The following is a 257930-nucleotide window of genomic DNA, read 5'->3' on the forward strand; positions in this document are numbered from 1 at the left end:
GGGGCTACCTGGCATATGTGGTCTCAGAGATTGAGCCACATCCGTGAAGGCCCACATGGACAATACAGCTGAAACTGACTCATGAAATTGGCTTCCCTCAGGCGGGCTGCTGTACGGCAGTGGTCAGGAGCTGATGACAATGACTAAGAGACCTCCGAAGTGGACATCATCTCTCTTCACGTCAATTAGTGACTCTCTGGAAAACCCCTTTCAATATGATGTGATAAATCAGGACTATCCAGATAACCCACAGTCTGTTAGTAAGACCTCCAGATATACCGATGCTGGACTATCAGACTCGTGGATATTACAGCCAGGACCACAGATACGTTGACTGTACCACTAGAGATGATAGACCCTCATCACCGGACCACCAGACACTGGGGTGTACCACTGACCACCACAGAATATATTTTCTCAGGTTTCTGGTTTACCTCAGATTTAACACTGCCTTCAGTTTTTCAGCTCTTAGGCATCTTTACAAGAGAAGCTGACCAGGAACTTGCTGCGTAAAGGAAATGCCCTTATGGACGGGTCAATAGAGTCAAGGGAGATGGTAAAAGCTCCATATCTGCCATAGTACAGGTACTAAGCCTAGCCCGATAAGTATCATAATATCATAGGAAACAGTAGGAGGTATGTGAGCAGCGAGACTAGCCCAAAAGCAGACGGCATTATTGTACGGTCATATCATAGGACACTGTGGTTGGCATGTCCACCCCTATTACATAGGCTCTACACGTGGCTGGTAGGCGGCAACTATGTCTGCCCCTACAGTATAATTACAGATGTATTGTGACTGGTACTATTGTACGGCCATATAGCAGCACACCAAGGCCGGTGTGTGGGCACCATGTCTGATCCTACATTATTAGTATTACAGATGACACACTTGTATTGTCACACCAAACTTGTGGGCAGCGTGAAGTCATGGAGCCCACAATGGTTAGCCTAGCCCAATTCTGTAGGGTTTACAGCTGGCACCATTGTATGGTTCTGTATTAGGACACTGTGGTTCGTATGTGGCCCTCACGTCTAGCCCTCAATATACAGGTCTAATAGAAGGTACTACTGTATGGTCAGAGATGAGGACCATTGTCCCTATAATAGACCCACTACAGATGGCCGGTGGGGTAACTAGAGTCCAATAGGCCCCGGTGCATAATCTGGAACTGACCCCACCCCCGCAATCCTGTAATATACATCCACCATGGTTTATATGTCCCTCACCCTGGTATATACAACACACACATACTGTATTAGGATGAGGGACTCCCATACCAGGATGGAGGACATGTATCACTATACGAGGATGAGGGACCTATAAACCATGGAGGACATATTACAGGCTGCCGGGGGTGAAGAGGGCGTTCCAAATTATGAACCGAGGGTCATTGGACTGTAGACCGTGCTTCACAAATATACCAGGATAGATCTACAGATATAGCCCTCTATCCTGGTAGAGCAGACGGGCCTCTGCACCACACTTCACCTGAATGTGGGATTGAGGACACCCATCCAGTTGAAGTCTGTGCTGGTGTCGGCCAGCTCCTCTCCTGGATGGGTTGCTATGTAGGTGCCAAGTCTAGCCCTATAATGAAGGCACAACTGTATACTCATAGGTTTCTCACTGCCAAGAGAGGAAGTTTCGCCTGCGGGAAGAAACGCACCAAAAATGCAATGTGTGACCATAGCCGGGCACTGTATGTACAGGTGGTGGTCTCATGATCTAGAGATGGAGGCATGGTAGAACCAAGGTCCCATGTGTGGTGGGGGTGTACGTACTATGGAAGGACACCGACAACAATCACAGGTTATAAATACATTTATAAAAATTATATTGTCACAGCTTAGTAATAAATAGATATAAATAGCAAAGTGCATCATGGGAGCAGGGGCCGTAACATCCAGTATGGACCCCCCCCCCCGGAGGTCTCGCCCCGGCCCTGGTTACAGTCACAGGGGAGGTCATGTGTGCTCCCTGGCCAGCAGCAGGAGGCGCTGCCCTTACAGGTACCAGTCAGGACCCCCAGGGTCAGAGATGGCGGCCGGCTGCTGCAGTCACAGTAAGGACGCGCGTCGCGGCCTGTGCCTCTTGTACGAGCCCAGAACACGGCAGTAAGAGGAGGGGTCCGGGAGAGGCCAGTGTGCTCTTCAGGGTCCCACTTCCTCCCATCTTTTCCAGTCAGTCCTCAGTAGGTGAAACCATCGGGATGTCCGCAGACAGCGCCCTCCACAGGTCCAGGAGGGGAACTGCAAGTCCCAACACAACATCACATGAAGTACGAGCACATCATCGCCATGTCCCGCAGGTCCTCATTGGCCACACAGCCTATAGGGGGAGAATTAAAGGGATAATTAAAGGTAAATTCCTTCTCATCCTGAAAACGCTGAGGTAACACTTCTAGCAGCTGCAGAGCTGGAATATGACGTCACATTCCACGAGACACGTGCATAGGACTGTATAATCCATCAGAATATTCGCTAATCCAGCACCTAGCAGAGCGCCATGCTGCCAAATCACCTCCTGTCACTCACAGCCGAAGCCCCGCCCCACACATGACAAAAGCTAAACAGCAACCTGTCAATCAAGCCCATAACCCCGCCCCCTCACCTACCTCTGCGGCGGGACCCCGCCCTCGACTTTCTGCACAGTCTCTTCAGCCACTTCAACGGCCCCGTGACGTCATCGTCTCTAGGCAACAACGGAGAAGGCGCCCGGCAGTAGGGACAGGTCACTTCGCTGCCTCTTACCGCCAGGTGCTCGAGGCAGCTGGAGCAGATCACGTGCCGGCAGGCCGCCAATGGACGCCGCCTTCTCTCCTGGTCGTAGTCAAGGTAACAGATGCCGCACTCCTCCTCCGCGACGTTAGAAAGCGTTGACGACATTGTGTTTACAGCAGCTGCGGTGCAATGAATGAAATGAATGGAGATGGCTGGCGGAGCGCGGGCTTTATAGGGAAGGAAACTCCGCCTCCGCCGGAAACGAGTGACGTCATGACCAATCAGGAGACGGAGGCGTGGCCAGCTGCTGCTCCTGCCGTGTCCGGAATTTCGGAGTATTTCCCGGCCGCCTGAGCGCGCCGGCTGTGACCGGTGACGTCAGTGTTTACCCTGGCAACCGGCCAGCGGCGTGTCACTAGGGAGTGTGATGCGGCGGTGAGCGGTGAGGAGGCTCGCGGAGTGATCGCTCTGGACTATTTATCATCTAGAGCCCGATCTCGCGCACAGCCACATTCTAGTGTTACTGCTTTCATTTTTCGGCCGTAAAGGCGCGAGATGAGCGAACGGAAGAGTAGTGTGCTATCCAATGTTGGTGCTGCTTGTGCCCGAAGCCGCTGGCGTTACTCACCCCTCCTGGGCCTCCCCCGCACCGGCCTCCCCCCGCACTGGCCTCCCTTAACAGGTCTCCCCAGTTCCGGCCGCCACCGCACCGATCACCCCCGCACAGGTCTCCACCACACCGCCCTCCCCTGCATCGGTCTCCCGCTCACTGCCCCGCCCTCCCGCTCACCGCCCTCCCCCGCACAGGTCTCCCATGCACCGCCCTCCCCTGCATCGGTCTCCCCCGCACCGCCCTCCCCTGCATCGGCCTCCCCCGCACCGCCCTCCCCTGCATCGGCCTCCCCCGCACCGCCCTCCCCTGCATCGGCCTCCCCCGCACCGCCCTCCCCTGCATCGGTCTCCCCCGCACCGCCCTCCCCTGCATCGGCTTCCCCCGCACCGCCCTCCCCTGCATCGGCCTCCCCCGCCCTCCCCTCCCCTGCATCGGTCTCCCCCGCACCGCCCTCCCCTGCATCGGCCTCCCCCGCACCGCCCTCCCCTGCATCGGTCTCCCCCGCACCGCCCTCCCCCGCATCGGCCTCCCCCGCATCGGCCTCCCCCGCACCGCCCTCCCCTCCCCTGCATCGGTCTCCCCCGCACCGCCCTCCCCTGCATCGGCCTCCCCCGCACCGCCCTCCCCTGCATCGGTCTCCCCCGCACCGCCCTCCCCTGCATCGGTCTCCCCCGCACCGCCCTCCCCTGCATCGGTCTCCCCCGCACCGCCCTCCCCTGCATCGGTCTCCCCCGCACCGCCCTCCCCTGCATCGGTCTCCCCCGCACCGCCCTCCCCTGCATCGGCCTCCCCCGCACCGCCCTCCCCTGCATCGGTCTCCCCCGCACCGCCCTCCCCTGCATCGGTCTCCCCCGCACCGCCCTCCCCTGCATCAGTCTCCCGCTCACTGCCCCGCCCTCCCGCTCACCGCCCTCCCCTGCATCGGCCTCCCCCGCACCGCCCTCCCCTGCATCGGCCTCCCCCGCACCGCCCTCCCCTGCATCGGCCTCCCCCGCACCGCCCTCCCCTGCATCGGTCTCCCCCGCATCGCCCTCCCCTGCATCAGTCTCCCGCTCACTGCCCCGCCCTCCCGCTCACCGCCCTCCCCTGCATCGGCCTCCCCCGCACCGCCCTCCCCTGCATCGGTCTCCCCCGCACCGCCCTCCCCTGCATCGGTCTCCCCCGCACCGCCCTCCCCTGCATCGGTCTCCCCCGCACCGCCCTCCCCTGCATCAGTCTCCCGCTCACTGCCCCGCCCTCCCGCTCACCGCCCTCCCCTGCATCGGCCTCCCCCGCACCGCCCTCCCCTGCATCGGTCTCCCCCGCACCGCCCTCCCCTGCATCGGTCTCCCCCGCACCGCCCTCCCCTGCATCGGCCTCCCCCGCACCGCCCTCCCCTGCATCGGTCTCCCCCGCACCGCCCTCCCCTGCATCGGTCTCCCCCGCACCGCCCTCCCCTGCATCGGTCTCCCCCGCACCGCCCTCCCCTGCATCGGTCTCCCGCTCACTGCCCCGCCCTCCCGCTCACCGCCCTCCCCTGCATCGGCCTCCCCCGCACCGCCCTCCCCTGCATCGGCCTCCCCCGCACCGCCCTCCCCTGCATCGGTCTCCCGCTCACTGCCCCGCCCTCCCGCTCACCGCCCTCCCCTGCATCGGTCTCCCCCGCACCGCCCTCCCCTGCATCGGTCTCCCCCGCACCGCCCTCCCCTGCATCGGTCTCCCCCGCACCGCCCTCCCCTGCATCGGCCTCCTCCGCACCGCCCTCCCCTGCATCGGTCTCCCCCGCACCGCCCTCCCCTGCATCGGTCTCCCCCGCACCGCCCTCCCCTGCATCGGCCTCCCCCGCACCGCCCTCCCCTGCATCGGTCTCCCCCGCACCGCCCTCCCCTGCATCGGTCTCCCCCGCACCGCCCTCCCCTGCATCGGTCTCCCCCGCACCGCCCTCCCCTGCATCGGCCTCCCCCGCACCGCCCTCCCCTGCATCGGCCTCCCCCGCACCGCCCTCCCCTGCATCGGCCTCCACCGCACCGCCCTCCCCTGCATCGGTCTCCCCCGCACCGCCCTCCCCTGCATCGGTCTCCCCCGCACCGGCCTCCCCTGCATCGGTCTCCCCCGCACCGCCCTCCCCCGCATCGGTCTCCCCCGCACCGCCCTCCCCCGCATCGGCCTCCCCCGCACCGCCCTTCCCCGCACCGGTCTCCCCCGCACCGGTCTCCCCCGCACCGGTCTCCCCCGCACCGCCCTCCCCCGCATCGGCCTCCCCCGCACCGCCCTCCCCCGCATCGGTCTCCCCCGCATCGGTCTCCCCCGCACCGCCCTCCCCTGCATCGGCTTCCCCCGCACCGCCCTCCCCTGCATCGGCCTCCCCCGCACCGCCCTCCCCCGCATCGGCCTCCCCCGCACCGCCCTCCCCCGCATCGGCCTCCCCCGCATCGGCCTCCCCCGCACCGCCCTCCCCCGCATCGGCCTCCCCCGCACCGCCCTCCCCCGCATCGGCCTCCCCCGCACCGCCCTCCCCTGCATCGGCCTCCCCCGCACCGCCCTCCCCCGCATCGGCCTCCCCCGCACCGCCCTCCCCCGCATCGGCCTCCCCCGCACCGCCCTCCCCTCCCCTGCATCGGTCTCCCCCGCACCGCCCTCCCCTGCATCGGTCTCCCCCACACCGCCCTCCCCTGCATCGGTCTCCCCCGCACCGCCCTCCCCTGCATCGGCCTCCCCCGCACCGCCCTCCCCTGCATCGGTCTCCCCCGCACCGCCCTCCCCTGCATCGGTCTCCCCCGCACCGCCCTCCCCTGCATCGGTCTCCCCCGCACCGCCCTCCCCTGCATCGGTCTCCCCCGCACCGCCCTCCCCTGCATCGGCCTCCCCCGCACCGCCCTCCCCTGCATCGGTCTCCCCCGCACCGCCATCCCCTGCATCGGTCTCCCCTGCACCGCCCTCCCCTGCATCGGCCTCCCCCGCACTGCCCTCCCCTGCATCGGCCTCCCCCGCACCGCCCTCCCCTGCATCGGCCTCCCCCGCACCGCCCTCCCCTGCATCGGCCTCCCCCGCACCGCCCTCCCCTGCATCGGCCTCCCCCGCACCGCCCTCCCCAGCATCGGCCTCCCCCGCACCGCCCTCCCCCGCATCGGCCTCCCCCGCACCGCCCTCCCCCGCATCGGCCTCCCCCGCATCGGCCTCCCCCGCACCGCCCTCCCCTCCCCTGCATCGGTCTCCCCCGCACCGCCCTCCCCTGCATCGGTCTCCCCCACACCGCCCTCCCCTGCATCGGTCTCCCCCACACCGCCCTCTCCTGCATCGGTCTCCCCCACACTGCCCTCCCCTGCACAGGTCTCCCCGCTCCATTTTTCCGCAGCATGTGCACAGCGGTTTTTTTCCCCATAGGTTTACATGGTACTGTAAACTTTGGGAAAGCTGCTGTGGATCCGCAGCAAAATCCGCAGCGTGTGCACATACCCTAAAGGTCGTCAGTATGAGATCCATGGGGGGAGGGGAGTGCTGCACCCGGCAACCCCATGATCGTCTATTGCAGAACAGCACAGCTCCAACAACTGTATAGTGGCCATGGCCAGGTACTGCAATCTAATGAATAGAGATGGAGCTGCAGTACCCCACTGTAGCCACCATAGTGTTGGTGGAGCTGTGCTCCCCAACTGATCACATCCTATCATAGTAACATAGTTAGTAAGGCCGAAAAAAGCCATTTGTCCATCCAGTTCAGCCTATATTCCATCATAATAAATCCCCAGATCTACGTCCTTCTACAGAACCTAATAATTGTATGATACAATATTGTTCTGCTCCAGGAAGACATCCAGGCCTCTCTTGAACCCCTCGACTGAGTTCGCCATCACCACCTCCTCAGGCAAGCAATTCCAGATTCTCACTGCCCTAACAGTAAAGAATCCTCTTCTATGTTGGTGGAAAAACCTTCTCTCCTCCAGACGCAAAGAATGCCCCCTTGTGCCCGTCACCTTCCTTGGTATAAACAGATCCTCAGCGAGATATTTGTATTGTCCCCTTATATACTTATACATGGTTATTAGATCGCCCCTCAGTCGTCTTTTTTCTAGACTAAATAATCCTAATTTCGCTAATCTATCTGGGTATTGTAGTTCTCCCATCCCCTTTATTAATTTTGTTGCCCTCCTTTGTACTCTCTCTAGTTCCATTATATCCTTCCTGAGCAGCGGTGCCCAAAACTGGACACAGTACTCCATGTGCGGTCTAACTAGGGATTTGTACAGAGGCAGTATAATGCTCTCATCATGTGTATCCAGACCTCTTTTAATGCACCCCATGATCCTGTTTGCCTTGGCAGCTGCTGCCTGGCACTGGCTGCTCCAGGTAAGTGTATCATTAACTAGGATCCCCAAGTCCTTCTCCCTGTCAGATTTACCCAGTGGTTTCCCGTTCAGTGTGTAATGGTGATATTGATTCCTTCTTCCCATGTGTATAACCTTACATTTATCATTGTTAAACCTCATCTGCCACCTTTCAGCCCAAGTTTCCAACTTATCCAGATCCATCTGTAGCAGAATACTATCTTCTCTTGTATTAACTGCTTTACATAGTTTTGTATCATCTGCAAATATCGATATTTTACTGTGTAAACCTTCTACCAGATCATTAATGAATATGTTGAAGAGAACAGGCCCCAATACCGACCCCTGCGGTCCCCACTGGTCACAGCGACCCAGTTAGAGACACATTGATTTTAATGTGTCTACGTGAGTCAGTGTCTCCGGTACGTGAGAAAACTGTCACCACACGTACCGGAGCCACTGACGTGTGAAACAGGCCTAAGCCAGTTACCCAGGAGAGGTGAGTAACCCCTTAAAGGGGTTGTCCGGTCTACGGGAATAAGTCTGCAGTCATTCTATGTCACTAACGCTGTAAGGATTCTCCGATGTCAGCGGTGGGCAAGAGACCACAAATACAGACATGCCCAGCCGTGCTATTGACCAAGACTGTATGTCCACAAATATGCAAATCATATACTTGCGGTGACAAGACCGCACTCTCCTGGCCCTGGAGAATCCTCGCAGTGCGCACTGTGCACGCTGTGAGAATTCACAAGACTGCAGTCACATAGAATGGCTGCAAACTTCTACCCCAAGGCTGGACAACCCCTTTAAGAGCTCAGAAGTCAGCAAAACGACCATGATTTTGCTGGGTTTGGATAAATTGAATCCCCTAATATGTGGATTCCTTAGAATCCAAATTTTTATTCGGTAAATTCATAGCATAATAGTTTCTTTTAGGGCAGGTGCACACGGTCAGGAATCGGCAGCGCTTTGAACGCAGCACATGTCCACCGCTGGCTATTGAACGCAGGTGATTTCTCATGTGATCACTGAACCGTGCGGAGTCACCGCGTCCAATACATTCTATGGATGAGATGTATCTTGTAGAGATGCGCTGCATGTCCGTCTCCGCAGGTGAGCCGCGGGAGTCGGTGCACAATACTGACATCCCATGCACTATGCTGTAACATCTGGACGCTGTGGATGTACGCAGCCTCCGACCCGCAGCGATTACCGACATCTGCACTGACCCTCAGCGGTGATTCGCTCATCTCTAGTCTTATTATCCCTCATGACAAACCTTGATTCCTAACTGGGGCTGTAATAGCAGGTTATTGGTTTTTTTTTACCTTCTTGACAGATTTCATCCTCACCCGATTTATTTGATGCTAATCGAATCTCCCTGTCCGAATTCGGTGAATCTGCCTAAATCTAATTTTTCTGTGCAGGTGTGTGGTAGAGCTATGTGTGTATGTAGCAGAGCTGTATGTGTTCATATAAAGCAGAGCTGTTGTATGTATGTAGTGGAGTTGTGCTTGTATGTGTATGAGAGTTATACGTGTTTGTAGCAGAGCTGTGCGTGTAACAGAATAGTGTGTATGTATGTAGCAGACTTGTGGTTGGGTGTTTAGAAGAACTTTGTGTATGTTTCTCGGAGAGCTGTGTTTTTTGGAGAGCTATGTGTATGTAGCACAGCTGTGTGTGTGTATGTAGCAGAGCTGTGCGTAAATGTAGCAGAGACGTCTATGTATGTAGCAGAGCTGTGTGTATGTAGCAGACTTGTGGTTGGGTGTTTAGAAGAACATTATATATGTTTCTTGGAGAGCTATGTGTATGTAGCACAGCTGTTCGTGAATGTAGTAGAGAAGTCTATGTATGTAGCAGAGCTGTTCGTGAATGTAGCAGAGAAGTATATATATATATATATATATATATATATATATATATGTAGCAGAGCTGTGTGTGAATGTAGTAGAGAAGTCTATGTATGTAGCACAGCTATGCGTGAATGTAGTAGCAGAGAAGTCTATGTATGTAGCAGAGAAGTATATATGTAGCAGAGCTGTTTGTGACTGTAGCAGAGAAGTATATATGTAGCAGAGCTGTTTGTGAATGTAGCAGAGAAGTATATATGTAGCAGAGCTGTGTGTGAATGTAGCAGAGAAGTATATATGTAGCAGAGCTGTGTGTGAATGTAGCAGAGAAGTATATATGTAGCAGAGCTGTGTGTGACTGTAGCAGAGAAGTATATATGTAGCAGAGCTGTGTGTGACTGTAGCAGAGAAGTATATATGTAGCAGAGCTGTGTGTGAATGTAGCAGAGAAGTATATATGTAGCAGCTGTGTGTGACTGTAGCAGAGAAGTATATATGTAGCAGAGCTGTGTGTGAATGTAGTAGAGCAGTCTATGTATGAAGCAGAGTTGTGGTTGGATGTGTAGAAGAGCATTATGTGTGTTTATAGGAGAACTGTGCATATACTGTATGTAGTAGAGCTGAGTGTGCATCTGTACTCGTGATGTGTGTGCCATATGTGTACAATATCCGTGCTTTAGAGAGACTCTAACCAGAGACTTTTCCCCTCTCTATTCTACCGTACCTCATACAATTTTGCGGTATTAACCCCTCCACTTTATTACACTTCCAGGCCAAATTTTTTTTTAGTTGTAAATATGTTTTTTCTATTTTCTACTTTTTTAAACCAGAGATTCATTTTATAGTTAAGTCCTCATTGTAGTCTGTAATATACGGTAACGTTAGTGGTCTGAGTTAATTTTAGATGCCTGATAAAGTTTCGGGGTCTGGTCGGGGTGGGGGGCTCAATCTCTTTTAAAGGAGAGTTCTGGAATCTGAATGAATTTCACATGTCGGGGTCTGCGTTATTTTAAAGGTCTGGTCTGAGTAACGTGAAGGGTCTGTCCTGGAAGGGTCTGGTCAGCGATCCAATTCATTTTATAGGTTGGTCAGGAGTGTGATTCATTTTAGGGGTCTGGATAAGGGGACTGGATGCGTTTATGGGTCTGGTCTGAGGTCTAATTCTTTTTAGAAGCCTGATATGATACATTTTAGGGGTCTGGTCTGAGGGCCAGTTCGTATTAGGGTTTTGGTTTGAAATTAGGATGAAACTGTGGAACCGGTTGTCGTCTCATCAAGAACATGTCTTTTCTCTGTAACTTTGTGAGCTGGATTCTGTAGAAAGTCCCTGAATCAGTTTTTCGGCTCATTCCTCCCTCGTAGACAGACGTGTGCCCAGTGAAAGCTGAGGGACAGACATTTACACAAAGCGGTTACCCACTTTTTGAAGCACATGCCGGCATTATACATGATTCCCGGTATATATCACATGACGGATTTTATGAGATTATTCTGGCATAATTCGTCACTTTACGGGCAGACATTGCTTCACTTTCCCCCGACCCTGCAGCCGTGCCAGAATCCGAGGCCTCGATTATTTGGCAGATAATGCCGGATCTGTCGGGATTTGTCTGGAGCTTTTGTGCTCCGTCTTGAAGGGCCGCTATAGTCTTCTCTAAATAATTGTAATCATGTATACACCCTGGCTATACAGCAGCACAAGGGTTAATCAGCCAGCTGGTGTGTGGTGGGAAGGGTTAACCACATACTTATAAGAAAAGAAAGCAGCAACAGGAAGATGATATAATACAATGATGACTCATGCAGCAAAAACAAGAGAAAACGTGGGCAGGGTCGCAGGCCAACGTCTGACTGACTGCGCCACACCATATCCGTGTCCTCGGGGCAGCCTTCACGGGGGTTTCCCACATGCAAATGGTGGGGTGGGACCAAGTCAGCAAAGGTGGATGATTAAAATTGTAACTAGAGAGAAAGGAAACAAGTTCGGCCTTGTTACAAGAAAAAGAGCCAAAGGGCTGAAATGAAACAAGTCCAGGCCCGGAGGAGAGCGAAACCGATACATGAATTCAACCACGGCGCTAAAAAGTTATATTTATAGACTGTAAAAGTGTCATCCAGGAAAGCAGTGAATATACCACGTGGGCAAGCAGCGACCATTCATACCTATAGCACCACTAACTGTACTGAATGCACCACCCATGACAGTGGTGAATGTACAACATGTGAGACTAGTGGCTGTATCCTTCATGACAGTACTGAATAGACCACCTACGTGGGCAACAAATATACCACCAATAACAAAAATAAATATACCGCCTGTGAGAGCAGTGAATATACTGCATCTGACAGTAGTGAATATAACACCTGTGACAGCGAATATACCACCTGTGACAGCAGCGAATATACCACCTGTGACAGCAGTGAATATACCACATCTGACAGCAGTGAATATACCACCTGTGACAGCTGTGAATATTACCACATGTTAGAGCAGTGAATATACCACCTGTGACAGCAGTGAATATACCGCATGTGACAGCACTGAATATACCACCTGTGAGAGCAGTAAATATACCACCTGTGACAGCAGTGAATATACCACATCTGACAGCAGTGAATATACCGCATGTGACAGCAGTGAATACGGTATACCACCTGTGACAGCAGTGAATATACCACCTGTGACAGCAGTGAATATACCACCGGTGACAGCTCTGAATATACCACCTGTGACAGCTCTGAATATACCACCTGTGACAGCTGTGAATATACCACCTGTGATAGAAGTGAATATACCACCTGTGAGAGCAGTGAATATACCACCTGTGAGAGCAGTGAATATATCACCTGTGACAGCTGTGAATATACCACCTGTGACAGCAGTGAATATACCACCTGTGACAGCAGTGAAAATACCACCTGTGATAGAAGTGAATATACCGCCTGTGACAGCAGTTAATATACCACCTGTGATAGAAGTGAATATACCACCTGTGACAGCAGCGAATATACCACCTGTGACAGCAGTGAATATACCACATCTGACAGCAGTGAATATACCACCTGTGACAGCTGTGAATATTACCACATGTTAGAGCAGTGAATATACCACCTGTGACAGCAGTGAATATACCGCATGTGACAGCACTGAATATACCACCTGTGAGAGCAGTAAATATACCACCTGTGACAGCAGTGAATATACCACATCTGACAGCAGTGAATATACCACATCTGACAGCAGTGAATATACCGCATGTGACAGCAGTGAATACGGTATACCACCTGTGACAGCAGTGAATATACCACCTGTGACAGCAGTGAATATACCACCTGTGACAGCAGTGAATATACCGCATGTGACAGCACTGAATATACCACCTGTGAGAGCAGTAAATATACCACCTGTGACAGCAGTGAATATACCACATCTGACAGCAGTGAATATACCGCATGTGACAGCAGTGAATACGGTATACCACCTGTGACAGCAGTGAATATACCACCTGTGACAGCAGTGAATATACCACCGGTGACAGCTCTGAATATACCACCTGTGACAGCTCTGAATATACCACCTGTGACAGCTGTGAATATACCACCTGTGATAGAAGTGAATATACCACCTGTGAGAGCAGTGAATATACCACCTGTGAGAGCAGTGAATATATCACCTGTGACAGCTGTGAATATACCACCTGTGACAGCAGTGAATATACCACCTGTGACAGCAGTGAAAATACCACCTGTGATAGAAGTGAATATACCGCCTGTGACAGCAGTTAATATACCACCTGTGATAGAAGTGAATATACCACCTGTGACAGCAGCGAATATACCACCTGTGACAGCAGTGAATATACCACATCTGACAGCAGTGAATATACCACCTGTGACAGCTGTGAATATTACCACATGTTAGAGCAGTGAATATACCACCTGTGACAGCAGTGAATATACCGCATGTGACAGCACTGAATATACCACCTGTGAGAGCAGTAAATATACCACCTGTGACAGCAGTGAATATACCACATCTGACAGCAGTGAATATACCACATCTGACAGCAGTGAATATACCACCTGTGACAGCAGTGAATATACCACCTGTGACAGCAGTGAATATACCACCTGTGACAGCTGTGAATATACCACATGTTAGAGCAGTGAATATACCGCATGTGACAGCAGTGAATATACCGCATGTGACAGCAGTGAATATACCGCATGTGACAGCACTGAATATACCACCTGTGAGAGCAGTGAATATACCACCTGTGACAGCTGTGAGTATACCACCTGTGATAGAAGTGAATATACCGCCTGTGACAGCAGTGAATATACCACCTGTGAGAGCAGTGAATATACCACCTGTGACAGCAGTGAATATATCACCTGTGACAGCAGTGAATATACCACCTGTGACAGTAGTGAATATACCACCTGTGACAGCAGTGAATATATCACCTGTGACAGCAGTGAGTATACCACCTGTGACAGCTGTGAATATACCACCTGTGACAGCAGTGAATATATCACCTGTGACAGCAGTGAATATACCACCTGTGACAGTAGTGAATATACCACCGGTGACAGCAGTGAATATACCACCTGTGACAGTAGTGAATATACCACCTGGCCTAAAGAATACTGTGGGAGTCTTATGTTACTCTTTACCTTCCTTATGGTGTCCGGTCGGTGGTCCCTGTGGTCCCTGCTGTGTTCGGTGGTCCTGGTGGTCCTTGCTGATCCATTATCAGACTTAGGAATGGGGGATACATCGGAAGAGGCTCTTTAAAAACATTATAAAACAAGAATAAGAGATGACATCTGGACAACAATGAACGACATCCAGCTCCACTATGTTTCCTGGCTGGAGATTATTATATGATTATCTGTATGGACACTATATAAGAGACTTTTTATCCTTCATCAGCAGATTATTTTGTCTCACCAAATTATGGGAATTTTTATGATGAGCTCGCACTGGCTACAGTATTATATTTATCCAGCTTTAAGCATTGTGGAGACAAGTATAGATATGCATATTTATTACTAATATGATCCTAGTATTGCACGTTTTACGTGGCTTTTTACTTTTGTTTTTACTGCACTTCGGCACATTAGCACTTTATTTCCTGTTTATCTACAATTATCAGCACTTATTTTGCCTATGTCACGTCTTTGATATTTATTAAATATATAAAAAAAATTTTTTATAATATTTATCTTGATCCTGCTATCATTTCTAATGGCTATAATAGCCATAGACATATGTTCACGTATTTTGTTGGATTAGTTTTATACCAAGTCACCACTTCATTGTGGTCATTATTGACCAGCACATCACTTTAATCAGGGGTGCTTTTTGCCTTTGTTGATAACATGGCCAGTTTGTTCTGGCTGCACATGTTTGCACTTTTTCTCCGTTTAGCACTTCGTCACTTTATATCGGTCGATAGGCACTTTCATTAGTTTGGTAGGTTACTCTATCACTGGTTTTATATGTGATGGTTGTTACCATCCTTTTTATCTTTTTTGGAATTATTCACTTTGTATCTATTGTATTGAGTATTAATTTTGTGCCATGATGATCTATTGTTTATACGTTTAGGTGTCTATTCCGATCGGAGGTCTCTTTTGTTACCTTTTTAACTAGAAACATCCTGCCAGTATTACCGGTTATAGAATCTCTTCCTGATGTAGCTTTGCCTTGGTCGGTCCGCGGGCGTGCTGCCGCTGTGGGGATGGTTTGTTGGTGGCGATGCGATGTGCCGGCTGTGGGCGGTGCGTTGGGCGGGGCTTCCTTCCGCGAACGGCCGCGCGGTTGGCTGCTCTGGTCCGGCGTGCCGCCTACCGCCGGTGACGTATGCGCCTCCTTTCTCTCCTCCCTGCAGCGTCGGCGTCGCGTGCGGCGTGACGGAGGTTACACACTGTGTGCCTGGACCACATGTCCCGTCGTTCCCTTGTACTAATATCATGTAACTAATCACCGTGCGGTTGCCGCTTACCATTGGTCTCCCCCTGTATATAAGGTGCCACCTTGTAACATGATGCCACTTCCCCTGACGAAGGCACGCCGCCGAAACGCGCGTTGGGGCAGTGGCACCATCCTCTGAGCATCTCTGGTAATGTACCCTCCTATTGTTTGATATACTTGCCTGCTGCAGCTCTGATAACTGATTTTGTATTTGATCGTATATGGACTAAGTCATTTTGATTCCAATCACTTTGATAGTTGGTTTATAAGGTGTTGATTTCACCTCAAATGTGATGTGTCGGACTATCGATCATGCATTCAATTATATGGCACTGCAGCACAATTAGTACACTTTCATGTTATAGATGTATACTCAGAGTGGTGCCACGTATTTTTCTGATTGGCTCACCATTAGAACACACATGTGGCAACTAGGTATTTTCTTTTTATACATGTTTTGTTGTTTGTGAGGGAGTTGGTTCTCCTCATGTTTGAATTTTTCCAATAAAATTATATCTATATTTGTTCAGTATACGCAATTTTTTTATATGATTGTGCACATCTGACAGCAGTGAATATACCGCATGTGACAGCAGTGAATACGGTATACCACCTGTGACAGCAGTGAATATACCACCTGTGACAGCAATGAATATACCACCTGTGACAGCTCTGAATATACCACCTGTGACAGCTCTGAATATACCACCTGTGATAGCTGTGAATATACCACCTGTGATAGAAGTGAATATACCACCTGTGAGAGCAGTGAATATACCACCTGTGAGAGCAGTGAATATATCACCTGTGACAGCTGTGAATATACCACCTGTGACAGCAGTGAATATACCACCTGTGACAGCAGTGAAAATACCACCTGTGATAGAAGTGAATATACCGCCTGTGACAGCAGTTAATATACCGCCTGTGACAGCAGTGAATATACCACCTGTGAGAGCAGTGAATATACCACCTGTGACAGCAGTGAATATACCACCTGTGACAGCAGTGAATATATCACCTGTGACAGCCGTGAATATACCACCTGTGACAGCAGTGAATATACCACCTGTGACAGCTGTGAATATACCACCTGTGACAGCAGTGAATATATCACCTGTGACAGCAGTGAATATACCACATCTGACAGCAGTGAATATACCACCTGTGACAGCTGTGAATATACCGCATGTGACAGCAGTGACTATACCTCATCTGACAGCAGTGAATATACCACCTGTGACAGCTGTGAATATACCGCATGTGACAGCAGTGAATACGGTATACCACCTGTGACAGCAGTGACTATACCTCATGTGACAGCAGTGAATATACCACATGTGACAGCTGTGAATATACCACCTGTGACAGCAGTGAATATACCACATCTGACAGCAGTGAATATACCACCTGTGACAGCAGTGACTATACCACCTGTGACAGCAGTGAATATATCACCTGTGACAGCAGTGAATATATCACCTGTGACAGCAGTGAATATACCACATCTGACAGCAGTGAATATACCACCTGTGACAGCAGTGAATATACCACCTGTGACAGCAGTGACTATACCTCATGTGACAGCAGTGAATATACCACCTGTGACAGTAGTGACTATACCTCATGTGACAGCAGTGAATATATCACCTGTGACAGCTGTGAATATACCACATGTGACAGCTGTGAATATACCACCTGTGACAGCAGTGACTATACCTCATGTGACAGCAGTGAATATATCACCTGTGACAGCTGTGAATATACCACATGTGACAGCTGTGAATATACCACCTGTGACAGCAGTGAATATACCACCTGTGACAGCTGTGAATATACCACCTGTGACAGCAGTGACTATACCTCATCTGACAGCAGTGAATATACCACCTGTGACAGCTGTGAATATACCGCATGTGACAGCAGTGAATACGGTATACCACCTGTGACAGCAGTGACTATACCTCATGTGACAGCAGTGAATATACCACATGTGACAGCTGTGAATATACCACCTGTGACAGCAGTGAATATACCACATCTGACAGCAGTGAATATACCACCTGTGACAGCAGTGAATATACCACATGTGAGAGCAGTAAATATACCACCTGTGACAGCAGTGACTATACCACCTGTGACAGCAGTGACTATACCACCTGTGACAGCAGTGAATATATCACCTGTGACAGCAGTGAATATACCACCTGTGACAGCAGTGAATATACCACATGTGAGAGCAGTAAATATACCACCTGTGACAGCAGTGACTATACCACCTGTGACAGCAGTGAATATATCACCTGTGACAGCAGTGAATATACCACCTGTGACAGCAGTGAATATACCACCTGTGACAGCAGTGAATATACCACCTGTGACAGCTGTGAATATACCACCTGTGACAGCAGTGAATATACCACCTGTGATAGAAGTGAATATACCGCCTGTGACAGCAGTGAATATACCACCTGTGAGAGCAGTGAATATACCACCTGTGACAGCAGTGAATATACCACCTGTGACAGCAGTGAATATATCACCTGTGACAGCAGTGAATATACCACCTGTGACAGCAGTGAATATACCACCTGTGACAGCTGTGAATATACCACCTGTGACAGCAGTGAATATATCACCTGTGACAGCAGTGAATATACCACATCTGACAGCAGTGAATATACCACCTATGACAGCTGTGAATATACCGCATGTGACAGCAGTGAATACGGTATACCACCTGTGACAGCAGTGACTATACCTCATGTGACAGCTGTAAATATACCACATGTGACAGCTGTGAATATACCACCTGTGACAGCAGTGAATATACCACCTGTGACAGCTGTGAATATACCACCTGTGACAGCAGTGAATATACCACATCTAACAGCAGTGAATATACCACCTGTGACAGCAGTGAATATACCACATGTGAGAGCAGTAAATATACCACCTGTGACAGCAGTGACTATACCACCTGTGACAGCAGTGAATATACCACCTGTGACAGCAGTGAATATACCACCTGTGACAGCAGTGAATATACCACCTGTGACAGCTGTGAATATACCACCTGTGACAGCAGTGAATATACCACCTGTGACAGCAGTGAATATACCACCTGTGACAGCTGTGAATATAGCACCTGTGACAGCAGTGAATATACCACCTGTGAGAGCAGTGAATATATCACCTGTGACAGCAGTGAATATACCACCTGTGACAGCAGTGAATATACCACCTGTGACACCTGTGAATATAGCACCTGTGACAGCTGTGAATATAGCACCTGTGACAGCAGTGAATATACCACCTGTGAGAGCAGTGAATATATCACCTGTGACAGCAGTGAATATATCACCTGTGACAGCTGTGAATATATCACCTGTGACAGCTGTGAATATATCACCTGTGACAGCTGTGAATATACCACCTGTGACAGCTGTGAATATACCACATGTTAGAGCAGTGAATATACCACCTGTGACAGCAGTGAATATACCGCATGTGACAGCAGTGAATATACCGCATGTGACAGCACTGAATATACCACCTGTGAGAGCAGTGAATATACTACCTGTGACAGCTGTGAGTATACCACCTGTGATAGAAGTGAATATACCGCCTGTGACAGCAGTGAATATACCACATGTGACAGCAGTGAATATACCACATGTGACAGCTGTGAATATACCGCATGTGACAGCAGTGAATATACCACCTGTGACAGCAGTGAATATACCACCTGTGACAGCAGTGAATATACCACCTGTGACAGTAGTGAATATACCACCTGTGACAGCTGTGAATATACCACCTGTGAGAGCAGTGAATATACCACCTGTGACAGCAGTGAATATACCACCTGTGACAGCTGTGAATATCCCACCTGTGACAGCAGTGAGTATACCACATCTGACAGTAGTGAATATACCACCTGTGACAGCAGTGAATATACCACCTGTGACAGTAGTGAATATACCACCTGTGACAGCAGTGAATATACCACATGTGAGAGCAGTAAATATACCACCTGTGACAGCAGTGACTATACCACCTGTGACAGCTGTGAGTATGCCACCTGTGACAGCAGTGAATATACCACCTGTGACAGCAGTGAATATTCCACCTGTGACAGCAGTGAATATTCCACCTGTGAGAGCAGTGAATATACCAACTGTGACAGCAGTGAATATACCACCTGTGACAGCAGTGAATATATCACCTGTGACAGCAGTGAATATACCACCTGTGACAGCAGTGAATATACCACCTGTGACAGCTGTGAATATACCACCTGTGACAGCAGTGAATATATCACCTGTGACAGCAGTGAATATACCACCTGTGATAGCTGTGAATATACCACCTGTGATAGCTGTGAATATACCACCTGTGACAGCTGTGAATATACCGCATGTGACAGCAGTGAATATACCACCTGTGAGAGCAGTGAATATATCACCTGTGACAGCTGTGAATATTCCACCTGTGACAGCTGTGAATATATCACCTGTGACAGCTGTGAATATACCACCTGTGACAGCTGTGAATATACCACATGTTAGAGCAGTGAATATACCACCTGTGACAGCAGTGAATATACCGCATGTGACAGCAGTGAATATACCGCATGTGACAGCACTGAATATACCACCTGTGAGAGCAGTGAATATACTACCTGTGACAGCTGTGAGTATACCACCTGTGATAGAAGTGAATATACCGCCTGTGACAGCAGTGAATATACCACATGTGACAGCAGTGAATATACCACATGTGACAGCTGTGAATATACCGCATGTGACAGCAGTGAATATACCACCTGTGACAGTAGTGAATATACCACCTGTGACAGCTGTGAATATACCACCTGTGAGAGCAGTGAATATACCACCTGTGACAGCAGTGAATATACCACCTGTGACAGCTGTGAATATACCACCTGTGACAGCAGTGAATATACCACATCTGACAGTAGTGAATATACCACCTGTGACAGCATTGAATATACCACCTGTGACAGTAGTGAATATACCACCTGTGACAGCAGTGACTATACCACCTGTGACAGCAGTGAATATACCACATGTGAGAGCAGTGAATATACCACCTGTGACAGCTGTGAATATACCACCTGTGACAGCAGTGAATATACCGCCTGTGACAGCAGTGAATATACCACCTGTGACAGCTGTGAATATACCACCTGTGACAACAGTGAATATACCACATCTGACAGCAGTGAATATACCACCTGTGACAGCAGTGAATATACCACATGTGAGAGCAGTAAATATACCACCTGTGACAGCAGTGACTATACCACCTGTGACAGCAGTGAATATACCACCTGTGACAGCAGTGAATATACCACCTGTGACAGCAGTGAATATACCACCTGTGACAGCAGTGAATATACCACCTGTGACAGCTGTGAATATAGCACCTGTGACAGCAGTGAATATACCACCTGTGAGAGCAGTGAATATATCACCTGTGACAGCAGTGAATATACCACCTGTGACAGCTGTGAATATAGCACCTGTGACAGCTGTGAATATAGCACCTGTGACAGCAGTGAATAAATCACCTGTGACAGCAGTGAATATACCACCTGTGACAGCAGTGAATATACCACCTGTGACAGCTGTGAATATACCACCTGTGACAGCAGTGAATATACCGCCTGTGACAGCAGTGAATATACCACCTGTGACAGCTGTGAATATACCACATCTGACAGCAGTGAATATACCACCTGTGACAGCAGTGAATATACCACATGTGAGAGCAGTAAATATACCACCTGTGACAGCAGTGACTATACCACCTGTGACAGCAGTGAATATACCACCTGTGACAGCAGTGAATATACCACCTGTGACAGCAGTGAATATACCACCTGTGACAGCTGTGAATATACCACCTGTGACAGCAGTGAATATACCACCTGTGACAGCAGTGAATATACCACCTGTGACAGCTGTGAATATAGCACCTGTGACAGCAGTGAATATACCACCTGTGAGAGCAGTGAATATATCACCTGTGACAGCAGTGAATATACCACCTGTGACAGCTGTGAATATAGCACCTGTGACAGCAGTGAATATACCACCTGTGAGAGCAGTGAATAAATCACCTGTGACAGCAGTGAATATACCACATGTGACAGCTGTGAATATACCACCTGTGACAGCAGTGAATATACCACCTGTGACAGCTGTGAATATACCACCTGTGACAGCAGTGAATATACCACATCTGACAGCAGTGAATATACCACCTGTGACAGCAGTGAATATACCACATGTGAGAGCAGTAAATATACCACCTGTGACAGCAGTGACTATACCACCTGTGACAGCAGTGAATATACCACCTGTGACAGCAGTGAATATACCACCTGTGACAGCAGTGAATATACCACCTGTGACAGCTGTGAATATACCACCTGTGACAGCAGTGAATATACCACCTGTGACAGCAGTGAATATACCACCTGTGACAGCTGTGAATATAGCACCTGTGACAGCAGTGAATATACCACCTGTGAGAGCAGTGAATATATCACCTGTGACAGCAGTGAATATATCACCTGTGACAGCTGTGAATATATCACCTGTGACAGCTGAGAATATATCACCTGTGACAGCTGTGAATATACCACCTGTGACAGCTGTGAATATACCACATGTTAGAGCAGTGAATATACCACCTGTGACAGCAGTGAATATACCGCATGTGACAGCAGTGAATATACCGCATGTGACAGCACTGAATATACCACCTGTGAGAGCAGTGAATATACTACCTGTGACAGCTGTGAGTATACCACCTGTGATAGAAGTGAATATACCGCCTGTGACAGCAGTGAATATACCACATGTGACAGCAGTGAATATACCACATGTGACAGCTGTGAATATACCGCATGTGACAGCAGTGAATATACCACCTGTGACAGCAGTGAATATACCACCTGTGACAGCAGTGAATATACCACCTGTGACAGTAGTGAATATACCACCTGTGACAGCTGTGAATATACCACCTGTGAGAGCAGTGAATATCCCACCTGTGACAGCAGTGAATATACCACATCTGACAGTAGTGAATATACCACCTGTGACAGCAGTGAATATACCACCTGTGACAGTAGTGAATATACCACCTGTGACAGCAGTGAATATACCACATGTGAGAGCAGTAAATATACCACCTGTGACAGCAGTGACTATACCACCTGTGACAGCTGTGAGTATACCACCTGTGACAGCAGTGAATATACCACCTGTGACAGCAGTGAATATTCCACCTGTGACAGCAGTGAATATTCCACCTGTGAGAGCAGTGAATATACCAACTGTGACAGCAGTGAATATACCACCTGTGACAGCAGTGAATATATCACCTGTGACAGCAGTGAATATACCACCTGTGACAGCAGTGAATATACCACCTGTGACAGCTGTGAATATACCACCTGTGACAGCAGTGAATATATTACCTGTGACAGCAGTGAATATACCACCTGTGATAGCTGTGAATATACCACCTGTGATAGCTGTGAATATACCGCATGTGACAGCAGTGAATACGGTATACCACCTGTGACAGCAGTGACTATACCTCATGTGACAGCAGTGAATATACCACATGTGACAGCTGTGAATATACCACCTGTGACAGCAGTGAATATACCACCTGTGACAGCTGTGAATATACCACCTGTGACAACAGTGAATATACCACATCTGACAGCAGTGAATATACCACCTGTGACAGCAGTGAATATACCACATGTGAGAGCAGTAAATATACCACCTGTGACAGCAGTGACTATACCACCTGTGACAGCAGTGAATATACCACCTGTGACAGCAGTGAATATACCACCTGTGACAGCAGTGAATATACCACCTGTGACAGCTGTGAATATACCACCTGTGACAGCAGTGAATATACCACCTGTGACAGCTTTGAATATAGCACCTGTGACAGCAGTGAATATACCACCTGTGAGAGCAGTGAATATATCACCTGTGACAGCAGTGAATATACCACCTGTGACAGCAGTGAATATACCACCTGTGACAGCTGTGAATATAGCACCTGTGACAGCTGTGAATATAGCACCTGTGACAGCAGTGAATATACCACCTGTGAGAGCAGTGAATATATCACCTGTGACAGCTGTGAATATTCCACCTGTGACAGCTGTGAATATATCACCTGTGACAGCTGTGAATATACCACATGTTAGAGCAGTGAATATACCACCTGTGACAGCTGTGAATATAGCACCTGTGACAGCTGTGAATATAGCACCTGTGACAGCAGTGAATATACCACCTGTGAGAGCAGTGAATATATCACCTGTGACAGCTGTGAATATTCCACCTGTGACAGCTGTGAATATACCACCTGTGACAGCTGTGAATATACCACATGTTAGAGCAGTGAATATACCACCTGTGACAGCAGTGAATATACCGCATGTGACAGCAGTGAATATACCGCATGTGACAGCACTGAATATACCACCTGTGAGAGCAGTGAATATACTACCTGTGACAGCTGTGAGTATACCACCTGTGATAGAAGTGAATATACCGCCTGTGACAGCAGTGAATATACCACATGTGACAGCAGTGAATATACCACATGTGACAGCTGTGAATATACCGCATGTGACAGCAGTGAATATACCACCTGTGACAGTAGTGAATATACCACCTGTGACAGCTGTGAATATACCACCTGTGAGAGCAGTGAATATACCACCTGTGACAGCAGTGAATATACCACCTGTGACAGCTGTGAATATACCACCTGTGACAGCAGTGAATATACCACATCTGACAGTAGTGAATATACCACCTGTGACAGTAGTGAATATACCACCTGTGACAGCAGTGACTATACCACCTGTGACAGCAGTGAATATACCACATGTGAGAGCAGTGAATATACCACCTGTGACAGCTGTGAATGTACCACCTGTGACAGCAGTGAATATACCGCCTGTGACAGCAGTGAATATACCACCTGTGACAGCTGTGAATATACCACCTGTGACAACAGTGAATATACCACATCTGACAGCAGTGAATATACCACCTGTGACAGCAGTGAATATACCACATGTGAGAGCAGTAAATATACCACCTGTGACAGCAGTGACTATACCACCTGTGACAGCAGTGAATATACCACCTGTGACAGCAGTGAATATACCACCTGTGACAGCAGTGAATATACCACCTGTGACAGCAGTGAATATACCACCTGTGACAGCAGTGAATATACCACCTGTGACAGCTGTGAATATAGCACCTGTGACAGCAGTGAATATACCACCTGTGAGAGCAGTGAATATATCACCTGTGACAGCAGTGAATATACCACCTGTGACAGCTGTGAATATAGCACCTGTGACAGCTGTGAATATAGCACCTGTGACAGCAGTGAATATACCACCTGTGAGAGCAGTGAATATATCACCTGTGACAGCTGTGAATATTCCACCTGTGACAGCTGTGAATATATCACCTGTGACAGCTGTGAATATACCACCTGTGACAGCTGTGAATATACCACATGTTAGAGCAGTGAATATACCACCTGTGACAGCAGTGAATATACCGCATGTGACAGCAGTGAATATACCGCATGTGACAGCACTGAATATACCACCTGTGAGAGCAGTGAATATACTACCTGTGACAGCTGTGAGTATACCACCTGTGATAGAAGTGAATATACCGCCTGTGACAGCAGTGAATATACCACATGTGACAGCAGTGAATATACCACATGTGACAGCTGTGAATATACCGCATGTGACAGCAGTGAATATACCACCTGTGACAGCAGTGAATATACCACCTGTGACAGCTGTGAATATACCACCTGTGACAGCAGTGAATATACCACATCTGACAGTAGTGAATATACCACCTGTGACAGCAGTGAATATACCACCTGTGACAGTAGTGAATATACCACCTGTGACAGCAGTGACTATACCACCTGTGACAGCAGTGAATATACCACATGTGAGAGCAGTAAATATACCACCTGTGACAGCAGTGACTATACCACCTGTGACAGCTGTGAATATACCACCTGTGACAGCAGTGAATATACCGCCTGTGACAGCAGTGAATATACCACCTGTGACAGCAGTGAATATACCACCTGTGACAGCAGTGAATATACCACCTGTGACAGCAGTGAATATACCACCTGTGACAGCTGTGAATATACCACATGTTAGAGCAGTGAATATACCGCATGTGACAGCAGTGAATATACCGCATCTGACAGCAGTGAATATACCGCATGTGACAGCACTGAATATACCACCTGTGAGAGCAGTGAATATACCACCTGTGACAGCTGTGAGTATACCACCTGTGATAGAAGTGAATATACCGCCTGTGACAGCAGTGAATATACCACCTGTGAGAGCAGTGAATATACCACCTGTGACAGCAGTGAATATATCACCTGTGACAGCAGTGAATATACCACCTGTGACAGTAGTGAATATACCACCTGTGACAGCAGTGAATATATCACCTGTGACAGCAGTGAGTATACCACCTGTGACAGCTGTGAATATACCACCTGTGACAGCAGTGAATATATCACCTGTGACAGCAGTGAATATACCACCTGTGACAGTAGTGAATATACCACCTGTGACAGCAGTGAATATACCACCTGTGACAGTAGTGAATATACCACCGGTGACAGCAGTGAATATACCACCTGTGACAGTAGTGAATATACCACCTGTGACAGCTGTGAATATACCACCTGTGACAGCAGTGAATATACCACCTGTGACAGTAGTGAATATACCACCTGAGACAGCAGTGAATATATCACCTGTGACAGCTGTGAATATACCGCATGTGACAGCAGTGAATATACCACCTGTGACAGTAGTGAATATACCACCTGTGACAGCAGTGAATATACCACCTGTGACAGCTGTGAATATACCACCTGTGACAGTAGTGAATATACCACCTGTGACAGTAGTGAATATACCACCTGTGACAGCTGTGAATATACCACCTGTGACAGCAGTGAATATACCACCTGTGACAGCAGTGAATATACCACCTGTGAGAGCAGTGAATATATCACCTGTGACAGCTGTGAATATACTGCATGTGACAGCAGTGAATATACCACCTGTGACAGTAGTGAATATACCACCTGTGACAGCAGTGAATATACCACCTGTGACAGTAGTGAATATACCACCTGTGACAGTAGTGAATATACCACCTGTGACAGCTGTGAATATACCACCTGTGACAGTAGTGAATATACCACCTGTGACAGTAGTGAATATACCACCTGTGACAGTAGTGAATATACCAGCTGTGACAGTAGTGAATATACCACCTGTGACAGCTGTGAATATACCACCTGTGACAGTAGTGAATATACCACCTGTGACAGCTGTGAATATACCACCTGTGACAGCAGTGAATATACCACCTGTGACAGCTGTGAATATACCACCTGTGACAGCAGTGAATATACCACCTGTGACAGCTGTGAATATACCACCTGTGACAGTAGTGAATATACCACCTGTGACAGCAGTGAATATACCACCTGTGACAGCTGTGAATATACCACCTGTGAGAGCAGTGAATATATCACCTGTGGAGAAATATGTATGTATATATATATATATATGTGTGTGTATGCAGTGACCTATGCATAGGTATTGTGTGAGTAGTAACATCTGTCCTGAAGGCTGCATGTCTCACCCAGGTGTTAATATGTATTTTCTTGAGACAAGCAGTCTTCTGTCTCCAAATCTCACCAGGGGGTCTAGCTAGGACCAAGAAGAAAGGGTAAAGGTACCTTCACACTAAAGGTACCTTCACACGAAGCGACGCTGCAGCGATAGCGACAACGATGCCGATCGCTGCAGCGTCGCTGTTTGGTCGCTGGTCGCTGGTCACACAGACAGCTCTCCAGCGACCAACGATGCCGAGGTCCCCGGGTAACCAGGGTAAACATCGGGTTGCTAAGCGCAGGGCAAACAGTACATGCTCACCTGCGCGTCCCCCGGCGTCCGCTTCCTGCACTGTGTGAGCGTCGGCCCTAACAGCAGAGCGGTAACGTCACCGCTGTGCTTTTACTTTCACTTTACGGCGCTCAGTCAGAGCAGGAAGCGGACGGCAGGGGACGCGCAGGTGAGTATGTACTGTTTGTTTTTTTTACTTTTACGCTGGTAACCAGGGTAAACATCGGGTTACTAAGCGCGGCCCTGCGCTTAGTAACCCGATATTTACCCTGGTTAGCAGCGTAAAACATCGCTGGTATCGTTGCTTTTGGTGTCAAACCTGATGATACACGCCGGTCTGACGACCAAATAAAGTTCTGAACTTTATTCAACGACCAGCGATATCACAGCAGGATCCAGATCGCTGCTGCGTGTCAAACACAACGATATCGCTATCCAGGACGCTGCAACGTCACGGATCGTTGTCGTTCTCGTTGTAAAGTCGTTTCATGTGAAGGTACCTTAAGCGACGCTGCAGCGATACAGACAACGATGCCGATCGCTGCAGCGTCGCTGTTTAGTCGTTGTGTGGTCGCTGGAGAGCTGTCACACAGACAGCTCTCCAGCGACCAACGATGCCGAAGTCCCCGGGTAACCAGGGTAAACATCGGGTTACTAAGCGCAGGGCCGCGCTTAGTAACCCGATGTTTACCCTGGTTACCATTGTAAATGTAAAAAAAAAACCACATACTCACATTCCGGTGCCCGGCGTCCGCTTCCCTGCACTCCTCCTGCATCCTGTGTCAGCGCCGAACATCTCTGGCATCTCCCACAGAGCAGAGCGGTGACGTCACCGCTCTGCTTTATGGCCGGCACTTACACAGGATGCAGGAGGAGTGCAGGGAAGCGGACGCCGGGCACCGGAATGTGAGTATGTGTTTTTTTTTACATTTACAATGGTAACCAGGATAAACATCGGGTTACTAAGCGTGGCCCTGCGCTTAGTAACCCGATGTTTACCCTGGTTACCAGTGAAGACATCGCTGGATCGGTGTCACACACACCGATTCAGCGATGTCAGCGGGAGATCCAGCGACGAAATAAAGTTCTGGACTTTCAGCAACGACCAGCGATCTCACAGCGGGATCCTGATCGCTGCTGCGTGTCAAACACAACGATATCGCTATCCAGGACGCTGCAACGTCACGGATCGCTATCGTTATCGTTGTAAAGTCGCTTAGTGTGAAGGTACCTTAACACTTGACACCTCCTAGCTCTTGGAAGAGAGATGTCAATTACGGCCTGATAGTATCTCTCTGAGAACGTTTACACAATGATTTCAAGAGAAAATAATATATTCATTGGGGGGCGTGGCCGTGGTCCAATCAAAAACAAGCAATTATGATATTAACCTGAGGGGCTGGTCTAGAAATCTGACCTCCAGACCAAAGCTATAAATTAGACCTGTATACCTAGAATCATGTTCACATGTGAGGGCAGCCTGAGAAGCTGATGTGTTCCACCAACTCCATATTCAGCCCCCTCAGGGAGCAGAAAGCAGACTACCAAGTTAGATGATTTCTGTACATTTTTTTCCTGTTTATGTTATACTGTTTTGCGTAAGTTGTATGTCTTTTATTATCATATTTTATACCTTTTTCTTACTGTAAGTACTGAATGTACCACCTGTGACAGCTGTGAATATACCATCTATGAGAAGAGTATACGACATGTGACAGCTGTGATTAATGTCCCACCAGTGACAGCTTTCCCTTCATATGTATGCTAAGCTACATACAGTAACATATTCGAGGAAGAATTTTCTATAACCTTTGCAATCTGCTTATTAAGATTGCAATCAGTGGAGTGTGCTCTGCAGTCCTATTCTCTTTGTCAGTTGATAAGATAATCAGTAGGAAAAAATATAATTTTGCCTTTCCTTAGAGTACAATCACACGAACATTAATTTGATTCATGTGGAGTCCATGTGGAAGACTGTGAACGGACCCAATGTTAGCCTGCGCTAGTGCACATGGGCGATCTTTCAAACGGGCCTCAGGACAGGTCGGCTATGGCGACAGGCAATCAGAACCAGTCATTTTGCAACTTGCGGCTGTACCTCGCCTGATGTTTACAATGACCACCTGAACTTAGGCTGAATTCACAAGTCGGCAATTTTTATGGGATGGCATCTGTGTGCTCCTCTTTTTCATAGCCATTCACATCAGTGGGTGAATTTGGTCCTCACAACAGGTGAAACTAGAACATGACTTTATTTTCATTTGAGGATCTTTGATCCGCAAAGCAGAACAGACACGTGAAAAGAGCTGTAGACTATAATGTGTTTGTATGCTATCTGTTAAAAATAATTGTTAGCCTATTCCAAAAACAGACATAAATGAGGCCTTATCTTGAGCTTTGGAGCTAACCTGTCACCAGGCGAAGAACAATGTGAGCAATTGTTAACCTTGACCCCGAGATAATCACAAGTCATTAATGTTCACCTATGTCCATGGTCACAAGTTAAGCTCACAGGTCAAACTTGACAAATACTGATCTCTGACTGAGATGTGAAAATCAAGGTGAAAATTCCAACGGTAGACAACGGTGTGTCAATGTCAGTAGTCAGCTAGTAGGTAGTTATTTTACTGACCCATATTGGACTTTGGCCAATAAAAGTTGGCCAATCTGTGACTTTTTTGTTCTCTATACTAGTCCATTACCCAGAACAAAATGGCATTCAGAAGAGCAGCTCTAGGAGGACTTACTGTATGACAGCTTCTTGTTGATAGAGTTACTACAGCCTCTTCTTAGCTTAATTTTTTTTAGGGGTCATCAAAGCGGACAGTTCCGTTAAACAAGAAGTAAACAAACTTTAAAGCTCATTTCAAGTTGAAGAAGCTTACTACAACAGGTACTGGATATGCGAAGCATTAACAGACGAGGACTCTTGAAGAACAGTTTTTGGATTCTCAATTTATTATTATTAAGCAAGCTTGAGCAATGAGTTATCAGCCTTTCAGTCACATTGTTCAGTCATCCCCAAGCTTCCATCTCATCCCAACAGATGCAGTCGATTCTTATTATTGTGCGCAAAAATTGGTTATCGCTTCCTACTTCATGTCTATGAACATCTATAAAATGTCAAAAAGACGCCATATTGCCCAATAAGAAAAATGACTCATTGCCCTCTCTAGTCTCGGGCCTCTCACTATGGCCAACCTATAAATACTATTCTACAGTGCAAGTCTATAGCTGATGGCATCTTGAAATGAGCAGCTTCCTCCCCTGCCGGCCATAGATGAAACCACTTTCTTGAAAGACGGTTAATTTTAATAGATGTCATTGAAGGTGATGTCATCAAAGCCAAATAGCTTAAAATACTATGACATCACAGATGCCATGATTACCGTGATGGATACTCATTCATTTTAGGAAGACTATAAAGATATCTATGGTCACCTCTACTTGAACTAAAAACAATTCCACTTTTTGGGCTGGGTATTTGCCCTAAAATTTAAATATGGGAGCCTTATGTAATTGGAGACATCTACCATTTACCAGAAATGGGGGCTCTTAGCAATGGTAACCTCAGTCATCAAACCACCGGCAAACAGTCTGAAAATGACCACAGTGGAAGAACAGTACATGGGCCCTTCGCAGTCTAATAACTCATCATAATGCACAATTACACTTCTTTGGAGGTAGAAATGGGGCCTCATTACTCTTGGGCCCCTGTGTGGTTCCACAGGTTGCACCAATGATATGTTCACCTCTACTTCAAACTATGAAAGTTGGGATGTCCATGGACATAGAAGATGGTCTCCTCCCTTACGATATGAGATAAACTAGTGGGGGGCACCTCCAAACTGGACCTCTTGCTTGGGTAAAGCTGAGACACCCATAAACCCCGGCTCAAACAACTGATGTCACCATTGCATGAGCTTCATTTCGACAGAAACATTTCTCTGGATGAAATTAACCTCGTTAAATTACCTGACATATCTTATTTGCATAATTTGCTAATTTCTACTGCCATCTAGTGTTTCAAGAAGCGCGTATATCTACACATCTGCCACATTCCTTGTCATTTGGTTATCTCAGCTGCCATCTTGTGTTTCAAGTAGTGCATTACTAATGTGCTACATATTTTTGTCATGTGACAGTTCATATCTTATAAGTTGGAGAACTATCGAGTCAGGTTCTTTTTCATCTCCCCAAAGCCCTATAATACCGCTTGAATACAAAGATTTATTAACGGGTATTTACATCCGACTCCATATCGGAGAATATTATTTTGCTCCTGTCACGCTTATTCGGTTCCAGAAAATACTATCAGTTTTGGTCCACCTTGGTTTGGTTTTAGTTCATATACGTTCTGCTTGCATTTCATGCCAAATGCCTGTGGCTACATCATGCAAATGAGAGTCAATCTACAAGAGTTGCATCCTACTAGTGTGAAAATAGAGATGGACCCTGCTACTGTTCTAGGAGTCAAGGGTTAGGCATCTGTCAGGCGTCCATAGCGGGGCCGCATTTTACCGTCCATGTTATAAGTTAGCTCGGATCAGTAGATTTGCTGTTGTGTCAGAATGTCAGAACGTGCCACGATAAAATGCAGCCGCATTAAGGCCGCCCGATTGAGGCCTTAGAAGGGGCTATTGCTCGTTAGTATCGGTTCCATTCTTCGTATGGATGCACAGAGGTCTTCTATTAATGGACAAAGATAGTCGTCTTGTGCTGCAATGTCTGAGGTGATAGCATGCCCCAGGCACACAGCTGATTACCAATGAATGCGATGTACTGGTGATGCTACGACTAAGACATAATAATATAGAATAACAAGTACTGTGGCATTGATTCAAAGCCATTGGCACAGACTAAAAGGAATAGTACTCTTCCTGCTAAGTGCAAGGTGTCCTCACTTCTGCTCACACAATGTAATAGGGAGAGTGGGTAGACTTTTGCATATTTTAACAGGGCAGGATTGTATGAGCTATGAAACTGCTTCTCTCCCAGGTTATGAACTGGTCTTTCCATTTTTTAGGATGGCACAATCGGGAGGCAGCTATGAGTCAGCCCCTAACACTGATACAAATAAGAGAAGCTATGAGACCCCACACCCTGCAGGACAATACAGATAGGAGGAGCTATGAGTCTCCTCCCCCTGCAGGGTGACACAGATAGGAGAAGCTATGAGTCTTCTCCCCCTGCAGGGTGACACAGATAGGAGGAGCTATGAGTCTCCTGCAGGGTGATACAGATAGGAGGGGCTATGAGTCTCCGTCCTGCAGGGTGACACAGATAGGAGGAGCTATGAGTCTCCTCCCCCTCTCCCCCTGCCGGGTGATACAGATAGGAGGAGCTATGAGTCTCCTCCTGCAGGGTGATACAGATAGAAGCTATGAGCCTCCTCCCCTGCAGGATAATACAGATAGGAGGAGCTATGAGTCTCTCCCCCTGCAGGGTGACACAGATAGGAGGGGCTATGAGTCTCCTCCCTCTGCAGGGTGACGCAGATAGGAGGGGCTATGAGTCTCCTCCCCCTGCAGGGTGCTACAGATAGAAGGAACTATGAGTCTCCAACCACTGCAGGGTGCTAGAGATAAGTGGAGCTATGAGTCTCCACCTCCTGCAGGGTGCTACAGAGAGGGGGATCTATGTGTTTCCTCCCCCTGCAGGGTGCTACAGATAGGAGAAGCTATGAGTCTCCATCCCCTGCAGGGCGATACAGATAGGATGAGCTATGAGTCTCCTCCCCCTGCAGGGTGTTACAGATAAGTGGAGCTATGAGTCTCCACCCACTGCAGGGTGATACAGATAGGAGAAGCTATGAGTCTCCACCCCCTGCAGGGTGCTACAGATAGGAGGAGCTATGAGTCTCCACCCCCTGCAGGGTGCTACAGATTGGAGGAGCTATGAGTCTCCATCCACTGCAGGGTGATACAGATAGGAGGGGCTATGAGTCTCCACCCCCTGCAGGGTGCTACAGATAGGAGAAGCTATGAGTCTCCACCCCCTGCAGGGTGATACAGATAGGAGGGGCTATGAGTCTCCACCCCCTGCAGGGTCTACTGATAGGAGGAGCTATGAGTCTCCATCCACTGCAGGGTGATACAGATAGGAGGGGCTATGAGTATCCACCCCCTGCAGGGTCTACTGATAGGAGGGGCTATGAGTCTCCACCCCCTGCAGGGTCTACTGATAGGAGGAGCTATGAGTCTCCACCCCCTGCAGGGTGCTACAGATGGGAGGAACTATGAGTCTCCACCAACTGCAGGGTGATACAGATAGGAGCAATGCGTCTCCACCCCCTCGAGGGTCATACAAACAGAAGAAGCTATGAGCCTCCTCCCCCTGCAGAATGATACAGATAAGGGGAACTATGAGTCCCATCCCACTGCAGGGTGATACAGACAGGAGGAGCTATGAGCCTCCTCCCCCTGCAGAATGATACAGATAAGGGGAACTATGAGTCCCATCCCACTGCAGGGTGATACAGATAGGAGGAGCTATGAGTCTGCCACTCTCCCTTCAATGTGATAAAAATGATGAAGACAGAAGGAAGTTATGAGTCCACCCCGCTCTTTGGGTAACACAGAAAGATGAAAGCTATGACTTTGGCCCTATCTCTGCAGAGTCACACAGAAAAAAGAAGCTTTAAGAAATATGTAGAAAATACAGGAATAATAAATATGTGAACCATGAGTCAGTTCTCCTTGAAGTCATTTCCATGCTTATGACCTTTCTTCTTTGTACCAGTTAAGACTTTGTATCTCTGCCCCTTCCCTTGCAGGGTGACATGAAGTAATGCATGTATTGACCCCGTAGTACTAAGCAGGCAGCTGGTTATCCTCCCGTTATTGCTGGCTAAATGTACTCCTCCCGCTCTCTCAGCACTGCCAGAGTGGGGGACCATGCACCAGGCGAGCGTAATTTCTTATGTCCTTTGTCCGCAATGTTTGGGGACACTAAGAGGTTTCCAGAATGCGGAGGGGAGATCCTCACGCACGGGAATCTTTCTTAATGTTGGGTTTGTTGCCCAGAATCTGGTCTATCTCCGTTATGAGCTGGGGTGTTATCTGAGACAAGACCTGAAAGTGAAAAAAAAATATGAAAGTGTTAAAGTTCCTTGGCATTTATACAAATCTATAAGTCATAGGAAGTTCTTGGATCTTCTCCAGAATCATTGTCATTGTTTGCACATAATTGTACTTTCCAGTAGGACAGTTTGTTTTAGTCTTATTTACAAATGCGAAATCTATGGTCCCAAACTGTTTCAATATCAGAACTCTCTGCTATTAAACAGTGTCAAGAGAGGTCATTTGTCAGGTTCTCTTGCCTATGAAGCAAGACATTTTAAAGAAAGTCTCAAATGTGTGCGAACTATCAACAAAACCCTCCAAGCACTGCTAAATAGGAAAGTATACCAAAAGAGAAGATTGCTTTGATAACCTTCATCTGATTACTATTATTATTATTATTTATATAGCACCATTGATTCCATTGTGCTGTACATGAGAAGGGGTTACATACAAATTATAGATATCACTTACAGTAAGCAAACTAACAATCACAGGCTGATACAGAGGGGCGAGGACCCTGCCCTTGTGGGCTTACATTCTACAGGATGGTGGGGAAGGAGACAATAGGTTGAGGGTTGCAGGAGCTCTGATGTTGGTGAAGCGGTAGCTTCGGTAGTGGTGAGGAGGCAGCGGGGTCAGTGCAGGCTGTAGGCTTTCCTGAAGAGGTGGGTTTTCAGGTTCCGTCTGAAGGATCCGAATGTGGTTGATAGTTGGACGTGTTGGGGCAAAGAATTCCAGAGGATGGGGGATATTCGGGTAAGGTCTTGGAGGCGGTTGCGTGATAAGTGTGGAGGAGAGAAGGAGGTCTTGGGAGGACCGGAGATTAAGTGAGGGAAGATATATAGGGAGATTAGTTCAGAGATATATGGAGGAGGCAGGCTATGGATGGCTTTGTAGGTTAGTATTAGTAATTTGAACTGCATACGCTGAGGGAATGTAAGCCAGTGAAGAGATTTGCAGAGGGGGGAAGCGGAGGAGTAGCAAGGAGAGAGATGAATTAGTCGGCAGCAGAGTTAAGGTTGGCTGGAGAGGTGCAAGGGTGTTAGCAGAGAGGCCACAGAAAAGGATGTTGCAGTAGTCAAGGTGGGAGATGATGAGGGCATGCGCAAGCATTTTAGTAGATTGACAGTTGAGGAAAGGACGGATTCTGGAGATATTTTTGAACTGGAGGCAACAGGAAGTGGAAAGAGCTTGGATGTGCGGTTTGAAGGAGAGGGCAGAGTCAATGGTTACTCCGAGGCAGCGGACTTCTGGTACGGGGGAAAGCGTGATGTCGTTAATAGTGATAGATAGGTCAGGTAAGGAAGATCTATGAGATGGAGGAAAGATGATGAGTTCAGATTTGTCCACATTGAGTTTGAGGAAGCGAGAGAAGAAGAAAGAGGATATGGCTGATAGACATTCGGGATTCTGGACAGCAGAGAGGTGATGTCTGGGCCAGAAAGTTAGATCTGAGTGTCATCAGCATAAAGGTGGTACTAGAATCCATGGGACTTTGAGTTGTCCCAGGCCAAGTGTATAGATTGAGAAGAGTAGGGGTCCTAGAACAGAGCCTTGGGGGACTCCAACAGAGAGAGGGTGGGATGAGGAGGTAGTGTGCGAGTGTGAGATGCTGAATGTGCAGTTGGAAAGGTATGAGGAGATCCAGGATAGGGCAAAGTCCTTGATGCCAAAGGAGGAGAGGATCTGTAGTAGGAGGCAGTGGTCAACTGTGTCGAAGGCAGAGGACAGATCTAGAAGGAGGAGTACAGAGTATTGTCCGTTAGCTTTGGCTGTAAGTAGGTCGTTAGTAATTTTGGTCAGGGCTGTCTCAGTTGAGTGATGGGGGCAGAAACCAGATTGTAGATTGTCAAAGTTAGATGAGAGGTGGGAGGAAAAGCTCAAGGAGTTTAGAAGCGGATGGGAGCAGCGATATTGGGTGATAGCTGGACATAGCAGTTGGATCGAGGGTTAGCTTTTTAAGGATAGGCGTGATTATGGCATGTTTGAAAGCAGAAAGGAAGGTGCCAGAAGTTAGTGATAGGTTGTAGAGGTGGGCTAGGGATGGGATAAGAGTGGGGGTGAGGTTGGGGAGGAGGTGGGATGGGATGGGGTCGAGCGCACAGGTGGTGAGGTGCAATTTGAAGAGGAGACAGTTAAGCCCCCCTTCAGTGATGTTGGATAGGGAGGTTATGGGGTTTGGGCATTGGTCTGGTATACAAAGGGGTTGTGGTGGTTGAACAATGAAGACTTGCCTTGTTTGGTCGATCTTATTTTTAAAGTGTGTGGCAAAGTCCTAAGCAGAGATGAGGGGGCAGTGGGGGGCTGAGGAGGGAGTTAAAGGTTTTGACTAAGGGTACTGTCACACAGTGCCATTTTGGTCGCTACGACGGCACGATCCGTGACGTCGCAGCGTCGTATGATTATCGCTCCAGCGTCGTAGACTGCGGTCACACGTTGCAATCACGGCGCTGGAGCGATGCCGAAGTCCCCGGGTAACCAGGGTAAACATCGGGTTACTAAGCGCAGGGCCGCGCTTAGTAACCCGATGTTTACCCTGGTTACCAGCGTAAACGTAAAAAAAACAAACAGTACATACTCACATTCCGGTGTCTGTCCCCCGGCGTCTCAGCTTCTCTGCACTGTGTAAGCACAGCGGCCGGAAAGCAGAGCGGTGACGTCAGAGCTGTGCTCGCTTTCTGGCTGGCCGGCGCTCACAGTGCAGAGAAGCTGAGACGCCGGAGGACAGACACCGGAATGTGAGTATGTACTGTTTGTTTTTTTTACGTTTACGCTGGTAACCAGGGTAAACATCGGGTTACTAAGCGCGGTCCTGCGCTTAGTTACCCGATGTTTACCCTGGTTACAAGCGAACACATCGCTGGATCGCTGTCACACACAACGATCCAGCGATGTCAGCGGGTGATCAAGCGACGAAAGAAAGTTCCAAACGATCTGCTACGACGTACGATTCTCAGCAGGGTCCCTGATCGCTGCTGCGTGTCAGACACTGCAATATCGTAACGATATCGCTAGAACGTCACGAATCGTACCGTCGTAGCGATCAAAATTGCACTGTGTGACAGTACCCTAACTGTTTGGGGTTGTAGGATAGGGAAGATACAAGGGTTGTGAAGTAGGCCAGTTTAGCAGAGGTAAGAGCAGATTTAAAAGCGAGTGTTGCCTGTTTGAATGCAGTGAAGTCATCTTGTGAATGTGTTTTCTTCAATGCTGCTGTGCAACCCTGGACACTTACCGAAGCATTTTAGTGGTGTTATTGTGCCAAGGTTGTCTATTGATACGTCACACTCTGCCATGAACGAGAGGGGCAACCGTGTCATAGCTGATGCGAGAGTGGCATTGTAGAAAGCAGTGGCATTGTAGAAAGCAGTGGCATTGTCTGTGTCATAGAGTGAGGATATGGATGCCAGAGGTAGGATAGAGTCAGAGAGCATGTGGGTGTCTAGGTGTGCAAGGTTTCTGCGGGGGTGCACATGTTGCTGGACATGGGTGACCGGTGAGGAGGACAGGGATGAGAAAGTGAGCAGATGGTGATCGGATAGAGGGAGAGGGGAGGGGAGGTGGTGAAGTTAGATAGAGAGCAGAGATGTGTGAAGACCAGGTCTAGTGTATGTCCGTCTGTGTGGGTGGCTGCGGAGGACCACTGAGTAAATCCAAAAGATGAAGTAAGGGACAGAAGTTTGGAGCCTGTTGACTGAAGGTTATCAGTGGGGATGCTGAAGTCACCCATGATGATGGACGGAATGTCAGCAGAGAGAAAGTGAAGAAACCAGGTGGAGAATTAGTCAATAAAGGCAGTAGCCAGGCCCGGAGGTCGGTATATGATGGCCACTTGGAGGTTGGAGGGAGAGTAGATTCGGACAGAGTGGACTTCAAAAAAGGGGAGGATAAGGGAGGGTAGAGGTAGGATTGGGTTAAAGGTGCAGTTTAAAGGAGATGACCCACTCCTCCACCATGTCTGTTGCCAGGGCGAGGGTGTGGGTGAAATGGAGGCCGCCGTAACACAGCACAGCAGGGGAGGCAGTGTCAGAGGGTGTTAGCCATGTTTCTGTGAGGCCGAAGAAGGCAAGCTTGTGAGAGAGAAAAAGGTCATGAATCACATGAAGCTTATTGCAGATTGAGCGGGCATTCCAGAGTGCTCCAGAGAGAGGGAGCAGGGGGGTGGGCATCAGGGGCACAGGTTTTATGTTGGAAAGATTGTGGTAGTTCATATTAGATAGGGAGCTGTAGGAGGGAGTAGTAATGGGAGGTATGAGCTGTGGGGGTCCTGGGTTGGGAGCTATGTCACCCACAGTGAGGAGAAGCAGAGAAAGGGAGAGCAGGTGCGAGAAGGAGAGTGTCCAGCTTGTTTTGTGTTTTATTAGGACAGATTTGAGGTTGAGGAGCAGGTCAGCAGAGGAGGACAGGTGGGTAGGTAAAAGGGAAGTGGAGATGATTATTTGGTTAGAGTGCTGGGGTTTGTGGATAGCGAAGGAGAGAGAGGATTAGTGGAGCAAAGACTGTAAGGCCATATGTAAACATGATGGAGTAACATGGGTTAATACAAAAGCTATAAGAAGTGCTTATTCAGCAGACATACCCAAAAGAGACAGATACATAGAGTGGGGTCCTGACTCCTGCCATGACTAACTGCCGTCTGATACAGTTTTGGTTGCAGCAAAGATCCCAGTGGACCCAAAAGTCAAAGATAATCATTGACCACCAAATTTGGTAAAATCCCCCTCAGGGAGACTAGTCCCTTGAGGTCAATAGCAGAACTATCTTCTGGTAGCTTTTATTTCTTAGGGAAAAAAAAATCTGGTGTCAAAGCAAAGCAGTGATGATCTGCATGAATATTTAGCTCATCGTTCCTGGTGGTTAGTACTACAATTGTGTGCTGATAGATTTTATTGATCAGTATTCGATGAGAGGAAAGGTTAGTGTCTACTCAAATCACCCAACTTTCTTCCGAAGTATCATGAGATAGCATAATCAAAAAAATTCAGGCATATACTGTACAGGCATTACACCAATAAAATTCCTCAATATATCTAAGGATCCCCTCAAAATGTAGATAACAAGCTGCTAGAGAATAAAGAAGGCGCACCGATCCAATATATAAAGAATATACAATAAATTTTATTCAATAAAGTACATATTATCACATAAATACATAGACTTGTGCGCCCTCATACGCAAACCTGTTCCTGGGGCTGTGGGAAAGAGAGGTGGTTCAAAATCTTGAGGGTATTGATGCCGTGGTCTCGTGGTCACGATATATCGATGACATTTTGTTTATATGGCAAGGTTCAGAAGTTTCATTAAATTCTTTTCGCAATAGACTAAATGCAAATTCTTACAATATTCACTTGACGTGGCAATACAGCAGAGAAAAGGTGGAGTTTCTGGATATTTGTGTGAAGAAAGATTTAGACGGATACCTCTCAACTGATGTCTATCGTAAGGTAACTGCAACCAATAGTCTTCTGCATGCGTCCTCATCCCATCACCCGCAGGTTTTCAAATCTATACCCACCAGTCAATTCTTACGCATGAAACGAATAAGCTCTGATGAGAGTGGATTTGAAAACCAAGCAAAAATTCTGACAGCAAATTTAAAAAACAGGGAATATAACCACAAAGTTATAAGGGCGGGCTACAGAAGAGCAAAACTTGTACCCAGAGAACAGCTACTATCTTGTTCCAAATGCCAGACATCAAATGATACACTACCTTTGAGGCTTATAACGGGTTTTAATTCGCAGTGGAAACAAATCATGCAAGTTTTACGTAAACATTGGGCTGTATTGAGGGCCGATGATGATTTGGCAAGCTGTATTCCAAAATATCCTTCTGTCACATTGCGAAGATCCAAAAATCTGAGAGACATTTTAACAAAAAGCCATTATGTGGCACCTCAAACTATGAATTTTTCTAATCGAGTAGGCCCCAGATAGGGGTCATTCCAATGTGGTGATTGTTCAGCTTGTAGATTTTTGGACAGGGCATTTTCTTTCAACAATAGTGATAATAGTCGCAGTTTTACTATCACACACAATATAAATTGTAAAACAGAGAATGTCATATATTATGCGTATTGCCCGTGTGGGTTAATTTATATTGGCATGACCACCCGCCAATTACGGGTTAGAGTTCTTGAACATGTGAGAGACATTAAAAATGGGGCATTAGCTGAGGAAATTGAACATTTAAAGACCATTCCTAAACACTTTAGGCTATGCCATCGTAGCAATCCAAATTTGCTTAAGGTAAAAGGGATTGATCGGGTACAACTTGGAATCAGAGGTGGGAACTACAAAAGGGAATTACTCAAAAAGGAAAGCAAATGGATGGTTATGCTGGACACGATTGCCCCAAGGGGGTTAAATGAGTATGTAAGCTTCAAACCCTTCTTATAGTAGAGGGAATTTTATACATAATTGTTGTATTTGTTGGTATTAATGGCTGTTATTGTCTGTGTCTCAGTGTATAGCGTTTCTAACTTTATTTGGGCTTTCTCATTTTAGAGTTATAGTTACCATTGGTAATGATTCCACCTCTACGAAATTTCTATGGGAGTACCCGGACATCTGTGAACATGTCTATCAGCATTTTATTTAACACTATGCATCTAATTATTATGTTTATATCACTGTTATTTTATATGATTTTGAATGTTTGTGGTTAGTATATTATTATATTTATATGTTTATTGATATGACTTATCATGTTTTATATTTTTTTTGGATTGTTAATATAGATTTTAGCACTATATATTGATGTGGCTGCTAGCCTAATTGTTATGTCTCAGTACTGTATCTTATTTATATCTATATGTTAATATATGTATATGTTGTATAGATGGTATAATGGTGTGCTCATATGGCTGGTGTAACTTTTAGCAGCCAGTAATTATTATCTATACGTAGTAATTGTTTTACGTTCTCAGAAAAAGGTTTATTTATCTGGCAATGTGTGCGCATACCCACGCATGCACTGTGGCGCTGTGGTGAGACGGCGCTCTATAGATGTTGCTCCTTGTCTAGGTGATAGGCGGGTCACATGACCTGGCCACATGACCGGATACCGGGCACATTGAGCGACACGCTCTCCATGACGCTGCATCATGGAGGATATGCGCCGTTATGCATGATGCCAATTGTCCAATTAGGAAGGTGCTATATAAGGGGGCTAATTCACTGCTACTTTACCTCCCGACGAAGCTGTAGCAGACAGTGAAACGCGCGTCGAGGCGTTTGGTGCACGGACATCTCTGATACCATGTCGACAGGTATAGTTTGAGATTAGCTCAGTGAGATTTGCTCAGCGGCATATGGTGTATTTATTTATGTCTGTGATTGGCTAGCTACTTATGGATTGAAAAACTAGTGTTATATGGCTGTAGCTATACACTTAGCCTACTATACCTAAAATTACCATTATATTGGTGGATAGAAAGTGCATAAGTATCTATTGGAACAACGGGTGGACATCTATTGATATTATATCTTTATAAAATTTTGTCACCCATGTTTCTTGGGGAGGCAGTATATATCTCTCCTTATTCTGACATGGTGCCAGTGATGTCTTTTTAGTGCAATCCTTGGTCTATGTATTATGTCCTGTATGTAAGTTATCCATATTCTATGTATTTATGTGATAATATGTACTTTATTGAATAAAATTTATTGTATATTTTTTATATATTGGATCGGTGCTCCTTCTTTATTCTCTAGCACTTTGTTATATACTGTACAGGTAAAGAATATATGTGGCAACCCATGTGAATATTTGGTAATTACTACCCCAATCTTCAAGAAAAATTAGAAAATATTGATATTAGATGGTGAAAATTCTACCACTGGCCATCAAGGAATTGGTGGTTCCTGAGAAGCAAAGTTTTGAAACTTCCAAGTTTCAGCAGCTTTTTGCGAATGAGACAAGAAAAAAAAAATGTAATTATCTTCCATTTAGCATCTGAGCTCTGTCCATTTTTTTTTCATGAACACATAGACTTGATTTGCCAATTTTGATCCGACCCTAGGATCAGTAGCGAATATATCTGCTCAATATTGCGTGGACCATTTGGTCCACAAAAAAAATCAAACATGTGAACGGTCCCATAGACTTTACCATGAAAAACAAGGATAGAACTCATACAGGAAAAAAGGACATCTTTATGAGCCCTTAGAGTAAAACACAAAAATTGGTTAAAATGGGACTTGTATATATCAAAGCCAATTAATTACATCATGTTGAATGATTTAAAGCTCAAAGAAAGTTTGGGACTTAGGCTTCTGTAATAATTGCTTTAGAAACTGGTAAGAGTAGCTTACTTTGAAGGAGAACAACTAAAGCATGTACAGAATTGATAATACTCGAACCCCTGGCAAAAAAAAGTGGGATCACCATAATTGGAGCATGGTTACCCAGTTCTTTTTACCTTGTAACAAATACATTAATCACATATGTGGCTCAAAATAATGTTTCCTTAATATCTGAAGAATTTGGCTTCATGAACCATACCTCAAATACAGTAAATTAATTTTAAATATTTTATCGAATAACAGTAAGTAGTTAATCAATTTTAAGGAAAAAATATTGGAACCCTCTTGTAACTGCTAATATTTTTGGTAGTGGTTGTTCATTCTGAAATAGAAGCTTCACGGTCACAGTATTTATTATGTAGAGACCTTCTGGAGGACCTCTCTCATGGTAAAGTTGAAGAAGTGCAGTTTACGTTAACAAGTCAATCAACATAGAATCTCACCTGGATGGAACCCAAATTCTCAATAAGTTGATCACAGTTGGAGACCCCCAGAAGTACAGAACTCACTCCCTCGCTGCGCAGACACCATGCTGGAAAAAGAGCAGGTTTCGACACGTTAAAACACATTTTTAAGAAAGGAAGAGTAAAAATGTTTAATAGTCCAGTCTGCTGTAGGCATTTTTTTGTGTCATATTCTTTTATATTTAATATGCACACATTTCTCATCTTTATAGCCAATCTCAAAAAATTGTAATTAGTACTCGGAGTTGCTGTTAGCTCATCAGGCAATTAAATTCTTTAGCTTCATGTGAAGGTTTGATGTCCTACCTATCGCCAGCTGGGTGACGGTGCAGTTGAGGCGCTCAGCTATGGGATGAAGATCCTTCACTTTGATGTGCTGTTTTTTCCCTTCATCACTCACTGCTTTCTCTTTTAGCCAGTGATATCCCTGCAAAAAAAAAGTCATGGCGCATTAAGACAGTTTCATGAACTTTATCTTCCAATGTTTATGCACTGTCCAAATCCAAATGGACTTACGTAGAAAAAAGAGGAATATACACCATTCACATCCTACTTGTGCAAAAGTGAAGAGCCACCACAAAAAGTGGCTGCCGGTCTATTACGTAAAAGGGTTATTTCAAACAGTTATAATTTAGAAGGTTATGAAAAAACACAAGCTGCTTCAGATATTGCTAGTCTCAACTTCGCGCTCCAGTGATGAAGTCCCTGGACATTTAACCACTGCTGTCAATCACTGGCTGGAGCAAGTGACCACCCGGCCTCAGAAAGCGTCGGAACCAGACTCATCAGTTAACCATAGCAGAAAAAAAAACATATTCTGGAAGACCTAACACATCTATGCATTACCATGGCGAGTCCATTGATATAAACTGGCTTGCACAAGTTTTCACCCCCTTGGCTTTTTACCTATTTTGTTACATTACAAACTGTGTTTATGTGTTTAAATGTTTTTGTAATTTGATTTGTGTGTGATGCATCTAATAGTCTAAGCAGTAAATAGTCTAAGTTAGTGAAGTAAAGTGAGAAAAATATAGGCATAAATTGAATTTATGGTACCAAATAGCTAAATGACGTAGCAGTACGGCAAACTGGGAAGAGGAAGAGCGCACAATAGGGCTTTAAATGTTAAAACAATGACAAAAACTTGTATTTCGTCCTAATGAAGAGGTCCTGCGTTGACCTCAAAACTCGTTGACTTTGTAAACCTGTTAAAATAAAGTGTCTAAGGAAAATATTCGTGGAATTCTATTATCAGCGGCACATCCAGTGACACTTCACCCGGATATGTTCTAAAAAGTAACATGTGATATATATTCACCCCTTTTTCTATGAAGCCCCTAAAAATTTCTGGTGCAAGCAATTACCTTCATAAGTCACAAGATTAGTAAAAGGAAGTCTCCCTGTGTGCAATCTAAGTGTCACAAGGTATCTCAGTATATACACACTTTTCTGAAAGGCCACAGAGGCTGCAACACCATTAAAGGCCCCGTCTCACATAGCGATTTACCAACGATCACGACCAGCGATACAACCTGGCCGTGATCGTTGGTAAGTCGCTGTGTGGTCGCTGGGGAGCTGTCACACAGACAGCTCTCTCCAGCGACCAACGATCAGGGGAACGACTTCGGCATCGTTGAAACTGTCTTCAACGATGCCGAAGTCCCCCTGCAGCACCCGGGTAACCAGGGTAAACATCGGGTTACTAAGCGCAGGGCCGCGCTTAGTAACCCGATGTTTACCCTGGTTACCAAAAAAAACAAACAGTACATACTCGCCTTTCGGTGTCCGTCAGGTCCCTTGCCGTCTGCTTCCTGCTCTGACTGAGCCGCCGTACAGTGAGAGCAGAGCGCAGCGGTGACGTCACTGCTGTGCTGCGCTCTCACTGTACGGCCGGATCTCAGTCAGAGCAGGAAGCAGACGGCAAGGGACCTGACGGACACCGAAAGGCGAGTATGTACTGTTTGTTTTTTTTGGTAACCAGGGTAAACATCGGGTTACTAAGCGCGGCCCTGCGCTTAGTAACCCGATGTTTACCCTGGTTACCAGTGAAGACATCGCTGGATCGGTGTCACACACACCGATTCAGCGATGTCAGCGGGACCTCAACGACCAAAAAAAGGTCCAGGCCATTCCGACACGACCAGCGATCTCGCAGCAGGGGCCTGATCGCTGGTACGTGTCACACATAGCGAGATCGCTACTGAGGTCGCTGTTGCGTCACAAAACTAGTGACTCAGCAGCGATCTCGCTAGCGATCTCGCTATGTGAGACGGGGCCTTAACAAGAGGCATCACCAAACAAACAACACCATGAAGACCAAGGACTTCTCCAAACACCACCATGAAGACCAAGGAGATCTCCAAACAATAATATTAAGACCAAGGAGATCTCCAAACAACACCATGAAGACCAAGGAGATCTCCAAACAATAATATTAAGACAAAGAAGATCTCCAAACAACACCATGAAGACCAAGGAGATCTCCAAACAATAATATTAAGACCAAGAAGATCTCCAAACAACACAATGAAGACCAAGGAGATCTCCAAACAAGTCAGGGACAAAGTTCTTAAGAAGTTCAACTTAGGGTTGGGTTATAAAAAATATCCCAATTTCTAATGATTTCCCGGAGCACCATCACGTCCATTATCATCAAATGCAAAGAACATGTTATCACAACAAACCTGCCGAGGGAGGGCGCTCAGCCCGAGCAAGGAAGGAATTAATCAGATAGCACAGAGACCAAAGGTAACCCTGAAGGAGCTGAAGAGTTCCCAAGCAGAGACTGGAGTATCTGTCCATATAACCACAATAAGCTATACAAACTTTATGGAAGAGTGGGCAGAAAAAAGCCTTTACTTACACACAAAAATTGTAAGGGTGACTCCCCAAATGTATGTAGGAAGGTGCTGTGGTCAGATGAGACCAAAATTGAACTTTTTTTTCCACAAAGTTAAATGCTATGTCTGGCACCAAACCAACACAGCTCATCATCCCAAGAACACCATCCCCACAGTGAAACATGGTCGTGGCCGTGAACATTTTTTTGGGTATTTTGAAGTGAACAGCAAATAGGACAAAATAACTAAAAACTTCAGTGTGCACCCCATTCACCCTATTCACCCCACTATAGGCAGTACTTTTGTAGAGCCTCATTTTTGCACCAATTACAGCTGCAAGTCGCTTTGGATAAGTCTCTATGAGCTTTCTACATCTTGCCATTGGGATTGTTGCCCATTCCTCAAGGCAAACCTGCTCCAGCTCATTCAAGTTAGATGGGTTCTTCTGATGAACTGCAATCTTCAAGTCTGATCACAGATTCTCAATTGGACTAAGGTGGGCTTTGACTAGGCCATTTCAAAACATTTACATGTGACATGAACTGGTGCAAACCCTCAAAAAAAAACAGCGAAATCCCAGGTTGTGAAGTATCAAAACACAAAAAATGCCCAGGGGTAAATACTTTTGCAAGTCACTGTAACCTGCAACTGATTCCCGAGGGTCTTAACAGCCATACACCTTGAGATTTTCTGTATCATGGAAAACTGACAATAGTGGCCAACTACTTTAAATCTACATATGTATATGGTGTCATGGTATTACTTTGAAGGAAGCTCTGGATTTTTCAGGGATGGTGTCAGCATATTTCCCAGTTATCAGGCCACATGCCAATGGAGACCAGGTCATAGAGCCAACACCTGTGGAAAAAAAATGAGGATGCCAAGAATCAGTAAAGTTGTAGAACAAGTGAATGGGATGTCATCTGCATGTTTACCCTATCGAAACACTCACCAATTTTATGATACAGTTCGGGGAGTTGAGTCTCTACTTTTTCACGCTGGAAGAGATGGTACTCGGCTTGTTCACACACTGGAGGGATGAGGTTAAACTGACGAGCTACAGAATAGGCCTCCTAGCAACACAAAGGTAATTGTAATTAGGAATGAATAGTAACACTCGCCTTCCAATTTTCAAGGAACACTTCACCTAGACATGAAAAACTTCCCATCCCTTCAAGATTTTGTACATTTGATTGCCTTGTGAAGCATTGTACCCCTTCCATTGATTGATCTCATTAGTGTGTGTGACGTTGGTGGATCTTGAAATCGAGACTCTTCGAGCTACTTTCTGTTCTAAGCTTATAAACCATGGTCATTAGCGGAGACACCCCATTATATATGGAAAAGTTGACCTGGTCACAAGCCCCGTAGGCTTTCTATAGAGCAGACTGACTCAGGAATCACTAACAATGTGATTAATTAGTGTAGTTTATATGTTTCACTTACCATAATTTCCATTGCACTCCAGCGAGAAGTGCCCCAGTACATCGCCATCCCCTGGTTAATCACAAAGGTCATGGCCCGTACAATCTCTGTTCAGAGAAGAAGAGAACATATTGTAAATTGGTATCATCCCAGAGCTGAACTTGTCATGTAAGTCCTTCTACATCCATTGTACCTGCAGCTATACCGAATGATAAAATGTTTCTGCTACATCGAACAAGCCAAAGCCCGGTACGCCTGAACAAGAAAATATGGACAAACTGATGGTCATCACGCTGTACATGCTGGGAGAAGACAGATTGTACTACCTGGATTTACCCAGATTTACACATAGATACATCCATCATACACTGGAACGAACAATGTACATAAACTGGAGGGTTGTCATTTAGCTCAGTTTAACAGTATCGTCTGCGACAGTTTCCTTCTCTCCCACCTCCTTGCTAAAAATCTTTTATATTCCTGCAGATATATTCAGTTAAATATAGATTTCTCTATTTTTAGTCCGCCGTTCCCATGTCCATCTGCAGAGGGACCTGCATACGCGACACACCGAGGAGATGCTGGTTGCTGAGGTCATCATAAATTTAGTGGTGGGGGAAGGGCACTGGAGGAAGAATTCAACCAAAACTAGACAGAGGAGCACAGGAGATAGATAAGAGGGAACATGAGGATAGAGCATGGGAAGTCTATAAAGACAGGTGCATACGGGAGAGGGGGGACTGGTGATGCTAAACGACCGGAAGTGGCAAGTGTATGTACAGAGACGTATGAGGGAGAATTTAGTGTTTGTGTGGGCAAGGCAGTACAGTATCCTTCCTATAATCCGGCAGTCTCTGCCACACACCCATGCAGGCACACATACACACTCTATGTAGACTTATAATGCAGAAATATGTACATACATACCCACACTGTACAAACATAAAGCCTACATATCTTTACACACAGAAACAACATATTTGCTAACCATCTGATAAAGTAAGAAAATCCCACAATCGCGGAAATAACTTGAAACTGTCAAAATTTTTAGGTTAAATTTGCTCAATATCAACTAATGAGAATCAGACGTTGCTTTTGAATTTTGGTTCAACAGATAAAAAGAACTAATGAAACAGGCCTGGACAAAAATGATGGTTCCCTTAACTTAATATTTTGTTGCACCACCTTTTAAGGAGATCACAGCAAACAACTTCTGCATCTTTCCTCAGGTATTTTGGCCCCATCATTGTGAGCAAACTGCTCTACCTGCCTCAGGTATCACATCTCACATCTCCACAACAACTGTTAAGAGGAGACTTTGTGCAGCAGGCCTTTGTGGTAAAATAGCTGCTAGGAAACCACTACTAAGGGCAGGCAACAAGCATAAGAGACTTGTTTGGGCTAAAGAACACAAGGAATGGACATTAGACCAGTGGAAATCTGTGCTTTGGTCTGATGAATCCAAATTTGAGATCTTTGGTTCCAACCACCATGTCTTCGCGCGACGCAGAAAAGGTGAACGTATGGACTCTACATGCCTGGTTCCCACCGTGAGGCATGGAGGAGGTGTGATGATGTGGGGGTGCTTTGCTGGTGACACTGTTGGGGATTTATTCAAAATTGAAGGCATACTGAACCAGCATGGCAACCACAGCATCTTGCAGCGGCATGCTATTCCATCAGGTTTGCGTTTAGTTGGACCATCATTTATTTTTCAACAGGACAATGACCCCAAACACATCTCCAGGCTGTGTAAGGGCTATTTGACCAAGAAGGAGAGTGATGGGAGCTACGCCAGATGACCTGGCCTCCACAGTCACCAGACCTGAACCCAATCGAGATGGTTTGGGGTGAGCTGGACCGCAGAGTGAAGGCAAAAGGGGCCAACAAGAGCTAAGCATCTCTGGGAACTCCTTCAAGATTGTTGGAAGACCATTCCCGGTGACTATCTCTTGAAGCTCATCAAGAGAATGCCAAGAGTGTGCAAAGCAGTCATCAAAGCAAAAGGTGGCTACTTTGAAGAACCTAGAATATAAGACATAATTTCAGTTGTTTCACACTTTTTTTGTTAAGTATATAACTCCACATGTGTTAATTCATAGTTTTGATGCCTTCAGTGTGAATGTACAATTTTCATAGTCATGAAAATACAGAAAAATCTTTAAATGAGAAGGTGTGTCCAAACTTTTGGTCTGTACTGTATGTGCCTACATATACAACCATGGATGTACAATCACACTTCCTGCACATGCAAACACCATACACTAAGACATACTACTACTAATAAAAAAGTATATATAAGCAAATTCATAATGCTACACATGAATACTTTGTACAGTACCTGTCAAAAAAGCACAGGCATAGCCAACAAGAATATGTGTGTTAAACCTTAGCTTCATCCTGGTATCCCCCTCTGGCAGATTTACACCCCTCTGGCACCCCTTAGTGATTGCAGGGGGCATTGTGGGGGGCCAGGGGGAGGAGGAATATAGAAGGGTGGTTTCTGACTTTGTTGATTGGTGTCGGACTAACTGTCTAGAACTAAATGTAAAGAAAACCAAGGAGTTGGTGGTGAGTTACAGAAAGAAAAAGGAGAGTTACTTACCGATCACTATTGCTGGCCAGGAGGTTGAGATTGTTGAGAGCTACAAATATTTGGGGGTTCACCTTGACAGTAAACTCGATTTGAGGTGTCATACAGGAAAGGTTTACAAGAAGGGAATAAGCAGACTGTATTTACTTCGGAAGCTCAGGTCGTTCAATGTGTGCAGTCAAATGCTGGAAATGTTCTACCAGTCCGTTTGTGGCAAGCACCATCATTTTTGCTATCATACGCTGGGGCAGTAGTGTGCGAGTAGCTGACGCTAATAAGCTCAACAAACTTATCAAGAAGGCAAGCGCGGCTGTTGGCCTCCATCTGGACTCTTTTGAGGAGGTATTGGAGGATAGGATTCAGAAGAAGTGTAGGCCTATAATGGTCAATAATACACACCGACTATACATCTGTTCTTGAAGCAGAAGAGCACATTCAGCAGCCGGCTAATCCTACTAAGGTGCAAGAAGGAGAAATTCAGGAAATCGTTTGTACCTACTGCTATGGGGATGTATACCGTATATACTCGAGTATAAGCCGACCGGAGTATAAGCCGACCCCCCCTAATTTTGCCACAAAAAACTGGGAAAACTTAATGACTCGAGTATAAGCCTAGGGTGGGAAATGCAACAGCTACCGGTAAATGTCAAAAGTAAAAATAGATACCAATAAAATTTAAATTTATTGAGACATCAGTAGGTTAAGTGTCTTTGAATATCCATATTGAATCAGGAGCCCCATATAATCCTGCATAAAGGTTATGATGGCCCCATTAGATGCTCCATATTAAAATATGCCCCATATAATGCTGCATAAAGGTTAATAATGGCCCCAAAAGATGCTCCATAGACACATTTGCCCCATATAATGCTGCACAAATGTTGATTATGGCCCCATAAGATGCTCCACAAAGATATTTGCCCCATATAATGCTGCACAAACGTTAATTATGGCCCCATAAGATGCTCCATAAAGATATTTGCCCCATATAGTGCTGCACAAACGTTGATTATGGCCCCATAAGATGCTCCATACAGACACTTGCCCCATTTGCTGTTGCTGCAATAAAAAAAAATCACATACCTCTCCGTCGCTCAGGCCCCCGGCACTTTCAATATTCACCTGACTTCGTTCCGGCGCCGCTCCATCTTCAGCGTCTTCTGCACTGACGTTCAGGCAGAGGGCGCGCACTAACCACGTCACCGCGCCCTCTGACCTGAGAAGTTTAAAGCCAGATTTGGATACAAAATGATTTCCAAAACTTTAAACATCCCATGAAGCACTGTGCAAGTGATTATATTGAAATTGAAGGAGTATCATACCATTGAAAATCTACCAAGACCCGGCCGTCCCTCTAAACTTTCATCTCACACAAGGAGAAGACTGATCAGAGATGCAGCCAAGAGGCCCATGATCACTCTGGATGAATTGCAGAGATCTACAGCTGAGGTGTGACAGTCTGTCCATAGGACAACAATCAGTCGAACACTGCACAAATCTGGCCTTTATGGAAGAGTGGCAAGAAGAAGGTCATTTCTCAAAGATATCCATAATTAGTGTTGTTTAAAGTTTGCAACAAGCCACCTGGGAGACACCAAACATGTGGAAGAAGGTGCTTTGGTCAGATGAAACCAAAATCAAGAACTTTTTGGCAACAATGCCAAACGATATGCTTGGCGTAAAGGCAACACAGCTCATCACCCTGAACACACCATCCCCACTGTCAAACATGGTGGTGGCAGCATCATGGTTTGGGCCTACTGTTCTTCAGCAGGGACAGGGAAGATGGTTAAAATTGATGGGAAGATGGATGGAGCCAAATACAGGACCATTCTTGAAACCTGTTGGTAGTCTGCAAAAGACCTGGGCCTGGGACGGAGATTTGTCTTCCAACAAGACAATGATCCCAAACATAAAGCAAAATCTACAATGGAATGGTTCACAAATAAACGTATCCAGGTGTTAGAATGGCCAAGTCAAAGTCCAGACCTCAATCCAATCGAGAATCTGTGGAAAGAGCTGAAAACTGCTGTTCACAAACGATCTCCATCAAACCTCACTGAGCTCGAGCTGTTTGCCAAGGAAGAATGGGCAAGAATTTCAGTCTCTCGATGTACAAAACTGATAGAGACATACCCCAAGTGACTTGTAATCGCAGCAAAAGGTGGCGCAACAAAGTATTAAGTTAAAGGGACCGAATAATATTGCACGCCCCACTTTTCAGTTTTTGAATTTCCACAAAAATGTAAAATAACCAATAAATTTTGTTAAACGTCACAATTGTGTTCCACTTGTTGTTGATTCTTCACCAAAAATTTACATTTGGTATCTTTATGTTTGAAGCATGATATGTGGGAAAAGGTTGAAAAGTTCCAGGGGGCCGAATACTTTCCCAAGTCACTGTATATACAGTGCTGAGGAAAAGTACTTTCTTCCATGAGTCACCTATGTGGTTTTGGTGGAATTATTGTAAGCTGTTCCAAGTTTTCTTCAATTTTCTTCATATGTAACGCATCTGTCCCTACTAGGCTGGCTTGGCTCCCTTCCATTATATGGCTGTCGCCCTTTGCTTGCTCCACATCAGGTTTTACAAGTTGTCCAGAGTGTTTCAGTGACATTATCTTCCTAAGTCTGTTAAGGAACACTTAGAGACAAACCTATGTCTTAGTATTGAGACTCTAGAGTTCAGTAGTTGTTTGCAGTTCTCCACCATCCATTCACAATGTTCTTTGCAAAACTCCCATAGTTCCTTTGTCTTCCAATGTATGCTGTTTCGGAATTGTAATTTCCTCCTTCATCTGCTCTCCTGGTTCTGTGGTTTCCAGTGTGTCCAGGTCCTCGCTGTTCCACGTGCCCTCCAGCCTAGGTCTATGTGTCCTCCTTGATTTCTGGCTTCATGAGTCTACCTCCCCAGATGAGCCTAACTCCTGGCACTACATGAAGTTCTATCAATTGCCTACTTATCAGGATAAACTTTCCATAGCATAAAGGACATTTAAGGAAAGGCTGTATGAAATATGACAGCAAAAAAATCAGTATCTAGGTATGAAATCAGTGACATATGGAGGTAAAGGTGGTAAAGGGACAAGAAAAGGATTCTTGAAACTCTACGTTTGCTCAACTTTATGGAACTAAGCTGAGTTCCCTATTAAGAGGTCAGATTTTCTTCTATGAATATTCATATACAAAGAGTATAGTATTAATCTTAGGTGACTACATTCAAGTTGTTCAAGTTTTTAAAGGGTAATTAAACTAACTTAGTTATGCCCCTTCCGAATACTCATTCAACATGGAAATGGGGCTACATAATTTAGAGTTCCTCATAGATTACTGGACATATGGAGCACCTTTCATCTCTTAATTGAGCCACGAGGCAAGTTGACGACCAGTGGACTGTCTAGTAACTCCTACAGAAGTCACATGATCCCTTATATTGTCACAGCTTTAAATTCTTAATAAATTCCCTCTTTACTAGAGAGAGAAGATGAATTGTATTTGAAATCAATAAGATAAAATGCTTTTGTCTACAGTCTGCTGACAGCTGGTTTATCGATCTCCTGATGTCAATGAACGTACAGACAAAAATCAACGATAATAAAACTAACCCAACCAACCCATAAAACAATGGTGATTGTATAGTAGATATAAACCACTATATATCAGGATAAAATCAATGTAAAATGGAGCAAAGAAAACAGTTATTTGCTGTTTATTCACTAAGCTTGAGAAAGTATTCATCCCACTAGGTATTTTTTGAGTTTTGCTATGTCACAACCAGGAATTTCTGTTGTTTTCTTTTTGAGGGTTTGCATCAGTTTGTGTAAAGAACAAGTCTACAACTGTGAACATTTAGTTTTCTTTTTATTGCGAAGCAACCAACAATTAAGACAAAATAACTTAAAAATGCAGTGTGCATCTCGACCTTGTTCCCTGACCTAGAGGGTGAGGTGTTGAAGGCTCAGGGGGACAGCCCTGCCTCCTGTCCTTCCAGGAGGACTGTTCCTGTTTGCCACTACCTGCTCATAACAAGGTCAGGGGAGACAGGTATAAACATATGATTTTCAGTACACGCGTGTCACGTCCGGACCTGAATGTTAATGATTTTGTGTAATTGTCTACCAGGAATTTCAAGTTGATGGTTCCTTCCTGGAAATTGGGACCTAGATTCATATGTCCCTATAGAATAACCGCCATCATTGGTTCAGCAGCATTTCATCTTGAGCTACCTCAGGCTCTTAAGATCTACAGTGTTTTTTGTTGTGAATTCCGTTCTTGGGCTCCCTCCGGTGGTTGTGAATAACACTTTTGTGAATTCTGCCCTTGGGCTCCCTCTGGTGGTTTTGAGTGGAACTGCTGCTCCTTGGGTTTAGCATTAGCAGCTGCTTCCACTGATCGTCTCTCCTGGCTCTGCTATTTAACCTGGCTCTGGGCTTCAGCCAGTGCCAGCTGTCAATGTTTCTTGGTTGGATTCAGATCTCTCCTTGGATTTCTCTGATTGCCGGTCCATTTCAGCAAAGCTAAGTCCTTGCTTGTTCTTTTGTTGTCCACCTGCTGTGGACTCAATCGCTCAGCTCATGTTATGTTTTTTCTTGTCCAGCTTTTCAGTATGATATATTCTACTTAGCTGGAAGCTCTGAGGAAGCAGATTTGCCCTCCACACCGTGAGTCGGTGTGGAGATTATTTTTGTAAACTCTGCGTGGAATTTTTTAGCTTTTAATACTGACCGCACAGTATCCTTTTCTGTTCTGTCTATTTAGGTAGTTTTGGCCTCCTTTGCTAAATCCTGTTTTCATTCTGTGTATGTCTTTTCCCTCTCCACTCACAGTTAATATTTGTGGGGGGCTATCTTTCCTTTGGGGGTTTTCTCTGAGGCAAGATAGCTTTCTGTTTCCATCTTCAGGGGTAGTTAGTTCTCAGGCTGTGACGAGGTGTCTAGGGAGAGACAGGAACATCCCACGGCTACTTCTAGTGTTGGTGTTAGGATTAGGAACTGCGGTCATTACAGATACCACCTCCTCAGAGCTTGTCCCATGTTGCCTCTTAACCACCAGGTCATAACAGTTTTTCACACGTCTTGGCTCAAGAGATATGTGGAACCTCTTGAGCCCTCACCTGTTGTGAAATTGGATTTTGGGCTCCCCCGGTGGCCACTGGTGGAATTGAACTTGTGTGCATCATCCCCTCTGTTCACCTGTTCCCATCAGGATGTGGGAGTCGCTATTTAACCTTGCTCCTCTGTCACTTCCATGCCGGTCATCATTGTAATCAGAAGCCTTTCTGTGCATGTTCCTGCTTCTAGACAACTCCCAGCTAAGTCGGACTTTTGTCCTTGTTTGTTTTTTGCATTTTGTTCCAGTTCACAGCTGCAGTTTCGTTTCTGTGTCTGGAAAGCTCTTGTGATCTGAAATTGCCACTCTGATGTTATGAGTTAATACTAGAGTCTTAAAGTAATTTCAGGATGGTATTTTGTTAGGGTTTTCAGCTGACCATGAAAGTGCCCTTTCTGTCTTCCTGCTATCTAGTAAGCGGACCTCGATTTTGCTAAACCTATTTTCATACTACGTTTGTCATTTTCATCTAAAATCACCGCCAATATATGTGGGGGCCTCTGTCTGCCTTTCGGGGAAATTTCTCTAGAGGTGAGCCAGGACTATATTTTCCTCTGCCAGGATTAGTTAGTCCTCCGGCCGGCGCTGGGCGTCTAGGGATAAAACGCAGGCTACGCTACCCGGCTACTGTTAGTTGTGCGGCAGGTTTAGTTCATGGTCAGTTTAAGTTTCCATCCTTCCAAGAGCTAGTTCATATGTATGCTGGGCTATGTTCTCTTGCCATTGAGAACCATAACAGTTTGACCGGCCTACAAAGGGTTAAATTAATTGGCAGAGAAAGGAGAGAAAAAAGAAGTCTGCTGAAAATTTTTTTTTTTTTTTTTTTTTCCTTCAGTTCTGAGTGTGCTTTCAATTGAATCACTTGCAAGTCTGCCTATATTGCAGCCTTCCTCTCTCTCTCTCTCCTTCTAATCCTGGAATGGCTCTGTGTTCACCTGTTTAAAATGGATATTCAGAGTTTAGCTGCAGGTTTGAATAATCTCACCACGAAAGTTCAAAATTTACAAGATTTTGTTGTTCATGTTCCTATATCTGAACCTAGAATTCCTTTGCCTGAATTTTTCTCGGGGAATAGATCTTGCTTTCAAAATTTCAAAAATAATTGCAAGTTGTTTTTGTCCCTGAAATCTCGCTCTGCTGGAGATCCTGCACAGCAGGTCAGGATTGTGATTTCCTTGCTCCGGGGCGACCCTCAGGATTGGGCTTTTGCATTGGCTCCAGGGGATCCTGCGTTGCTCAATGTGGATGCGTTTTTTCTGGCCTTGGGGTTGCTTTATGAGGAACCTCAGTTAGAGCTTCAGGCGGAAAAGGCCTTGATGTCCCTATCTCAGGGGCAAGACGAAGCTGAAATATACTGCCAGAAATTCCGTAAATGGGCTGTGCTTACTCAGTGGAATGAGTGCGCCCTGGCGGCGAATTTCAGAGAGGGTCTCTTTGATGCCATTAAGGATGTTATGGTGGGGTTCCCTGTGCCTGCGGGTCTGAATGAGTCCATGACAATGGCTATCCAGATCGATAGGTGTCTGCGGGAGCGCAAACCTGTGCACCATTTGGCGGTGTCTACTGAGAAGACGCCAGAAAATATGCAATGTGATAGAATTCTGTCCAGAAGCGAACGGCAGAATTTTAGACGAAAAAATGGGTTGTGCTTTTATTGTGGTGATTCAACTCATGTTATATCAGCATGCTCTAAGCGCACTAAGAAGCTTGATAAGTCAGTTTCAATTGGCACTTTTCAGTCTAAGTTTATTCTATCTGTGACCCTGATTTGTTCTTTATCATCTATTACCGCGGACGCCTATGTCGACTCTGGCGCCGCTTTGAGTCTTATGGATTGGTCCTTTGCCAAACGCTGTGGGTATGATTTAGAGCCTCTTGAAACTCCTATACCTCTGAAGGGGATTGACTCCACCCCATTGGCTAGTAATAAACCACAATACTGGACACAAGTAACTATGCGAATTAATCCGGATCATCAGGAGATTATTCGCTTTCTTGTGCTGTATAATCTACATGATGTGTTGGTGCTTGGATTGCCATGGCTGCAATCTCATAACCCAGTCCTCGACTGGAAAGCTATGTCTGTGTTAAGCTGGGGATGTAAGGGGACGCATGGGGACGTACCTTTGGTTTCCATTTCATCATCTATTCCCTCTGAGATTCCTGAATTCTTGTCTGACTATCGTGACGTTTTTGAGGAGCCTAAGCTTGGTTCATTACCTCCGCACCGGGAGTGCGATTGTGCCATAGATTTGATTCCGGGTAGTAAATACCCTAAGGGTCGTTTATTTAATCTGTCTGTGCCTGAACATGCTGCTATGCGAGAATATATAAAGGAGTCCTTGGAAAAGGGACATATTCGTCCTTCGTCATCTCCCTTAGGAGCCGGTTTTTTCTTTGTGTCTAAGAAAGATGGCTCTTTGAGGCCGTGTATTGATTATCGGCTTTTGAATAAAATCACGGTTAAATATCAATATCCGTTGCCACTGCTGACTGATTTGTTTGCTCGCATAAAGGGGGCCAAGTGGTTCTCTAAGATAGATCTCCGTGGGGCGTATAATTTGGTGCGAATTAATCAGGGGGACGAGTGGAAAACCGCATTTAATACGCCCGAGGGCCACTTTGAGTATTTGGTGATGCCTTTTGGCCTTTCAAATGCCCCTTCAGTCTTTCAGTCCTTTATGCATGACATTTTCCGTGATTATTTGGATAAATTTATGATTGTGTATCTGGATGATATTCTGATTTTTTTCGGATGACTGGGACTCTCATGTCCAGCAGGTCAGGAGGGTTTTTCAGGTTTTGCGGTCTAATTCCTTGTGTGTGAAGGGTTCTAAGTGCGTTTTTGGGGTTCAAAAGATCTCCTTCTTGGGATACATTTTTTCCCCCTCTTCCATCGAGATGGATCCTGTCAAGGTTCAGGCTATTTGTGATTGGACGCAACCCTCTTCTCTTAAGAGTCTTCAGAAATTTTTGGGCTTTGCTAACTTTTATCGTCGATTTATTGCTGTTTTTTCTGATGTTGTTAAACCATTGACTGATTTGACTAAGAAGGGTGCTGATGTTGCTGATTGGTCCCCTGCTGCTGTGGAGGCCTTTCGGGAGCTTAAGCGCCGCTTTTCTTCCGCCCCTGTGTTGCGTCAGCCTGATGTTGCTCTTCCTTTTCAGGTTGAGGTCGACGCTTCTGAAATCGGAGCTGGGGCGGTTTTGTCGCAGAGAAGTTCCGACTGCTCCGTGATGAAACCTTGTGCTTTTTTTTCTCGTAAATTTTCGCCCGCCGAGCGGAATTATGATATTGGGAATCGGGAGCTTTTGGCCATGAAGTGGGCTTTTGAGGAGTGGCGTCATTGGCTTGAGGGGGCTAGACATCAGGTGGTGGTATTGACCGACCACAAAAATTTAATTTATCTTGAGTCCGCCAGACGCCTGAATCCTAGACAGGCGCGCTGGTCGTTGTTTTTCTCTCGGTTTAATTTTGTGGTGTCATACCTACCGGGTTCTAAGAATGTTAAGGCGGATGCCCTTTCTAGGAGTTTTGAGCCTGACTCCCCTGGTAATTCTGAACCTACAGGTATCCTTAAGGATGGAGTGATATTGTCTGCCGTTTCTCCAGACCTGCGGCGGGCCTTGCAGGAGTTTCAAGCGGATAGACCTGATCGTTGCCCACCTGGTAGACTGTTTGTTCCTGATGATTGGACCAGTAAAGTCATTTCTGAGGTTCATTCTTCTGCGTTGGCAGGTCATCCTGGAATCTTTGGTACCAGGGATTTGGTGGCAAGGTCCTTCTGGTGGCCTTCCCTGTCACGAGATGTACGAGGCTTTGTGCAGTCTTGTGGCGTTTGTGCTCGGGCCAAGCCTTGTTGTTCTCGGGCTAGTGGATTGTTGTTGCCCTTGCCTATCCCGAAGAGGCCTTGGACGCACATCTCGATGGATTTTATTTCGGATCTTCCTGTTTCTCAGAAGATGTCTGTCATCTGGGTGGTGTGTGACCGTTTCTCTAAGATGGTCCATTTGGTTCCCCTGCCTAAGTTGCCTTCTTCTTCCGAGTTGGTTCCTCTGTTTTTTCAAAATGTGGTTCGTTTGCATGGTATTCCGGAGAATATCGTTTCTGACAGAGGAACCCAATTCGTGTCTAGATTTTGGCGGGCATTCTGTGCTAGGATGGGCATAGATTTGTCTTTCTCGTCTGCTTTCCATCCTCAGACTAATGGCCAGACCAAGCGGACGAATCAGACTTTGGAGACATATTTGAGGTGTTTTGTGTCTGCAGATCAGGATGATTGGGTTGCTTTTTTGCCTTTAGCGGAGTTTGCCCTCAATAATCGGGCCAGCTCTGCCACCTTGGTGTCTCCTTTTTTCTGTAATTCGGGGTTTCATCCTCGATTTTCCTCCGGTCAGGTGGAATCTTCGGATTGTCCTGGAGTGGATGCTGTGGTGGAGAGGTTGCATCAGATTTGGGGGCAGGTAGTGGACAATTTGAAGTTGTCCCAGGAGAAGACTCAGCTTTTTGCCAACCGCCGGCGTCGGGTTGGTCCTCGGCTTTGTGTCGGGGACTTGGTGTGGTTGTCTTCTCGTTTTGTCCCTATGAGGGTTTCTTCTCCTAAGTTTAAGCCTCGGTTCATCGGCCCGTACAAGATATTGGAGATTCTTAACCCTGTGTCCTTCCGTTTGGACCTCCCTGCATCTTTTTCTATTCATAATGTTTTTCATCGGTCATTATTGCGCAGGTATGAGGTACCGGTTGTGCCTTCCGTTGAGCCTCCTGCTCCGGTGTTGGTTGAGGGTGAGTTGGAGTACGTTGTGGAAAAAATCTTGGACTCTCGTGTTTCCAGACGGAAACTCCAGTATCTGGTCAAATGGAAGGGATACGGTCAGGAGGATAATTCTTGGGTGACTGCCTCTGATGTTCATGCCTCCGATCTGGTCCGTGCCTTTCATAGGGCTCATCCTGATCGCCCTGGTGGTTCTGGTGAGGGTTCGGTGCCCCCTCCTTGAGGGGGGGGTACTGTTGTGAAATTGGATTTTGGGCTCCCCCGGTGGCCACTGGTGGAATTGAACTTGTGTGCATCATCCCCTCTGTTCACCTGTTCCCATCAGGATGTGGGAGTCGCTATTTAACCTTGCTCCTCTGTCACTTCCATGCCGGTCATCATTGTAATCAGAAGCCTTTCTGTGCATGTTCCTGCTTCTAGACAACTCCCAGCTAAGTCGGACTTTTGTCCTTGTTTGTTTTTTGCATTTTGTTCCAGTTCACAGCTGCAGTTTCGTTTCTGTGTCTGGAAAGCTCTTGTGATCTGAAATTGCCACTCTGATGTTATGAGTTAATACTAGAGTCTTAAAGTAATTTCAGGATGGTATTTTGTTAGGGTTTTCAGCTGACCATGAAAGTGCCCTTTCTGTCTTCCTGCTATCTAGTAAGCGGACCTCGATTTTGCTAAACCTATTTTCATACTACGTTTGTCATTTTCATCTAAAATCACCGCCAATATATGTGGGGGCCTCTGTCTGCCTTTCGGGGAAATTTCTCTAGAGGTGAGCCAGGACTATATTTTCCTCTGCCAGGATTAGTTAGTCCTCCGGCCGGCGCTGGGCGTCTAGGGATAAAACGCAGGCTACGCTACCCGGCTACTGTTAGTTGTGCGGCAGGTTTAGTTCATGGTCAGTTTAAGTTTCCATCCTTCCAAGAGCTAGTTCATATGTATGCTGGGCTATGTTCTCTTGCCATTGAGAACCATAACACTCACCCCTACCACTGCCCCCAATTATGGTTGATGGAAACCTAGAGTTTCATATTTGTATTGTAGATTCTAGCCTCCAACATTATTCCCTACAATACTTGGTGCATTGGAGGGCTTATGGTCCAGAGGAAAGGATGTGGGTTTCTGCATCAGATGTGAACGCTCCCAGGCTAGTTCCTTCATTCCACACCTCTTATCCTGAGAAACCTGTTCCTAAGTGTACGGAGGCCACTTGTAGAATGGGGGGTACTGTCACGGGTGTATCAGAGGCTGCAGAAGGTCTCAGCAGTTTGCTTTGCAGACTTCGTCATGGTCCTTCTGACTCTAGGACCCAATTCCAACCTTACCCTGGCTCTAGTTGACACACCTGGACCAGGGTGTTTATAACTCCCAGCTTACTGCTGGACGTTGCCTGTGATATTTACATTTACCTGTTGAGGCTTGGAGTTATAGCAGTCAGCTATCTTCCAGTTTGGTGTTTGGAGGACATCTTTGTTTCTCTCTGAGTCTACTCAAGCTAAGTGTTCCCCTTGTTTGTGTATCCCATCTATCTTTAGTTATAATGGGGATCGACCAGCGTTTACCCTGTCCTTCCCTAAGCAAGACTTACTGCTAGGGTCAGGCAGGGATTAGGTATCCTGCTTGGCGATAGGTACAGAGCCTATATAGAGATTTTTAGGGCAGACAGGGTGATGTTAGATCTGTCTGGGTGTCTCCAACCCTAGGGGTCTCCACTCCCCGCTTACCTAATATTGGGCTCCCTTCCTCTTATCCCTTTTTGTTGCACTTAGTCTTTCCTACACTGTGCGTGACATGTTCTTTCCATTTGATGATAATGGATTTGATGTTGCTCTTTATTATTATTATTATTATTGCACCATTTATTCCTAGTGAAAGGGGTATACATAATAAATACACATTTATAATAAATGCTCTTGATGGTGGAATTCCTTTCACTAAGAATGTGACTTATGAAGGTAACTGCTTGCACCAGAATTTTTTAGTAGCTTCATCACAAAAGGGGTGAATACATATGCACATGCCAATTTTTTGTTATTTGATCCCATAAATTTAATTTATGCCTAGATTTTTATCACTTCACTTCACCAATTTAGACTATTTAGTACTGATGCATCATACACAAATCAGACTGCAAAAATATTTAAACACAGATTGTAATGTAACAAAATACGTAAAAAAAAAACAAGGGGGTGAATACTTTTGCAAGTCACTGTAATGTTCATATTCAGCTCTGCTAGCAAGCTTGAGCATTTGTCACAAGAAGCTTCAAATCACATACTTGTGGACACGTGATGACCACTGGAGCTAACTAGCAATGCCGAATCAAAGCTTGCCGAAAGTTGGCCTAGAGTCAAAACTTCCCTTAATAAAATCATAATTTCTTAATCCCAGGTAGTGTTGAGCATTCCGATACCGCAAGTATCGGCCGATACTTGCGGGTATCGGAATTCCGATACTGAGATCCGATACTTTTGTGGTATCGGGTATCGGTATCGAAACAACATTAATGTGTAAAATAAAGAATTAAAATAAAAAATATTGCTATACTCACCTCTCCGACGCAGCCTGGACCTCACCGAGGGAACCGGCAGCGTTCTTTGCTTAAAATGCGCGCGTTTACTTCCTTCCGTGACGTCACGGCTTGAGATTGGTTGCGTGCCGCCCATGTGGCCGCGACGCGACCAATCACAGCAAGCCGTGACGTAATTTTCAGGTCCTCAATGCCTAACTCTAGGCATTCAGGATTTTAAAATTACGTTCCGGCTTGTGATTGGTCGCGTCGTGGTCACATGGGCGACGCGACCAATCACAAGCCGTGACGTCACCGGAGGCAGGAAACGCGCGCATTTTAAAATTACGTCACGGCTTGTGATTGGTTGCGTGCAGAATTAGGCATACAGGACCTGAAATTACGTCACGGCTTGCTGTGATTGGTCGCGTCGCGGCCACATGGGCGGCACGCAACCAATCACAAGCCGTGACGTAATTTTAAAATGCGCGCGTTTCCTGCCTCCCGTGACGTCACGGCTTGTGATTGGTCGCGTCGCCCATGTGACCGCGACGCGACCAATCACAAGCCGGAACGTAATTTTAAAATCATGAATGCCTAGAATTAGGCATTGAGGACCTGAAAATTACATCACGGCTTGCTGTGATTGGTCGCGTCGCGGCCACATGGGCGGCACGCGACCAATCACAAGCCGTGACGTCACGGAAGGAAGTAAACGCGCGCATTTTAAGCAAAGAACGCTGCCGGTTCCCTCGGTAAGGTCCAGGCTGCGTCGGAGAGGTGAGTATAGCAATATTTTTTATTTTAATTCTTTATTTTACACATTAATATGGATCCCAGGGCCTGAAGGAGTTTCCTCTCCTTCAGACCCTGGGAACCATACAGGATACCGTCCGATACTTGAGTCCCATTGACTTGTATTGGTATCGGGTATCGGTATCGGATTAGATCCGATACTTTGCCGGTATCGGCCGATACTTTCCGATACCGATACTTTCAAGTATCGGGCGGTATCGCTCAACACTACTCCCAGGCCATGCATGTAATCTTCTATTTGGTCATATTGCCCTCTCCTTGCATCAAGTTTCCATTTTGGAGACCGAATGTCAAACTTTTGAGGGGTTTCATAAAATTATTGAAAGGATTGAAGGTGCACTGTACTTCTCCAGTACAGACAGGGTTTTTGGCTTTCACTACAATCCAGAGATCCTTAGCAAATTTGCAATCGTCTCCTTTCACTTTGATTCAATATCTCATTAGAGCCTGACATACACATTAGATGACTGTCGGACGGTAGCCATCTCGGTCGTCTTTCCTATACACAGGAGCGCTCATTCAACCAAGCGTTCTTGCGTTCTCTGTGAAGAGCCATCAACAAACATCTGCCAATGGCTTATCTCCTGGAGAACAAACTGATCAGCAGTCCAAAATTGGACATCTCCAATCGACATCCGCACCCAATGAGTAGTTGTCCGGGACCTCCATACACATTGGAGTGTTGGCCGAGACGCTTCGATATCGGTCGATTGAGGCCAACATCAGTCTTTCAGTATGGGGAACTTAATTCAAGGGACTATGTATAAATGATATCTACTGCATTTTGTACAGTACTTGGAAGAACATATGGAACTATGCATGATATAATGTATAGATACAGAAATATAAATTATTGTCCTTCATTCATCCTTATTGATTTATAGGTAATAAAGAGTAACTGTATGCTAATACTGGTGCATTAATGGATTCCCAGTATTCTCCCCTGGCGAGATCGTTCTCACTGATGCACATAGTAATTATACATTTTCTCTTTTTTGCACACTACAGGTTCTCCGCACAAAGTTTGAGGGCTTTTAATTCGGTTCCAATGTATCTCCATCTGCAATTGGCCTCCACAGTTTCTATTCCACATAGCAGTTCCTTTCATCGCGCCCTTTTAATGAATGATAATTCTTGTAACAGGAACATGGGGCTCGGCTGGTAACTCCATCTGTATTCAACAGAAATGTTTTCCTCTCCGTATACATAGAGGGGCATATAGAAATGGAGACCAATTTTGGACAATAGGTATACATCATCCAAATAAGCAGGCATCTCATCAGCTAACCACTGGAGATAAGCTTATTTTTGGATACAACTTGGGACACCAATGCAGGATCTCAGTCTTTTTATAGACGACCTTTCACCCAATTTTTCACGTTGAACTGGACACATGGTGTAATTTTTGCTGCAGACAGACACAGAGAATAAAACATTCTTGTTTTTCTTTTTCATTTTGCTACTGTGTTGTGGAGATATTAGCGATCAAAGTAGTTGACACTTAAAAAGTTCTTCTTTTTTAAGTCCAAGTGGGCATTACCTGGGAGATCTCACGTGGGGGTCTATACTTCTTCATTCTGACCAGTCATAAACAGGCAGCAACACACTTGGGAAAGAAGAGTATTTCACCAAAATAGCACTGACTAATAGTCTGCTCTCCTCACTGCAGAGTGATCATATGTGCTGGAGCACAGCAGATCTGAGTGTGATTAACGGACATGCTTTCAGGAGAGGCAGTGCTGCAGAGATTAATGAGTCTCATGACAAACACTTCTAGTAGCTTTCGTTTTCAAATACAAATAAGCTTTATTGGCAAAAGCATTGTCAAAGCAGGTGTGGTGCTGCGAACTCTGCTGTACTGAACTTCTGTGAACACTCGGGTCTGCTGTGCTAACTGCACATGTAATCACTCTGCAGTGAGGAGAACTGACTGACTGTAACACAGAGCTTGTTCCAAGCTATAGTGGGGGAATGTGTTTTCCCTTGTATGTCGATTACTGCTTGTGATTGGCACAGCTTGAGCACTATGAGAGGAAAAATGCTAAATGTTGTGACAAGACTCAGCTCTGCATAACTGCTCCTCCCCCCACACTGACTGCCAGCGATGAGAGATGTAACCTGTTAGATAATCATAGGAAGGTCTGCTGTACTCCAGCACATGTCAGTGAGGAAAGCAGACAGTGCTACTATGTCTCCTACTGTGCTTGTTCTAAGATATTGTGGGGCGTGTTCTTTTTTCCCAGTCTATTGCTGGCAGCTTATGATTGGTAAGCGTCAGAGAGAGGAAGAAGTATACGCCCCCAGTGAAATCTCTCTGGTAATGCCCACTTCGCCTTTAAAAAAAATAACCGTTTAGGTGCCAAATACATTGATCACTATTATTTCCATAATAGGCAAAGCAAAAAGTTTTATTCTACTCTGCTACGCTTCTTGCATCATGTGTTCAATTCAACATGAACATTTTGATGAAACTTCCTCTTTAAGTAGCTAATCATTGAACAAAATTTTCATCTTAGTGCTTACTATCATAAGAACCACTCAGATTTTTTTTCTTCATACTGCCAGAGGACACCGAACTTCATCAAGTTATTGGTGATCTTATAAGTCTATGCACAATGTGGACTCTTTGTGGATAGTGGGAGTGAGAAAGTGATAGAGGGGCTTACTTACTTCCTCTATAGAGTTTTGGAATTGGGAAAAAGAGAATATTGACAACTACAGATAATGGAGATGAAAAAGGATATGGTGATGAAGAAAAAGGGGAGAGACAGTGTTTAATATAATATGGAGATCTGAAAGGCTACAGAAAGAATAAAAAGTTTTTGACAGAGTGACCTAATATTCATGATCTTTAATTTCTTAAATTCAGTTCATGCTGATAGTGCTCATCGCAGAGGTGGGCTATTTTCCAATTTTTACTTTTGATACCTTGCCAGTTTAACAGCTACGTAATTTTTATTTAAAGGGGATCTCTCAGTAGGATCAACTCTCCTAGGCCATCTGTACGGGCTTGTAGGTCTTAGGAAATTAAACAAAATGATATCTTTATATCTGCGATCTTTGATATTTGATATCTTTGTATCGAGTTCTTGTTCCAGAGAAATCCACATGAGCTGTTACAATCAGTTGGCTGGGCATACAGTACAGACCAAAAGTTTGGACACACCTTCTCATTTAAAGATTTTTCTGTATTTTCATGACTATGAACATTGTACATTCACACTGAAGGCATAAAAACTATGAATTAACACATGTGGAATTATATACTTAACAAAAAAGTGTGAAACAACTGAAATTATGTCTTATATTCTAGGTTCTTCAAAGTAGCCACCTTTTGCTTTGATGACTGCTTTGCACACTCTTGGCATTCTCTTGATGAGTTTCAAGTGGTAGTCATCGGGAATGGTCTTCCAACAATCTTGAAGGAGTTCCCAGAGATGCTTAGCACTTGTTGGCCCTTTTGCCTTCACTCTGCGGTCCAGCTCACCCCAAACCATCTCAATTGGGTTCAGGTCTGGTGACTGTGGAGGCCAGGTCATCTGGTGTAGCACCCCATCACTCTTCTTCTTGGTCAGATAGCCCTTAAGCAGCCTGGAGGTGTGTTTGAGGTCATTGTCCTGTTGAAAAATAAATGATGGTCCAACTAAACGCAAACCGGATGGAATAGCATGCCGCTGCAAGATGCTGTGGTAGCCATGCTGGTTCAGTATGCCTTCAATTTGAATAAATCCCCAACATTGTCACCAGCAAAGCACCCCCACACCATCACACCTCCTCCTCCATGCTTCACGGTGGGAACCAGGCATGTAGAGTCCATCCGTTCACCTTTTCTGCATCGCACAAAGACACGATGGTTGGAACCAAAGATCTCAAATTTGGACTCATCAGACCAAAGCACAGATTTCCACTGGTTGAATGTCCATTCCTTGTGTTCTTTAGCCCAAACAAGTCTCTTCTGCTTGTTGCCTGTCCTTAGCAGTGGTTTCCTAGCAGCTATTTTACCATGAAGGCCTGCTGAACAAAGTCTCCTCTTAACAGTTGTTGTAGCTGCTGTTAACCTGTGATTTCTGAGGCTGGTGACTTGGATAAGCTTATCCTCAGAAGCAGAGGTGACTCTTGGTCTTCCTTTCCTTGGGCGGTCCTCATGTGAGCCAGTTTCTTTGTAGCGCTTTATGGTTTTTGCCACTGCACTTGGGGACACTTTCAAAGTTTGCCCAATTTTTCAGACTGACTGACCTTCATTTCTCAATGTAATGATGGCCGCTCATTTTTCTTAGCTGCTTTTTTCTTGCCATAATACAAATTCTAACAGTCTATTCAGTAGGACTATCAGCTGTGTATCCACCAGACTTCTGCACAATACAACTGATGGTCCCAACCCCATTTATAAGGCAAGAAATCCCACTTATTAAACCTGACATTGCACACCTGTGAAGTGAAAACCATTCCTGGTGACTACCTCTTGAAGCTCATCAAGAGAATGCCAAGAGTGTGCAAAGCAGTCATCAAAGCAAAAGGTGGCTACTTTGAAGAACCTAGAATATAAGACATAATTTCAGTTGTTTCACACTTTTTTGTTAAGTATATAATTCCACATGTGTTAATTCATAGTTTTGATTCCTTCAGTGTGAATGTACAATTTTCATAGTCATGAAAATACAGAAAAATCTTTAAGTGAGAAGGTGTGTCCAAACTTTTGGTCTGTACTGTAGATCTCCCCGAGAATCTTCTTCCAGAGCTTATTTTAAGTAGAGTTGAGAAAAAATGTTCGGAATCGGTCACCGAATCTGAATTTGCTATATTTGTGCCATATTGGTACCCTATTCATACCGAACTTATTTTCGATGAACAGTTCTGCACATATTCGTTAATTTCTACTCCCATTGAGTCCAAAGATGTTTGGATGTGTTCGGCAAATATTGCAAAAACAATATTTACCGCCGATTGTAATCTGAACCAAATTTTGATGAATTCATTCACCTCTAATTTTAAGTCAAAGGGTGAGTTACCAATTTGAGACATGTAAAAACTGACACTTTGCTCTCATAATCACAGGCAGCCCTTCAGTGAGATCAGAACTAACAAAGGACAGCATAAGTGAAGTCTGTCTCCTTGCAAACACATTTGCAACTGCAGTTGTCCTTTCATAGTGCTTCAGGTTTCATCTGCCAGGCTGCAATTTTGGGATAGGTGTGTACAGCAGAGCAGACAGCACTGTGCGAAGACAACTGCAAATGCGCTTGTGTTTGTAATGAGACAAAGTTCAACTCTGCTGTACTGTGTTGGTTATAATCAGGCAGAGCTCTGCAGCAGAGATGACAGCTCTATGAGAGGACAACTGCTGCTGCAAAATGTTTGTAATGAGACAAAGTTCAACTCTACTGTACTGTGTTGGTTATAATCAGGCAGAGCTCTGCAGCAGAGGAAACAGCTCTATGAGAGAACTGCTGCTGCAAATGTTTGTAATGAGACAAAGTTCACTTCTGCTGTGCTGTGTTAGTTCTGATCTCACTGCAGAGCTGAGTGTGATTATGAAAGCAAAGTATCAGTCAATAATTGGTTCACACTGGTAATGCCCCCTTTCATTTTCAATAATCTCTGGAAGCACAATGTCATTCAGATCCATGTCCGGCCTATAGATCTTACAGATCGTTTACATATAAGAAAAACGTGGATTTCTCTTAAATAGGACATTGGATTGCAGCTATCAAAGTATAATTTTATTCAACTTTCTATGACCTGCATGCCCATATAAACAGCTTAGAAGGGTTGATCCTACTCACAGATTCTCTTTAAAACCTGCCTACATATCCCTAAATAATCCCCTGATCTGAAAATTATCCTCAATATTATTGGATATAAGCATCAAAAATGTACTAAATGGCACAGAAGAAGGAAACCTAGTAAACAAGAAGAAAGGAGGACGCAGAACAAAGATGAATGTACCTTCCATCGGGCTATTGGCATCCATACGATTCGCAAATACAATATCGACATATTCCAACTGCAGCCGTTCTAGAGACCCCCGGAGACCTGGTGGGCAGTGAAGATCAATTAAAGATGTTTAGAAGGTAGAGACAGAAAAGAGCAATTCGAAACGACGAAATGAGCGGCGGCGTTAATAGAACAGTTTTCATTAAAAGTTTCCCAATTATAGATTCTTCTGTCATTGAGATTGGACCTACGAAGACAAAATCCCCAAAGGACAGTCTCCTACTCTCATGCTTAAATGAGACATCAGGCTCGGGGAGGTCAAGATGCGAATCCCAGAGAGACCTAAGAAGACAGTTAGCCTTTAAACTCCTCTCGATCCTTCACATCCTCCAAACTCAAGTCCAAAGGGCATGTTAGTTTATATCATAAAAGGGAACACTTAGCAGAACAAGAAAAGGTTCACATTTGTCTGATCCTTGATCAAGATGCAAATCAACTAAAAAAGGAATTAGACCTGTATATTTTCACTCTGAGGTTGTTTGAGAGATTGCTACATGTTTAAGGACAGAAGCAAATTTGAAGGGTAAAGCATTCAATAACTTTTCAAGTAATCTTCCACTTTTTAATGATAGGAAAATCTAGCAAGGATCCGGTCTTCACAGGTGATTTGAATAAAAGGAAAATATATTTAGAATATAACTGTCAATTAAAAGGAATAAAGTCAAGATACAAAGGAAATCCGTATATTGGATCCCTATGACAGTCTGCAAGTCAAAATTTTGTCTTACAGCCATGGAGTTTCTACGTGTGCCCAGAACAATGAATGTTGTACTTCAGTAATAATTAGACAATATATAAGCATAATTATAAGTAATTCTTAAGTTTCAAGACTAAGGCTACTTTCACACACAGCATATTTGCTGCGTATTTTTACGCGCGTGTATTTTGCTGCTGCTTTACCTGCGTTTTTTTACGCAGGCAAAAAACGCAGCTGCTTTCACACACAGCGTTTTTTGCTGCGTTTTTTGCAGCTGCGTTTTTTTCAGCATTGTGTACTGAAAATAAAGTTTGTTTGAAAAAAAAAAAAAAGGGGAAAAAAAAAAAGAGTCATTGAGGTCATTTCCTGTCTTTATGACTCAGAATACAATACACACTGGAGTTAACATCATGTCGATTCTGCCAGCTGCAATGGCCTTGAGCCAAAGACGCCTCAGCAAGCGGAACAGACATCAGCTGGGGTTTACTAACCCCACTGTCACTAACCCCAGGTTACTAGGGCAGGCGTCAGTCAGACGCCCCCCCTCGTAACCCTGTACGGTAAGGGTATGTTCACACGATCCTGATTTCAATCCTTTTTTTTCAGGACAAAAACCGCAGCTCTTGGCAGAAAACGCAGGTTCGTTTTTGGTGCGTTTTTGATGCGGTTTTTAGTGCGGTTTTTTATGCAGTTTTCTCTGCAGATTGTCTGTGTTTGACACAAATAAAGCTTTAACTGCAGTGGGGGAAAAAAAAAAGAAATGATGTCATTTCCTTGTCCAACCCTTTTCTTCTTCCATCCTCCATTTTGGGACTAAACACCAAAATGAGTGGACGTGTTTTGAATGACAGCGCTCCGCAGAGTGCTGAGCGTAGGCCAGATCACAGCCCGCGGATCCAGCTCTATCCAGCTATTTAAGTCTACGTTCACATTTGCGGTCTGCGCCGCAGCGTCGGGCGCCGCATGCGTCATGCGCCCCTATATTTAACATGGGGGCGCATGGACATGCATCGCACTTGCGTTTTGCGCCGGCCGCATGCGTCACTGCAGCGCACGCATCCGGCCGCAGAGGACGCAGCAAGTTGCATTTGCAAAAAAAAGGACGCATGCGGCGCACAACGCAAATGTGAACATAGCCTAAGTGCCACGTATTTAAGTGCCACGTATTTCAGTGCCACGTATTTCAGTGCCACGTGCCACGTATTTCAGTGCCACGTGCCACGTATTTCAGTGCCACATATTTAAGTGCCACGTGCCACGTATTTAAGTGCCACGTATCACGTATTTCAGTGCCACGTATTTCAGTGCCACGTATCAAAGTGCCACGTGCCACGTATCAAAGTGCCACGTGCCACATATTTCAGTGCCACGTATCAAAGTGCCACGTGCCACGTATCAAAGTGCCACATATCAAAGTGCCACGTGCCACGTATTTAAGTGACACGTGCCACGTATCAAAGTGCCACGTATCAAAGTGCCACGTGCCACGTATTTAAGTGACACGTGCCACGTATCAAAGTGCCACGTATCAAAGTGCCACGTATTTAAGTGACACGTGCCACGTATCAAAGTGCCACGTGCCACATATTTCAGTGCCACATATTTCAGTGCCACATATTTCAGTGCCACGTGCCACGTATCAAAGTGCCACGTATCAAAGTGACTGAGCGCCGGCCCTAAAGTGAAAGTGAAAGCAGAGCGGTGACGTCACCGCTGTGCTGTTAAGGCCGGAGCTCAGTCAGTGTCAGGAAGCAGACGCTGGGGGACGCGCAGGTGAGCATGTACTGTTTGTTTTTTTTACTTTTACGCTGGTAACCAGGGTAAACATCGGGTTACTAAGCGCGGCCCTGCGCTTAGTAACCCGATGTTTACTCTGGTTACCCGGGGGCCTCGGCATCCTTGGTCGCTGGAGAGCGGTCTGTGTGACAGCTCTCCAGCGATCAAACAGCGACGCTGCAGCGACCACACACACACACACACGCACACACACACACTCACACTCACACTCACACTCACACACTCCATGCTGCTTCACTGGGGGGCGGGGGCTTCCCTCTTCCTGTCCGACGTCACGTCCGGTCCTGGGTGTCAACCCCTCCGTACAAAGACGCCGACACCCAGGACAAAGGCGCTGTGTGTGCACGTTAATATGGGGCCCTAGGGGGATACGCAGACACGCCGCTGCGTAAAGAATTGACATGTCAATTCTTTTTACGCCGGCGTGTTTGCAGACAAAAGCGCCGCGTTTTTTTGCGGTGTGTCTGAACGGCAAAGTGAATTTCTCATTCACTTTGCCGGCAGACGAAAATGACATTGCGCATTTTTGAAAAGCGCCCGCAAAATAGCGCTCAAAAATGCGCTATGTCTGAAAGTAGCCTAATTCTGTTACTAAAGACTTCGAGGGTGTCTCGTTTCTGTAAGTACATCTTATCTATAGAACAACATCTTACAGAATGTTCTGAAAATTTCCGCAGGCTCAGCCTTGGCTTCTTCTAGCTGAAACAAAACATGAATTTATAGAGCTGATATATTGCAGGCATATAACTAGTAATATAAAATATTGGCAAATTATGGATTATTAATTAATAGCCGTGTTCATTATTTTCCTTATCATTAATGTATTCTAATGTGCCAACAAAACATCAGAAGTGGGGCTCAACTATTTCTAATAATAAGTGGGCAATGACTTATATGGGCCAATATGATTGTAAATCTAAAGCAGTTTTTTTTCAGCACCATGGTTGATCTAGATGTTTGAGGCAAAGTTACGTTACTGTAAAAGCCCAGGTCTTAGTTTCTAAGGAAGACCAAAGACTGTACTTATGCTTAAGAGGATAGCAGAAGCATAAATCACCACTTAGGAGTTACAATCTACAGATTCTTCACTGGAGCTCAAAATCTTCAATCTCTTGCAACTATTGATATTTAGGAGAACATCTATAAAATCAAGGTTTGGAAGACTCAAACAAGAAACCAAAAAGTTCCAATGCATTAATGTTCACTGGCAAGCTTTTAGTTTCATGAATAGTCCTGCACCTATCTTGGATTCACACCAATGTTATCTTTTGACAGGTCTCATGGAATACATTTAAAAATTTACAGTACAGACCAAAAGTTTGGACACACCTAATTTAAAGATTTTTCTGTATTTTCATGACTATGAAAATTGTAAATTCACACTGAAGGCTTCAAAACTATGAATTAACACATGTGGAATTATATACTTAACAAAAAAGTGTGAAACAACTGAAATTATGTCTTATATTCTAGGTTCTTCAAAGTAGACACCTTTTACTTTGATGACTGCTTTGCACACTCTTGGCATTCTCTTGATGAGCTTCAAGAGGTAGTCACCGGGAATGGTCTTCCAACAATCTTGAAGGAGTTCCCAGAGATGCTTAGCACTTGTTGGCCCTTTTGCCTTCACTCTGCGGTCCAGCTCACCCCAAACCATCTCGATTGGGTTCAGGTCTGGTGACTGTGAAGGCCAGGTCATCTGGCGTAGCACCCTATCACTCTCCTTCTTGGACAAATAGGCCTTACACAGCCTGGAGGTGAGTTTGGGGTCATTGTTCTGTTGAAAAATAAATGATGGTCCAACTAAATGCAAACCGGATGGAATAGCATGCCGCTGCAAGATGCTGTGGTTGCCATGCTGGTTCAGTATGCCTTCAATTTTGAATAAATTCCCAACAGTGTCACCAGCAAAGCACCCCCACACCTCCTCCTCCATGCTTCACAGTGGGAGCCAAGCATGTAGAGTCCATCCATTCACCTTTTCTGCGTCACACAAAGACACGGTGGTTGGAACCAAAGATCACAAATTTGGACTCATCAGACCTAAGCACAGATTTCCACTGGTCTAATGTCCATTCCTTGTGTTCTTTATCCCAAGCAAGTCTCTTCTGCTTGTTGCCTGTCCTTAGCAGTTGTTTCCTAGCAGCTATTTTACCATGAAGGCCTGCTGCACAAAGTCTCCTCTTAACAGTTGTTGTAGAGATGTGTCTGCTGCTAGAACTCTGTGTGGCAGTGACTTGGTCTCTAATCTGAGCTGCTGTTTGTCATGATCCAGTCCTGAGTTTGTATTCAGCTGTCTTGTCTCTGGACTGGTCATGTGGCAGTTAATCCCCTCTGCCTCACTCTGAAGCTGGCTGAGCTATTTAAGTCCTCTGCAGCCTATGGGTCAGTGTCAGCTATAGTTCATGCTGCACTGCTTGAGCACGTGACCTTTATACTTGTACTAGTGTTCCTTTTGCCTCTGACTGCCTGTACCCGTTTATGACTTGTTCTGACCTCTGGCTTGTACCCCGACTTCCTCTTACGTCTCACGTTTTGGTTACGACGTTCCCGGTAGGCTCTGATTTCTAGTTTGTCCCTATTACTCTGACTCCCCTGTGTACTGCGCTGACCTCTCTGTGTCTGACCTTAGCTTGTCTGACTTCTCTTTCATTACCTGTGGCACCTGTGTTGTTGTTCAGTGTTGCTGCGCTGTGTGTGCAACCTCTTTTCCTTAATCAGCACCCCTGGTGGAGGTTGCACTATACTGCACTGCAGCAGCACATTACACTGTTAACCTGCGATTTCTGAGGCTGGTGACTTGGATAAACTTATCCTCAGAAGCAGAGGTGACTCTTGGTCTTCCTTTCCTGAGACGGTCCTCATGTGAGCCAGTTTCTTTGTAGTGCTTGATGGTTTTTGCAACTGCACTTGGGGACACTTTCAAAGTTTTCCCAATTTTTCGTCCTGACCTTCATTTCTTACAGTAATGATGGCCACTCGTTTTTCTTTACTTAGCTGCTTTTTTTGCCATAATACAAATTCTAACAGTCTATTCAGTAGGACTATCAGCTGTATATCCACCAGACTTCTAGTCAACACAACTGATGGTCCCATCCCCATTTATAAGGCAAGAAATCCCACTTATTAAACCTGACAGGGCACACCTGTCAAGTGAAAACCATTCCCAGTGACTACCTCTTGAAGCTCATCAAGAGAATGCCAAGAGTGTACAAAGCAGTCATTAAAGCAAAAGGTGGCTACTTTGAAGAACCTAGAATATAAGACATATTTTCAGTTGTTTCACACTTTTTTCTTAAGTATATAATTCCACATGTGTTAATTCATAGTTTTGATGCCTTCAGTGTGAATGTACAATTTTTATAGTCATGAAAATACAGAAAAATCTTTAAATGAGAAGGTGTGTCCACACTTTTGGTCTGTACTGTACATCATGGGCAGGAAAAATGTTAAAGGACATCAAGTTCAGATACATTCAAGCAAACCACCCAAACTTATTAAAGAGTTTGTCTCACAAAGAAAACCACCACCCATATGGACATATCCTGTTTAGTGTAGCCTAAAAAAAGAGTTGTTCTGTTCAATTCCGACAGACTTTTATTACATGTTTGGCTATACATCTGAGTGGCAGACATATAAACCTACATTTTGTTGCAGCAGAAATTTGTAACTGGCTGGGGCATTCCTTAGAAAAATCATAGAATCATAGAATGTTAGAGTTGGAAGCGACCTCCAGGGTCATTGTGTCCAACCCCCTGCTCAATGCAGGTTTCAATAAACCATCTGAGATGTCTGTCCAGCCTCTGTTTGAAGACTTCCATTGAAGGAGAACTCACCACCTCTCGTGGCAGACTGTTTCACTCAATGATCACCTTCCCCTTATAGACAAATATGCTATTTTCCAGGAATACTGGGAAGAGCAACATTTTAAGTGTTGTCATCTCATGATTATCCAACCCCTCTCTAATGTTTTAAGCTGTGTTTACCATCCAGGTAGGGTAATTCACTTAATTACTGCCTACCTCAATAGACACAGATATGCTGACTCATATTGTATCCGATAGCGTTTTACAATTGATTTATTTTCCATATGTCCCTCCCATCAAACATCAGTAGGAACAACGTTTTTTCTCTTTACTCAGGGAGGAGCTTTCTCCGGATCTAAGAATTATCTCCTGAGTTAAGCACTTTCTTATAAGCTGCTATTAGAAGATGGTGAACTGAATTGATAATTGCACGCATTCATGGCTCGTAAAATTGCTTGTCACTTTTCCAGCTGATTCAGCCATTGTCCTCCTAAATTAACTAATTATATTAAAATGCATCTTTACTGTGCCAAAATAACCTATCATCATACTTAAATGAAAGATTTAATTGGCGAATTTATGCTAGTATTATGTAAGAAATATAATATTGTCCTTTATAGACAACAAAAATCTTTTAAAACACTGTTTCTATGTGCAATAATATAATACCACTATAAATGTCTCTATCCTGTCTCCTGTTTCGAACATCTCAGTTGACTGTTCGTGGTCTCCTGAACATCTTCTGATTTCCTGCGTTTTCCAGTATCCCAGATATTTGTGTCCTGCATGCCTCACCCATTTGCTGTGCAGATGCCCATGACTTGTGTGCCCACACAGACCTTGGGCTTAGGGGATCCCACTCACCTGGTCAGCCTAACTGTCATGGTATGTATATCGACTCAGCAGGGGGTCGGCGGCGGACGGCACAACACGCACAACAGAATGGTATAAGGGAGAGGAAGGCCCTACCGATAGGGAATGAGGTCACCTCCTGCTCAAACCTGAGCCTGTCCCTGCACTCCCCTAACGCCCTAAGTGGGTCCTTCCCACCACCAGGAACCTTGTCCCTCACTGCCACCTAACACTGTCCTGGCTAGTGCACTGGCCGACAAAGGGTGCAAGCCTCACCACTGCAAACAGTACAACACAGGAGACAGCGACAAACACGAGAAAGACAAGGTGAAAACACCAAACTCAGCTTAATTGCCTTCTCTGCCAGTGAGGGAAAACTGGCATTAACCTCTGCTGGCCTGAAAGGAAAAAAGCTACATTTTGAACATACTGGAACCAGAGCTGCCATAAATCCAAAAATGGATCGGGACAGTACCGCCCTTTCAATGAGGGGCCTCTGGACCTTCAACACCGGACCTCACCGGAAACAATATACGGGGAGGATGCCTCAATCCACTAGGGTTCACCTCTGCAGTCACCTGATCCTCAGGTTTACAGCAAATGCAGCCTGATGGAGATGGCAATAACATAGGCTTCAGAGGCGCAACAAATCTCCATAGAGCTGACCTGTGGAATATGTTGTGTACGTGCATTACTGGGGGTAACTGCAGCTGAAAAGTCCCCAGGCTGAGAATAGCCGACACCTGATATGGCTCAATCACCTAAGAACTCAGGTACCAATTTCATACTTACACCTGATGCTTTTGGTGGACACCCACACATATTCATTCACACACAGGTCCGGACCTGAACATTTATTTCCATGCATGTTTTTGCCAAAGGATGGTGAACTCTTTGAGGAACCGACAACAGAGGTGTCCCCCTGTGTCACCAAACTCTTACCCTCACTACACACAGAGGGAAACACCACCCTCACCTGACCCCTCCTCCTATGAGGGCTCTGAGACTCAGGGTTTACTTTTGAGGGTTGAATCTTGCCCCAACTCCCTGGCAGCACCTCAGCTGCTTTCACATGAAAAGAAAAGTTGGAGAAGGACGGCAGAGATCGTAGCTCGCAGGCGGGAGTCCTTACAAGACTGGTCCCCACTGACTTCTTCCCTGGACCGTCAATTTATGACCGGGTTGTGTCTCTTGAGCCAGGGAAGACCTCGGATGATTGGAGTTGGCATACCCTCCAAGACATAGCACGACAAGGACTCCTCATGAAGAGTCCCTATACGCAGGTTAATATCTATGACTTGTGCCACCCTCCCCAGGCTGAGTGGGACAGAGTCAATTGCCTGAACACTAATGGGTCTCACCAGCATCCTACCCATCAGACCTTGGGTCTGAACAAAGCGAGAATCCACCAAACTGACTCCAGGTCGACTATCCACAAGCACCGGTACAGTCTCATTAACCCCGCCAACCACTTCAGCAGGAATGGTACACTGAGATGAAAAGATGGAGGAAATATACATACCTTGGTCGTCTCCCTCCACACGACCAGGGGGACGTGGCTTTTGAGATGGTGTACATACTTTGACGCGAGATGGGCAGACATTGATGTAATGACCCGTAAGACCACAGTAGAAACATGCCCCATCCCACGGCAAACCGCAGGCAACCATTAGAGAAGAGACTCCTCCCACCTGCATGGGTTTGTCCATCTGCACCAATATGTCCTCCTCCCTAGAAATAACAACAGGGGGCAGATTCGGTGTATGTCTCACCCTGAAATGTCTATCCACCTGGATAGCAAGGGCCATGGCAGCTTCCAACGACCCAGGAGTAGCATACTGCATACTGCGTGTTAGATGCACATCTCCTAAACTCTGAGCAGTATGTTGTGATCCTAATGGCAGAGGATCTCAGGGTCTTCAGCAAAGTCTGCAAACATAAAAACTAGCTCTTAGGGAGGTGGTAACTGAGCTGACCACATACCTGATCCTAGCCCACAAATAATAGCAGCCGGGGAACGTGCCTACGTTGGTTCTAGACGTCTCGCGCCAGCCGGAAATCTAACTAACCCTTTCAGAGAAAATACAGACCTCACTTGCCTCCAGAGAAAGATACCCCAAAGTAGATACAGGCCCCCAACAAATAATAACGGTGAGGTAAGAGGGAAGGACAAACGTAAGTATGAACTAGATTCAGCAAAGAGAGGCCCACTAAATAATAGCAGAAATATAGAAAGTGGACTTATGTGGTCAGCGAAAAACCCTACTAAAATATCCACGCTGAATATCCAAGAACCCCCGTACCGACTAACGGTATGGGGGGAGAATATCAGGCCCCTAAGAGCTTCCAGCAAAATCAGGAATCACATTATGAACAAGCTGGACAAAAAACAGAATAATACAAATAAACAAAAAACAAGAAAGCAGGACTTAGCTTATGTTGCAAAAATCAGGACCAGTAGACAAGAGCAACCAGACAAGGACTGATTACATGGATGCCAGGCAATGGACTAAGACTCCAGGAAGTTTAAATAGAAACACCCAGAGTCTTAATGAACAGGTGACTACAAACCTGAGGAAAGAGAATCCAAGAACCATACCGCGAGTGACCACAAGAGGGAGCCCAAAAGTATAGTTCATAACAGTACCCCCCCTTTAAGGAGGGGTCACCGAACCCTCACTACGACCACCAGGGCGATCAGGATGGGCAGCGTGAAAAGCACGAACCAAATCGGCCGCATGAACATCAGAGGCGACCACCCAGGTATTATCCTCCTGTCCATAGCCCTTCCATTTGACCAGATACAGAAGCCTCCGTCTAGAGAGACGAGAATCTAAGATCTTCTCCACCACATACTCCAACTCGCCCTCAACCAAGACCGGAGCAGGAGGGTCAACAGCAGGAACCACAGGCACAATGTACCGCCGCAACAAAGACCTATGGAACACATTGTGAATGGCAAACGACACAGGATGATCCAAACGAAAAGACACCGGATTAAGGACCTCCAAAATTCTATAAGGACCAATAAAGTGAGGCTTAAACTTAGGAGAGGAAACCTTCAGAGGGACAAACCGAGAAGACAACCAAACCAAATCCCCAACACGAAGTCGGGGACCCACACCGCGGCGGCGGTTGGCAAAACGCTGAGCCTTCTCCTGTGACAACTTCAAGTTGTCCACCACATGATTCCAAGTCCGCTGCAACCTATCAACCACAGAATCCACCCCAGGACAGTCAGAAGGCTCAACATGACCCGAGGAGAAACGAGGATGAAAACCAGAGTTGCAGAAAAATGGCGAAACCAAAGTAGCGGAACTAGCCCGAATATTGAGGGCAAACTCAGCCAATGGCAAGAAGGTCACCCAATCATCCTGATCTGCAGAAACAAAACATCTCAAATAAGCCTCCAGCGTCTGATTAGTTCGCTCCGTTTGGCCATTAGTCTGAGGATGAAAGGCAGACGAGAACGACAGATCAATGCCCATCTTAGCACAAAAAGATCGCCAGAATCTGGACACAAACTGGGATCCTCTGTCAGACACGATATTCTCAGGAATGCCATGCAAACGAACCACATTCTGAAAAAACAAAGGAACCAGATCGGAAGAGGAAGGCAACTTAGGCAAGGGCACCAAATGGACCATCTTGGAAAAATGATCACACACCACCCAGATGACAGACATTCCCTGAGACACCGGAAGATCTGAAATGAAATCCATGGAAATGTGTGTCCAAGGCCTCTTTGGGACGGGCAAGGGCAAAAGCAACCCGCTGGCACGAGAACAGCAAGGCTTAGCCCGAGCACAAGTCCCACAGGACTGCACAAAAGCACGCACATCCCGTGACAAGGAAGTCCACCAAAAGGACCTAGCCACCAAATCTCTGGTACCAAAAATCCCAGGATGCCCTGCCAACACCGAGGAATGAACCTCGGAAATAACTCTGCTGGTCCATTTATCAGGAACAAACAGTCTATCAGGTGGACAAGAGTCAGGTCTACCAGCCTGAAATCTCTGCAACACACGTCGCAAATCAGGAGAAATGGCCGACAAAATCACTACCTCTTTAAGAATACCAGCCGGCTCTGAGACTCCAGGAGAATCAGGCACAAAGCTCCTGGAAAGAGCATCAGCCTTCACATTTTTCGAACCAGGCAGGTATGAGACCACAAAGTCAAAACGGGAGAAAAACAATGACCAACGAGCCTGTCTAGGATTCAGGCGTTTAGCAGACTCGAGATACATCAGGTTCTTGTGATCAGTCAAGACCACCACACGATGCTTAGCTCCCTCGAGCCAATGACGCCACTCCTCAAATGCCCACTTCATGGCCAACAACTCCCGATTACCAACATCATAGTTCCGCTCAGCCGGCGAAAACTTCCTGGAAAAGAAAGCACATGGTTTCATCATAGAGCAACCAGAGCCTCTCTGCGACAAAACAGCTCCTGCACCAATCTCAGAAGCATCCACTTCAACCTGAAAGGGAAGTGAGACATCAGGCTGGCACAAAACAGGCGCCGAAGTAAACCGGCGCTTCAGCTCCCGGAAGGCCTCAATGGCCGCAGGAGCCCAATTAGTGACATCAGAACCTTTCTTGGTCATATCCGTCAGAGGTTTAACAACGCTAGAAAAGTTAGCAATAAAACGACGGTAGAAATTAGCAAAACCCAAAAACTTCTGAAGACTCTTAACAGACGTGGGTTGAGTTGTTATGACCCCAATGGCGAGGGTCTCAGAGAAACAAGTAAGTCTGCGACGTACAAAAATCCAGCTCATAGGGCAGTGGTAACTGGGTTGACCATATATCTACTCCTAACGCCAACACTAGCAGTAGCCGGGGAACATGCCTACGTTGGTCGCTAGATGTCTCGCGCCAGCCGGAGGACTAACTACCCCTAGAAGAGGAAAACAAAGACCTCTCTTGCCTCCAGAGAATAGACCCCAAAAGTAGGATAGTAGCCCCCCACAAATAATAACGGTGAGGTAAGAGGAAATGACAAACACAGAGATGAACTAGATTTTAGCAAAGAAAGGCCCACTTACTAATAGCAGAATATAGTAAGATAACTTATATGGTCAACAAAAACCCTATCAAAATCCACGCTGGAGATTCAAGAACCCCCGAACCGTCTAACGGCCCGGGGGGAGAACACCAGCCACCCTAGAGCTTCCAGCAAGGTCAGGACACAGATTATACACAAGCTGGACAAAAATGCAAACAAAAACAAATAGCAAAAAGCAAGAAAGCGGACTTAGCTTAATCAAACAGGAACCAGGATCAGTAGACAAGAGCACTACAGATTAGCTCTGATATCAACGTTGCCAGGCATTGAACTGAAGGTCCAGGGAGCTTATATAGCAACACCCCTGACCTAACGACCCAGGTGAGCATACAAGGGATGAATGACATACCCCGAGTCAAATCACTAGAAGCCACTAGAGGGAGCCAAAAGGTAAATTCACAACAGTACCCCCCCCTTAGTGAGGGGTCACCGAACCCTCACCAAGACCACCAGGGCGATCAGGATGAGCGGCGTGAAAGGCACGAACTAAATCGGCCGCATGCACATCAGAGGCGACCACCCAGGAATTATCCTCCTGACCATAGCCCTTCCACTTGACCAGGTACTGAAGCCTCCGCCTGGAGAGACGAGAATCTAAGATCTTCTCCACCACGTACTCCAACTCGCCCTCAACCAACACCGGAGCAGGAGGCTCAGCAGAAGGAACCACAGGCACAACGTACCGCCGCAACAAGGACCTATGAAATACGTTGTGGATGGCAAACGACACCGGAAGATCCAGGCGAAAGGATACAGGATTAATGATTTCCAATATCTTGTAAGGACCAATGAAGCGAGGCTTAAATTTGGGAGAGGAGACCTTCATAGGAACAAATCGAGAAGACAGCCATACCAAATCCCCAACGCGAAGTCGGGGACCCACACCGCGGCGGCGGTTGGCAAATCGCTGAGCCTTCTCCTGTGACAACTTCAAGTTGTCCACCACATGCCCCCAGATCCGCTGCAACCTATCCACCACGGAATCCACCCCAGGACAGTCAGAAGGCTCCACATGTCCCGAGGAAAACCGAGGATGGAAACCAGAGTTGCAGAAAAATGGTGAAACCAAGGTGGCGGAACTAGCCCGATTATTAAGGGCAAATTCAGCCAACGGCAAGAAGGTCACCCAATCATCCTGATCAGAAGAGACAAAACACCTCAAATAAGCCTCCAGAGTCTGATTAGTTCGCTCCGTTTGTCCGTTAGTCTGGGGATGGAAAGCGGATGAAAACGACAACTCAATGCCCATCCTACCACAAAAGGATCGCCAGAACCTGGAAACAAACTGGGATCCTCTGTCTGACACAATATTCTCAGGAATGCCGTGCAAACGAACCACGTTCTGGAAGAACACAGGAACCAGATCAGAAGAGGAGGGCAGCTTAGGCAAAGGAACCAAATGGACCATCTTGGAGAAACGATCACATATCACCCAGATGACAGACATGCCCTGAGACACCGGAAGATCAGAAATGAAATCCATAGAGATGTGTGTCCAAGGTCTCTTCGGGACAGGCAAGGGCAAGAGCAACCCGCTGGCACGAGAGCAGCAAGGCTTAGCTCGAGCACAAGTACCACAGGACTGTACAAATGACCGCACATCCCTTGACAAGGAAGGCCACCAAAAGGACCTGGCCACCAGATCTCTGGTGCCAAAAATTCCCGGGTGCCCTGCCAACACCGAGGAATGAACCTCGGAAATGACTCTGCTGGTCCATCTAGCAGGCACAAACAATCTGTCAGGTGGACAAGAGTCAGGCCTGCCAGCCTGAAATCTCTGCAACACACGTCGCAGATCTGGAGAAATAGCAGACACGATAACTCCTTCCTTAAGAATACCCACAGGTTCAGCGACTCCAGGAGCATCAGGCACAAAGCTCCTAGACAGAGCATCGGCCTTCACATTCTTAGAACCTGGTAAATACGAGACCACAAAGTCAAAACGGGAGAAAAACAATGACCAGCGGGCCTGTCTAGGATTCAGGCGTTTAGCAGACTCGAGATACATCAGATTTTTGTGATCAGTCAAGACCACCACACGATGCTTAGCACCCTCGAGCCAATGACGCCACTCCTCAAATGCCCACTTCATGGCCAACAACTCCCGATTGCCCACATCATAATTTCGCTCTGCCGGCGAAAACTTCCTAGAGAAAAAGGCACAAGGTCTCATAGTAGAGCAACCAGGGCCTCTCTGCGACAAAACGGCCCCTGCCCCAATCTCCGAAGCATCCACCTAAACCTGAAAGGGAAGTGAGATGTCAGGCTGGCACAAAACAGGCGCCGAAGTAAACCGGCGTTTTAACTCCTGGAAAGCCTCCACGGCAGCAGGAGCCCAGTTAGCTACATCAGAGCCTTTCTTGGTCATATCCATCAGCGGTTTAACAACGCTAGAGAAATTTGCGATAAAACGACGGTAGAAGTTAGCAAAACCCAAGAACTTCTGAAGACTCTTAACTGACGAGGGTTGAGTCCAATCATGAATAGCTCGGACCTTGACTGGATCCATCTCCACAGCAGAAGGGGAAAAAATGAACCCCAAAAAGAGAACCTTCTGTACACCAAAGAGACACTTTGAGCCTTTTACAAACAAAGAATTTTCACGCAGAATCTCAAAAACCATCCTGACCTGCTCCACATGCGAGTCCCAATCATCAGAAAAAAACAGAATATCATCCAGATAAACAATCAAAAATCTATCCAGATACTTCCGGAAAATGTCATGCATGAAGGACTGAAAAACTGAAGGTGCATTAGAGAGACCGAATGGCATCACCAAGTACTCAAAATGACCTTCGGGCGTATTGAATGCGGTTTTCCATTCATCGCCCTGCCTAATGCACACAAGGTTGTACGCACCACGAAGGTCTATCTTGGTGAACCACTTGGCACCTTTAATCCGGGCAAACAAATCTGACAACAGCGGCAAAGGATACTGAAATTTGACAGTGATCTTATTTAAAAGCCGATAGTCAATACAAGGCCTCAAAGATCCGTCCTTTTTGGCCACAAAAAAGAATCCCGCACCAAGAGGGGAAGAAGAAGGACGGATATGCCCCTTCTCAAGAGACTCCTTGATATATGAACGCATCGCGGTATGTTCAGGTACCGACAGATTAAACAGTCTCCCCTTAGGAAACTTACTGCCAGGAATCAAATCTATTGCACAGTCACATTCCCTATGAGGAGGCAGTGCACTGGACTTAGACTCGCTGAAGACATCCTGATAATCAGACAAATACGCCGGAACTTCCGAAGGCGTAGAAGAAGCAATAGACAAGGGCAGGGAATCTCCATGAATTCCATGGCAGCCCCAACTTGACACTGACATAGCCTTCCAGTCCAAGACTGGATTATGGGTCTGTAACCATGGCAAACCCAAAACAACCAAATCATGCATTTTATGCAGAACAAGAAAACGTATTACCTCCCGATGTTCGGGAGTCATGCACATGGTAACCTGTGTCCAAAACTGCGGTTTATTTTTTGCCAATGGCGTAGAATCAATACCCCTAAGAGGGATAGGATTTTCCAATGGCTCAAGAACAAATCCGCAGCGCTTGGCAAATGACAGATCCATAAGGCTCAGGGCAGCACCCGAGTCCACAAACGCCATGACAGGATACGATGACAGTGAGCAAATCAAAGTTACAGATAGAATAAATTTAGGTTGCAAATTACCAATGGCGACCGGACTAACAACCTTAGTAAGACGTTTAGAGCATGTTGAGATAACATGTGTAGAATCACCACAGTAGTAACACAAGCCATTCTGGCGTCTATGAATTTTCCGCTCATTTCTAGTCAGGATTCTATCACATTGCATTAAATCAGGTGTCTGTTCAGACAACACCATGAGGGAATTAGCGGTTTTGCGCTCCCGCAACCGCCGGTCGATTTGAATAGCCAGGGCCATAGAATCATTCAGACCTGTGGGAATGGGAAAACCCACCATCACATTCTTAATGGCTTCAGAAAGGCCATTTCTAAAATTAGCAGCCAATGCACACTCGTTCCACTGGGTCAGCACGGACCATTTCCGAAATTTTTGGCAATACACTTCAGCCTCGTCCTGGCCCTGAGACATAGCCAGCAAGGCTTTTTCTGCCTGAATCTCAAGATTGGGTTCCTCATAAAGCAAACCGAGCGCCAGAAAAAACGCATCAATGTCAGCCAATGCCGGATCTCCTGGCGCCAGCGAGAAGGCCCAATCCTGAGGGTCGCCCCGTAAAAAAGAAATAACAATTTTTACTTGCTGAGCGGAGTCTCCAGATGAACAGGGTTTCAGGGACAAAAACAATTTACAATTATTCCTGAAATTTCTAAATTTAAATCGGTCTCCGGAAAACGGTTCAGGAATCGGTATCTTAGGTTCTGACATAGGACTTCTGATAACATAATCTTGTATGCCCTGCACACGAGCAGCAAGCTGGTCCACACTTGTAATCAAGGTCTGGACATTCATGTCTGCAGCAAACACAAGCCACTCAGAGGTAAAGGGGAAAAGAAAAAAAAAAAAAAATGAGAGAGAGAAAAAAAAACTCAGAACTTTCTTTCTTATAATCCCGCTTCTGCAATGCATTTAACATTTAATACTGGCCTGGCAAACTGTTATGACCCCAATGGCGAGGGTCTCAGAGAAACAAGTAAGTCTGCGACGTACAAAAATCCAGCTCATAGGGCAGTGGTAACTGGGTTGACCATATATCTACTCCTAACGCCAACACTAGCAGTAGCCGGGGAACATGCCTACGTTGGTCGCTAGATGTCTCGCGCCAGCCGGAGGACTAACTACCCCTAGAAGAGGAAAACAAAGACCTCTCTTGCCTCCAGAGAATAGACCCCAAAAGTAGGATAGTAGCCCCCCACAAATAATAACGGTGAGGTAAGAGGAAATGACAAACACAGAGATGAACTAGATTTTAGCAAAGAAAGGCCCACTTACTAATAGCAGAATATAGTAAGATAACTTATATGGTCAACAAAAACCCTATCAAAATCCACGCTGGAGATTCAAGAACCCCCGAACCGTCTAACGGCCCGGGGGGAGAACACCAGCCACCCTAGAGCTTCCAGCAAGGTCAGGACACAGATTATACACAAGCTGGACAAAAATGCAAACAAAAACAAATAGCAAAAAGCAAGAAAGCGGACTTAGCTTAATCAAACAGGAACCAGGATCAGTAGACAAGAGCACTACAGATTAGCTCTGATATCAACGTTGCCAGGCATTGAACTGAAGGTCCAGGGAGCTTGTATAGCAACACCCCTGACCTAACGACCCAGGTGAGCATACAAGGGATGAATGACATACCCCGAGTCAAATCACTAGAAGCCACTAGAGGGAGCCAAAAGGTAAATTCACAACATGAGTCCAATCATGAATAGCTCGGACCTTGACTGGGTCCATCTCCACAGCAGAAGGGGAAAAGATAAAACCCAAAAAGGAAACCTTCTGCACTCCAAAGAGACACTTTGAGCCCTTCACAAACAAAGCATTATCACGCAAAACCTGAAACACCATCCTGACCTGCTTTACATGAGAATCCCAATCATCAGAAAAAACTAAAATGTCATCCAGATAAACAATCACAAATTTATCTAGATACTTCCGGAAGATGTCATGCATAAAGGACTGAAACACTGAAGGAGCATTAGAGAGCCCAAAAGGCATCACCAAGTACTCAAAATGACCTTCGGGCGTATTAAATGCAGTTTTCCATTCATCTCCCTGCCTAATGCGCACAAGGTTGTACGCACCACGAAGATCTATCTTGGTGAACCAACAGGCACCCTTAATCCGAGCAAACAAGTCTGACAATAGTGACAGAGGGTACTGAAATTTAACCGTGATTTTATTCAGAAGCCGATAGTCTATACAAGGTCTCAAAGATCCGTCTTTCTTGGCCACAAAAAAGAATCCCGCACCAAGAGGGGAAGAGGATGGACGAATATGTCCTTTCTCCAAAGACTCCTTTATAAGAACGCATCGCGGCATGCTCAGGTACCGACAGATTAAATAATCGTCCCTTAGGAAACTTGCTACCAGGAATAAAATCTATAGCGCAGTCACAGTCCCTATGAGGAGGAAGAGCACTGGACCTGGACTCACTGAACACATCCTGATTAGTGTTGAGCGATACCGTCCGATACTTGAAAGTATCGGTATCGGAAAGTATCGGCCGATACCGGCAAAATATCGGATCCAATCCGATACCGATACCCGATACCAATACAAGTCAATGGGACTCAGGTATCGGACGGTATTCCTGATGGTTCCCAGGGTCTGAAGGAGAGGAAACTCTCCTTCAGGCCCTGGGAACCATATAAATGTGTAAAATAAAGAATTAAAATAAAAAATATCGCTATACTCACCCTCCGACGCAGCCGGGACCTCGGCGATTGTAAGCGGCAGCGTTGTTTCTTTAAAATTCGCGCTTTTACTTGCTTACGTGAATTCCCGGCTTCTGATTGGTCAGGGCGGCCATGTTGCCGGGACTCGGACCAATCACAGCAAGCCGTGACGAAATTACGTCACGGCTTGCTGTGATTGGTCCGCGTCCCGGCAATATGGCGCCGTGACCAATCACAAGCCGTGACGTCACGGGAGGCTGGACACGCGCGCTTTTCAAAATAAGCGCGTGTCCAGCCTCCCGTGACGTCACGGCTTGTGATTGGTTAATGGCGGCCATGTTCCTGGGACACGGACCAATCACAGCAAGCCGTGACGTAATTTCGTCACGGCTTGCTGTGATTGGTCCGCATCCCGGCAATATGGCGCCGTGACCAATCACAAGCCGTGACGTCACGGGAGGCTGGACACGCGCGCTTTTCAAAATAAGCGCGTGTCCAGCCTCCCGTGACGTCACGGCTTGTGATTGGTTAATGGCGGCCATGTTGCCGTGACGCGGACCAATCACAGCAAGCCGTGACGTAATTTCGTCACGGCTTGCTGTGATTGGTCCGCGTCCCGGCAACATGGCCGCCCTGACCAATCAGAAGCCGGGAATTCACGTAAGCAAGTAAAAGCGCGAATTTTAAACAAACAACGCTGCCGGTTCCTTCGCTGAGGTCCCGGCTGCGTCGGACAGGTGAGTATAGCGATTTTTTTTATTTTAATTCTTTCTTTTACACCTTTTTACATTAATGTTGTTTCGATACCGATATCCGATATTACAAAAATATCGGATCTCGGTATCGGAAATTCCGATACAGCAAGTATCGGCCGATACCCGATACTTGCAGCATCGGAATGCTCAACACTAATCCTGATAGTCAAGCAAAAACTCAGGAACTTCTGAAGAAGTGGAGGAAGCAATAGACACCGACGGGGAATCGCAATGAATTCCCTGACAACCCCAACTTGACACAGACATAGCCCTCCAATCCAGAACAGGATTATGAGCTTGTAACCATGGCAGACCCAAAACGACCAAATCATGCATTTTATGCAGAACAAGAAAACGAATCACCTCCCGATGTTCAGGAGTCATGCACATGGTCACTTGTGTCCAATACTGCGGTTTATTCTCCGCCAATGGCGTAGCATCAATTCCTCTAAGAGGAATAGGATTTTCTAAAGGCTCCAGGACAAAACCACAGCGCCTGGCAAACGACAAGTCCATAAGACTCAGGGCAGCGCCTGAATCCACAAACGCCATAACAGGGTAGGAAGACAATGAGCAAATTAAAGTCACAGACAAAATAAATTTAGGCTGCAAGTTACCAACGGCGACAGGACTAACAAACTTTGTTAGGCGTTTAGAGCATGCTGATATAACATGTGTAGAATCACCGCAGTAAAAACACAACCCATTCTGACGTCTATGATTTTGCCGTTCAGTTCTAGTCTGAATTCTATCACATTGCATTAAATCAGGCGTCTGTTCAGACAACACCGCCAAAGGATTAGCGGATTTGCGCTCCCGCAAACGCCGATCAATCTGAATGGCCAGCGTCATAGAATCATTCAGACTTGTAGGAATGGGAAAGCCCACCATCACATTCTTAATGGTTTCAGAAAGGCCATTTCTGAAATTTGCGGCCAGAGCACACTCATTCCACTGAGTAAGCACGGACCATTTCCGAAATTTTTGGCAATACACTTCGACTTCATCCTGGCCCTGAGAAATAGCCAGCAAAGCCTTCTCTGCCTGAATTTCAAGATTGGGCTCCTCATAAAGCAATCCGAGCGCCAGAAAAAATGCATCAATATTCGCCAATGCCGGATCTCCTGGCGCCAATGAGAAAGCCCAATCCTGAGGGTCGCCCCGCAAGGAGATAACAATTTTAACTTGCTGAGCTGAGTCTCCAGACGAACGAGGTCTCAAAGAAAGAAACAATTTACAATTATTCCTAAAATTCCCAAATTTAAATCGATCTCCAGAGAACAGCTCAGGAATAGGAATCTTAGGCTCTGACATAGGACTGCCAATAACAAAATCCTGAATGCTCTGCACACGAGCAGCAAGCTGATCCACACTAGTAATCAGAGTTTGCACATTCATGTCTGCAGCAGAGTTTCAAGCCATTCAGAGGTAAAGGGGAAGGAAGAAAAAAAAAAAAAAACTCAGAACTTCTTTTTTCTTTTAACCCCTTAATCCCATATGACGTACTATACCGTCGAGGTGGGGTGGGCCTTAATTCCCGGTGACGGTATAGTACGTCATACGCGATCGGCCGCGCTCACGGGGGGAGCGCGGCCGATCGCGGCCGGGTGTCGGCTGCATATCGCAGCTGACATCCGGCACTATGTGCCAGGAGCGGTCACGGACCGCCCCCGGCACATTAACCCCCGGCACACCGCGATCAAACATGATCGCGGTGTACCGGCGGTACAGGGAAGCATCGCGCAGGGAGGGGGCTCCCTGCGGGCTTCCCTGAGACGATCGGTACAAGGTGATATACTCACCTCGTACCGAACGTCTTCTCCCTGCAGGCCCCGGATCCAAAATGGCCGAGGGGCTGTATCCGGGTCCTGCAGGGAGCACTTCCGGGTCGGAGCAGGCTGCAGATGAAAGCTGCAGCCTGCTCCGATGAAAGTATGATCGCAGATCTGATAGAGTGCTGTGCACACTATCAGATCTGCGATCTGTGATGTCCCCCCTGGGACAAAGTAAAAAAGTTAAAAAAAAAATTTCCACATGTGTAAAAAAAAAAAAATAATAATTCCTAAATAAATAATAATAAAAAAAATATTATTCCCATAAATACATTTCTTTATCTAAAAAAAAAAAACAAAAACAATAAAAGTACACATATTTAGTATCGCCGCGTCCGTAACGACCCAACCTATAAAACTGGCCCACTAGTTAACCCCTTTAGTAAACACCGTAAGAAAAAAAAAAAAAACGAGGCAAAAAACAACGCTTTATTACCATACCGCCGAACAAAAAGTGGAATAACACGCGATCAAAAAGACGGATATAAATAACCATGTTACCGCTGAAAACGTCATCTTGTCCCGCAAAAAACGAGCCGCCATACAGCATCATCAGCAAAAAAATAAAAAAGTTATAGTCCTCAGAATAAAGCGATGCCAAAATAATTATTTTTTCTATAAAATAGTTTTTATCGTATAAAAGCGTCAAAACATAAAAAAATGATATAAATGAGGTATCGCTGTAATCGTACTGACCCGACGAATAAAACTGCTTTATCAATTTTACCAAGCGCAGAACGGTATAAACGCCTCTCCCAAAAGAAATTCATGAATAGCTGGTTTTTGCTTATTCTGCCTCACAAAAATCGGAATAAAAAGTGATAAAAAATGGTCACGTGTCCGAAAATGTTACCAATAAAAACGTCAACTCGTCCCGCAAAAAACAAGACCTCACATGACTCTGTGGACCAAAATGTGGAAAAATTATAGGTCTCAAAATGTGGAGACGCAAAAACTTTTTTGCTATAAAAAGCGTCTTTTAGTCTGGTTTCACACTTGCGTTTTTATCTGCATGCGTTTTTTTAAAAAACCGCATGTGTGAAAAAATGCATGTAAACGCGGTAAAACGCATGCGTTTTTATAGAAAAACACAAGAAAACAAGAAAAAAACAAAAAACCCTAACCCTACCCCTAACCTGAAATACGTGGCACTGAAATACGTGGCACTGAAATATACGTTTATATACGTATATACGTGCCACGATATTTCAGTGGCCACGTATATAAGTGCCACGTATTTAAGTGCCACGTATTTAAGTGCCACGTATTTAAGTGCCACGTATTTAAGTGCCACGTATTTACGTGCCACGTATTTACGTGCCACGTATTTTTCAGTGCCTGAAATACGTGGCACTGAAATACGTGGCACTGAAATATCGTGGCACTGAAATATCGTGGCACTGAAGTATTTACGTGCCACGTATTTTTCAGTGCCTGAAATACGTGGCACTGAAATACGTCGCACTGAAATACGTGGCACTGAAATACGTGGCACTGAAATATCGTGGCACTGAAATATCGTGGCACTTAAATACGTGGCACTTAAATACGTGGCACTTAAATACGTGGCACTTAAATACGTGGCACTTATATACGTGGCACTTATATACGTGGCACTTATATACGTGGCACTTATATACGTGGCACTTATGACTGTCAGAAAATGTTCAGTAAACGGTTAGGGGTAGGGTTTCAGGTAGAATTGGGGAGTTTCCACTGTTCAGGCACATCAGGGGCTCTCCAAACGCGACATGGCGTCCAATCTCAATTCCAGCCAATTCTGCGTTGAAAAAGTAAAACAGTGCTCCTTCCCTTCCGAGCTCTCCCGTGCGTCCAAAAAGGGGTTTACCCCAACATATGGGGTATCAGCGTACTAGGGACAAATTGAACAACAACTTCTGGGGTCCAAGTTCTCTTGTTATCCTTGGGAAAATAAAAATTTGGGGGGCTAAAAATCATTTTTGTGGGAAAAAAAATATGTTTTATTTTCACGGCTCTGCGTTGTAAACTGTAGTGAAACACTTGGGGGTTCAAAGTTCTCACAACACATCTAGATAAGTTCCTTGGGAGGTCTAGTTTCCAATATGGGGTCACTTGTGGGGGGTTTGTACTATTTGGGTACATCATGGGCTCTGCAAATGCAACGTGACGCCTGCAGACCAATCCATTTAAGTCTGCATTCCAAATGGCGCTCCTTCCCTTCCGAGCTCTGTCATGCGCCCAAACAGTGGTTCCCCCCCACATAGGGGGTATCAGCGTACTCAGGACAAATTGGACAACAACTTTTAGGGTCCAATTTATCCTGATACCCTTGTGAAAATACAAAACTGGGGGCTAAAAAATCATTTTTTGTGAAAAAGAAAAATAATTTTTATTTTCACGGCTCTGCGTTATAAACTGTAGTGAAACACTTGGGGGTTCAAAGTTCTCACAACACATCTAGATAAGTTCCTTGGGGGGTCTAGTTTCCAATATGGGGTCACTTGTGGGGGGTTTGTACTGTTTGGGTACATCAGGGGCTCTGCAAATGCAACGTGACGCCTGCAGACCAATCCATTTAAGTCTGCATTCCAAATGGCGCTCCTTCCCTTCCGAGCTCTGTCATGCGCCCAAACAGTGGTCCCTCCCCACAAATGGGGTATCAGCGTACTCCAGACAAATTGGACAACAACTTTTGGGGTCCAATTTATCCTGATACCCTTGTGAAAATACAAAACTGGGGGCTAAAAAATCATTTTTGTGAAAAAAAAAAAAAAATTTTATTTTCACGGCTCTGCGTTATAAACTGTAGTGAAACACTTGGGGGTTCAAAGCTCTCAAAACACATCTAGATAAGTTCCTTAGGGGGTCTACTTTCCAAAATGGTGTCACTTGTGGGGGGGTTTAATGTTTAGGCACATCAGGGGCTCTCCAAACGCAACATGGCATCCCATCTTAATTCCAGTCAATTTTGCATTGAAAAGTAAAATAGCGCTTCTTCCCTTCTGAGCTCTGCTATGCGCCCAAACAATGGTTTACACCCACATATGGGGTATCGTCGTACTCAGGACAAATTGCACAACAACTTTTGTGGTCTAATTTCTTCTCTTACCCTTGGGGAAATAAAAAAATGGGGGTGAAAAGATCATTTTTGTGAAAAAATATGATTTTTTATTTTTACGGCTCTGCATTATAAACTTCTGTGAAGCACTTGTTGGGTCAAAGTGCTCAACACACATCTAGATAAGTTCCTTAAGGGGTCTACTTTCCAAAATGGTGTCACTCGTGGGGGGTTTCAATGTTTAGGCACATTAGGGGCTCTCCAAACGCAACATGGCATCCCATCTCAATTCCAGTCAATTTTGCATTGAAAAGTCAAATGGCGCTCCTTCCCTTCTGAGCTCTGCCCTGCGCCCAAACAATGGTTTACACCCACATATGGGGTATCAGTGTACTCAGGACAAATTGCACAACAATTTTTGGGGTCCAATTTCTTCTCTTACCCTTGGGAAAATAAAAAATTGGGGGTGAAAAGATCATTTTTGTGAAAAAATATGATTTTTTATTTTTACGGCTCTGCATTATAAACTTCTGTAAAGCACTTGTTGGGTCAAAGTGCTCACCACACATCTAGATAAGTTCCTTAGGGGGTCTACTTTCCAAAATGGTGTCACTTGTTAGGGGTTTCAATGTTTAGGCACATCAAGGGCTCTCTAAATGCAACATGGCGTCCCATCTCAATTCCAGTCAATTTTGCATTGAAAAGTCAAATGGCGCTCCTTCCCTTCCGAGCTCTGCCCTGCGCCCAAACAATGGTTTACACCCACATATGGGGTATCAGCGTACTCAGGACAAATTGCACAACAATTTTTGGGGTCCAATTTCTTCTCTCACCCTTGGGAAAATAAAAAATTGGGGGTGAAAAGATAATTTTTGTGAAAAAATATGATTTTTTATTTTTACGGCTCTGCATTATAAACTTCTGTAAAGCACTTGTTGGGTCAAAGTGCTCACCACACATCTAGATAAGTTCCTTAGGGGGTCTACTTTCCAAAATGGTGTCACTTGTGGGGGGTTTCAATGTTTAGGCACATCAGGGGCTCTCCAAATGCAACATGGCGTCCCATCTCAAATCCAGTCAATTTTGCATTGAAAAGTCAAATGGCGCTCCTTTGCTTCCAAGCTCTGCCATGCGCCCAAACTGTGGTTTACCCCCACATATGGGGTATCAGCGTACTCAGGACAAATTGTACAACAACTTTTGGGGTCTATTTTCTCCTGTTACCCTTGGTAAAATAAAACAAATTGGAGCTGAAATAAATTTTGTGTGAAAAAAAGTTAAATGTTCATTTTTATTTAAACATTCCAAAAATTCCTGTGAAACACCTGAAGGGTTAATAAACTTCTTGAAAGTGGTTTTGAGTACCTTGAGGGGTGCCGTTTTTAGAATGGTGTCACACTTGGGTATTTTCTATCATATAGACCCGTCAAAATGACTTCAAATGAGATGTGGTCCCTAAAAAAAAATGGTGTTGTAAAAATGAGAAATTGCTGGTCAACTTTTAACCCTTATAACTCCGTCACTAAAAAAAATTTTGGTTCCAAAATTGTGCTGATGTAAAGTAGACATGTGGGAAATGTTATTTATTAAGTATTTTGTGTGACATATGTCTGTGATTTAAGGGCATAAAAATTCAAAGTTGGAAAATTGCGAAATTTTCAAAATTTTCGCCAAATATTCATTTTTTTCACAAATAAACGCAAGTTATATCGAAGAAATTTTACCACTAACATGAAGTACAATATGTCACGAGAAAACAATGTCAGAATCGCCAAGATCCGTTGAAGCGTTCCAGAGTTATAACCTCATAAAGGGACAGTGGTCAGAATTGTAAAAATTGGCCCGGTCATTAACGTGCAAACCACCCTCGGGGCTTAAGGGGTTAATCCCACTTCTGCAATGCATTAACTATTCAGTGGCCTGGCATACTGTTGTGATCCTAATGGCAGAGGATCTCAGGGTCTTCAGCAAAGTCTGCAAACATAAAAACTAGCTCTTAGTGAGGTGGTAACTGAGCTGACCACATACCTGATCCTAGCCCACAAATAATAGCAGCCGGGGAACGTGCCTACGTTGGTTCTAGACGTCTCGCGCCAGCCGGAGATCTAACTAACCCTTTCAGAGAAAATACAGACCTCACTTGCCTCCAGAGAAAGATACCCCAAAGTAGATACAGGCCCCCAACAAATAATAACGGTGAGGTAAGAGGAAAGGACAAACGTAAGTATGAACTAGATTCAGCAAAGAGAGGCCCACTAAATAATAGCAGAAATATAGAAAGCGGACTTATGTGGTCAGCGAAAAACCCTACTAAAATATCCATACTGAATATCCAAGAACCCCCGTACCGACTAACGGTATGGGGGGAGAATATCAGGCCCCTAAGAGCTTCCAGCAAAATCAGGAATCACATTATGAACAAGCTGGACAAAAAACAGAATAATACAAATAAACAAAAAACAAGAAAAGCAGGACTTAGCTTATGTTGCAAAAATCAGGACCAGTAGACAAGAGCAACCAGACAAGGACTGATTACATGGATGCCAGGCAATGGACTAAGACTCCAGGAAGTTTAAATAGAAACACCCAGAGTCTTAACGAACAGGTGACTACAAATCTGAGGAAAGAGAATCCAAGAACCATACCGCGAGTGACCACAAGAGGGAGCCCAAAAGTATAGTTCATAACACAGTACTCCTCAGCCAGCCCCCCTACTTGATTTTTCACAGTCTAGACTCCAGGGAGATGCCATTAGGATCCCCATACACCAGCACCAATGCTGCAAAAAACTTGTCCACTGACCACAAAGATGGTGAATCGGTCCGCAGGGAGAAGGCCAAGGATTGGGGATCACCCTTGAGAAGGGAGACTATAATCCCCACATGCTGTTCTTCATTCCCTGAAGAACAAGGGTGGAGCTTGAAATATAGTTTACAGGCCTCCCTTAAAAAAAATATATCTCCCTCCAGAAAACCTGTCAAAAAGAAATATCTTGGGTTCCAATTGAGCCTGCACATGAGCAGAGAGCCAGAACCCCGACAACTGCTGGAGCTGCTGCACCACCTGACACAGCAGCCTTTTAATCTCATCTGTGAGGGTCTGGATTAGCTGAGCAAAAGCCTATGCTTGAGCCATCGGTTCACCAGAAAAACATACTGGTCGGTGATAATGTCACGATATGTATATCGACCCAGCAGGGGGTCGGTCAGAGGACGGCACCACACACGCAACGGGATGGTATAGGGGAGAGGAAGGCCCTACCGATAGGGAATAAGGGCTGGTCACCTCCTGCTCAAACTTGAGCCTGTGCCTGCACTCCCCTAACACCCTAAGTGGGTCCTTCCCCCCACTGCCATCAGAAACCTTGTCCCTCACTGCCACCTAACACTGCCCTGGCTAGTACACCGGTCGGCAAGGGCGTTAGGCTCACCACTGCAAATAGTACAACACAGGGGACAGTGACAAACACAAGAAAGACAAGGTGAAAAAACCAAACTTAGATTAATTGCCTTCTCTGCTGCAATCACCGCACAACAGAAGAAAGGCACCCAGACCACAAACTCCACGAAACCAGCAGATTCGCAGATTCACTACTGCAACCAGAGAGCAACTCACTCCAGGCTTGGTCAACATAGATTGCTTTATCACTGACAGTCAGCTGATGCATCAGGTGACCATTTAAAGGATGGTGGGAGTGGTCACCACCCACATCAGCTGACCCAGCAACTCTGTAATTTCAGTACATAGCCAGCAAAGTAAAACTGACATTAACCCCTGCTGACTTAAAAGGAAAAAAGCTACATTTTAAACATAGTGGAACCAGAGCTGCCATGAATCCAAAAATGGATTGTGACACTAACATACTATAATACTAAGTACAGGAATATAACTGCTATAATACCATCCACTGCCTACAAGAACATAACTACTATAATACTGCCCCATGTACAAGAATACAAGTACAATAATACTGCCCCCTATGTACAAGAATATACAGTAACTACTATAATACTGCTCCTATGTACAAGAATATACAGTAACTACTATAATACGTACCCTTATGTACAAGAATATAACTACTATAATACTGCACCCTATGCACAAGAATATAACTACTATAATACTGCCCCTATGTACAAGAATATAACTACTATAATACTGCTTCTATGTACAAGAATATAACTACTATAATACTGCTCCTATGTACAAGAATATAACTACTATAATACTGCCCCTATGTACAAGAATATAACTACTATAATACTGCTCCTATCTACAAGAATATAACTACTATAATACTGCTCCTATATACAAGAATATAACTACTATAATACTGCCCCCATGTACAAGAATATAACTACTATAATACTGCCCCATGTACAAGAATATAACTACTATAATACTGCCCCTAAGTACAAGAATATAACTACTATAATACTGCTCCCTATGTACAAGAATATAACTACTATAACACTGTTCCTATGTACAAGAATATAGCTACTATACTACTGCCCTTATGTACAAGAATATAACTGCTATAATACTGCTCCTATGTACAAGAATATAACTACTATAATACTGCCCCCTATGTGCAAGAATATAACTACTATAATACTGCTCCTATGTACAAGAATATACCTACTATAATACTGCTCCCATGTACAAGAATATACCTACTATAATACTGCTCCCATGTACAAGAATATAACTACGATAATACTGCTACTATGTACAAGAATATAACTACTATAATACTGCCCCTATGTACAAAAATATAACTACTATAATACTGCCCCTATGTACAAGAATATAACTACTGTAATACTGCCCCTATGTACAAGAATATAACTACTATAATACTGCTCCTATGTACAAGAATATAACTACTATAATACTGCCCCCTATGTGCAAGAATATAACTACTATAATACTGCTCCTATGTGCAAGAATATACCTACTATAATACTGCTCCCATGTACAAGAATATATCTACTATAGTACTGCTACTATGTACAAGAATATAACTACTATAATACTGCTCCAATGTACAGGAATATAACTACTATAATACTGCCCCCTATGTGCAAGAATATAACTACTATAATACTGCTCCTATGTACAAGAATATACCTACTATAATACTGCTCCCATGTACAAGAATATAACTACTATAATACTGCCCCCTATGTGCAAGAATATAACTACTATAATACTGCCCCTATGTACAAGAATATAACTACTATAATACTGCTCCTATGAACAAGAATATAACTACTATAATACTGCTCCTATGTACAAGAATATAACTACTATAATACTGCCCCCTATGTGCAAGACTATAACTACTATAATACTGCTCCTATGTACAAGAATATAACTACTATAATACTGCCTCTATGTACAAGAATATAACTACTATACTACTGCCCCTATGTACAAGAATATAACTACTATAATACTGCCTCTATGTACAAGGATATAACTACTATAATACTGCTACCTATGTACAAGAATATAACTACTATAATACTGCTCCTATGTACAAGAATATAACTACTATAATACTGCCTCTATGTACAAGAATATAACTACTATAATACTGCCCCTATGTACAAGAATATAACTACTATAATACTGCCCCTATGTACAAGGATATAACTACTATAATACTGCTACCTATGTACAAGAATATAACTACTATAACACTGCTCCTATGTACAGGAATATAACTGCTATAATACTGCCCCCATGTACAAGAATATAACTACTATAATACTGCCCCTATGTACAAGAATATAACTACTATAATACTGCTCCTATGTACAAGAATATAACTACTATAATACTGCCTCTATGTACAAGAATATAACTACTATAATACTGCCCCTATGTACAAGAATATAACTACTATAATACTGCCCCTATGTACAAGGATATAACTACTATAATACTGCTACCTATGTACAAGAATATAACTACTATAATACTGCTCCTATGTACAGGAATATAACTACTATAATACTGCCCCCATGTACAAGAATATAACTACTATAATACTGCCCCTATGTACAAGAATATAACTACTATAATACTGCCCCTATGTACAAGAATATAACTACTATAATACTGCCCCTATGCACAAGAATATAACTACTATAATACTGCCCCTATGTACAAGAATATAACTACTATAATACTGCCCCTATGTACAAGGATATAACTACTATAATACTGCTACCTATGTACAAGAATATAACTACTATAATACTGCTCCTATGTACAGGAATATAACTACTATAATACTGCCCCCATGTACAAGAATATAACTACTATAATACTGCCCCTATGTACAAGAATATAACTACTATAATACTGCTCCTATGTACAAGAATATAACTACTATAATACTGCCTCTATGTACAAGAATATAACTACTATAATACTGCCCCTATGTACAAGAATATAACTACTATAATACTGCCCCTATGTACAAGGATATAACTACTATAATACTGCTACCTATGTACAAGAATATAACTACTATAACACTGCTCCTATGTACAGGAATATAACTGCTATAATACTGCCCCCATGTACAAGAATATAACTACTATAATACTGCCCCTATGTACAAGAATATAACTACTATAATACTGCTCCTATGTACAAGAATATAACTACTATAATACTGCCTCTATGTACAAGAATATAACTACTATAATACTGCCCCTATGTACAAGAATATAACTACTATAATACTGCCCCTATGTACAAGGATATAACTACTATAATACTGCTACCTATGTACAAGAATATAACTACTATAATACTGCTCCTATGTACAGGAATATAACTACTATAATACTGCCCCCATGTACAAGAATATAACTACTATAATACTGCCCCTATGTACAAGAATATAACTACTATAATACTGCCCCTATGTACAAGAATATAACTACTATAATACTGCCCCTATGCACAAGAATATAACTACTATAATACTGCCCCTATGTAGAAGAATATAACTACTATAATACTGCCCCTATGTACAAGGATATAACTACTATAATACTGCTACCTATGTACAAGAATATAACTACTATAATACTGCTCCTATGTACAGGAATATAACTACTATAATACTGCCCCCATGTACAAGAATATAACTACTATAATACTGCCCCTATGTACAAGAATATAACTACTATAATACTGCCCCTATGTACAAGAATATAACTACTATAATACTGCCCCTATGCACAAGAATATAACTACTATAATACTGCCTCTATGTACAAGAATATAACTACTATAATACTGCCCCTATGTACAAGAATATAACTACTATAGTACTGCTCCTATGTACAAGAATATAACTACTATAATACTGCCCCCTATGTAAAAGAATATAACTACTATAATACTGCCCCTATGTACAAGAATATAACTACTATAATATTGCTCCTATGTACAAGAATATAACTACTATAATACTGCCCCTATGTACAAGAATATAACTACTATAATACTGCTCCTATGTACAAGAATATAACTACTATAATACTGCTCCTATGTACAAGAATATAACTACTATAATACTGCTCCTATGTACAAGAATATAACTACTATAATACTGCCTCTATGTACAAGAATATAACTACTATAATACTGCCCCTATGTACAAGAATATAACTACTATAATACTGCCCCTATGCACAAGAATATAACTACTATAATACTGCTCCCTATGTACAAGAATATAACTACTATAATACTGCCGCTATGTACAAGAATATAACTACTATAATACTGCTCCTATGTACAAGAATATAACTACTATAATACTGCCCCCTATGTACAAGAATATAACTACTATAATACTGCCTCTATGTACAAGAATATAACTGCTATAATACTGCCCCTATGTACAAGAATATAACTACTATAATACTGCCCCTATGCACAAAAATATAACTACTATAATACTGCCCCTATGTACAAGAATATAACTACTATAATACTGCCCCTATGTACAAGGATATAACTACTATAATACTGCTACCTATGTACAAGAATATAACTACTATAATACTGCTCCTATGTTCAGGAATATAACTACTATAATACTGCCCCCATGTACAAGAATATAACTACTATAATACTGCCCCTATGTACAAGAATATAACTACTATAATACTGCCCCTATGTACAAGAATATAACTACTATAATACTGCCCCTATGCACAAGAATATAACTACTATAATACTGCCTCTATGTACAAGAATATAACTACTATAATACTGCCCCTATGTACAAGAATATAACTACTATAGTACTGCTCCTATGTACAAGAATATAACTACTATAATACTGCCCCCTATGTAAAAGAATATAACTACTATAATACTGCCCCTATGTACAAGAATATAACTACTATAATACTGCTCCTATGTACAAGAATATAACTACTAGGGTTGAGCGAAACGGGTCGATCATTTTCAAAAGTCGCCGACTTTTGGCTAAGTCGGCGTCTCATGAAACCCGATCCGACCCCTGTGCTTGTCGGCCATGCGGTACGCGACTTTCGCGCCAAAGTCGCGTTTCAATGACGCGAAAAGCGCCATTTCTCAGCCAATGAAGGTGAACGCAGAGTGTGGGCAGCGTGATGACATAGATCCTGGTCCCCACCATCTTAGAGAAGGGCATTGCAGTGATTGGCTTGCTGTCTGCGGCGTCACAGGGGCTATAAAGGGGCGTTCCCGCCGACCGCCATCTTACTGCTGCTGATCTGAGCTTAGGGACAGGTTGCTGCCGCTTCGTCAGAAGCAGGGAGAGCGTTAGGCAGGGTCCACTAACCACCAAACCGCTTGTGCTGCAGCGATTTCCACTGTCCAACACCACCTTCGGTGTGCAGGGACTGTGGAAGCTATTTTTTTTTTTTTTTCCCCTCAGCGCTGTAGCTCATTGGGCTGCCCTAGAAGGCTCCGTGATAGCTGTATTGCTGTGTGTACGCCACTGTGGAAACCAACTGCTTTTTTCAAAGCACATATCCTCTTGTTCCTTCCTTTCTGCACAGCTATCTTTTTTGTTTGTCCACACTTTTTATTTAATTTGTGCATCAGTCCACTCCTATTGCTGCCTGCCATACCTGGCTTACATTACTGCAGGGAGATAGTAATTGTAGGACAGTTTTTTTTTTTTTTTTGTTTTTTTTTTGTGGGAGATTAAGATTGGCATTTCTGCTACAGTGCCATCCCTGTGTGTGCCATCTCTCACTGAGTGGGCCATAGAAAGCCTATTTATTTTTTCCGTGATTTGTGTTCTAAAATCTACCTCAACACAAAAACACTACATCAATCAGTGGGAGAAAAATATTGGCCTCAGTCAGGGCTTGTGTGCCACTGCTGTGTGTGCTATCTCTCATTCAGTGGGCTATAGCAAGCCTATTTTTTTTTTTTTTTTTTAATATTATTTGGTTTCTAAAGTCTCCCTGAAAAAAAAAAAAAACCTAAAAAAACAGTGGGAGAGTAATATTGCCCTTTCAGCTTGTGTGCCAGTCTTGACTCCTGGGTGTGCCACCTCTCTCCCTCTCATTCAGTGGGCCATAGAAAGCCTATTTATTTTTTTTAAAAAATATTATTGGGTTTCTAAAGTCTCCCTGAAAAAACAAAAAATACATAAAAAAACAGTGGGAGAGTAATATTGCCCTTTCAGCTTGTGTGCCAGTCTTGACTCCTGGGTGTGCCACCTCTCTCCCTTTCATTCAGTGGGCCATAGAAAGCCTATTTATTTTTTCCGTGATTTGTGTTCTAAATTCTACCTCAACACAAAAACACTACATCAATCAGTGGGAGAAAAATATTGGCCTCAGTCAGGGCTTGTGTGCCACTGCTGTGTGTGCTATCTCTCATTCAGTGGGCTATAGCAAGCCTATTTTTTTTTTTATTTTTTTTTTTTTTAATATTATTTGGTTTCTAAAGTCTCCCTGAAAAAAAAAAAAAAACCTAAAAAAACAGTGGGAGAGTAATATTGCCCTTTCAGCTTGTGTGCCAGTCTTGACTCCTGGGTGTGCCACCTCTCTCCCTCTCATTCAGTGGGCCATAGAAAGCCTATTTATTTTTTTTTTTTAATATTATTTGGTTTCTAATTCTCCCTGAAAAAAAAAAAAAAACCTAAAAAAACAGTGGGAGAATAATATTGCCCTTTCAGCTTGTGTGCCAGTCTTGACTCCTGGGTGTGCCACCTCTCTCCCTCTCATTCAGTGGGCCATAGAAAGCCTATTTATTTTTTTTTTTAAATATTATTGGGTTTCTAAAGTCTCCCTGAAAAAAAAAAAAAAAACCTAAAAAAACAGTGGGAGAGTAATATTGCCCTTTCAGCTTGTGTGCCAGTCTTGACTCCTGGGTGTGCCACCTCTCTCCCTCTCATTCAGTGGGCCATAGAAAGCCTATTTATTTTTTTTTTTAAATATTATTGGGTTTCTAAAGTCTCCCTGAAAAAACAAAAAATACATAAAAAAACAGTGGGAGAGTAATATTGCCCTTTCAGCTTGTGTGCCAGTCTTGACTCCTGGGTGTGCCACCTCTCTCCCTTTCATTCAGTGGGCCATAGAAAGCCTATTTATTTTTTTTTTTTAAATATTATTGGGTTTCTAAAGTCTCCCTGAAAAAAAAAAAAAAACCTAAAAAAACAGTGGGAGAGTAATATTGCCCTTTCAGCTTGTGTGCCAGTCTTGACTCCTGGGTGTGCCACCTCTCTCTCTCTAATTGTGGGCCATAGAAAGCCTTTTTTTTTTTTTTTTTTAATATTATTTGGTTTCTAAAGTCTCCCTGAGAAAAAAAAATAAATAAATTAGGTGGGAGATTAATATTGACATTAGTGCTTGAGTGACAGTCCTGCGTGTGTGTCATCTCTGTGATTTTGTGCCACAGAAAACAGAGTGTGTAACATTGTGCCTGATTTTCCTTGTGGTCTCACCAACCTGTTAAGGGATATTGAAATCATACTGAAGTTATAGCTCACCGTGTAAGTTGTTTGACAGCAACAAATAAAGTTACTTTGGTTAAGATTTTAAAACAATGAGGAAGTCTGGTGCAAGAGGTCGTCGTGGGCGTTCATTGTCAGCTGGTAATGATGGTAGTGGTAGAGGAGCATCAGGTGGTCGTGGGGATAAAAATATTCCACCTAAGTCTGGAGCTGTGGAGCCAGTTTCGTCGTCAGGCTACACAAGGCCTCGAACGCTCTCTTTTCTGGGAGTAGGAAAACCGCTTTTAAAGGCGGAGCAGCAACAGCAAGTTTTGGCATACATTGCAGACTCAGCCTCTAGCTCTTTTGCCTCCTCTTCCGAAACTGGTAAATGTAAAAGCAGCGCGTCGCTTGTGGATGTTCACGGTCAGGGACAAGTCGCTTCCTTGTCCTCCTCAGCAAAAACTACAACAAGAGAGAAGGATGCAGCAGGCGACACAACGGGTCACTCCATGGAGCTCTTTACACATACCGTCCCTGGCTTAGAAAGTGAAACATTTAACAGGCCATGCCCATTACAAGTATATTCTGACATGGAGTGCACTGATGCACAGCCACAGCCAGAGTACTATGCTGCTCCTTTGACTCAGACCACCACATTGCCCTCTCAGGGTACAGATCCACAATCAGACCCTGATGAGACTATGTTGCCCCGCCACGAACGCTATACCACCGACCGACACAGTGACACAGACGAAGTTGCACACGAGCTCGAAGAGGAGGTAATAGATGACCCAGTTATTGACCCCGATTGGCAGCCATTGGGGGAACAGGGTGCAGGCGGCAGTAGTTCAGAAGCGGAGGTGGAGGAGGGGCCGCAGCAGGCATCAACATCGCAACAGGTTACATCTGCCGGGCCCGTATCTGGCCCAAAACGCGTGTCAAAGCCAAAACCTGTTGGAGCACAGCGTTGCCATCCGGTTAAAGCTCAGTCTGCAATCCCTGAAAAGGGATCCGAGTCTAGGAAGAGTGCAGTCTGGCATTTTTTTAAACAACATCCAACTGATCAGCGCAAAGTCATCTGTCAAAAATGTTCAACTAGCTTAAGCAGAGGTCAGAATCTGAAAAGTCTAAATACTAGTTGCATGCATAGACACTTAACCACCATGCATTTTCAAGCCTGGACTAACTACCAAACGTCCCTCAAGGTTGTAGCACCCTCGGCCAATGAAGCTAGTCAGCAACGCAACATCCCTTCCGTCACTGTAAGGCCACCATTTTCCGCACCACAGGCAGTATCTGTGCAGGTTTCTTTGCCAGCCAAAAGCAGTCAGGGTCAGGGAATCACCAGTTTTGTAGGAGGAAATATTGCATCTAGGGCACCGGCGGAAACAATACCGTCTCCAACCGTCTCTCAGTCTGCCATGTACACCGGCACACCCGAAAGTTCCACGATCTCCAGCTCTCCAGTCCAGCTCACCCTACATGAGACTCTGGTTAGAAAAAGGAAGTACTTATCCTCGCATCCGCGTACACAGGGTTTTAACGCCCACATAGCTAGACTAATCTCGTTAGAGATGATGCCCTACCGGTTAGTTGAAAGCGAAGCTTTCAAAGCCCTGATGGAGTACGCTGAACCACGATACGAGCTACCCAGTCGACACTTTTTTTCCAGAAAAGCCATCCCAGCCCTGCACCAGCATGTTAAACAGCGCATCGTCCATGCACTCAGGCAATCTGTGAGTACAAAGGTGCACCTGACTACAGATGCATGGACCAGTAGGCATGGCCAGGGACGTTATGTGTCCATCACGGCACACTGAGTGAATGTGGTGGATGCAGGGTCCACAGGCGACATCAATTTAGGGACAGTTGTGCCTAGCCCACGGTCTAGGAAACAGTTGGCTGTAGGCGTTCGCACCCCCTCCTCCTCCTCCTCCTCGTCCTCCTGCAGAAGCTACAGCTCTTCCACAGAACGCAGTCTGCCAACCACTCCATCGGCAGATGACACTGTTGCACACCAGTTGTCCCATTATGGGCCAGCTACTGCCAAGCGTCAGCAGGCTGTATTGGCTATGAAGTGCTTGGGCGACAATAGACACACCGCGGAAGTTCTGTCCGAGTTCTTGCAACAAGAAACGCAGTCGTGGCTGGGCACAGTAGATCTTGAGGCAGGCAAGGTAGTGAGTGATAACGGAAGGAATTTCATGGCTGCCATCTCCCTTTCCCAACTGAAACACATTCCTTGCCTGGCTCACACCTTAAACCTGGTGGTGCAGTGCTTATTGAAAACTTATCCTGGGTTCTCCGACCTGCTCCTCAAAGTGCGTGCACTTTGCTCACATATCCGACGTTCGCCTGTACACGCCAGCCGTATGCAGACCTATCAGCGGTCTTTGAACCTTCCCCAGCATCGCCTAATCATAGACGTTGCAACAAGGTGGAACTCAACACTGCACATGCTTCAGAGACTGTGCGAACAGAGGCGTGCTGTTATTTATTTGTGGGAGGATACACGGGCAGGCAGTAGGATGGCAGACATGGAGTTGTCAGGTGTGCAGTGGTCTAAGATACAAGACATGTGTCAAGTCCTTCAGTGCTTTGAGGAATGCACACGGCTGGTTAGTGCAGACAACGCCGTAATAAGCATGAGCATCCCCCTAATGCGTCTGCTGATGCAAAGTTTGACGCACATAAAGGAGCAGGCGTCTGCACCAGAGGAAGAGGAAAGCCTTGATGACAGTCAGCCATTGTCTGGTCAGGGCAGTGTACAGGACGAGGTAGCGGGCGAAGAGGAGGTGGAGGACGAGGAGGATGATGGGGATGAGTATATTTTTAATGCCGAACCTTTCCCGGGGGCACAGGAATTTGGTTGCGTGTCACGGCCGGGTTCTGGTTTTTTGAGGGACACAAGTGACGTAGATTTGCCTGCAACTGCCCCTCAACCAATCACAACCGGAGATTTGACAACTGGAACTTTGGCCCACATGGCGGATTATGCCTTACGTATCCTAAAAAGGGACACACGCATTACGAAAATGATGAACGATGACGATTACTGGTTGGCCTGCCTCCTTGATCCACGCTATAAAGGCAAATTGCAAAATATTATGCCACATGAGAACTTGGAACTAATATTAGCAACCAAACAATCAACTCTTGTTGACCGTTTGCTTCAGGCATTCCCAGCACACAGCGCACGTGATCGTTCTCACACGAGCTCCAGGGGGCAGCAGACTAGGAGTGTTAGGGGTGCACACATCAGAAGTGGCGTTGGACAGAGGGGTTTTCTGACCAGGTTGTGGAGTGATTTTGCTATGACCGCAGACAGGACAGGTACTGCTGCATCAATTGAAAGTGACAGGAGACAACATTTGTCCAGTATGGTTACTAACTATTTTTCATCCCTTATCGATGTTCTCCCTCAACCGTCATTCCCATTTGATTACTGGGCCTCCAAATTAGACACCTGGCCAGAATTGGCAGAATATGCATTGCAGGAGCTTGCTTGCCCGGCAGCAAGTGTCCTATCAGAAAGAGTATTCAGTGCTGCAGGTTCAATATTAACCGAAAAAAGGACTCGTCTGGCTACCCAAAATGTTGACGATCTAACATTCATTAAAATGAACCACAACTGGATTTCGAAATCTTTTGCCCCACCTTGCCCGGCCGACACCTAGCTTTCCTATGAAAAGCTCTTGCCTGTGAATTACTTTTCTAATGTCTAATTTGCTGCAGCTGATTGTACAGCATACGACATGTTTACACCTCCCTAAATGGCAAAACTCCCCACACGGGGCCGTGGTATCGCGACTTGGCGCAAGCACCCGTGAGACTGCTGTTTGTCTGAAGAGGTGGGTGTGCTCGCTTTTGGTTGACGGCATTGCTACTGGGTCCCTCATAGTACAATGTAGTGTCTCTGGCGGTGGTGGTGCGCACCCAACGTCAGACACACCGTTGTAACATGAGGGGCCCTGGGGCGGTCCCGCCGGCCTCAAGAGAGTTCCCCCCTACCCCAGCTCAAAATGTGCTCTACCACGTGCAAAATTATGTCGCACAGCTCCACCAATCTTTAGTCTATTCGCTGACATCATTCAATGTCTGGCACTGACAATACAAATTTGTAGACATCTATGATGCAACTTAAAGTAGTCTGTGTCTGTGTCCTATATTGGCACCATTAAATAGTTACTGCCAAATTACTATGTCAGAAACTCAGTAGATGAGCCCACCCCTGTACCTAAGTATGCCACCTTTTTTTTTTGTTTTGGTTGTTTTGCGAGACATTAACATCTATTTATATTTTGGGAGTACTGGGACAGACACTCCTTGCACTACTCCTCCACTCACCACCAAGCTGCCTGTGTATCCATGTAACCGCTGTAAAACTGCCATGAGCCTATTGTTTGTTATTTTAGGCCTTTGATAGCCTGTCTGCGGCCCCTACTTGCAATACTCCTCCACTGACCACCAAGCTGCCTGCCCGTGTATCCATGTAACCGCTGTGAAACTGCCATGAGCCTATTGTTTGTTATTTTAGGCCTTTGATAGCCTGTCTGCGGTCCCTACTTTAAATACTCCTCCACTGACCAGACCACTGCTGCCCGTGTACCCCTGGAACCAATTATAAAGTGCCTACAGCCAGCCCATTTTTTTATGTTAGGCCTTTGAAGCCTGTCTGCGGTCCCTACTTGCAATACTCCTCCACTGACCACAATGCTGCCTGGAGTGCCTGCCTGTGTATCCATGTAACCGATGTAAAACTGCCATGACTGCCTACTGTTTGTTATTTTAGGCCTTTGATAGCCTGTCTGCAGCCCCTACTTGCAATACTCCTCCACTGACCACCAAGCTGCCTGCCCGTGTATCCATGTAACCGCTGTGAAACTGCCATGAGCCTATTGTTTGTTATGTTAGGCCTTTGATAGCCTGTCTGCGGTCCCTACTTTAAATACTCCTCCACTGACCAGACCACTGCTGCCCGTGTACCCCTGGAACCAATTATAAAGTGCCTACAGCCAGCCCATTTTCTTATGTTAGGCCTTTGAAGCCTGTCTGCGGTCCCTACTTGCAATACTCCTCCACTGACCACAATGCTGCCTGGAGTGCCTGCCTGTGTATCCATGTAACCGATGTAAAACTGCCATGACTGCCTACTGTTTGTTATTTTAGGCCTTTGATAGCCTGTCTGCAGCCCCTACTTGCAATACTCCTCCACTGACCACCAAGCTGCCTGCCCGTGTATCCATGTAACCGCTGTGAAACTGCCATGAGCCTATTGTTTGTTATGTTAGGCCTTTGATAGCCTGTCTGCGGTCCCTACTTTAAATACTCCTCCACTGACCAGACCACTGCTGCCCGTGTACCCCTGGAACCAATTATAAAGTGCCTACAGCCAGCCCATTTTCTTATGTTAGGCCTTTGAAGCCTGTCTGCGGTCCCTACTTGCAATACTCCTCCACTGACCACAATGCTGCCTGGAGTGCCTGCCTGTGTATCCATGTAACCGATGTAAAACTGCCATGACTGCCTACTGTTTGTTATTTTAGGCCTTTGATAGCCTGTCTGCAGCCCCTACTTGCAATACTCCTCCACTGACCACCAAGCTGCCTGCCCGTGTATCCATGTAACCGCTGTGAAACTGCCATGAGCCTATTGTTTGTTATTTTAGGCCTTTGATAGCCTGTCTGCGGTCCCTACTTTAAATACTCCTCCACTGACCAGACCACTGCTGCCCGTGTACCCCTGGAACCAATTATAAAGTGCCTACAGCCAGCCCATTTTTTTATGTTAGGCCTTTGAAGCCTGTCTGCGGTCCCTACTTGCAATACTCCTCCACTGACCACAATGCTGCCTGGAGTGCCTGCCTGTGTATCCATGTAACCGATGTAAAACTGCCATGACTGCCTACTGTTTGTTATTTTAGGCCTTTGATAGCCTGTCTGCAGCCCCTACTTGCAATACTCCTCCACTGACCACCAAGCTGCCTGCCCGTGTATCCATGTAACCGCTGTGAAACTGCCATGAGCCTATTGTTTGTTATGTTAGGCCTTTGATAGCCTGTCTGCGGTCCCTACTTTAAATACTCCTCCACTGACCAGACCACTGCTGCCCGTGTACCCCTGGAACCAATTATAAAGTGCCTACAGCCAGCCCATTTTCTTATGTTAGGCCTTTGAAGCCTGTCTGCGGTCCCTACTTTAAATACTCCTCCACTGACCACCAAGCTGCCTGCCCGTGTATCCATGTAACCGCTGTAAAACTGCCATGAGCCTATTGTTTGTTATTTTAGGCCTTTGATAGCCTGTCTGCGGCCCCTACTTGCAATACTCCTCCACTGACCACCAAGCTGCCTGCCCGTGTATCCATGTAACCGCTGTGAAACTGCCATGAGCCTATTGTTTGTTATTTTAGGCCTTTGATAGCCTGTCTGCGGTCCCTACTTTAAATACTCCTCCACTGACCAGACCACTGCTGCCCGTGTACCCCTGGAACCAATTATAAAGTGCCTACAGCCAGCCCATTTTTTTATGTTAGGCCTTTGAAGCCTGTCTGCGGTCCCTACTTGCAATACTCCTCCACTGACCACAATGCTGCCTGGAGTGCCTGCCTGTGTATCCATGTAACCGATGTAAAACTGCCATGACTGCCTACTGTTTGTTATTTTAGGCCTTTGATAGCCTGTCTGCAGCCCCTACTTGCAATACTCCTCCACTGACCACCAAGCTGCCTGCCCGTGTATCCATGTAACCGCTGTGAAACTGCCATGAGCCTATTGTTTGTTATGTTAGGCCTTTGATAGCCTGTCTGCGGTCCCTACTTTAAATACTCCTCCACTGACCAGACCACTGCTGCCCGTGTACCCCTGGAACCAATTATAAAGTGCCTACAGCCAGCCCATTTTCTTATGTTAGGCCTTTGAAGCCTGTCTGCGGTCCCTACTTGCAATACTCCTCCACTGACCACAATGCTGCCTGGAGTGCCTGCCTGTGTATCCATGTAACCGATGTAAAACTGCCATGACTGCCTACTGTTTGTTATTTTAGGCCTTTGATAGCCTGTCTGCAGCCCCTACTTGCAATACTCCTCCACTGACCACCAAGCTGCCTGCCCGTGTATCCATGTAACCGCTGTGAAACTGCCATGAGCCTATTGTTTGTTATGTTAGGCCTTTGATAGCCTGTCTGCGGTCCCTACTTTAAATACTCCTCCACTGACCAGACCACTGCTGCCCGTGTACCCCTGGAACCAATTATAAAGTGCCTACAGCCAGCCCATTTTCTTATGTTAGGCCTTTGAAGCCTGTCTGCGGTCCCTACTTGCAATACTCCTCCACTGACCACCAAGCTGCCTGCCCGTGTATCCATGTAACCGCTGTAAAACTGCCATGAGCCTATTGTTTGTTATTTTAGGCCTTTGATAGCCTGTCTGCGGCCCCTACTTGCAATACTCCTCCACTGACCACAATGCTGCCTGGAGTGCCTGCCTGTGTATCCATGTAACCGATGTAAAACTGCCATGACTGCCTACTGTTTGTTATTTTAGGCCTTTGATAGCCTGTCTGCAGCCCCTACTTGCAATACTCCTCCACTGACCACACCAATGCTGCCCGTGTACCCCTGGAACCTATTTAAAAGTTCATAGAGCCTAGTTATATATTTTATTTACTATTAATAAGGCCATGATGGACTACGCTGTACCACGCTACAAGCTAACCAGTCGACACTTCTTTTGCGAGAAAAGCCATCCCAACCCTCCACCAGCATGTAGAAGACCGCATTGTCCATGCACTCTGGCAATCTGTGAGTACAAAGGTGCACCTGACAACAGACGCATGGACCTGTAGGCATGGCCACGGAAGATTACGTGTCCATTACGGCGCAATGGGTTAATGTGGTGGATGCATGGTCCACAGGGGACAGCCTACTAAGTCTGTCTGCAGTCCCTAATTCAAATTGTCCTCCACTGTCTAAATCGGAACTTCCACCTTCTGGCTTTCGGCCTATAGTATCAGAAATTAAACTGCATTTGGCCTTCAACTTTGGTTAGGGCCTACTAACGGCTTCTGCCCCTCCCTGGTGTTGCCCTCAACTAAATAAAGCTGAGCTTCAACCTTCCGGCTCTCATTATGTGGTTTAAAAAAAAAAAAATGGTGGTTAGGGCCTACTAACGGCTTCTGCCCCTCCCTGGTGTTGCCCTCAACTAAATAAAGCTGAGCTTCAACCTTCTGCTCCAAATTACCATTTTAAAAAATGCAATAGGCTTTTCAGGCCTACTAAAGGTGTCTGTCTGTGTGCCCCTCCCTGGTGTTGTCCTCAACTAAATAAAGCTGAGCTTCAACCTTCCGGCTCTCATTATGTGGTTTTAAAAAAAAAAATGGTGGTTAGGGCCTACTAACGGCTTCTGCCCCTCCCTGGTGTTGTCCTCAACTAAATAAAGCTGAGCTTCAACCTTCCGGCTCTCATTATGTGGTTTTAAAAAAAAAATGGTGGTTAGGGCCTACTAACGGCTTCTGCCCCTCCCTGGTGTTGCCCTCAACTAAATAAAGCTGAGCTTCAACCTTCCGGCTCTCATTAAGTGGTTTAAAAAAAAAAAAATGGTGGTTAGGGCCTACTAACGGCTTCTGCCCCTCCCTGGTGTTGCCCTCAACTAAATAAAGCTGAGCTTCAACCTTCTGCTCCAAATTACCATTTTGAAAAATGCAATAGGCTTTTCAGGCCTACTAAAGGTGTCTGTCTGTGTGCCCCTCCCTGGTGTTGTCCTCAACTAAATAAAGCTGAGCTTCAACCTTCCGGCTCTCATTATGTGGTTTAAAAAAAAAAAATGGTGGTTAGGGCCTACTAACGGCTTCTGCCCCTCCCTGGTGTTGTCCTCAACTAAATAAAGCTGAGCTTCAACCTTCCGGCTCTCATTATGTGGTTTTAAAAAAAAAATGGTGGTTAGGGCCTACTAACGGCTTCTGCCCCTCCCTGGTGTTGCCCTCAACTAAATAAAGCTGAGCTTCAACCTTCTGCTCCAAATTACCATTTTGAAAAATGCAATAGGCTTTTCAGGCCTACTAAAGGTGTCTGTCTGTGTGCCCCTCCCTGGTGTTGTCCTCAACTAAATAAAGCTGAGCTTCAACCTTCCGGCTCTCATTATGTGGTTTTAAAAAAAAAATGGTGGTTAGGGCCTACTAACGGCTTCTGCCCCTCCCTGGTGTTGCCCTCAACTAAATAAAGCTGAGCTTCAACCTTCTGCTCCAAATTACCATTTTGAAAAATGCAATAGGCTTTTCAGGCCTACAAAAGGTGTCTGTCTGTGTGCCCCTCCCTGGTGTTGTCCTCAACTAAATAAAGCTGAGCTTCAACCTTCCGGCTCTCATTATGTGGTTTTAAAAAAAAAATGGTGGTTAGGGCCTACTAACGGCTTCTGCCCCTCCCTGGTGTTGCCCTCAACTAAATAAAGCTGAGCTTCAACCTTCTGCTCCAAATTACCATTTTGAAAAATGCAATAGGCTTTTCAGGCCTACAAAAGGTGTCTGTCTGTGTGCCCCTCCCTGGTGTTGTCCTCAACTAAATAAAGCTGAGCTTCAACCTTCCGGCTCTCATTATGTGGTTTTAAAAAAAAAAATGGTGGTTAGGGCCTACTAATGGCTTCTGCCCCTCCCTGGTGTTGTCCTCAACTAAATAAAGCTGAGCTTCAACCTTCCGGCTCTCATTATGTGGTTTTAAAAAAAAAATGGTGGTTAGGGCCTACTAACGGCTTCTGCCCCTCCCTGGTGTTGCCCTCAACTAAATAAAGCTGAGCTTCAACCTTCTGCTCCAAATTACCATTTTGAAAAATGCAATAGGCTTTTCAGGCCTACTAAAGGTGTCTGTCTGTGTGCCCCTCCCTGGTGTTGTCCTCAACTAAATAAAGCTGAGCTTCAACCTTCCGGCTCTCATTATGTGGTTTAAAAAAAAAAAATGGTGGTTAGGGCCTACTAACGGCTTCTGCCCCTCCCTGGTGTTGCCCTCAACTAAATAAAGCTGAGCTTCAACCTTCTGCTCCAAATTACCATTTTGAAAAATGCAATAGGCTTTTCAGGCCTACAAAGTGTCTGTCTGTGTGCCCCTCCCTGGTGTTGTCCTCAACTAAATAAAGCTGAGCTTCAACCTTCCGGCTCTCATTAAGTGGTTTTAAAAAAAAAAAATGGTGGTTAGGGCCTACTAACGGCTTCTGCCCCTCCCTGGTGTTGCCCTCAACTAAATAAAGCTGAGCTTCAACCTTCTGCTCCAAATTACCATTTTGAAAAATGCAATAGGCTTTTCAGGCCTACAAAAGGTGTCTGTCTGTGTGCCCCTCCCTGGTGTTGTCCTCAACTAAATAAAGCTGAGCTTCAACCTTCCGGCTCTCATTAAGTGGTTTAAAAAAAAAAAATGGTGGTTAGGGCCTACTAACGGCTTCTGCCCCTCCCTGGTGTTGCCCTCAACTAAATAAAGCTGAGCTTCAACCTTCTGCTCCAAATTACCATTTTGAAAAATGCAATAGGCTTTTCAGGCCTACTAAAGGTGTCTGTCTGTGTGCCCCTCCCTGGTGTTGTCCTCAACTAAATAAAGCTGAGCTTCAACCTTCCGGCTCTCATTATGTGGTTTAAAAAAAAAAAATGGTGGTTAGGGCCTACTAACGGCTTCTGCCCCTCCCTGGTGTTGCCCTCAAGTAAATAAAGCTGAGCTTCAACCTTCTGCTCCAAATTACCATTTTAAAAAATGCAATAGGCTTTTCCGGCCTACTAAAGGTGTCTGCCCCTCCCTGGTGTTGTCCTCAACTGAACAAAGCTGAGCTTCCACATTCTGGCTTTCGCCCTATACTATCAGATATTAAACTGCATTTGGCCTACTAGTGTGGTTAGGCCCTTGAAACAGTGTCTGCTGCTCTTGGGTTTGCTACTCCACTGAACAAAGCAATGCCGCCTGTTTAGTCCTGTTACCAATTTTGAACTGCATGTAGCCTACTTTATTCTTTGGCCCTATATCTGTTTCCTCCTCATCCTGCCCATTGCCCAGCCACTGCTAAATGAGTCTGCTGGTACATTGACCTAGACCACTACATTCCCCTTGTACTCTACACAGCCAGAATCTGTCCCTGCTGAAAGTAAGGTTCCCCTTCCCGCATGTTATACCACCTTACACAGGGACAAAGAGGAAGGTGCAGATGAAAGTGCAGGTTCCTTCATCAGGTGGGGGGGCATACTCGTTGGCGACGTCACTGGCACAGGGCCCCTCAGAGTACGCAAAAGTGTCGCTGCTGGTGGGAGGCGCCCCCGCCATGCAAACACACCGCCGTACTTTGAGGGGCCCTGTGCCAGTGGCAATGCGAACGAGTGGGCCCCCCCCCTGCTTGCTCAGGATCACAGCACTTGCAACTTTTAAATACTTACCTTTCCCTGCAACACCGCCGTGACGTAGTCCGCATTTCCTGGGCCCACGAAAAACTTGAGCCAGCCCTACTCCCCCCACAACTTTCACCCAATTCCCTATGCCCAACTATTATTATACAGTTAATTAAGATTGGCAAGCTTCAGAAACAAGAATGGATGTTTTTGGCATTAAAATGGGCACTGTAGGTGTTTTCCTGGCCTCCACTCACTGCCGACTATGCTTCCCCATTGACTTGCATTGGGTTTCGTGTTTCGGTCGATCCCCGACTTTTAGCGATAATCGGCCGACTGCACTCGACTCGACTCTGGACAAAATCGGGTTTCCCAAAACCCTACTCGATCTTAAAAAAATGAAAGTCGCTCAACCCTAATAACTACTATAATACTGCCTCTATGTGCAAGAACATAACTACTATAATACTGCCTCTATGAACAAGAATATAACTACTACAATACTGCCCCTATGCACAAGAATATAACTACTATAATACTGCTCCCTATGTACAAGAATATAACTACTATAATACTGCTGCTATGTACAAGAATATAACTACTATAATACTGCTCCTATGTACAAGAATATAACTACTATAATACTGCCCCCTATGTACAAGAATATATCTACTATAATACTGCCTCTATGTCCAAGAATATAACTGCTATAATACTGCCCCCTATGTGCAAAAACATAACTACTATAATACTGCCTCTATGTACAAGAATATAACTACTATAATACTGCCCCTATGTACAAGAATATAACTACTATAATACTGCCCCTCTGCACAAGAATATAACTACTATAATACTGCTCCTATGTACAAGAATATAACTACTATAATACTGCTCCCTATGTACAAGAATATAACTACTATAATACTGCCGCTATGTACAAGAATATAACTACTATAATACTGCTCCTATGTACAAGAATATAACTACTATAATACTGCCCCCTATGTACAAGAATATAACTACTATAATACTGCCCCTATGTACAAGAATATAACTACTATAATACTGCTCCTATGTACAAGAATATAACTACTATATTACTGCTCCTATGTACAGGAATATAACTACTATAATACTGCCCCTATGTACAAGAATATAACTACTATAATACTGCTCCTATGTACAAGAATATAACTACTATAATACTGCCTCTATGTACAAGAATATAACTGCTATAATACTGCCCCCTGTGTACAAGAACATAACTACTATAATACTGCCCCTATGTACAAGAATATAACTACTATAATACTGCCCCTATGTACAAGAATATAACTACTATAATACTGCCCCTATGCACAAGAATATAACTACTATAATACTGCTCCCTATGTACAAGAATATAACTACTATAATACTGCCGCTATGTACAAGAATATACTATAATACTGCTCCTATGTACAAGAATATAACTACTATAATACTGCCCCTATGTACAAGAATATAACTACTATAATACTGCCTCCTATGTACAAGAATATAACTACTATAATACTGCCCCTATGTACAAGAATATAACTACTATAATACTGTCCTCTATGTACAAGAATATAACTACTATAATACTGCCCATATGTACAAGAATATAACTACTATAATACTGCTCCCTATGTACAAGAATATAACTACTATAATACTGCCGCTATGTACAAGAATATACTATAATACTGCTCCTATGTACAAGAATATAACTACTATAATACTGCCCCCTATGTACAAGAATATAACTACTATAATACTGCTCCCTATGTACAAGAATATAACTACTATAATACTGCCGCTATGTACAAGAATATACTATAATACTGCTCCTATGTACAAGAATATAACTACTATAATACTGCCCCTATGTACAAGAATATAACTACTATAATACTGCCCCCTATGTACAAGAATATAACTACTATAATACTGCTCCCTATGTACAAGAATATAACTACTATAATACTGCCGCTATGTACAAGAATATACTATAATACTGCCCCTATGTACAAGAATATAACTACTATAATACTGCTCCCTATGTACAAGAATATAACTACTATAATACTGCCGCTATGTACAAGAATATACTATAATACTGCTCCTATGTACAAGAATATAACTACTATAATACTGCCCCCTATGTACAAGAATATAACTACTATAATACTGCTCCTATGTACAAGAATATAACTACTATATTACTGCTCCTATGTACAGGAATATAACTACTATAATACTGCTCCTATGTACAAGAATATAACTACTATAATACTGCCCCTATGTACAAAAATATAACTACTATAATACTGCCCCTATGTACAAGAATTTAACTACTATAATACTGCTCCTATGTACAAGAATATAACTACTATAATACTGCTCCTATGTACAAGAATATAACTACTATAATACTGCCCCTATGTACAAAAATATAACTACTATAATACTGCCCCTATGTACAAGAATATAACTACTATAATACTGCCCCTATGTACAAGAATATAACTACTATTACACTGCTCCTATGTACAAGAATATAACTACTATAATACTGCCCCCTATGTGCAAGAACATAACTACTATAATACTGCCCCCTATGTACAAGAATATAACTACTATAATACTGCCCCCTATGTGCAAGAACATAACTAGCATATTATAGCCTTTATGTACTGTATACAAAGTTGAAAGGCTATTCACCTTCGATGATATGTTTCCGGGACAAGCCCCTCTCTGTTTCTGCTCTGTAGGAAAAGGTTGAAAGGGAAAAAAGATAAAACTATTATTTCCATGAAATAAAACATAAGGTATATGAATTTTTAGTATATTTTAATGAAGTCGTTTACATATATAGAGACTAAACTGACTGGGTTCTTAAAGTGACAGTATCACCTACATTATTTTAATACTTATATCCCCATAATAATATAAGGTGGTGGCCGTATTTAATGAATTAGTGTTTAGAGGTTTTCTTTACAGCTGCCCCTGGACAGGATCGGAGGCGTTGACTTCTATAGGAGTGGACTGTTGGCTTTGTTTCCTGTGCCGAGGTCATTGGCAGCATTACGAGTTCCTCCTATCAGTCTCACCCCATAACAGCAGTTTACACTAATCTGTCCCGTCTGATCTGGCGTCTCGGACACTTACTGGCCGCCCCAGTAGATTTTGGTTGTAATCACATAACTTGAACGTCTAAAAAAGAACAGAAAATAAATAGACGTCAGATAATATCTTACTTGGATCGATGGACCCCGATTCATCATTGCTGTTTTCTTCACTTTTCTGGAGTAATTTGCTGCTTTTTTAGTGACTTTAGTTTTTGCGCCTTTTTCTTTATACACTTTTTAAGTTCTTTCTTTTTTGTTTTGTTTTTAGTTTTATTTTACCCACAACTTTGCATTTCCAGATATTTTAAGACAAATTCATGATATGCGACTGTTAACATCTTTTTTTGACGCTTCTTATTGTATTATTTCTGCTTGGGGTAAGGTTTCTGGTGGGGTTTTCAATTTGGCACATTTTTGCAACTTTTTAAATGCTTGGTTAAAAAAAAATGGCTTAAAGGGCATTTGTCACCAAGTTTTTGCTATGTAATCTGAGAGCAGTATGATGTAGGTGCAGAGACCCTGATTCCAGTGATGTGTCACTGTGTTTTGTGGTTTCAAAAACATCAGTGTTTTATTAGCAGGAGATTATCACTAGAAGACTAGGTGTCTTGTGTCTCCCAGTCCAGATTCTCTGTGTATCTCCATCCCCACCACTGATTGGCAGCTTTCTGTCAATATAGAGTGTACACAGTAAGCTACCAATCAGTGGTGAGGACGGAGTTATTCAAAGAAAGCTGCCAATCAGGGGTGTGGGCGGAGTTATTCAAAGAAAGCTGCCAATCAGGGGTGTGGGCAGAGTTATTCAGAGAAAGATGATAATCAGTGGTGTGGGTGGAGCTATTCAGAGAAAGCTGCCAATCAGGGGTGTGGGCGGAGTTATTCAGAGAAAGATGATAATCAGTGGTGGGGCGGAGTTATTCAGAGAAAGCTGCCAATCTATGGTGTGGGTAGGGTTATACAAAGCTGTCAATCATTGATGTGGGTGGGGTTATACAATGCTGCCAATCAGTGATGTGGGTGGGGTTATACAAAGCTGCCAATCAGGGATGTGGGTGGGGTTATACAAAGCTGTCAATCAGTGATGTGGGTGGGGTTATACAAAGCTGCCAATCAGTGATGTGGGTGGGGTTATACAAAGCTGCCAATCAGTGATGTGGGCAGGGTTATACAATGCTGCCAATCAGTGATGTGGGTGGGGTTATACAAAGCTGCCAATCAGTGATGTGGGTGGGGTTATACAAAGCTGCCAATCAGTGATGTGGGTGGGGTTATACAAAGCTGCCAATCAGTGATGTGGGTGGGGTTATACAAAGCTGCCAATCAGTGATGTGGGTGGGGTTATACAATGCTGCCAATCAGTGATGTGGGTGGGGTTATACAAAGCTGCCAATCAGTGATGTGGGTGGGGTTATACAAAGCTGCCAATCAGTGATGTGGGTGGGGTTATACAAAGCTGCCAATCAGTGATGTGGGTAGGGTTATACAAAGCTGCCAATCAGGGATGTGGGTGGGGTTATACAAAGCTGCCAATCAGTGATGTGGGTAGGGTTATACAAAGCTGCCAATCAGTGATGTGGGTGGGGTTATACAAAGCTGCCAATCAAGGATGTGGGTAGGGTTATACAAAGCTGCCAATCAGGGATGTGGGTGGGGTTATACAAAGCTGCCAATCAGTGATGTGGGTAGGGTTATACAAAGCTGCCAATCAGGGATGTGGGTAGGGTTATACAAAGCTGTCAATCAGTGATGTGGGTGGGGTTATACAATGCTGCCAATCAGTGATGTGGGTGGGGTTATACAAAGCTGCCAATCAGTGATGTGGGTGGGGTTATACAAAGCTGTCAATCAGTGATGTGCGTGGGGTTATACAATGCTGCCAATCAGTGATGTGGGTGGGGTTATACAAAGCTGCCAATCAGTGATGTGGGTGGGGTTATACAAAGCTGCCAATCAGTGATGTGGGTGGGGTTATACAAAGCTGCCAATCAGTGATGTGGGTGGGGTTATACAAAGCTGCCAATCAGTGATGTGGGTGGGGTTATGCAATGCTGCCAATCAGTGATGTGGGTAGGGTTATACAAAGCTGCCAATCAGTGATGTGGGTGGGGATATACACAGCTGCCAATCAGTGATGTGGGTGGGGTTATACAAAGCTGCCAATCAGTGATGTGGGTGCCAATCTGTGGGTGGGGTTATACAATGCTGCCAATCAGTGATGTGGGTGGGGTTATACAAAGCTGCCAATCAGTGATGTGGGTGCCAATCTGTGGGTGGGGTTATACAAAGCTGCCAATCAGGGATGTGGGTGGGGTTATACAAAGCTGTCAATCAGTGATGTGGGTAGGGTTATACAAAGCTGCCAATCAGTGATGTGGGTGGGGTTATACAAAGCTGCCAATCAGTGATGTGGGTGGGGTTATACAAAGCTGCCAATCAGTGATGTGGGTGGGGTTATACAAAGCTGCCAATCAGTGATGTGGGTGGGGTTATACAAAGCTGCCAATCAGTGATGTGGGTAGGGTTATACAAAGCTGCCAATCAGTGATGTGGGTAGGGTTATACAAAGCTGTCAATCAGTGATGTGGGTAGGGTTATGCAATGCTGCCAATCAGTGATGTGGGTGGGGTTATACAAAGCTGCCAATCAGTGATGTGGGTAGGGTTATACAAAGCTGCCAATCAGTGATGTGGGTGGGGTTATACAAAGCTGCCAATCAGTGATGTGGGTGGGGTTATACAAAGCTGCCAATCAGTGATGTGGGTGTGGTTATACAAAGCTGCCAATCAGTGATGTGGGTGGGGTTATACAAAGCTGCCAATCAGTGATGTGGGTGGGGTTATACAAAGCTGCCAATCAGTGATGTGGGTGTGGTTATACAAAGCTGCCAATCAGTGATGTGGGTGGGGTTATACAAAGCTGCCAATCAGTGATGTGGGTGGGGTTATACACAGCTGCCAATTAGTGATGTGGGTAGGGTTATACAAAGCTGCCAATCAGTGATGTGGGTAGGGTTATACAAAGCTGCCAATCAGTGATGTGGGTGGGGTTATACACAGCTGCCAATCAGTGATGTGGGTGGGGTTATACAATGCTGCCAATCAGTGATGTGGGTGGGGTTATACAAAGCTCAGCATTTTGAGCTCTGCCAGATTTACAGCAGAGAAAACACTGATTGCACCACAACTACTGCACCCAGTAAAATAAGTGATACATCGCTGGAATCAGGGTCTCTGCCCCTACACCAGGCTACTGTCAGATAAGGTAGCAAAAACCTGATAACAGGTTCCCTTTAAATACAAAAATAAAGAGCATTTTTTATTTTGTGCCAAATTCATCACCCCTCCTCTCCATACTTCCCCCGTGTGAAGAATTTAGAGCAAAAACCATCAGCAAATACCAGAAATATGACTTCAAGAAATCGTAAATGATGTATCGGGCCTGTAGATATGAGGAGCATAGACATGTAGAGAGATATGACTTCTTACCTCCATTCTTTCTTCTTAAGAATATTTCCCAGAGTCTTCTCTGCTCTGTTCGAAGATCAGACGATAAATTGTAATTACAGACATCATAGAAGAAACAGGAACATAAATCCCTCCTTCCTTCTCTAGGATTTAGACGTGAGTCATGAGTCACTGTGTTGCAGAACTTTCCATGTAGTCGAGACTTTCTCGCGAGACCTAGCGTTGCCTTCCCCATACAGATCTGCACCCCATGGTTTCCGCCCTCATTTTGAGGATAGTGGACATGGCCCTATAAATTATATCCTTTGTTTGGTTGATCTCTGAGCCTCATCGAGCCATGGTCTTCATATCGTGCACCGATGACTAGTAGGAGGCTACATCCACTGGAGACAAGTTGCAATATTTCACTTTAATCCTATAGGATAAACTATCAGGGAAGGTATGGTATCGCTGTACTGTCAGTCATTAGGACCGATTATTGGAGCAGCTTATTTGTTATTTTACTCTTCACTTTGTTGATTACTTTGTATGTGATACAAAACTTCCATTCATGAACTATGCAGAAGTATGCCAAACAAGAGACCATCTAGACTGTCACGATTCCTCTGCTCAGATTGTCTGGGACTCAGTGATGGACAGCTCTGTCATCCTATTCTGTGCTGGGGTGTGATGGGCGGTCAGAGCTTTGATTGGCAGCTCAGTTGACCTATCTGAGACTGGGATTGCCCTGCTAATTATGGGAGCTGTCTGGCCCAGATCACTGCCAGAAAAAAGCTTATGCTCACTGGTGTGTTTGCCTGATCTCTGTGCTGTAAATTCTGATATTCTGCTGCTGACCTTTGAACCGTGTCCTGACTACCTGTTTGTTATTGCCCCTTTGCTTCTGATCTTCTGCAGCTGATGTTTGGACCTTGTTCTGACTACCCGCTTGTTATTGCCCCTCTGCTTCTGATCTTCTGCTGCTGACCTTTGGACCGTTTTTCTGACTACCTGTTTGTTATTACCCCTTTGCTTCTGATCTTCTGCTTCTGACCTTTGGACTATGTTTTGACTACCCGCTTGTTATTTCCCCTTTGCTTCTAATATTCTGCTTCTGACCTTTGGACCTTGTTCTGACTACCCGCTTGTTATTGCCCCTTTGCTTCTGACCTTTGGACCGTGTTCTGACTACCCATTTGTTATTGCCCCTTTGCTTCTGATCTTCTGCTGCTGACCTTTGGACTATATTCTGACTCCCCGTTTGTTATTGCCCCTTTGCTTCTGATCTTCTGCTGCTGCCCTTTGGACTGTGTTCTCACTACTTGTTTGTTATTGCCCTTTTGTTTATCCTCTATTTCTCTGGAATTCTGACCCTGGCATGTGACCTGACTTATGACTTCATATTTTCCCTTGGTTTGCTACATGCTCTTTTGGTATTGACCTCGGAACATCTGATTTAGCTGATTCATGGCCTGTCCGTGGGTTGTGACTAGCAACACAAGTATATAGTATACTGGACACCAAATATAAAAGGTTTTTGGTAAAAACATAATGTAATAAAAGATTATACTATGATGATGATAAACCCAATATCAAATAACATAGCACTTTAAAATTGCAATAATATAATATTTATTACCAGAAAGCAAAGGTAAAGTGCGAATGGAGCAAAATTCCATCTCCTAATGTCCATAAGATAATAATAGTAAACACATAGTTTAATAACAATGCTGGTGTGGTAATAATAACTCCAATATCAAAATATATCTTGGTACGGCAATGCAATGATGAAATGTTGGATGCCAAAAATTAGCTAAAGTGCGAGTGGAGAAAAGAACCAGCTCCTAGTGTCCATGGTCCATAATGTCCATAATGGTATTGCCGACATGCGAAAGCAGCGAAACCATAAATATAGAACAATGTACTACCGATACAGTAGCAAAGGTTCATACAGCATTAAAGATGTGTGATAAAAACCATGATGCAGAGCAGATAGCAAGGCCCATGCGTACAATCTGTAATGAAGAGGAAGAGAGAAACCCACGCGTTTTGCCACTGGCTTTGTGGCTTCCTCAGGGGTAATGCATTAGAGGTTGGACTTTAGGTCTACTATTGACATGTTGGGAATTGCATATGTAGCCTGTTGGCTGTTTTAACTGTTTTCAACTGTATGTGGTCTTTTTGTCCTGTTATGTGATTAATATACTGTGAATATTTGTTTTGATGATCCTTTCTTTGGCATAGTTCTTTTTCTTTTGCATAGTCCATTCTGATTTGGTATGCCTTAGGCTGATCCCTGTCAACTGGGCAGTGCTCTCTATGGATCATTGTATCAAAACTTCCATGCATCCTACCCCTCACCCCACAAAAAAAGATTTAAAAGTTGTATGTACCATAAAGTGATACCAACCAATGAAAATTAGCTTGACACTATGGAGAAAGTTACAACTGTGAGAATCCTGCTCCCCCACCTCAAAAAAAGGATTAAAAAGTTGTATGTACACTAAAGTGGTACCAATGAAAAGTTACTCGACCCGATGGAGAAAGCTACGACTGTAAGATTCCTACTCCGCCCCCTTCCCCCCAAAAAAGGAGTAAAAAGTCATATGCACCCTAAAGCGGTACCAATGAAAATGAGCTCAACCCGATGGAGAAAGCTACGACTGTGAGACTCCCACTCTTCCCCCACAAAAAAGGATTAAACAGTCGTATGTACCCTAAAGTGGTACTAATGAAAATAAGTTTGACCTAATGGAGAAAGTTACGACTGTGAGAATACGGCAACACAAACTATTTTTTAAAGTAGTCAAAATAACCACCATGAGATTTATCTGTATTTATTCTGACCCACAAAATTAAGGTAAAATGACACCTATACCGCACAGTAAAAGGTGTATACCAATACAAAACATAAAATGGTAAAATTTCTAGGGTTTTTTACCCACCCCTCAAAAATAATAACAGAATTTAAGGATATTGCATATTCTCTAAAATAGTGCGAATAAAAAATTACAACTTATCCTACAAAAAAATTGTTAAGCCTTTATATGACTAAATCAACACAAGGCTTAAAAAAAATGCTTAAGGCCTAAAATAGCCAAATACTCAGAGTAGATACAAGAAAATACACTACATATCAGCTAGACGGCAAAATTGTGCATATTTATCGAGTCGTTTGACACAGAGTTTCTGGTGAAGCTCCCCTTACTCTGACCTTCACACTTTTCTCCCTAGCCCCAAGTCTATGCAAACCACAGTTTCCTACAAGAGTCAAACATTTTCCCCGAGTATCTGTTCCTTCAATAGCAATGAGATTGATTAAATGCAAATCGCCAGAACCCAGTCATCATTTAATATTAAACCATATAAAAATTCAATTTATGAGTCCGAGACGGTCCTGGCCTCAAAACATCTTGGCAAGTGCATCTGGCCAGAATACATAAGATCTTCATCATCTCATTTTCACAATCGTTCGTTAGCCTCGAGCAGAACCTAGACAAAGATCAGTCTGGTAGGAAGTCCCTGTTCTCTTTATATTGCCAAATCGGAGGTAAAGAATTGGCAACCGCCCTACAAATTTTGTCAATAATTATCAGCCTTTTGACAACCAGATCATTTGATTTTAGATCTCCTTCAGAACAGGATTTACTATGGCCAAAGTTATTCCAGCAATGACACCAACTACAAAATCAGGGAACGTGAGCTCCATCTCAATGCCTGTCCAGGCACATTATTAAATTGATGGTTCCATAATCACAGAGTGAAACGATCACTCACCGGCACGTATTTTAGTCTACATTGGCCATTTCGATGACACCAGATGAAGAACAAGTGATCTTTCTGGGAAACTTTCTTTCCAAACAGCTTATATTTTGGCTTATCGGATGAAAGTTTTTAACCATGGCCAACTTTTTTCTCGATGATGAAGATCTGTCATCAGTCAACTTAAATAATTATTGTTAAATTTCACCTGACAAGTGATTATTGTGGTTGAAATAATCCATTTTGATCAACTTTAGGCTAGTGTATATGTATATGTATGTGGCTACCTTAAGAAGCGAGGCTTTTTCTTACAAGTCAGGACTTAAGAGAAGTGATTCATGTGACCAGCCTTGGGTTCTGCTAAATAGCTGTGTTCATGGAAGGAAGGGTATTTTGCAGTAAGCTATTTTCTAAGCCAGTAGCGGATATTACTGGACCTTCTTAGCCCTATAAGGGTGTTGTCTGCCTTACTATAGATAAGCATGTCCTGATGGAAGTCCATAATGAATGGGTGATCCAATTCTCTAAAATTGGTGGCCTATCTTATTAGATTAACTGGGGTCCAAGTCTTGGCATCCCTGCCATTCAGCTCAGATGAGCACTGTGCCCTCTTGTTTGCACAGGTCTTTCATGCACAATGCCAAGCTTTTAGCAGTGCCTTTAATTGGTATTACAGCTTTGTCCATTCACTTGAATGCATTTGTGTGGCTTAAATAATCTCCGACCAGCCTTTTAAACTGCTCCTCAAGCTCCTAAGTTTTTACTTTCCATCCACCCCTCCGCCAGCCTCTTCTTACCTGCCGGCCGCGTACACCTCAGCAGTGTCGAACAGATTGATGCCATGTTCATAGGCAACAGTCATGAGATTTTCTGCTACCTGGTGGAAAGTTAAACAGGCAGGGTCAGCAACCCCATTCATTGTTCTCCAGACCCAGCTATATGTCTCCAACCTGCCCCATTTCCGCCAGGAGCTGATCTGTTCACCCTCTTCAGCTGCATTCCTTACCTCATCTGAAATCTGAGATCCAAATGTTACCCAGGTTCCTACAGAAAGAGGGTGAGAGGAATGGTTAGTGATCATATGGGGACAACCAAGTTTGTAAACACATATGCAAGATAGTATCCAAAAAGTTCCACAATAGCTTACATATCAAACTGTATTGTGTAGGTCCCTAAAACCCTTTAAGGACCAATCAATTTTTCGTTTTTGTGCATTCTTTTTTTTTCTTTTTCATAACTTTTTTATTTTTCCAATGACGTAGCCATAGTAGAGCTTTTTTTTGCAGGAGCAGTTGTACTTTTGATTGACACCATTCATTTAACCACACAATGTACCAAATTAGGCTACATTCCCACAATGAGTTTTTTGGTGAGTTTTTTACACTGCCTATTTTAAAAAAAATGCAAGCAACCTATTTTACTTAATGGGTGCGGATGATTAAAAATGAGCTTATCACTTTCACGGCGAGTCAAATTTGTCTCAAGCTTTACAAAAAAATTTAGATTCGCCCTGATTCTGCTTGACAATTTGCTGAATTATGGACAACTGGGAAGGAGTTAAAAAATACTTCTACTCATCTAGTCCTCACCTGGTTCGGCTCCGGTCATCTTCTTTTGTCCAGTAACCAGTGCAGACTCTTCAAAGGCATCTTCGACTCCAAGTCCTCACCCATTGCAGCATCACAAAGTCAATGGGACTTGTCTTTTCTGAAGTGGGAACAGGCATGGAAGATGCCTTTGAAGAGATTGCACCAGTGAGTGGACCTAAGAAGAAAACCGAACTGCAGCAGGTCTGTGGCAAATTCAGCAAATCCGCTCATCTCTATTAATGATCTATTTTGTAATAGCCTCTATTGTCATTGACGGTAGGGTCACACATGGTGGATAATGCGGGTATAATTTACACAAAATGTTATTGATCTAGTTGAAAGCTACAGCAACATCCATGCTGACCTTAACTTGTGACCTTATATGAAGGGTAAAAATAGCTTAATATGGAATAAGTACCATTTACACAATCTACAAAAAAGCTCACATCTGGCCCAGAGACTAAATTGTAACACATGGAGGCAGATTCATCACTAGTGACAGCAAGATACGGTGCAACCTAAAAATGCCATTAGCACTTCTGTGATTTTTACATGTAGTTTTCTTATCTGGCAAATGCTACATCCTAGAGAAAGAAATGATGAAGCAGTTGAAATATGACTAGTGGTAGTCAGTAGAAATTAGACATTATTTTCAATCTTCGAATTTGGCTTTTTCATAGTAAATAAACCATTATTTTTTTCGGATGGGGAGGGGGTTGCTCCCTGCCGAGAATCTCATCAATCATCCATTGAGCCACTATGCTAATGGTTGACGTTAAAATCTTGTAGTCAGCAAAACAGAAATAATGAAGCTTTATGGAGCTGAGTTCTTTAGTCCTCAGGCGTTAATGTTAAGCCCTGGGTTAAACATAATGTTGGAGAACATCACAAAGAGGGTATGTTGACCAATTATGGAGCTCTGCATATCAGTAAGAAGACCCTCATAATAGGTTTTAATTACTATTGTATTTTTTTATATAAGCATTGTGCCATCATGAAGGGTGCGTGTAGCTTGTGGTTTATATGATGCTGGAGGAGAGGGTAGAATCAGCTCAAATAAAGGTAGTCATGCACTTGATGAAGGTGATGGCTGAATGCTCGTTTGCCCATCAGCTTATCCTTCTGACCCCTCTGCACACATGCTCACATCCCTCTGCTATGTGTGCATGCGTTCTCGTAAGTAGAGGCAAATGGGCCAACACCAAACACACCTATGGAGACAGCTTGTATCACATGAGAACAACCTGTCCAATACATCTTTATATTGACAGGTACTGTCAAGTAAGAGTAAGCTGTATTGGAGAAAAACAGAAAGAGAAGACGGTGCTTTGTGAAATAGTTTAATATTCTTGATGTAATTACAGCCATTAGAGATGAGCTGAACTATTCGTGGTGGATCGGGTTCAAGTCAAATTTCCTGAAATTCATGGTTCCTCACAAATTTGATCACTTTTGAGATTTGACTCTCAAAACAAAAATGCCGGGCCTCTATTTTGATGAATCACTTAGGACTGGCAAAAAAAACAAACTTTTGCCATATTCCCGGTCTCTTAACTCTAGGCCAGGACTTCCGTTGGCGATTAGGACTTGGTGGGTCACTGCGTGCTGTCACGTTGTGTGCCGCAACCTTACAACATGCAGTAACCGGGCAGGAAGTCCTGGCTTACAGTGAAGAGGATGGAGATCGAAAAGAAGAGAACTGGAAGCCAGGCAGTGAGCAGGACGGCAGCTGGAGAGGTGAGGTATTTGCCTTTTTATGTCTTTTGCATCTTACATTTATTATGCTTTGGGGTCTAGAGAAATCCCAGATCATAACAATGAACATCCAGTTTGAAATTTGGGCATAAAACTCCAAACAATTTGCTCATTGATACCCTCTACAATTCATTGAATATATTTTCTTTACATGGAGTTTTAATTATGCATTTTGGAGAGCAGTTCCCCATAGTCAGACTGTCTTCCTAAAGGTATATACTCCCCGAAATGTGTCACTGAAATTCCAAATAAAGGATATTTTACTCTTCAATGAATCTTCCATCTGCCCTTCAACACCGACATCTCATCTGGGTATCTGGCTGCACCTTCAGGGTGTTTTCTCCTCCATACCAAAGTACAACAGGCAAGAGTAGGTCACATGAGAATGGCCAGCCCAACGTTCACCCAATAATCGTTTTTTTGTGTAAGGACAGCCTAAAATCTTTCAACTATAATAGCAAACAGAGGAAAGGAGAAACATCCTTGAGTGTCATGCTCTCCAGGAAAGAAAGGATGAGTGGGCATCCTTGTCTGGAGTAAAATTTCTGCAATAAGGTACGCAATGTCTGGTAAGGATTTAGACGGCCGGGCGTTGCCACACACGTTTCACCCCAGCTCTACCCATTTTGGCAGAGCTGGCAGGAACCAACTTGAAAATGGCAAAATTCACAATACATTTGCAGAACTTCACATTTTTTGAAATTTTTTTTTTGCTTTTCAAAATATTTTATGCCAGAACACTGGTGCACAAACACTTTGAAAACCAAATTGCAAAAATAGTTTTCAGGCTCAAAAACAAGCAATAAAAAATAGAAATTTTATTGCTGATTATATTAAAACAATTTTATCATCATACCAATAAATAGATACATAAAAAGCATAAAAAGACAAAGAGATAAGGGTTCAAGTGACACCTAGTGTCACGTCCAAAGGCGGTTGGATTAATCAATAGGGCATAATTAAACTACATGCATATGAGTACGTGCAAAATGGCAAAATGAGCAGCAAAGTTAATGGTCATAAATATGTTAAATAACGCTTATAAGGCTAACTGCAAAAATTCATGAGGGCCTCATATCCAATATAACAATATAAACTAGCAAGTGCATAGTATTTATAGGCACCTAAATGACAATCATGTAAAAATAAGCCAAACCGTTACAATAATAATTTACCAAAAATGGCCTAATAAAGTCAGATTGGGATGCAATCCAGACCCCTTACAGTGCATGCAGATAGTAAGAATAGCAGTGATGAAAATAAAGGTACACATAATAGACCAACCTTAAAGATGGACGTGGAAAACAACCCCAATGCGCGTTTCGCTGTTGTGCTTCCTCGGGGGGCAAAAACAAGCAAGTAAAAAGAAAAAAATGTTCCCAGGGTGTCAACCCTTGTAAGGAAGACAAAGAAAAAAGGGAATGCGGTCTAAGTGGAGAGTAATGTGGACCTCACAACAGGGGACGCAGCCACTAGGCGAGCTCCTATTGGATTTGTGCTTCCAAGTAATGTTGAAGCAGCGTGTACAGCTCTACTCTACTATCGGGAGTTGAAGAAGTGGAGAATGTCTGCAGCGGATTCACTATGAGGGAACCTACTCCTCAGGTCTAGATTATATTCCTAGAGTAACACACAAAATGCACACACTTACCCAATCCCAAACAGGAGACTCGTAATCCAGACTTTCCTAGATTCCTGGTGAAAGATAAGAAGATTTTCAGGAAACATAGAAATAAAATGGATAGATAGATAGATAGATAGATAGATAGATAGATAGATAGATAGATAACAGATAGATAAGCAACAATTTTCATGTTAACATGGGTGCAAACCTCCCAAGGTTATCACTACAACCTCTTGTACACAAAGCCAAAAAATTAAATTCAGCACTCCAAAGTCTAAGAGTCAGTTGGTGAGAAAATTGATTTTAATCGGCACATGCAATGTTTTTGCTCAAAATAGCAGATCCTTTCTCAATCCCTTTTTGGATGTAGATAGATAGATAAATACAGCGGCTTGCAAAAGTATTCAACTCTTTGCTTTTCAACTATTTTGTTTTATTACAACTTGTGCTTAAATGTTTTTGTAATCTGATTTGTGTGTGATGAATCAGCACTAAATAGTTTAAGTTGGTGAAGTGAGAAAAATATAGGCATAAATTAAATTTATAGGATCAAATAACTAAAACTTGGCATGTGCATATATATTCACCCATTTTGCTATGAAGCCACTAAAAATTTCTGGTGTAACGAATTCCCTACATAAGTCGTATGCTTAGTGACAGGACGTCCACCTGTGTGCAATCTCAATGTCACATGTCTGTCAGTATATACACTTTACCTTTTCTAAAAGGTCATAGAGACTGTAGCACCATTAACAAGAGGCACCACTAACCAAACAACACCACGAGACCAATAAGATCTCCAAACAACACCACGAAGACCAAGGAGATCTGCAAACAACACTATGAAAACCAAGGAGATCTCCAAACAACACCATGAAGACCAATGAGATCTCCAAACAACAACATGAAGACCAGGGAGATGTTCAAACAACACCATGACTACCAAGGTGATCTCCAAACAACACCATGAAGACCAAAGAGATCTCCAAACAACACCATGAAGACCAAAGAGATCTCCAAACAAGTCAGAAACATTATTGAGAAGTACAAGTCAGGGTTGGGTTATAAAAAAATGTCCCAATCTCATATTTTTTCCCCGGAGCATCATCAAATCCATTATCACCAAATGGAAAGAACATGGTACAACCACAAACCTGCCAAGAGATGGCAGCCCACCAAAACTCTCAGCCTGGGCAAGGAGGGCATTAATCAGAGAGGGAGAGAGAACAAACTTAACTCTTAAGGATCTGCAAAGTTCCCAAGCAAAGACTGTAGTATCTGTCCATAAAACCACAACATGCTGTACAATCTATAGAGGTGGCCTTTATGGAAGAGTGGGCGGGAAGAAGACTTAACTTGCACAAAAAGGCTCGTTTTGATTATGTCAAAAGACATGTGGGAGACTGTTGTGAATTTGCTTTTTGCTCCCTCTAGTGGTTACTAGTTTTTTGACTCTGGTTTTTCTGTCATTCCTTTTATCCGCACCTGGGTCGTTAGTTAGGGGTGTTGCTATATAAGCTCCCTGGACCTTCAGTTCAATGCCTGGCAACGTAGTTATCAGAGCTAGTCTGCTGTGCTCTTGTCTACTGATCCTGGTTCCAGTTATATCAGCTAAGTCTGCCTTTTGCTTTTTGCTATTTGTTTTGGTTTTGTATTTTTGTCCAGCTTGTTCCAAATCTACATCCTGACCTTTGCTGAAAGCTCTAGGGGGCTGGTGTTCTCCCCCCGGACTGTTAGACGGTTCGGGGGTTCTTGAATTTCCAGTGTGGATTTTGATAGGGTTTTTGTTGACCATATAAGTTACCTTTCTTTATTCTGCTATCAGTAAGCGGGCCTCTCTGTGCTAAACCTGGTTCATTTCTGTGTTTGTCATTTCCTCTTACCTCACCGTCATTATTTGTGGGGGGCTTCTATCCAGCTTTGGGGTCCCCTTCTCTGGAGGCAAGAAAGGTCTTTGTTTTCCTCTACTAGGGGTAGCTAGATTCTCCGGCTGGCGCGTGTCATCTAGAATCAACGTAGGAATGATCCCCGGCTACTTCTAGTGTTGGCGTTAGGAGTAGATATATGGTCAACCCAGTTACCACTGCTGTCATGATCTCCATGGCCAGAGAACTAGCATAAGCCTCTATAGGAACAAGCTCTTGGAAGATGTAACTATACTGACCATGAACTAAACCTACCGCATCATCTAGAAGTAGCCAGGTAGCATGTCCTACTTTTTATCCCTATATGCCCAGCGCCGGCCGGAGAACTAAATAATGCTAGCAGAGGGAAATATAAGACCTGACTCACCTCTAGAGAAATGCCCAAAAAAGGAGACAGAAGCCCCCCACATATATTGGCGGTGATATGAGATGAAACAACAAACACAGCAGGAAAATAGTTTTAGCAAATTTGAGGTCCGCTTTCTAGATAGCAGAAGACAGAAAGCATACTTTCATGGTCAGTAGAAAACCCTAACAAAACACATCCAGAAATTACTTTAGGACTCTGGCATTAACTCATAATACCAGAGTGGCAATTCCTGATCAACAAGAGCTTTCCAGACACAGTAACGAAACTGCAGCTGTGAACTGGAACCAAAATACAAAAACAAAACATGGACGAATGCCCAACTTATCTAGTAGATGTCTGGGAGCAGGAACAAGCACAGAGAGGCTTCTGATAACATTGTTGACCGGCAAGCATCTAACAGAGAAGCCAGGTTATATAGCGACACCCAGATCTAATCAGAACAGGTGAACAGGGAAGATGATGTCACAAGTTCAATTCCACCAGTAGCCACCGGGGGAGCCCAGAATCCAAATTCACAACAGTACCCCCCCCTCAAGGAGGGGGCACCGAACCCTCACCAGAACCACCAGGGCGATCAGGATGGGCCCTATGAAAGGCACGAACCAGATCAGAGGCATGAACATCAGATGCAGTGACCCAAGAATTATCCTCCTGGCCATATCCCTTCCACTTGACCAGATACTGGAGTCTCCGTCTGGAAACACGGGAGTCTAGGATTTTTTCCACAACGTACTCCAACTCACCCTCAACCAACACCGGAGCAGGAGGCTCAACGGAAGGCACAACCGGTGCCTCATACCTGCGCAATAACGACCGATGAAAAACGTTATGAATAGAAAAGGATGCAGGGAGGTCCAAACGGAAGGAAACAGGGTTAAGAATCTCCAATATTTTATACGGACCGATGAACCGAGGCTTAAACTTAGGAGATGAGACCCTCATAGGGACAAAACGAGAAGACAACCACACCAAATCTCCAACACAAAGCCGAGGACCAACACGACGGTGACGGTTGGCAAAAAGCTGAGTCTTCTCCTGGGACAACTTTAAATTGTCCATCACCTGCCCCCAGATATGATGCAATCTCTCCACCATCGCATCCACTCCAGGACAATCCGAGGATTCCATCTGACCGGAGGAAAATCGAGGATGGAACCCCGAATTACAGAAAAACGGGGAAACCAAGGTGGCAGAGCTGGCCCGATTATTGAGGGCGAACTCCGCCAATGGCAAAAAAGCAACCCAATCATCCTGGTCAGCAGACACAAAACACCTCAGATATGTCTCCAGGGTCTGATTAGTCCGCTCGGTCTGGCCATTAGTCTGAGGGTGAAAAGCAGACGAAAAAGACAAATCTATGCCCATCCTAGCACAAAATGCCCGCCAAAATCTAGACACAAATTGGGTTCCTCTGTCAGAAACGATATTCTCAGGAATACCATGCAAACGAACAACATTTTGAAAAAACAGGGGCACCAACTCGGAAGAAGAAGGCAATTTGGGCAGGGGAACCAAATGAACCATCTTAGAAAAACGGTCACACACCACCCAGATGACAGACATCTTCTGAGAAACAGGCAGATCTGAAATAAAATCCATCGAGATGTGTGTCCAAGGCCTCTTAGGAATAGGCAAGGGCAACAATAATCCACTAGCCCGAGAACAACAAGGCTTGGCCCGAGCACAAACGTCACAAGACTGCACAAAGCCTCGCACATCTCGTGACAGGGAAGGCCACCAGAAGGATCTTGCCACCAAATCCCTGGTACCAAAAATTCCAGGATGACCTGCCAACGCAGAAGAATGCACCTCAGAGATGACTTTACTGGTCCAATCATCAGGAACAAACAGCCTATCAGGCGGACAACGATCCGGTCTATCCGCCTGAAACTCCTGCAAGGCCCGCCGCAGGTCTGGAGAAACGGCTGACAAGATAACTCCCTCCTTAAGAATACCTGTGGGGTCAGAGTTGCCAGGTGAATCAGGCTCAAAACTCCTAGAAAGGGCATCCGCCTTAACATTCTTAGAACCTGGTAGGTACGATACCACAAAATTAAACCGAGAAAAAAATAATGACCAGCGCGCCTGTCTAGGATTCAGGCGCCTGGCGGTCTCAAGATAAATCAAATTTTTGTGGTCAGTCAATACCACCACCTGATGTCTGGCCCCCTCGAGCCAATGGCGCCACTCCTCAAACGCCCACTTCATGGCCAAAAGCTCCCGATTCCCAACATCATAATTCCGCTCAGCGGGCGAAAATTTACGGGAAAAGAAGGCACAAGGCCTCATCACGGCGCAGTCAGAACTTTTCTGCGACAACACTGCCCCAGCTCCGATCTCAGAAGCGTCGACCTCAACCTGAAAAGGAAGAGTCACATCAGGCTGACGCAACACAGGGGCAGAAGAAAAACAGCGCTTAAGCTCCTGAAAGGCCTCCACAGCATCAGGGGACCAATTAGCAACATCAGCACCCTGTCTAGTCAAATCGGTCAATGGCTTAACGACATCCGAAAAACCAGAAATAAATCGACGATAAAAGTTGGCAAAGCCCAAAAATTTCTGAAGACTTTTAAGAGAAGAGGGCTGCGTCCAATCACAAATAGCTTGAACCTTGACAGGATCCATCTCAATGGAAGAGGGAGAAAAAATATATCCCAAAAAGGAAATTCTCTGAACCCCAAAAACGCACTTAGAACCCTTGACACACAGAGAATTAGACCGCAAAACCTGAAAAACCCTCTTAACTTGCCGGACATGAGAGTCCCAGTCATCCGAAAAAATCAGAATATCATCCAGATACACTATCATAAATTTATCCAAAAAATCGCGGAAAATATCATGCATAAAGGACTGGAAGACTGAAGGGGCATTAGAAAGACCAAAAGGCATCACCAAATACTCAAAGTGGCCCTCGGGCGTATTAAATGCGGTTTTCCACTCATCCCCCTGCCTGATCCGCACCAAATTATACGCCCCACGGAGATCAATCTTAGAGAACCACTTGGCCCCCTTTATGCGAGCAAACAAATCAGTCAGCAACGGCAATGGGTATTGATATTTAACCGTGATTTTATTCAAAAGCCGATAATCAATACATGGTCTCAAAGAGCCGTCTTTTTTTGACACAAAGAAAAAACCGGCCCCTAAGGGAGATGACGATGGACGAATATGTCCCTTTTCCAAGGACTCCTTTATATATTCTCGCATAGCAGTATGTTCAGGCACAGACAGATTAAATAAACGACCCTTTGGGTATTTACTACCCGGAATTAAAACTATAGCACAATCGCACTCACGGTGCGGAGGTAGTGAACCCAGCTTGGGTTCTTCAAAGACGTCACGATAATCAGACAGGAACTCAGGGATTTCAGAGGGAATAGATGATGAAATGGACACCAAAGGTACGTCCCCATGAGTCCCCTTACATCCCCAGCTCAACACAGACATAGCTCTCCAGTCAAGGACTGGGTTGTGAGACTGCAGCCATGGCAATCCCAGCACCAAATCATCATGTAGATTATACAGCACCAGAAAACGAATAGTCTCCTGGTGATCCGGATTAATACACATAGTCACTTGTGTCCAGTATTGTGGTTTATTATTAGCCAATGGGGTGGAGTCAATCCCCTTCAGAGGAATAAGAGTTTCCAAAGGCTCTAAATCATACCCACAACGATTGGCAAAGGACCAATCCATAAGACTCAAAGCGGCGCCAGAGTCGATATAGGCGTCAGTAGTAATAGATGACAAAGAGCAAATCAGGGTCACAGACAAAATAAATTTAGACTGTAAAGTGCCAATGGAAACGGATTTATCAAGCTTTTTAGTACGCTTAGAGCATGCTGATATAACATGAGTAGAATCCCCACAATAGAAACACAACCCATTTTTCCGTCTAAAATTCTGCCGCTCGCTTCTGGACAGAATTCTATCACACTGCATGCTTTCTGGCGTCTTCTCAGTGGACACCGCCAGATGGTGCACTGGTTTGCGCTCCCGCAGACGCCTATCGATCTGAATGGCCATTGTCATGGACTCATTCAGACCCGCAGGCACAGGGAACCCCACCATAACATCCTTAATGGCATCAGAGAGACCCTCTCTGAAAGTAGCCGCCAAGGCACACTCATTCCACTGAGTAAGCACAGACCATTTACGGAATCTTTGGCAGTAAATTTCAGCTTCATCTTGCCCCTGCGATAGGGACATCAAAGTTTTTTCTGCCTGAAGTTCCAAATGAGGTTCCTCATACAGCAAGCCCAAGGCCAAAAAAAACGCATCCACATTGCGCAACGCAGGATCCCCTGGTGCCAATGCAAAAGCCCAGTCTTGAGGGTCGCCCCGGAGCAAGGAAATCACAATCCCAACCTGCTGTGCAGGGTCTCCAGCAGAACGAGATTTCAGGGACAAAAATAGCTTACAATTATTTCTAAAATTCTGAAAGCTAGATCTATTCCCTGAGAAGAATTCCGGCAAAGGAATTCTCGGCTCAGATACCGGAGCATGAATAATAAAATCTTGCAAATTTTGTACTTTCGTGGTGAGATTATTCAAACCTGCAGTTACACTCTGAAGATCCATTATTAACAGGTGAACACAAAGCCATTCAAAGATTATAAGGAGAGAGAAAAAAAAGAAAGACTGCAGCATAGACAGACTGGCAAGTGATCCAATTAAGAGCACAGAGAAAAAAAAAAAAAAAAAAAACTCTCAGCAGACTTCTTATTTCTCTCCTTTCTCAGCCAAGGATTTTAACCCTTTAGTGGGCCGGTCAAACTGTCATGATCTCCATGGCCAGAGAACTAGCATAAGCCTCTATAGGAACAAGCTCTTGGAAGATGTAACTATACTGACCATGAACTAAACCTACCGCATCATCTAGAAGTAGCCAGGTAGCATGTCCTACTTTTTATCCCTATATGCCCAGCGCCGGCCGGAGAACTAAATAATGCTAGCAGAGGGAAATATAAGACCTGACTCACCTCTAGAGAAATGCCCAAAAAAGGAGACAGAAGCCCCCCACATATATTGGCGGTGATATGAGATGAAACAACAAACACAGCAGGAAAATAGTTTTAGCAAATTTGAGGTCCGCTTTCTAGATAGCAGAAGACAGAAAGCATACTTTCATGGTCAGTAGAAAACCCTAACAAAACACATCCAGAAATTACTTTAGGACTCTGGCATTAACTCATAATACCAGAGTGGCAATTCCTGATCAACAAGAGCTTTCCAGACACAGTAACGAAACTGCAGCTGTGAACTGGAACCAAAATACAAAAACAAAACATGGACGAATGCCCAACTTATCTAGTAGATGTCTGGGAGCAGGAACAAGCACAGAGAGGCTTCTGATAACATTGTTGACCGGCAAGCATCTAACAGAGAAGCCAGGTTATATAGCGACACCCAGATCTAATCAGAACAGGTGAACAGGGAAGATGATGTCACAAGTTCAATTCCACCAGTAGCCACCGGGGGAGCCCAGAATCCAAATTCACAACACACTGCCCTATGAGCTGGATTTTTGTATTCTGCAGACTTCCACGTTCCTCTGAGACCCTCGCCATTGGGGTCATAACAGTTTGCCAGGCCAGTATTAAATGTTTAATGCATTGCAGAAGAGGGATTATAAGAAAGAAGATTCTGAGTTTTTTTTTTTTTTTTTTTTCTTCTTCCCCTTTACCTCAGAGTGGCTATGCTTGCTGCAGACATGAATGTCCAGACCTTGATTACAAGTGTGGACCAGCTGGCTACTCGTGTGCAGGGCATACAAGACTATGTTATCAGAAATCCTATGTCAGAACCTAAAATACCGATTCCTGAACTGTTTTCCGGAGACAGGTTTAAGTTTAGGAATTTCGTGAATAATTGTAAATTGTTTTTGTCCCTGAGACCCTGTTCATCTGGAGATTCTGCTCAGCAAGTAAAAATTGTTATTTCGTTCTTACGGGGCGACCCTCAGGATTGGGCTTTTTCGCTGGCACCAGGAGATCCGGCATTGGCTGATCTTGATGCGTTTTTTCTGGCGCTCGGTTTACTTTATGAGGAACCCAATCTTGAGATTCAGGCAGAAAAGGCCTTGCTGGCTATGTCTCAGGGGCAGGACGAGGCTGAAGTGTATTGCCAAAAATTTCGGAAATGGTCCGTGCTGACACATTGGAACGAGTGTGCACTGGCCGCTAATTTTAGAAATGGCCTTTCTGAAGCCATTAAGAATGTTATGGTGGGTTTTCCCATTCCCACAGGTCTGAATGATACTATGGCACTGGCTATTCAAATTGACCGGCGGTTGCGGGAGCGCAAAACCGCAAATTCCCTCATGGTGTTGTCTGAACAGACACCTAATTCGGTGCAATGTGATAGAAAAACCGCAAATTCCCTCATGGTGTTGTCTGAACAGACACCTGATTTAATGCAATGTGATAGAATCCTGACTAGAAATGAGCGGAAAATTCATAGACGCCGGAATGGCTTGTGCTACTACTGTGGTGATTCTACACATGTTATCTCAGCATGCTCTAAACGTATAGCTAAGGTTGTTAGTCCTGTCACCGTTGGTAATTTGCAACCTAAATTTATTCTGTCTGTAACTTTGATTTGCTCACTGTCATCTTATCCTGTCATGGCGTTTGTAGATTCAGGTGCTGCCCTGAGTCTCATGGATCTCTCATTTGCTAAGCGCTGTGGTTTCACTCTTGAACCATTAGAAAATCCTATTCCTCTTAGGGGTATTGATGCTACACCATTGGCAGCAAATAAACCGCAGTATTGGACACAGGTTATCATGTGCATGACTCCTGAACACCGCGAGGTGATACGTTTCCTGGTTTTACATAAAATGCATGATTTGGTCGTTTTAGGGCTGCCATGGTTACAGACCCATAATCCAGTCCTGGACTGGAAGGCTATGTCAGTCTCAAGTTGGGGCTGTCGTGGTATTCATGAGGATTCCCTGCCTGTGTCTATTGCTTCTTCTACGCCTTCGGAAGTTCCGGAGTATTTGTCTGATTATCAGGATGTCTTCAGTGAGTCTGAGTCCAGTGCACTGCCTCCTCATAGGGACTGTGACTGTGCTATAGATTTGATCCCAGGCAGTAAATTTCCTAAGGGAAGACTGTTTAATCTGTCGGTACCTGAACATACCGCTATGCGTTCATATATCAAGGAGTCTCTGGAGAAAGGACATATTCGTCCGTCTTCTTCCCCTCTTGGTGCGGGATTCTTTTTTGTGGCAAAAAAGGACGGATCTTTGAGACCTTGTATTGATTATCGGCTTTTAAATAAGATCACTGTCAAATTTCAGTATCCTTTACCGCTGTTGTCTGACTTGTTTGCCCGGATTAAGGGTGCCAAGTGGTTCACCAAGATAGACCTTCGTGGTGCGTACAACCTTGTGCGCATTAAGCAAGGTGATGAATGGAAAACCGCATTCAATACGCCCGAAGGTCATTTTGAGTACTTGGTGATGCCTTTTGGGCTCTCCAATGCGCCTTCAGTTTTTCAGTCCTTTATGCATGACATTTTCCGGAAGTATCTGGATAAATTTTTGATTGTTTATCTGGATGATATTTTGGTTTTTTCTGATAATTGGGATTCGCATGTGGAGCAGGTCAGGTTGGTCTTTAAAATTTTGCGTGAAAATTCTTTGTTTGTCAAGGGCTCAAAGTGTCTCTTTGGTGTACAGAAGGTTCCCTTTTTGGGGTTCATTTTTTCCCCTTCTGCTGTGGAGATGGACCCAGTCAAGGTCCGAGCTATTCTTGATTGGACTCAGCCCTCGTCAGTTAAGAGTCTTCAGAAGTTCTTGGGCTTCGCTAACTTCTACCGTCGTTTTATCGCTAATTTTTCTAGCATTGTGAAACCTTTGACGAATATGACCAAGAAGGGCTCCGATGTAGCTAACTGGGCTCCTGCTGCCGTGGAGGCTTTCCAGGAGTTGAAACGTCGGTTTACTTCGGCGCCTGTTTTGTGCCAGCCTGACGTCTCACTTCCCTTTCAGGTTGAGGTGGATGCTTCGGAGATTGGGGCAGGGGCCGTTTTGTCGCAGAGAGGCCCTGGTTGCTCTGTTATGAAACCTTGTGCCTTTTTCTCTAGGAAGTTTTCGCCTGCCGAGCGAAATTATGATGTGGGCAATCGGGAGTTGTTGGCCATGAAATGGGCATTTGAGGAGTGGCGTCATTGGCTCGAGGGTGCTAAGCATCGTGTGGTGGTCTTGACTGATCACAAAAATCTGATGTATCTCGAGTCTGCTAAACGCCTTAATCCGAGACAGGCCCGCTGGTCATTGTTTTTCTCCCGCTTTGATTTTGTTGTCTCGTATTTACCAGGTTCAAAGAATGTGAAGGCCGATGCTCTTTCTAGGAGCTTTGTGCCTGATGCTCCTGGAGTCACTGATCCTGTTGGTATTCTTAAAGATGGAGTTATCTTGTCAGCTATTTCTCCGGATCTGCGACGTGTGTTGCAGAGATTTCAGGCTGATAGGCCTGAGTCTTGTCCACCTGACAGACTGTTTGTCCCGGATAAGTGGACCAGCAGAGTCATTTCCGAGGTTCATTCCTCGGTGTTGGCAGGTCACCCGGGAATTTTTGGCACCAGAGATCTGGTGGCCAGGTCCTTTTGGTGGCCTTCCTTGTCAAGGGATGTGCGGTCATTTGTGCAGTCCTGTGGGACTTGTGCTCGAGCTAAGCCTTGCTGTTCTCGTGCCAGCGGTTTGCTCTTGCCCTTGCCTGTCCCGAAGAGACCTTGGACACATATCTCCATGGATTTCATTTCTGATCTTCCGCTATCTCAGGGCATGTCCGTTATCTGGGTGATATGTGATCGCTTCTCCAAGATGGTCCATTTGGTTCCTTTGCCTAAGCTGCCTTCCTCTTCCGATCTGGTTCCTGTGTTTTTCCAGAACGTGGTTCGTTTGCACGGCATCCCTGAGAATATTGTGTCAGACAGAGGATCCCAGTTCGTTTCCAGGTTCTGGCGATCCTTTTGTAGTAGGATGGGCATTGATTTGTCGTTTTCGTCTGCTTTCCATCCTCAGACTAATGGACAGACGGAGCGAACCAATCAGACTTTGGAGGCTTATTTGAGGTGTTTTGTCTCTGCTGATCAGGACGATTGGGTGACATTCTTGCCGTTGGCTGAGTTTGCCCTTAATAATCGGGCTAGTTCCGCCACCTTGGTTTCGCCTTTTTTCTGCAACTCTGGTTTCCATCCTCGCTTTTCTTCGGGTCATGTGGAGCCTTCTGACTGTCCTGGGGTGGATTCTGTGGTGGATAGGTTGCAGCAGATCTGGAATCATGTGGTGGACAACTTGAAGTTGTCACAGGAGAAGGCTCAGCGCTTTGCCAACCGCCGCCGCGGTGTGGGTCCCCGACTACGCGTTGGGGATTTGGTATGGCTTTCTTCCCGCTTTGTTCCTATGAAGGTCTCCTCTCCCAAATTTAAACCTCGTTTTATTGGGCCTTACAAGATATTGGAAATCCTTAATCCTGTATCTTTTCGTCTGGATCTTCCTGTGTCGTTTGCTATTCACAATGTATTTCATAGGTCCTTGTTGCGGCGGTACATTGTGCCGGTAGTTCCTTCTGCTGAGCCTCCTGCTCCGGTGTTGGTTGAGGGCGAGTTGGAGTACGTGGTGGAGAAGATCTTGGATTCTCGCCTCTCCAGGCGGAGGCTTCAGTACCTGGTCAAGTGGAAGGGCTATGGTCAGGAGGATAATTCCTGGGTGGTCGCCTCTGATGTTCATGTGGCCGATTTAGTTCGTGCCTTTCATGCCGCTCATCCTGATCGCCCTGGTGGTCGTGGTGAGGGTTCGGTGACCCCTCACTAAGGGGGGGGTACTGTTGTGAATTTGCTTTTTGCTCCCTCTAGTGGTTACTAGTTTTTTGACTCTGGTTTTTCTGTCATTCCTTTTATCCGCACCTGGGTCGTTAGTTAGGGGTGTTGCTATATAAGCTCCCTGGACCTTCAGTTCAATGCCTGGCAACGTAGTTATCAGAGCTAGTCTGCTGTGCTCTTGTCTACTGATCCTGGTTCCAGTTATATCAGCTAAGTCTGCCTTTTGCTTTTTGCTATTTGTTTTGGTTTTGTATTTTTGTCCAGCTTGTTCCAAATCTACATCCTGACCTTTGCTGAAAGCTCTAGGGGGCTGGTGTTCTCCCCCCGGACCGTTAGACGGTTCGGGGGTTCTTGAATTTCCAGTGTGGATTTTGATAGGGTTTTTGTTGACCATATAAGTTACCTTTCTTTATTCTGCTATCAGTAAGCGGGCCTCTCTGTGCTAAACCTGGTTCATTTCTGTGTTTGTCATTTCCTCTTACCTCACCGTCATTATTTGTGGGGGGCTTCTATCCAGCTTTGGGGTCCCCTTCTCTGGAGGCAAGAAAGGTCTTTGTTTTCCTCTACTAGGGGTAGCTAGATTCTCCGGCTGGCGCGTGTCATCTAGAATCAACGTAGGAATGATCCCCGGCTACTTCTAGTGTTGGCGTTAGGAGTAGATATATGGTCAACCCAGTTACCACTGCCCTATGAGCTGGATTTTTGTATTCTGCAGACTTCCACGTTCCTCTGAGACCCTCGCCATTGGGGTCATAACAGGAGACTCCTCAAATGTATGGAGGTGCTGTGCTCAGATGGGACCAAAATTTGACTTTTTGGCCACCAAGGTAAACCCTATGTCTGGCGCCAAATCAACACAACTCATCACCCCAAGAACACCATCTGCTTGAGCAATACCTGAAGGAGCTAGAGCAATTTCACCATCAGGAATGGGCAAAAATCCCAATGGCAAGATGTGGAAAGCTCATAGAGACTTATCCAAAGTGACTTGCAGATATAACTGCTGCAAAAGGAAGTTGTTCTTTACATGAACTGATGCAAACTAGTGATGAGCGAGTGTGCTCTTTACTCGAGATTTCTGGGCATGCTCGGGTGTTCTCAGAGTATCTTGAGCATGCTCGTAGATTATGTTTGTGTGCCCGCAGCCGCATGATTTGCGGCTGCTAGACAGCATGAATACATGTGGGGATTTCCTAAGAAACAGGGAATCCCTGCATGTGTTCAGGCTGTATAGCAACCGCAAATCATTCAGCTGCGGGGACACAAACATAATCTACAAGCACGCCCAAAATACTCGGAGAACACCCAAGCATGCTCGGAAAACTTGAGTAATGAGCACACTCGCTCATCACTAATGCAAACCCTAAAAAAATATAAGCCATAAAGAACCGTAAAAAACAGCAAAATTCCAGGTTTTGAGGCAGCAGAGCCACTGTAGATAGATAGATAGATAGATAGATAGATAGATAGATAGATAGATAGATAGATAGATAGATAGATAGGTCTTGGTCTTACAGTTGATTGTTTCTTCTGTTGCCCGCAGTGGATAGATCTAATTTGCTTTATATGAATTGGTTTGATTTGGAATTGATTGGCTTGTAGATTTTCAGTCGGCAGCAGGAGACCAGTAATAATAAATTCCCACTGTTAGATATTAATCACACTCTGTAGCTGCCTCCTGGGTTTCTTAGAAAGTCACGGGGAATGGCAATTTTTGGCTGTAACATTGACAGTCTCATGCCACCTTTGATAAGGAATTACTCTTTCTGCGGGTGCTACAATATTTCTGGACCCTTGTTCTTCTCATTTTCATGACCTTTTACAATAACAATACCAGACTGATAATTCATCATGACTAGATCTATTTAAAATATGATCCATGTTTAATACTTTTACCAAATTAAATTCATCCCATAAAATATTCAACGACTGCATTTTACGTTACTTATTTATTTAGTGCTCGCTGTCATAACTCATCTGTTTATTGTGCGCCAGCCTGGTGAAATATTTAGGTCTACTAGCTAGAAATACAGCAGCGAAAAGCATACGGCTTCCTCTCTTCTCAGCACACGTTTCATGACTTTATAATGTTGACATGGCTTTTAAGAAGGACCTGTCGCCAAGTCAAAAATAACCCTTTTTTTCTCTTATTTTATTCTTGCTGTTCCCCTGGGTATTCATACTTTAGTTGTATTTTTAAATACGCTGAATGGTTCCAGAGATATTGGCCTTTTTGTTGCCATTTTTAGAGTTTTTACTAATGGGGTGTGGCTCACAGCAGTAATGCAGAGCCTAAAGACACACCCCAGAGGATCCTGGGATACCTGTCTATATGTAAAGCTAAAAATGTATAAACTAATTAAAACGGCTCATATGTCTGAATCCATATGGTAAATTGAAGAAAAAAAGAAAACAACTGAATATTCAGTGATATGCAGGAATAAAATGAGAGCAAAAACTCTTCCATTTTTTGCCCCCGGTCCACTTTAATAGAGCTTCTGGCGAAGCTGAGGAGCTGAGACACTCTTGTATGTCTGATATAGAGGCTGAAGGGGAACAGCAGGACACCGGAATAATTTTTGTGATGCTCCTTCCCATCAGAACCTGCAGTAGGAAAAACATAGTGTCACTCCTGTTTCTTGGTGAGTATTCTTTTAACAGACCTGCCAACACCGTTAGCTCGACGTGTTTCATAAGTGGCAGTCCATGTTATATAGTCCATTTCCATTGTCGTAATAGGTCAAAAATGGAGTTGAAAGAAGGTTGTTCTCTACTCTGTTGCATTTTAGATAACGGTGGGCTAGCTCTGGAAGATCCAAAGTCAACTTTTTAAGCAGTTTAAAAGTGGCCCCTTTTCTTTACCAGGGGCACAGATGCACTTTGCTGTCCTTGCTCTGGATCTACAGACCCCGAGTAAGTTACAATTGCTTCTTAGCTTCCCAACACCAAAGCCTCAGGCACTGGTAGCCCCATACCTTTGTCCATGGCCCAACGATTTCAGTGGGTGCCATGAGAAAATGTTGGGGGTTACAGAAAGGACTTGCAGTTTTTCCAACCTCTGCTTGGTTCTGTCCTCACAACAACAAGAAATAGATTGGCCAAAAATGGAAATAACCAAGGAAAAGCAAGCAGATCATCAATAATATCCAGACTGAAAAACATCCAGATGTGTAGACCGAAAATGACTCTTTGGACAACACAAGGACCAATCGCTGGAATAATGAAAAAATATCCACTTTTCTTAATATGCCCTACCACCAAAAATGGTGAGAGTGTTGGGAACCATTTTTTGCTTCTGGACGTAGACAAAGAAAATTTTTACTTATTACTGCCATATTAGTCTTCTTTGGAAGTAAAAATAATCCTTGCAAGTACCATCTATAGGAGGTAGCTACCCTCAAAGGCACATTGTGTTTTAACCTATGGTCAGCGAAGACACATTTGGAAGTATACTTATTTTATTTACTCACTTATATGTCACCATATATTCCGCAGCGCTTTACAGACATTATCGGCACTGTCCGCGTTGGGGCTCACAATCTAGATTCCCTATCAGTATGTCTTTGGAATGTGGGAGGAAACCGGAGTACCCGGAGGCAACCCACGCAAATACGGGGAGAACATACAAACTTTGCAGATGTTGTCCTTTGTTGGATTAGAAACCAAAACCCCAGAGCTGCAAAGCTGAAGTGCTAACTACTGAGCAACTGTGTACTAACTACTGAGCCACCGCGCTGCGTCTTCATCAGGGTTTTTGTCCTAATGAAGAAGTGTGTATACTTCGAAATGCATTGACATAATAAAAAAATGCAAATCTATTTGTGTGGACCTGGATTTACCATTTCAACTACCAGCAGAGTGGAATATCCACAATTCGCCCTTCCTGTGTCTTCTCTAGTCTGATGACTCATGAACCTGCAGCAGTTTTATGCTATTACAGTGTTGTGTGAACATAACCTTTTTAAATATCTTATTGTTAATTGTATAAGACCCTATTGCGCTTTTTTTTTCCTGCTTCCTAGTTATCTCTTAACCTAACGTTAGTGGCTCCATCAGGCTTACATCTGCAGACCTGGAAAACAGGATTAGGATGTTTGCACTGACGGCAGGGCCAGTGTCAGACAAAGTGGGGCCCTGGGCAAAAGTTTAAAGTGGGACCCTAAATGCTTACACATTGCACCATCATCAAATATTTTGGTTTTATTTACATGCGCTGAATTCAGGCCGTTAAGCAAGTGCGATTGACAATATTGAAGTCGTTTGATGCTTCTTTGCACCGGCTGAGGAAGAAGGACGGGAACAGAACAATCACTAGTAGATCAAACCACATACAGATCATGTTATCAGCAGCATATCTGCAGGTTTCACCGAGCCATGTGCTGCTGAAAACATGGTCCGGCATAACCAATCCAATCACTCAATGAACAGGCAGCATTTTCCTAATTTATATAATGCTCCTCATAGTCCTCCATATTGTATAAAGCGCCCCATAGTCCTCCATGTCGTATAATGCATACTATAGTCCTCCATATCAGAGATAAAAGGAATTCCAGTGAGGCAGGAGGTATGTGAGAGATAAAATCCACAATTTTTTAGGTACTTTAAAGCAGTGTCAGTTCCTCCAGTAGCATAGCGACCTACGCGTTTCGGCTTTCAAAGCCTTTATTTTTCATTAGTCCTCCTTATAGTACAATGCAGCCCCATAGGAGTATAATGCAGCCCCCCATAAGAGTATAATGCAGCCCCATATAATATAATGCAGCCCCCATAGAAGTATATTTATGAAAGGAGTACCAACGGAGCATAAAAGTAGTGCAAAATTTAATATTTTATTAATTTAACAAGCTTAGAGTGCATAATAAATACATACATAGTAGAAAAAGGATGGTTAGAAGGGAAGTGAGTATCCACCGGTGCAGGCTGCCACATATGTGTATCTCATACTTAATGTAGCAATGGGAAGGCAGCCACAAGTGCGCAATAGAGATCGATCTGTGGGTAAAGAGTGACCCACAGCCTCAAGTAATAATCAATCACTTGTGGCTGCCTTCCCATTGCTACATTAAGTATGAGATACACATATGTGGCAGCCTGCACCGGTGGATACTCACTTCCCTTCTAACCATCCTTTTTGTACTATGTATGTATTTATTATGCACTCTTAAGCTTGCTAAATTAATAAAATATTAAATTTTGCACTACTTTTATGCTCCATTGGTACTCCTTTCTTAAATAGCCTGCATGGAGTTGGTTTGCGGTTTTGGTTGTGGGTTCTTATGGCACTATTTAGTGCTCTAATTTCCCCGTGGTTCTAAAATGTTGCCTGGTATTTGTATCCCCATACAAGTATGATGCTGCCCCCTTAGGAGTATAATGCAGCCACAAAGAATATAATGCAGCTCCCATAGGAGTATAATGCAGACCCCATAGGTGTATAATGCAGCCCCATATAATATAATGTAGCACAATAGGAGTATAATGCAGTATGATAGAATGTAATGCAGCACCATAGAAGCATAATGCAGCCCCCATAGAGTATGATGCAGTCCCGCAGGAGAATAATGCAGCCCTCACAAAGTACAATACTGCCCCAAGATTAGTATGGGGTCCGTGGAAAAAATCATCCAAGACCATCTTCTCATGCATAATATATCCGCTCGCTGGGTTCCCCGTCTGCTCACACCTTTCCAGAAGCAGGAATGAGTCGAATGCTCTCAGGCTCTATTGATGATGTGCCATGGAAACCCGGAGGACTGTTGCAACAGACTAATCACACAGGAAGAAAGCTGGGTCCATCACTATGATCCTGAGACTAAAGTCCAGTCAATGCAATGAAGGCATCATGACTCACCGCCTCTAAAGAAGGCACGTGCCAAACCCTCGGCAGGGAAGGTCATGCTCACAGTATTTTAGGACCAGCACGAGTAGTATTGATGGATTTCCTAGCAAAGGGTACCATGATCACTAGGGCACAGTATGCTTCACTGCTGCGGAAACTGCGGAAGGCCATCAAAACAAAGAGACATGGCATGCTCACCAAAGGTGTCCACCTTGTGCAAGACAATGCACCAGTTCACAACTCACATGTCGCCCAAATGGAAGCATGATCCTATGGCTTTGAAATTCTACCACATCCCCCTTATTCACCTGACCTCGCTCCATCGGACTCCCACCTGTTTTCATCAATTAAGTTATTTTTGAAGGGCAAGCATTTCTAGATGATGAGACTCTGATTTCCGAAGTCACGTTGTGGCTTTTGGAGCAACCTGTCTACTTCTACAAGTGAGCTGTTTACACCTTAAAGAGATGAGACAAGTGTGTGTATCTAGGTGGCAACTATGTAAGGAAGGACTAATACCTGTGCCAAGTTTCATTGCTCTCAGTCCATAGGAAGTGGGTCAGGGGAAATCTTTAATGAACGCCCCTCGTATTGTACCCCTCTATCCTGGACTATCTCCTGCATCTCCTCCATCCTGTATTACCTCCTGTAACGTCTGCATCCCGTACTTCCTCCTGTATCTTCTTCATTCTGTACCTCCTCCATCTTGAACTACCTCCTCCATTCTGTACTACCTCCTGTGCCTCCAGCATCCTGTACTACCTCCCATAACTCCTCCATCCTACACTACCTCCTTTGTATCTTCTATTCTGTACTACCTCCTGTACCATTTGCATGCTGTACTACCTCCTGTAGCTCCTTCATCCTATACTACCTCCTGCACCATCTGAATCCTGTACTACCTCCTGTACTCCTCCATTCTCTACTACCTCCTGTACCTCCAGCATCCTGTATGACCTCCCATAACTCCTCCATCCTACACTACCTCCTTCGTATCTTCTATACTGTACTACCTCCTGTACCATTTGCATGCTGTACTACCTCCTGTAGCTCCTTCATCCTGTACTATCTCCTGTACCTCCAACATTCTGTACTACCTCCTGTACTCCTCCATTCTCTACTACACTACTGTACCTCCAGCATCCTGTACTACCTCCCATAACTCCTCCATCCTACACTACCTCCTTTGTTTTGTCTATCCTATGCTACCTCCTGCACCATCTGCATCCTGTACAATCTCCTGTACCTCCAGCATCCTGTACTACCTCCTGTACCTTCTCCATCCTGCACTACCTCCTTTGCCTCTTTCATCGTGTACCATCTGCATCCTGTACTACCCCCGGTATTGCCTTCATCCTGTACCTCCTCCATCCTGTACTACCTCCTGTACCTTCTCCATCCTGCACTACCTCCTTTGCCTCTTTCATCGTGTACCATCTGCATCCTGTACTACCCCCGGTATCGCCTTCATCCTGTACCTCCTCCATCCTGTACTACCTCCTGTACCTCCTCCATCCTGTACTACCTCCTGTACCTCCTCCATCCTGTACTACCTCCTGTGCTTGTGAGATAGTTTTGTTTCTTTGTGGATATACCCAATTTACATGTTTTCCCCATGCAGCATTGCAAAAAAGAGCAAGAAAGCAACCCCCAGCTCCGAAGACTTAGTAATAGGAACTTGTGAAATGAATAATTCACCAGCAAAAATGTAAATTACATAATCTATTCAGTTCCTTTCTGTTTCCAAAAGTCACAAGAAGTGTTGGCCATAAGCTCCTATAGTGAATGTAATCTATTTCTTCCAGACTCTGCCCAATTCTCCATCATTGCGTTGCTTGCCATTTCATTGCTGCATTGTTTGGCAGGTTTTGACATTCAGGAGCCGTATGAACATAGATAGGTAACAATCTCTAGAACTGTTGTGATGGCTGCCACATCCTGTTGTGTCTTTTGGAAAACTTTGACAGGAGAAACCGTTCTACCTAAGAAAGGCTTTAACTAAATAAAAAAAAAAAGTCCTAGGAAAAAAGGACAACCCAAGAGATTTCTACTTACTGGGGACTTTTGATTCCCGAAGGAAATGCTTTTTAAGGTCAATATTCGGCCATCTGCCATAAGCTATTAACTGGAGTGTTGCTTATGCAGCAAATCTGTTATCCAAGGCACAGGCTTGGCTGCTAAGATTTGTGCAACCAGTTTTTTTAAAATATGGGGTCAATTACTTTTGTTCATGGGTAGTAAGAGTTTTTGTTCCCTAGAGGGGTTGTCTAATCTTTGCTGGAGCGCACTACTGCCCACCTGCCTTTTGGCCTCTTGATAGCTGGAGGGGACTGTTCCTTCTTGACTGGTAGTTTGGACCTGTGGTATCATTGAGCTGCTTGGCCGAACTGTGCGCTTTCCCATATTTTGCCTCTCTAGCATTGTAGGAACGTATCTGGACTGAAGCTGGCCAGATAAAGAGCTGACAATGCACTCCAGCGATCCGGTCAGTTCTTACAAGCTCTTTTCAGAAAAGCTTGTCAGCACTGCGCATGTTTTGCCGTTGCTGCTACGCAAGTAAACAGTAGACTTAAAAATCACTCCATTCTTAAGAGCAATGAGGATTATTAATGACAAGTAAATTGATAGTCGCTTTTCTTTTCATTTTTAACCATCAAAGAATAACCTTTTAAAGGATATATACACCTTAAATGAGTTCATTTTTTGTCTAGAAGTAAATTTTTTTCACATCTGTCAGAGGCCACAGGTACAAAAAGTCTACCTCGGACAGAGTCCGTCTGACAGATGCCAGAGGAATACTGGCCTCCACCTTTTAACATCTACACAGGGATCTGGTTTCACAAAGGGGTCCCCTGGATTGCTTTTACGGAAAGGCTGCAGTCAGGAAGAGTGAACCAGCAGGAACCGGCGCCGATCAGGGTCAAAGCCAAGAGGTGACCTCAGGAGCAGAATCGTAAAACAAGAGGATGGTCAGAATACACACCGAGGTCAAAGAACCAGAATAATCAGAACAAACAGGAGCACAGCACAGAGGTATATACCAGGGTAGCAATGGTATTGACTGGCAGTGGGAGTCAGAAATTCAAGGGTTTCAATAGCAGACTGCTCTGCTCAGGAATGATAAACCCTAAACTAAAATTAACCCCATAGCTGCCTTCCAAAGCAGCACCAAATAGGACTGGTGCTGTCACGCATTGCAAGCAGTGAAAGAGCGCCGCTACCCAGCGGAAAAAGAGGAAACAGAGACAGACATTTTTGCTATTGTATTTCTATGAAATTTTGGAATATTTGACTTCTTCACCCTCTAGGTATCACGGTACATCTACTGTAGAATGAGTTATCACCTTAATGTTCAACTTCTATCTTTTCAGAATACAGCTTAGAAGATGGTTCAGGAGAAGAGAGATAAGGTTTACAAACTGCTGCCAGAATCATCTCACTGACAGTATCACTGGTAGCTCATTCTGCAGTCTGCCATCCATTCTGATTGTGATTGACAGAGGCTGTAGGAGACAACGGGCTTTCTTTGTCATCTCTGCAGAGGTCATTGTGCAGGGAAGGGGTGGAGGCAGATTTGAACATCATCTATTGATTTTTATAGGATAGTTTTATGGGCTTTCTTTGTCATCTGTGCAGAGGTCATTAGGCAGGGATGGGGTAAAGGTCAGCTTTAACAATCACTTACTTGAATTGGAAATTGTTGTGGGCATGCTTTTACCTTTCTGCAGGTCATTGTGCAATAAAGGGGAGAAGGTCAACTTTAATAACGACCTACTTCTTTAGGAGAATAGTGTGGGCATGCTCTTACCTTTCCGAAGGTCATTGTGCAGTGATGGCTAGGTGGTCAGCTTTGATAATCACATACTTTTATGGGAGAGTGTTTTGGGCATGGTGTCCAGGAGTCATTGTGCAGTGAGGGAGAGGAGATCAACTTTGTCAAATACAGTGACGAGCAAAAGGGAAACAAAGTTTTGCACTTGTGACTTTCAGGCTCCATATCTCACCATCCACTACTGCTTTGATCGTGAGACCACCAGCATTTTATAGACAATCATCTTGACTATCTCATACATCAATTTGATTTGCAACTATTTAGCATATGATTAGTGATGCAGATTCTTATGTCACTGCATAGTTACTGTTTTGCTCCTCGTGATGGAAAAATCTTTTTCTTCCTATATACTGCAAAATAGAACCTGTTCTCACATTCCCTAATAGCTCAGTGTGTTAATAGTATGAGTTTCAAGTGAAAGGTCACTGATTTGAATGGAGGAGCAGCAATGAAGATGATTTCCCAAGAAAAGAGAAACAGCATCATCCAACTCACCAACAGCGGTCTGTTGGCCAAGAAAATTGCCAAACTGCATCATGTGAGCGCCATGACAGCTGGAAAAATACAAAACTAAGTCACTGCATTCAAAAGCCAAGAGGTGGATGTACAGGCAAAATATCGGAGTCAACAAGTCGGCTCCTGAAAAAGTCTATCAGTTTTCGTGCGACAAACACAGCAGTGAAGGTGGCTTGTATTCTTCGTAATAGTAGGATCACAGACATTCATGAAAGCACTAAGAGATGCACGTTATACAAGTCTGGAATGGTGACTCGAAAAAACGTAAAGAAGCCTCGACTTCAGTATCATCATAATAATAAGTTTGGAAAAAAGTACGAGTTTGGAAAAAAGTACGAAAAGTGAATAGTAGAAGATTGGAAACGGGTGATTTGGAGCGATGAGAAGAAACTAGATAGACTAGCCTCTGATGGGTGCAAATGGGTCTGAAACAAGGCGAAAAGCGGCTATCAGATCGAGAAATTGAAGGCACGGTCAAGTTTGGTGGAGGACGCCTGATGATATGGGATTGATTCACAGCCAAAGACATTGGATACTTGATCATGATCGATGGTGGTCTCAATGCTGAGCTTTATGTGAATATCCTAGAACACGAGTTACTTTGTACACTCGAGAACTATGGGCATGAAAAGGACGACATAGTGTTCCAGCAGAAAAATGCCCAAAGTATATGTCAAAATTGGTGAAGAAATGGTTCAATGACAATGAAGTAGAGGTGCTATATTGGCTCCCACAGTCCCTAAACCTCAACCCAATCAATCACTTGTGGGTAGAGTTGAAGGAAAAACTGTATACATACCCAAGTGAGGCGACCAGTATGTGCCAACTTTGGGAATGTGTGTAAGAGACCTGGGATCAGATTTCAGTCGAGATATGTCTGAATTTGATCAATAGCAGCCCAGAAGAAATCAGGCAGTGAAAGTTTCTTTTAGCAGTACAGGGGTTAATCTGCTCAGTTGAGAGTTCTGGAAGCTTTCCTGTGTTAAGGCTCTCATCTGTTCACTGTTAGCCACTCTGTCTCCTATATAATCTGTGCCCTGGCTAGCACTCATTGTCAGAGGATAGCTTATGCTGCATGGCTGGAGGTTGTTGGTGGTTGTTGTTTGAGAAGGCGTTTGATAGATTTATCTGTGACTGTTTCAAGGTTTTGGGTTAATTCCCTTTAAAGGGATAATTCCCTTTCTTCTCTTACTTTGGTTTAATCCCATCCTCCACTCCCTGATGCATTCCTCTGTTGTCTGTGAGTGTATATTTGTATGATTGGTATTTTCCTTTATCCCTGATCGTATTACCTTGTTACTCTGGTTGGTGTATTATAGTACACTACTATTCCCCTCTTCCCTGGGTCGGGAAAGGGTACAGACCGTTGGGCGGATTCAGGTGTTAAGGCAAGCTACTTGGCCCCGGCATCTTAACCATCAGAATTAATCCGGGGAACTGGGCAAGCAAAGGTGCCCCTAGTGTTAGGGATAGGGAAGGATCATATGACACGTATGCTAAATAGTTGCAAGTTAAATTTATGTATGTGATAGCCACGTTCAAAGCAGTAGTGGATAATGAGATATGGAGTCTGAAAGTCAAAAGTTCAAAACATTGTTACCCTTTTGATCGACACTGTACCTACTGCTACCAGAGAGTGTTGTGAGCATGCTGTTAGTTTTCCAGGAGTCATTGTGTAGTGAGGGAGAGGAGGTCAGTTTTAATTATCACCTACTTTTATGCAACACTATTGTGAGCATGCTGTTACGCTTCAGAAGGTCATTGTGCAGTGAGGGAGAGGAGGTCAGCTTTGAAAATCACCTACTTCTATGGGAGAGTGTTGTCGGCATGCTGTTATTTGTTCGGGAGTCATTGTGCAGTGAAGGACAAATACATACTTTATGAGAGAGTGTTGTGAGCATGCTTCTATTTGTTCAGAGGTCACTGCGCAGGGAAGGAGAGGTAGTTAGCTTTTATCATCACCTATTGACTTCTACAGGAAAATAAAGAGGGAGTTGTGAGACTCTTATGTGTTATGTTTTAATACAGCAAGATATGGTTTATATGCCAGTCTCTATACATTTATTCCATTTGTATCAATAGATTGATGGCAAGTGTTCCCCAGAGACTGAATTACAACAATTGTGCAAAGATGAGTGGCCAAAATTCCCCCAGAGCGTTGTAAAAGACTCACTGCCAGTTATCGCAAACATTTGATTGCAGTTGTTGCTGCTAAGGGCGGCCCAACCAATTACCAGGTTTAGGGGGCAATCACTTTTCACACAGGACCCTGTAGGTTTGGATTTCTTTTTCCCTTAATAATAAAGACCTTCATTTAAAAACTGCATTTTCTGTGTTATCTTTGTCTAATATTTAAATTTGTTTGGTGATCTGAAACATATAAGTGTGAGAAACATGCAAAAGAATAGAAAATCAGGAAGGGGGACAAACACTTTTTCACAAAACTGTATGTTGGATGAACAGAAATCACTCCCCACTTATACACATGCACAGTTCAGCACCTCTGAAGGCGACTAATCTCACCTGAGGTCGGTCATTGAAATTCGACTTTCTTATCCTTCTTTTCCCCAACAGATATTGGGGTGCGGGGGTAAAAGTCAGGAGACTCCAATAACATAAGGTCATCGGCTATGTCAGCAGAATTTAGACAACTTTTCTGTTATGCGTATAAGGGTTGCCTAATGTAAAAGGAAAACAACAACCATGCATACAAAGTAGTCCTACATAATGTATGCCCATCAAGACGTGCCCACACAGCAAATGTAGCCACATTGAAGTGCCATCTAGAAATTGTGACCGTTGAGTTACTGTGCCCGCTCAGTCAGTCTGCCCACACACCAGTTATACCTACTCAGCAAAATGTGCCCACATTGTCAGTTTTTCCTTTAAAGTTCTGTACACACCTACAACTAAAATCTCAACATGCAGATGCATCGCAGCAGTATCACAGTATATCTCAGCAGCATTCAGAAAAAGCCCAAATTATGTGTCTAAGAAACAGCATGCCATTTACACACCACACTTGGGCCTCCTTTGTTTTGGGGGCCTCCATCTGAAGCTCAGTAACATGGGAGTCAGACATTGACTCCAGCAGAACTGTTACTTATAATGAAGCAATCTGTCTGAATACTATTTTTCTGGGTTTCAGACGCAAGACTCCAATGAAGGAGGCTGAAGCATGATTTTTCTTAAGAGCTCGGGTATCTCAGCTGTGTCTTACATCTAACTCATATGGTGCATGAACTCAGTGTGAGCAGCTCAGGTGTATCTCCTAAGAACTCATGTAGCTCAGGAATAGCTTAAATGTATCGCAGGAGTAGCTTGGAACTACTGTAATTCTTGTGTAGGACAGGAAAGGCTCCGGAATATATCGGATGTACCTAAGGTTTATATCAGAACTATTGTAGATCACAAATAGTTCTGGAGTATTTCTAGAAAAGCTCAGGTGTATCTATGGATTTGCTCAGGTATATCTCTGGAAAGGCTCGGGAATAGCTCGGGAGGATCTCTGGAATGGATTGGGAGGATCTCTCGAATGGATCGTTAGGATCTCTGAAATGGCTTGGGAGCATCTCTGAAATGGATGAGGAGGATCTCTCGATTGGATCAGAAGGATCTCTAGAATGGCTCGGAAGGATCCCTAGAATGGCTCGGAAGGATCTCTGGAATGGCTCGGGAGGATCTCTGGAATGTCTCAGGGGGATCTCTGGAATGTCTCAGGAGCATATCTGGAATTGTACAGATGTATCTTTGGAATGGCTCAGAAGGATGCCTGCAATATGTCAGGTGTATCTCTGGAATGGCTCAGGAGGATCTCTGTAATGGCTCAGGTGAATCTCTGGAATGGGCCATGTGTATATTTGGAATGGTTCAGATGTATCTATGGAGTAAATTAAGGGCATGTTATGGCTAACTCAGGAAAATCTCTTAAATGGCTCAGGTGCATCTCTGTGATAGCTGGGGTGCATCTCTATAATAGTTTAGGTGTATTTCTGGAGTCCTTCAAGATACATCAGGACTAGCTCAGTTGTATGTTAGGATGCTTTCACACCTGCTGTTTTGATAAAGATTGTGAAATCAAGCCTAGATCCAAGTTCTCTCTCTTTTTTAAATTCACTCCTAGTCTTTACTTAAATAGCTGCATCCTATGCGCACATATTAAAGTGTCCAGAAAAGCAACCTTTCGGGAGGTTATCTCGGGAGTCAGGTGTATGTGAGGCCTAGTGTAAGTGTCTGATCTAAGGCTAGTGGCCACACAAGACTTTGCCTGTTATCTAATCCATAGCAATCCGTACCTCAGTCACATACCAGTGTAAGAAGATCGGGAATACCTCCATCACTCTCCTATCAAATGTCCCAATCACTTTTACAAGGATTTATGGGAGAAGAGCTGATGGGAACAGGACAGATGTGGCATCAATGGGGTCACCTGGGACTGAGCATTGTCCGTCTACAATTGTATTATCATTATCAGTCTAACCCAAGGGGGGGATTTTGGTGGCTTGAATGCCCACAACAAAACAGTGAATGTAAGGTTTGTACCCTTATAAGATAGATAGATAGATAGATAGATAGATAGATAGATAGATAATTGATAGATAGAAGACAGATAATGTGATAGAGATGGTCTCTGTGGATGTTGATTGCTCTTACCTGTATTTCATGCCAGTAGATTTACCGGTGGACTCCCGCAGGATGTGTGACAGAAGGGGGAGCACCTGATTAGGGGTTTTTGTCCCAAGCGGGGGTGTTCGTTGTTTTATTTGCCCCACATTTCCCCCACTTTGCCCAACAGAAGGGCGCGTGGGGCAAAGACGGTCCTCACTGGTCCTACTTCTTAACGTCTGTTCCGTGCAAGCAAAAGAAACTTGCATCTTGAGAGGCAAAGAGAAAACGAAAGATGGGAGATGGTATGAATTAAGGGTGTCTATGGAGAAGCCAGGAGGTGAGATCCACACCTGTCCAGAGAAGGGTAGTGGCACCAGGTAGAGAGTTGTAGGTCAGAAAGGAGAAGGAACAATGCAGGAGAAGTGGCATAGGAGTGGACAGGAGCTGACAGAGAGGCTGCGGAAGGGGAAAGATGTGTTTGGATACAGGAGAGGTATGGAGAGAGTGAGACAGAGGGGGATGGAGAAAACAAGGGAGGAGAGCTGAGGGGGATGGGACAAGGGGAAGACAAAAAAGTGAGTGGTCCAGGAGGAGATGTGCAGAGAGTCAGGAGGATGCTGTGTGGGTTTGGGTGGAGGAGAGTGTATGGTACAGGTACCAGGGGAGGGCAGATTGATGTGGGGCTGATGATTACAGAGGACTTGGGGAGATGATGGAAGTGTGGCGACGATGCCCTGTGTGCAGTGGTGGGACAGCTCTGCAGTTATCCAGGGGGCACACCGCACATCCCTCCCTGCTCCTCTCTCTCTTCCTCTCGCATCCTTCTCTGCACCGCTGCAGCTAATACGAGCTCCTCCTCCTCCTCCTCACTCCACTCACACACTGGATATATAGACTTTATGTACACAATCCCACATAGTGCTAATAAGACACACACTAACCTGGCTGCAAATGGGATTGGGGGAAGGGGGCGATACTCCGCAACCTCTGTCTGAAGGCGATCGCAGCATATAATTCTCTGCAGGGCTATGACAAAAGAGAGGTATAAAACAAGTGTCTGCCAGGAGAAGACTGAAGAGGTATGGTAATGCTCTGCAAAAGAAATGTAAACACCTGCGGTATATAGGTGGTGTACTCAGTAATAGTCAAGTAAGGGAAGGATAAAGTCCTTGATATTCCTTAGGTACCCGGTCAAGGTGGTGGTATAAACAGATATGTCCTTCAAGAACCTTCTGAGCCAAGTAGCTGGTAAGACACCAGGTAATAGCGGTATAAAATGTCATGTCCTTCAAGAACCATGTGATCTTAGTAGTTGGTAGGACAACAGGTAATAATAATATTAACATATCAGGTATGTCCTCCAAGACCCAAGTGAGCCGAGGAGGTGGTAAGACACCAGATATGGGGGCTAGATAGTTATGACCGGATATAAACATGCCAGAATGGGCAATAATACTCTAAAGCTGTGATGGTACCAGGCTGAAGAGGTGGGAAGACAAAACAGACGAACGCTATAAGCAGTTATAGCTTTGGAGATCTAGGTAAAAGAAGAATTTAGGACTCTGATGCTGGTGTCAGGCTGACGAAGTGGTAATGCACTATGTTCAAACGCTATAGACAGTTATGCCCTTAAAGAACCAGTTAAGGAGAATATTAGGACTCTAATCTTCTGCAGGTACCAGGCCAAGGATGTGGTAATACATCAGATAAGAGGAGTATAGACAGATATGATCTTCAAGAGCCAAGTAAAGGTACCTTCACACTAAACGACTTTGCAGCGATAACGACAGCGATCCGTGACATTGCAGCGTCCTGGATAGCGATATCGTTGAGTTTGACACGCAGCAGCGATCTGGATCCCGCTGTGATATCGCTGGTCGTTGCTGAAAGTCCAGAACTTTATTTGGTCATCAGATCGGCATGTATCGTCGTGTTTGACAGCAAAAGCAACGATGCCAGCAATGTTTTACAATGGTAACCAGGGTAAATATCGGGTTACTAAGCGCAGGGCCGCGCTTAGTAACCCGATATTTACCCTGGTTACCATTGTAAAAGTAAAAAAAAAACACTATATACTCACCCTCTGATGTCTGTCACGTCCCCCGGCGTCCGCGCTGCTGCTCAGAGCTTCCTGCATTGAATGTGTCAGTGCCGGCCGTAAAGCCGAGCACAGCGGTGACGTCACCGCTGTGCTTAGGGCCGGCGCTTACACAGTGCAGGGAAGCTGAAGGCGAGGGACGCGACAGACACGGCAATGTAAGTATGTAGTGTTTTGGTTTTTTTACATTTTACACTGGTAACCAGGGTAAACATCGGGTTACTAAGCGCGGCCCTGCGCTTAGTAACCCGATGTTTACCCTGGTTACCCGGGGACTTCGGCATCGTTGGTCGCTGGAGAGCTGTCTGTGTGACAGCTCTCCAGCGACCAAACAGCGACGCTGCAGCGATCGGCATCGTTGTCGATATCGCTGCAGCGTCGCTTAATGTGACGGTACCTTAAGACGAATATGTGGAAAGAAATCAGGTTGTGGGAATACGAGGTAAAAGTTATGACCTGCGGGAACTTATTAAGAGACGGTGTTAAAACTCTGCAAGGATTAGGCAGAGGATAAGGTAAGACACCAGGTATGAAGGCTAGAGACAACTTTGAAAAATTGAGTAAGAGAGGATATTAGCAGGTACTAGGTCAAAGAAGCGTTAAGACACAAGGTAAAAGAACTGCAACTGATATGTCCTTCAAGCATCAAATTAGGGAGGATAATAAGATTAAAAAAAAAAGGAAGACTATTAAGAGTATGATACTAAGCAGGTACCAGACCGAGGAGGTAGGAAGACATCAGGTAATATGTGTAAGATAGTTATGATCTGCAAAAAAACAGTACGAAAGGGTGTTCTACAAGCGTCAGCCCAAGGTGGTGGTAAAACACGAGGTATGAAGCCTATAAACAGATGTGTCCTTCGAGTGAAAGGTAAGGAAGGATATCAAGCAAGACTCTGATGCTCAGCAGGCACCTGGTTGAGCACGTGATAAGACACCAAGTAGTGTAAAATAGCTATGACCTGCAAAAAAAAACAAGTATAAGAAGATGCTAAGACTCTGATGATCTGCAGGTGTCAGGCCGAATTGGTGGTAAGACACCAGATATGAAGACTTGATACAAAGGTGCCCTTCAAGAATCAGGTAAGTGAGGCTGTCAATACTCTGCAGGTACCAGGTCAGGGAGCTGATCAGACACCAGGTAAGTTTTGTGAACAATTAGCATTTGAAGGACAAAGGAGAAAAACAAAAATTGATTGCAGGAGCAAGCAGTCCATCTATCAAAATGCCAATAACACTGTTGCTTTGCAGGTTCTAGTTAGGAGGCATTAAGGATCATTTTGGGTATGGGGTGCTACACTGCTTCTATATAGGTTCTCCTCATAGAGATCTGCAGTCAGACGCAAGGCGTTGAGAAGGGATTAGATAATAATGCAGGGTAGGCATATGTATATACAATACTGCTCTACAGGTTTGGGATTGGTATGCTTTGCAGGTACCAGGCATATGGCAGGAAGCAGAAGAATATCGATGGACAATGCTTGGACAGAATGTACCGCAGGATGGTCCCGGTTGGGGAGGACAGATACCTCATACTCGACCTTCTTTTGAGACCACAGTAACTCAAAATTATGGTACAGGCCTCTGGCAGTGGAAGATTGTATTATCTGTTCCAAAAGCAGCTTAGACTTGCTGGTAATTATAACAAAGCACCCGCATAGTCAGCTCATTTTTACACATCAGAAATGATCACTGAATCAATCATAAATTAATTTCTACGAAGGTCAGAGACATTACACTTCACAGAAAAGAGAAGGGTTAAATGAACAGAAGCCTCAGTAACTTAAGATCGAAAGTTTGTAGTAGGAGAGACATTGTGATGGTGGTGGAGGTTGCGGGCAGGAAAGGGAGCGAGATGGATGTGTGAAGAGATTTAATGCAGCACACAGAGAACTGCAGCATAAAGCACTGCCACACTGAGAATTCTCTGACTCAGCATGTTGTGACGCAGGCTGAAAGAAAGAAGACGAAAATGAGACCCAACCAGAAAGAGAGGGAGAGCGTGAGAGGGACCAACAAAAAACAATCCTGAATCAAAAATACCGAGACCTATCCAGATGGTGAGACCTCACCCTAGAGAGGCATAGAGAGAAACAGAATAGACTGTAAGATATAATGAACACCTCAATGAGATGGAAAATGACAGACCAAAACAGAGAGAATAGGACGGAACCAAGAAAAAGACAGTCCTTAGCAAAGAGGCCTCCAAACAAACACCAATCCTGGAACATTAGTTGTATAAAATGAGAGAATCAGTAAGGCTGCCGTCACACTAGCAGTATTTGGTCAGTATTTTACATCAGTATTTGTCAGCCAAAACCAGGAGTGGGTGATAAATGCAGAAGTGGTGCATATGTTTCTATTATACTTTTCCTCTAATTGTTCCACTCCTGGTTTTGGCTTCCAAATACTGATGTAAAATACTGACCAAATACTGCTAGTGTGACAGCAGCCTAACAGTTATGGCCTTTTTAGATAGGCCAGTAATTGGTGATGGATCGTTCCTAGGAATGCTTGTTCCGAACTATCAGTTCTCCTACACAGACCAGCATAAAAGTCATCATCGGTAGCAAACAACCTATGTAAACAGGTGATGTGCTGCCAATAACATGACGCTTTGTGATGATGATTGATGATCAATCTCTGACCATGTAACGTTCTTTGGGATGTCTAAGCCAGCAAGTAAGTGACCACTGAAGAGGAATCCTATTGGAAAAAAAAGCATGGTAAAGACAGAGTATATCACCAGTGATAAAGCTTAGCAGAGAAATAAGTATGTGGAACAAACCAGAAAAAAAAAACAAAGTGCCTAATTGAGTAAAGCTTTTAAGTCGGAATTCTGGTTTTGCAAAGTCACCAAATTTAGGCACAACTCAGGAGTTATGCCGCAATTTTATGACTTTGGTGTTTTCACTCCTTTCTCCCAGGTCTCCCAAAATGGGCAGAACTGGGGTAGGCGCCTGCCACTGCTCAAATTCATGACAAATGGCATTTGCTATGCCACAAATTTTACTCTAGAGAAGGCTGTAGTAGGATTTATGGTTAGCACAACACAGAGGTGTACACCACTCATTCGACACTCTGGATTCACGAGGAGGCTGCACTTATTCATGAATCAGAAATGTCTGACTCCAGCACACCCCCTTATTTGACCGCTTTGTTCGAACTGGTCTTGATGAACCAGAATCAACCAGATGGAGAGACCTTATGAGAAGGTATAGTCCAAGCCAAGTAAAAGACTAGTCTCACTAATGAGATGAGGACTAAACTGAAAAGAAATAGTGATGACTCATCAGAGAGGCAGAGATATATGGGACAAACCATATAATATATTCAGAAAAGCAGTAAAAACTGACTGAGATACACTGGGATAGAAAAAAAGTTCTAATAAGTGACCTCTCAAAATGTAAAGCCGCAGATAAAGCCAAGTGGAAATCCAATGAAGCCAGAAGGGAAAAAAAACAGAGATTAAGCTAAAAAACAGATCAGAGCGTAAGAAAAATGAACATGAAAGCAAGAAGAACCCAATCAAAGAGATAACCTAACTGAAACTAAATAGATCAAATGAGGAATGTGGAGATAAAGAATTAATCAACAGAAATGTCAACACAGGAAGAAAAAGAAAGAATCAGACATGGAGAGGAAAACAAAGACCAACCCAGGTAGGGATAGCGAATCTCAGACAGCGTCATCAAGAAAACTAAATGTAGACAAGAAAGGGGGCAGAGACTTAGCCAGATGGATAGGACCAAAAAAAGAGCTCAAGACAGGGATCCAATCATAACACTAAAATATATCTGCTAGAAAGATGCAATCAGATAGAAAGGGAGCCTGACAGACCAGATAAGAGAGCGAGATGTAGAGAATGAAAGATTGAATGAAACATTGAGTTTTTATAGAGAACTTAGTCATTAAGAGGAGAACCCTGATTACCTCAATATCATGTATGTGTTGCTTGGCCAAGAGCACTTGTTAATATAGCAAAGGTGATGAGAAGCTACCAGACAATAGGATCCATGCTCCGCTTGAGTACAGCCCTCGGGTTAGAGCCTGTCAACACCTATATACGTTAGATTATGTGCTATAGACCAACAAAAACCTAACAACTAAAGATAGAATGCAAAAAAACACAAAGCAAACCAAAGAATATGGGAAAGAAAGGCAGTGACAGGCCAACTCCAGAATGTGATGAGATAAGGAAAGAACAAAATAGAGCATGACAGAGACTAAATGAGACTGATCTAAGGATGGTTTCAGTGCAAATTAATTAGATATTTATTCTTAGCTGGCATTAGAACTATTGAGATGACATTGTTAGGGATCAATAAGCTTTCTGTCACAACTCTGTTGTCGGAATACCCGAGGCTAAGTGCTCCATCCCTGTCCCTAATGCTAGAGACGTCCCTGCTGACCAGATTACTTCTGATGGTGAAGACGCAGGGGCCACGTACCTTGCTGAACTCCTGAATCAGCCATATATCTGTCCTCTTCCCCCACCCAGGAAAGTGGGGAGTAATAGTGAATGTATATACACAAACCAGACTAACAAGAGAGGATGTACAGGGATAAATTAAAATACCAAACATACAAATGGGCACAGACAACAGAGGGGAACACTGGGGAGAAAAGGAAGGAAAAACCAAATAGGATAGGAAGAGGATTTGCACACAGCCAAAACACCAAGCAACAGTCACAGATCAACACTCCAAACGCCTCTACCAACAACCGACACCTCCACTCATTACCAGACAATACAAGACTAACACTGGCAATCCAGATTGCCAGAGCTGAGTATATATAGGAGCGGGGAGTGGTCAATACTGAACAACTGAGATCATCCAAGCAGGAAAGCTTCAGAGACTCTAAGTTGAACAGTTTTACCCCCGCACTGCTAAAAGGAACCTGCACCATTTAATATCAAGGAGAAGTGCTTCTAATTAGTGCAGTAGTATGTGAAATTAGATGCTGCGGTCTTCTAGCCCCTCATTGTCACAGTAAACTGTGACACTTCCCCACCAACCAATCACCAAAATAAAGAGACTGGCATAATCCCATTCATTTCACTGTACAATATCACTGATCCTTATTAGAAAACCATCATCAAAACTCTAAGAGAGAAAGTACAAGCTGAAGGCACATGACAGTCAAGAAAGTATGACCAATTATGCCATGAGAAGGAGGCACGACACTCAACAGAGTGTCTCCAATCCTACCATGATAAAGTGGCATGACATTCAACAGATTGTCATTAAAACTGCAATGACAAGAGGGCATGACACTTAATGGAGTGTCCTCAAGCCTGCCATAACAAAGAGGCACGACAAACTACTGAGTATGACCAATCCTACTGGACTATGATGGAAAGGTATGACATTCAATAGAGTGTCACCATTCCTACCATGATTAAGTGGCATAACATTCAATGGGATGTCTACAGTCCTATCATAAAGAAGTAGCATGACGCTCTAGAGAGTGTCTCAAATCCTTAAATGATAAAGTTGCCTATCACTGACCAGGATGTCTCCAATCCTGCCATGATGAAGAAACATGACATGATACAGAGTGTCATTAATCCTACTGTGAAAAAAAAACATGTAGTTCAAAAGTGCCACCAATCCTGCTATGACGTAGAGGCACGTTACTCAACGGGGTTTGTCCAGTCTTACCATGACACTCAGGGCTATGTCTAAAATACTACCATATGAAGAGGCATGAGGCTCTAGAAATGAAGATGATAAAATTGCCTGAGACTCACCAGGATGTCTACAGTCCTACCATGATGAAGAGTCATGACACATAATAACAGAATGTCATCAGTTCTACTTTGATGAAAAAATATGACTTTCAACAGTGTCAGCAATCCTACTATGATGGAGAGGTATAATACTCAATGGGATGTTTCCAATCCTACCTTGATAAAGAGGCGCAACACTCAACAGTGTGTCATCAATCCCGCCATGAGGAAGTGGCATGACATTCAAGGGGATGTTTCCAGTCCTACCATGATGAAGAAGAGCAACACTCAGTAGTGTGTCACCAATCCTGCCATGAGAAAGTGGCATGACATTCAAGGGGATGTCTCCAATCCTACCATGATGAAGAAGCATGATGTTCTGGTGTCTCCAATCCTACCATGATGAAGAAGAGCAACACTCAGTAGTGTGTCACCAATCCTGCAATAAGGAAGTGGCATGACATACAAGGGGATGTTTCCAGTCCTACCATGATGAAGAAGAGCAACACTCAGTAGTGTGTCACCAATCCTGCCATGAGAAAGTGGCATGACATTCAATGTGATGTCTCCAATCCTACCATGATGAAGAAGCATCATGTTCTGGTGTCTCCAATCCTAAAATGATAAAGTTGCCTAATACTCACCATAATGTCTCCAACCCTACCATGATAAAGAAAAATTACACGCAAAAAAAACCTGTAATCAACAGTGTCTCCAATCCTACCATGACGAAGGTGCATGACACTCAAATGCGTGTCACTAATTTTACCATGACAAAGAGGCACGATACTCAATGGGATGTCTCCAATACTACCACGATGAAGAGACATGACGCTCTCGAGATGAAGATGATAAAGTTGCCAGACACTCACCCATGCAGCTCACTCATGCCAGGCAACAAAGTGTTATCAATTCGATTTTAACAAAAAAAAAGTGAAGCCGGCACTGTGGGATGCATTACTGGGCAGACACCATGGATATTATCTTGCAGTTGGCACAAAGAGTACTACAATAAAATTGGTTCTTTGGAAACAACTATGATACCAAGGACACTACTTTGAATCTGGCATTATGGGCACGACAATAATGATGGCACTTTGGGCATAAGTATACCAAGAGCATCATTATGAATCTAGTACTATGAGATTCAGACTGGAGCTGGCAGTGTGGGAACTACTATAAAGCTGATACTACAATAAAGCTGGCACTGTGGGAATAACTGTGAAGCTGACACTTGGGAATTAAAACGAAGTTGGCACTGTGAGAATAGCTTTGTGGCTAGCACTATGGACACCTCAATGGAACTGATACTGTGGAAGCTACTATGAGATTGGCACTAAGGTTACTTGTTGTGAATTTGGTTTCTGGGCTCCCCCGGTGGTCACTGGTGGTACTGAACGTGGGTTTGTCATCTCCTCTGTTCACCTGTTTCCATCAGGATGTGGGAGTTGCTATTTAGCTTTGCTCCTCAGTCATTTCTATGCCGGCCAACAATGTTACCAGAAGCATTTCTGTTGCATGTTCCTGCTCCTAGACTACTTTCAGCTAAGTTGGATTTTTGTCCTAAGTTTGTTTGCATTTTTGTTCCAGTTCTCTGTGTTTGAATATTTCTGAGGCTGGAAGCTCTTGTGAGCTGAAATTGCCACTCTGGTGTCATGAGTTGATATTAGAGTTCTAAAGTAATTTCAGGATGGAATTTTGAATAGGGTTTTCAGCTGGCCGTGAAGTCCCCTTTTCTGTCTTCCTTCTATCTAGTAAGCGGACCTCAATTTTGCTAAACCTATTTTCATACTTCGTATGTCAATTTCCTCTAAATTCACCGACAATATTTGTGGGGGCTACTGTCCGCCCTTTGGGGTAAATTTCTCTAGAGGTGAGCCAGGTCTGTGTTTTCCTCTGCTAGGGTCAGTCAGTTCTCTGGCTGGCGCTGGGCGTCTAGGGATAAAACGTAGGCACGCTACCCGGCCACTTTCAGTTGTTGTGATAGGTTTAGCTCACGGTCAGCTCGAGTTCCCATCTTCCAAGAGCTAGTCCTTTTTGTATGCTCAACTATGTTCTCTGGGTGTTGAGAACCATGACAGTTTGGCCGGCCGAGGGTTAAAATAATTGGCTGAAGAAAGGAGAGAATTAGAAGTCTGCAGAGAATTTTTTTTTTTTTTTCTCTGAGTTTGCTTTTCTGCTTATACTGCAGCCTTCGTCTCTCTCTCCTTCTAATCCTTGAATGGCTCTGATCTCACCTGATTAAAATGGATCCTCAGAGTTTAGCTACTGGTTTGAGTAATCTCGCTAATAAAGTTCAAAGTTTACAGGATTTTGTTATTCATGCTCCAATATCTGAACCTAGAATCCCTTTACCTGAATTTTTCTCCGGGGATAGATCTCGCTTTCAGAATTTTAAACATAATTGTAAATTGTTTTTGTCTCTGAGATCTCGCTCCGCTGGAGATCCTGCACAGCAGGTCAGGATTGTAATTTCCTTACTCCGGGGCGACCCTCAGGATTGGGCATTTGCTTTGGCACCAGGGGATCCTGCGTTGCTCAATGTGGATGCGTTTTTTCTAGCTTTGGGGTTGCTTTATGAGGAACCCCATTTAGAGACTCAGGCTGAAAAAGCCTTGATGGCCCTGTCCCAGGGTACAGATGAGGCGGAAATATACTGCCAAAAATTTCGTAAGTGGTCTGTGCTTACTCAGTGGAATGAGTGCGCCCTGGCGGCGATTTTCAGAGAGGGTCTCTCTGATGCCATTAAGGATGTTATGGTGGGGTTCCCTGTGCCTACAGGTCTGAATGAGTCCATGACAATGGCCATTCAGATTGATCGGCGTTTGCGGGAGCGCAAACCTGTGCACCATTTGGCGGTGTCTACTGAGAAGGCGCCAGAGAATATGCAATGTGATAGAATTCTGTCTAGAAGCGAACGGCAGAACTTTAGGCGAAAAAATGGGTTATGCTTCTATTGTGGTGATGCAACTCATGTTATATCAGCATGCTCTAAACGTACAAAGAAGGTTGATAAGTCTGTTTCAATCAGCACTTTACAGTCTAAGTTTATTCTATCTGTGACCCTGATTTGCTCTTTATCGTCAATTACCGCGGACGCTTATGTCGACTCTGGCGCCGCTTTGAGTCTTATGGATTGGTCCTTTGCCAAATGCTGTGGTTATGATTTAGAGCCTTTGGAAGTTCCTATACCTCTGAAGGGTATTGACTCCACGCCATTGGCTAGTAATAAACCACAATACTGGACACAAGTGACTATGCGTATTAATCCGGATCACCAGGAGATTATTCGCTTTCTTGTATTGTATAATCTACATGATGTGTTGGTGCTTGGATTGCCATGGCTGCAATCTCATAACCCAGTCCTCGACTGGAAAGCAATGTCTGTGTTAAGCTGGGGATGTCAGGGAACTCATGGGGACGTACCTTTGGTTGCCATTTCGTCATCTGTTCCCTCTGAGATTCCGGAATTCTTATCTGATTATCGTGACGTTTTTGAGGAACCTAAAATTGGTTCACTACCTCCGCACAGAGAGTGCGATTGTACAATAGATCTGATTCCGGGCAGTAAGTTTCCAAAAGGTCGTTTATTTAATCTATCTGTGCCTGAACATGCTGCTATGCGTGAATATATTAAGGAGTCCCTGGAAAAGGGACATGTTCGTCCTTCGTCATCTCCTTTAGGAGCCGGCTTTTTCTTTGTATCTAAAAAGGATGGCTCTTTGAGGCCGTGTATTGATTATCGGCTTTTGAATAAAATCACGATTAAATATCAGTACCCTTTGCCATTGCTTACTGATTTGTTTGCTCGCATAAAGGGGGCCAAGTGGTTCTCTAAGATTGATCTTCGTGGGGTGTATAATTTAGTGCGAATTAAGCAGGGGGACGAGTGGAAAACCGCATTTAATACGCCTGAGGGTCATTTTGAGTACTTAGTAATGCCTTTTGGTCTTTCAAATGCCCCTTCAGTCTTTCAGTCCTTTATGCATGACATTTTCCGTGAATATTTGGATAAATTTATGATTGTGTATTTGGATGATATTTTGATTTTTTCGGATGACTGGGACTCTCATGTCCAGCAGGTCAGGAAGGTTTTTCAGGTTTTGCGCTCTAATTCCTTGTGTGTAAAGGGTTCTAAGTGCATTTTTGGGGTTCAAAAGATTTCTTTTTTGGGGTATATTTTTTCCCCCTCTTCCATTGAGATGGATCCTGTCAAGGTTCAGGCTATTTGTGATTGGACACAACCCTCTTCTCTTAAGAGCCTTCAGAAATTCTTGGGCTTTGCTAATTTCTACCGTCGATTTATAATTGGGTTTTCTGATGTTGCTAAACCACTGACTGATTTGACTAAGAAGGGTGCTGATGTTGCTGATTGGTCCCCTGCTGCTGTGGAGGCCTTTCGGGAGCTTAAGCGCCGTTTTTCTTCCGCCCCTGTATTGCGTCAGCCTGATGTTACTCTTCCTTTTCAGGTTGAGGTCGACGCTTCAGAAATTGGAGCTGGGGCGGTTTTGTCGCAGAAAAGTTCCGACTGCTCCGTGATGAGACCTTGCGCGTTCTTTTCTCGTAAATTTTCGCCCGCGGAGCGAAATTATGATATTGGTAATCGTGAATAGGGTTGAGCGAAACGGGTCGATCATTTTCAAAAGTCGCCGACTTTTGGCTAAGTCGGCGTCTCATGAAACCCGATCCGACCCCTGTGCTTGTCGGCCATGCGGTACGCGACTTTCGCGCCAAAGTCGCGTTTCAATGACGCGAAAAGCGCCATTTCTCAGCCAATGAAGGTGAACGCAGAGTGTGGGCAGCGTGATGACATAGATCCTGGTCCCCACCATCTTAGAGAAGGGCATTGCAGTGATTGGCTTGCTGTCTGCGGCGTCACAGGGGCTATAAAGGGGCGTTCCCGCCGACCGCCATCTTACTGCTGCTGATCTGAGCTTAGGGACAGGTTGCTGCCGCTTCGTCAGAAGCAGGGAGAGCGTTAGGCAGGGTCCACTAACCACCAAACCGCTTGTGCTGCAGCGATTTCCACTGTCCAACACCACCTTCGGTGTGCAGGGACTGTGGAAGCTATTTTTTTTTTTTTTCCCCTCAGCGCTGTAGCTCATTGGGCTGCCCTAGAAGGCTCCGTGATAGCTGTATTGCTGTGTGTACGCCACTGTGGAAACCAACTGCTTTTTTCAAAGCACATATCCTCTTGTTCCTTCCTTTCTGCACAGCTATCTTTTTTGTTTGTCCACACTTTTTATTTAATTTGTGCATCAGTCCACTCCTATTGCTGCCTGCCATACCTGGCTTACATTACTGCAGGGAGATAGTAATTGTAGGACAGTTTTTTTTTTGTTTTTGTTTTTTTTTTGTGGGAGATTAAGATTGGCATTTCTGCTACAGTGCCATCCCTGTGTGTGCCATCTCTCACTGAGTGGGCCATAGAAAGCCTATTTATTTTTTCCGTGATTTGTGTTCTAAAATCTACCTCAACACAAAAACACTACATCAATCAGTGGGAGAAAAATATTGGCCTCAGTCAGGGCTTGTGTGCCACTGCTGTGTGTGCTATCTCTCATTCAGTGGGCTATAGCAAGCCTATTTTTTTTTTTTTTTTTTAATATTATTTGGTTTCTAAAGTCTCCCTGAAAAAAAAAAAAAACCTAAAAAAACAGTGGGAGAGTAATATTGCCCTTTCAGCTTGTGTGCCAGTCTTGACTCCTGGGTGTGCCACCTCTCTCCCTCTCATTCAGTGGGCCATAGAAAGCCTATTTATTTTTTTTTTTAAATATTATTGGGTTTCTAAAGTCTCCCTGAAAAAACAAAAAATACATAAAAAAACAGTGGGAGAGTAATATTGCCCTTTCAGCTTGTGTGCCAGTCTTGACTCCTGGGTGTGCCACCTCTCTCCCTTTCATTCAGTGGGCCATAGAAAGCCTATTTATTTTTTCCGTGATTTGTGTTCTAAATTCTACCTCAACACAAAAACACTACATCAATCAGTGGGAGAAAAATATTGGCCTCAGTCAGGGCTTGTGTGCCACTGCTGTGTGTGCTATCTCTCATTCAGTGGGCTATAGCAAGCCTATTTTTTTTTTATTTTTATTTTTTTAATATTATTTGGTTTCTAAAGTCTCCCTCAAAAAAAAAAAAAAACCTAAAAAAACAGTGGGAGAGTAATATTGCCCTTTCAGCTTGTGTGCCAGTCTTGACTCCTGGGTGTGCCACCTCTCTCCCTCTCATTCAGTGGGCCATAGAAAGCCTTTTTTTTTTTTGGTTTTTTTAATATTATTTGGTTTCTAAAGTCTCCCTGAAAAAAACAAAAAAAACATAAAAAACAGTGGGAGAGTAATATTGCCCTTTCAGCTTGTGCGCCAGTCTTGACTCCTGGTTGTGCCACCTCTCTCTCTCTAATTGTGGGCCATAGAAAGCCTTTTTTTTTTTTTTTTTTTAATATTATTTGGTTTCTAAAGTCTCCCTGAGAAAAAAAAAAAAATAAATTAGGTGGGAGATTAATATTGACATTAGTGCTTGAGTGACAGTCCTGCGTGTGTGTCATCTCTGTGATTTTGTGCCACAGAAAACAGAGTGTGTAACATTGTGCCTGATTTTCCTTGTGGTCTCACCAACCTGTTAAGGGATATTGAAATCATACTGAAGTTATAGCTCACCGTGTAAGTTGTTTGACAGCAACAAATAAAGTTACTTTGGTTAAGATTTTAAAACAATGAGGAAGTCTGGTGCAAGAGGTCGTCGTGGGCGTTCATTGTCAGCTGGTAATGATGGTAGTGGTAGTGGAGCATCAGGTGGTCGTGGGGATAAAAATATTCCACCTAAGTCTGGAGCTGTGGAGCCAGTTTCGTCGTCAGGCTACACAAGGCCTCGAACGCTCTCTTTTCTGGGAGTAGGAAAACCGCTTTTAAAGGCGGAGCAGCAACAGCAAGTTTTGGCTTACATTGCAGACTCAGCCTCTAGCTCTTTTGCCTCCTCTTCCGAAACTGGTAAATGTAAAAGCAGCGCGTCGCTTGTGGATGTTCACGGTCAGGGACAAGTCGCTTCCTTGTCCTCCTCAGCAAAAACTACAACAAGAGAGAAGGATGCAGCAGGCGACACAACGGGTCACTCCATGGAGCTCTTTACACATACCGTCCCTGGCTTAGAAAGTGAAACATTTAACAGGCCATGCCCATTACAAGTATATTCTGACATGGAGTGCACTGATGCACAGCCACAGCCAGAGTACTATGCTGCTCCTTTGACTCAGACCACCACATTGCCCTCTCAGGGTACAGATCCACAATCAGACCCTGATGAGACTATGTTGCCCCGCCACGAACGCTATACCACCGACCGACACAGTGACACAGACAAAGTTGCACACGAGCTCGAAGAGGAGGTAATAGATGACCCAGTTATTGACCCCGATTGGCAGCCATTGGGGGAACAGGGTGCAGGCGGCAGTAGTTCAGAAGCGGAGGTGGAGGAGGGGCCGCAGCAGGCATCAACATCGCAACAGGTTCCATCTGCCGGGCCCGTATCTGGACCAAAACGCGTGTCAAAGCCAAAACCTGTTGGAGCACAGCGTTGCCATCCGGTTAAAGCTCAGTCTGCAATCCCTGAAAAGGGATCCGAGTCTAGGAAGAGTGCAGTCTGGCATTTTTTTAAACAACATCCAACTGATCAGCGCAAAGTCATCTGTCAAAAATGTTCAACTAGCTTAAGCAGAGGTCAGAATCTGAAAAGTCTAAATACTAGTTGCATGCATAGACACTTAACCACCATGCATTTTCAAGCCTGGACTAACTACCAAACGTCCCTCAAGGTTGTAGCACCCTCGGCCAATGAAGCTAGTCAGCAACGCAACATCCCTTCCGTCACTGTAAGGCCACCATTTTCCGCACCACCGGCAGTATCTGTGCAGGTTTCTTTGCCAGCCAAAAGCAGTCAGGGTCAGGGAATCACCAGTTTTGTAGGAGGAAATATTGCATCTAGGGCACCGGCGGAAACAATACCGTCTCCAACCGTCTCTCAGTCTGCCATGTACACCGGCACACCCGAAAGTTCCACGATCTCCAGCTCTCCAGTCCAGCTCACCCTACATGAGACTCTGGTTAGAAAAAGGAAGTACTTATCCTCGCATCCGCGTACACAGGGTTTTAACGCCCACATAGCTAGACTAATCTCGTTAGAGATGATGCCCTACCGGTTAGTTGAAAGCGAAGCTTTCAAAGCCCTGATGGAGTACGCTGAACCACGATACGAGCTACCCAGTCGACACTTTTTTTCCAGAAAAGCCATCCCAGCCCTGCACCAGCATGTTAAACAGCGCATCGTCCATGCACTCAGGCAATCTGTGAGTACAAAGGTGCACCTGACTACAGATGCATGGACCAGTAGGCATGGCCAGGGACGTTATGTGTCCATCACGGCACACTGGGTGAATGTGGTGGATGCAGGGTCCACAGGCGACATCAATTTAGGGACAGTTGTGCCTAGCCCACGGTCTAGGAAACAGTTGGCTGTAGGCGTTCGCACCCCCTCCTCCTCCTCCTCCTCGTCCTCCTGCAGAAGCTACAGCTCTTCCACAGAACGCAGTCTGCCAACCACTCCATCGGCAGATGACACTGTTGCACACCAGTTGTCCCATTATGGGCCAGCTACTGCCAAGCGTCAGCAGGCTGTATTGGCTATGAAGTGCTTGGGCGACAATAGACACACCGCGGAAGTTCTGTCCGAGTTCTTGCAACAAGAAACGCAGTCGTGGCTGGGCACAGTAGATCTTGAGGCAGGCAAGGTAGTGAGTGATAACGGAAGGAATTTCATGGCTGCCATCTCCCTTTCCCAACTGAAACACATTCCTTGCCTGGCTCACACCTTAAACCTGGTGGTGCAGTGCTTATTGAAAACTTATCCTGGGTTCTCCGACCTGCTCCTCAAAGTGCGTGCACTTTGCTCACATATCCGACGTTCGCCTGTACACGCCAGCCGTATGCAGACCTATCAGCGGTCTTTGAACCTTCCCCAGCATCGCCTAATCATAGACGTTGCAACAAGGTGGAACTCAACACTGCACATGCTTCAGAGACTGTGCGAACAGAGGCGTGCTGTTATTTATTTGTGGGAGGATACACGGGCAGGCAGTAGGATGGCAGACATGGAGTTGTCAGGTGTGCAGTGGTCTAAGATACAAGACATGTGTCAAGTCCTTCAGTGCTTTGAGGAATGCACACGGCTGGTTAGTGCAGACAACGCCGTAATAAGCATGAGCATCCCCCTAATGCGTCTGCTGATGCAAAGTTTGACGCACATAAAGGAGCAGGCGTCTGCACCAGAGGAAGAGGAAAGCCTTGATGACAGTCAGCCATTGTCTGGTCAGGGCAGTGTACAGGACGAGGTAGCGGGCGAAGAGGAGGTGGAGGACGAGGAGGATGATGGGGATGAGTATATTTTTAATGCCGAACCTTTCCCGGGGGCACAGGAATTTGGTTGCGTGTCACGGCCGGGTTCTGGTTTTTTGAGGGACACAAGTGACGTAGATTTGCCTGCAACTGCCCCTCAACCAATCACAACCGGAGATTTGACAACTGGAACTTTGGCCCACATGGCGGATTATGCCTTACGTATCCTAAAAAGGGACACACGCATTACGAAAATGATGAACGATGACGATTACTGGTTGGCCTGCCTCCTTGATCCACGCTATAAAGGCAAATTGCAAAATATTATGCCACATGAGAACTTGGAACTAATATTAGCAACCAAACAATCAACTCTTGTTGACCGTTTGCTTCAGGCATTCCCAGCACACAGCGCACGTGATCGTTCTCACACGAGCTCCAGGGGGCAGCAGACTAGGAGTGTTAGGGGTGCACACATCAGAAGTGGCGTTGGACAGAGGGGTTTTCTGACCAGGTTGTGGAGTGATTTTGCTATGACCGCAGACAGGACAGGTACTGCTGCATCAATTGAAAGTGACAGGAGACAACATTTGTCCAGTATGGTTACTAACTATTTTTCATCCCTTATCGATGTTCTCCCTCAACCGTCATTCCCATTTGATTACTGGGCCTCCAAATTAGACACCTGGCCAGAATTGGCAGAATATGCATTGCAGGAGCTTGCTTGCCCGGCAGCAAGTGTCCTATCAGAAAGAGTATTCAGTGCTGCAGGTTCAATATTAACCGAAAAAAGGACTCGTCTGGCTACCCAAAATGTTGACGATCTAACATTCATTAAAATGAACCACAACTGGATTTCGAAATCTTTTGCCCCACCTTGCCCGGCCGACACCTAGCTTTCCTATGAAAAGCTCTTGCCTGTGAATTACTTTTCTAATGTCTAATTTGCTGCAGCTGATTGTACAGCATACGACATGTTTACACCTCCCTAAATGGCAAAACTCCCCACACGGGGCCGTGGTATCGCGACTTGGCGCAAGCACCCGTGAGACTGCTGTTTGTCTGAAGAGTTGGGGGTGCTCGCTTTTGGTTGACGGCATTGCTACTGGGTCCCTCATAGTACAATGTAGTGTCTCTGGCGGTGGTGGTGCGCACCCAACGTCAGACACACCGTTGTAACATGAGGGGCCCTGGGGCGGTCCCGCCGGCCTCAAGAGAGTTCCCCCCTACCCCAGCTCAAAATGTGCTCTACCACGTGCAAAATTATGTCGCACAGCTCCACCAATCTTTAGTCTATTCGCTGACATCATTCAATGTCTGGCACTGACAATACAAATTTGTAGACATCTATGATGCAACTTAAAGTAGTCTGTGTCTGTGTCCTATATTGGCACCATTAAATAGTTACTGCCAAATTACTATGTCAGAAACTCAGTAGATGAGCCCACCCCTGTACCTAAGTATGCCACCTTTTTTTTTGTTTTGGTTGTTTTGCGAGACATTAACATCTATTTATATTTTGGGAGTACTGGGACAGACACTCCTTGCACTACTCCTCCACTCACCACCAAGCTGCCTGTGTATCCATGTAACCGCTGTAAAGCTGCCATGAGCCTATTGTTTGTTATTTTAGGCCTTTGATAGCCTGTCTGCGGTCCCTACTTTAAATACTCCTCCACTCACCACCAAGCTGCCTGTGTATCCATGTAACCGCTGTAAAGCTGCCATGAGCCTATTGTTTGTTATTTTAGGCCTTTGATAGCCTGTCTGCGGCCCCTACTTGCAATACTCCTCCACTGACCAGACCACTGCTGCCCGTGTACCCCTGGAACCAATTATAAAGTGCCTACAGCCAGCCCATTTTCTTATGTTAGGCCTTTGAAGCCTGTCTGCGGTCCCTACTTTAAATACTCCTCCACTGACCACCAAGCTGCCTGCCCGTGTATCCATGTAACCGCTGTAAAACTGCCATGAGCCTATTGTTTGTTATTTTAGGCCTTTGATAGCCTGTCTGCGGTCCCTACTTTAAATACTCCTCCACTGACCACCAAGCTGCCTGCCCGTGTATCCATGTAACCGCTGTAAAACTGCCATGAGCCTATTGTTTGTTATTTTAGGCCTTTGATAGCCTGTCTGCGGTCCCTACTTTAAATACTCCTCCACTGACCAGACCACTGCTGCCCGTGTACCCCTGGAACCAATTATAAAGTGCCTACAGCCAGCCCATTTTCTTATGTTAGGCCTTTGAAGCCTGTCTGCGGTCCCTACTTTAAATACTCCTCCACTGACCAGACCACTGCTGCCCGTGTACCCCTGGAACCAATTATAAAGTGCCTACAGCCAGCCCATTTTCTTATGTTAGGCCTTTGAAGCCTGTCTGCGGTCCCTACTTTAAATACTCCTCCACTCACCACCACCAAGCTGCCTGCCCGTGTATCCATGTAACCGCTGTGAAACTGCCATGAGCCTATTGTTTGTTATGTTAGGCCTTTGATAGCCTGTCTGCGGTCCCTACTTTAAATACTCCTCCACTGACCAGACCACTGCTGCCCGTGTACCCCTGGAACCAATTATAAACTGCCTACAGCCAGCCCATTTTCTTATGTTAGGCCTTTGAAGCCTGTCTGCGGTCCCTACTTTAAATACTCCTCCACTGACCACCAAGCTGCCTGCCCGTGTATCCATGTAACCGCTGTAAAACTGCCATGAGCCTATTGTTTGTTATTTTAGGCCTTTGATAGCCTGTCTGCGGTCCCTACTTTAAATACTCCTCCACTGACCACCAAGCTGCCTGCCCGTGTATCCATGTAACCGCTGTAAAACTGCCATGAGCCTATTGTTTGTTATTTTAGGCCTTTGATAGCCTGTCTGCGGTCCCTACTTTAAATACTCCTCCACTGACCACCAAGCTGCCTGCCCGTGTATCCATGTAACCGCTGTGAAACTGCCATGAGCCTATTGTTTGTTATGTTAGGCCTTTGATAGCCTGTCTGCGGTCCCTACTTTAAATACTCCTCCACTGACCAGACCACTGCTGCCCGTGTACCCCTGGAACCAATTATAAAGTGCCTACAGCCAGCCCATTTTCTTATGTTAGGCCTTTGAAGCCTGTCTGCGGTCCCTACTTTAAATACTCCTCCACTCACCACCACCAAGCTGCCTGCCCGTGTATCCATGTAACCGCTGTGAAACTGCCATGAGCCTATTGTTTGTTATGTTAGGCCTTTGATAGCCTGTCTGCGGTCCCTACTTTAAATACTCCTCCACTGACCAGACCACTGCTGCCCGTGTACCCCTGGAACCAATTATAAAGTGCCTACAGCCAGCCCATTTTCTTATGTTAGGCCTTTGAAGCCTGTCTGCGGTCCCTACTTTAAATACTCCTCCACTGACCACCAAGCTGCCTGCCCGTGTATCCATGTAACCGCTGTAAAACTGCCATGAGCCTATTGTTTGTTATTTTAGGCCTTTGATAGCCTGTCTGCGGTCCCTACTTTAAATACTCCTCCACTGACCACCAAGCTGCCTGCCCGTGTATCCATGTAACCGCTGTAAAACTGCCATGAGCCTATTGTTTGTTATTTTAGGCCTTTGATAGCCTGTCTGCGGCCCCTACTTGCAATACTCCTCCACTGACCACCAAGCTGCCTGCCCGTGTATCCATGTAACCGCTGTAAAACTGCCATGAGCCTATTGTTTGTTATTTTAGGCCTTTGATAGCCTGTCTGCGGTCCCTACTTTAAATACTCCTCCACTGACCACCAAGCTGCCTGCCCGTGTATCCATGTAACCGCTGTGAAACTGCCATGAGCCTATTGTTTGTTATGTTAGGCCTTTGATAGCCTGTCTGCGGTCCCTACTTTAAATACTCCTCCACTGACCAGACCACTGCTGCCCGTGTACCCCTGGAACCAATTATAAAGTGCCTACAGCCAGCCCATTTTCTTATGTTAGGCCTTTGAAGCCTGTCTGCGGTCCCTACTTTAAATACTCCTCCACTGACCACCAAGCTGCCTGCCCGTGTATCCATGTAACCGCTGTAAAACTGCCATGAGCCTATTGTTTGTTATTTTAGGCCTTTGATAGCCTGTCTGCGGTCCCTACTTTAAATACTCCTCCACTGACCACCAAGCTGCCTGCCCGTGTATCCATGTAACCGCTGTAAAACTGCCATGAGCCTATTGTTTGTTATTTTAGGCCTTTGATAGCCTGTCTGCGGTCCCTACTTTAAATACTCCTCCACTGACCAGACCACTGCTGCCCGTGTACCCCTGGAACCAATTATAAAGTGCCTACAGCCAGCCCATTTTCTTATGTTAGGCCTTTGAAGCCTGTCTGCGGTCCCTACTTTAAATACTCCTCCACTGACCAGACCACTGCTGCCCGTGTACCCCTGGAACCAATTATAAAGTGCCTACAGCCAGCCCATTTTCTTATGTTAGGCCTTTGAAGCCTGTCTGCGGTCCCTACTTTAAATACTCCTCCACTCACCACCACCAAGCTGCCTGCCCGTGTATCCATGTAACCGCTGTGAAACTGCCATGAGCCTATTGTTTGTTATGTTAGGCCTTTGATAGCCTGTCTGCGGTCCCTACTTTAAATACTCCTCCACTGACCAGACCACTGCTGCCCGTGTACCCCTGGAACCAATTATAAAGTGCCTACAGCCAGCCCATTTTCTTATGTTAGGCCTTTGAAGCCTGTCTGCGGTCCCTACTTTAAATACTCCTCCACTGACCACCAAGCTGCCTGCCCGTGTATCCATGTAACCGCTGTAAAACTGCCATGAGCCTATTGTTTGTTATTTTAGGCCTTTGATAGCCTGTCTGCGGTCCCTACTTTAAATACTCCTCCACTGACCACCAAGCTGCCTGCCCGTGTATCCATGTAACCGCTGTAAAACTGCCATGAGCCTATTGTTTGTTATTTTAGGCCTTTGATAGCCTGTCTGCGGTCCCTACTTTAAATACTCCTCCACTGACCACCAAGCTGCCTGCCCGTGTATCCATGTAACCGCTGTGAAACTGCCATGAGCCTATTGTTTGTTATGTTAGGCCTTTGATAGCCTGTCTGCGGTCCCTACTTTAAATACTCCTCCACTGACCAGACCACTGCTGCCCGTGTACCCCTGGAACCAATTATAAAGTGCCTACAGCCAGCCCATTTTCTTATGTTAGGCCTTTGAAGCCTGTCTGCGGTCCCTACTTTAAATACTCCTCCACTGACCAGACCACTGCTGCCCGTGTACCCCTGGAACCAATTATAAAGTGCCTACAGCCAGCCCATTTTCTTATGTTAGGCCTTTGAAGCCTGTCTGCGGTCCCTACTTTAAATACTCCTCCACTCACCACCACCAAGCTGCCTGCCCGTGTATCCATGTAACCGCTGTGAAACTGCCATGAGCCTATTGTTTGTTATGTTAGGCCTTTGATAGCCTGTCTGCGGTCCCTACTTTAAATACTCCTCCACTGACCAGACCACTGCTGCCCGTGTACCCCTGGAACCAATTATAAAGTGCCTACAGCCAGCCCATTTTCTTATGTTAGGCCTTTGAAGCCTGTCTGCGGTCCCTACTTTAAATACTCCTCCACTGACCACCAAGCTGCCTGCCCGTGTATCCATGTAACCGCTGTAAAACTGCCATGAGCCTATTGTTTGTTATTTTAGGCCTTTGATAGCCTGTCTGCGGTCCCTACTTTAAATACTCCTCCACTGACCACCAAGCTGCCTGCCCGTGTATCCATGTAACCGCTGTAAAACTGCCATGAGCCTATTGTTTGTTATTTTAGGCCTTTGATAGCCTGTCTGCGGCCCCTACTTGCAATACTCCTCCACTGACCACCAAGCTGCCTGCCCGTGTATCCATGTAACCGCTGTAAAACTGCCATGAGCCTATTGTTTGTTATTTTAGGCCTTTGATAGCCTGTCTGCGGTCCCTACTTTAAATACTCCTCCACTGACCACCAAGCTGCCTGCCCGTGTATCCATGTAACCGCTGTAAAACTGCCATGAGCCTATTGTTTGTTATTTTAGGCCTTTGATAGCCTGTCTGCGGCCCCTACTTGCAATACTCCTCCACTGACCAGACCACTGCTGCCCGTGTACCCCTGGAACCAATTATAAAGTGCCTACAGCCAGCCCATTTTCTTATGTTAGGCCTTTGAAGCCTGTCTGCGGTCCCTACTTTAAATACTCCTCCACTGACCAGACCACTGCTGCCCGTGTACCCCTGGAACCAATTATAAAGTGCCTACAGCCAGCCCATTTTCTTATGTTAGGCCTTTGAAGCCTGTCTGCGGTCCCTACTTTAAATACTCCTCCACTGACCAGACCACTGCTGCCCGTGTACCCCTGGAACCAATTATAAAGTGCCTACAGCCAGCCCATTTTCTTATGTTAGGCCTTTGAAGCCTGTCTGCGGTCCCTACTTTAAATACTCCTCCACTGACCACCAAGCTGCCTGCCCGTGTATCCATGTAACCGCTGTAAAACTGCCATGAGCCTATTGTTTGTTATTTTAGGCCTTTGATAGCCTGTCTGCGGTCCCTACTTTAAATACTCCTCCACTGACCACCAAGCTGCCTGCCCGTGTATCCATGTAACCGCTGTAAAACTGCCATGAGCCTATTGTTTGTTATTTTAGGCCTTTGATAGCCTGTCTGCGGCCCCTACTTGCAATACTCCTCCACTGACCACAATGCTGCCTGGAGTGCCTGCCTGTGTATCCATGTAACCGATGTAAAACTGCCATGACTGCCTACTGTTTGTTATTTTAGGCCTTTGATAGCCTGTCTGCAGCCCCTACTTGCAATACTCCTCCACTGACCACACCAATGCTGCCCGTGTACCCCTGGAACCTATTTAAAAGTTCATAGAGCCTAGTTATATATTTTATTTACTATTAATAAGGCCATGATGGACTACGCTGTACCACGCTACAAGCTAACCAGTCGACACTTCTTTTGCGAGAAAAGCCATCCCAACCCTCCACCAGCATGTAGAAGACCGCATTGTCCATGCACTCTGGCAATCTGTGAGTACAAAGGTGCACCTGACAACAGACGCATGGACCTGTAGGCATGGCCACGGAAGATTACGTGTCCATTAGGCGCAATGGGTTAATGTGGTGGATGCATGGTCCACAGGGGACAGCCTACTAAGTCTGTCTGCAGTCCCTAATTCAAATTGTCCTCCACTGTCTAAATCGGAACTTCCACCTTCTGGCTTTCGGCCTATAGTATCAGAAATTAAACTGCATTTGGCCTTCAACTTTGGTTAGGGCCTACTAACGGCTTCTGCCCCTCCCTGGTGTTGCCCTCAACTAAATAAAGCTGAGCTTCAACCTTCTGCTCCAAATTACCATTTTGAAAAATGCAATAGGCTTTTCAGGCCTACTAAAGGTGTCTGTCTGTGTGCCCCTGCCTGGTGTTGTCCTCAACTAAATAAAGCTGAGCTTCAACCTTCCGGCTCTCATTAAGTGGTTTTAAAAAAAAAAAATGGTGGTTAGGGCCTACTAACGGCTTCTGCCCCTCCCTGGTGTTGCCCTCAACTAAATAAAGCTGAGCTTCAACCTTCTGCTCCAAATTACCATTTTGAAAAATGCAATAGGCTTTTCCGGCCTACTAAAGGTGTCTGTCTGTGTGCCCCTCCCTGGTGTTGTCCTCAACTAAATAAAGCTGAGCTTCAACCTTCCGGCTCTCATTATGTGGTTTTAAAAAAAAAAATGGTGGTTAGGGCCTACTAACGGCTTCTGCCCCTCCCTGGTGTTGTCCTCAACTAAATAAAGCTGAGCTTCAACCTTCCGGCTCTCATTATGTGGTTTTAAAAAAAAAATGGTGGTTAGGGCCTACTAACGGCTTCTGCCCCTCCCTGGTGTTGCCCTCAACTAAATAAAGCTGAGCTTCAACCTTCTGCTCCAAATTACCATTTTGAAAAATGCAATAGGCTTTTCAGGCCTACAAAAGGTGTCTGTCTGTGTGCCCCTCCCTGGTGTTGTCCTCAACTAAATAAAGCTGAGCTTCAACCTTCCGGCTCTCATTATGTGGTTTTAAAAAAAAAAATGGTGGTTAGGGCCTACTAACGGCTTCTGCCCCTCCCTGGTGTTGCCCTCAACTAAATAAAGCTGAGCTTCAACCTTCTGCTCCAAATTACCATTTTGAAAAATGCAATAGGCTTTTCAGGCCTACTAAAGGTGTCTGTCTGTGTGCCCCTCCCTGGTGTTGTCCTCAACTAAATAAAGCTGAGCTTCAACCTTCCGGCTCTCATTATGTGGTTTTAAAAAAAAAAATGGTGGTTAGGGCCTACTAACGGCTTCTGCCCCTCCCTGGTGTTGCCCTCAACTAAATAAAGCTGAGCTTCAACCTTCTGCTCCAAATTACCATTTTGAAAAATGCAATAGGCTTTTCAGGCCTACTAAAGGTGTCTGTCTGTGTGCCCCTCCCTGGTGTTGTCCTCAACTAAATAAAGCTGAGCTTCAACCTTCCGGCTCTCATTATGTGGTTTTAAAAAAAAAAATGGTGGTTAGGGCCTACTAACGGCTTCTGCCCCTCCCTGGTGTTGTCCTCAACTAAATAAAGCTGAGCTTCAACCTTCCGGCTCTCATTATGTGGTTTTAAAAAAAAAAATGGTGGTTAGGGCCTACTAACGGCTTCTGCCCCTCCCTGGTGTTGCCCTCAACTAAATAAAGCTGAGCTTCAACCTTCTGCTCCAAATTACCATTTTGAAAAATGCAATAGGCTTTTCAGGCCTACTAAAGGTGTCTGTCTGTGTGCCCCTGCCTGGTGTTGTCCTCAACTAAATAAAGCTGAGCTTCAACCTTCCGGCTCTCATTAAGTGGTTTAAAAAAAAAAAAATGGTGGTTAGGGCCTACTAACGGCTTCTGCCCCTCCCTGGTGTTGCCCTCAACTAAATAAAGCTGAGCTTCAACCTTCTGCTCCAAATTACCATTTTGAAAAATGCAATAGGCTTTTCAGGCCTACTAAAGGTGTCTGTCTGTGTGCCCCTCCCTGGTGTTGTCCTCAACTAAATAAAGCTGAGCTTCAACCTTCCGGCTCTCATTATGTGGTTTTAAAAAAAAAAATGGTGGTTAGGGCCTACTAACGGCTTCTGCCCCTCCCTGGTGTTGCCCTCAACTAAATAAAGCTGAGCTTCAACCTTCTGCTCCAAATTACCATTTTGAAAAATGCAATAGGCTTTTCAGGCCTACTAAAGGTGTCTGTCTGTGTGCCCCTCCCTGGTGTTGTCCTCAACTAAATAAAGCTGAGCTTCAACCTTCCGGCTCTCATTATGTGGTTTTAAAAAAAAAAATGGTGGTTAGGGCCTACTAACGGCTTCTGCCCCTCCCTGGTGTTGTCCTCAACTAAATAAAGCTGAGCTTCAACCTTCCGGCTCTCATTATGTGGTTTTAAAAAAAAAAATGGTGGTTAGGGCCTACTAACGGCTTCTGCCCCTCCCTGGTGTTGCCCTCAACTAAATAAAGCTGAGCTTCAACCTTCTGCTCCAAATTACCATTTTGAAAAATGCAATAGGCTTTTCAGGCCTACTAAAGGTGTCTGTCTGTGTGCCCCTGCCTGGTGTTGTCCTCAACTAAATAAAGCTGAGCTTCAACCTTCCGGCTCTCATTAAGTGGTTTAAAAAAAAAAAAATGGTGGTTAGGGCCTACTAACGGCTTCTGCCCCTCCCTGGTGTTGCCCTCAACTAAATAAAGCTGAGCTTCAACCTTCTGCTCCAAATTACCATTTTGAAAAATGCAATAGGCTTTTCAGGCCTACTAAAGGTGTCTGTCTGTGTGCCCCTGCCTGGTGTTGTCCTCAACTAAATAAAGCTGAGCTTCAACCTTCCGGCTCTCATTAAGTGGTTTTAAAAAAAAAAAATGGTGGTTAGGGCCTACTAACGGCTTCTGCCCCTCCCTGGTGTTGCCCTCAACTAAATAAAGCTGAGCTTCAACCTTCTGCTCCAAATTACCATTTTGAAAAATGCAATAGGCTTTTCCGGCCTACTAAAGGTGTCTGTCTGTGTGCCCCTCCCTGGTGTTGTCCTCAACTAAATAAAGCTGAGCTTCAACCTTCCGGCTCTCATTATGTGGTTTTAAAAAAAAAAATGGTGGTTAGGGCCTACTAACGGCTTCTGCCCCTCCCTGGTGTTGCCCTCAACTAAATAAAGCTGAGCTTCAACCTTCTGCTCCAAATTACCATTTTGAAAAATGCAATAGGCTTTTCAGGCCTACTAAAGGTGTCTGTCTGTGTGCCCCTGCCTGGTGTTGTCCTCAACTAAATAAAGCTGAGCTTCAACCTTCCGGCTCTCATTAAGTGGTTTAAAAAAAAAAAAATGGTGGTTAGGGCCTACTAACGGCTTCTGCCCCTCCCTGGTGTTGCCCTCAACTAAATAAAGCTGAGCTTCAACCTTCTGCTCCAAATTACCATTTTGAAAAATGCAATAGGCTTTTCAGGCCTACTAAAGGTGTCTGTCTGTGTGCCCCTCCCTGGTGTTGTCCTCAACTAAATAAAGCTGAGCTTCAACCTTCCGGCTCTCATTATGTGGTTTTAAAAAAAAAAATGGTGGTTAGGGCCTACTAACGGCTTCTGCCCCTCCCTGGTGTTGCCCTCAACTAAATAAAGCTGAGCTTCAACCTTCTGCTCCAAATTACCATTTTGAAAAATGCAATAGGCTTTTCAGGCCTACTAAAGGTGTCTGTCTGTGTGCCCCTGCCTGGTGTTGTCCTCAACTAAATAAAGCTGAGCTTCAACCTTCCGGCTCTCATTAAGTGGTTTAAAAAAAAAAAAATGGTGGTTAGGGCCTACTAACGGCTTCTGCCCCTCCCTGGTGTTGCCCTCAACTAAATAAAGCTGAGCTTCAACCTTCTGCTCCAAATTACCATTTTGAAAAATGCAATAGGCTTTTCAGGCCTACTAAAGGTGTCTGTCTGTGTGCCCCTGCCTGGTGTTGTCCTCAACTAAATAAAGCTGAGCTTCAACCTTCCGGCTCTCATTAAGTGGTTTAAAAAAAAAAAAATGGTGGTTAGGGCCTACTAACGGCTTCTGCCCCTCCCTGGTGTTGCCCTCAACTAAATAAAGCTGAGCTTCAACCTTCTGCTCCAAATTACCATTTTGAAAAATGCAATAGGCTTTTCAGGCCTACTAAAGGTGTCTGTCTGTGTGCCCCTCCCTGGTGTTGTCCTCAACTAAATAAAGCTGAGCTTCAACCTTCCGGCTCTCATTATGTGGTTTTAAAAAAAAAAATGGTGGTTAGGGCCTACTAACGGCTTCTGCCCCTCCATGGTGTTGTCCTCAACTAAATAAAGCTGAGCTTCAACCTTCTGCTCCAAATTACCATTTTGAAAAATGCAATAGGCTTTTCAGGCCTACTAAAGGTGTCTGTCTGTGTGCCCCTCCCTGGTGTTGTCCTCAACTAAATAAAGCTGAGCTTCAACCTTCCGGCTCTCATTATGTGGTTTTAAAAAAAAAAATGGTGGTTAGGGCCTACTAACGGCTTCTGCCCCTCCCTGGTGTTGTCCTCAACTAAATAAAGCTGAGCTTCAACCTTCCGGCTCTCATTATGTGGTTTTAAAAAAAAAAATGGTGGTTAGGGCCTACTAACGGCTTCTGCCCCTCCCTGGTGTTGCCCTCAACTAAATAAAGCTGAGCTTCAACCTTCTGCTCCAAATTACCATTTTGAAAAATGCAATAGGCTTTTCAGGCCTACTAAAGGTGTCTGTCTGTGTGCCCCTGCCTGGTGTTGTCCTCAACTAAATAAAGCTGAGCTTCAACCTTCCGGCTCTCATTAAGTGTTTTAAAAAATAAAAAATGGTGGTTAGGGCCTACTAACGGCTTCTGCCCCTCCCTGGTGTTGCCCTCAACTAAATAAAGCTGAGCTTCAACCTTCTGCTCCAAATTACCATTTTGAAAAATGCAATAGGCTTTTCCGGCCTACTAAAGGTGTCTGCCCCTCCCTGGTGTTGTCCTCAACTGAACAAAGCTGAGCTTCCACATTCTGGCTTTCGCCCTATACTATCAGATATTAAACTGCATTTGGCCTACTAGTGTGGTTAGGCCCTTGAAACAGTGTCTGCTGCTCTTGGGTTTGCTACTCCACTGAACAAAGCAATGCCGCCTGTTTAGTCCTGTTACCAATTTTGAACTGCATGTAGCCTACTTTATTCTTTGGCCCTATATCTGTTTCCTCCTCATCCTGCCCATTGCCCAGCCACTGCTAAATGAGTCTGCTGGTACATTGACCTAGACCACTACATTCCCCTTGTACTCTACACAGCCAGAATCTGTCCCTGCTGAAAGTAAGGTTCCCCTTCCCGCATGTTATACCACCTTACACAGGGACAAAGAGGAAGGTGCAGATGAAAGTGCAGGTTCCTTCATCAGGTGGGGGGGCATACTCGTTGGCGACGTCACTGGCACAGGGCCCCTCAGAGTACGCAAAAGTGTCGCTGCTGGTGGGAGGCGCCCCCGCCATGCAAACACACCGCCGTACTTTGAGGGGCCCTGTGCCAGTGGCAATGCGAACGAGTGGGCCCCCCCCCTGCTTGCTCAGGATCACAGCACTTGCAACTTTTAAATACTTACCTTTCCCTGCAACACCGCCGTGACGTAGTCCGCATTTCCTGGGCCCACGAAAAACTTGAGCCAGCCCTACTCCCCCCACAACTTTCCCCCAATTCCCTATGCCCAACTATTATTATACAGTTAATTAAGATTGGCAAGCTTCAGAAACAAGAATGGATGTTTTTGGCATTAAAATGGGCACTGTAGGTGTTTTCCTGGCCTCCACTCACTGCCGACTATGCTTCCCCATTGACTTGCATTGGGTTTCGTGTTTCGGTCGATCCCCGACTTTTAGCGATAATCGGCCGACTGCACTCGACTCGACTCTGGACAAAATCGGGTTTCCCAAAACCCTACTCGATCTTAAAAAAATGAAAGTCGCTCAACCCTAATCGTGAACTCTTAGCTATGAAGTGGGCTTTTGAGGAATGGCGTCATTGGCTTGAGGGGGCTAGACATCAGGTGGTGGTATTGACCGACCACAAGAATTTGATTTATCTTGAGTCTGCCAGGCGCCTGAATCCTAGACAGGCGCGCTGGTCGTTATTTTTCTCTCGGTTTAATTTTGTGGTTTCATACCTACCAGGTTCTAAAAATGTGAAGGCGGATGCCCTTTCTAGGAGTTTTGAGCCTGATTCTCCTGGTAATTCTGAACCTACGGGTATCCTTAAGGAGGGAGTGATTTTATCTGCTGTTTCCCCAGACCTGCGACGGGCCTTGCAGGAGTTTCAGGCGGATAGACCTGATCGTTGCCCGCCTGGTAGAATGTTTGTTCCTGATGATTGGACCAGTAGAGTCATCTCGGAGGTCCATTCTTCTGCGTTGGCAGGGCATCCTGGAATCTTTGGTACCAGGGAGTTGGTGGCTAGGTCCTTTTGGTGGCCTTCCCTGTCACGAGATGTGCGAGGTTTTGTGCAGTCTTGTGATGTTTGTGCTCGGGCCAAGCCTTGTTGTTCTCGGGCTAGTGGATTGTTGTTGCCCTTGCCTATTCCGAAGAGGCCTTGGACTCACATCTCGATGGATTTTATTTCTGATCTCCCTGTTTCTCAGAAGATGTCTGTCATCTGGGTGGTGTGTGACCGTTTCTCTAAGATGGTCCATTTGGTTCCCTTGCCTAAGTTGCCTTCCTCATCCGAGTTGGTTCCTCTGTTTTTTCAAAATGTGGTTCGCTTGCATGGTATTCCGGAGAATATCGTTTCTGACAGGGGGACCCAGTTCGTGTCTAGATTTTGGCGAGCGTTCTGCGCTAGGATGGGCATTGATTTGTCTTTTTCGTCTGCTTTCCATCCTCAGACTAATGGCCAGACCGAGCGAACTAATCAGACCTTGGAGACTTATTTGAGGTGTTTTGTCTCTGCGGATCAGGATGATTGGGTTGCCTTCTTGCCCTTGGCGGAGTTTGCCCTCAATAATCGGGCTAGTTCTGCCACTTTGGTTTCTCCTTTCTTCTGTAATTCGGGGTTTCATCCTCGTTTCTCTTCTGGTCAGGTGGAGCCTTCGGATTGTCCTGGAGTGGATGCTGTGGTGGAGAGGTTGCATCAGATTTGGGGGCAGGTGGTGGACAATTTGAAGTTGTCCCAGGAGAAGACTCAGCATTTTGCCAACCGCCGTCGTCGTGTTGGTCCTCGTCTTTGTGTTGGGGATTTGGTGTGGTTATCTTCTCGGTTTGTCCCTATGAAGGTTTCTTCTCCTAAGTTTAAGCCTCGGTTCATCGGCCCGTACAAGATATTGGAGATTCTTAACCCTGTGTCCTTTCGTTTGGACCTCCCTGCATCTTTTTCTATTCATAATGTCTTCCATCGGTCATTGTTGCGCAGGTATGAGGTACCTGTTGTGCCTTCCGTTGAGCCTCCTGCTCCGGTGTTGGTTGAGGGTGAGTTGGAGTACATTGTGGAGAAGATCTTGGACTCCCGTGTTTCCAGACGGAGACTTCAGTATTTGGTCAAGTGGAAGGGCTACGGTCAGGAGGATAATTCTTGGGTGACAGCCTCTGATGTTCATGCCTCTGATTTGGTCCGTGCCTTTCATAGGGCTCATCCTGATCGCCCTGGTGGTTCTGGTGAGGGTTCGGTGCCCCCTCCTTGAGGGGGGGGTACTGTTGTGAATTTGGTTTCTGGGCTCCCCCGGTGGTCACTGGTGGTACTGAACGTGGGTTTGTCATCTCCTCTGTTCACCTGTTTCCATCAGGATGTGGGAGTTGCTATTTAGCTTTGCTCCTCAGTCATTTCTATGCCGGCCAACAATGTTACCAGAAGCATTTCTGTTGCATGTTCCTGCTCCTAGACTACTTTCAGCTAAGTTGGATTTTTGTCCTAAGTTTGTTTGCATTTTTGTTCCAGTTCTCTGTGTTTGAATATTTCTGAGACTGGAAAGCTCTTGTGAACTGAAATTGCCACTCTGGTGTCATGAGTTGATATTAGAGTTCTAAAGTAATTTCAGGATGGAATTTTGAATAGGGTTTTCAGCTGGCCGTGAAGTCCCCTTTTCTGTCTTCCTTCTATCTAGTAAGCGGACCTCAATTTTGCTAAACCTATTTTCATACTTCGTATGTCAATTTCCTCTAAATTCACCGACAATATTTGTGGGGGCTACTGTCCGCCCTTTGGGGTAAATTTCTCTAGAGGTGAGCCAGGTCTGTGTTTTCCTCTGCTAGGGTCAGTCAGTTCTCCGGCTGGCGCTGGGCGTCTAGGGATAAAACGTAGGCACGCTACCCGGCCACTTTCAGTTGTTGTGATAGGTTTAGCTCACGGTCAGCTCGAGTTCCCATCTTCCAAGAGCTAGTCCTTTTTGTATGCTCAACTATGTTCTCTGGGTGTTGAGAACCATGACAGTTACTACTATGAGGTTCACACTATCAACACCACAGAAGAGCAGGTAATATGGGAACGACTATGAAGTTGCGCTAAGGACACTATTATGAAGTCGGAACTATAGGCACCATAATGATTCTGCCACTTGGGGGGCTACTATAAGGCTCTACATGGGTTACCACCATCAATAATGTCAGTATTATTCTCAGAGTATGATCAGGAGTGGATTAAAAAGTGTGACCTCAAGCAATAGCAACATCTTCTGGGTCCATCCATGAGTGTAAATCTTGATGGTATTAGATAAGGACAATCCTACATATTTATTTCTCATTGTATATAGCCGTTGATTGCATCCCTCGCAGAATATTTAGCGGGTTACTCTTCTATATATTTGAAGGTCTCTTACAAGGCTGAGCGTGGTGAACTGAGGAGCCATTTATCCATTAAGCTTACCACCAAGTTAATCTACTTTCCATTAGGATCAAGGGCCTTCGGCCCTTCCCATAGCTCATCGTGTACAAAGAAGAACATTCCCTGCTTCCATTACCAACTTTTAAGTGTGTCTAATCTTGTGCTGACCACAAATTTATCATTCATGACCTCTGAATCAAAAATTAGAGCTGCATCAGGGTAGTATCTTGTCTTCTCCTATGGCAAGTCCAACTGCTGCCATCGTTTGTGTGACACAATATCTCAAATACAGATACCATAATATAATAGCAACACTTGGTCCCGGGGTCAAAAACCAGGACTACAATGGATACTATCCTATGGAGCTCCCTCTCAGTATCAAAACACCACAAATTGAAGCATATAACCACAAAAAAAGTGTATCATAAAAAATACATTTTATTTAGACAATCAGTTATGACACGTAAGTATTAGTGATGAGCGAATATACTCGTTACTCGAGATTTCTCGAGCACGCTCGGGGGTCCTCTGAGTATTTTTTAGTATATTTAGTATTATTCGTTTTTGTTGCCGCAGCTGAATGATTTACATCTGTTAGCCAGCATAAGTACATGTGGGGGTTGCCTGGTTGCTAGGGAATCCCCACATGTAATCTAGCTGGCTAAGAGATGTAAATCATTCAGCTGAGGTGAGGAAAACTAAAATCTCCGAGCACTAAAAAATACTCGGAGGACCCCCGAGCGTGCTCGGGAAATCTCAAGTAACGAGTATATTCGCTCATCACTAACAAGTATAAATATCACAGAGTAAGTAGTTAGAACAGAGCAGTTGATTACAGTTAAGGGTGCCCCAAAACATGGTGATATCCCAGGGACAAAGACATGGAGATAAGGCTCTCTCATATAACCAAAGAAGGGGTCATATTTCAGAATACAATATAAAGCGCCAGTGCATTATATTTCATCCACGCTATTAGTCCCCAAATGGAGTCGGTCACATAAATCTTATAGCTAACCCCTTTCTGCCATATCACGTACTATCCCGTCGAGGTGACCTGGGACGTAATTCCCAGTGATGGGATAGTATGTCATGGGCGATCAGCCGCGCTCACGCAGGGTGTCAGCTGATTTTTACAGCTGACATCCAGCACTATGTGCCAGGAGCAGTCACGGACCGCTCTTGGCACATTAACCCCCGGAACACTGCGATCAAACATGATCACAGCGTTCCGGCGGCATAGGGAAGCATCGCGCAGGGAGGGGGCTCCCTGTGTGCTTCCCTGAGACCCTCGGAACAATGCGATGTGATCACGTTGCTCCGAGGGTCTCCTACCTCCTCCTCCCTGCAGGCCCCAGATCCAAAATGGCCACGGGGCTCCTTCCGGGTCCTGCAGGGAGGTGGCTTGCAATCGCCTGCTGAGAGCAGGCGCCGGCAAGCCTGCAGCACTGCCTGTCAGATCGCTGATCTGACACAGTGCTTTGCAAAGTGTCAGATCAGCGATCTGACACTATATAGTCATGTCCCCCCCCTGGGGCAAAGTAAAAAAAATATATATTTACATGTGTAAAAAAAAAAAAATCCTAAATAAAAAAAAAATAAAAATTGTTCCAATAAATACATTTCTTTATCTAAATAAAAAAAAAACAATTAAAAGTACACATATTTAGTATCGCCGCGTCCGTAATGACCCGACCTATAAGGCCATGTTCACACTCTGCGGCGTGCTCTGCGGGTTCTCCCGCAGCGGAATTGATAAATCTGCAGGGCAAAACCGCTGCGGTTATCCCTGCAGATTTATCGCGGCTTGTTTTGCGGTTTCCGCTGCGGGATTACTCCTATACTATTGATGCTGCATATGCAGCATCAATAGTAATGTTAAAAATAATAAAAATCGGTTATACTCACCCTCTGATGTCCGGATATCCTCGGCGCTGCACGCGGCGGTCCAGTTCCAAAGATGCTGTGCCGAGAAGGACCTTCGTGACGTCACGGTCATGTGACCTGGGCGTCATCACGGTCATGTGACCGCGACGTCACCGCAGGTCCTGTTCGGACAGCAACTCTGACCGGCCGGCCGCGTGCAGCGCTGAGAGGTGAGTATAACATGATTTTTTATTTTTATTCTTTTTTTTACCCCAAATATGGTTCCCCCGGCCTGGAGGAGAGTCTCCTCTCCTCCACCCCGGGTACCACCCGCACATTAACCGCTTACTTCCCGCAACGTGGGCATACCCCATGCGGGAAGTAAGCGGTTCAATGCATTCCTATATGTGCAGAATTGCAGCGATTCTGCACAAAGAAGTGACATGCTGCGGGTTTTAAACCGCTGCGTTTCTGCGCGGTTTTTCCCGCAGCATGTGCACAGCGGTTTGCGGTTTCCATAGGGTTTACATGTAAATGGAAACGCTATGGAAACTGCTGCGGACCCGCAGCATCAAAATCGCCGCGGTTCCGCGGTAAAAACCGCAAAGTGTGAACATGGCCTAAAAGTGTCCCACTAGTTAACCCCTTCAGTGAACACAGTAAAAAAAAGGCAAAAAGCAAAGCTTTATTATCATACCGCGAAACAAAAAGTGGAATAACACGCGATCAAAAAGATGGATATAAATAACCATGGTACCACTGAAAACGTCATCTTGTCCTGCAAAAAATGACCTGCCATACAGCATCATCAGCGAAAAAATAAAAAAGTTATAGTCCTCAAAATAAAGCGATGCAAAAAGAATTATTTTTTATATAAAATAGTTTTTATCGTATAAAAGCACCAAAACATAAGAAAATTACATAAATGAGGTATCGCTGTAATCGTACTGACCCAAAGAATAAAACTGCTTTATCAATTTTACGAAACGCGGAACATGAATAGCTGGTTTTTGGTCATTCTGCTTCACAAAAAGCGAAATAAAAAGCGATCAAAAAAAGTCACATGCCCAAAAATGGTACCAATAAAAACATCAACTCGTCCCGCAAAAAACAAGACCTCACATGACTCTGTGGACCAAAATATGGAAAAATTATAGCTCTCAAAATGTGGAGACGCAAAAAGTATTTTTTGCAATAAAAAGTGTCTTTTAGTGTGTGACAGCTGCCAATCATTAACATCTGCTGAAAAATGCTATAAATGGTAAATCAAACCCTCCTTCATCACCCCCTTAGTTAGGGAAAAATAATAAAATAAAAAACGTGCATTTATTTCCATTTTCCCATTAGGGTTAGGGTTAAAGTTAGGGTTAGGGCTACAGTTAGGGTTGGTGCTAAAGTTAGGGTTAGGGTTGGGGCTAAAGTTAGGGTTAGGATTTGGATTACATTTACGGTTGGAATTAGGGTTGGGATTAGGGTTAGGGGTGTGTCAGGGTTAGTGGTGAGGTTAGGGTTATAGTTGGGATTAGAGTTAGGGGTGTGTTGGGGTTAGGGGTGTGGTTAGGGTTATGGTTAGGGTTGGGATTAGGGTTAGGGGTGTGTTTGGGTTAGGGTTTCAGTTAGAATTGGGGAGTTTCCACTGTTTAGGCACATCAGGGGCTCTTCAAATGCGACATGGCGTCCGATCTCAATTCCAGCCAATTCTTCATTGAAAAAGTAAAACAGTGCTCCTTCTCTTCCGAGCTCTCCCGTGCGCCCAAACAGGGGTTTACCCCAACATATGGGGTATCAGCGTACTCAGCACAAATTGGACAACAATTTTTGAGGTTCAATTTCCCTTGTTACCCTTGGGAAAATAAAAATTGGGGGGCTAAAAATAATTTTTGTGGGAAAAAAAGATTTTTTATTTTCATGGCTCTGCGTTATAAACTGTAGTGAAACACTTGGGGGTTCAAAGTTCTCACAGTACATCTAGGTAAGTTCCTTGGGGGGGTCTAGTTTCCAGTATGGTGTTCACTTGTAGGGGGTTTCTACTGTTTAGGTACATCAGGATCTCTGCAAATGCAACATGATGCCTGTAGACCAATCCATCTAAGTCTGCATTCCAAACGGCGCTCCTTCCCATTCGAGCTCTGCCGTGCGCCCAAACAGTGGTTCCCCCCACATATGGGGTATCAGCATACCCAGGAAAGTTGGACAACACCTTTTGGGGTCCAATTTCTCCTGTTACCCTTGGGAAAATACAAAACTGGGGGCTAAAAATAATTTTTGCGGAAAAAAAAAGATTTTTTATTTTCACGGCTCTGCGTTATAAACTGTAGTGAAACACTTGAGGGTTCAAAGCTCTCACAACACATCTAGATATGTTCCTTAGGGGGTATACTTTCCAAAATGGTGTCAATTGTGGGGGGTTTCCACTGTTTAGGCACATCAGGGGCTCTCCAAACGCGACATGGTGTCCTATCTCAATTTCAGTCAATTTTGCATTGAAAAGTCAAACAGCGCTCCTTCCCTTCCGAGCTCTACCATGCGCCGAAACAATGGTTTACCCCCATGTATGGGGTATCAGCATACTCAGGACAAATTGCACAACAACTTTTGGGGTCTAATTTCTTCTGTTACCCTTTAAAAAATATAAAACTGGGGGCTAAAAAATAATTTTTGTGGAAAAAAAGAATTTTTATTTTCACGGCTCTTTGTTATAAACTGTAGTAAAACACTTGGGGGTTCAAAGTTCTCACAACACATCTAGATATGTTCCTTAGGGGGTCTACTTTCCAAAATGGTGTCAATTGTGGGGGGTTTCCACTGTTTAGGCACATCAGGGGCTCTCCAAACGCGACATGGCGTCCTATCTCAATTCCACTCAATTTTGCATTGAAAAGTCAAACGGCGCTCCTTCCCTTCCGAGTTCTGCCATGCGCCCAAACAGTGGTTTACCCCCACGTATGGGGTATCAGCGTACTCAGGACTAATTGCACAACAACATTTGGGGTCCAATTTCTTCTGTTACCCTTGGGAAAATACAAAATTGGGTGCGAAAATATCATTTTTGTGAAAAAATATGATTTTTTATTTTTACGGATCTTCATTATAAACTTCTTGAAGCACTTGGTGGGTCAATGTGCTCACCACACATCTAGATAAGTTCCTTAGGGGTCTACCTTCCAAAATGGTGTCACTTGTGGGGGGTTTCAATGTTTAGGCACATCAGGGGCTCTCCAAACGCGACATGGCATCCTATCTCAATTCCACTCAATTTTGCACTGAAAAGTCAAATGGCGCTCTTTCCCTTCCGAGCTCTGCCATGCGGCTAAACAGTGGTTTACCCCCTGAGGAAACTGTTGTGAAATGTGCGTAGGGGCGCATGGGTATCCGTATGGACACAGATATGGGTAAGATTTAAAGGGTGGTCTCATGTCTCTATCATTGTTTAGGCTATAATAGCCATAATCTTTATAATGAGAGTTTAACTTTAAGATTTATGTGACTGACTCCATTTGGGAACTTATAGCATGGATGAAATATAATGCACTGGCAATTTATATTGTATACTGAAATATGACCCGTTTTTAATGAGATAGCCTTATTTCCATGTCTTTGTCCCTGGGATTTCACCATGTTTTGGTGCACCCTTAACTGTAATCAACTGCTCTGTTCTAATTACTTACTCTGTGATATTTATACTTATGTGTCATAACTGATTGTCTAAATAAAATGTATTTTTTATGATGCACTTTTTTTGTGGTTATATGCTCCAATTTGTGGTGTTTTGATGCCATCGTTTATGTATAGCAAGTTGTGACAAAAACCTAAGCCAGTGCTGTCTTCGTGGGGACAGGGCATGTGGATGTCACAGGTGGGTGGCCTACATTATGAATACCCTTCTATAAGGCACAATTGGGAGAATTTGTGGCTTTGATTTAAAAAAAAAAAAAACATAGGGAGGGAACACTAAAATCCCACATCCTAGATATCACTGAATGAAATATTCTAGTTGTAAATCTTTATTCATTACATAGTGTTGAGAACAATAAAATCAAAAAATTATCAAAGTAAATCACAACTAATATCCCATGGAGGTCTGGAGTTTGAATGATGCTCAAAATCAAAGTTGAAAATGAAGTTACAGACTGATCCAACTTCAGTGGAAATGCCTCAAGACAAGGAAATGATGCTCAGTAGTGTGTGTGGCCTCCACGTGCCTGTATGACCTCCCTACAATGCCTGGGCATGCTCCTGATGAAGCAGCGGATGATCTCTTGAGGGACCTCCTCCCAAACCTGGACTAAAGCATCTGCCAACTCCTGGACAATCTGTGGTGAAAAGTGACGTTGGTGGATGGTGTGAGACATGATGTCCCAGATGTGTTCAATCGGATTCTGGTCTGGGGAACAGGCGGGCCAGTCCATATCTTCAATGCCTTCATCTTGCAGGAACTGCTGACACACTCCAGCCACATGAGGTCTGGCATTGTCCTGCATTAGGAGGAACACAGGGCCAACCGCACCAGCATATGGTCTCACAAGGGGTCTGAAGATCTCATCTCAGTACCTAATGGCTGTCAGGCTATCTCTGGCGAGCACATGGAGGGCTGTGCAGCCCTCCAAAGAAATGCCACCCCACACCAATTACTGACCCACTGCCAAACCGGTCATGCTGAAGGATGTTGCAGGCAGCAGATCTCTCTCTATGGCGTCTCCAGACTCTGACACGTCTGTCACATGTGCTCAGTGTGAACCTGCTTTCATTTGTGAAGAGTACAGGGCGCCAGTGGCAAATTTGTCAATCCTGGTGTTCTGTGGCAGATGCCAAGCGCCCTGCACGGTGTTGGGCTGTGAGCTTAACCCCAATCTGTGGACATCGGATACTCAGACCATCCTCATGGAGTCGGTTTCTAACCGTTTGTGCAGATGCATGCACATTTGTGGCCTGCTGGAGGTCGTTTTGCAGGGCTTTGGCAGTGCTCCTCCTGTTCCTCCTTGCACAAAGGCTGAGGTAGCAGTCCTGCTGCTTGGTTGTTGCCCTCCTATGGCCCCCTCCACATCTCCTGGTGTACTGGCTTGTCTCCTGGTAACACCTCCAGCCTCTGGACACTACGCTGACAGACACAGTAAACCTTCTTGCCACAGCTCGCATTGATGTGCCATCCTGGATGAGCTGCACTACCTGAGCCACTTGTGTGGATTGTAGAGTCCGTCTCATGCTACCACGATTGTGAAAGCACAACCAACATTCAAAAGTGACCAAAACATCAGCCAGAAATCATTGATATTGAGATGTGGTCTGTGGTCCCCACCTGCAGAACCCCTCCTTTATTGAGTGTGTCTTGATAATTGTCAATAATTTCCATCTATTGTCTATTCCATTTGCACAACAGCATGTGAAATTGATTGTCAGTGTTGCTTCCTAAGTGGACAGTTTAATTTTACAGAAGTTTGATTTACTTGGAGTTATATTGTTGTTTACATGTTCCCTTTATTTTTTTGAGCAGTGTATATATATGTTTGAGTTTTGTTAATTGCTCTCTCCCCGATACTCCAAAAAAGGTAACATTCCTATGATAAAACTGTAAGAGCATAGGACAGGCAAGAGGTCTACTGGCATGTACTGGCCCCCCAATGCTAAGTTTGTAGTGGTTGCCCTTGGGCTGAAACTCCCTAGGATTTTTTTTTTAATTAAAATTTGAGAGTCCTCATTGGATGATACGTTTTAATCGCTAACTGAAAAGATTGTAACAAATTACAAGCTTTCAAGACTCCTCGAAAGCTTGCAATTTGTTACCACCTGTTTAGTTAGTGATTAAAAGGTATCAACCAATGAGGACTCTCAAATTTTTTGATTTTTCTATCTACTGGCTAACATGGTACAGCGATATATATATTTTTCCTGTATCCAAACAGGAATTTTTTTTAAAGTTCTGGGCTGTCCCAGTAAATACTTGAAATCTGATTGATCTATTGATACTTCTCCGAGAGGTTTTTACGGCTCCCTCAGATACCAGTGCTCAGTTGTAATTGAAAACTCTGCACCCTCTATAATTACGCCTTTCCAGCACGCTGAGTTGCCATTGGAACCAAGACAGAAGCTCTTCCTACTGTTGGCTATAAACCTCACATTTATCACAAAACAAAGTCCTCAACTCACGATACACAATTATACCGACAGGAATTAAAGACTAACAACCAGGGCAAAAGGAATAAAAAGACCAAAAAACAAAGGAGCACAATGGTTATGGAGACCCATGTTAAACATAATTTATGTATCTATACAATTTAAGCCAAATAAGTCTCATTTATGTTGCTGCCTGTCGGCCACGTGTCCCTCTGCCCCAAAGGATGTCCTGCCATGCTTTGTCAGGGAGTAGAACGTATTCTTGCTATTTACCAATAGTTTGGCTTGGGTATCCAGTATAAATTGTACAGATACATCATGTTCAAATGGGTTTCCATAGACATGATCTATATAAATAGTGCTTTAATTTTAAATGCCACTTTTCCTTTGGGATATACAGGATAGGCTCTGTGATAAGTCCCACAGTCTAGAAGATACTTTGTGCAATGACTTGTATTATTTGCATTATGCTTCTCATTTTGATTTGCTCCTTTGTCTTTTGGCTTTTTATTACTTATGTCTTGGTTCTATGGTGTAATTGTAGCTTCACGTTTGTCTGTGAGGTGAGGGGGAAACCGGCCTAAAGGCATTTACCAACACTCCCAGATAGTCTATGAGTCTTGCGGAGACCTGGATTCAAGAAAGTGTTGGCACCACTAAAGCCTGCAAAATCTCCTGAAAACCAGTGCTTTCTGAAAGGTTACTTGTGGATGATGCCAAAATGTTTCATCATCAGACAAACCCCCCCACATCTAATTGTACAACCTATAATTAATGCTCTGGGGCAAGCTGTATTGCTGTAGAAATCAGGATTGAAAATTTCTTGGCAAATGTACTGGGCAACACAGCAAAACCTCCTGAAAACCAGTTGTTTCAGAAAGGTTTCTTAATGATGATGCCAGAATCATAGCTTTCAACTGTCTCGGATTTTCCTGGGAGGAGTGGGGTGTTTTGGGTGCATGGGCAAGATTTAATTATCCCCCAGAAATAATGGCAATTATGAGAAATGATCAATCATCAAAAAGAACCTCAATGTCTATCCACACATTCATGGCCTGCACTGAGCATGTCTGTGGGTAACAATTTTGGTCTTCGTGTTCCTCAAATATCTATTTCTTAGAACTGTCGCTGCAAAAGTTGGCAAGTTTAATTCACCTGGATGACAGAAACGCAGGGCAGTTGAACAATGATATTTGCTGATATGTCCAGGCCAGACAGCTTGTTGACTTGCAAAACAGATGATGAAAAAGTCAAGCAATGCGACTTAATCTTATCACATCTCCCTCTTGACCTCTGGATGCTGGCTTGAAGGACAACTATACAAATGAAATAAATTCATCAAGACATCCTGACAGCCAAGAATCCAGAGATTCAAAGAACCAGAGACTCTTTGCAAGACAGCGGCCAAGACATCATGGCTCCATCACGAGGGACACAGATTTGACATTCTACAGGATGTCAGCTTAGGGGACCATGATACCAGCTGAAAGAATACAAATCTGCTATATTGACCATCAGTGAACTATAGATATATTTGGGGTCATCAAGATTTGGACCCACCAGTCACCTGAGCCCCATAGATACATCTAGGAAATTCAGGAATGGGACCCAGCGGTCACCTGGCTTGATGGAGATGTTCAGAGAAGCCAGGATGTGACCCTCCGGTCACCTCATCTTGTACCTCAATGGACTGTCAGCTTCCTAAGCTTGTCTCTGTGCATGCCACAGGTGGGGTAGTCAGCTCTGGAAGCTCAGAGGTCACAGCTGCTCTTGATCCCGGCGAGTCAGCGGAAGGGTGAGACTGTAATTTTTCAGCATCTTGAGTATTTTGCTGAGACTGTTCTATGTGTTATTTGCCTATTTTTGTGGTTCAATAAAGTATTACCACACTCTTTTACCCTCACTCTGTGTTATCTGAGTAGTATTATGCTCACGGTAAATGGAGAGTGGGCGTTCAGAGGGATGTGCCCTGGTCCATGCGGTTTCGGCTAGCACACCAGAGCACTCGCTGATCCCCGTGTCTTCACACTACTTATTAAAAAATATTTGCAGTTAAAGGATGAACTTTTACAAGGTCAAAAGTGGTAAGTTATTACTCATATTCTATTTTTGCTGTTCCTCTGAGTATACCATAGTAAGGTTTTTTTTTTCATTTTAAATTGGCCATATGGTTCCAAAGATATAGGTCTTCTCATTTAGCAATCATTTATATGGTCTTGTCAAGGGGGCGTGGCTCACAAGGTAATAATGCACAGTAGTCTAAAGACACGCCCCCAGAGAATCTGAGAGCCACGCCCCCTGCATGAAGACAATTAAAATTAACATCAAATAAAAAGGCCCATATCTCTGGAACCGTATGGCGGATTTCAGAAAAAAAAAATGGAAAACTCAGAGGAACGAGAACAGAACAAGAGCAAAAAGTCGGCACTTTTGACCTCTTGACAGGTCCACTTCAATACACCGCTTCTGTGAATAACATTGGTGCCTCCTCTTAAAAGTAAACAACATATATTACTGGGAGGTTGCTGGGTGATTTCCCCATTGATTTCTATATGATTTCTCCACAAGATGCTGACAGTCCTCCAGAGAAGAGGGACAGACATCCTCCATTAATCATTTCTCAGTTACCCACAGAACCTCAAAGTACGAGCCGTCCCACTAAATAATTCATCTGATCCAGGAACATTCACCAAGAAACCTCATCCTCACACAAACCACAGATTTCCTGATCATATATATATGTCTGCAAAATGACAGTAAATGAGAGATCTGAGCCGGAGTCCCTCATGTTCATATAATTGCTGTGCGGAGTATTGTGGGATAGAAACCTCCTGCTAACAATCAGACTACACTGTGGCTCGGGCTGTTCTAATTAATGAGATTGATTAATGTAATTAAGCAGGATTATCAATTGAAGGATATGGTTTGTTTTGGAATCACCGCAGTTCCTGGAGTCACCAGCAGATGGCAGTGAGGGCGCATTGCTCTTGTCTGCATCCTCCAATGTGATCGCTGTGATCTGGGGTCCAGTCCCCCGAGGAGCGACTGTCACTGACACACATGGATTATATAAGGCACCGTCCAGACGGCGGAGCTGCTGACACCAGTGACGGCCGACTAATAAAAGGGTTATCAGACTCAGTCAATAATTGGGACAAAAGAAGGGAAATTGTATGAAGCAATAAAAGACCCGTTACATAAATCCGCCACCATTACAGCATCGAAACACTAAGTCAGAAAGAGAAGAATATCACCCGTATCTAAGCCATTCATCAGTGATACTGTCTGCTCAGCTGGGGTACCTAAATCTATCTTATCTAATATAGCTTAGTGTATCTAAGTTTCAAGTCTGATACTTGTGTATCCAAGCCAATCCTGTGTATCTAATCCGATCAGGATTGATGCTTTCTGTCTTATCTCAGTGTATCATGGGTGGTACTACACAGTGTATCTAAGCTTATCTTGTGTTTTACTGTCTGGTGCATCTGAACCTTAAGTGTGATATTTCTGTGTGAACCCAGCGTATCTAAGCTTACGATGTGTACTTAAACCTCTACTGTCACATTTATGTGTGGACCAAGTGTATCTAAGCCTAAAAGTATGTAAGCCTATCATTCTTGACATTGGTGCATCTAAGTGTATTTTACCATATGTTATAATATCATGTACTGTATATCTACACTTCAAGTGTGACATTTGTAAGGGGATACACTGTATCCAATCCTACCAAGTCTCATATTATCTGCTGAACTAGTGTATCTAAGTCTGGTATAAAATTTCCTGTTGTATCTACAGTAAGTATACCTTGTGTGATAATGTGTGGTGTATCTAAGCCTTTCATGTGTGATACTGTCTGGTGTATCTGAGCTTATGTGTGATACTGTCTGAGGCCTCTTTCACACGTCAGTGGCTCCGGTACGTGTACTGACAGTTTTCTCACGTACGGGAGACACTGACACACGTAGACCCATTCAAATGAATGGGTCTATGCACGTCTCCGTGTTTTCACGGACCGTGTGTCCGTGTTTTTCTCCGGCAGCACGTACAGAAATACGTCCTGCACACGTGCACACAGAGAACAGTGTGCACTCTCCTCCGTGTGCAAGTACCGCCCGCAGGAGAGACAGCGCTACAGTAAGCGCTGTCCCCCCTGCTGTGGTGCTGAAGCCGGCATTCATCTCTTCTCCCCCGCAGGAGAGAAGAGATGAAAGATCAAGTTTTTTTTCTTTTTTGTTACCACTCACACAGGACAGGCTGCCAGCGCTGAGAGGAGAGAGGAGACATCGCGGGAGCTGGGTATTTCTCTGCAAGGGGCCGTGTGGCGCACTGGGGATGGGAGGCGGGAGGTCACCAGCAAACTTTATTTTTTACAAAAAAGAAAAAAAACTTGATCTTTCACCTCTTCTCTCCTGCGGGGGAGAAGAGATGAATGCCGGCTTCAGCACCACAGGCAGGGGGGACAGCGCTTACTGTAGCGCTGTCTCTCCTGCACGGTCCGTGTGGTCCTCAGGCGGCACACGGGCGCACGTGTGCCACATGGATGTGCCACGTGAGCACACGGACACACGGTCAGACACGGATAACTCCGGTACCGATTTCTTTGGTACCGGAATTATCTGGACGTGTGAAACCGGCCTGATGTATCTGAGCCTATCATGTGTGATAGTGTCTGGTGCATCTGAGCTTACGTGAGATACTGTCTGGTGTATCTAAGCCTATCATGTGTGATACTGTCTGGTGTATCTGAGCTTATCATGTGTGATACTGTCTGGTGTATCTGAGCCTATCATGTGTGATACCGTCTGGTGTATCTGAGCTTATGTGTGATACTGTCTGGTGTATCTAAGCCTATCATGTGTAATACTGTCTGGTGTATCTGAGCTTATGTGTGATACTATCTGGTGTATCTAAGCCTATCATGTGTGATACTGTCTGGTGTATCTGAGCTTATCATGTGTGATACTGTCTGGTGTATCTGAGCCTATCATGTGTGATACTGTCTGGTGTATCTGAGCTTATGTGTGATACAGTCTGGTGTATCTGAACCTATCATGTGTGATACTGTCTGGTGTATCTAAGCCTATCATGTGTGATACTGTCTGGTGTATCTGAGCTTATCATGTGTGATACTGTCTGGTGTATCTGAGCCTATCATGTGTGATACTGTCTGGTGTATCTGAGCTTATGTGTGATACAGTCTGGTGTATCTGAACCTATCATGTGTGATACTGTCTGGTGTATCTGAACCTATCATGTGTGATACTGTCTGGTGTATCTAAGCCTATCATGTGTAATACTGTCTGGTGTATCTGAGCTTATGTGTGATACTGTCTGGTGTATCTAAGCCTATCATGTGTGATACTGTCTGGTGTATCTGAGCTTATCATGTGTGATACTGTCTGGTGTATCTGAGCCTATCATGTGTGATACCGTCTGGTGTATCTGAGCTTATGTGTGATACAGTCTGGTGTATCTGAACCTATCATGTGTGATACTGTCTGGTGTATCTGAGCTTATGTGCGATACTGTCTGATGTATCTAAAGGTATGGTATATCTAAGCATACCATGAGTTATACTGTCCAGTGTATCTAAACCTTATGTGCTAATCCAGTGTATCTAGCTCTGCCCTCAGATGTGTAGAAGCCTTTATACTGTTTGGGGTATCTAAGTCTCTCATCTACACACGTGGCCAAAATTGTTGGTCCCCCTCGTTTACTGACAGAAAAACCCACAATGGTCACAGAAATAACTTGAATCTGACAAGAATAATAATATATAAAAGATCTATGGAAATGAACAAGTGAAAGTCAGACATTGCTTTTCCACCATGCTTCCACAGAAATAGTCCTGGACAGAAATGATGGTTCCCTTATAACTTACTATTTGGTTGCACGACCTTTTGAGGCCATCACTGCAGTCAGACGATTCCTGTCCGCCGGGCCGCTGTGTCTGAGGCCTCACTCAGGCGATCGTTATCCTGACCACTGGATCCCATTTTCACCTATTTTCGGTCTTTATCTCTGTTTTTATCATTTACAAAAAAAAATAATAATAATCCAAGTAAAGTCTCAGCGCTCAGACGACACGTTTACTGTCTGAGCTTTTTACCAACCTGTTGATTTTAATGGGCAAATCAGATATTGTCTGTACAGACTGTAGTGGTACCTGCTCTGTCCACGTACAGGAGACACGGACATCTGAGGGAGGCTGGATCCCAACTCATCAGGTCCACCAGTCCAGTGATGGTTCTGAATTACATGAAGGACCCGATTCATTAATGCAACCACCCGTGATTTTTTTGGGGGCCATTTTGCCAAATGAGAGTTAGATTTGAGTTAACTTTATAGATTTCATGGACAAAAAAAAATAGATATGGACAAAAGCAAAAATATATGTACATACCATAGAAGAGAATTTGGATAAAGGCACAGCTGTATGACCTCGGGTTGATGAAGCTGCACACACACCAGGGGTTACGGGTGCCACTTCCAAAGAAAAAGAATCTGTATGTCCATAGAAAAGAAAGCGGATTGGCACATACCGTCCCGTGCAACAAAATCCTTTATTGTGGCATCATCATACCAACAGCAGGCAGATAAAACAGTGGTGATGACCTGTTGAAGCGCAATGTAAGCGTGAAACGATCGTCATCTGTATTTGCTCCACTGTTTTATCTGCCTGCTGTTGGTATGATGATGCCACAATAAAGGATTTTGTTGCACGGGACAGTATGTGCCAATCCGCTTTCTTTTCTATGGACAAAAATATATGTACCCACAGATATTGCCAGCTACCAAGGTTAACCTGTAACCACCTCGCCCTATGACCATGCTCGCCCCAGTATCTTCTGATGCCTACAGTCAAGAGCCGGAAGTGGCTTTTACAATGTAAATCCGGCCTACACAACAAGCGACCCGCCAAGCGATGTCCTGGAGACGCCGCACCCGTCTCTCCTTCCTCCTATATTTAAATGGATGCGTGTCTTTTAGATGTGAATACATTTGATCACAGCGGTGGCAGGACCTGGTCAGCACGCTGCTGATGTCATCACACCACTGCTGATGTCATCACTCTGCTGCCGGCGCCGCACAGGCAGCAGAGACATCGGATCTCGGTAAGTGTTCCATGGAGGAGCTGAAGATTATACGTGTTTAATAGTCATTTTAGATGTTGATGCCGGGGGGATGGGAGGGTCTGTGTAACTGCCAAGACACAGGATCGTGAAAGAGGACACAGTACAGCGAGGGGTAGTTGGGTGGGTGGACTTTATGAAGAGGGCAGCAGTGTGGAGGGAATAATATTGAACGGTGCAATTTGGTGGGATATTTTGGAGAGGATCAGTGTCGGGGGTATATTATGGAGTAGGGCACAGTGGGTGGGGTGAATATTATGGAGAGAGTCACTGTGGGGGAGACACAGACGGGTGCTTCTCACAATATTAGAATATCATCAAAAAGTTAATTTCTTTCAGTTCTTCAATACAAAAAGTGAAACTCATCTATTAGATAGAGTCATTACACACAGAGTGATCTATTTCACGTTTATTTCTGTTAATGTTGATGATTATGGCTTACAGCCAATGAAAACCCTAAAGTCATTATCTCAGTAAAGTAGAATAATTAACAAAAAAAAACCTGCAAAGGCATCCTAAGCATTTATAAAGGTCCCTTAGTCTGTTTCAGTAGCTCCACAACTATGGGGAAGACTGCTGACCTGACAGATGTCCAGAAGGCAGTCATTGACACACTCCACACGGAGGGTAAGCCACAAAAGGACATTGCTAAAGAAGCCGGCTGTTCACACAGTGCTGTATCCAAGCATATTAATGGAAATTTGAGTGGGAGGAAAAAGTGTAGTAGAAAAAGGTGCACAAGCAACCGGGATAACTGCAGCCTTGAAAGGATTGTTAAGAAAAGGCCATTCAAAAATATGGTGGAGATTCACAAGGAGTGGACTTCTGCAGAAGTCATTGCTTCAAGAGCCACCACACACAGACGTATCCAGGACATTGGCTACAAGTGTCGCATTCCTTGTGTCAGCCACTCATGACCAATAGACAAAGCCAGAAGCATCTTACCTGGGCCAAGGAGAAGAAGAACCGGACTGTTGTCAGTGGTCCAAGTTGTAGTTTTCAGGTGAAAGTAAATCTTGCATTTCATTTGGAAATCAAGGTTCCAGAGTCTGGAGGAAGAGTGGAGAGGCCACAAGCCAAGCTGCTGGAGGTCTAGAGTAAAGTCTCCACAATCAGTGATGGTTTGGGGAGCCATGTCATCTGCTGGTGTAGGTCCACTGTGTTTTATCAAGAGCAAAGTCAGCGCAGCCGTCTACCAGGAAATTTTAAAGCACTTCATGCTTCCTTCTGCTGACAAGTTTTTTGGAGATGGAAATGTCATTCTCCAGCAGGACTTGGCACCTGTCCACACTGCCAAAAGTACCAATACCAGATTTAAAAACAACAGTATCACTGTGCTTGATTGGCAGCAAACTCGCCTGACATTAACCCCATAGTTCTCTATGGGATATTGTCAAGAGGAAGATGAGAGACCAGGCCCAATAATGCAGACGAGCTGAAGGCTGCTATCAAAGCAACCTGGGCTTCCATAACCCCTCAGCAGCAACACAGGCTGATCGTCTCCATGCCACAAAGCATTGATGCAGTAATTGATGCAAAAGGAGCTCCGACCAAATATTGAGTGCATTTACTGAACATACATTTCAGTAGGCCAACATTTCAGATTTTAAAATCATTTTCAAGCTGGTGTTATAAAGTATTCTAATTTACTGAGATAATGACTTTTGGGATTTCATTGGCTGTAAGCCATAATCATCAACATTAACAGAAATAAACACGTGAAATAGATCACTCTGTGTGTAATGACTATATAATATGAGTTTCACTTTTTGTATTGAAGAACTGAAATAAATTAAGTTTTTGAAGATATTCTGATTTTGTGAGAAGCACCTGTTTTATGGAGAGGCTCAGTGTGTGTAGGGGGGATATTATGGAAAGTGGTACTGTGGGTTATTTTGGAGAGGTTTAAAGTCTTTGGGTGAAAGGTAAGGAGAGGGGTAGTATGGGAAATGCTATGGATAAGGGCTGTATGGTGGGACATTAGTGAGAGGGGCCACACCACTGGTCCATTCATTTCCTATGGGGCTGCACTTGGCTTTTTCTGTTAGCACCAAAGAGATTAAATGGAGCTGCGGTGACGCAGACGTGAGACATGATACCTGCTGCTCTATTTTGAAAGTTCTCTATTTTGCTGATTTCACCAAGAAACACCTTTAATGCAAACTGCCATAATTGTACATCCCAGTTATGGTGGCGGACAGTAGATGTGCAGGAGCCTCCTGTATTTTACAGCCGACGCTCCACTATAACAAGGATCATGGCTAACGGATAGTTACACATAGATATAGGGAGGGCCCCTAGATTCAGATCTACCTGTGGCCCCTGGGGGCCCCCAGTCCCACCCTGGTTTTGAAGTGGGGGTGTGCTGGAGTCAGATGCCCCCATCCTGTCCCAGCTCTGAACACTTTGCCAGAGTCAGACAAAAATGGCTCGAGAGTCGCTGGCATAAAAGTTTAATGAATCAGGTCCATAGAGTTTTAACAAATTGTAAGCAGTGTAATAAAATACTACTACTACTACTAATAATAATAGTAAAATGTCAAATATTAATATTTTATGGGCTTATAAAAATGCAATAAAAATATTTATTATAAAAAAAAAATCCCAATTTTTCCCGTGACATAACATCACTGAAAACAAATTTAAAAAGCTATTGCTGCTGAACTGTGGAGGCAGAAAACTATGAAATTTAGCCGGTCATGAGGGACTAAACGGAGCAGATCATTAAATGGTTAAATGATGTTATCTGCCATCAGCCACTAGAGGTCACTCATACACAACTATTCGTTCTCCACCGATGATACCTGGGATCTATGCAAGAAAGCGAGACTACATGTGGACGTGCAACAGAAGGGCGGACAGCTGTATAGTGAGCAGCCCGCTAGGCAGGCCCAACAGCTGCAACACCGCCAGCCGACTATCCTACCTGTATCCCATTTCATAACTTTCCTACTCTTCTCAGCATGGGGGGAAGCATTTTAAGGAAACCCACACCAATGGCATGGTTAGGAAAGACGTGATGAAAAGATAAATCAGATACTGGTACCCCAAATAGTGCCCAAGAGAAAGCATGAGTGAAAGATCTCAGATAAGGCCAGACCTACCAACCAAACCAGAGGAACACTGCGTTTTGCTGCCCTCATCCTCGACCACTAGAACGGAGTGAATCGATTCATGACTATATAAAAATTCTACCACACACAAATCCATTCAAATAAAGCAATCCGCCATTGAATTATAGAGGGATGGGAAGGGGTTAAAAAAAATTATACTCGCCCGGCACTCATCTGTCCCACCTCCGGGGAACAGCGTGTTTTCTGTCTGGTGGGCTGTCCGTCTCCAGCTCCTTGTATCATGATGACGCGGGGCCAAGTTAGCGCCGAACACATCAGGAGTCTGAGAAAGAGACCATCCCGGACCAAAAATGACCCCCGGACCAGGGCCGGGCTGTGCGGTGGGACAGGTGACGGACGGGTGAATATAATTTTTTCTATTTTATTTTTTTGCTATGTTTATTATGTTCTGGGGTGTTATTAGAACTAGATTATTGCATAATCATGTTTTAGCAGATTCTCACATCCTTAAGGTACCTTCACACATAACGATTTCGTTAACGATATCGTTGCAACGTCACGCTTTTTTGTGACGTAGCAACGATCCCGCTAACGATCTCGTTATGTGTGACAGCGACCAACGATCAGGCCCCTGCTGGGAGATCCTTGGTCGTAGGGAATGATCAGGACCTTTTTTTGGTCGCTGATCACCCGCTGTCATCGCTGGATCGGCGTGTGTGACGCCGATCCAGCGATGTGTTCACTTGTAACCAGGGTAAACATCGGGTTACTAAGCGCAGGGCCGCGCTTAGTAACCCGATATTTACCCTGGTTACCATTGTAAAAGTTAAAAAAAAAAAAACACTACATACTCACATTCCGATGTCTGTCACGTCCCCCACCGTCAGCTTCCCACACTGACTGTCAGTGCCAGCCGTAAAGAAGAGCACAGCGTTGACGTCACCACTGTGCTCTGCTTTACGGCCGGTGCTGACACAGTCAGTGCGGGAAGCTGACGGTGGGGGACGTGACAGACATCGGAATGTGAGTATGTAGTGTTTTTTTTTTTTAACTTTTACAATGGTAACCAGGGTAAATATCGGGTTACTAAGCGCGGCCCTGCACTTAGTAACCCGATGTTTACCCTGGTTACCCGGGTGCTGCAGGGGGACTTCGGCATCGTTGAAGACAGTTTCAACGATGCCGAAGTCGTTCCCCTGATCGTTGGTCGCTGGAGAGAGCTGTCTGTGTGACAGCTCCCCAGCGACCACACAACGACTTACCAACGATCACGGCCAGGTCGTATCGCTGGTCGTGATCGTTGGTAAGTCGTTTAGTGTAACGGTACCTTTACCCACAAGTTAAAACTGCTTTAGGTGCAGATGCTGGTCTAATATACACAAGAACTTCCCCAATTCTCATGCTCTGCAACCTGTCCTCCACTCCTATTCAGTGAGCGGCTCCTCTTGATTCAGAGTTATAGATGCTGGAACTGCTCAGCATACAATGACTTTCCTCCCCTGAAATGAAAGCCTGCCTCAGTGTTATGCTTAACTGCAGTATGACAGACAAAAGAGGTGAAATAGAGACTAAAATCCACCCCTACTTCCTCCAGAGAGAGACCCACCACTTTCTGTGGACTGACAAAGCCCTGCCTCCACTTCCTGTAAATTATGAAACCCTGTCTCCACTTCCTGTAGATAGAAAGCTATGCCCCACTTCCTGTAGACACTCAAAGCCCTGACACCACTTCCTGTAGACAAACATTGCACCACTTCCTGTAAATGACAAAGCCCTGCTGACAGAAGGCCAAAATCTTGTTCTCACTTCCTGTAGACAAAGTCCTGATCTCATTTCCTGTAAATTACAAAGCCCTCCCCCACTTCATTTAGACAAAGCTCTGCCCCACTGTCACGGGGGAACAGGGTAGACTAAGGTTGGTTACCCAGGCCCCTGCGATATCCCTCAGGCTAGGGAAACCCTGTCTGTCCCTTTCCCAGAAGTTACACTAAAGGTGTGCATGTCTGGGCCGCCAGGCCTGACCCTGACTCCTGTTTCAGCCCTAAGCTGAAACCACCACCCGCCACCCAGTGAAGAGACCACACACCAATCCCCACAGAAAGCACAGACAGGGAAAACTGAAAAACGCACCATGCGGCAGACACACAGGAATACACTATAATGTGCACAGGGCAAAACAAATACAAATAGGAAGGAGGAATATGACAAAGGATAATACACCACCAGATACGATATTCCTACAACAAGACCACCACTCCAGACCGGAACCACTAGGCATAAAGCAGACGCCCAAAGTCCAGCGCGACTATTTAAAGGCCGTTAGCGTGACCCAGCCTCCAACCTGATTACCAGCTAGATTAACCCCGAGCAAGCTGGATAAAATCTAGCCGATGCCACTGAGCGTGTAGTGGACGTAAGTGGAATTACTGCTGTCTGTCGGATGCCCTACTGTGAACAGCGTCCGACATGACACCCACTTCCTGTAGACAGACGAAGCCCTTCCCCCACTTCCCTGATATCACTTCCTGTAGACAGACAACACATTGCACCATTTCCTGTAAATGACAAAGACCTGCCGCCAACAGGACAAAGTATTGTTCTCACTTCCTGTAGACAGGCAAAGTCGTGTTCTCATTTCATGTAAATTAAAAAGCCCTGCCACCACTTCTTGGAGACAGGCAAAGCCCTGCCCCACTTTCTGTAGGCAGATAACGCATTTCTCCACTTCTCCACTTCCTGTAAATAACAAAGCCCTGCCCCACTTCTTGTAGACAGGCAAAGCCCTGCCCCACTTCCTGTAGACAAGCAAAGCCCTGCCCCATTTCCTGTAGACAAAGCCCTGCCCCACTTCTTGTAGACAAACCCGGCCACCACCCCTCTTGCACCATGAAGTCTCATACAGAGAAACTACAGCTGCCCCTCTCCGCTCTCCTATCATACAGAATCATAGGGAGAAGCTACAGATGCCTCTTCTCTCATCGTATGCAGTGTCAGTGAGAAATTGCTGAGAATTAATGGACTTTAAGCCGTTAAGGAAAGAGACAGTGTTATTCCCCATGGGTGGATCATGGAGAATTAGGATCCGCAGCCCCTTTTTGAATGGAGTAGAGTTGAGCATGCTCAATCTTTGAGACTGTCAGAAAAAGCCAAGCGCTGCACTCTGCAATCCCATACACAATGAATGGAGTGGAGAGTGAGCATGTGCACCTCCGCTCCATTCAGAAAGGGACTGCAGGATTGTATGTTATCCCGATCAGCAAGTAATCCCCTACACCATGAATAGGGGATAATTTTTGGGGGGTGGTGGAGGGGAAAAGGGAATAACCCTTTAATAAATGTAATGAAAAGTTCATAATTAATTATTCTACCATAATTTCTACATCAATTTCTATCTCAACATCTCTTCTTACAATCAGTGAATTGGAACTGAAAACCCCATCCTAACCATACATCTCAAGGGACACAAGGTTTGATACACATGATAGAAGGTCGGTTTCAAGACATGTTTTTTTTTAGCATGTAAAAAAAATGTGTTTGACTTTTCTAGCGGGCAAGAAGAAATTTTGAAAGTGGTGAACAATTCAAACACAAAGTGTTGTAGGACGCTCCATTATATAATTAAGTTTCCTGTACATAAAACTGGAGAGTTTACCAGTCCATCAATGAGAACAATAAAGCTACACAGATCTCTACTGTATGCCTGTTGATCGTAAATTAAAAGTCCATCTAACCTAGAAAGTTTCCAACGTGATTGGCACATTCAAATTCTTTCCTTTCTAGAAGTCTTGGGTACAAGCTTCCAGTGGTTACCTGTATCTCATGTTCTTCTCTGTCACTGAAACTCCATGTGTCCTCATGAAGCCCTCCAACCCATGGTCTATCTGCCGGCTAGAGACCCAATGATTAGGTGGTGAAAGAGCCTCCCCCGATCCAGAGCCCAAAATCCTTCGTTTCCACCTTCCTCCACCCTTGCGATGAGGGCTCCCGAAGATATCATTGTAGGATGCTTTATAGGCATACATGAGAAGAGGACAAAGGAGAAGACTCTCGGGGAGATCGATAGGTTTAAAAAAAGGAAGAAAGGTGATACGAAGAAGGGTGAGACAAAGAAAAAAGTAAAGAAGTGGGAAGAGATGATGGTGAGAATTAGGAATGAAGAAGAAGAATGAAGGAATGTCATTTGGATGAAGAATAGGAGGTTAAACGATGATACAGAAAGGAGACCACGGGAGAAGAAGAGATCAGGAAACATTACGAGCGAAAGCTGTGTGTAAAGTGAACACTGGAGAGATGGCGCATTAGTCTCGCCTGAGAAATCTCACCGACACACAGAGCACGACATACGTGTCCCTTCTGTGTCTGGGAGCCTGAGGGGGCACAGCTGAGGCACAGAGCCATGCCAGCGAGCTTGGACTGGATAAAAGGATGAGAAAGATGAGACAAAGGGGCAAAGGGGAGAGGAGCCGACCGAGCGAGAGACTGAGATTAGAGCAGACAACTCGACATAAGCAACATTAATGGACCAAGGAGGGGGAGATGGGAACACTGGGAACACTTGTAGGCACTGTTAGGACAGAAAGAGACTGTAGTTGACTCCGGACCTGGTCACATCTATCAGTAGTTTTTGCGACTACATAGGTAAAAGACACTGGAAATAGAATATCACAAACGATCCTATTGATATCTTTAAGATTAATTGGATTGAAAATGAATTCTCCATCATTGCATTGTCAAAAAATTTACATAGAAGTGATCTGTTGGAAATCAGTGAGATTCTTCATAATAAAGGGACGTATTTTAGTAACATAGAAGGAAAAGGAGAAAAATCTAAAAATGGGCAATGACACACATGAGCCTCTTGCCCTTTTTCCTCTGTGGCCATACTATTCTTAATTTTGTGTTATTATTTGGAAGATGTGCCTATTTTAGAAAACCCCTTCATACAATGTGCTGATCACAACGTAACCTGCTGTCAGGACCTGGCACAACCAGCCCCACGGGGCAGCAGCCATCAAGGTAATCAATGGAGCACCCAACAGGTATGGCTAGTAAAGAGGTGTAGCTCTAAATAGGGCGATGAGTGGATCCTTCAACTTAGAATTTTCCTGAACAGGTTGATATGCGGCAAATAAATTTGCATGAGTCTCAAAACTGGAAAGCTTGTAATTGGATGGAAAATACACGTGAAGGAGAGGACAGAGAACATCACTGCCCATAAGAGCTTAGACTCTTCAGAGGAGAAAGGACCTCACTGACCATAGGAGTTTGCATTCGACAGGAGAGAGGATCCTGCTGACTGTATTAGCTTACATTCTACAGGATAAAGAGCAAGGACCTCGCTGACCATAAGATTTTACATACTACAGAGAGAGAGGACTCAACTGACCTTGCTGACCATTAGAGCTTAAACTTTTCAGGAGAGAGAGAGGACCACACTGACCATAGGAGCTTACAATTGACAGGAGAGAGGATCCCACTGACTGTATTAGCTTTCACTTTACAGGATAGACAGCAAGAGGACCTCGCTGACCATAAGACCTTACATACTACAGAGAGAGAGAGGACCATACTGATCATACGAGCTTACATTCTACAGGAAAGAGAGGTTTCCACTGACCATAAGAACTTACACTCTACAGGAGAGAAGATCCCACTGATCATAAGAGCCTACACTCCACAGGTGAGAGAAAGAGAGGTCCCCACTGACCATAAGAGATTGCACTCTACAGGAGAAAAGACACCACTAATCTTGAGAGCTTACATTCTACAGGAGAGAGGACTCCACTGACCATAAGAGTTTACACTCTACAGGAGAGAGAAGACCCCACTGACCATAACAGCTTATACTCTAGAAAAGAGAGGTCCCTGCTGACCAGTAGAGCTTATACTCTACAGGAGAGAGGACTCAGCTGACCATAAGAGCTTACACTCTACCGGAGAGAGAGGACCCCACTGATCGTAAGAGCTTACACTCTACAGGAGAGAGAGGACCCCACTGACCATAAGAGCTTAAGGTATAAGGAGAAATAGAGAGAAGACAAATTGTTCCACTGGGAGCCACTGATCTGTGATGGCCCAGGTACTGACCACCACTGTACAAGGTGTGATAATCTACTAGATGTCACACCTGTAGGGCATTTTTGGGAAGTCGCATGACAACACAAAATTATGTTATCCCACTCTCTGATGCTCCAGCAATGTGGGAAATTGTGCCGGACAAGTTTTTTTTGTGTGAACCGTGAAACAAACGTTATAGTGTTTAAATTTGCATGAAACGTTGGATTTCAGAAAATTCGACTTGATTCTCGGCAGATCGATCTGCTCATCTCTAGCCTAAATGCAACCATTTCATTTTCTCCTTGATTTTACCATGTAAATCATAAAATCATAGAGGATGATCTACATCGATATGCAAAATGATTAAAACAATAACATTTTCTACAAAGGTCTATGCAATTCAGAAAGAAAAATTTCCGAAAAATTCAATCCAGTGCGAGACATTTTGCCTTTTTATTTTTTCGAACATTTGCCACCAGTGATCAAATACACGAGTCGCAACTGTTTCTACAATTTAATGTCCACTACGCATAGTTAGATTAGGCTGACATTTACTAGGAACTTAGAACCCTGGTAACATTTTGGGAAATTACGGATAGGGCATTAGCGTTTTTGGATATCAGGATCGAAAAAGAGAAAAATGGGGGGATCACAACTAGCATATATAGGAAACCAACAAGTACAAATAGTCTGTTGCACTGGCAGAGCCACCACCCAGCCCCCCTTAGGAGAGGGATCCCTAAGGGCCAATTTCTTAGATTGAGGAGGAATTGTTCAAAATACAATATGTTTAAGAGTCAGGCAGGGGATATGTACAATAGATTCCATGAGAAGGGATACCCAAGACATGTCCTTGACAAAGCCTTTGATGATGCAAAAAGGGCAGATAGACAAGCTCTGCTACAGAAATGCACAAGGGATGACTCAGGGGATGTCTTGAGGATTATTGGCACATTCGATACTCAACATCAGGAGATTAGGAAGATTTTCTCGAGACATTGGGACATATTGAGATTTGATGAGGACCTTAGGGATTCAGTAGGGGAGTACCCCAACATAACTTTCAGAAAGGGCAAATCCATCAGAGATATGCTGGTGCATAGCCAGTATCAGAGACCTAAACCTGGGGACACTTGGTTGAGTCAAAGACCATGTGGCTTTTTTAAGTGTGGGGAGTGCAGCCTATGCAAATGGATGAGACAGTGCAAAAAGTTCCAGAGTTCAGCTACGGGTAAAGTGTTTTTCCAGCGAGAATTCTCTAATTGCAAAACTGAAGGGGTGGTATATTTGGCGTCATGCTCCTGCCCGAGAGACTATGTGGGAAAGACCAAGAGGGAGTTTAGGAGAAGGGTAGGGGAGCATATGGGTGACATCCGTAATAGAAGAGATACCCCCCTGGCCAAACATATGCATACCCATCATCATGGGAACCCAATGGATCTGAAATTCATGATTATAGAGGTGGTGAAGGTAAACCCAAGGGGGGGTAATCATGATAGGAGGATCCTCCAGCGAGAATGTGAGTGGATCTTTAGGCTGGAATCCCTTGAACCAAAGGGCCTCAATGAGCAGAATTCTTATATGTGCTTTGTGTAAAGATAAATATGTCACTTGAATACAAACTAACCCTGACTTTGTGTCCGTACTAGGATAAGGAGCCATACAATACTTTGAGGGATTCCCCATATTTTGGGGAATTACATGGATTTCTATGAAATATTGATAAGATTATTGTCGTATAGATTTTTATACATACCTGCCTAAAAACTTACCGTCTAAACCGTCCGTGGTTGGTTAACTACCAGATACATCGGGACATTTGTCCATTCAAGGTCACTAGGCTGTATCTATATCGGTGCTCCCTGACCTGGTTGATAGGAGCTACCCGCAGTATAACATATATTTATTTCTGTATCTACTTTGCCCCTTTCTGTTATATGCTATATTGGATGGTTTCATCAGATGAGGGCGTGTTACCCTCATTCTGGACTAGGAAGGGGCATAGGCGTGACAAATATACAGGTGTGGGTGTCCTGATCAAATTAGAAATGGACGTAAAGTATCTCTGTATCTACTCTGCCCCTTGATGTTATATGCTATATTGGAATGTAGAGTGGGTCTGTATACCCAAGAACATCTGGGGATTGATTTATTTATATGAAGTCTGGGTAGTGCCTGAGTGGCCACATTTCTGCACCGTATGAGTCATATGGGAGGTGTTTTAAACGACCTATGAAAATAGAGGGATGTATAAATATTGAGCTTGGTATCTAAGCATCTATATCTGTGGCACTCATGTGTACAATATCCCTAACCCTTAGAAGTTGCCTCGTTATAAAGGATGGGGACGAATGGTGTGGTTATCATACTGGTGGCATGTATAGCTTTAACATTCCCGGATCTTGGGAGTCAGATGGGCAGTACTAGAAGCATAAATATGAAGTGCTGCACCTGAACACCTATGTTTGCGGTGTTTTCATGTGCAGCATCCTAGATCCCCAATAATCCACCTGGTCACGAGTGACGGGGGCGTACTTCTAAATTCCCCAAAACGAGTGTGGTTACTAAGGTAACGGGGATAGAGGAGAGCATGCGCATGAGTATCATACCGGCGTCCTTGGCTTCCACAGAATAAGGCAACCCGGAAATAGATACTATGTAATAGCGCTGGAGGGTGACCCACCTCTCCTGTCGGCATGCGGTTCAAGGGGAGCTTGCGCACTAGAGGCGCTCCCATGTTTGGGCTGAGGTGCCTTGTTTCGTACACATTCTGCAACTGACATGCGCAGTAGGGAGCTAGGAACGCCACAGGAAGTGAAAGGGAGGAGCCCTATGAGCGGTAATCTTTGGCGGTGCTTATAAAGCAGGTATGTACTATCGGACAGATAGTTACTTATCATCAGTTATGACACATATTATCATGTTATCGGCCTCCTGATGAGCCTTAAAGGGTGAAACGCGTCGAGGCGCAAATTAGGAATGGCGTTTTGGGAAAATACCGCGAGTGCATCCTGAGATGAGTACAGTTATATCTAATCTGTCTATATAGATGCAATGTGTCTGGGTTTGCAGCACCTTAGGATGCAGCAAATGGAATTAAGGAAATAGGTACATAATCAGCTATAGTACTTCCTTGTATTATAAGTATCCATATACAGTATTTAGCACCTTGGTGATATTCATGAAAGGGGTATCATTACCATATAGATTGTCAAATTAACTCTCTCTGAGCGGTATTTCATTGATTACCCAATAATGTATGCGCTAAGTGTTCATACAGTTTTAATCATGTGTGTGGGGACCTAGCTATTCCCTAGCGTAGACAATATCTGTCTAGTGTGAGAGGACCCTTTAGCCTGAGGGTAGAGGCTCTTCACTAGCGGTGGTAGGGTGCATCAGGACCCTTAGGGTCAGCCATCGAGGAGCGGGGGCGCCACAGCGTTCCCCCAAGGGTGCCAACCTCCGCAGTCAGGCAGGGATCATTGTAGTTGTGGGAGCTAGGGGCATCTAGACTCTTTTTCCCCCTTAGTGTTTCTTGATTTTTTCTGTTTATTTTTTGAGCACAGTTTTTGGTTGTGTTGGTTTTTTCTGGTATTTTTTGGTTATTGTTTGTTTGTCCCAAATTTTAACAATAAAAGTATCTTTTTAGTAAGGGTAATTCATATATGATTTTTTGACTGGTTCCCTGGTCCTATATATTAAAAAGTAAAAAAGACATATACGTTCCAAAGGTTGGAATGGCGAGTTTCCTAGCCGGACCTATTAATTCAGATCTGTGGTTAGAAGACGCTAATCAAGCATTCAGTGTAGGTGGCACACAGGAGGTCGGTACAGGTCCTCTTGCCTTAAAAAATCTATTTAATGAGGTCTACGGGGGTTACAAAGAATATCTCAAATCCTGGTGGGAGATCAGGACATTGGAAAATTATTTGAAAAATAGAATTGTTCCAAGGGGATTGAGGATCAATATCTCCCCATCCCAAAGGATTGCATCACCTGAGTTTCTGAACATCTGGTATAAGGAATCGATAGAGTCCTCTATCAGGTTTATGCAAATCCTTTTGGCTGAAGAGAAAAAAGTTTTTGAAAAAGCCACTGGGAATTTGAATCAACTTATTGAACGGATTCTTAAGTGTAAATCAGACCCAGACTTTAACAGAAGGGAGGGGCTGTTACAGACCTCAGTTGAGAGATACCAAGCACTATTGAAAGAGAGGAAACATCTACAATTCCAAAGAGATCTAAAAGACTTTAGTGAAAATCAGATTTTTACTCCCCAAACAGATAGACCGTCGGAAGCGTCGTCTTCAGATATAGATACATCAGATACAGAGAGATCAAACGTCACAGAAAGGAGGACACAGTTCTTTAGGGGCCACCAGACAAAACAAAGATGGCAGGGGGGAAGGGGAAAAACTGGAAGGAGGGGGAGAGGTGCACACAGAGGCGGGTTTGGCACCATGACTCCGTTTCTAACAGCAAACCCAACACAGGGTCAACCACCTATGGCCTCCTCATCATCCTCGGCCTCTTTTTTGGAGCGGGGTGCGGGAACGGGTTACCAACTCAGAACCCTGTTCAGTTGAATAGAGGTCAAATCATAAACCTGTCCTCGCACACACTCTCTAAAGATGAATTTGGTGTACTCCAGCGGGGCCTCAATTTTGTACCTACAAATTATTTCAACTGCTTTGGGTGGGTGAAGGACCTTAACCTGTTCTGTAGGAAATTGAAATGGCGTAAATTCTTTAAACATAAGACCTATGAGGAATGCCAGGAATTAGGTCTTAATAAAGAAGATCTAGAAGGATATGAAGCCCTGTGTGGCCTATTACAGGAGAATAACAGAACTCGGGAGGAGGGTGAGGGTCCGTTCACCACGCTGAAAAATAAAAGCGTGAAAATGCCGCCACAAGGGGATACGGGAGGTATTGACCTATTTTCGCTATTAGTGGAAAGGGACCTCAAAAGACTTGGCAAGAAGGATTGGTGTACTGAGGATAACCTTACTGAGAGTGAACGGGGGGCATTATTGTCCCTTAGAAAAAATGACCAACTCATTATAAAATCCTCAGACAAAGGGGGAAACTTAGTCCTTATGGATCATCTAGAATATCGCACTATGTGTACTACAATCCTTCAGGATAGGTCAACATATGAGGTACTTAGTAATAATCCCCTTGAGATTTTTAAGGGTGAGTTGAGGCTCGTTTTGGAGGAAGCTATGCTCCAAAAACTTATCTCACCATGTGAATTTGATTTTATGTTGCCAAAGTGTCCCCTAGTGGCGACATTTTATACACTCCCCAAGGTACATAAGGGATACCACCCCCTTAAGGGACGTCCCATCGTCTCGGGGGTGGACTCCCTTACACAGAACTGTGGAATCTATGTGGATCAGGTTCTTCGTCCCTTTGTCACCTCCATCCCGTCTTACCTGAGAGACACCTCTGATCTATTACTTAAATTAGAAGGAATGCATTTGGGACAAAATGCGTGGTTGGCTTCTATTGACATTGAAGCACTTTATAGCAGCATCCCGCATGAAGCAGGGTTAAAAGGAGTAAGACATTTTTTACAACAAAGGTCGATAAGGTGTCGGCCACACAATGAGTTTGTGCTTAACATACTTAAATTTATTCTTACCCATAATGCATTTAGCTTTGATGGAAAACACTTCCACCAGCTCAGGGGCACTGCGATGGGGTGTCCCTGTGCCCCCTCGTACGCAAATATGTTCCTGGGCTGGTGGGAGGAGACAATTGTCTTTGGAGGTGAGGGAAGATGGTGGGATGAATTTATATCAATCTGGTATAGATATATCGACGACGTGTTTCTAGTGTGGACTGGCCCGAAGGAGGGATTTGTAGAATTTATGAAACATCTAAATGTGAACAACATAGGTCTGAGATTCACCTCTGAAATTACGGATAGGGCATTAGCGTTTTTGGATATCAGGATCGAAAAAGAGAAAAATGGGGGGATCACAACTAGCATATATAGGAAACCAACAAGTACAAATAGTCTGTTGCACTGGCAGAGCCACCACCCAGCCCCCCTTAGGAGAGGGATCCCTAAGGGCCAATTTCTTAGATTGAGGAGGAATTGTTCAAAATACAATATGTTTAAGAGTCAGGCAGGGGATATGTACAATAGATTCCATGAGAAGGGATACCCAAGACATGTCCTTGACAAAGCCTTTGATGATGCAAAAAGGGCAGATAGACAAGCTCTGCTACAGAAATGCACAAGGGATGACTCAGGGGATGTCTTGAGGATTATTGGCACATTCGATACTCAACATCAGGAGATTAGGAAGATTTTCTCGAGACATTGGGACATATTGAGATTTGATGAGGACCTTAGGGATTCAGTAGGGGAGTACCCCAACATAACTTTCAGAAAGGGCAAATCCATCAGAGATATGCTGGTGCATAGCCAGTATCAGAGACCTAAACCTGGGGACACTTGGTTGAGTCAAAGACCATGTGGCTTTTTTAAGTGTGGGGAGTGCAGCCTATGCAAATGGATGAGACAGTGCAAAAAGTTCCAGAGTTCAGCTACGGGTAAAGTGTTTTTCCAGCGAGAATTCTCTAATTGCAAAACTGAAGGGGTGGTATATTTGGCGTCATGCTCCTGCCCGAGAGACTATGTGGGAAAGACCAAGAGGGAGTTTAGGAGAAGGGTAGGGGAGCATATGGGTGACATCCGTAATAGAAGAGATACCCCCCTGGCCAAACATATGCATACCCATCATCATGGGAACCCAATGGATCTGAAATTCATGATTATAGAGGTGGTGAAGGTAAACCCAAGGGGGGGTAATCATGATAGGAGGATCCTCCAGCGAGAATGTGAGTGGATCTTTAGGCTGGAATCCCTTGAACCAAAGGGCCTCAATGAGCAGAATTCTTATATGTGCTTTGTGTAAAGATAAATATGTCACTTGAATACAAACTAACCCTGACTTTGTGTCCGTACTAGGATAAGGAGCCATACAATACTTTGAGGGATTCCCCATATTTTGGGGAATTACATGGATTTCTATGAAATATTGATAAGATTATTGTCGTATAGATTTTTATACATACCTGCCTAAAAACTTACCGTCTAAACCGTCCGTGGTTGGTTAACTACCAGATACATCGGGACATTTGTCCATTCAAGGTCACTAGGCTGTATCTATATCGGTGCTCCCTGACCTGGTTGATAGGAGCTACCCGCAGTATAACATATATTTATTTCTGTATCTACTTTGCCCCTTTCTGTTATATGCTATATTGGATGGTTTCATCAGATGAGGGCGTGTTACCCTCATTCTGGACTAGGAAGGGGCATAGGCGTGACAAATATACAGGTGTGGGTGTCCTGATCAAATTAGAAATGGACGTAAAGTATCTCTGTATCTACTCTGCCCCTTGATGTTATATGCTATATTGGAATGTAGAGTGGGTCTGTATACCCAAGAACATCTGGGGATTGATTTATTTATATGAAGTCTGGGTAGTGCCTGAGTGGCCACATTTCTGCACCGTATGAGTCATATGGGAGGTGTTTTAAACGACCTATGAAAATAGAGGGATGTATAAATATTGAGCTTGGTATCTAAGCATCTATATCTGTGGCACTCATGTGTACAATATCCCTAACCCTTAGAAGTTGCCTCGTTATAAAGGATGGGGACGAATGGTGTGGTTATCATACTGGTGGCATGTATAGCTTTAACATTCCCGGATCTTGGGAGTCAGATGGGCAGTACTAGAAGCATAAATATGAAGTGCTGCACCTGAACACCTATGTTTGCGGTGTTTTCATGTGCAGCATCCTAGATCCCCAATAATCCACCTGGTCACGAGTGACGGGGGCGTACTTCTAAATTCCCCAAAACGAGTGTGGTTACTAAGGTAACGGGGATAGAGGAGAGCATGCGCATGAGTATCATACCGGCGTCCTTGGCTTCCACAGAATAAGGCAACCCGGAAATAGATACTATGTAATAGCGCTGGAGGGTGACCCACCTCTCCTGTCGGCATGCGGTTCAAGGGGAGCTTGCGCACTAGAGGCGCTCCCATGTTTGGGCTGAGGTGCCTTGTTTCGTACACATTCTGCAACTGACATGCGCAGTAGGGAGCTAGGAACGCCACAGGAAGTGAAAGGGAGGAGCCCTATGAGCGGTAATCTTTGGCGGTGCTTATAAAGCAGGTATGTACTATCGGACAGATAGTTACTTATCATCAGTTATGACACATATTATCATGTTATCGGCCTCCTGATGAGCCTTAAAGGGTGAAACGCGTCGAGGCGCAAATTAGGAATGGCGTTTTGGGAAAATACCGCGAGTGCATCCTGAGATGAGTACAGTTATATCTAATCTGTCTATATAGATGCAATGTGTCTGGGTTTGCAGCACCTTAGGATGCAGCAAATGGAATTAAGGAAATAGGTACATAATCAGCTATAGTACTTCCTTGTATTATAAGTATCCATATACAGTATTTAGCACCTTGGTGATATTCATGAAAGGGGTATCATTACCATATAGATTGTCAAATTAACTCTCTCTGAGCGGTATTTCATTGATTACCCAATAATGTATGCGCTAAGTGTTCATACAGTTTTAATCATGTGTGTGGGGACCTAGCTATTCCCTAGCGTAGACAATATCTGTCTAGTGTGAGAGGACCCTTTAGCCTGAGGGTAGAGGCTCTTCACTAGCGGTGGTAGGGTGCATCAGGACCCTTAGGGTCAGCCATCGAGGAGCGGGGGCGCCACAGCGTTCCCCCAAGGGTGCCAACCTCCGCAGTCAGGCAGGGATCATTGTAGTTGTGGGAGCTAGGGGCATCTAGACTCTTTTTCCCCCTTAGTGTTTCTTGATTTTTTCTGTTTATTTTTTGAGCACAGTTTTTGGTTGTGTTGGTTTTTTCTGGTATTTTTTGGTTATTGTTTGTTTGTCCCAAATTTTAACAATAAAAGTATCTTTTTAGTAAGGGTAATTCATATATGATTTTTTGACTGGTTCCCTGGTCCTATATATTAAAAAGTAAAAAAGACATATACGTTCCAAAGGTTGGAATGGCGAGTTTCCTAGCCGGACCTATTAATTCAGATCTGTGGTTAGAAGACGCTAATCAAGCATTCAGTGTAGGTGGCACACAGGAGGTCGGTACAGGTCCTCTTGCCTTAAAAAATCTATTTAATGAGGTCTACGGGGGTTACAAAGAATATCTCAAATCCTGGTGGGAGATCAGGACATTGGAAAATTATTTGAAAAATAGAATTGTTCCAAGGGGATTGAGGATCAATATCTCCCCATCCCAAAGGATTGCATCACCTGAGTTTCTGAACATCTGGTATAAGGAATCGATAGAGTCCTCTATCAGGTTTATGCAAATCCTTTTGGCTGAAGAGAAAAAAGTTTTTGAAAAAGCCACTGGGAATTTGAATCAACTTATTGAACGGATTCTTAAGTGTAAATCAGACCCAGACTTTAACAGAAGGGAGGGGCTGTTACAGACCTCAGTTGAGAGATACCAAGCACTATTGAAAGAGAGGAAACATCTACAATTCCAAAGAGATCTAAAAGACTTTAGTGAAAATCAGATTTTTACTCCCCAAACAGATAGACCGTCGGAAGCGTCGTCTTCAGATATAGATACATCAGATACAGAGAGATCAAACGTCACAGAAAGGAGGACACAGTTCTTTAGGGGCCACCAGACAAAACAAAGATGGCAGGGGGGAAGGGGAAAAACTGGAAGGAGGGGGAGAGGTGCACACAGAGGCGGGTTTGGCACCATGACTCCGTTTCTAACAGCAAACCCAACACAGGGTCAACCACCTATGGCCTCCTCATCATCCTCGGCCTCTTTTTTGGAGCGGGGTGCGGGAACGGGTTACCAACTCAGAACCCTGTTCAGTTGAATAGAGGTCAAATCATAAACCTGTCCTCGCACACACTCTCTAAAGATGAATTTGGTGTACTCCAGCGGGGCCTCAATTTTGTACCTACAAATTATTTCAACTGCTTTGGGTGGGTGAAGGACCTTAACCTGTTCTGTAGGAAATTGAAATGGCGTAAATTCTTTAAACATAAGACCTATGAGGAATGCCAGGAATTAGGTCTTAATAAAGAAGATCTAGAAGGATATGAAGCCCTGTGTGGCCTATTACAGGAGAATAACAGAACTCGGGAGGAGGGTGAGGGTCCGTTCACCACGCTGAAAAATAAAAGCGTGAAAATGCCGCCACAAGGGGATACGGGAGGTATTGACCTATTTTCGCTATTAGTGGAAAGGGACCTCAAAAGACTTGGCAAGAAGGATTGGTGTACTGAGGATAACCTTACTGAGAGTGAACGGGGGGCATTATTGTCCCTTAGAAAAAATGACCAACTCATTATAAAATCCTCAGACAAAGGGGGAAACTTAGTCCTTATGGATCATCTAGAATATCGCACTATGTGTACTACAATCCTTCAGGATAGGTCAACATATGAGGTACTTAGTAATAATCCCCTTGAGATTTTTAAGGGTGAGTTGAGGCTCGTTTTGGAGGAAGCTATGCTCCAAAAACTTATCTCACCATGTGAATTTGATTTTATGTTGCCAAAGTGTCCCCTAGTGGCGACATTTTATACACTCCCCAAGGTACATAAGGGATACCACCCCCTTAAGGGACGTCCCATCGTCTCGGGGGTGGACTCCCTTACACAGAACTGTGGAATCTATGTGGATCAGGTTCTTCGTCCCTTTGTCACCTCCATCCCGTCTTACCTGAGAGACACCTCTGATCTATTACTTAAATTAGAAGGAATGCATTTGGGACAAAATGCGTGGTTGGCTTCTATTGACATTGAAGCACTTTATAGCAGCATCCCGCATGAAGCAGGGTTAAAAGGAGTAAGACATTTTTTACAACAAAGGTCGATAAGGTGTCGGCCACACAATGAGTTTGTGCTTAACATACTTAAATTTATTCTTACCCATAATGCATTTAGCTTTGATGGAAAACACTTCCACCAGCTCAGGGGCACTGCGATGGGGTGTCCCTGTGCCCCCTCGTACGCAAATATGTTCCTGGGCTGGTGGGAGGAGACAATTGTCTTTGGAGGTGAGGGAAGATGGTGGGATGAATTTATATCAATCTGGTATAGATATATCGACGACGTGTTTCTAGTGTGGACTGGCCCGAAGGAGGGATTTGTAGAATTTATGAAACATCTAAATGTGAACAACATAGGTCTGAGATTCACCTCTGAAATTACGGATAGGGCATTAGCGTTTTTGGATATCAGGATCGAAAAAGAGAAAAATGGGGGGATCACAACTAGCATATATAGGAAACCAACAAGTACAAATAGTCTGTTGCACTGGCAGAGCCACCACCCAGCCCCCCTTAGGAGAGGGATCCCTAAGGGCCAATTTCTTAGATTGAGGAGGAATTGTTCAAAATACAATATGTTTAAGAGTCAGGCAGGGGATATGTACAATAGATTCCATGAGAAGGGATACCCAAGACATGTCCTTGACAAAGCCTTTGATGATGCAAAAAGGGCAGATAGACAAGCTCTGCTACAGAAATGCACAAGGGATGACTCAGGGGATGTCTTGAGGATTATTGGCACATTCGATACTCAACATCAGGAGATTAGGAAGATTTTCTCGAGACATTGGGACATATTGAGATTTGATGAGGACCTTAGGGATTCAGTAGGGGAGTACCCCAACATAACTTTCAGAAAGGGCAAATCCATCAGAGATATGCTGGTGCATAGCCAGTATCAGAGACCTAAACCTGGGGACACTTGGTTGAGTCAAAGACCATGTGGCTTTTTTAAGTGTGGGGAGTGCAGCCTATGCAAATGGATGAGACAGTGCAAAAAGTTCCAGAGTTCAGCTACGGGTAAAGTGTTTTTCCAGCGAGAATTCTCTAATTGCAAAACTGAAGGGGTGGTATATTTGGCGTCATGCTCCTGCCCGAGAGACTATGTGGGAAAGACCAAGAGGGAGTTTAGGAGAAGGGTAGGGGAGCATATGGGTGACATCCGTAATAGAAGAGATACCCCCCTGGCCAAACATATGCATACCCATCATCATGGGAACCCAATGGATCTGAAATTCATGATTATAGAGGTGGTGAAGGTAAACCCAAGGGGGGGTAATCATGATAGGAGGATCCTCCAGCGAGAATGTGAGTGGATCTTTAGGCTGGAATCCCTTGAACCAAAGGGCCTCAATGAGCAGAATTCTTATATGTGCTTTGTGTAAAGATAAATATGTCACTTGAATACAAACTAACCCTGACTTTGTGTCCGTACTAGGATAAGGAGCCATACAATACTTTGAGGGATTCCCCATATTTTGGGGAATTACATGGATTTCTATGAAATATTGATAAGATTATTGTCGTATAGATTTTTATACATACCTGCCTAAAAACTTACCGTCTAAACCGTCCGTGGTTGGTTAACTACCAGATACATCGGGACATTTGTCCATTCAAGGTCACTAGGCTGTATCTATATCGGTGCTCCCTGACCTGGTTGATAGGAGCTACCCGCAGTATAACATATATTTATTTCTGTATCTACTTTGCCCCTTTCTGTTATATGCTATATTGGATGGTTTCATCAGATGAGGGCGTGTTACCCTCATTCTGGACTAGGAAGGGGCATAGGCGTGACAAATATACAGGTGTGGGTGTCCTGATCAAATTAGAAATGGACGTAAAGTATCTCTGTATCTACTCTGCCCCTTGATGTTATATGCTATATTGGAATGTAGAGTGGGTCTGTATACCCAAGAACATCTGGGGATTGATTTATTTATATGAAGTCTGGGTAGTGCCTGAGTGGCCACATTTCTGCACCGTATGAGTCATATGGGAGGTGTTTTAAACGACCTATGAAAATAGAGGGATGTATAAATATTGAGCTTGGTATCTAAGCATCTATATCTGTGGCACTCATGTGTACAATATCCCTAACCCTTAGAAGTTGCCTCGTTATAAAGGATGGGGACGAATGGTGTGGTTATCATACTGGTGGCATGTATAGCTTTAACATTCCCGGATCTTGGGAGTCAGATGGGCAGTACTAGAAGCATAAATATGAAGTGCTGCACCTGAACACCTATGTTTGCGGTGTTTTCATGTGCAGCATCCTAGATCCCCAATAATCCACCTGGTCACGAGTGACGGGGGCGTACTTCTAAATTCCCCAAAACGAGTGTGGTTACTAAGGTAACGGGGATAGAGGAGAGCATGCGCATGAGTATCATACCGGCGTCCTTGGCTTCCACAGAATAAGGCAACCCGGAAATAGATACTATGTAATAGCGCTGGAGGGTGACCCACCTCTCCTGTCGGCATGCGGTTCAAGGGGAGCTTGCGCACTAGAGGCGCTCCCATGTTTGGGCTGAGGTGCCTTGTTTCGTACACATTCTGCAACTGACATGCGCAGTAGGGAGCTAGGAACGCCACAGGAAGTGAAAGGGAGGAGCCCTATGAGCGGTAATCTTTGGCGGTGCTTATAAAGCAGGTATGTACTATCGGACAGATAGTTACTTATCATCAGTTATGACACATATTATCATGTTATCGGCCTCCTGATGAGCCTTAAAGGGTGAAACGCGTCGAGGCGCAAATTAGGAATGGCGTTTTGGGAAAATACCGCGAGTGCATCCTGAGATGAGTACAGTTATATCTAATCTGTCTATATAGATGCAATGTGTCTGGGTTTGCAGCACCTTAGGATGCAGCAAATGGAATTAAGGAAATAGGTACATAATCAGCTATAGTACTTCCTTGTATTATAAGTATCCATATACAGTATTTAGCATCTTGGTGATATTCATGAAAGGGGTATCATTACCATATAGATTGTCAAATTAACTCTCTCTGAGCGGTATTTCATTGATTACCCAATAATGTATGCGCTAAGTGTTCATACAGTTTTAATCATGTGTGTGGGGACCTAGCTATTCCCTAGCGTAGACAATATCTGTCTAGTGTGAGAGGACCCTTTAGCCTGAGGGTAGAGGCTCTTCACTAGCGGTGGTAGGGTGCATCAGGACCCTTAGGGTCAGCCATCGAGGAGCGGGGGCGCCACAGCGTTCCCCCAAGGGTGCCAACCTCCGCAGTCAGGCAGGGATCATTGTAGTTGTGGGAGCTAGGGGCATCTAGACTCTTTTTCCCCCTTAGTGTTTCTTGATTTTTTCTGTTTATTTTTTGAGCACAGTTTTTGGTTGTGTTGGTTTTTTCTGGTATTTTTTGGTTATTGTTTGTTTGTCCCAAATTTTAACAATAAAAGTATCTTTTTAGTAAGGGTAATTCATATATGATTTTTTAACATTTTGGGAAACACCACACTTCAGTAACAAATTCACAAATCTCAGACTTAAGACAAAACAATGTTTGATCACCAAACAATCCAGCTTCGAGATCATACCTCAGGCAAATAAAAGTAATGGTGTGTGGTTTTCCGAATTTACTAAAGAAATAACTTCTGGCATAGCTCAATGTTGGGCAAAAAATTGTGACATCATCGTGTAATTTGCATTGCTAAAAGGAATACAGGTGCAAAACTTAAAGGGGTATTCAGTCCATGGGCCTGGTTAAAAAGCATCTGAAGGGTCTTTATTCTAGAGCGCCATGCTTTTAAAGGTCTCAAAATGGCTGCATGGGTAACTGTGCAGCCTTTGGTCGGGTGTTTGACCATCAAACTCAGCCAGGCACCGCCAGAAGGCAAGAATGGTATTTTACTGATTCCCAAAGGAGACTGTCCCCCAAGAAATGCAAGGCTTTATATAAAAAAATGAATAAAGAAATAAAAACTCCTAAATGTTTCTAATTAGCTAATCATTCTCATTTTGTTTAACGAGGAAATCACTGTACACCCTCTTCATTTTCTGGATTTGCTTGACAATCTGAGCGTGATTTTCATTATCCAAACGTTTTTCAGTAATTTATGGCTGTTCTAAACGTTGAATTTTTTTTCTGTAGTGGTACTTATAACATTTCTCTAATTTTATTTTCTGCGCTGTTGAAAACTAACGAGAGAGACATTTTCAAACTAATTGAAAGGATAGTGCAATAGTTTACTCTGATTAAGATGCAAAAAAAAAAAAGCATGCTTAAAATTGTCCCCAATTTATCAAGTCTTGTGCAAAGTTCACCAGCGAAAACAGAAAGACGAGACATTAAAAAAGGATAAAAATTATTAAAAATATGCATATACCAATAGATATGAAGCGCCAACCCTGCAGGCTTCTTGGACCCCAAGGAAGGTATTGCTTCAGCTTTTCGGAAGGGGACAGCCGACCCCCTTGTTAGATTTAGGGGGGATATCTGTTTCCTTGGAGGGAGTGCTAGGCTGGTTCTTCATATTTATATGTATATGGTGCATACACCTGTCATAATTTTCTGATATATTGTCAGTCTTCTGCACTCTATTCTTTACATTTTGCCGATCTGCAATTCATCATATGTAAAAAAGTAAACTCCAGCAGCCACAATTTATGTAACAAGGCCTATAATAATGCAGGCAGGAAACCCACGTTTCGCATACACATGCTTCATCAGAGGGAAACGTCAGTCGGTAAATCCAGGTCCCTGCATGGTATTAACCAGTTCCCTGCTAGATATTAAGTGGTCTTTTGATACTATCTAGATCTTTTTAATATTACTACACTAGGCGCACCCTGGTGTAGCCGCATTATCATGCAATTTATATATACTGTACATATAGGCTTTATATGAGCGGTGCAATATTAATATGTTTTTAGACTTTTAGGTCTCAGTAAAGTGATCCTTCTTTTCATTTGGCTTGCATTATTTTGATTATTGCTGTTGATTCCTTATACTGTATATAACCAATACATTGCGACCTAGACCTATACAGTGGGCACGCTACAACCTGATCCCCGGCTCCCAGATTCCAGTCTGTGAGTCCTTCCACACTTACATGTGTTCGTTTTTAAACAATTATTTTATGATGCTATATCTAATAAAGTTCCCATTTCAGCCTAATATACAGTACATTTTGAGATACTTTGAGTACTGTATAAAGTTATGCAAAAAGATTCCTAGGACCTTGGTCCAGTGTCCACTGGGCCAGAGTCCTGTGAGCTTCCTTGTCCATGCAGGCACCTCGCTATCCTCTTCTGACTTGTTGGCCCGGCATAACGTCATGGTTGGTGTGCAACGCATGCACGAGACTTTTTCATCTAAAAAGGGTCCAGACATGACAGTGGGCACAAGGAAGTTTGCAGGGCTGATATCCGGTGGCCATGGACAACCGACAAGGCTGCCGTACCAGGGTCCCGTGAATCATTTTGCTCAACTCAAATACTGCACCACGTACTAGGAGTAGGCCTTTTCTCTTCTCTGTAGGACGATAAAGGGTAAAAGTCAAAACAAGGGAAAAACGTTCTTTTTTTGGCATCGTTAAAATTGTTTTAGAGCTTGTTTCGGGATGAACCAAATATTTCACTGGCACCATTTAAGGCAATTGTTTCAAGAACTAGTTTTATTGTCTTTACTATAAAAGCAGTTTTTTTTAATGTTTTAGTACTTTTCTAAAATAAAGACATATTTGAATTTAAGTAAATAGTGTTTGTGTCATCACAACTTTTTTTTTTCTTAATCTACGACATGCTGTTTTCACTATTGACTGCGGCATCTAAGGGGGTTACATAGCCGTAATCTGTAACTAGCAACATATTGTTTGTTTTTTTCCATCTATGTGCTCATGCTATTTTATTTTTTAACTTATCTGTTTTTGGGAAATCTCTGCTTACATAATGTTGGTTCTATGAAGGCCAAAGAGAACCTGCTATCAAATTACCAGCTTCCAGCAAATCAGTCAATATGTCATTGGTGCAATGTGCAAACAAGCCAAGCCCTTCAGTGGAGAGACGTTGGCTTCTATTACATTTATTTGCCTTGATAATCAATAGGAAAAGGTTTCTAACATGCAGAAAACAACATATCATGGCTTTATGCAGATGATGCCACCGAACGCATCGTCAGCGTGGTTTCTTTATGCTCACATGTCTCATACGAGAACTAGTAAAGGGTTGCTCCTGCTGAAGCCATTTTTGTTTCCTCCTTGGACTTGCCACAGTGGCTCACCTTGGACATCACAGATCAAGGAAACTTGCAACCATGTAGAAAATAACCAAGGCATACAAAGGGTAAATGGCAAGGATTGGAGCCTTTTCTGATCCCAGCTGTTACAGCTAAAGCCCAGCTGTTAATCACAGCCAAGCTTTTGTGGAGCTCACGCGGCCAACAGCGTCTTATCGCGCACGATAAAAAGGACATCCTATTAAAAGACTGCAGTAAGGACACAAATGAGCGTCCACTTTTGGTAAGGGGTTAAATAAAAATAAAACGTTTATCAAAAGATGGGTTAAATACAGTAGAAGATTGGAACTTGAGCGAGACGCGAGGAAATGATGAGAGATATGATAATCCCAGAAGCCCAAACTAGGCCAGATGGGAGGAAAAAGCTGAAAGATCTAAGAAACAGGCAGAGAGCAGGTGGTTAACTGAAAAAAATAAGAATGATGGGACATGATTTGACAAAAAACATGAGCGGATTGAGAAGATAGAGAAGACATTGGGATAGAAGCTACATCTGGCAAGAACCTGTGAATTGTCTGCCTAATGTCTTATGACCTCCGACTCTGTTCTCCAGAACAAGCCGAGAAGAATTGTGAGAAGATGTAAAAACTGCTTAGGGCACACAGTGATCTGACGCTAACTGTCCCTGACACCTTTTAGGACAAGTCCTCCCTCCTTGTGTGAATCACAGGCATGTTCATAATAACCCCCAGCTGGTTTCCAGTTTGCGTATTCCCCCCTCCCAAGCCTTGGTCAGTGAATGCGAGGATGGAAAGCATTCTGCTCTCTTCATCTGTGTGCACAAATATATTCAAAGCATGATGAGAGAACTAGGGCTCCTTTCCTTCCTCCATTATCAGCACGCACTGCTAAAGAAACTGGAATTACCCATTACCCATGAGTTCCTTTCCAGACCATAGCAAGTTGACTTTTCTGACCACTGATCTGTGTGGATTCTGGCAACTCTTAAGAGGACTTCCACAGACAGTCCATAAGCTAGTCACTCTTCTTAGCAGGTACCGAGGAACATTTTGTGAACAAGGATCTTCCCTTCAATGCAAAAGTTGATATGTTGAGAAGGCCAAACTTTTAAATTTCTATTTTGCATCTGTGTTCTCTAAGAAAGCAAGTGTAACACCAACTGATCTTCACGGTCCTATAGAAGGAATACAAGAATCCACACTATCTGGAACACTTAGCTAATTTACATGAATTTAAATCTCCTGTTGCAGATGAATTACATCCTAGGGTACTGGAAAAGATAGCAAAGGAAATTGCAGAACCACTAGCCAAAATCTATGAAAATTTCTGGAGAACAGAAGTCCCAAAGAGATGGTAAAGGGCAAATGTTGTCCCTATCTTCAAAAAAGGAAAGAAGATGCAGCCAGGAAATTACTGGCCAGTGCATCTTACTTCCATACCAGGAAAGATCTTTGAACAAATTATTAAACAGCATGTATGTAAGTACTTGGATAAGAATACAGTAATTATCCAGAGCAAGAACGGGTTTGTAGCAAACAAGTCATGCCAGACTAATCTACCGTATATACTCGATTATAAGCCGACCCGAGTATAAGCCGACCCCCCTAATTTTGCCACAAAAAAATGGGAAAACTTAATGACTCGAGTATAAGCTTAGGGTGGAAAATGCAGCAGCTACTGGTAGATTTCAAAAATAAAAATAGATACCAATAAAAGTAAGATAGAGATATCAGTACGTTAAGTGTTTTTGAATATCCATATTGAATCAGGAGCCCCATATAATGCTTCATACAGTTTATGATGGGCCCCATAAGATGCTCCATATTAAAATATGCCCCATATAATGCTGCACAAATGCTGATTATGGCCCCATAAGATGCTCCATAGACACATTTGCCTCGTATAATGCTCCACAAAATGTGGATTATGGCCCCATAAGATGCTCCATACAGATATTTGCCCCATATGCTGTTGCTGCAATTAAAAAGATTAAAAATTCACATACTCCCCTCTCAGGCCCCCGGCACTTGCTATATTCACTTGCTCCCTGTTCCAGCGCCGATCGCCGCTGTGTCTTTCCGTCCTCTGCACTGACACTCAGGCAGTCATCGCGCCCTCTGACCTGAGCGTCACTGCAGAGGACATGGAAGATGCAGCAGCGCCAACGGTGGGACGGGGGGCAGGTGAATATCGCGCGAATATCGCGCACTGCCCGTGCAGCGACCCAGAGTCCTGGTTGCTGCAGTAATATTATTCTTCCACCAGGGGAAGTGATATTACGTCTGAAGGTAATAAAGGAGCTCATCTTTCCAGGTATCACAGCATCACAACACACTTCACACTCCAGACCACCAGGGGGAGCTATGCTCCTATCTAGTAGGACACTCCTCACAGAAGGGTAAAACTGGTGGGTTGGATAGGAAGTCAGAGAGAAGCAGACTGGGCTTCGCCCAGGTAACATCTAGTCAGTGGGAAGCTGACTGGGCTCGGCCCAGGCAAGACCTGTCAGGCAGACAGGGGGAAAGGAGGAACATCTGAGTTGCAGACAGAGGGTCCCTGTCAGGGGTGGGATCCTGGCAGAGGCCTAGCACGAGACAGAAAGACACAGAGCTGCGCCTGCCCCACGTGCGGCAGCATCCTAAGAAAGGACACAAAGAGAATTGTATTGTAGAGAGTGAGAAACGAAGTCACAGCACAAGGAGAAAACACAGGGAGGTGTTCTGCCCTGTAAAGGCTGCCTCCTTCTGTGGCGCGTAGCCGGAACACCGAGGGAGTAATTGACTCTACGCATTACTTCAGAGACCGGCAGGACAGTCGATTCCAAGTTGGCTGCCCAACCTAAATACCTATGAAGACACAGTGGCAAATTGTGGGGTCAGGGCGTCTCTAGGGTCCCTATAAACAAGCCTCAGGCCATCAGTCAAACGGGTTTGTCCTATCCATACCATCTGGGGGACAGAAAGGAAGAAATAACATCTAGAATATCTACAAAGGTTGTGAGGACTATCCCGTGGTGCTAAGCAGGGAAGTACTACAACACACAGGCGCTAGTAGGAAGGCTATTGATTTCCACCTGGATAAGAGAACTCTGGATTTGCCTTCAGACCGGCCGGACTCTGCCTGCCCTGTGATCGGTGCTCTGGGTTGTGGATGCTGAAGTCTTCAGTAAAAGGTAAAGAGACTGTAACCTTGTGTCCTCGTTATTCACTGTGCCTTACATCGTCCACCATCACCACCTACACCTCTGGGAAGCCCTGGGGACATACTTCACCTGTGGGAAGGTATACCATCTAGCTGCCATTCCATTACCCCAGCGGACCCCTAGCAGCGTCGGTCACCCTGACCGAATACCACAGGTGGCGTCATGAACACTAGACAAACTACACCTTTAATTGGACACCCCTCAAAAGGGCCACGGACCGGGTCAGGCCACCGTGACATCCCCCGAACCGAAGGACCCAGTACTGAGTACCCCACTGCCCTTAAGGTGGGGGCGCTCCACCCGTCATACTCACCTGCTCCTGGCACCGTCGCTGCACATCTGTTCCCCGGCGCCGGCAGCTTCTTCCTGTAGTGAGCAGTCACATGGTACCGCTTATTACAGTAATGAATATGCGGCTCCACCCCTATGGGAGTGGGGTCCATGTCCATTACTGTAATGAGCGGTACCATGTGACTGCTCACTGCAGGAAGAAGCTGGGGAAAAGACGTGCAGGGACCGCGCAAGTAGCAGGTGAGTATTACTACACAGCTCCGCTCCCCCTCCCCTGCTGACCCCTGGGTATGACTCGAGTATAAGCCGAGAGGGGCAATTTCAGCCTAAAAAATGGGCTGAAAATCTCAGCTTGTACTCGAGTATATATGGTAATTTCCTTCTATGATGGAATCACTGACTGGATGGATCAGGGAAATACGGTAGATATAGTATATTTCAACTTCAGCAAAGCATTTGATAAAGTGTCAAATACTATCCTTATGGAAAAAATGACCAGGTGTGGTATTAACAAGGCTACGGTTAGGTGGATTCATAATTTGATCAGTGATCTTACTCAAAGAGTGGTAATAAATGCTCGCACATCCAATTGGAAGTGTTTCAAATGGGGTACCACAAGGCTCTGTCCTGGCCCCAGTGTTGTCTGAAGAAACTGTAAATAGGCCGCCATACTCTTGCACTGGCCACCAAACATTGCTACACCAGTCATTGGCCGGTCTGCAATTATATGAATTAAAAGACTCATTTAGGAGAATGACAAGCTGGGGCCAGAGAGCGCGCCTTCCAGCAATGACATCAATACCCTTGCCTCTGCCATTAGGACCATTCATTAAGTCAGACTGGCAGCACCTGATAGGTAAGCCAGAAGACAGTAATGTGAAAATCTACTATATAACATACTTGCCAATTTTTTTTTTACTTATTTCCAAGAGGAATGGTTTGTAGAAAATATTTAGCCATAGCCAAAGTCCCTTTTGAGGCCATAAATGCCAAGACTATTGCTTGCCCTTCACGCTCAGCTCCCACTGCTCAAAGTCCTGTTCTCTGTATACCGTGTCTAGTTTTTACTTAAAGAAAAAAACATTTCTGGAATTGCTATTTTCTTGTTTTGGGCTATTTCATTTAGGAAGAGGAGTTTTGTAGACTCTTGTGTAAATATGGGCCTCCAATTTTCTAGAAGCCGCAGAGATCTTCAGGGAGATTTGGGCACATATGCTTCATCCTGGGTTCTGATAGTATGAAATGGACAATATGTCAGACCAGGCAGATTACAAGGGGTGTTAGATGCTAATATTTCAGACCATGATGCAGTACGGTGCTATGGTATTCCAAAGAAAAATGCACCAAATAAATGTTTGGGTGGTTGGCCACTTTTTTAAGTGGTCCCACTGCTGAGACCTGCTGATACCAGCGTGGTCCTTTGATAGAAGCCACCAATGTAACAACTCCATTTATGACCACCTCTGATATTAACATCAGCACAAACACTGCCCTCATAATACCCTGCCACTGCCCTCGGAGCTTCATGGCTGAAAAGCTGTATGCAGCCGTAAATCTTCAAGTGCAATGCTGAGCATTGGATGGAGTGGTGTAAAGCCACCACCACTGGACTCTGGAGGAAACATGTTCTGGGCAGTGATGAATCACATTTCTTTATCTGGGGTCTGATGGGGGAGTCTTGGTTTGATGAATGCCAGGATAATGTTACCCCTTTATTGCATTGTGCCTACTGTACAGATGTTGGAGGGGGATAATGCTATTGGCTACTATCAGGGCTCAACCTCAGCCCCTCAGTTCCAGTGATGGAAAATCTTAATGCTTCAGCACAAGACATTGTAGAAAATTGTTGTTTTCAGCTTTGTCAAAATAATTTAGGGAAGGTCCTTTTCTGTTCCCCATGCCTGGGCCCAGTGCACAAGGTCCATACAGACATGGTTGGGAAAGAACAAGACCGGCCATTGAGAAACTGGACCTGTCCTCCAACATCAGGGTCTGACCTTACAAATGCTCTTCTGGATGAATGGGAAAATTTCCCATAGACCACTCCAAAATCTTGTATAAATCCTTCCCAGAAGAGCGGGAGCCATTACATCTGTAAAGGGACCAACTCCATATGAAGATCTATGGATGTAGAATGGGAGATCAGTAAAGCTTCGATAGGAAGGATGTGGAGGTGGGCACATATTCTTATCCATACAGTGTATTTTTGGAAATGGGCCTCTTAAACCAATTATTAACCTTTAAAGTGTACTTCCATGTACATTCTTCTGTTCTTTTTATATATTAGGGTGGAAAGATCATTGAGAGACAATTATACGATGCTGATGGAGTTTGAAACACTGGTCCTAATAATTAGAAAAATGACCCAAACATGATACTTACTGACCCTCAAAGCTTTGCCTGGAGAACTATACTACTTAGCGCGTAGTTGCTTATCTCTATGCCCAATATCACAGCAGGTGGGACAATATACTTGGAGTTCCATAACTTATGATAATTTATTGATCGGTGGAGGTCTGACCGTGGCGACTGTCACCGATCGGCAGAACAAGGCACTTTTCTCCAAGCACGTATGACAGCTTTTTTTTTTCTTTGTCGAAAGCGGAATTCTTGTCTAAACCCGAGTGCTCTAAAAAAAGTGACTAACTGCCACACAGTAAGTGCACTAGGATGCTGGTCATCTTGAAACCCTTTGCAAAAGGAGAAGGGTCGCCCAACCATTCCCAGATCCTTCGAGTCAGAAGGTCACAGTAAGGGACAGGGACAAATGGCCTCCTCCAGCCGAAGCCAGAGGAGACCCAATCTTACCCCCCGCATCTGCCCGAGTTTTCTCCCAAGCAAGAAACTGGAAGCCTAAGCCACACATGACCGTTGCTCCGTTCATTCCCTATTGGGCTTCCGAGTGCTGCCCTTGATGTTTTTTTTCTAGCAGCTCCATAGAGAAAGTCATCACCCTGAATACCTGAGGGAGAGCGGTGGCATACATTATTAATATGCGTAATATGTTAATTATGTGCGTTCATTAAGCCGACCCCAAATACACTGATTACAGTAAACCATATTTTGTTATAATTTATCAGTTACTGGTCTCTGTCCCAAAATGCAATGCAGCCATTAGCATAGACGCTACCATAGGCTGACTATGACTATAGAATACAAGTGATTGGATGGCAAGATGCTCATTTAAATACCCACACCCCCAAAACATCATCTCAGATACACGCCCCCTAAAATGTAGTCATCAACAACAGGAGACGAGGTGGCCGAGTGGTTAAGGCGATGGACTGCTAATCCATTGTGCTCTGCACGCGTGGGTTCGAATCCCATCCTCGTCGTTGGATTTTGGTTTTTTTTACCATTAGTAAATATTATATACAAGTGAGGAGTCTCGTGTTTATCAGTCATTAATAAGCTACAGGTATAATCTCTAATGACAAAAATAACGTCCAGCTATATCAGGACACTGTAACTCAACTGTTACTCCCAAAGTAGAGGCTCCCAGCTGAAGGCAAATTAATGCCTCTCCGCACAATAGGCAATCACTTGTGGAAGCCTGACTGCTGAGACCTGCACCGATCGATAACACGGGACACTTTTATCCCCATTACATCGGTGTAGTAATAGCTATGCTTAACCACAAACCCATTCATTCCCTCCAGGCCTGCAGAGTGATGCTCCATAGAGAAGGAATAGAGTGACTTTCTTGGGCATCCGTTCTGACGCCCAATATTGTAACAGAGATAAGAACTCCTTTTCTGCTGATCTGCGGGTGACCTGTGGCCAGGTGATTATCCCTTTAAGTATTTTTTTCTTCATGTACTAATTGGTGGCCCGATTACACTTTGTGGCTGCCCAGGTGGTCAGAAAACCAAAGTTTTCAGCATGTCCTGATTCTGTAGGACATTTTCATTAGGAATCTAATAGTGATGGGCAAATGTGCTCAGATAAATTGTTATCTGATAATGATCGTGTGCTAACCGAGTGTCTTCGGCTCTTGAATAACATGTTCGAGTCCCTGCGGCTGTTCAACAGCGGCAACACACACAGGGATTGCCTAACAAAAAGGCTGTCGAACAGCAGCGAAACATACAGCCGCGGGGACTCGAACATATTATTCGAGCGCCGAAGACACTCCGTTAGCACCCGAGCATGGCGGAAAACAGCTTATCGGAGCACGTTCACTCATCACTAGAATCTAACACAAAAAGGGAAAAAGAGCGAACTACCAGGCTGGTGGTGATGGGGACATGTAAAAGCCAACATTTTTGATGAGACCAAATTGCAAAAATGATTTTCAGCCCCAAGCACATGCATTTAGGTGAAAAAAAAAAAAAAGATTAGAGAAATGGTCTTCTTTAGGCTACATTCACACATTCGTCTTTCGACGTCAGGCTCAATCCGGGAAATTTTGAAAAAACTGGATCCGGCGAAAGATGCCGCCGGATCCATTTTTTTCCCATAGACTTGTATTAGCGCCGGATGATCTTACGTCTCATCTGGCAAAAATTTTGTTTCCGGCGTCTGGGAAAAACGTACACAGTAACGTTTTTTGTCTCCGGCGAAAAAGCCGGAAGCGCTGGATCCGGTGCTTCTGGCTTTTTGCTAGAATGGAAGCCTATGGGAGCCGGAAGGTGCTGGATCCAGAAAATGACGGATTCTGGTGCTGGATTCCGTTTTTTTTAAATGGCGCATGCTCCTTTTTTAAAAATACAATTATCTGGATATGCTAGTCGGATCCGTCGAAAAAACAGATCCGTTGCATCCGTTTTTTCCAACATTTGACGGATTGTGGGTGACGGCAAAAACCTGATGTGTGAAAGTAGCCTTAAGCAGTTATGAGGGGGGTGAATGACACATTTGGCAACATTGCGTTGAAGGGGTATTCTCAAGGTTGAAACCTATTAGATGTTGGATAATTTCTCGATCGCTGGGGGTACGATTGCTAGGGCCCCCACAAGTCCTGAGAACTGGTGCTCTGAAGGGTCCAGTCTGAATGAAGTGGAGGGCGATTATGGGCAACCACCTGAAAAAGATGTTGTGGACATATGCCCTTACTTGAGGTGTCAATATAATAAAACAATAAATGGGCTGCCTTGGATTAAAAAAAAAAAATGGCAGATCCCCCCCAAGAACAGCACCACACCTGCCCCCCAAGCTGTTTGTAGAATTGCATCTCAGCTTCATTCACTAAGACATGACATAGACAAAACTGCAGCCATGCTTTTCTAATCCCGTCCACCAACTCCTTGAATGAACGACACCTTGTATAGTCAAGATTTGCTCCGATCTACGCGACTACAGACATCGACCCAACAAGAATAAAAATCATTACTCTTTTATGTTTTTTTTTAATTTAAGAATACTACAACCCCTAAAGCGCAGTCTTGGAGCATAAACTGTCAAAATAAAACAAACCTATAAAAAGCAAAACCTGTAATAAATTTTATAATACAATTTCTGCGCCTCTCGAACAGCAGGATCTTTTCGGAAGGATTTTCCGATTTTCATCTCCTGTAGGAATTATTTCTTAGCATTTTCTATCCTTCTTGGTATTTTTTTTTTTTACAATGGGATAATCTAAAAAATGTCCTGATTCATTATCTGATTGTTTTTATTGGACGTGGGATTATTGCAGGAAGTAGGATTCCAAAATATCGTGATCTCCTGACCAGGACATCAGGAGAACATAGAGCATGACTCATGGTGCCGTCATAAGCCCTGGACATCATCATTGTGGTTAGTCCTGGTGAAGAAGTATAACCTCGAAACGCGATGACAAATAAAACCTCATCCATACCGCATCTGGTCTCCTATTGTATATTGGATTCTCAGCAGCACAGTTTTACATCCACTTTCTATCTGTTTGGTGGATCTGCCTCAGCCATCTTCGCTTACGCGTTAACAAAGGTTTTGTGACTTTCACGACCCCTCCAGGTGAACAAATCTGTTTTACCATTTCTTTTGTTATCCTGATAAGACCCTATTGCCCTTATTGTCATTCCAGTTTTTATCCACACATAAGCCCTGGACAGAAAGATCTTTATGAAGAAGTTGGTATGTGCAAGACAATGTGAACGAAAGCCAAAAATTGATGCCAGTGTTTTGAAACTCAATGCCTCTGCTTTGCCCCATCACCCAACAGAATATCACATACATCATTATTTTACAAGATATTTATAAACTTAGGAAGACCTGTCACCAGATTAAAAAGTGGCCAGTTTTTTCTCTTATTTTTTCTCCCTGTTTTTATAGTTTTTCGTATTTTTAAAATCCGCCATATGGTTCTAGAGATATGGGTCTTTTTATATAGTGCTATTTTTCATGGTCTTCACAAAGGGGCGTGTCTCAGAGTAATTATGCAGAAGAGCCTAGAGACACTCCCTAGAGGATCCTGTGAGCCACGCCTCCTTAGTAAAGGCCATAAAAAATGAGGATTAAAAAGCCCATATCTCTGCGACAGTGTGGCGGATTTTAAAAACACAAAAAAGAAAATAACCAGAGGAACAGCGGGAATAAAAAGAGAACAAAAACTAACCACTTTTGAGCTGGTGACAGATCTTAAACAAGTCTAAAGACTGGGGGATGATCTGTGAGCCAAGCAACAAGCCATGTTGGAATGACTTGAAGGGTATCAGTAGTGGGTCATTTTAATCCAACGTGAGACTTAAAAGTTTCCGCAACATTCCTCACGGAAGTTACACTTACATAGGTTTGAAAAATGACAAATTCATCAAGTTCAACCTTTGTCAACCACTTATGCGTTCATTTATACACGTCGTCAAGTAAAGCTGAGTGCGTTCACAATAAGGGTTTTTTGCAGAGTTTTTAGAGCAGAAACTTTCCAAAAACCATGAGAAGTTCAAAAACCACAAGCTTTGATTGGAGACAAAAATCGGAAAGAAAAAATGAAAACATCCCAAGACTATCTGCATGCTGAGTTATTTTGACGAATTCAAAAACAATAAGATTTTCAAGGAAAACCCCTTCAGGAAAGGCTCCATTTTAGGCAATGTGCATACATCTCCTTTGGGCTGCCGTCACACTATCAGTATTTGGTCAGTATTTTACATCAGTATTTGTAAGCCAAAACCAGGAGTGGGTGAAAAATGCAGAAGTGGTGCATATGTTTCTACTATACTTTTCCTCTAATTGTTCCACTCCTGGTTTTGGCTTCCAAATACTGATGTAAAATACTGACCAAATACTGCTAGTGTGATGGCAGCCTTAGGCAGAGTACACAAGGAATCTGCCTAAAAAAGGGCAGCAACGAATGAACATAACGCTCAGCAATGTGAAAAGATTACTGTGCACATGTTCCGGCTTATGGCACTTCCTTTAACAGACTTGGGGTTCGGAAACCCTGAAATGGTTAAAAAAAGTGACATGTTCATTCTTCGGGCGACTTCGTTGGAAAGCTGCCCATTCTCTATAATTGAAGACATGGTAATATTAGTAATAGACACCAGCGACGAAGCCACTGAGAAAACGAGTGAAAAGTGTTGGCGAAGTCACTTCAAGAGAAAAGCCACTGACTTTTTTCCTGAAGCAGTTTTGTAAAAGAACATTTTGGAAGGAATTTTTTTTTCTGAAGTGATTTTGAAAAGTTTTTGAAGCGGTTTAGAAGATTTTTTTTTCCCAGAAATCTTTTTTGCCGCCCTTTGATTGGCCAGTACCAGGTTTAGAGCAAATTCTATCGGGATCCTTTTAAAAGAAGTGACATCTGCTTTCTTATTATTCCATAAATTTTTCAAAACCTGAAACTGAGAAAAAAAAGGCCAAAAAACTGTATAAGTTAACGGCAAAACTCCTGATAAAGCTTGGTCTCCACACAATTCAGCCTAAGACACCTGACTTACTTATTGGGCTCCTACTTATAAAATATTGGGGCTGACCTTTCTGTGGTAGTTTGTAAGGTTAAAGAGGTTGTCCACTAATTTAACAATGATGGCTCATCCTGTTTGGTGAGGGAGCAACATCCAACACCCCCCGCCAATCAGCTGTTCCCGATGTCGGCCGGAACTGATCAGTTACGGAGATAAAGTGCAGCTCCGTCAACAGAATAGTGGCTGCGGCCTGGTACTGCACATCTGCTTCCTATTGATTTGAATAGGGGGCGGATGTGCAGTACCCAGTCGTGGCCGCTATAGAGTTGACAAAGCTGCAATGCGCAGCTCCGTAACTAAGCAGTTCCAGCTGACACAAAGAACAGCTGATAAGAGGGGGTGCCGGACGTTACTCTCCCACCGGTCAGACATTGATGACTTATCCTGAGGATAGGCCTTCATCGTTAAAGTGAAAAGACTGAATCCGATTAGAAAAATAACAAATAGTAAGGTACAGTGAAACCTTTCTGAAGACCACCTCTGAGAAAACCATCTGCTATGCAGATTACTGGTCAGTTTTGTCATATATTAGACGAACAGACCTTCTTCAGGAACATACTTTGAAAAAATGTTTCAATAGAATTTTAGGTGGTCATCTCAAAGACTCCGGAGTTCCTGCACATGTCAACTTAATTGTCTCCTCATTTTGAATGATAAAGTAACCGTAGAGTTACTTGCCTATATCTCATTCCGCTTGCCATTCCTTGGCTCTGGTGGCCTTGAGTTTGGGAGTCCCGAGAGAGCAGCTGAGATCCAGCAGTGCCATTTTCTCCTCTCTTCTTCAAATCTATTCGGGGCTTCAACTTCTTGGAGACATTAAAGCCATACAGGTCATCGACACTGAACCTTCCAGCCCGCCTCTGACTGCCACGACGATGGGAGAACATCCCAGACAATAGAAAGACCAGGGAAATAGTGGAAACAAAGGAGATCCAAGGAGAGACGCGAAGACAGAGAAGAGATAGAACCATATAGTATCACAGGTAGCAATGGATGGAGAATAAGGATGTTTATACAAGTAGGGAGTGTAAAGAAGAACAGGGAGGATTATACAGGCAAATAGGACTGAGAACACAGAGGCTAATATAGGCAGGTAGTGGACTACAGAGATAAAAAGAGAATAATAAAGGACGTAGCATAGGACAAAGAAAAAACATAATACAGGCAGGATGGAAAAAAGAAAATATTACAAACAGTTGGGGATGGAGAATAAGAAAATAAAATAGTGAAAGATGAAGGAGGAAGAAAATACAGGTAGGTAGTGGAGGATTGAGACTATTGAGGCCCTCTAGAGCTCACAAGTAGATTGTGGAGCATAGATGATAATACTTGTAGTAGTGAAGGATAATGCAAGTGTATAGTGGAGGGAAATACTACTGAAAAGTAGAGGATATCGTGGATAATAGAGGATGGGTCCTATAGACAAAAAAAACCATTAATGGGTATTGAAGGATAGTGCAGGTGGGTATGGAAAACCAAAATGTTTTAGTTAATTATAACGAGTAGTAGACAATGTAGAGAATCATACTGACCAGTGAAGCGGAGTAGAGAAAGATAAAAATGAATACACTTGGTAATGGAGGAAATGAAGCATAATGGTAGTGGAGAAAATGAAGGATAATACAGGTGGTAGTGGAGGATATGGAAGATAATATAGGTGATGGTGGAGAATATACAGTATAATACGGGTGGTAGTGGATAATATGAAGGATAATAGAGATGGAAGTGGAGGATACAAAGGATAATATAGGTGGTAGTGCAGGATACGGACGATTTTACCGGTGGTAGTGTAGAATATGGAGGATAATACGGGTGGTAGTGGAAAACAATACGGGTGGTAGATAGTGATGGATATGGAGGATAGCACAGGTGGTATCTGAGGATATGGAGGATAATATGGGGTGACAGTGGAGGATATACAGGATAACACAGGTGGTATCTGAGGATATGGAGGATAATACGGGTGGCAGTGGAGGATAACACCGGTAGTATCTGAGGATATGGAGGATAATACAGGTAGTATTTGAGGATCTGGGCTAGAATACAGGTGCAGTTAAGGATCTGGAGAATATACGTAGGTAGGAAAGGACTATACAGCTGGGTTCCTGTAGGATAATATTGGTGGGTAATTACATTACAGAAGAGCTGGAGGAGCGGTAATTGACACAAGAGAAATAGCACAGCAGCACAGTGCAAAGTGATAAACGAAGTGTGAGCTCCATGGATGTGATGATCCTCAGATTCTTCATCTCCTTCTACATGATTTCCATGGTCCTATTTCCTCTGCCTGTCTTCGCTCTGGCACCCCAATGGAGCGTGGTCTCCTCTAGATGTACACAGCATCGTCACCGCCACCTCGGAGTCCCTATGTCACACCTGTAGCTCTGCTCGCTCTCTTGTCTCTGTAAGTCACGGTCTCTGCTCCCCCTCCACTTCCTACTCCAGATTAGAGCGATTAGCAGCTCACATCCAGCCAGACAGATGGTATGCAGGGCATCGCCTTTCCCCCATCCTACCAAAGCCCTGCAGAGCATCGCTCTCTTCATCCTCTGCCAGGAACATATAGGGCATCATCTCCTCCAATCCTAGCCTCTGGCAGACCACCTCTCCCAATAACAGAGCTTCTCATATCCCTCTGCGTGGCGCACATCTGTCGTTTTAAAATGCCCTCGCATAGAACACTATTTTAAGTAATTTCAAAAAGTACTTCTCCAAAAATTAAAAGGTTGAAGTCCCGTTCAGATAAAGACGGGCAGAGAAGACAACGTGAAACAATCCTGGTTGCCATCTTACGTAGTCTTCTGAAATTATTTATCTTTAGGTCTCAGAAGAGAGCTCATCGTATGGTGTCATCTAAATCGGCTTTATGACACATCTTTCACCAGCGAGGAGTCTAATAGTGGGTCCAGTAACATGGTTATATTTAGGCAACATAAACCCAACGTTGTTAGGTTTGACACTGGATCTTTGGTCTAACTCAATGTGCCAAGCGAATCATAAATATAGAGTCAATGTTCTATTACCTGGTAGTGGTTATTAATATATTTTTGAATCTTTAAAAACATAAGAATGCGTGCTATTCACTAGAGAGCGGTGACATCACGAAAATGCAAGTTATCCACTCACTAGAAAGAAGCAGTGACATAACTGAGAATGCCACCTATCATAGCGGTGACATCACGGAGAATGCAAGCTATCCACTCACTAGAGAGCAGTAGTGACAACACTGAGACTACAAGCTATCCTCTCACTAGAGAGTAGTAGTGACAACACAGACTACAAGCTATCCACTCACTAGAGGAGCGGTGACCTCATTGAGAAAGCAAGCTATCCACTCACTAGAGAGGAGCGGTGACCTCACTGAGACTACAAGCTATCCACTCACTAGAGAGGACACTCACTAGAGAGGAGCGGTGACCTCACAGACTACAAGCTATCCACTTACTAGAGAGCAGCGGTGACCTCACAGACTACAAGCTATCCACTTACTAGAGAGGAGCGGTGACCTCACTGAGAATACAAGCTATCCACTCACTAGAGAGGAGCGGTGACCTCACAGACTACAAGCTATCCACTTACTAGAGAGGAGCGGTGACCTCACTGAGAATACAAGCTATCCACTCACTAGAGAGGAGCGGTGACCTCACAGACTACAAGCTATCCACTTACTAGAGAGGAGCGGTGACCTCACTGAGAATACAAGCTATCCACTCACTAGAGAGGAGCGGTGACCTCACTGAGAATTCAAGCTATCCACTCACGAGAGGAGCGGTGACCTCATTGAGAAAGCAAGCTATCCACTCACTAGAGAGGAGCGGTGACCTCACTGAGACTACAAGCTATCCACTTACTAGAGAGGAGCTGTGACATCATTGAGAATGCAAGCTATTCACTCACTAGACAGGAGCGGAGACACACTGAGAATGCAAGATATCCACTCACTAGAGAGCAGTAGTGACATGACTGAATACAAGCTATCCACTCTCTAGAGAGGAATGGTGACATCACTGAGAATGCAAGATATCCACTCACTAGAGAGCAGTAGTGACATCACTGAGAATACAAACTATCCACTCACTAGAGGGGAGTGGTGACCTCATTGAGAATGCAAGCTATTCACTCACTAGAGAGTAGTAACACTGAGGATACAAGCTATCCACTCACTGGAAAGCAGTAGTGACATCACTGAGAAAACAAGCTACCCACTCACTAGACAGGAGTTGTGATATCACTGAGAAATCAAGCTAGCCACTCACTAGAGAGCAGTAGTGACATTACTGAGAATGCAAGCTATCAACTCACTAAAGAACAGTAGTGACATGACTGAGAATACAAGCTATCCACTCTCTAGAGAGGAATGGTGACATCACTAAGAATGCAAGCAGCTAGCCACTCACTAGATAGCAGTAGTGACATCACTGAGAATACAAGCTATCCGCTTACTAGAGGGGAGTGGTGACCTCATTGGGAATGCAAGCTATTCACTCACTAGAGAGGAGCTGTGACATCATTGAGAATGCAAGCTATCCACTTACTAGAGAGGAGCGGTGACTTCATTGAGAATGCAAGCTATCCACATACTAGAGAGCAGTAGTGACATCACTGAGAATGCAAGCTTTCCACTCACTGGAGAGGAGCGGAGACTTCACTGAGAGTGCAATAAATCTACTCACTAGAGAGGAGCGGTGACCTCATTGAGAATGCAAGCTATCCACTCACTAAAGAGCAGTAGTGACATGACAGAATACAAGCTATCCCCTCACTAGAGAAAAGTAGTGCCATCACTGAGAATACAAGCTATCCACTCTCTAGAGAGGAATGGTGACATCACTGAGAATGCAAGATATCCACTCACTAAAGAGCAGTAGTGACATGACAGAATACAAGCTATCCCCTCACTAGAGAAAAGTAGTGCCATCACTGAGAATACAAGCTATTCACTCTCTAGAGAGGAATGGTGACATCACTGAGAATGCAAGATATCCACTCACTAGAGAGCAGTAGTGACATCACTGAGAATGCAAACTATCCACTCACTAGAGGGGAGTGGTGACCTCATTGAGAATGCAAGCTATTCACCCACTAGAGAGTAGTATCACTGAGGATAAAAGCTATCCACTCACTAGAAAGCAGTAGTGACATCACTGAGAAAATAAGCTACCCACTCACTAGACAGGAGTTGTGATATCACTGAGAAATCAAGCTACCCACTCACTAGAGAGCAGTAGTGACATCACTGAGAATACAAGCTATGCACTCACTAGAGAGCAGTAGTGACATCACTGAGAATGCAAGCAGCTAGCCATTCACTACAGAGTAGTGGCATCACTGAGAATACAAGCTACCCACTCACTAGAGAGCAGTAGTGACATCACTAAGAATGCTAGCCACTCACTAGAGAGAAGTAGAGATATCACTGAGAATGCAAATGATCTACTCCCTAGAGAGCAGTAGTGACATCACTGAGAATACAAGCTATCCACTCACTAGAGAGCAGTAGTGACATCACTGAGAATACAAGCTATCCACTCACTAGACAGCCGTGACATCCCTGAAAATGCAGCCCTTCCATTCACTAGAGAGCAGTGACAACACTGAGACTGCAGCCTATCTACTCACTAGAGAGCTGTGACATCACTGAGACTGCAGCCTATCCATGCACTAGAAAGCAGCGACATCACTGAGAATGCGGCCTATCCATTTACTAGAGAGGTGACATCATTGAGAATGTAGCCTATCCATTCACTAGACAGTAGTGACAACACTGAGAATGCAGCTTATCCATTCACTAGAGAGCGGTGACATCACTGAGGATGCAGCCTATCTACTCACTAGAGAGCGGTGACATCACAGACTGCAGCCTATCCATGCACTAGAAAGCAGCGACATCACTGAGAATGCGGCCTATCCATTTACTAGAGAGGTGACATCACTGAGAATGTAGCCTATCCATTCACTAGACAGTAGTGACAACACTGAGAATGCAGCTTATCCATTCACTAGAGAGCGGTGACATCACTGAGGATGCAGCCTATCCATTCACTAGAGAGCAGTGACAACACTGAGACTGCAGCCTATCTACTCACTAGAGAGCGGTGACATCACAGACTGCAGCCTATCCATGCACTAGAGAGCAGTGACATCAATGAGAATGCAGCCTATCCATTCACTAGAGAGCGGTGACATCACTGAGGATGCAGCCTATCCATTCACTAGAGAGCAGTGACATCAATGAGAATGCAGCCTATCCCATCACTAGAAACCAGTGAGATCACTGAGACTGCAGCCTATCCACTCACTAGACAGCAGTGACATCACTGAGAATGCTAATAATAGCAAAAACATGGCACTCTATAGGGAAGGTTGGTGCTCAAGTAGGGTATCCAACCCATAGAACTATAGAAAAAGAACTTGGCACTCAATATGTGGAAAAATAGAACTTCCTTTTATCAGTGCATCCAGACAAAAAATGCTGAACGTTTTAGGTCCAGCACAGGACCTTCACCAGAACATTCTTTTAACATGAACTGGATGTGGAAGCAAGCCCAGTGTGAGCAAATGAGCGTCCAGGATATGGGACACTGCTGCGGCGGATGTATGCTGTAGGAAGGTGGTCACCAATCATAAAGGAGCAAGCGCCAGGGTCAGGAGCAATAGAATTGCCAGGGTACTGAGCTGTGTGTCCAGATCCATATGGGAAAAGCACGCCGTGCAGCTGGAGAGATGCTTTTTCCACATATTGAGTGCCAAATTCTTATTCTATCACTGAGAATGCAACTTATTCACTCACTAGAGAGCGGTGACATTACTGAAACTGCAGCCTATCCATTCACTAGAGAGCAGTGACATCACTGAGAATGCAGCCTATCCATTCACTAGAGAGCAGTGACATCACTGAGAATGCAGCCTATCCATTCACTAGAGAGCAGTGACATCACTGAGAATGCAGCCTATTCATTCACTAGAGAGCAGTGACATCAATGAGAATGCAGCCTATCCATTCACTAGAGAGCAGTGACATCACTGAGAATGCAGCCTATCCATTCACTAGAGAGCAGTGACATCACTGAGAATGCAGCCTATCCATTCACTAGAGAGCTGTGACATCACTGAGAATGCAGCCTATCCATCACTAGAGAGCAGTGACATCACTGAGAATGCAGCCTATCCATTCACTAGAGAGCAGTGACATCACTGAGAATGCAGCCTATCCATTCACTAGAGAGCTGTGACATCACTGAGAATGCAGCCTATCCATCACTAGAGAGCAGTGACATCACTGAGAATGCAGCCTATCCATTCACTAGAGAGCTGTGACATCACTGAGAATGCAGCCTATCCATTCACTAGAGAGCTGTGACATCACTGAGAATGCAGCCTATCCATTCACTAGAGAGCAGTGACATCACTGAGAATGCAGCCTATCCATTCACTAGAGAGCAGTGACATCACTGAGAATGCAGCCTATCCATTCACTAGAGAGCAGTGACATCACTGAGAATGCAGCCTATCCATTCACTAGAGAGCAGTGACATCACTGAGAATGCAGCCTATCCATTCACTAGAGAGCAGTGACATCACTGAGAATGCAGCCTATCCATTCACTAGAGAGCTGTGACATCACTGAGAATGCAGCCTATCCATTCACTAGAGAGCTGTGACATCACTGAGAATGCAGCCTATCCATTCACTAGAGAGCAGTGACATCACTGAGAATGCAGCCTATCCATCACTAGAGAGCTGTGACATCACTGAGAATGCAGCCTATCCATTCACTAGAGAGCAGTGACATCACTGAGAATGCAGCCTATCCATTCACTAGAGAGCTGTGACATCACTGAGAATGCAGCCTATCACTAGAGAGCAGGGACATCACTGAGAATGCAGCCTATCCATCACTAGAGAGCAGTGACATCACTGAGAATGCAGCTTATCCATCACTAGAGAGCAGTGACATCACTGAGAATGCAGCCTATCCATTCACTAGAGAGCAGTGACATCACTGAGAATGCAGCCTATCCATTCACTAGAGAGCAGTGACATCACTGAGAATGCAGCCTGGCCAAGGCAGTAAATCCACATTAATATGTGTGCGGAGGGGAAATGATCGATGAAGGAATAATCATTGCAACAATGTAGCTACACACTGCCCCTACTTGTTCAATGACTGAGCAAAAGACAAATATTTTTCGAAAAAAAACAGAAAAGACACAATGGACAAGCACATGAAAATCAATGAGCGAACGGAACCAAATGTAAGATGAGCAGAAGCCCAGCTCCCCCTAGTGGCCTTATGTGAGGTGCGGTGTATGAGGAGTCGGATTATAATTCCCACCTCTGCACATGAAATGGGGCCTCATGAAGCCACACGTTAAGCTTTGCCAACTGAAGGAGACTGTTTCAAGTACCTCATATTGGCCGGAGTGCTTGATGGTCCACAGATTCGGCAGCTCATCAAAGATGAACGTTTCATTGGGACAATGTCAGAACTCCAAAGGACTGCTCGGCTATCACTCAGAGAACTTGTCAAGGACTTTCACGAGCAAAGAATTAAACTGAAATGGTCTAGAAACTCTTGGAGCACAAAATGCTTGGTTGCAGCAGGAACATCAAGGAGCATTTTGGGCATAGCCATCTTGCTTACTTCCCTGAAAAATGTGGTGCAGTCAGTGATGAGCAAGGTGAACGATTCCACCAAGATTGTGAAGGTCATGACTGGACGGCGTCAGGGTAGACGGGATGTTCATATGATGGCTGCCTATTGTTGGAGCATCAGGTGAGACTGTCCACAGAATGGACACTCTAGGAAAAGCTATGTGTACATTTCTACCTTAACTTCTCCCTGACTTTACTACTCGCACACATAACCATATATCCTTTCTATGAACAAAACAGCTCTAACCCTTCACCCTTTTCACCTTCCGGACCAGGCCAATTTTTTCAATCCTGACAATCCTGCCCAGTGTCACTTTATGAGGTCATACCTCTGGAACGCTTCAATGGATCCTACTCATTATGAGATTGTTTTTTGTGACATGGTCTATGTCATATTTGTGGTAAATTTAGGTCGATATGATTTGTGTTTAAGAAAATATTGAAAATTTGACAAAAAAAGTGAAAATTTAGCAATTTTCAAACTTTAAAATGTTATGCCCTTAACGACCAATGACGGACATAGCACGTCATGAGCGGGTGTCAGTTCCAGGACCATGATGCGCTATGTCCGTCATGCTTTTAAACTGTCACTGCATATAAACACACCGTCGGTCCCCGAACTCAGGGCGGTGTGATTGGTCAGTCAATTGGACTGACCAATAATAATATAACAAAATATTACACTAATAAATACACATTTTTATGCAAAAAAAATGAAACAAAAAAAAAAAGTACACATATTAGGTGTCGCCACGTCCGGAACAACCCAATCTATAAAAGTACCACACTAGCTAACCCCTTCAGTGAACGCCGTAAAAAAAATACTACATGGCAAACTATGCCTTTTTATAATACCACTGAAAAAAAAGGAAAGAAAATGCAATCAAAATAACGAAAGTAAATAAAAATAATATAGCCGAAAACAAAGCTTTATCATCACACTGCCAAACAAAAAGTGGAATAAAGCGCAATCAAAAAGAAAACTATAAAATAAACATGGTACCGCTGAAAACGTAATCTTGTCTTGCAAAAAAGCAAGCTGCCATAGAGCTCAATCAGCGAAAGAACAAAAGTTATAGCTCTCAGAATAAAGTGCTGCAAAAATAATTATTTTTTCTATAAAAGTTGTTACATAAAAAAATTATCTAACGGAGGTATTGCTGTAATCATACCGACCCGAAAAATAAAGCTGCTCTATCAATCTTACTACATGCGGAAGGGTATAAACAAAAAAACAAAATTCCTAAATTGCTGGTTTTTGTTTTTTCTGCCTCCCAAAAATCGGAATAATTCCAATAAAAACATCAATTTGACCTGCATAAAACAAGACCTCACATAACTCTCAAAATATGGTGATGCAAAAACTAGTCTTAGTGTGTGACAGCAGCCAAACATAAAAACCTGATATAAATCTGGTATCACTGTGATCGCCCCGAAGAATAAAGTAATCTAATCACTTATACTGCACGAAGAAGGGCATAAAAATTAAATAAAACCAATTCTTCACCTTCTGTTGATTTGTTAATTCTGCCTCCCAAAGATCGCAGTAAGGCTCGGTGCACATTTATCCTGCACTCGGCACTGAGCGCTTACATTGGGGTTTCCATGTATATCTCTGAAATACCTGATTCAGATGGAACACCCGGTGGAAGATTCCCAATAATGAGGCAGATGGAGGCAGGGTGGACGCCATAGGACCTGTGTCCATCTTTTTAGGCATGTGTAAATGTTTTTGCATCCCCATAATTTGAGAGCTGTAAGTTTTCCATATTTAGGCAGTCAAGAGTTATGTGAGGGCTTCTTTTTATGGGAAGAGTTGATGTTTTTATTGGTACCTCTTTCGAGCACATGACATTTTTTTCACTATTTTCTACTTTGATTTTTCGGAGGCAAAATAAAAAAAAACAGCAAATCGGGAATTGTCTTTTCTTATGTCGTTCATCATGTGGTAAAACTGATACAGCAGCTTTATTCTTGGGTCAGTACGATTAAGGTACCTTCACACTAAACGATATCGCTAGCGATCCGTGACGTTGCAGCGTCCTGGATAGCGATATCGTTGTGTTTGACACGCAGCAGCGATCAGGATCCTGCTGTGATATCGCTGGTCGTTGAACAAAGTTCAGAACTTTATTTGGTCGTCAGACCGGCGTGTATCGTCGTGTTTGACACCAAAAGCAACGATGCCAGCGATGTTTTACACTGGTAACCAGGGTAAACATCGGGTTACTAAGCGCAGGGCCGCGCTTAGTAACCCGATGTTTACCCTGGTTACCAGTGTAAAATGTGAAAAAAACAAACAGTACATACTCACCTTCGCGTCCCCCGGCGTCCGCTTCCCACACTGACTGAGCGCCGTAAAGTGAAAGTACAGCACAGCGGTGACGTCACCGCTCTGCTGTTAGGGCCGGCGCTCAGTCAGTGCAGGAAGCGGACGCCGGGGGACGCGAATGTAAGTATGTACTGTTTGTTTTTTTTACATTTTACGCTGGTAATCAGGGTAAACATCGGGTTACTAAGCGCGGCCCTGCGCTTAGTAACCCGATGTTTACCCTGGTTACCCGGGGACCTCGGCATCGTTGGTCGCTGGAGAGCGGTCTGTGTGACAGCTCTCCAGCGATCAAACAGCGACGCTGCAGCGATCGGCATCGTTGTCGCTATCGCTGCAGCGTCGCTTAATGTGAAGGTACCTTTACAGCGATACCCCATTTATATATAATTTTTTAAATATTTTGCACGTTTACACAATAAAAACTATTTTAGAGAAAAAATTATTATTTTTGCATTGCTTTATTCTGAGAGCGATAACGTTTTTATTTTTCCCTGGACAGAGCTGAATGGCAGCTTGTTTATTTGCGGGACAAGATTTAGTTTTCAGTGGTACCATTTTTATTTACATTCCACTTTTTGTTAGGCGGTTTAATGAAAAAAAAACAATTTTTTGCAATGTTTTTTATTTAGTTTTTACGGTGTTTACTGAAGGGGGGTTTACTAGTAGGACAGATTTATAGGTCGGGTCGTTTTTTTTTTTTACATAAATATGTGTCTTTATTGGAATAATTTTTTTTGTTATTTCGTGATTTTTAAAATATTTTCACAATTTTTTTTACTTTTACCTTTTATTTAACTTTTTTTTTTTACTTTGAACACTGGTATCGCATGGCAATGCTTTCGACCTGTCAGAGCTGCACTGACAGAAGCCTTAGACCATGCTCTGCGCAGGGATCACAAGCTTGCAGTAGTTGGCTGACCCGGAGGTCATCGTGACAACCTCGGGTGGCCCTGACAACGATTGGGCCCTTGTTATGACGTTGGGGGAGGCGCCGATCAGAAGGAAGACAAAACCCCTTCCCTCTCGCTGCCTTTTAAATACTGCAATTAATATCAATCGCAGCATTTAGGGGGTTAAATGGCCCAGGGAGGTGTAGTGATCGCTCCTGGCAGTGACAGCCAGGTCATGGCTTCAACTTAAGCCGAGTTCTTAAACGCGATTACGTGGGCAAAGCTCCTGTGCCCCATACGATTGTCATGACGTACCCATATGTCAAAGGTCAGGAATAGTGATGAGCGAGTATACTCGTTATTTGAGATTTCCCGAGCATGCTCGGGTGTCCTCTGAGTATTTTTTAGTGCTCGGAGATTTAGTTTTCTTCGCCGCAGCTGAATGATTTACATCTGTTAGCCAGCTTGATTACATGTCGGGATTCCCTAGCAACCAGGCAACCCCCCCGGCTTGGGAAATCTCGAGTAACGAGTATACTCGATCACTAGTCAGGAACCCCGATCTGACCATGACATATTGATACGTTGAAGGTCATGAAGGAGTTGAATTAACATTACATTCAGGTTTTTTTGCATTACTTTCCATCCATTGTATGTACATTTTGTATAGTTTTGGAGACAAATGGAGGGTATCCTGCAGCTTAAAAAGTTCTTTTGATACGAGATAAACAGGGGTCACCTTTGGATTCAGAAGCCAAAAGTTAATTAATAAAAAAAGTGTTGGATTTAAGTAAATTAAAATTGTGTTCTCCAGTGTTATCTGGAACGTACACTGCTTGTTATAAAAGAGGTAAGAGACAGACCCCCTAATGCAGAACAGCAGGAGCTGCGGAGCCGAGGGCACACTGGGAGCATGAGTCACAAGAAATTGAATTCTAATAGAATTTTAGAAGAATTCGCATTCATCAAAACATGGATTTTTTTGTAATTCACTTCCACACATTATCGGTCAATTACATTTCCAGGGAAAACCTGCCAGAAATGGCAAATTCACATTTTGACCGACTCACTAATCTCTGCTTCTGGTGTACACTGTAACAACGCCATACACCCAGTTTCCTGACAGAGGCCACTATAGCTCTGCATCCCCCTGCAGGGGGAGGAGACTCCAAGCACCTCCTGCCTGTATCCCCTGTAGTGGGAGGAGACTCCAAGCACCTCCTGCCTGTATCCCCCTGTAGTGGGAGGAGACTCCAAGCACCTCCTGCCTGTATCCCCCTGTAGTGGGAGGAGACTCCAAGCACCTCCTGCCTGTATCCCCCTGCAGGGGGAAGAGACTCCAAGCACCTCCTGCCTGTATCCCCCTGCAGGGGGAAGAGACTCGTAGCTCCTCCAATCTGTAGGCCCCTGTGGGAGGAGACCCGTAGCTCCTCCTATCAGTATTGCCTTGCAGGGGGAGGAAACACGTAGCGCCTCCTATCTGAATCCCCCCCAGCAGGGGGAGGAGACCCATAGCTCCTCCTATTGCCAGAATCCATCCCTTCCTCAGCCCACAATCTACCAAAACTCTTGTGCATGCCCTCATCATCTCCCGCCTCCATTACTGCAACACCGTCCTCTGTGGCCTCCCCGCTAACTCTCTTGCACCGCTCCAGTCTGTCCTCAACTCTGCTGCCCGGCTAATCCACCTCTCTCCTCGCTACTCCCCTGCTTCTCCCCTCTGCAAATCCCTCCACTGGCTCCCAATTCCCCAACGAATCCAATTCAAACTACTAACACTGATCTACAAAGCCATCTACAACCTGTCCCCTCCCTATATCTCTGAACTAATCTCCAAATATCTTCCCTTACGTAATCTTTGATCCTCCCAAGACCTCCTACTCTCCTCCACACTTATTCGTTCCTCACACAACCGCCTTCAAGATTTCTCCCAAATATCCCCCATCCTCTGGAATTCCACACCTCAACACGTCTGATTATCCACCACCCTCGGATCATTCAGACAGAACCTGAAAACCCATCTCTTCAGGAAAGCCTACAGCCTACAATACCATTCTGCTGCCTCACCACCACCCGAGCTGCTGCCTCACCGCCACCCGAGCTGCCGCACCCCCGACCTTCTGTCTCTTCCCCATTATCCC

At 44.5% G+C, this 257930-nt stretch overlaps 1 protein-coding gene, 1 long non-coding RNA gene and 1 other non-coding gene across 3 annotated transcripts; 1 reads left to right on the forward strand and 2 right to left on the reverse strand.

The window, feature by feature from the left end:
* Positions 1-1809: 1809 nt before the first annotated feature.
* On the reverse strand, positions 1810-3464 carry LOC143773268 (uncharacterized). Its single transcript, XR_013215121.1, has 2 exons — positions 2619-3464; positions 1810-2332 (listed from the first exon to the last, which is right to left on the reverse strand). It is a non-coding gene; the product is annotated as an uncharacterized LOC143773268 (long non-coding RNA).
* Positions 3465-30482: 27018 nt separating this feature from the next.
* KCNAB3 (potassium voltage-gated channel subfamily A regulatory beta subunit 3) lies at positions 30483-159068 on the reverse strand. The gene is made up of 15 exons (XM_077261661.1): positions 158248-159068; positions 131306-131349; positions 127317-127354; positions 127108-127187; positions 122591-122635; positions 119146-119190; positions 118699-118742; positions 69380-69466; positions 47668-47753; positions 47174-47294; positions 46985-47079; positions 43688-43808; positions 43361-43449; positions 34014-34620; positions 30483-33926 (listed from the first exon to the last, which is right to left on the reverse strand). Exons 1-14 carry the CDS (start codon positions 158466-158468, stop codon positions 34531-34533), a joined length of 1206 nt encoding a protein of 401 aa, XP_077117776.1. The 5' UTR covers positions 158469-159068; the 3' UTR covers positions 30483-33926; positions 34014-34530.
* An 80214-nt stretch (positions 159069-239282) lies between these two features.
* On the forward strand, positions 239283-239364 carry TRNAS-GCU (transfer RNA serine (anticodon GCU)). The gene has a single exon. It is a non-coding gene; the product is annotated as a tRNA-Ser (tRNA).
* Positions 239365-257930: the final 18566 nt, after the last annotated feature.

The sequence above is a fragment of the Ranitomeya variabilis genome, chromosome 5 (assembly GCF_051348905.1).
Source record: "Ranitomeya variabilis isolate aRanVar5 chromosome 5, aRanVar5.hap1, whole genome shotgun sequence".
Classification (NCBI taxonomy): Eukaryota; Metazoa; Chordata; class Amphibia; order Anura; family Dendrobatidae; genus Ranitomeya; species Ranitomeya variabilis.

What these genes read in the sequence shown, in the direction of transcription:
- KCNAB3 (XM_077261661.1), bottom strand. Translation starts at nt 158,468, where the DNA reads ATGCAAGTTTCTTTTGCTTGCACGGAACAGACGTTAAGAAGTAGGACC. An exon ending in GGAGTGCAATGGAAATTATG is followed by an intron (nt 47,295 to 47,667) that starts GTAAGTGAAACA and finishes TTGTGTTGCTAG; the next exon opens with GAGGCCTATTCTGTAGCTCG. An exon ending in AATCCAGAGCTTCCTTCAAA is followed by an intron (nt 43,809 to 46,984) that starts GTAATACCATGA and finishes TTTTTTTTGCAG; the next exon opens with GGATATCACTGGCTAAAAGA.